This window comes from Giraffa tippelskirchi, chromosome 5 (genome assembly GCF_054371585.1).
Source record: "Giraffa tippelskirchi isolate mGirTip1 chromosome 5, T2T-mGirTip1v1.2.pri, whole genome shotgun sequence".
NCBI lineage: Eukaryota > Metazoa > Chordata > Mammalia > Artiodactyla > Giraffidae > Giraffa > Giraffa tippelskirchi.
Window position 1 is genome coordinate 193,366,002 of NC_137279.1, and position 227,556 is coordinate 193,593,557.

The window sequence follows — 227,556 nt, forward strand, 5'->3', positions numbered from 1 at the left end:
CTCCCACGGTGCTGACTCCCACGGTCCTCACTCCCACGGTCGTCACTCCCGGGTCCTCACTCCCACGGTGCTCACTGCCGAGTCCTCACTCCCACGGTGCTCACTCCCACGGTGCTCACTCCCACGGTCCTCACTCCCGGGTCCTCATTCCCACGGTGCTCACTCCGGGTCTCACTCCAAGTCTCACTCCGGGGCCGGGAGGCAGCACTGGCTCAGTGTCTGCGGGTCCCTGAGCTGCTGTGGGCGGGTCAGGGCTTCACAGGTGTCGCGCATGAGCTCGGGTCCTGGGGTGATCCCGGTCCCTCTGGAGCTGATGTAGAGGAGAAGGCCTTCTGTCCGGGCAGATGTGAGCAGAAGAGACCTGGCTGGGGTCCCACGGGCTTGGGTCAGGCTGAGCTTGTACCAGGCATGGTGGGAGGGCAGGGCTGAGCCCAGGAAGCCTCCGTCCTAGCAGCCTGGGCTGAGGGCAGAGCCAAGTGGGGGGCGGTAGGGTGTCTCAGCCTCACGAGGGTCTTCAGGGAGGGTAGAGGGGGTGAGGACAGGCAGGTAGAGGCTGCACAGCGGTCACACACCACGCCCTGGATGGAGGGAGCCTTGGTGAGTCTCGGGGTGAGGGTCTCGGGACGCTGGGGGACAGGGCACTGGGCCCCTCGGGGGTGATGAGGGGACCCTGGTCTGTCGCTCTAGAGCCCCCGGAGTGGACATCCACCGCCAGTTCCTCCCTCAGCACTTCACTCACGGCCTGAACCTCACGGGGCACGCAGCAGGGCCGGTGGGCAGCCGGGCACGTCCTGACCCCGGGCAATCCCTCTCGCTGCCCTCTCACATCCGGAGCGCTCACGTCGCTTCAGAATTGGCTGCCTCGGCCCCCAGCATTCACACGTCCTCCCTGCAGTTGGTGCCGGGATCAGCCCCAGTGCAAAGGCCCTGCCCTGCCCTGGGCTCTGGAGATCACCCAGGCCCCCCCGGAGGGCCACCTTCCCGCATCCAGGAACCCACAGGGCCGAGGCCAAGTGCCAGCCAGCGCCTGGGAGCCTGGGACCAGCCTCTGGGGATCCGGAACCCTGAGTCTCCTACTGCTCCCAGGCCTGTTCGGAGCACTTCTGCAGCCACGCAGCTGCTCTGGAGGGCCAGGCTGGAGGCCATGCCCACTGTGCCCACACTGCCCCTCCCTTGGTCCTGCCCCGCCTGTCCTCGGGCTCCCGCAGCCCCTCCCTGTGGACAGTGCAGCCTGCCTCATCCTCCAGGAAGCTGTGTGGGTGCAACCTTGGTCCTGCTACCGGTTGCCAGCCCCTCTGTCCACAGGGCCCTGGGCCTGCTGGGTGGGGTTCAGACCTCTCTCTGCCAACATCCACTGTGAAAACTGGGGGACCGCCTGCTCCAGGGGCGCCAAAGGCGAGGGCTCTGCCTCCCAGCATCCCAGGAGAGACCCAGGGTGGAGGTCAGGGCAGCCCTGCAGGGGCACGCTAAGCCTGGGCTAGGAGCTCCCTGAGCACTCTCCCTTCCTCACCTGAGCTCGGAGTGGCCCCAGGATGGGCAGGACTCCCGCCCCCTTCACAGGTGGCCTCAGGGGACCTGAGCCTCACCCGGTCCTCCCCAGGGCCCTGACTCCGGTGGATTCATGGGGGTCTGGCGGCAGTGCCGGGACCTGCCGGCCCCAGGGGTCTCTCGGCGCATGTCTTTCAGAAGCTGGAGGACACCGTCCTGAGCCCCGCGGCCAGCAGAGAAGACCGGGCACTGACTGTGCGCGGGGGGCGCTGGCGGGCCTCCCCCACCCCAGTGCCTGCCCGCATCCGTGAGATTGTGGCTGGCAGCCTGGCCGAGGGGCCTCCCCAAGGTGAGGGGTGCCCCAGGGAGGCTGCAGGGCGGTCGTGGGAGTCCAGCCCCAGGGACCCCAGCCCTCCTGTGCCCCGGCCCGGCTGCCCCTCCTGGCTTGTCACCGTCCCCTGTGCTAGGGTGAGACCCACACCCTCACACAGAGTCACCCACGAGCCAGAAGCTAATCCTCACAGCGTGCTCACCCCTGAGCCGCGGAGATCATCCCCACCCAGTGTGCGTTTCTGTTTGTGACATGCTTGCGACTGCCGGTCTGTCTCACCTGTTTGCTTCTCACTGGTTGCATGAGAACCCTAAAGGCTGGCGCTCAGAAGGCGCAGGGGCGGAATGGCGCCCCTCCCACCGGCCTGGCCCCAGCCGTGCTCCTGACCCCTCGTGCGGGGGTCCTAGAGACCACTTTCGGTAGTGAGGACCTCTCCAGCCTCCGAGAGGAGCCAGGGGCCTCGCTGCGTGGGTTAAGGAACAAGAGAGCCCCTGCATGCTGAGACCAGCACCTCCTACTCAGGGGGACGGGACCCTGCGGCCCTGAATCAGCGGTTCTCAAACCCAGCAGGGGTGGGGGTGCCCAGCGTCCAGGCCGCCCCCACAAGCCCTCCGCTGTGCTGGTTTGGGCCGCCCTGGGGTGAGATGTGAGTGGGCACGTGCCCACCCAGAGGAGGGGAGGCACCACTCCCCCGCACCGGGGGCCCCTGGGCCAGGGCGGACAAGGGGTCTGGCCCGGCCACAGGCCGACCCTGCTGCTGTGCCTGCAGGGCTGCGGGAGCCCCCAGCCGCCCCGGGCCCTGGGCCGGAGGAGCACGCGCTCCTGCAGGAGGAGCTGTCCCGGCTGGAGGACCTGCTGGCCCAGGCGGGCGCCGAGCGGGACGAGATGGCTGGCAGGTACCACGCGGTCAGCGAGCGGGTGAGTGCTCAGGGCGCCTGGCATTGCGGCCTGGGGTGACCCACGGGCCTGCCAGCGAGGGGACAACAGTGGCCAGACACGGCCACACCCTGGGCAGCAGAGAGAGAAACTGAGGCTGGAGTGGGCAGGTGAGGCAGGACAGGTGCCTAGGGGTCCGACCTGGCTAGGCAATGACTTGTGCCCACCTGCCCAGAGCCCCGGGGGGCAGCTGGGACAGTCCCGACCCGTAGGGCCAGCGCTCTGCCCAGCACGAGCACATGGACACACCTCTGCGGGGAGGCGGGCAGGCTGGAAGGAGCTGACTGCACTCCGGCCTCGCCCCTAACAGCCGAGGGGGACAGACAGGCCCTGGGCACACCCTCAGTGCCGTCGGCGGCCACAGGGCCTGCCAGGGTGACCGGCTGCAGCAAGAGGCCGTTCGGCCACAACGCGTGCGGCCGGGAGGGCCTCCGGTGTGCAGGCGGAGAACTTGAGGCAGACAAGAGACGGGGGTCACTGGGCAGAACCTGTCTCACGTCCACCAGCCCAAGTCGTGACGGCCTCTGAGCAGGATGGGGCAGGGTGCCCGGCCCACAGCAGGGATGCTCAGAGCCCCTGTGTCTGCACAGCCACCCCCCTGCTCTATGCAGCGGGACAGACAACCCCAGATGAAGGAACGGGCTCTCGGCAGGTCCCAGCATGCAAGGCCACACTGCGGGCTGAGACCTGACCCAGTCCGGCCCTTTCTCTGGTGTGACCAGTGACGGGGGCTGAATGCCTGATGGCCCCAGCTGGCCACATCTCCTCGAGGGTCCTAAGGGCTTCCTGGGGTCGGCGGTGTGCCCAGCCCCACGAAGGGCCCCCCCGGACCCCTGGCCTCACCCCCAGCCCCACGAAGGGGCCCCCCGGACCCCTGTCCTCACCCCTAGCCCCACAAAGGGCCCCCTCGGACCCCCGCCCTCACCCCCAGCCCCACAAAGGGGCCCCCCACCCCTGTCCTCACCCCCAGCCCCACGAAGGCCCCCCCGGCCCCCTGTCCTCACCCCCAGCCCCCACCCCCCCAGGGAGCTCCACGGGCAGGACTGGCGGGGCGGGAGCACTGGGTGAGCTCGCCGCCCTCCCCCTCCCCGGCCCCGCGTGGAGCTGGGGGTGGGGGCGTCTTCCTAGCACAGGGTGGGGAGATGTTGGGAACAGGAGGCCGGTGGGAATAGAAGCCACAGAAGCCCTGCAGCCAGATTAGGAAACCGAGTGAGTCAGTGAGATCCCAGTTCCAGGCCACGCCCGCCCCCCCGCAGGCGTCCAGCACCCCTCATGGACACCACGGAGGAGCCTAGTCTCCCCGAGTGCCCCCAGGGAGGCGGGCGGGGCAGCATGGGGCTGGCCGTGACTGCTTCATGGGCATCTGTCTCCTTCCTTGGTGGGTCCCCCAGCCCCACCGCGGGCCTCAGGGGAGCTGTGCCCTCCCTGCCTCACCCACCTGCTTCCTCAGCCCCAGGCCCCGCTGCAGGTGGGCCCCCAGTTCTCCTGGTCTTCCTGTCTCAGCCACCCACCAGCCAGCCCCCTGGACCTGCTGCAGCCCCTCCTTGGACCCCCAGAACGTGCTCTGGGTGGCAGATCCGGGTGGCGCCCCTGGCACCTCAGAGCGAGGTTCCCATCTGCTCAGCCCTGCAGGCTCGCCGGTGGTCTGGCCCAGTTCAGAGGGCTTCCCTGCCGCCAGACCCACCTATGGGCTGCAGGCCCACCTACTGTGGGGTGGCCTCCACCCCTGCTGGATGAAGGGCTAGGGGCAGACAGAAGTTCAAGCACAGGCAGAAGGGGCGGGGTGGGACCCCACGCACACTCACTGCTGTGCGGGTGACCGCAGACCGGCTCCGCATCCCCTCACGTGGCCTGACCGGCTGTGGGGCCTCCTCAGCTGGCTGTAGCACGAGGCATGGGGTCGCCGTGGGGACGGCTGCCGGCCTGACCCCTCTGACCACACCCTGTTCGACCGCACCCCTGATCTCAGCCTGACCCCCGCCCCAGCTGGAGGCCCCCAGAGCCTTCCCACCGTCCCGGGGAGGGTGCTGTGCCTAAGCCATCCGGCCCACGGGGCTTGGAAGCAGCCGGCCAGGCGGGTCAATGCCCTCTCCAGCTGCAGGCCCGGCTGGAGGCCACCACGGCCCAGCTGCGGAGGTCGGAGCTGGAGCATAGCGTGGACCTGGAGGAGGCCCTGGGCCGTCTGGAGGCGGCCGAGCAGAGGTGAGGCCGGACGGGCACGGCCGGCAGGGCTGCAGGGAGCCCGCTGGCAGGGCAGGTTCCCGGGGCCAGAGTGACCCCGAGTCAGAGCAGGGGGTGCAGAGCAGGGCAGGGTGGGGGCCACACCCCTGGGCCTCAGTCTGCTCCCTGGGGTGCCACCCCCTGCCCCCAACACCAGCTGGGGCTGGGGCTCTGGCCCGTGCTCTGGGCAGGTCACCGGAGCTGCCCGTGGGCCTTGGTTGGCCTGGCCAGTCCTGGGGTGTCTCTGGGGTCCTCCCCCAATCCCACTCTTCTTCCCACTCTAGCCCTGACCCCTAGGCCCCTTTGCCTTCAAGCCGCTCTGCAGTCATGACCCGGCTCATTTGCGCAATGTGGGTAATTGTATGTCACCCCCGGCCCCCCAGAGGGAGCCCCAAGCCCCAGGACATGTCCCTGAAGGGAAGAGCATTTCGCCAGGTCCCTGCCGAGGAGAGCGGGAGGGGCTGGGCCCCCAACGCGGCTCTGTCTCCAGACCCGGGAAGGTGCTTCCCAGACTTGGTTCCTCCTCAGGGACACTCACAAAGGATCAGTGCTGAGAAGTGTCTTGAAAACCAGTTTTGGAGAAGTGGGGCAGTAGGGGCAGGGGCTGCAGAAAAATAAACCTGCAGGAGGCTGATGCCCGCAGAGCAGAGAGGAGCAGAGAAGTCCCCGCGGCCTTGCAGCCTGGCCGGGAAGTGCGGGCTCTGAAGGATTTGGGGTCCCCCCCTGAAGCCACACACAGGCCTGCCTTGAGGGGAGAGGCCCACAGTCACAGAGGGGCTGCCCCCTCCCCGGGGCACACATGACCCCTCTGCCCCACCCTGCCCCATGACAGGGACGTGCCTCCCTCCCAGCCCTGGTTCCCTCAGCTGGGGCTCCCAAGCCCTGACCCTCTTGCTGGTCTTGGGGTTCACCTCTGCACCCTGGAGTGAAGAGCCAGCCGTAGCTGTGAGGGCAGAGCCAGGGGAGCTCGGGTGAGGAAGAAGGAATGACAGATATGTCGGGGGGGGGGTGGGCGGGCTGCCAGAAGGGGACCTAGGGGCAGGCCTCCGCTTCCCGTCCACGGGGATCCACTGCAGGTGGTCAGCACCACTTAGGGACTGCGGGGCTGCACAGTCGAGTTGGGGTCGTCTGGGCCCGGGAGGTTTGGGGCCTGGGGTCCGAGCGCGTCTGTGAGGGGGCCGCCCGCCTACTGTCGTGGTGCCCCGTCCCTGCCCGTCCAGGAACACCAGCCTCTCTGAGGTGAACGCCCTCCTGCGGGAACAGCTGGAGCACATGAGGAAGGCCAATGACAGGCTGGCCGAGGAGCTGGCCAGGATGACCGGCAGCGTGCTCCGTCTGCGGGCCAAGCTGGAGCTGCGGGAGTCACAGCGCCAGACCCACAGAGAGGTGCTCCCCGGCTCCTGCCTGTGGGCAGGGGACACCCTGTTTGGTGCCCGCGGCTGGTATGGGGGTGGGCAGCAGGGACCAGGAGGGGGTGAGCTGGCGGCAGCCTCCCGCCACACCATGGCCCCCGCTCGGCCTGGCCACAGCCGTCTGCGGAGTAGGGGACACCAGGTGGGAAGCCCCCCGCTTTGAGAGAAGGAGCCCATGGCCGGACTGGGAAGTAGGGTGAGGGCTGAGCCCCGGCCCCAGTGTGGCCGACCTGTGCCAGAGGGAGGCGTCTCCATGGGCCAGACTCCAGGCCAGCAGGGGCCCCGCGGCCTCTTCCGAAACCCTCAGCCCTGGGTAGGGTCAGGGCACGGGGCTCCGGCCTCAGTCTCCCTGCAGGGGTGATGCCGTGTGGACCATGCGGGGTGGTTGCCAGCTGCAGGACACGCAGTGTGAAGTAGGTAGGACATGAGACAGTCAGCTGTGCCTGCGCCTGGCGGCACCTTCCCTGATCTGCTCTGGATGCCCCCAGGCCCCCCCAGAGCCTGCCAGCGGCCTCCAGGGCAGGATTTCTCCCCGGCTGTCGGGCAGAGGCTGAGGTGGTCCCCGGGCCCCGGCCTCAGGCCGACCCTGCACAGGGGTCCCTCAGACAAACCCACCGCAGAGGGGCCATCTCGGCTCTTTCCAAATGGACCTGGGGGAGCAGGGGCTACCCCCGCTGTGTGGACACGGCCCCTCCTGCAAGACCGCTGTCCTGGGACAGGAGGGTGCCAGACGGGCGTGGGGAGAAGGCACGGCCTTTCTGATTAGATCAGTCCTCACAGGGCGCTGGGCTGCCGCGGGGCCGGTGAGAGGGGCCGGACACCTCACCCCCAGCCTCAGCTGGACGGCAGAACAGACACCCCGGAGGCAGACCTTGGGTCCAGTCTGCACCACCGATCAAGGCTCCTTACACCCCCTGGCCTTGAATGCCACTCCCACTTGCTGGCGGCTGTTTCTCTCAGCACCTTAGCGACGTCCTGGCTTCCAGCCCACCAACACCAGCCGATCCCTGACTCCTGTGGGGGTCATTGTGCTCTGGCCACTGGGGGTTCTCTGCTGTGACTTCCTGTGACCGCCAGCTGCAGATTTCTGTTTATTCTGCTTCCGCTTATCAGGGTTCCTTCTCTCCTTGTTTGGGGGAGCTGCTGCGCTGTCTCCCACAGTTGCCCAAGTCCCACTTCCCCCCTTCCCTCCCCCTCCCCTCCCCTCCCCTCCCCCCTTCCCCTCCCCCCTCCCCTCCCCTCCCCCCCTTCCCCTCCCCCCCCCCTGCCCCATGCACCTCACCCTTTCTGGGCTCCCTCCTACGCTCCCTACTTATCGCCCTGGACTGCGTCATAGGTAATTTTTTCAAGTCCACCCTGCTGCTCATCAAGTTTTCTCTCCTGGTGTCCAGTCTCTGTTAAAACTGCCTATTCGGCTTAACTTCTAATACTATATTTTTCATCTTTAAAACTTCTGACTTTTATTCCCTTTTCTGCATATCTTAGTCTCATATTTTTAAGCCTCTATTGTGTTGTTGATGCATGCTAGAAAACAGTTATTTTGCAGTCTGTTTCTGATGTTCTAATATCTGAACTCCTTCAAGGTCTTAGTTTATTGTTTCTGCTGGTTCTTGATCATGGTGCTGGGTTTCTTTGTGTCTTTGGTGGTTTTCTAATTTCTTCAGCTAAGAGCTGTGTAGTATCCTTGGAACTCTGAAAATTCTTTGAAACCTGGAATGAACATGATACGTTCCAAAAAAGATTTTCATTTGCTTCAGGCAGATTCTAGGGACTCTGATAATCTTTGGGGCCACATGGAAGTAAATTTTCAGCTTTAATTTACTGTTTTTTAAAACCACCCAGGTTTTGTGAATCTAGGCTGAAAACTGCACCAAGGCTAACTCATGGTTCCAAATCCAAATCTCCAAGATTTTTCCTTCCCGTCTTGGTCCCTCCAGGCTGCTGGAGCAGAAATACCCCAGCCCCGGGCTCATAAACAAACATTTCCCACAGCTCTAGAGGCTGGAAGCCCAAGATCAAGGTGCCAGCCCCTTCAGTGGCTGGTGAGGATGAGGACCACTGTCTGAATCACAGATGACACCTCTGGCTATCCGCTCAAAAGGCAGAAGGGAGGGAGAGTTCGCGGGGCCCCTTTTCTAAGGGCACCAACGCCCTTCATAGGGGTGGAGCTGAAAAGCCCCACCTCCAGATACCATCACGTGGTTGATTAGGGTTCAACATGTGAACTGCGGGGGACACTGCCCCTCCTACAGTGTGTGCATGTCTGTGTGTGTGAGTGTGTGCTGATTCACCATCCACTGCACCTCCTTACAGCGCCTGCATGCAAGTGTGTGTGTGCGTGTGTGTGTGCATGAGTGTGTGTGTGTAGGGGCATGTGTGTGCTGATTCACCATCCACTGCACCTCCTTACAGTCCCTGCAGGCTGGTGTGTGTGTGTGTGTGTATCTGTGTGTGTGTGCACGCTGGTTCCCTGTCCACTGCACCTGCTTACATCCCCTGCAGGCAGGAGTGTATGTGTATGCGTGTGTGTGCAGGTCTGCCTGCCTCCAGCATACCTTGCTTGGAGTGCAGCTTGGGGGGTCACTCCTATAGGTGAGTAGACTCCCCCTTGGGGGGACCCAGGCTTTACCCTCTGTCCTCGAAGCCCCTGTGATGAAAGAAACAAGTTCAAGTTGCTGTTTGGAAAGTCACTCTTTACCTGTCCCTGGCCTGCATGTCCCTTTCCATGCTGGCTGTCCAGCCTCGCTTCCAGAAGCTGTGGAGTCTGGCGTATCCTGTATTTCTGTCAGTGTTGGGCAGGCGGGCCCGGGTGTCCACCCCTCCGTGTCACCAGGGCTCTTGATGACCACAGTGGGCTTGGGGCATGTACACAAGGCTCTGGGCCAGGACCAGGGGCACTCCCGGAGATGGTGCACTGCAGGGGGCATTTGGGTTCATGGGAGGACCTCAGGTGGGGGTCAAGGAGGGGGCTCAGCAAAGACCTCGTGAAGGAGAGGGTGGAGGTGCGGGTCTGGAGCCAGAGGGCCTTCGGTGAAAGCACTTTGTCTGAGCAACATGGAAGAACACTGGGCCTCCACCAGGTGGAGGGGCTGTGGGAGCCTGGGGACCTGGCCTCTGAGCTCAGCTTTTGGACCGGCCCGGCTCAGAGGCTGGGACTCTGGGTCTGGGCTTCGGCGTGCTTCCCTGCAAAGCTGGCCTCGCTGACCACACAGGGCTCCATCCTGCTGCCTCAACTCTCGCCCATGCCCCAGCCCCTAACCCCCAACGCCCCACCCCCACCCCCACCTCCCCACTCCCCACTCCCCACCCCCCCGCCCCCACCCCAGCGGAGTGCCGCCTTCGCCCCCAGGGGGACCAGGCTGAGGGGCTCCTGGTTCTGGAGCTGGGGGTGCTCACCCCCACAGCCTCTGGGAGGGGAGCCAAGCGCTGTCCCAGGCGGGGGGCAGTCTGACTGTCGGGGAGGAGAAGGGGCCACAGAGGCTGATGACGGGGGTCTGCCCCCTGCCCCAGGTGCTGGTGCCGGAGAGGTCGTGTGGGGGTGAATGGGGTCGCGGGGCCCCCATCGCTCAGCCTGGCCTCCGCCTCTTGCATGCAGGCAGGGCGTGCCCACTCGGGGCAGCCACAGGACGCCCTCCCACAGAGGCAGGTCACCGCGCTCCGGGGACACCTGGCCGAGCTCCGTGCAGCCACCGAGAGGTGCCCGCCCCCCGCTGCCCCCAGAGCCAGGCTTGGGCTCCGCAGGGCGGGGCAAAGCGAGTCCCACGCTGGGCCCAGGCAGTGCAGCCCCTCACGAGCCCCACCCCCAGCCCCGCCTGGACCTCGCGGGCCCCAGGGGGACAGAGGGCGCCCTGGGGGAGGTGGCCGAATGGACAGAGTGGGTCAGGCAGGGAGCCGGGCGGCGTGAGCGGGCAGGCCAGGCAGGGAGCCGCCATCAGCAGCGGCAGACTGACTTGCATGGAGCTCTGGGGCCTGGCCAGGCACCTCAGCCAGTCTGTCCTGGGCCCTTGAGGCTCAGACAGTCCAAGTCCCGCTCCAGGCGGACAGCCCATCCTGTGTGTCCTGCCCCAGCCCCGGCCCACCCCTGCCCGGCTGCGATGCCACCTGTGGGTCCTCTCCTGAGTTGGGCAGACCGCTGGCCTGAGACCAGACCCCGCCTGGCCCGGCCAGCATGAAGCCCCCAGGCTGAGCCCACAGACACCCCTGAGGCTCTGCTGGGTGCGCCCTGGTCTCGCAGGGGCCTCGCTGACCTGCGGGCGGACATGGCCAGGATGGCCCGGCGCCTGCACACGGCCTGCCTGAACCTCGGCTCCAACCTGCGGTTGGCGGACGGCAGCGCGGCCGCTGCCCTGGAGCAGCAGCTGCGGGACAAGGTGCGGGAGATGCTGCAGCTGCAGGCCAGCTGGGCAGCGGAGAAGGCGGTGCTCCAGGCCAGGTGCGCGGGGGCCCAGGGCTCTGGGTCTAGGATGGGAGGCCCAAGGGAGGCCCGGGGTCAGAGGAGAAGCTGGTTCCTGGGAAAGTAAGACAATAAACCATCACAGGTGCTCCAGTCAGTGGGAAGGGCAGGGGCCCGCCTCCACCAGGACAGGTTGGGCCGAGGAAGCCTCTCCGCGGGGCTGGCGAGCCGAGTCCGGGTCATGGTGGGAGCTCGATGCTGAACTCGGGGTCTGCACTGACCCCCGAGACAATGGCAGCCGCTGAAGTTTCTAGAGCAGGAGAGGGGCGTCTGACCACACTGGGGGCTAAGCCCACCCAGACCGAGGCGGCCGACAGCCGCAGGCAGGCCGCACAGAGCACGGAGGAGGCAGAGAGAGCCGGGCTCCCAGGCCCGTCATCTCTCTGGGTTCTGGTCTCAGGGGGACGGCCCTGCCCCACCCTGCTGTCCCCAGACTCGCAGAGCAGACGCTGCTGGTGGAGAAGCTCACCGAGCAAAACGCAAGCAAGGAGAGAGCCATCTCTTCCCTGGGAACGGACATGCAGAGACCGGTGCGTGGCTGGGAGAGGGCGGCTGGCAGTGGGGCCTGGGCCTCGCCGAGCAGCCTCCCCACCCGCCCCCATCCCCCTAGGAGTCCCAGCGCGGCGGCGGAGGCCCGGTGGCCCCAGGGGACTCAAGCGCAGAGGTGGAGACCCTGCGGCTTCTCTTGGACAGCATCACACAGGTGCAGGCCCTGCTGGGTCCTTCCCACGTGGGCAGCTGACAGGCCGCAGGGCCCCCGTGGTTCAGACTGGCCTGGGAGATGGTCTGGAAGGACCCGTATGACCTGAGCCCTGAGCTCCATCCTCTCTGTGCCCCGAAGGTGGCCCAGGCAGACGCGGGGAGCGAGGAGCTGGCGAGGAGCAGCAGTGCTGAAGGCGAGGGGGTGCAGGGCCAACGGAGGAGCCCCCCGCATGCTGGGTCCCCCTTGAGGGCTGAGTCCCCGCCCCCGGCCCACTCCCCGGCCACCCTGGACTCGGCACTGTGGGCCGTGCGAGCGGCCATTCAGAGGCGGCGGCAGCGGGAGCAGGTGGGCATAGAGCCTGCCGGGCTGAGAAGGGCAGCTATGGGCCTGTCTGTGGCCCCAGGAGGCTGAGCCCCAGGATGCTGACCCCAAGGAGGCTGACCCCCCAGGCGCCTGGCCCTGCACCTCGGGTGGGTCTCTGGTCAGAACTGCGTCCTTTCTCTGGAGTCCAGGGCCCCGGCTGGCTTCTGTGTTCAGAGGCCTTGACAGGCTGCAGGGGTTCACCGCACCCCTACTCCCGGGCAGGAGCTGCGCCAGCAGCTGGAGTCATCTGAGGCGAGGGCCACGGGGCTCCAGGAGCAGCTGTCTGAGAGCCAGCGGGAGCTACAGGCCTCAAGAAGCCTCCTGCAGGAGGAGCGCCAGAACCTCCTGGGCAAGCTGGAGGCACAGAGCCGGGAGGCGCAATGGAGCCGCATGACCAGCGAGCTCTTGGGGAGGTGAGGCAGGCAGGCAAGGCCAACTTCTCCACGAGGTCCTCCAGAAGTTCCTGGGGAGGTGAGGCAGGCGGGCAGGGCACAAGCTCCTGGGGAGGTGAGGCCGGCAGGCAGGGCCACCTCCTCCATGAGGCCCTCCAGGAGCAGAAGTGAAAATGTCCAGACAGAGGCTGCTTCCCTCCCCTCTTCGCCCCCAAGCCCTGCCTGCACTGAGCACCCCTTCTCCCGCTCTGGGCCCATCTGGGCTGTGTCCAAGACTCACCTTCCCAAAGTCCAGGCTGAGCATGAGCCCTGCCCCTCAGCCTGCCTCCCAGACGCCCCTCCTGGGACCAGGTTGTGTTCTGTCCCGCTGCCCCGTTTCCACTGCCGAGAGTCCTCCAGGGGTCTGGGCAATCCTTCGCAGGTGCTCCACAGGCCCCCAGTGCCCTGCCCACCCTCCTGGCGTGATCCGTGGGTCTGGCGTCTCCTGGTGCTCTTGGCCAGGAGGCTGTCTGGATGCTTCTGTGCACGTCTGACTGCCGCGGGGCAGGTGGTGGTGAGAGGCGGGAAGAGAACCCCTGGCATCTGTAGCCCTGGGCTTCCCAGACCCACATGCTGCCTGAGCCGGAGCATGGGGCAGGAGTGTGCTGGCAGCCCAGGAAGGCTTCCTGCAGGAGGCAGCCGTGAGGGGAGGATCGACAGCCTCCCGTGCTTCCCCTCGCTCACCCAGGGGTCGGGCCGGCAGATCCCTCGGGTCCACCCCTTCTCTGGAGGGCCGACGGTGTGTTCAGTCCTGGGACAGCGGGTCCAAGGGAAGATTAGACCCAGTCCTGCTCTCGAGAGGTGCACAGGTGGTGGGCAGAGACAGGAGCGGGCAGGTTCGGCGTGGCAGGAATGGGGGAGCCCGCGAGGTCTCAGGAGGACCTTCTGGTAGGGGCAACAGGGGCAGAGGCAGGGTGTGGGGTGGGCAGGCAGGGCCACCTCAGCCTGCCAAGGAGCAGCGGTCACTGGGGCTGGGGCCGTGGGGAGCTGCTCGCAGGGACGCTGCCTTCCCACAAGTGGCTAGACCGCAGCGTCCTGGGGACTGGGGGGGACAGGCCCGGCGGCCCCTCCACATGGGGGAATGAGAGGCTGAGTCAGGAGGTGTTTGGGAAGGGGGGCCTCAGGACTTGGTGCTTCAGGGCCTGGCTGGGTGGGGAGCAGCTGAGATCCAGTCCTGGCTGGCTGGTGACCTGCAGAGGGGACCTGGGGGTTGGGTGGGGGTCAGCGGCAAGCTCAGCTCTGACAAGGGCGCAGGTCTCCGAGGTCAGCCATCAGGGTGGGTGAGCAGCACCCGGAGATGTGAGGGCTCCTTGGCAGGCTGGGGTCCCCTCCTTCCTGCTGGGTCTCGCAGGACTGCCTGGGCTTAGCCCATGGGTGCAGAGACCCGTGTGTAGGGACGCTCCTGTGTCAGGCCTTCCTGTGTTTACAGGCCCCTGCAAGCCCCCCACCCGGGAGCCACCCTGCCTGGACAGACCAGCTGGGGGTGGTCCGCACGCCTCCCTGAGCCCGGCCCCAAGCCGCCTCTGCGGCCCTCTCGCCCCGTTCACCCCCCCGGGCGCTGGGCCGAGGCCCGAATGTGCCCGGTGACGTCCCTGGGCGCCCCGGCTGCAAGCCCGGGACCCCCAGCCTCGGCCTTGCCTGCTTCCAGAGAGAAGGTGGCTCTCGAGGAGGCGGTTGAGGCTCTGAGGGGGGAGGCAGCCGTGTCCCACGCCGAGAAGCAGAACCTGGAGGCCAGGAACGCGGAGCTGCAGAGAAGCCTCCGGCGGTGCGCGGAGCAGAAGGAGGCACTGGAGCGGCTGGGCGAGCGCGGCCAGAGGGCGCTGGAGAGCAGGTGGGCCTCCAGTGGCCGTCACGGCCCCCGGGCCCCGCATCCCGCCACCCCTGGGACTGCGACTTCACCAGCCTCATCAGGGGGTACTAGTGAGACCGCAGGCCCCTCTCGCACTGACCACCGCCCACCCCCACTCACACCCTCCTCCAAGTCCAGCCCAGTGCCAGCGCCCCCACCTCAGGCAAGCCCACTCCGACCCCCGGGCCCCGCTGGGGTAAGCCCCTGCGTGGTTGCCCTCTCCTGGCCCAGGCTGTCGCCCAGGTCCGAGCTGACACACCCACCTCCAGCCGGGCAGCGACTCCGGGGCCCCGGGCGGTCACCCTGACTGTGGGCCCCACGAGGTGGCCCAGCTCTCGTCCTGAGGTGGCTTCACGCCCTCTGCCCTCTGTTTCCGGGTCTCAGTCAAGGGCGCCTGGAGCAGCTGGAGGGGACGGTCTCGGGGCTCAAGACGGAGCTGGTGTCGGCCCAGGAGGCGCTGGACTCGGCGCGGCTGCAGAGGGACGTCCTGGAGAGCGAGAGGGCGGGTCTGCACAGCGCCCTGGCCCGGGTGCGACCCCGGCCGCCCCATCCCACCCCTCTCCTCGCCGGCCTGGGCTTGCAGACCATCCCACGGCCCCAGCCTCGGGGCAGCCTCCTCCGTCCCCGACCAGAGGGCTCCGGCCCATCCCCCCAAGCACTGGCCACAGCTGCTCTCAGGGGCCTCTCCCTTGGCCACCCGCTCGCCTCCCCTGGCTGCACCGTCCACCCCCCGGGCCTCGCCACCATGGGACCGCTTCCAGGCCCACCCAGAGCTCCAGCTTGCACGCCTCCGTGATGCGCAGCTCACTCCCCACCCTGCTGCAGCTCCCCCAAATCTAGAAGCTGTCCCAGCTTCCCTGCTGGGTGACCTGCGCCCTCCCCGCCCTAGGCTGAGTCCAGCAAAGCTGACCTGGAGCTGCTTGTGAGCCGGCTCAAGGCAGAGGGGGTGGAGCAGAGGGATTCCCTGGCCAAGATGGCTGCTGTGACAGAGGCGCTGGCTCAGGACAAAGGCTCCCTGAACCACCTGGTCCTGCAGGTGAGATGAGGGCCCAGGGGGATGGACCTCCCCCGAGTCCCGCTTCCCCAGAGCGGCCATGAGCCCTGGTCCAGGCCTGGCCCCCCGAGCTCAGGGCTCCCCTTTCATCCATCCTCCTCCCCACCGTCTCCACTCCTGGACTTGGGGGCGAAGGTGCATGGGGCTTGGGTCTGCACACGGACCATCCCCCGTCACCCCACCTCTGGCAGCTGGAGCAGGAGCGGGACAAGCTGCAGGCACAGCAGCAGATGCTGGCGCAGGGGCAGGTGGGCACCCGGGAGCAGCTGGCGCAGACCGAGCGGCAGGTGGAGCTCCTGCGGACCGAGAGGATGGGCTTGCAGCGGGCCTGTGGGCGGCTGGAGGAGCGGCTGGAGCGGCTGGAGGGTCAGGCGGCCCGACTCCGGCGAGAGCGGGTCCAGCTGCAGGAGCAGGTGGGCCAGGTGAGGGGGTCGTGGGGCTCCCAGTCCCCAGCCCCATCGGCAGGGCTGCCCCTGCCTCTGGGGTGGACAGGCACACACCGATTTAGAAGCCATGCTGGCCCTCGGACGTCAGCACCGGCGCTTTCTAACCTCAGGCTGCCCGACTTGGCTGATTTGAAGCCGGCTTCCCGGTGTGGGAGGTAGGAGATGGGGGAGCGGCACACAAAAAGGACGTCTACATCGGGCCTGTCCCCAGCATCCAGGGGCTGGGCTCCCCCCGGTCAGAGAGTCGAAGGCCTCGGGCCCAGCGATACTCACACACTTGAGGGAAAGGCTCTCCTGCCCCTCCATCGTCTTGTCTGTCTCCTTCCTGGACCGCATCCACACAACAGAGCCGCCCAGTCCCACGCTCACAGCTGCACCCCTGCATCCATTCCCAAACCTGCCCACGTGGGTCTTCTGTAGAGGAGGTCAGACTCTGTAGGACAAGACACTGCGGCACGTTTGCTTTTTCGTGACTCCAGCCTTGTTGGTCCACGTGGAAACCCGTCCCTGCAGGGTCTTGGGCCCCCAGTGGCCTTCAGCCTTCATGGCCTGCCACCTTCAGGGCTCAGGCCAGCCTCTTCCTGTCTCTCAGACGCTGTCCTGTCCTTTCCCTCTGTTTTGGCTGACGCATTGTTACATTCAGTAAGGCCGGTGCACAGTTCAGTGGGTGTTGACAGTGGTGAACCCTGGTGTGCACCGTGATCAGAGTGCAGAGTGTCTCCACCAGCCCAGCAGGCTCCCCCATGGCATGCCCACCCAGGCGTCCTCTGCCCTGACCTGGGTCACCGTGGACTGGCTTCACCAGCTTTGGAGATTGTTGCATATGGAGGCATGGGGTGCAGACACTTTGAGCCCATCTTCTCAGCCCCAGCATGACATCTTTGAGAGTCATCTCTGTTGTTAAGTGTGTCAAAAGCTCCTGCCTTTGACAGCATAGTCATGCTCCGCCATATGGATGAGTTACATCTGTTTACCATTCACCCACTGCTGGACTTTCAGGCTGTTTCCAATTTGGAGGTGGACAAGACTGCTACAAGCATCCATGTACAAGTCTCATATGGATATTCTCATTTCTCTTGAGTAAATACCTAAGAGTGAACTGTGGAGTCGCAGGGTAGATGTGTCTTGAACATTATAAGAAACTTCCAAGCAGTTTTCCCAAGTGGTTGCATCATTTCACTTGCCAGCAGTGTGGGAGGCTTCCAGCTGCTGCTCAGCCTTGTCAACATTTGGCATCATCCGTCTTGTTACTCTCTGTGTGTGAAGTTATATGCCTTTGTGGTTTTATTGGCAATTTTCTGGTAATAAAAGGCATTAAGCACATTTTCATATGCTTATTAAATACTTGTATACCTTATCTTGTCAAGTGTCTGTTCAGGTCTACTGTCTATTTTTACTGGCTTTTCCCATTTTGGTTATGGGTTTCTAGTTCACTATCTTGGGTACAAACACTTTGTCAGACAGATGTTCTCACGTTTGTGTGATTTGTATATACATTTTGTTGCCAGCATTTTTGATGGATGGAAAAGTTTAACTTTGGCAAAATTCAGTTTAGCAAATTTTTAAAAAATTAATGGTTAGTATTTTGTAGGTGTTGTCTGAGAATTTTTTGCCCAGCCCAAGGACAAGACAGTATCCGATGTGTTTTCCTCCAGGTCTTAGGTCTGTGATCCACTTAGAGTTGATTTTTCTGCACAGCAGACGTTCTGCCAGTGTGTTCCTCAGACCAGCAGCATCGGTATCACTTGAGAGCTTGCTTAAAATGCAGGTTCTCAGCTGCCCTTCCAAAACCTACCGAATCTGAAACTCTATGGATGGGGCCAAAAATCTGGATTTTAACCATCCCTCCTAGCGATTCTGATGCACATGAAGGTGTGAAGACTGTGGGCGTGTGGCATGAAATAGGAACTGAGGTCCATTATTGTTTACATTAATATCCAGTTGTTTCAGCACCAATTTTTAAAAGACTTTCCTTTCCTTCTTGGATGATCTTGGCAACTTGTTAAAAATAAATGGACCGCACATGTACATGTGTGTGTCCAGATCATATTGTTGATCTAGGTGAATCGATCTATTTGTTCATCCTTTCACCAAAACTGCACTGTCTTCATTGCTGTAGCTTTTTAATATCTTGTAATGAAGTAATGTTGAGGATTCCCATCCAATCCTTCTTTTCAAGATTGTTTGGTTATTTACATTTTAGAATCAGATCTGTCAATTTCTACACCCCAAAAAACCTGGTATAAACTTGACTGGGATTTTGTTGAATTTATAGATCAATTTGAGAAGAATGGACATCTTAACTGTATCCAGCCATCTATCCATGAACATGGTATATCTCTCCATTTTTTTCTTTACTTAATTTCTCTCAGTTGTGTTTTGTAGTTTTCAGTGTAGAGGCCTTACACATCTTTGATTAAATTAATTCCTGGATTTGATATTATGCCTTGCTGTTACAATTTCATTTTCCTATGTTCATTACTAGTATATCGAAATATAATCTCATATATTAACTTTTGCTCATGCAACCCTGACAAATAGACTGATAAGCACCAGATTTTACATGTACATTATCATGTCATCTGTGAATAACAACAGTTTTGCTCCCTTTCTGATCTCAGTGACTTTCATCTCTTCTCTTAATTCACTGGCTAAAGACCTACAGAACAAAATAGAAAAAAAGTAGTGAGAGTGGCCACCTTTCTGTTAATACCAAGCCCAACTGTGGGGAAAGAATTTCACTGTTAAGTATGATGCAATCTATAGGTTTTTCACAGATGCCTCTTATCAGATTGAGGAAGTTCTCTTTTATTCCTAGCATGCTTAGATTGTTTTTTTAACTATGAACGGGTTTTGAATTCCATTAAATGTGTTCCCTGACTCTATTAAGATGATCATGTCATTGTTCTTATTCCGTTAAGCATCCACTTCTATTGTAAACTCTACATTTTGCCATCCATCTTCTTGAACATGTTAATCACAGCTATTTTAAAGTCCATGTTTGATAACTTCAATATCTGGATAGCCAGATGGGCAGGGAGGCATGTGTGTCTATTTTATGTTCTTACGTGTGTTTTTTTGCCATGTGATTCTATCTCTGACATGCCTAGTTGTATTGAATAAAACCCAAGTATTAAATATAAAAAATTGTAGAAATAATTTGAGGACCTTGATGATGCTATTCTTCTAGGAAGGACTCCCTTTTGGTTCTGGCAGGCAGTGGAGGTGCATCACTGCAATCCATGACTGAGACGATTCAAACCTGATCTTCATGTTTTGCAAAGTTATAAGGGTCAAAGTGTCAGTGGCTCGGTCATGTCCAACGCTCTGTGACCCCATGGACTGCAGCCGGCCAGGCCCCTCTGTCCATGGGATTCTCCAGGCAAGGATACTGGACTGGGCAGTCATTCCCTTCTCCAGGGGACCTTCCCAACCCAGGGACAGAACCCGGGTCTCCTGCATTGCAGGCAGATTCTTTACCATCTCAGCCACCGGGGAAGCCAAGTTTGGGGGGAGTGTCTATTCTGCTTCACCACCACTACTAGGGTGAAGCCCTCCTGTGATTACAACTGGAAACCTAGGATGTTTACCAGGATCCTCTGCTCTGAGGTCTGTAAGCGCGAGTTCTTATACTCCTAAAGACACAGGACTGCTGGAAGCTCTCCCTGGCTTCTCAGCTCCTCAGCCCAGACTTAAATCAGCACATGCTCTAAGGAGAGAAGAGATGCTAAGTGGTGGCCTCACTCCTCTGCCTTCCTTTCCTCTGAGATTTTGGCTCCTTCGGTCTCAGCTGCCTGGGCAGCTCTCTGAGGCCCTGTATGGTTCCTGTGATAGATTTTGTCCAGATTTTTGTGATCTTCTTGGTGGAGGTGAGAGTCTGCAAAGATCTGGTCTTCTGTCACCTTCTGCGCATCTCCGTGCAACGTCTCCCAACCCCAGAGACTTGCGGCCCAACAGAAGTTACTGTTCAGATTGACAGCTGGGTCCCACCTGGCGGTCCTCAATCCAAGAATTTCTCCATCATGGTTTCAGGACTGGAGGCGCCTCTGCTGTGAAAACACACACAGACCAGGGGTCCTCTATGTCTCCTGGCCATGCTCCTCCTCTACTCTTTCCTCTGTCGCTGTTCTGAAGGAAACCACTTTTTCTGAAGTCCTTCTTTTCCCTCGAGAGGCCCCTCATAACCCTCCCACTCTCTCTGCTGGACTTTCCCCTCCTCCTCCTCTAGGTCACATGCAAGAAACAGGCCCTGGAGAAGCAGCTGGCCCAGAGCCTGCAGGACCAGGAGGCCCAGATGGCCACTCTCCAGAGGGCCCTGCAGGAGAAGGAGGCTTTGTCTGAAGAGCGAGTCCAGCTGCTGACCAAGCAGGAGGCCCTGGAGAAGCAAGGTCAGCTCATGGCCGAGGAGGCAGCCGATCTCAGGTACCTGGGGACCTACTGGCAAGTGTTCACGTGGCCTTGGCCTCCAGGAGCCCACAGGGTAGTGAGGACGGGCAGTTTCTCAGTGACTGCAGGGCAGGGCAAGTGTGTGTACATGGGAGAGAGGCCATTAGTGAGGGGCAACGCAGTGCCTGAGAGCTCAAGGAGCACCTGGAAGAGGTAAATGTGCCTAGCACAGCCTTCCTGAGAGAGGAGGCTGCACTGGCCAGGTGGCAGGTAGCTGAAACCCATCTCAGACCAGCAGAAAGATGTGGAAAGTCTTGCTCACGGATCTGAGCAGTACCTGGTATGTACTGCTTCAGGCAAGGCTGGATCCAAGCGCTCCCACGGTACCCTCAACTCCCCGCCTCTACCCTGTCATTCTCGGGCAGGCTCAAGGTGAAAGCTGGCAAGATGGCCAGCAGACACAGAGCACCCTTCGCCCCACGAGTCCTGAGAGCTGCTGCCCGCAGCCACCTTGAAACATTTGATGTCCTTGAATGGATCCTGGGAGCCACAGGGCTCAGACAGGCAGACTGTGGCCTTATGCTTATTCCTGGAGCCTGGGTGGTGGCAACTCCAGGGAACCACGAGGCTGGGGTGGGGTGCGGGGTAAACCCTGAAACTATCGGGGCCACTTCCAGGAGAGCTGGGACAGACACTTGTAGGCAAGAAGGGGTGACCTGCAGACTGTTGCCTGGTGAACTGAGCTGGCCTGTGACCTCTGAGGACATCCACAGGCTCATGGCTTTCTGCACCTTGTGCCCACCTAAGGAACATCCAAGTGTTTTTGTAGAAAGAGTTCTTCCCGGAATTCCAGAACTAGAGGCCGTGAGGAAACTTAGAGGCCGGGGTCCTTGAACATCTTCATGGAAGAAAGAGGGAAGACTCCCCTCCCAATGCAACTGTGGGCACAGACTGCAGCAGGAACCCTGAGGAGGTCTCTGTGGGTGGGCGGCAGTAGAGGGTCCCAGGCTCTGCCCCTGGCCCCCTCCCAGGCCCCACTGGCACTCTGAGGGCAGGGGGCAGGGGCCTCTTTCCTCCTGCCATCATTTGCTGCCCAGCCCACAGGCCCTGGTCAGAGGACCCTCCCCTGACTCACTCGTGACCACTGGGCCCAGGGCCTCTGCACACGGTGGTCCTGCAGACCCCAGACAGAGTCACATGCCCACTAAACAGCGTTTCCCAGTGACCAATCTGAGCTTCTGCTGACAAGGTGCTCGGGATGTGACTTGCTTCTCCTAATGAGTGAGGACTCTGGGTTTTGAGGTCCTCCGGCCCCCAGTCCCAGGCCCTGAAAAGGCTGCAGCACCAGGGGCCTTCGTTAGTTCTCAGGCTTCAGCGAGATCGACTGAGTCCCCGCCTGTACCCACCTCGCCCTTGCTGGCGGTGCCAGCCACCTTCTAGGAAGCGGGATGGGGGAGAGACTGGACTCGTTCTCAGAGTCTCTCCCTCTGGGTGACCATTCGGTGTCTGACCCACACAGGCCACGACCCCAGAGGGCACCAGGCGGGCACCTGGGAGAAAGTGGGTGTGAGGCGGACAGAAAACTGGGACGAGCCCTCCAGGCAGAGGACGTGACATGCAGCCGTGGGGAGCGCGGAGCACCCAGGGGCTTAGAGGGTGGGGACTGAAGGGGGCGGGATATCAGAGGAGTGAGGCTCCTGGGCCCGGCAGACATCAGGGCGCCCTGGAAGGTGCCGACACGTCTCACCCCGACACTAGCAGTGGCCGTGTGCAGGGCCCGAGGGAGACTCTGGGGGCTGGGCTGACTAAGCAAGGCCCTCTGCGGCCCGCAGCTCTCCCTGACCCCCGGCCTGTCTGGGGCTGGGCGTGGGCTGAGTCTTCACGTGGTGTCTGTGTTGAGTGTTTGTGGTGTAGCCTTGTTGTTTGGTAGTGGGTTTTTTTCACTCTGCATCAGTGCAGGACACAGCACATAACCGTTATTATGAACGCGTGCTCACTGTCTGGCTGGTGACTGATGCACTTGCTGTCGGAGAGGCAGGTCCTTCCATCACCCTCCCCAGAAGTGGGAGCTGCTGAGTCGCCATGTCCATCCCAGGCATTTTCTGACTGGCCATGTCTGTGCCCAGACGCAGAGGCAGCTTCACCCCGGGGATGGTGCTGCGCGTGTTCTGTGCTGGAGGCTGCTTCTCAGAGCGCGCAGAGAGTTTCCTCATTGTTGTTAGCAGCGGACGAGATGCACTGTGCTTCCTGAAACGTTCTCACGTTGAATGGCATTGATGCTGAGTCTGATTCACGCCCTGTGTGAGGCTACGGGGAGTGTCCTGTACTGCGTCATTGGTTCAAGTCTATTTCTAAAGCACTGACCCCTAGAACTGGAATTGCTGGTCCAAAGAAAGATATGCACAGTTTATGTTTTAAAGTTTCCTAGTTCCCCTCTGCCAAAGTGGTCCTTGCACCCCTGCCAACAAGAGATATGATCACTATTTTCAGCTTTGTTAACGTGATGCATGATGGATGAAATAGCACAGGTGAAATCCGAACCCTCTTGAGGACCTAGTGAGTTTCATGTGTTTATTCACCATTCTTGCTTTCTTTGTGAATAACAGCCACTGTTCTCATATTTCTGTAGGATAAGCCACTTTCTGTCACTGATTGATAAGAGCTGTTTGTATATGATGGATATTAACCGTAGTATATTTAGTGCAAATATTGTCTCCAAGTCTGTCCCCCATCTTTTGATTTGGGGAATGTTTTCTGCACAAAACTCTGTCTCCCTCTCTTTGAATGTATTCAGAACTGTTGGCCTCCTTATTTTCGTCTTCTGATTTTTGTGTCTTGCTTAAGATTATAAAATATCGTTCTGTACCTTTTTCTACAGTTTTTACAGTTCAGAGATGCGTAGTTGTTGTCTGTTTTGGTTTTGTATTTAGCTTTTGAATCCACCTGGAATGTTTTCTGTGTAGGCTCCAATCTGTTCTTAGAGATTTAAAATGAATGAGCCGCCCTCTGCCTTCTGATTGATGGCCGGCCTTGGAGGACTCCAGCTAGCAAATGGGCTCCTTGCTGCCCTCGTCCAGCAGGGTCCCCTGCTGGCGTGGGTGACTCGCCTGTGGTGTGATGACTCTCCGCAGGGCCGAGAGGGACACCCTGGAGAGCAGCCTCTTTGAGGCCCAGCAGCTGGCGTCGCAGCTGCAGGCGCAGCAGGAGCAGCTGGAGGGAGAGGCCCGGAGCGCACGGCTGGCCCGGCAGGCCCTTCAAGGTTCTGCTCCAACGGGCTCCCTCTGCCCCCCCTTCCCAGAGTTTGTCCCCCGGTGGGCGGCTCCCATTCACTGTGCCCCAACGGGGCCCGAACACGGCGGGGAGGTCACATCTGAAGTTAGCCAGGAGATCCTGCCGCTTCCATCTGCGACTGGCGGGCACCTGCCAGCCCTGGCCCAAGGCTGGGGATGGGCTCTGGTCACAAGGTCCACGTGGCAGCCCCTGCCCACCACCCATGCCCCTGCCTCTGCTCAGCCCACCCCAGCCGTGCGGGCTGCCATCAAGACATGAGCCTGCTGAGCGGTCAGGGGCTCTGTCCCACCAGCTTGCAGCCTCCCCAGAGCCCGGGGCCCACAGGCGGCAGGGTGTTGCAGGGCCGTGCCTCCCCACGGGTCTGGACGCGCCTGTCCCTTGGCAGTGGAACTGGAGCAGCTGCAGAGCGCCTGGGAGGCCCAGGAGACGAGGCTGCAGCGGCAGGTGGCACAGCGGGAGCGGGACGTGCAGCTGGCCCTGGAGAGCCAGGCGCTGGCCCATCGCGAGGACCTCGCGCGGCTCCAGAGGGAGAAGGTCTGCCTTCCCGGGACCCCTCCCCCAGCTGTCCGGTCACTTGCCAGGGGTGTGTCCCTGCTGTGTCCACAGGGGCGGTGGGCCCAGGGGATCAGCTGGGCGGCAGGCGGGCCCAGGCCACCCTGGGACTGGGCGGGAGGACCGCTCAAGGCGCGCGTGGATGCTCTGTCCCGCACAGAGGAGGCGCCCCCGGGTGTCGGCTGACCTGGCCGCAGTCTGAGGGCCCGTATTCGCAGGGAGCTCCAGGCCCTCTGAGCTGTCCGCTGGTCACAGGTCAGCAGGCCCCGTGTGACACGTCCTCACACGGCCTGGTGTCAGGGTGCCTGGTGCTCCCTGAGCTCAGGAACGGTTTTTGAGCTGTGACTGGACCGTGGGATGCTGGTGGCTGAGGCCCAGAGCCCTCCACAGCTCCTGTCACTGCGCGGGAGATGGGGCCTGTGGCTGGCTGGCCTGGACTGTCCCCGGGCAGCTGTCCCGCCCCGGCGTCCACGAGCCAGCTCTCCCTCAGCAACGCAGATGCCTGCTGGTCTTGTGAGCTCTGACCTGTGCGTCTTCACACCTGTGCCTCTTCCCCGGCCCAGGAGACCCTGAGTCTGTCTCTGACTGAAGAAAAGGAAGCGGCTGCACGCCGGCTGAAACAGGAGAAGGAGCTGGTGGCAAAGAACGCAACCAGGAGGGAGGCGCTGAAGGAGGAAATTCAGAGCCTAAAGCGTGAGCGAGACGAGAGTCTCCTTCAGCTGGAACACGAGAAGCAGCAGGTGACGGGGGACCGTGAGGCGGGGGGCCCGCGTCCACGCACCGTGCCTGCTCCGACCCAGTGAGAGGGCTATGTGAGTCACCGTGTGAGTCAAAGGGCAGCTTTGATCTCCCACCGCAGTCCTGGTGGACATTCACCCTCCTCTCAGTCCCTCCATCCCTCTCTCCACCCACCCAACCATCTGTCCATCTGTCTACCTGTCCAGCCATCCAGCTATGTTTCCATCCACCTGTCTGTCCAGACATTTCCCCACCCACACACCCACACGCCCATCTGCCCGTTCGTCCACCTGCCCACTTCTAAATATATACACATATATTTATATATATACATATATAAATACATATATATACATACATATATATACGTATATATACATATAGATATACATATATATATGTATATATACTGCCAAAGAATGTTCAAACTACCACACAATTGCACTCATTTCACATTTTTACAAGGTAATGCTCAAAATCCTTAAAGCTAGGCTTCAATAGTACATGAACCAAGAACTTGCAGATGTACAAGCTGGATTTAGAAAAGGCAGAGGGACCAGAGATCAAATTGCCAACATTCGTTGGATCATAGAAAAAGCAAGATAATTCCAGAAAAACATCTACTTCTGTTCCATTGACTACGCTAAAGCCTTTGACTGTGGATCACAACCACTGTGGAAAATTCTTCAAGAGATGGGAATACCAGACCACCTCACCTGCCTCCTGAGAAACCTGTATGCAGGTAAAGAAGCAACAGACACGGAACAACAGACTGGGTCAAAATTGGGAAAGGAGTACGTCAAGCCTGTATATTGTCATCCTGCTTAATTTATATGCAGAGTACATCATGAGAAATGCAGGCTGGATTAAACACAAGCTGCAATCAAGATTGCCAAGAGAAATGTCGATAACCTCAGATATGCAGATGACACTACCCTTATGGCAGAAAGTGAAGAGGAACTAAAGAGCCTCTTGATAAAAGTGAAAGAGGAGCATGAAGAAGCTGGCTTAAAACTCAATATTCAAAAAAAGAAGATCATGGCATCTGGTCCCATCACTTCATGGCAAATAGATGGAGAAAAACTGGAAACAGTGACAGACTTGATTTCCATGGGCTCCAAAATCACTGTGGATGGTGACTGCAGCCATGAAATTCAAAGACGCTTGCTCCTTGGAAGAAAAGTTATGACGAACCCAGACAGCATATTAAAAAGCAGAAACATCACTTTGGCGACAAAAGTCCATCTAGTCAAAGCTATGGGTTTTTCCAGTAGTCATGCTCGGGTGTGAGATTTGGACCATAAAGAAGGCTGAGCGCCAAAGAACTGATGCTTTCGAATTGTGGTGCTGGAGAAAACTCTTGAGAATCCCTTGGACTGCAAGGAGATCAAAGCAATCAATCCTAAAGGAAACAGACCCTGAATATTCATTGGAAGAGCTGACGCTGAAGCTGCAGTTCCAGTACTTTGGCCACTTGATCGAAGAGCCAGCTCATTGGAAAAGACCCTGATGCTGGGAAAGGTTGAAGGCAGGAGGAGAAGAGGGCAACAGAGGATGAGATGGTTGGATGGCATCACCGACTCGATGGACATGAGTTGAGCAAACTCCGGGAGATGGTAAATGACAGGGAAGCCTGGCGAGCTACAGTTCATGGGGTCGCAAGGAGTCGGACATGACTGAGCGACTGAACAACAATAACATTTACACATTTATGCGCCGTCTTTCCATTCACTTGTCCATCATCCATCGATCCACTTGAATGTTCATCCTTTATTCACACACCTAGCTGTCTACCCACATATCTAGCAATCTATTTACATGCCCAATTGTATATCCATACACTTGACCATAAATCTATCCATCAATTTGCTTAAATACCCATCCAGCTATCCACACACATGACCGTCAGGACTATCCACCCACTCATTCAACTACCCAGGTACTCACTCACTCAACCATTCATCCGTCAGTCACTTACAGACCCTTCCCTTGTCCACACACTCAACTGCCCATTCACATCCACTGTCCATCCATGCGTCTGCTTATCCTTCCATCCGTCTGATCAGCCAGCCAGTCATCCAGCAATGTGTTCATCCATCAACCAACCAGCCAGCCAGCTTCTAAGCAGACACTGGGCATGTGAAAGCTACCCGCTGAGTCCAGGCTCTTCCAGTATTCCGTGCCATCCTGAAGCACGCACTACTGAGTGGATGGAATAGACAAGTAAATACCTACGTGTGGGTCATCGCACTGTGACAGGACTCTCAGGTGTTAGTGCAAACTGCAAATTGCAATGGAAGAGTCACAGTGGCAGGAATAACCAAGGTTTATTGTCAGACTCTTCTGCATCGCTGGTTTCATCCTCACAACACTGTGAGGGACACCCTCTTATGGGGCCCCCTTGACTGGTGGGAAACAGATTGGCAGATGGTGAATAACTTGCCCCAAGTGGCTCCATGCACCTGCTGAGCACCAAGGCCCGCATCCTCTGCTGTTCCGCTCTCCTGCATCCTGGGAGGGAGGAAGCAAGGGTTTGCAGGGCAGTGGCATTTCAAGGGTAGGGGGTAAAGGAGGACCTAGAGGCATCCTACGAACGTCCAGGGACCACGTGAGATTCTGGGCAAACCCCTCAGCTTCAGCTCCCCCAGTGGGCCATGGACTCTCGCAGTTACAGTTTTGCTGTAAAGGATGCAGGTTAGGACGAGTCTGGTGGAGAGACCCAGGGAGGGGCCGTCTCTCCACAGAGGGCAGGTCACCCGCTGGCAAATCAGGATGTTTAAACCGGCAAGTTCAGGGTTCTGTTGGGGTTGCCTTGCCTGCATGTGATCAGCTACACCAGGGCCCAGCCTCCTCCCTGAGCTGGGTGGGGGGTAGGGGCCCCCTCCGCGGTCCCCCGCCACCCCGATCACCTTGTGAGCACAAGCTCAGATGCAGTCTCAGGGCAGGTCCATAACGGGCGCCCCTCGTTCGGGACGCTCCAGGGGTTTCCAGGCTCCCCTGGGACCCAGGGCCAAAGGCAGACACACTCCTTGTTATGAAAGCTTCTCCGGGAGATGGCTGTGTGCAGACGGGCACGTGGGCGTAGACACAGCCGTACCCACCTCTGCGGCACACAGGAACAGCGCAGGCAGCGCCCCAGGCCTTTCTCTTCGCAGGATCGCCAACCAGACTGGGGTCCTTCCACACTGAGCTCAGGGCCACGTGGTGTTTTCTTCTTTTTTTCAAAATTTAAAAAAAATTTTTTAACCCCAAAAGCATTTTGTATCGGGGCATAGCCGATTAACAATGTGGTAGTTTTCAGCGAATAGCACAGAGACCCAGTCATACATACACATGTATCCATTCTCTCCCAGACCCCCCCACCAGATGGACCCAGTCATACATACACATGTATCCATTCTCTCCCAGACCCCCCCACCAGATGGACCTTTTCCATAGCTGATGACACCCCTGGGGGCACAGGGACCCCCCTTCCTTCTGCTGGCCTCCCTTTGGTGGGAGTTCTGTGGCTGTTATCAGTAATGCTAGAAACAATCATTGGAGACCCCGGAAGCAGGGCATCCCACCGCGCTCATACACGCACGCCCACAGGCTGCCCTCCCGTGCCGTCCTGAGGCACACAGGGTTGCGTGAGTGGAGCAGATGAGGAAATACCTACGTGTGGTCACCGCACTGTGACAGGACTCTCAGGGGTCCCAGTGGGTCTGGCGTGGGGGGAAGCGGGTCTGTGACTGACTGCGAGTCACTCCGAGTCCCCCTACTCCCGGCCTGGCAACAGAGCAGGGCCCTCCCACTTTGGGGCCAATGGGTGGGACCCGGCACCCCTGGGGGGCCCTTGCACACCCCTCACCCTCAGCAACGCGGAGCATTTGGGGAGGTTAAGAACTGTCCGTGGTTCCTGCTCTGTGCCTGGGGTGGGTGGGGGGCTCCAGGGAGGAGGTGGTCCATGAAGCCCTCTGACCTATGCTGGGAAAGAGCAGGTACTGGGCAGGTGCAGGTGGAGGAGAGGGCACCCGGGGCGGGGACAAGGCTCCTGGGCACAGGCTGGACCCACCCCCTCGGGACTTAGCTGCCTCCGAGGGGGTCCCTGCTCCTAGGGCCCGTTATCCTGGCATCGGGGCCGTGACTCCCAGCGCCCTGTTGAGCCTCTCATTAGAGCCCCCCAGCCTGCTCAGGAGCGCCCCACCCCTGTCACGCAGGCCCTGCTTCTGCGGGACGTGGAGCTGAGCCGGCTGCGGGGGGAGCTGCAGCTGGTGCGGCGGGAGGCCCAGGGCCAGCAGGAGCGAGCCGAGGTGAGCCCCTCCCGACCAGAGCCAGACGCCTGGCCTGGCCGCCCGGCCTGGCCGCCCGAACAGCCCAACAGGCACAGCAGACCCCAGGGGCACCTGCTCCCTGCCTGGTCCCAGGGGTACCCCCTCCACCCCACCCCCAGCCGCCTGAACCTCAGTTTCCCCCAGATGACTCAGGCTCCCTGCTGGGGGGACAGTGTCTCCACGGGACACAAAGGCTACGGAGCGGGATGGGGCGGGGAGTGCACGGCGGACCAGGGAGGGGAGGATGGGCAGGCCACACACCCTTGCAGAAGTCGCAGAGGGGAGGGCCTGGCACCAGCAAGAGAGGGGGCAGAGCCTGAATCTGTGCCGCCAGTCCCCCTAGCGTGGTGAGGCGCGGCTGCCGGAGGCTCGGAGGCCGCGGGCCGACTCTCTAGAGAGTCCCCTCCCAGAGAAGCGCAGCTGGGGAGGCTGCATTGGACCTGAGGCAGAGACCGCCTGGAAAAGACCCGGCAGAGAATTCTGAGCAGGGCGGGAGAGGGGCATCCAAGGGGCCGGGAGACCCCAGCAGGCAGCCGTCTGCCTGGGCCAGTGGACGGAGACCCACAGGGCATGGAGGCCACTGTGGATGGCCAGCTGGTCACCTGGGGCCCCAACTCCTCCTCAGGAGCCCACGTCTGGGGGTGGGGCAGGCAACAGCAACCAGGACTCCAGGGAGTGGGGTGGGCCCCTGGGCCCTATGCCCTCAGCCCGCGGGCCCATTTATGGAGTGTGGGTGCCGCTGTGGAGGAGGGGCAGAGCGGGGTGGCAGGACACGGGGGAGGGCTTGGGGCAGGACCCCAGGGGGCTGGCCGGGAGCAGACAGAGGGGGCGGGGGTGACAGCTCAGGGCAGGGTTGGGGGGGCACAGACCCCCTGCAGGGGACAGGGCTGGTCACGGGCGAGGCCACCTGGCTGCCCGCTGCCCTCAGGGCACTCACTTGGCGCAGCCAGGCTGGCGCCCTGGCCCCTCTGCCTCCTGCCTCTGTCCTCCCAGCCTGGCCACCTGTCTGCCCCACTGGTGCCCGGTGTGTCCCCAGCCCCAGGGGCGCAGGCTTAGATGCTCCCCTATTGGTGAACGACTTGCATCCAGGAACGAGTAAGTGGACGGCTCGTGGGCTGCAGGCTCAAGCCCAGAGCTCACCCCACGAGCAGGGCCGTGCTCAGGGCCTCCCCACAAGAGGCCGAGTGGACGTGCCTCCCAACCAAGGGCAGGCCACCCAGACAACAGGACCTGGGGAGGCCATGCAGTTTGCTCCAACCTACCAGACAGCGGGGGGAGGGGCACTGGGTGGAAGAAGAGGCACTGGGTGGGGGAGGGGGCTGCACTGGGCGGGGGAGGGGGCACTGGGATGGGAGACACCGGATGGGGAGGGGCGCTGGGCAGGGGGAGGGGCGCTGTGCAGGGGAGGGGCAACTGGGTGGGAGAGGGGCACTGGGATGGGGGGCACTGGGCGGGGGGGGCACTGGATGGGAGAGGGGCACTGGGTGGGGGGCACTGGGTGGGGGGCACTGGGCGGGGAGAGGGGCGTGGTCTGGGGAGGGGCGCTGGGTGGGGGAGGGGCGCTGGGCTGGGAGGGGTGCAGGGGTGGGGGAGGGCGCTGGGGGGAGGGGTACTGGGTGAGGGGCACTGGGGGGGAGGGGCGCTGGGCTGGGGAGGGGCTCTGGGCGGGGGAGGGGCGCTGGGGGGAGGGGCGCTGGGCCAGGGGAGGGACGCTGGGCGGGGGAGGGGCGCTGGGGGGGAGGGGTACTGGGTGGGGGCACTGGGCGGGGGGAGGGGCGCTGGGCGGGGGGAGGGGCGCTGGGCGGGGGGGGGTTCGCTGGGCGGGGGAGAGGCGCTGGGGGGAGGGGTGCTGGGTGGGGGCACTGGGCGGGGGGAGGGGCGCTGGGCGGGGGAGGGGCGCTGGGCTGGGAGGGGTGCAGGGGCCCAATGGGTGGAGGGAGAGAGGCCCCGGGTGGAAGGAGGAGTGTTGCAATCAGGAGTTGACTGCCAGGGCGTTTCTTCACCCCCTGCTGCCTGACGCGAGACCCGGATCCCTGGGTCACTGAGCAGAGCAGCTCCTGGCACCCGGGAAAATCTTGTCCAAGAGCACCTCTCCCGGGAGCCCCATCCTGCTCGGTCCCACCCCCGAGGCCAGACGGCCCTTCGGTGGGCACAGCCGGGAGGGCTGTAGAAGCCCCCTAGGGTTGGGGGCTCATTTCCCCAACCTCCGCCCAGCTGCTCCTGCAGCCCACCCTGTTGTCAGGGGACCAGAAAAGACCCCCAAGACCTGGGAAGCCCCAGCTGGCAGGGTTCCCCTGGAGCCTTCCCTTGAGCTGACCAGGGTGGGGGCGCCTGCCAGCCCAGCTCTTCCGGGAGCTCATAAAAGGTTCTTTCGCCACCTCGGCCTGGAAATTAACATCCACTGGGGGGAGGGTGGGAAGAAGAGGCAGCCAAGGAGCACCAGTTGTGGGTGACCTGAGAGCAGGGGAGGGGCTCCCGGCCCTGCCCTGTGGCTCACCACCGCAGGGGCCACCCCTCCCCACCTGGGCAACACCAAGCCCTCACCACAGCCTCACTGGGGCCACCTTGGGGGCGCAGCCAGACCTGACCGTCCCAGGTGCACTTCTCAGTGGAGAGGGGCAGCTGGGGGCACAGGTGGGGCTCCTTCCCCAAGGTCGGGGGCACGGCCTGCGGATCCAGGGGTTCTGGGGGTCACCCTCTGAGCCCCAGTGGTGGCAGCGGCAGGGCCCCAGGTTGGGGAGGCTGGGCTGGGCCTGGGCTCAGGGCGAGCAGGCGGTGTCCCGTTCACGACAGGAGGGGCTGTGAGCAGCGGGGTGCTGCTGCTCCGGGTGCCCCTTGGGCAGCACAGGGAGCACCCCAGGCTGTGATCACAGGAGAGCAGAGTCAGGCCAAGCTGAGTCCTTCCCAAAGGGTGTCCGAGCTCGGGGCCTGGCTGCGGGGTCTGAACCCGGATGACCCTGCCCAAGGGGTGCAGGCAGAGCCCCAACCCCTCCTGGGCGTGTTGTGGGTGCTTACGCACTTAGAGCCTGGGGAGATGCTGGGCATCCCCCAATGCCACGCCCTGCTTGGCAGTTCAGAAGTGGTCAGCTCTTCCATGAGATCCCCATGGGCCCTCTGCTCCCCCACGCCCCTGCGCCCTTCACCACTGTGACCCCTCAGGACCCAGCACCAGCAACGGTCAACCAGAGCTCCAGGCCTGCCTCGTGGGGCCTGAGTGAGCCGTCCAGTTGGCCCAGGACAGCGTGCAGCTGCCCACAGGGGCCCGAGCGGACGGCCCACTGCCCCCACCTGGGACGGCCCCTTGACCCCACGCCACTTGCTGCGCCCCCCAGGCCACCGCCAGCACCGTGGCCACGGAGCTGAAGGCCCTGCAGGCCCAGTTTGAGGACGCCATCTCTGCCCACCAGAGGGAGGCCAGGGCCCTGCGCGAGAGGCTCCGGGCGCTGGCAGCCGAGCGGAGCAGCGCAGGGAGAGAGGTGAGGGGCAACACGGGGGCTCCCAGGAGCAGGCAGGGACCCCAGCCAGAGGCCGTCATCCAACAAGCCATGGGGAGACCCTGGGTGAGGCGGCGCTGCCCACCCCGGACGGGGCCTGGGGGTCCAGGTTAGAGGTGTGCTGGGGGGCAGCTGTGTGCAACCCTACGCGAGGGCCCCGCCAAGGCCCTGAGGCCAGGTCCGGGCTCCAGGAGCCGGGTGAGGTGTCCTGGGCGGGGTGGGGGGCGGCCAGGAGAGGCCCCAGGCAGGCGAGCGGGCTCAGCAGGCAGAGCGGGGAGGTGTTGACGAAGGGGCTCTGACAGGCCTGGGGACGCCTGGAGAGGGGAGGGCAGGAGGGCACGCGGCGGGGAGGGGCCGCGGGGCCCGTGACCTCGTGAACTCCCGGGCTGGGTGCCAAGGCTGGCAGGGGCGCAGCAAGCACGGAGAGGGGCTGGGCCCGCCCCCGGCACCCCGAGTGGGGCCGCCAGAGGAAGAGAGCGTGATTTAACATGACAGCCTGTTTACTTTGGCCCCAAAGAGAAAGGTCTCTTTTCAACAGATTTCGAAGTCAGGCCTGGTCAGCGACCACACGGGGAAGCAGAGTGAGGCTTTAACACGGGGGGCAGCAGGGGGAGGAGCCGGGGAGGCTGGGCACGTCCATGCTGGGGGAAAAGGGGGAGAACACGGCCTCATGGGAAGTGCGGGTTCCCTGATCGCCGCCCCCAGAAAGGAGAGGGGCCCCAGGAAGGGGCTGGGGTGATGGGGAGGCTGAAGCGGGTAAGAGGGGCAAAGGGAACAATGGCAGAGAGAAGGAGCCTGGAGAGCCCTCCCAGGCGCCAGGCTGGCCCAGAGTCACCATGGAAACCATAACATTTCACAGCCTTTAAACTGGAGGGACATCCAGGCCTCTGGCAGCCCTGCCTGAGGTCCACACGTGTGTATGCGTGTATCTGTTTGCATCTGTGTGCACATGCATATGTGTGCATGTGTGTGCGTGTGTGTGCACATGAGTGTGCGTGTGTGTGCTTGTGTGTATGTGTGTGCATGTGTATGTGCGTGCTTATATCTGAGTGTGTGCGTGCACCCACCACACAGCTCATATGCAGTGCATACACCTCCACGCATGTAAAGACCACACTCCCATGCAGAGGAACACAGTGATAGCACACACACAAGCACACATATGAAAACACATACGGACACCACACATGTGCAGCAAGCAGCACACACGGCTCCATGCACACTCATGTGCACATGCATCATGCAAGTGGGTGAACATGAGCACACGTGCCTGCACATAGATGCGTGTGGATGCACACACCACATGCCTGCACATGCTACGTGCACACATGCACGTGTGCTCACACGCAGGCCCGGGGCCCGCACAGCCTCTCCCCTGCTTTCCCGCCTCCATGTGGAGCCCTCAGGTCACCTCCCTGCAGGAGATTTCAAAAGAGGCTGTTTATACAATTTCTAGTAAAGAAATAATTATTATAATCACATTAAGCGATTTGGCTGTAAAATTCCTGTAAAAGGGATGGTTGTTCTCACGAGGCGGGGGAGGGGGGTCCCCCGCGTTTGTTTTGCTTGTTTTCATCTCCTCAGCCCTGGGAAATGAAAACAGCTTTTTATGACGGATAGGCCCTCTTGCTGGTCCTTGACCTTCAGGGTGGATTTCTGCTGAGCTCGGCGGAAAACGCTGCTCACGGCTGTGGCTCCCACATGTGGGGGGCGGGAGGGGAGCGAAGAGCCGCCCTTCCCAAAAACAGAACAACAATAACAGTGGGCAGCCGCGGGAGCCAGCCGGCCAGGGACCCGGAGAGTGCCCCACTGCGGCAGCCAGCAGAGTGGGGCTCGCTTCTGGCAAACCAGTACCTGGACGGGGCTCAGTTTTTGTGGCTCCCCTGGAGGCTTCCTCCATCTCTTCCTGCAGGGGCAGGGGGACATGTCTTCTCCAGCGTTCCCTGGTCAGAGGGGAGACCCGAGGTCCTGGCTGAGCCTCGGTGAGCCCCCACCCCATAGATGGTCTGCCCCTTCCTGGGGTCTGTACTCCCCTCCAGCACCCCCCACCAGGGGCTGAGCCCCGGAATCTGCAGGCAACCTGTGTCCCAGGGCAGTTAGGACTGCTGACCCCCACCCGCGGTTCAGCTGAGCTCTCAGACTCACAAAACCACTGACTCCCCAGGCCCTGCCTGGAAGCTGTGGGTGAGGAGGCCCCAACTAGGGGGTGACACAGACCCCAGTTCCAGTGTGGTGGGTGCCCTCCTCTGGGGCCAGCACAGGTCTGCCAGGGGACAGGGACACACCTGCCCCATCTCCCAGCTTGGCTCGGCACATAGAGGCCCAGAGCAGCCTGAGGTCCCCACTTGCTCCAAAACCTTCCCTGAGGTTGAGACCCTCCACGCCGGGGCAGGTCCCCAACACCTGCTCCTGTGACGGCTACAGCCTGGCCCCGGCAGCTCTGCTGCAGCCGGAGAATAGTCAGGGAGCCTGCCCGGAGACGGCCCTCCCCACGCCCCGTCCCTCCACGGTCCTGTCTCTACACTCCCCCTTCACCAAGTGGGAGCCGAGGCCGCAGGCAGGGGGCAGGGTTCCGGAGCCCGGGGCACGAGGCGTCTGTCTGCACCGGGGCGGACAGGCCAGGGCCCCACATCGTCACTGAAGGACAAGACTGGGCCTGAGGGACAGCAGGTGGGGACAGTGCAGACGTGTGGGCAGAGCTGTCCCAGACAGGCCCTGCTGACCAGTGACCACATCCCAGGCATCCAGCGAGGGAGCCCAGTGTCGCTCCAGGATCAGAAAGGGTCGGGGTGTTCCCTGCTGGGGTCAGGGATGGGCCCCCAGGAGCCGCCCTGCAGCCTCAGTGGGCTGGGCAAAGTCAGGCCTCATGCTTCTGCTTTAAGCGCTGGAGGACCTGAGACCAGGAGACACCTGGCCCGTGGCCCTCCGCCAGGCCCTAGAGCCACCCACTCCCCTTAGGCCGAGAGGCTGCGGGCGCAGCTGGACGAGGCCCATGAGGGGCTGGCCGCTCTGCGCCAGGAGCTGCAGGGCACTGAGGAGACTCGGGAGGGGCTGCAAAGGGAGGCCCGCGACGCCTGCCGGGCGCTGGCTGACACGGTCCGTGAGAAGGACGCGCTGCGGCATTCCAACACCGAGCTGCGGGCCGCCCTCCGCCGGGCCGAAGAGGAGAAGGCCAGGTAGGGCGGCCCCCAGGAGCAGCTCCTGCCAGCCCGGCCCCCTCCCTGGTTATGCCCCAGGGGCAAGGTGGGTGGGACACAGGGTGGCCTACTGGGCGGGGCCCGACGATGGTGCAGAGGGCCCACCAAGCAGGCCCAGGGTGCCAGCTGCCCACCCAGACAGTCCGCAGTGCAGGCCTGGGATGGGGAGGCTGGCATGCCCCAGGCCTGTCCTCACTCTCCAGAAGTTCCGTCCAGTAGGCAAGACAGGCCTGAGCGTCCGGAAGGAGACCGCACAGGGCTGGGGAGCAGAAGGAGGCCCCCCATGGGCAGGACAGACGGCAGGCACTGCGGCCTTTACGGGGAGCCTCAGGAGGGCTGGGACAGAGCTGGGGAAGGGGGCTGAGACCTGAGGGGGCTGAGACCTGAGGGGCTGAGACCTGGGGAGGGGGCTGAGACCTGGGGAGGAGGGCTGAGACCTGAGGGGCTGAGACCAGGCGGGGCTGAGACCTGGGGAGGGGGCTGAGACCTGGGGAGGGGGCTGAGACCTGGGGAGGAGGGCTGAGACCTGAGGGGCTGAGACCAGGCGGGGCTGAGACCTGGGGAGGGGGCTGAGACCTGGGGAGGGGGCTGAGACCTGGGGAGGGGGCTGAGACCTGGGGAGGAGGGCTGAGACCTGAGGGGCTGAGACCAGGCGGGGCTGAGACCTGGGGAGGGGGCTGAGACCTGGGGAGGGGGCTGAGACCTGGGGAGGAGGGCTGAGACCTGAGGGGCTGAGACCTGGTGGGGCTGAGACCTGGGGAGGGGGGCTGAGACCTGGCCATCGCAGAGTCCGATCCAGACAGAGCGTGCCCGTGGAGGCTGGGCTTCGGGAGGCTAGGATCACAAGTGGGGAGATGGCGGCCTGCTGGCGCCGGATGGCAGCCCCTCTGGGGTGCCGGAGCCCCTCGCGCTCCACAGCCTGAGCCTGCCCGTGCCCCTCCGCTCAGCATCAAGCGCTCCACGGAGGAGAGGGAGAAGAAGGTCCTGGTCCTGGAGGCGGCCTGGGCAGCGGCCCAGAAGCAGGCGGGCGAGCTGCGGGCTGGTCTGCAGGAGGCGGAGCGGGCAGCCGTGGACACCCAGCGGCAGCTCCAGGAGCTACGTAGACAGGTGAGGGCACCACCCTGGGCCCCCTGCCCCCAGGAGCACCCCCATCCCCGCCTCCAGGCCCCCAGGGCGCTGTCCCCAGGCTGGGAGCCACAGATGAAGTGCCCTGCTCAGACCCACAGGGCCCAGATTGGCCCTGCCAGCGAGACACAAGGACAAGCCCCAAACTCCCTGGCTTAAAACAATTGCCCCGATGCCCATGGACCCTGGGAGTCAGGAATCCAGCGAGGGGTCAGCACGGCTCTGCTCTGCAAGTACCACACCGAGGAGACCCAGCCGCATGGAGAGACAGACAGCAGGGCTCCCCCGACGCGCCTTCTCTGGCACCCGGTGCCTGATGTTGGCTGTGGGGGTTCAGCCAGGCGGCGCCCATGCCCCCAGGTGGCCTGGGCTCCTCCCATCACGCTGCCTCCGAGCTCAGAGTGAACAGATGGGCACCGCTTCCTCCGCCAGCCTTGGCTTCTGAGGGCGCGGCCACTGACGCGACTGCTTTGGTCTCAGGCTCACCCCAGGGGGTCCTAGAGCCCCCCTCGTGTGGGAGGCCTGCCCAGCGCACACACCCACTTTTTTCAGCCTTCTACAGACACGGCGGTTGGTGAAATGCCCGCTGCAGGGACAGGGACGGGCACATTCCTTGCTCACGTGGCCTGTGCACCAGGCACTGTTCACGGCTCTGGGCTCCTGAGGGTCCTGACCCCAAGACAGGAGGTGCCAGCAGAGGCTGGGGAGTGGCTGAAGGGGTCAGCTCCTAGGGCTTGCTCTCCCACGGCCGCGGAACAGACCGCAGCCCTGAGCTGGGCGTGACTCAGCCTCCCCGCATTCCGTCTGCTGCCCGAGAAGGGGGCCTCTCCCCAGAACATGTGAATGGGGTCGGGGGTCAGCACAGCCCACCAACCACCCCAGCCCCTCCTGGCGCAGAGGCCCAGGCAGCGCCGTCACCGTGGCCCTTCCACGTCCAGGTGACGACACTGGAGGCAGAGAACCAGAGAAAGAGCCGGGAGCTGATGTGGCTGCAGACCTGGGGCGCCCAGGACCCGAGCCGGCAGGGGGCCCTGGCGCTGCAGAGGCTGGTGGCCGAGGCGGAGGCAGCCCACGAGGACTCACAGAGGGAGGTGGGCGCCCAGCACCCAGGGCTTCCATCTGGCCGGAGCGGGACCATGAGCGGGGGCCTGGCTGCCTCCTCCCCGGCGTGGGCACCTCCCGAGGGGCAGGGGCGGCTGCATTTATTCCCCGTTCACTCACAAGTATTCAGAAGCCCCTCACCCGAATGCGGAGGGGCCACCCTGGGGGCTGGGGCACGGGTCAGGCTGCGGGCAGGGCCTGCAGCAGCAGACAGGGTGTCCGAATTGGGAGGGACAGGGCGGACGCTGCAGAGGTTGGGTCAGGGAGGGCCTGTCTGCCCCGAGACTGCACCACTGAGAGGAGGGAGAGGCTGGGGGCCCAGCGGGAGGTCCATGGGGACGGGTCCTGGTCGGGGGCAGGGGGCTTGGGGGGGCAGGAGGAGGGGTGGGCTGGCCACTGGCCTGCGTGCACTGATGGGACAGCCTTCCTCTTGTCCCCTGGTTACCCCTTTGGAAGCCCATGGTGGGGGCCCTGCACTCAGGACGACAGCCGGTGAGCCATGGCAGACTGGCCTGGGGCTGGCCCCACGCAGGCCCAGGAGCGGGCAGCCTTTGGCCATCGCCCTGTCTGGCCAGGGTGCCGTGGCTGCAGCCAGGCTCTCTGCTTCCTGCCCGGACCTGCTCGGTGGTCCTGGGGTGCTCCCCCCAACCTGAGCTCAGGGGTTCCGGCTGCCAGACATGCGCTGGGAGGCAAGTCCAGGGTCCCCTGGCTGTGACACCCCAAGGAGGGGGTGAGGCCGAGACGCCTGGGGAGTCTTGGCGGGTCTGGAGCCCCCACACCTGTCCCACAGGTCTGGAGGCTGCGGCGGACGCTGGCGGAGGTGGAGGCCCGGGCCGAGACCTGGGAGAAGCAGCTGGAGCGGCAGCTCTGCGAGAGCCGGGGGTCCAAGCGGGCCCTCCGGGCGGAACTGCGCGGTGTTGTCCGGAAGCTGCAGCAGGCCAACGGCGCGGCTGACAGCCTCCAGGCTTGCCTGGACGGGGACTGCTGCCGGGCCCGCGGCCTCGAGCAGGAGCTGGCCCGGGCCAAGGGCGCCAGGCAGGAGGCGGAGGGCCAGCGGGACCAGCTGTGGTCCACGCTCCGTCCCGGCCTGGGGCCCTGCGGACAGAGCCCCGCAGCCTCTCCTGAGCCGCCCGGCCCCCCCACCATAGGTCAGTGCCCTCCTTGCCCGCCCTGTCACCCACCCAGGGCGCCCCAGCCCCTGCAGGGCTCCCCCCACGCTCCCCGAGAGTGAGGCCAGCAGCGTGAGGGGGCAGGGGGCCTGTGCGTCTGTCTCCGCGCCCCCACCGCGCCCCCACTGCCCCCCCACCGCGCCCCCACCGCGGCCCAGCGGTCACGTCCGTCCTCAGGCTCAGAGGGCCGGTCCGCTCGCCTAGCCCTGGAGACCGACCGCAGGGCAGAGGGGGCCGGGGCCTCCGTGAGGGATGCTCTGAGGGCCTTGACGCAGAAGCTGAGGGATGCCCAGCTGGAGGGGTAAGGAGAGCGGGGAGCACACGCCCCAGGGGCCGAGGGGGACGGGGAGGAGCCGCTCACTTGGTCCATGGTCCTTCTGTCTGTCCATCCTGGCTCTGCTGAGACCCTGGCAGGACCCCGTGGGAGAAACACCACTGAACACTTGAGCCACTGGAAGCCCAGCTTCCCCCAAGTCCGGGCTGCCTCTGCTCGGCCGGCAGCAGGGCCCGTCCTCCAAGGACCCATCCCAGGGGCTGGCCAGGTCACCCCGGGGTGCTCCAGGGACCCGCACTCCAGGGACCAAGCCCCACCCTACTGCCCCGGGGACCCCCACGAGCCCTGCCCCGAGCAGCCGTGAGCTGCCCCACCACCAGCCGCCACCTGACCATGTAGACTGTCCGCCCACCACTGGCTGCCCCCGACCTTGGTTTCCCCCAGGACGTCTGGTGCTTCCAGGCTGGGGGCCTGAGCTCCCAGCGGGGCAAGGCCGAGAGTGAGCGCGCCTGGGCCCAGAGCCGCGTGGGGCAGCTGCAGAGGGTGCTGGCCACGGCGGAGAAGGGGAGCTCCTGCCCCCACCCTGCCCTGGGCACCATGGCGAGGGTCATCCTGGGAAACGCCAGGCTTGGGCCCCCAGAGTACACACCCGCCGAGGGCATCCTGCACCTGGCAGCCGGCGGTCTTTCTCAGCCGTGCTTCCGCATCACAAGAGAGTCTAGTCCAGAGACCTCCAGGGCCTCCCCAACATGGCACCCAGCTCCTCTGCAGTCACGTGGCCCTTCCCCCGCTAGGTCCCTGCCCTGCATCACCCACTCAGAGACAGGCCCCCTGCCCTGCTGGTCACCCCGCCTCATTTCTGTACCCTCCCCCCACTGGGTCTGCTCAGGAGTCAGGCCGGGGCCTGGCACAGCGTCCGAGGGAGGGGCTTCCAGGGGCAAAGCCAGAAGGGGAGAAGGCTGGGTGGGGAAGGATCGTCTTCCCTAGGGACCTTGAGCTTCCAGGCAGGACAAGTAGAGCAGGGGACGATCAGATGGAGGCCTCTCCACCAGCTGGACTCGGGAGCCAGGCGAGCGGCCCGCTTGCCCCCCAGGCTGGTGCCAGGCAGAGGGTAAGCCGAGCAGTGCACAGGCCGAGTGGGCCCTACAGGCGGAGGCACTCCCGAGGCTGCAGGTGGGGAGCACCCACACCCCAGGGCAGTGGGGGGCCGGGGAGGCCGAGAGGGCTGCTGAGGAGGAGGAGGTTTCCGGTGCCCGTGGTCAGAGGCTGCTGAGCTGGCTGAAGCACACGGCCCCCAGGCACACTGGGCCCCGCGGAGCTCCTCAGGGTTGACTTGGGCAGAGCATCTTTGAGATGGTCCAGCCCTTACTTTACAGATTGTGGAAACTGAGTTCTGAGCAGGGAGCAACTTGGCCCCCACGGCACAGCAAGCAAGGGGCAGGGTCAGGACAGACTGCGGCCACCCAGATCTGTGCTTTCAGGGCAGGGAGGGGTGACACTGGCCAGCCTTGGCACTCTCCGAGTGTGCGGGGTCAGGTTTACTGCCGTGGGACCAGGTCCCAGCTGGGAGCTTGTGAGGTGCCCAGGCAGTGGGGGTGATGTTTGAAAGAGCAGGGGAGGGGCCCAGGCCGTGTTCCGTTTCACACACCTGTTTACATGTGTCTCTTCCATGCACATTTAAAAGCAGTTTCCTGTTTGCAGGTTACAATTTTCGATATGTCTCTATTAAATTAACCTCACAAGGGCACCTTTCACATACTCCACTCGCATTCTATCTCCTGAGTTCATCAGAGATGAGAATCATGTGTTGAATTTTCCCACTACGATTATTGGGAGGAAGTGTCTCCTTTTATTTGTAACAGTCTTTAATTTCTGATTTCTGTGACACGCTCTGTCTAATGTGAACTGGAGGCCTCTGTGCCATGTTCCACACTATCTGCCTTGAATTCTACTCTGCTCGGGGCTGGCAGTCCCACCCCACCCTCACCACCCTGACCTTGGACTCTGCACTTGACTCTGTGTATATTTGGTCATCACTTTGACAGCCTCCCTTCAGTTCAGTTCAGTCGCTCAGTCGTGTCCAACTCTTTGCGACCCCATGACTGCAGCACACCAGGCCTCTCTGTCCATCACAACTCCTGGAGTTTACTCAGACTCATGTTCATCGAGTCGGTGATGCCATCCAACCATCTCATCCTCTGTCGTCCCCTTCTCCTCTCATCCTCAATCTTTCCCAGCATCAGGGTCTTTTCCAATAAGTCTGCTCTTCACATCCAGTGACCCAAGTATTGGAGTTTCAGCTTCAACATCAGTCCTTCCAGTGAACATCCAGGACTGATCTCCTTTAGGATGGACTGGTTGGATCTCCTTGCAGTCCAAGGGACCCTGACGAGTCTTCTCCAACACCACAGTTCAAAAGCATCAATTCTTCTGCACTCAGCTTTCTTTATAGTCCAACTTTCACATCCATACATGACTACTGGAAAAACCATAGCCTTGACTAGATGGGCCTTTGCTGGCAAAGTAATGTCTCTGCTTTTTAATAAGCTGTCTAGATTGGTCAGAGCTTTTCTTCAAGGAGCAAGCGTCTTTTAATTTCATGGCTGCAGTCACCATCTGCAGCGATTTTGGAGCCTCCAAAAATAGTCTTTCACTGTTTCCATTGTTTCCCCATCTATTTGCCATGAAGTGATGGGACCAGATGCCCCAATCTTCGTTTTTGAATATTGAGTTTTAAGTCAACTTTTTCAGTCTTCTCTTTCACTTTCATCAAGAGGCTCTTTAGTTCTTCTTCACTCTCTGCCATAAGTCTGGTGTCATCTGCATATCTGAGTTTATTGATATTTCTCCTAGCAATCTTGATTCCAGCTTGTGCATCATGCAGCCCGGCATTTCGCATGATGTACTCTGCATATAAGTTCAACAAGCAGGGTGACAATATACAACCCTGACATACTCCTTTCCCAATTTGGAACCAGACTGTTGTTCCATGTCCGGTTCTAACTGTTGCTTCTTGATCTCCATACAGATTTCTCAGGAGGCAGGTCAATGTTCTGGGATTCCCTTCTCTTGAAGAATTTAAAGTTGTGTGCTAACTGCACTCTGCTTTTCTTCCATCGCTGACAGGACACTCCCTGCTGTAACGCTCCCTTTCTGTCCTTTTACTGGGGGATCATTTGTGTGTGTTCCCCCCCCCCCACCTTCCCTCCAGCATCTGCACGCTGGCATCACACCTCCTCCCCTTCCTGGTCACTTCTGGGGGAGGGCAGTGCTGTAACTGAAGCACTTTCCCGGCTGTTCAGTGTTAAGTGTGAAGAGAATGTATGCATCTCCTGAGCTCAGGGACCCCTTGGCTGGACCCTGTGCCTCCAAGCTGCAGAGGGTCTACACCTGTACCCTTGGGCTTACAGAGCCTGCTCTGCTCTGGATGGTTCCCACTGAAACCTCGCTTCAGCCCGCCCTGCGCTCTGGGCCCCACCCTCCTTGCTGAACTTGAACTTCCTGTCACGGCTCCCACCATGCTTGGAGACTCAGGGTCTCAGAGAGCTCAGCCACCCTGGCTGCTCTCCCTGCCTCCCCGCAGCCCTGGGCAAGCCCTCATGTTTTCACTGAGGATGGTTCACTCTCTGGCTCCAGCCCTGGTCTCGCCTTCTTGAGAAAGTCAGTTACCTTTTTCTGACACGATTTGCATTTGTCACTTTTCGGTTGGAGACCCTCAGGTGAGACTCTGGGGACTGGCTGCTCTCTTGAAACATAGTTGATGGCAACTCACTTGCTAATTCTTTTTCCTTCTTTCAAGAAGGGGGTCTGGTCTTCTTCGAAGCTGGTGTACAGAGGAATCCATCAGGGGTTTCATGTGTCTCTGCCCAGAAATTTCAGGCTCAAAGGAAAGGCAGATAGTATGATTCCAAGGGGAGCCGTGGGGGGCCGTGGGGAGATGTGGGAGAGCCATGGGGAGGTGTGGGGGAGCCACGGTGAGATGTTCAGAGATGTGGGGAGATGTGGGAGGCCATGGGAGTCGTGGGGAGGTATGGGGAACCATGGGGAGCCATGGGGAGATGTGGGGAGCTGTGGGGAGATGTGCGGAGCCGTATAGAGATATAGGGACCATGGGAAGGGTAGATAGTCGTGGGAAGATGTGTGGAGATGTGGGGAGATGTGTGGAGACATGAGGAGATGTGTGGAGATGTGGGGAGATGTGTGGAGATGTGGGGAGATGTGTGGAGATGTGGGGAGATGTGAGGAGATGTGAGGAGATGTGGGGAGATGTGGGGAGATGTGAGGAGATGTGTGGAGATGTGGGGAGATGTGGGGAGATGTGTGGAGATGTGGGGAGATGTGTGGAGATGTGGGGAGATGTGTGGAGATGTGAGGAGATGTGAGGAGATGAGAGGAGATGTGAGGAGATGTGAGGAGACGTTGGGAGATGTGTGGGAGATGTGAGGAGATGTGAGGAGATGTGAGGAGATGTGAGGAGATGTGGGGAGATGTGTGGAGATGTGGGGAGATGTGTGGAGATGTGAGGAGATGTGGGGAGATGTGAGGAGATGTGAGGAGATGTGGGGAGATGTGGGGAGATGTGGGGAGATGTGAGGAGATGTGAGGAGATGTGAGGAGATGTGGGGAGATGTGTGGAGATGTGGGGAGATGTGTGGAGATGTGAGGAGATGTGGGGAGATGTGAGGAGATGTGGGGAGATGTGGGGAGATGTGGGGAGATGTGGGGAGATGTGGGGAGATGTGGGGAGATGTGGGGAGATGTGGGGAGATGTGTGGGAGATGTGAGGAGATGTGAGGAGATGTGAGGAGATGTGGGGAGATGTGAGGAGATGTGAGGAGATGTGAGGAGATGTGGGGAGATGTGGGGAGATGTGAGGAGATGTGGGGAGATGTGAGGAGATGTGAGGAGATGTGGGGAGATGTGAGGAGATGTGGGGAGATGTGAGGAGATGTGGGGAGATGTGAGGAGATGTGAGGAGATGTGAGGAGATGTGGGGAGATGTGAGGAGATGTGGGGAGATGTGAGGAGATGTGGGGAGATGTGGGGAGATGTGAGGAGATGTGAGGAGATGTGGGGAGATGTGGGGAGATGTGGGGAGATGTGGGGAGATGTGGGGAGATGTGGGGAGATGTGGGGAGATGTGGGAGATGTGGGAGATGTGAGGAGATGTGAGGAGATGTGAGGAGATGTGGGGAGATGTGGGGAGATGTGGGGAGATGTGGGGAGATGTGGGGAGATGTGGGGAGATGTGGGGAGATGTGGGGAGATGTGGGGAGATGTGTGGGAGATGTGAGGAGATGTGGGGAGATGTGAGGAGATGTGAGGAGATGTGAGGAGATGTGAGGAGATGTGGGGAGATGTGAGGAGATGTGAGGAGATGTGGGGAGATGTGAGGAGATGTGAGGAGATGTGAGGAGATGTGAGGAGATGTGGGGAGATGTGAGGAGATGTGGGGAGATGTGAGGAGATGTGAGGAGATGTGAGGAGATGTGAGGAGATGTGGGGAGATGTGAGGAGATGTGAGGAGATGTGGGGAGATGTGGGGAGATGTGAGGAGATGTGTGGAGATGTGGGGAGATGTGAGGAGATGTGGGGAGATGTGGGGAGATGTGGGGAGATGTGGGGAGATGTGAGGAGATGTGAGGAGATGTGGGGAGATGTGAGGAGATGTGAGGAGATGTGGGGGAGATGTGAGGAGATGTGAGGAGATGTGGGGAGATGTGAGGAGATGTGGGGAGATGTGGGGAGATGTGAGGAGATGTGGGGAGATGTGGGGAGATGTGGGGAGATGTGGGGAGATGTGAGGAGATGTGGGGAGATGTGGGGAGATGTGAGGAGATGTGGGGGAGATGTGAGGAGATGTGAGGAGATGTGGGGAGATGTGAGGAGATGTGGGGAGATGTGGGGAGATGTGGGGAGATGTGTGGAGATGTGAGGAGATGTGGGGAGATGTGTGGAGATGTGAGGAGATGTGGGGAGATGTGGGGAGATGTGAGGAGATGTGGGGAGATGTGGGGAGATGTGGGGAGATGTGGGGAGATGTGAGGAGATGTGGGGAGATGTGGGGAGATGTGAGGAGATGTGGGGGAGATGTGAGGAGATGTGAGGAGATGTGGGGAGATGTGAGGAGATGTGGGGAGATGTGGGGAGATGTGGGGAGATGTGGGGAGATGTGGGGAGATGTGGGGAGATGTGGGGAGATGTGGGGAGATGTGAGGAGATGTGGGGAGATGTGGGGAGATGTGGGGAGATGTGGGGAGATGTGAGGAGATGTGGGGAGATGTGGGGAGATGTGAGGAGATGTGGGGAGATGTGGGGAGATGTGGGGAGATGTGGGGAGATGTGAGGAGATGTGGGGAGATGTGGGGAGATGTGGGGAGATGTGGGGAGATGTGGGGAGATGTGGGGAGATGTGGGGAGATGTGGGGAGATGTGAGGAGATGTGGGGAGATGTGGGGAGATGTGAGGAGATGTGGGGAGATGTGGGGAGATGTGGGGAGATGTGGGGAGATGTGGGGAGATGTGGGGAGATGTGAGGAGATGTGGGGAGATGTGGGGAGATGTGAGGAGATGTGAGGAGATGTGAGGAGATGTGGGGAGATGTGGGGAGATGTGGGGAGATGTGGGGAGATGTGAGGAGATGTGGGGAGATGTGGGGAGATGTGGGGAGATGTGGGGAGATGTGGGGAGATGTGTGGAGATGTGAGGAGATGTGAGGAGATGTGGGGAGATGTGGGGAGATGTGAGGAGATGTGAGGAGATGTGGGGAGATGTGGGGAGATGTGGGGAGATGTGAGGAGATGTGTGGAGATGTGAGGAGATGTGAGGAGATGTGGGGAGATGTGGGGAGATGTGAGGAGATGTGAGGAGATGTGAGGAGATGTGGGGAGATGTGGGGAGATGTGAGGAGATGTGGGGTGATGTGGGGAGATGTGAGGAGATGTGGGGAGATGTGGGGAGATGTGGGGAGATGTGGGGAGATGTGGGGAGATGTGGGGAGATGTGGGGAGATGTGGGGAGATGTGGGGAGATGTGGGGAGATGTGGGGAGATGTGAGGAGATGTGAGGAGATGTGGGGTGATGTGGGGAGATGTGAGGAGATGTGGGGAGATGTGGGGAGATGTGGGGAGATGTGGGGAGATGTGGGGAGATGTGGGGAGATGTGGGGAGATGTGGGGAGATGTGGGGAGATGTGGGGAGATGTGGGGAGATGTGGGGAGATGTGGGGAGATGTGAGGAGATGTGGGGAGATGTGAGGAGATGTGGGGAGATGTGGGGAGATGTGGGGAGATGTGGGGAGATGTGGGGAGATGTGAGGAGATGTGAGGAGATGTGAGGAGATGTGGGGACATTTAGGGAAATGTGGGGAAATGAGGAGATGTGGGGGATTGGCACCGGAGGCATCACTGAGTCCCCCAGAACTTTTCTTTTCCAGGAATAGGGAGAGTGAGGCCTGACCTCTGGCACAGCTGGGGACCCTCCTGGTGACTCAACCCCTATGACCTTGGTCCCTGAGGGCCAACCCCCATCCCCTGCACCCCTCCTGCCTGAGGTCCGAGGTCCCTATAAGGGGTTCCCACATAGGGTCCCCACATGGGGTTTCCACATGGATCCCCACATGGGGTCCCCACATGGGTTTCCACATGGGTCCCCACATGGGTCCCCACATGGGTTCCCACATGGGTTCCACTTGGGTGCTGCCAACATCTTCAGGATGTTGTTTACATCTCTCTGCCCACATTCATTTTTCTGCTTGGTCAAGTGTTTAGCAGAGCGTGTGTGCTAAAATCTATCCATATTATGTCCAATTTTTCTAAGAATCCTGGCAATTATCGATTCTCCTATTTTTAGGCCAGTTGGCTCCATCTGCTCTCCATCTTTCGGGAACCCTCAAAGTGCCTGTCTCCAGCTCTGAGGAAAGTTTCCCAGTTTCTGTGACCTGTGGGCCATTGCGGTGGGCGCCGAGGAGGGGTTTCAGGCGCCCCTAAGTCAGCAGAGGCCCCCAGTGCTCCCCACTCCCAGGGAACCTGAGCTGCAGTGTTTCCCGCTGGCCAGGCACTCAGGACTCACGGCCACACAGCCCGCTGCCCACACCACATCCAGGCCAGGTGGCCAGGCTGCCAGCATGAGCTAGAGTGAGGCCTGCCTTTACACAACATCTTTCACTTTCACGGGCTGGATTTTTCCCCTGTTTCACATAAGCCAATGTGTTTGTCAAGAGAAAGTTAATTAAAAACATATTTTTCTAATTAAATGGTAGGCTGTGCTATGCAAACAGTAAGATTCTTGTTTGAGAGCAAACCACCCCCCTGCCCCCTGCCGTTTCCAGGGCTACCCTGGGAATTCAATAGATCAACAACGCAGAACCGAGACCCGAGGTTAGGACACGCGCGAACACAGGCCCCCGGGGGGCCCATAGGCAGCTGGTGGCCCAGCCAGCGGGAGGCGCGGCGGGGGGCCTGGCGCCCGCCCACTGGGAGAGGCCGCCCAAGGTTGTCCTCGGCCCAGAGCCAGGTCACGGCCTCAATGGCTCAGAGGGCTCACAGCAGCCTCCTGGCACCCAGGCGTGCCACGTCCACCAGCTCGCCACACGCCCTCCACACCCTCCACTCTTCCACAGAGAGCTTGCCTCCAGGGCCTGAATCAGGCTTCCATCCAGGTTCTAGAAGCAAATCGGGGAGCGGCTCGGCCTCCTGGGCTGGAGGCGCGGGCCTGTGCTGTGGCTGGAGTGGATTCCTAACGTTTGATCAAGAATGTCTGTGTTCCTTTAGGGTGCCATACTTACCCGAGTTTTTTAATGTGTTACATGTATTTTATTTTCATAAAATGAATTGATGAGCTTTCCATCTTTTTCTATCACCTGGAAGAGTCTTAACAGCCTCAGAGTTAAGCTTTCTTGAAAGGTTGCGTTGAACTTAACTGCAAGCTCCCTGCCGCTCCTGTCATGGTAAATAACCATTTGAATTCCCTCTCCCAACTTTTCCCCCGTTGGTCTGTTTCTCTGTTTCAGTTTTCCATCTCTTCTGGGGTCAGTTTTTGACATTTGGAAGTCACTCATCTCCTATTTTTTAATGCACCACCAGGGAGTCACTCTCATATTTAACCATTTTATGTACATGTGTTGTTGTTGTTGTTCATTCACTAAGTCGTGTCTGACTCTCTGCGACCCCATGGACTGCAACACTACAGGCTTCCCCGTCCATCACCATCTCCCGGAGTTTGCTCAAACTCATGTCCATTGAGTCGGTGATGCCATCCAACCATCTCATCCTCTGTCGTCCCCTTCTCCTCCTGCCTTCAATCTTCCTCAGCATCACGGTCTTTTCCAATGAGTCAGTTCTTCGTATCAGGTAGCCAAAGTATTGGAGCTTTAACTTCAGCATTAGTCCTTCCAATGACTATTCAGAGTTGATTTCCTTTAGGGCGGACTGGTAGTTAGATTTCACTTATATCTGTAGTTACATCTGTTTCTGTCCCTGATGTTAAGAGATTTTTATTTGTTTCTCTTTAACTTGCCAACAGTTCATCTGTTTTATTGGCCTTTTCAAAGAATTAACTTTTATCTCTTTTCTCCTTTTTGTCTAGTTCATTCATTTCCATTTTTATCCCTAATAACATCCTCTTATTGTTGTTGTAACATTTCTGATTTCTTTGACTACGTAAGTGATGTATTTCTGTTTGGGCTTATTCTTTCAATAGTAAAAATATTCAATATTAGCACATTTTCCTTCATCATGGTTTTCAATATGAATTCTTCCCCCCTCCCTTTTTTTTTTAACCAATTTTCTAGGAGTTTCTGTCTTTATTTCTTCTTTCGTTCAAAGGTTATTTATTAATGGGAGAATAATTAAAGCTTGTGTCTCTTCTTGTCACTGTGTCTCATCTTACTGGAGAGAGAGCTGGCTCTGGGCAATTATGAGCTTTCGATCGGCTTCCAGATAGCCCTTTGCTCATGCGCCTGCTCTCTTGGTTGTTGATTTTGGTTGTTGGTTTGTTGGTTCAGTTTTGTCTACTTGTTTGTGGTACATTTGGAGGGAAACTGGACAAGTTGATAGCAGTTTACAGAGAATAGATGTTTGAGATTTTCCAAGGGATTTTGAAAGAGAATAAGAAAATTGACTGTAACAGTAGTGTGGTCAAGGCAGCAGAGGTTGGCGTGAGGGTGGACAAAGAGGCAAGCAGTGCAGACTCTGGAAGCTTCCAGCTGCCAGTAACCCACAACGGACCTGGCCTCCTGTCCGGGCTGCTGAGGCCCACTGTGTAAAGAGAAGGGCTCTGGTCCCTCACACGTGAGCACTTCCCAGTGATGGTTCTGTCCCAGGACTGGCCAGAGGGCTCCGGGCTCCCAGAGGGCAGGCCCAGGCAGCTGTACCTGCCGCCCATGGCCACTCACACCGGACGCTGGCCAACCAATGAACAGACCGATCCATGTCACCAGTGGATGAGAAGGTTGAGGACCTGGGTCCAAGAGCTCAGGGGACGGGCTGGGGGTGGCAGCAGGCTCTGCTCCTGTGCCACAGGCCAGGTGACAAGCGTTACCCCCGCCTGCAATGCTGGTGCCTGAGGTGTTTCCGTCTCTATGACCCTCATGTTCCGGCAGCCCTCATACAAGGGGGTGCCCACAGTTCTGCCATCCTTCCCTTGGTCCTGACAGGAACCCCATGAGATCATATCACACTGGGCCACAGAAGGGAAACCAAGGCTGGGAGGTAGTCCAAGGGTGCCCAAGGAGCCCCAGCCCCTTCCTCAAACCCAGGAGCTACCGGAGCCAGCCGTCAAAGCCTGGGCAGGAGGGCTGGGCGGCGTGCCTGCCTGCAGCTGCACCCCACTCTGAGCACTGCGGGCTGGTGAGGCTGCCTAGGCCAGCCCCCACCTGTCTCAGGATCAGGGCTCAGAACCAAAGCAACCCAAGGAGGAGACCGACTCTGGGACACAGGGTGACGTTCATGAAGGGTGCCCGTGCCGTTAGCACTGCAGTCATTCCAGTTACTGAATCCTGTACAAGCCGCGTCAGCACAAGAGCAGCATAATGCTCCACAGGAGTGCCTGGGCCTCCTTAAAAGACCGTGAAATGGTTAAGCCATATTTGAGGGAAACTTCTGCTTTTCTACTGGAAAATGTATACAAACAGAAAATTGTCATTTCCAAAATTACAAAGAACGGTGAAACTTCAATTTTAGGTACAAGCGTTGCACTCCTTCCTTTAGTTAAAGTCCTAAATTGTCAGACCCCAAAAAAATCCATGAAGGGTCACCCCGCCTGCCCCTTCCTCACCCAGCCTAGGAGGGGACCCCAGTCACTGCCCTGCCCTCCCCTGAGCCCATCCTCTTCCCACATTCAGTGAAAACTGACCGGGAAAGGCTGTAAGAGCCCCTTAGTTACCCGGCCCCTTGTGAACCACGAATCTGCTGCCTGAGAACCTGTAACCTGAGGGCTGAGCCTGCTGGGTCGTGGGGGTCCCTGCCTTCAGGCCCCTCTCTGGCTCTGGTCCATGGGTCATGGGGGTCCCTGCCCTCAGGCCCCTCTCTGGCTCTGTGCCCCCCGCAACCCACACCCCTCCCCTCGCCGCTGTCCCATCTCCCCTCCCCCAGCCAGGTTTCTGGAAGGGCTGTCCCCCTCCTGTCCCCAGACCTTCAGCACCCCAACCTCCGCTGCCTCACACACAGAGATCACCAGCAACCTGGTCCCGTCCAGAGGGTCCTTTGGGGCCTGTGATTCCCCGGCCTCTGGAGCATCCCGCACAAAGGGCCCACCTGTCCCTCCCGACCTGCGCCAGCTCGCTGATCCTCCTGGGGCTGCGTCTCCTCTTTCTCTCTGCTCTAAAGTCCATTTGCCACCCCCTCCCAGCCTGAGCCGCCGCGGGCTCCCTGTGAACTATCTCAGGGAGCCCAGTTTGCCTCCCTCGGCCCCTCACCTTGGCCTTCCCGCTCAGCCACCCCCAATAGGACACCATGCGTTCCCAGAGGCCTGGGCCCACTGCGCTGGCTCCAGCCCTGGACACAGGGCGGGGGGTGGGGAGCGGGGAGCTCGTGGCCCTGGGCTGCCAGGTTAGGAAGGCAGAGGGCAGCACCAGGCTTGGGCCGAGGAGGAAGCCCCGGTGTCCCAGGAGCACGCGGCAAGCCCCAAGGAAGTGGGCTGCACGTGGTGGGCACAGGGCCGAGCCACACAGGCCCTGCGAGCTTTCAAGGACTATCGGGGTCTTTATTCCAAGGGCTGGGAGCGGGGCAAGGACGACAGGCATGTCTTCCAAGGCCACTCTGACCTCAGTGGGGAAGTGCCTTGCCCACACCAGGCCAACAAGGCCTGCTTCTAGAACTCTCCCCACCCGAAGTGGCACCAAACTGCCTGAGGGGTGCCCACTGTACTCGACCCGTTCTTGCTTCTTTACACCCCGGCCCCTGCATGTGGTCCAGGCAGACGCCCGGTGCCACTGGGTCCTCTGGAGCACACCTGGGCTGTGCACCCAGGACAGCCTGATTCTGCCTCCCCCAGGAGTAGCTGGTCGCTGCGGCTGGGCCTGGATGGAGCTGGGGGCACAGACAGGGCTTGGGGTGGGGGGCTCTGGAGGAGCCACTCTCCAGTCTGGAGCGCAGGGGCCGGAAGCCTGAGGGCACTCGGGAGCCCCTGCGGCAGGGGAGGGGCCCCAGGGGGCATGGTCCTGCCTTCCTTCGGAATTAGTCCCTCGGTGTGAAGGGACATCCAAGGAGATGCTGGGGGCCGGCGTCAGGCATCCAGCCCCCAGGGGACAGCGGGGGAAACCCAGGCGGGAGGGGCGGGAGGAGCGCGCAGAGTCGGGGTCCTGAGGTTGGCTGCTCCACTGCGGGCGCCCCGACGAGGACGGAAGGTGGACAGTGGACACGCAGCTTCAGGGAGGATCATGAGCAGGGCCAGGGGCCCAGCCTCAGGCCGGAGCGCCTGGTCCATGCGCCGACTGCGCTCGGTCCAGGCGCTTGGCCGGGGGGCGCAGGGAGCGCGCGGCGCGCGGCACGGAGAGGCGCGTCCTGCGGGAGGGGTGGCCGCGCTGCGCCCCGGGCAGCCCGCCTGCAGGGGGAGCTCGCGGCGCGCCGGGCGCGGCCCCGGGAAGCAGGGAGTGGAGGGGGTGGTCTCCGGAGAGGTCGGGGTGGGGAGACAGGGAATGAGGCGTGTAGGGGCTGGGTCGGGGGAGGCACAGGCTTGGATGGGCTTTTCTGTCTCAACCTGCCAGTGGGGGCTACGCCTGCCCCGAGCCTGTCCGCCTGCCGCCAAGCTCAGCCTCAGCCGGGGGCTGGCAGGTCCCCGGTGGACCTCCCCGCCCCTCCGCAGTGTTACTCCAGCCCCACCTTTGCTGTCCCCGGGAAGCTCTGCAGTCATGGCAATCAACCCCCATCCCACAAGGTTCCCGCGGCGAGAGCGCTAGTGTGGCCCTGGCATGCCACCACCCACCCCTGGAACCGAGTCCCCTGGAGGGGTGTGTCCTGCCGCCCTGATGCCTGGCAGTATGGGCAGAGATGACCAGGTGCAGCCGCTGCCCCTCATGTCGCTGTGCTGGCCCTGGGCGGAGAAGGGAGGGTTTGTCCCTCGTGAAGGTCCAGGTGATGGTGTCCAGCCAGGGCCTCTCAGCGGGGCACAGGGTTCAGTGTTACATGGCTCAACCCCTGGACTTTGCGGGACCCCCGCGGGCCCGGTGGATTCCTGAGCTTGTCAGGGGTCGCTTGCCCCCCAGAGTCCTGCACAGACCGCTTCCACGCTGGGGTGGGACTTGTCTGGGTATCCTGGGCCAAGGGCAGAAGGGCCCGGGCACACAGAGGCCAGGCTTGGCCGTATCAGCACGTAGTTGTGGCCACTGGGATGAGTGAGAAGCTGACCGTGCCTGGGGCTCTCAGACTTGGAAGGACAAAGATGGGGTGGGGGCTGTGTGGACAGGACCACGAAGTGAGGAAGGCTGGCTCAGGGCAGGAGGAGAGGCAGAGGCCGCCACCACAGCAGGGCAGGATAGGGTGTTGGTGAGCAGAACCAGGGATGGGGGGTCCCCACAGGGGCTAATGACTGCCTGCGGCCCCCCGCTGGTGATGACCAGGAGGGTGGGCTCAGGAGCAGACTGGCCCTCGAGCCCCAAGGAGGACAGCGAGGCCCCACCCGCAGGGGGCTGCTGGGCCTGGAGCCTCCAGGAGGACATCTACCCCGCTCGTGTGTCCTCAAGCGTGCATGGACACACGTTCTGGGCCATCCCCGATCACCCGGGGCACACTGTCCAGCTGAGGTGGGCTCAGGGACAGGAGGGCATTCTGGAGGGACGGGTCAGTGGGGCGGCAGTGGGAGGCGGGGACCCTGGGGACAGAATTGGGGTTGGGACGGAGGCTTAGGGGCCAGCAGATCAGGACTGTCGCTGAAAGCCAGCGGCCAGCTTGTCCACACAAGGCCACTTGCCTTCCTGCAGAGGAGGGTTGGCCAGCCGGGCCCAGTCAGCAGGACCCGGTGCTGAGCTGGGGAAGTCGAGGGCTCCGTGGCCGCTCAGGGTGGGCGGTCTGGGGGGGCCAGGGGGCCCAGATGGCACCAGCCCGGGCAGCAGCCCTGGAGCCCGGGGGGGAGGGGAGGAGCAGCTAATGAGTTCCAGGAGGTCAGCTGTGAGGGGCCCGAAGCCCATAAACCCTTTACTGGTGTCTCAGGAGGGGAAACCCGGATGCAGCCGTTTATTTATTTTGGATTTCACTTTTCTCTCCTCTTTTTAACTTGCGCATCCAGGAGTGTAACTGGATTTTTAAAGAAACAGGACTTCCTTTTGCAGTGGAGGGGGACCCTTGGCTTCCCTCAGTCCTGAAGAAGAAAGGACCCTTCGCTGCTGTAGCACGGCCCCCAGCCCTCTGCCCTCCAGACCAGCCTGCCTTGTCCCAGGGCCCCCAGAGGCCAGACCTGTCCAGCCTTAGGGCAGGGGGCAGGTCGAGGGAGCTCAGAAGCAGGGACCAGCTGGGTGGCCCCTGACCACTGCCCCACCTGGCCCAGAGCCGGGGTAGTGGAGGCGGGTCCTGGTCGGGGCCCAGGTTCCCGTCCTGCCCCGGTGGCTGACGGCCAGGCCAGGTCTGCCCTGAATGTCAACTGCTTTGTCCAAAGGGACCATCCCCAAAGGGGGCAAAAGGAACCCCTAAACCTTCCCCCAAAGAATGTACGTCCCTTCATGACTGAGCATCTACCCCAGCTCTTCCGTGCCCCTCTGCGGGGCAGGGCAGGGGTGGGGCCAGGAAAGGCTGTGCGCAAGCAGGGCAGTTCCCAGGCAGGCAGACTGTGGGCACAGAGGGCCCGGGGGCTGGAGTGTCTAGGTGGGTGTGGGTCCCAGAAGCTGGGTCTGTCCCACATGTGTGAGCTCACACACAGATGGGACAGACAGGCTGGGCCTCTCCGGTACAGAACAGCGGAGAGACAAAGTCCCAGACAGCGAGGGGCTCTGCCAGGGAGACGCCTCAGCCTCAGGGTTCCATGGGCTCCGCAGGAGTTGGGGGGACAATCAAGGACCTTTAAGCCAGTGCATGGGCCAGAAGAGGGGGCAGTGTGGGAGACACAGGGTCAGGTAGGCCTGCAGGCAGGTCCGGGGGCTGTTCCATGTGTATTGGGTGTGCCTGCGCTTCCCCCACTGACACACCCCCTGTCACCAGACAGGGCATTGGCAAGTAGGGGTGGGGCAAGCCTCAGCTCGTGATGCCTGTGGGACCCACAGTCCAGCCAAGTGGAGAGGAGGACACCATTAAAATAAGCAAGGCTCACTTTGGAGGCCTGTGGGTGAGATTCCAGCCCAGACAAGGCCCAGAGGTCGAATGTGTGTACAAAACCCCCAGCCCACCTGCCGGTCCAGGAGGGGGCCTGGACCCCCCCCAGAGGGAAGCGGGGCCACCTGGACGACCTGGGACTCTGCGCAGCCCAGGGTGGACAGTGAGGTGCCTGGGGTTTCCCCCAGGTCCAGATGGTGGAGCTGGAGCAGGCCCACGCCTAGTGACTCCAGGAGCTGGCCGCCTGGCACCAGCGACCCCAGGCCACAGAGACCGAGCGCCTGCACGGGGCCCGACCACAGGCTGCACAGGCCCCAGCATCCCAAGAGAGGGCCCACCAGCGGCAGGCGAAGGTGCTGGAGGGGCAGGTGAGCTGGCAGGGGTGCACAGGGAAGAGGGGGGCCTGTGCCCACCTGGCCTCAGCCTGAGGTCCTCCAGGCCATGCTGGGGCTCCCACTCTGTCCTCCTGTCACCCCACACTCACTGAGGGGCGGAGGCAGGTCACCACCCTCTCCATGCTACCATCGTCTCCCATCAAGAGGGGTGGGGACAGTCCCGCAGTCAGAGGTCGCTGGGTGTGAAGTGTCCAGACACGCCTGGCACACTGCACCATGGTGGCTCCAGAGTCGGGGATGGGTCAGCAGTGTGGGGGGGGATGCGGTGGGCACAAAGCCTTGAGCGGGTAACTCTGCCCCCCCCCCAAGCACACACCTGCATGCGCACACACATGTGGATGTACACACATGCATACACACAGACACACATGTGCTGGTCGGGGCTGCCCCATGGGCTCTGAGCTCTCAGACACCAGGGAGCTGCCTGGTCAAAACCCCCATTTCCCAGACGAGGAACCTGAGACCCGGAAGCCTGTTACCCCTGAGTAGTGTCCCTCCAGGCCACGTGGGCTCAGTTCACCAGCTGAGGAGCACTTTGTTCTCGTCGTGGCTGAGTGGAAGGGGTCCAACCACTGGGGTGGGCGGTCGCCTTGGTCCCAAGGACACAGTGGTAGTGACCCTGATCAGAGGTAGGACCGAGCACCCCGTTGGCTGCTGGCGTGTCTGCCCTTCTGCCTGGAGTTTCTCTGCAGGCACACCCCCCCTCGGGAACTGGGGACCACGGCCTCCCAGTCCTTCCGGTCACGGTGCTCAGCCACGGGGCCCGCCCGCCCTCCTGAGCTCCTGCTCGTCCCCAGGTGGCCGGCCGGAGGGAGCCGCTGGACCGGGACGTGCAGTGGCGGCGAGCCTGCCTCCGCCAGGCCTTCCGGGCCAAGAAGTGAAGCTGGCTCCCGAGCCCGGGTGGCCGGGCCGCCCCAGCCCCGACCGGCGGGCAGCAGAACCGCCGCACAGCGGGGGCCGGAGCTCGAGGGGAGCCCTGGAGTCAGCGGCGCCCTCTGACCCTTGACCACCAAGCCCCCCTGGCCCTCAGGACCCCGGGCTCTGTGGGACGTGGCCCGAGCTCGGGGCCCTGCTCTGTGACACGCCCTCCCCAGCTGCATGGGGCCTCCCTGCGGCCCGCGTCCGACCTGGCACCGCGGCGGGTGTGCTGACCGGGCCAGGCCCCGGCAGGCCAACTTCCGCACCGCGGGCTGCATTCCGTGCCCTCAGCTCTGTAAACACAGGGAAACACGTGGAGAACATTTCCACCAACTGGAGCCAAAAACATAATGTCCTGCAAGGCCCAGCCACCACCTCCCTGCGCCCAGAGGCGGCCCGACTCCGTCTCCAGGAACTGCGGGGCCGTCACGGTGGCAGGTGGCTGCTGGAAGTGACTCAGAGTCCAGTCCCCGTGACTCACTGGCTGCGAGAGCCATTGGGGTGTAAAAGTTAGAGTTGTTAGAGAACCACCCGATTTCCCAGCCCATAAACGCTGGGAAAATTCCTGCGGGAATCCAGCCCTGGTTGCCACGGAGACCGAGGCAGCCATCTTAGGCCGGGCCGGTTCACCTGTTAGCGTTTTTCTCTCTTTTCCCACGAACACGGGTCAGGGTGATCTATTTCCGCTCCAAATGGCCTCTGGTTTCGTAAGTGACGTGTTGACAGCATCTGTGGGTGCCAGCCAGCCCAGGACATTCCTCGAGCACAGGTGCCAGCCGCACCCGGTCCGGGCTCCCGGGGGTGAGAGGGCTGAAGCTGGCGGAGGCCCCCCCGGCATGTGAGCTGTGGCCCAAGCAAGTGACACCAGCCATCTGTCTGCTGCAACACGGACCCAGCCTGTGCAGCAGGCTGTCCTGCCAGAGCCTCCTCTTGGATGGAACTTGGTCATGGGGTGGCCGTATGTTGTAAACTGTGCAAAAGCGGTGCCTAGAGAGAGGTGGCCAAACACGCTCCTTTCCGCCTGTCAGGTCTGTCTGATTATTGGTGGCTGTGTTGAGAAGGATTCTGAAGTTCAGCCCAGGCTCAGAGAGGAAGAGTGTTCAGTTCAGTTCAGTCGCTCAGTCGTGTCCCACTCTTTGCAACCCCGTGGACTGCAGCACACCAGGCTTCCCTGTCTACCACCAACTCCCAGAGTGCAGTGAAGAGTGTGGTGATCCATTAGCAGCGATGCTCCGGGCAAAGGAGGCATTACTGGCGGTAGACACACCCAGACAGTCATGCACTGCAGCGGATGGTTAGACCAAAGAGCAACCCAGAGACACCGCCCCCAGGCCACCGCTGGAGAGTGTCGTACAGACAGGAGGGGAAGGCCATGAGACAGCATGTGACACTCAGGGCCTCTCCCGTTCCTCCCTGGCCTGGCGGCCCAGGGACCTGGCAGTCCGCTCCCTGTGGAGGAAGGACCCCGGGGGCGGTGGGTGGAGAGGAAGGGGCGGGCAGCTGGAGACTGGAGTCGGCGTCCACACTCTCCTCTCTGCGGGGGCCTCTCGGTGCCCCACGTCTGGGGCTGAAGCTCCCTGTGCAGAGGAGGTGCTCAGTGGACGCCCACAGATGAAGGAGAAACATACCCCAGATGCAGGAGGGGTCGGAGAGATCTCTCAGCGCTGACATGCGAGCCACCTGGGGTTGGACCGACGTTCTCCTGGTGATTCCCGGACATGACTTGCCTGGCTGCTCGCCGGAGACCTTACGTGCCTGGGAGCCTCTAGGATTTGTTATATTTCAGTGAAAGTTCAACCAGTGGAGGAGACACTATTTTCACTTGTTCAACATAAAGTTGTAGGAGACAATATTCTTACTTGTTCAACATAAAGTTGTATATTTAGGTAAAAGGATTTTTCTAATGGAAATAAACTGTTTTCTTAAACATTTCCAGTGGTGAGCATGTAGCCTCTGTGTGAAAGTCTGATGGCTGGATGCCTATGTGCGGGTGGACGTGCACCCAGGCCCCAGGCCCCCCCTCAGCTCAGTGGACCGGCTGCCCATCCAGCCCTTCAGTGTCATGACCACACCAGGCAGGCCTCCCCAGGAGCGGGACCCCGCCTGCCCTCCAGGTTCTGTGACCTCCTGACCTCATTCCTGGAGCAGGTAAGGGTCTCCCTGGGATATCACCTTTGTGGAAGCCCCATTGCTCTGGGGAGAAGGAGAAGGAGTTGGGGGTGCAGCCAGCCAGCTTCTGCCACTAGCAGCCCTGCTGGAGCCCCGCCCCCACCCTGCAGGGACTGGCCCGCCTGGCCAGTTCCGGTGCGGGAACGCGCCCCACCTCGGCCGGCACGGGGTCCAGGAGCGTCCCGAGTCCGGCTTGGGGCTCCCCATCTAAATTGCACACACACTCAGGCCCTAAATTAAAATGTCACAGGCCTGTTTGGGAGGCTTAGGTTTCCCGGTCGCAAAACACGAGCCTGCTTGATAAAACGATTTTGGTTTTGATAAATGTGGACTTTCTGTGGCAAAGACAAAGGCACCCTTGAGTCCGGAGGGGAACCTGAAACAGCACATTGCTAAAAAGTATTTCCTGATAATATTTTTAGCACCTGGAAAAAAGAAATTTTTTCTCTTTTTCGCCTGTGGAGTGTGTGTGTGTGTGTGTGTCTGAAATGTAATGCCTAGCGTGGTGGAGCCTCCTGTTAACTCCCAGTCTCCCAAAAGGGACTGCACACGGCCCAGGGTGAGGGCCCTGGAGGGTCAGCAGGCCTGTGCCAGGGAAGCACAGCCTTGCGGAGGTCTGCCTGCCGCTGGCCCCACCCAGACCAGGCGCACCAGCTCTCCGGGTGCGGGGGAGCCCAGGCCTGGGCATCTCACAAAGTGCGGAGAGGATTCCCTTGGGAGGTGGGTTGAGACCCTGTCTGGGCTAGCCGTTCCCACCGAGCCTGGAGAAACAGTCCTTCCTGGGTGCATCTGCTGAACACCATTGTGTGCTCCCTGCCCCCCATAGGCGCCCAGGTGAACCCAAAACTTAGCCCCAAAGTGAGCCTTGGCTAGGGTCCCCGGCATCCCACCCAGAGGAGGAAGTGCAGTGGGGGAGGGGCTCCCGTGCACCCCCTGCAGGAGGTGGGCAGGTCCAGCAGGGGTCGAAGGTCAGCCTGCTCCCTCTCCCTGTCACGGTGGGGCCACCGGCCCTCCCACCTGACGAAACAAACAGGAGCGGGCTTTCCGCTGGGCTCCAAACCCACCGCACCTCTGGCAGACGCTGCCTGGTTCCCACCCAAACCCACACAAGGAAAAGCACATCCTCCTTGGCGCCCACCACAGGGACCAGCCTTCTGGCCCCTCTGCCCTCCGGCGACCCTGTGGAGGCGTGTCCTGCCCCCTCCCGGCCTTTGCCAGTGAGGCTCAGGAGTGATCTTCCTGTCCAAGGAGGGCGAGGCTGCCACACCCCTCCTCTGACCTTGGCTGTGACCTCTGTGCTGCTGGGCTCTGGGCTTCCCCCACCATTCTCCAGCTGAGCCAGCGGGGTGCGGGGTTCACGGAAATGCCTGTGTGTGCCGAGGTGTGCGTGTGTGTATGTGTGTGTGTGTGCCGAGGTGTGCGTGTGTGTATGTGTGTGTATGTGCCAGTGTGTGGGTGTGTGTATGTGTGGCTGTGTGTGCAGTGTGTGTATGTGTGTGTGTGCGTGCCAGTGTGTGGGTGTGTGTGCCAGGGTCTGTTTGTGTGTGCTGGTGTGTGTTTGTGCGCGCTGGGGTCTGTGTGTGTGTGCCAGTGTGTGTATATGTGTGGGGGTGTGTGTGTGTATGTGCGGCTACGTGTGCAGTGTGTTTATGTGTGTGCCAGTGTGTGTGTATGTGTCTGTGTGCCAGGGTCTGTGTGTGTGTGCTGGTGTGTGTATATTGGGTGTGTGTGCCAGTGTGTGTGTGTGTGTGCGTGCGCTGGTGTGTGTGAGTCTGTGCTGGTGTGTGTGTGTGTGTGTGCTGGTGGGGGGGGTGTATATGTATGTGGGTATGTGTGCCGGGGTGCGTGTGTATATGTATATGTGTGTGTGCCAGTGTGCTTGTGTGTCTATGTGTGCCAGGGTGCGTGTGTGTGTGTGTATAAGTGTGTGTGTGCCAGTGTGTGTGGGGGCCAGTGTGTATGTGTGTGTGTGCCGGTATGTGTGTGTATGTGGGTGGGTGTGCCGGGGTGCATGTGTGTATGTATATAAGTGTGTGTGTGCCAGTGTGTGTGTGTGTCAATGTTTATGTGTGTGTGTGCCAGTATGTGTGTGTGTGTGGATGTGTGTGCTGGCGTACATGTGTGTGTATGTACATGTGTGTGTCCCAGCATGTGTGTGTGTGGGTGTGGATGTTTGTGCTGGGGTGTGTGTGTGTGTGTTTGTATGTGTGTGTGCCGGTGTGTGTGTGTGTGTATGTGGGTGGGTATGTTGGGGTGCATGTGTATATATGTGTGTGTGTGATGGTGTGCATGTGTGTGTGCCAGCATGTGTGTGAGTGCTGGTGTGTGTGTGTGCATGCACTGGTGTGTGTGTGTGTGGAGGGGGTATGTGGGTGGGTATGTTGGGGTGCATGTGTATGTATGTGTGTGTGTGATGGTGTGCATGTGTGTGTGCCAGCATGTGTGTGAGTGCTGGTGTGTGTGTGTGCATGCACTGGTGTGTGTGTGTGTGTGTGTGCGTGGGGGTGCATGTACATGTGTATGTATGTGTGTGTGTGTGTGATGGTATATATGTGTGTGTGTGCCAGCATGTGTGTGTATGTGCTGGGGTGCGTGTGTGTGTACATGTGTGTGTGCTGGTGTGTGTATGTGTGTGCTAGGGTGCGTGTGTGTACGTATGTGTGTGTGTATCTGTGTGTGTGGGGTGCATGTACATGTGTATGTATGTATGTGTGTGCGATGGTATGTATGTGTGTGCGTGCCAGCATGTGTGTGTGCTGAGGTGCGTGTGTGTACGTGTGTATGTGCTGTGTGTATTTGTGTGTGTGTGTGCTAGGGTGTGCGTGTGTGTGTACGTGTGTGTGTATGTATCTGTGTATGTGGGGGGTATGGGTGTGTGTGCTGGGGTGCGTGTGTGTGTGTATGTGTGTATGTGCCAGCATGTGTGTGCGTGCTGGTGTGTGTGTGTGTGTGTGCGGGGGTGCATGTACATGTGTATGTATGTATGTGTGTGTGCTGGTGCGTGTGTGTGTGCTAGGGTGCGTGTGTGTGTGTACGTATGTGTGTGTGTGTATCTGTGTGTGTATGTATCTGTGTATTTGGGGGTGTGTGTGGGGGTGTGCTGGGGTGCGTGTGTGTATGTGTGTGTGCGTGTGTGCCAGTGTGTGTGTGTGCTGGTGTGTGTGCATGTGTATCTGTGTATGTGGGGGTGTGTGGGGGTGTGTGTGCTGGGGTGCATGTGTGTGCGTGTGTGCCAGTGTGTGTGTGTGTGTGTGTGCGCTAGGGTGCGTGTGTGTGTGTGTGCCAGTGTGTGTGTGTGCTGGTATGTGTGCATGTGTGTACACACGAGCGTTCCCCCACCCTGGCTCCCGCTGAGAGCCGTGTGAAATTGGGAATCTGTTCCCAGGGCAGATCCTGCAGTTAGATGTCATCTCTGAATTTCTCCCCCAAACGTGTGCAGCCTTGACCTTTCTCATCCTTAGTTTCTTGGAGCCGCAGCTGTCCTGCTGGCCCGGGGGTCTCCAAGGCAGGAGCCTGACCCAGGGCCGGCCCTCACACAGCTGAGCAGGGTGGGGCTACCGTGGAACTGGAGGGATGGTCCCTCTCAGGGTGCTGCCAGCAGGGCGTCAGCCTCAACAGTGGGTGCCTCCTGAAACTCGGCACCCGGCCCTGATAGCAGCCCGGAGGCCATGAACATCACAGGAGTGACGTGTAAACCTGTGACTCTCAGTCATGCGCGTGCACACACAGGACCCCTCCACTAGCTCTTAAAAACCACATTTAGCGTGCCTTGCTCCGACTGCAGAGCAATACATGCTTGTTGAAGACATGTGAGAAGATACAGAGACGCACGCAGCCAAGTGTCAGACCGCCCAGACGGTGAGAGCTGCTGTCCCTGCTGCTCCCCGTCATCCCTGAGCCAAGCACCCTGGCCTCCAGGGGCCCCAGGCCTGGCCTGTGGTCCTGCCTCTGCCCACGCCAGCACCCGCGAGCAGGGAGGGGAAGAGGCGCTGGGTCTCCCCTGCACGGCCGCTCCAGATGCCAGCCCCCGTGGGGACAAACATTCAGGGTCTGATTCTCAGGGCAGCGGGCTGGCGGTGGGAGGAGGGCCGGGGCGGCCGCAGACTGGAGACAGAGAAGCTCAGGTGTGGGCCCTCCAGGTCCTGCCCCTGCCCATGCAGCGTCTCACCCACGGGCCAGCGTGGACCAGCCACCCTGGAAGAGGGCTGCTCCCCCCAGGTTTCGCCCCGGACTCTCCTGCTGTGAGGTTTCCTTAGGTCCCCAGACCACTTCCACCAGGATTCTCCTGACGAGGCCACGCCGGGTGGAAACTCTTCTTCATGCCCTGCATTTGCCCAGGCCAGGTCCTCCCCTCATAAAACCGGATGGCAAGCCTCAGGGCTGGGGGGCAGGGTGGAGCGAGGCCAGCCTCTGGCCACTTCCGGAGGAGCCCATCCAGGCACTGTCAGTCAGGGTGGCCCCTGATCCATGACACTCCGGCAGGAGGGTGGCCAGGTCCCCTGGGGGGCAGGGGCCTGAACAGGCCCCCCGGGGGGGAAACCTGCCCCCCAGGCCCAGTGACTCATGCAGCCTGAGGGTCTGTTCCGGGGCCACTTTGTGGACAAGGCGCTTCCTCTGGGCTGGCCCCACGCGGGCGGCAGGGGACCCACGGAGGGGGAAGGGGTGGGCCGCTCCCCGGGCGCTGGGCGAGGGCTGGGCCCGCCGCCCGGCCTGACGCTTTAAGAGCCGCCTAATTTGCATGGCCCGGCCCCGGCCCCGCCCAGGCCCGAGTGACCGCCCGGCTGGATATTTAAATCGCGGCCACAGGGGCGGGTCCGGCTTCCAGCGCGGTCCCGCCCGGCGCTTTCCTCCGAAAGAGGCGACTCGAGCGCGGCCCGGCAGGGCGGGCGCGACCCGGGAGTCCACCTACCTACGGCGCGGCCGCGCTGCCCGCCCGCCCGGCCCTGCGGGTTACTCCCCACCGCGGCCTCGCTCCGGCCCGCGCTGACCGCAAAGCCCCGTTCCGTCCCCCTGTGTCCCCGCCTCGTCGCCTCTCTGTCCCTGCTGTGTCTTCACTGGGTCCCCGCTCCGTCCCTCCCGTCCCCGCTCCGTCCCCGCTGTGTGTGTCCCCGCTCTCTCCCCGCCCGCTGACCGCCGGCGATGCCGCGCGGCGCCACCTGGGCGCTGCTCTTGGCCGTGGCCCTGGGGCTCGGGGCGCGCGGGGCGCGCGGCGCGGTGGCCCTCGCCGACTTCTACCCGTTTGGCGCGGAGCGCGGCGACGCGGTCACCCCCAAGCAGGACGACGGCGGCTCTGGGCTGCGGCCGCTCTCCGTGCTCTTCCCATTCTTCGGCGCCGAGCACTCCGGCCTCTACGTGAGTAACCCGAGCCCGCGGGGGCGCCAGGGAGGGCGCTGCGCCCCGGCCGCTGCCCGCCCCCCGCCGCCCCGACTCCCGCCGCCGCCAGCAACTTGGCACCGCGGCGGCCAGAGGTGGCGTGAGGACAGCGCTTCCTCCTCCGGCGGCCAAGGCCGGACAGCGGCCCGAGGGAGCGGCGGGCGGGGCGGGGATGTGGGCCCCGCCACTGCCCCTTTCCCTGCCCGACCGCCGGGGGCTGGGGTCGCCGGCCGTCCTGGCGCAGCGTGGGCCGTCGGCCGTCTTTCACAGGCAGTGATGCGGCAGCGGGCAGGCGCCTCCTGCATTTACCAGTGGGGCGCGCCCCCCTTCAGCTCCTCTCTTGGCTGCCAAGGTCCCAGCCCCTCTGAGGACCACAGGGGCCTGCGCGCGCTTGGCACCTGAGGCCCACTGGCTGGGGCTTGCCGGGACCTTCAGGGGCGCTCTGGGGAACTCGGCAGGCTGGTCCTCCCTGAGCCGCGCCGTCCGTCTCCTGGGCCTGGGGAACCACTCAGGCCCAGACCTTCACACAGGACGCCCCGAGGGAGCGCAGGAGAGTGGGGGCAGCTAGACCGAAGGACTGCACCTCCGCTCCGGGGGGCGGGGGCCCAGGCCGCCGAGGGAATGAAATGTTGCGCCTGCATCACGGCTGCATCAAGCATTCACTCGGAGGGCCATGCACCAGGACCCCACTGTCCCCCAAATCCTGGCTGGAAAAGTGCTGGGCAGGCTGAAGTCCTGTAACCTCCCACCCTGTCGCCGCCCGCTGCCCCTTCGAGCACCCCCTCCACCGCCAGCACCCCCATCCCGTTGTCACTCACCCCCATCAGCACCGCCCCTCTTGACCTCTTGACCCCAGCACAGACCACATCCCTTCTTTCTCTACTGCTTCTGCCGCTCTGATGCCTCGGGTGGGAGGGGACAGCCATTCTCTCTCTGTGCCACCCACTGAAAGTCCCTCTGGGCCCAGCCTTGGACAGAGGGGCCGGACTGACTTCCAGAAGTACGGGGTGGGCGGGCAGAGCTGTGCTCTGGGTCTCTGGGAGCCAGGGAGGCCCGTACACCCTGGAAGTGGGAAAACCCCTGCTGGCACGCTCTTACCAGAGCATTCTGTCCAAGGGCTCCCTGAGCACATGGGCCAGGCTCAGCCGCCTCACTCCAAGTCACAGGTGAAAACATGATTAAAACAGTTGACCCTCTTAACTGCCTCACCAAAAACACCTACCCCTGCCAAAACAACTGGGAGAAAGGGCTCTGAAGGGGAGAGCTCTGGAGTAAGACCTGTGGGTTCAGGAGAAACCAGCACTGTGGTTCATAACAAAATACAGGTCTCCAGAGGAGCTCTCTCCCGAAACTGACACGATCCAACACCTGCCATGGGGACAGAGAGCCCGCTTCACATTGGCTCTGCTCAGCGGGGAAGACAGTCGGATTCTTGAGGACACCTTGCCTGAAATAACTGCCCACGCCCAGTGACTGAGCAGGGAGTGGGTCAGAGGGTTAGAACTGAAGGCAGAGAAGGGAAGGGACAGGAAGCGAAGGCGTTTATTCCGAAGCAAGTAGGTCAGACCGCTGCCTCTAGGAGGACCCCTCCCTGCCAGCCCCAAGCTGTGATCCTTGTCCGGCTGGGCAGCGGCCAGCCCCCAGCCCAGGTGCTGCGCCGGGCTGACGGAGAGCCCTCCAGGGCTGGGCCCCGCCCCCTAGCCTCTGCCTCCTCATCCCCAGCCAGTGCTCCACAAAGAGCTAGTTTGTGGAGTGGGAGGCCGCATGGGTGGGTGAAGGCAGTCCCCAGCCCCTGACGTGGCCCACACCATGACCCGGCTTTCGATGAGAAACGGGCCCGGTGCTGCTGCGTGCAGGGTGGCCCCCTTCTGGGAAGCCTCCTCATCTTGCCACAGCAGCTGTAGGCGGCAATTGTCAGGCTCTGAGAACTGTTGGGAGTCCCTTCGCAACACAGACCAGGCCAGCACTGCTGGTGGGCGTGGCGGTGGAGGGGAACCCTCCTTGCCAGGAGCCAGACAAGCGGCCGCGCCGTGGCCTGCCAGCCTGGCCGAGGGGCAGGGTCCACGCGGGGCGGTGTGAGGGCTAAGATGCCGGCAGAGTGCCCGGTGGCAGCCAGAGGCCCCGCACCCCTGCAGAAGCCCCAGGTGCAGCCCCCCGAAGGCCACAGAGGGAGATCTTGGCTCGTCTGGCATCAGGCGTCCACTGGCGCCTCGGGAAGAGATTCTTTTCCTTCCCCCGGGGAGGGAGTGCAGGCGGGCAGCATCCGTGAAGGCGTTGGGCACCCTGGGAGGGACCACAGTCTGCTACCAGGGTGCAGTGGCTGAGATGTGGCCGTGGGGTCTGTGGCTGTGTCTCTAAGACTGAGCTGTTGGGGGCGGTGCCCGGGGTGGTACACCCCCCCCTTGGTGTGCCCCCCGCCCACCCCCCAGAGGCTCTTCCAGCCACTGCTGGCCGCTCACCTGCGGAGCTGTGACCCCTTTGACTACTGAACGAGGGGTCTTCCCCGTCCTGCTCTCTGGGGCACCCTGGTGCCAGTCCCCAGGGGACAGCCCTGGGTGGGAGATGGAGCGTGTGGGCGAGGCGGGCAGTGAGACCTGCGAGCCCCAGGCGAGTCCTGCTGGCCGTCGACTCGGCCTGTGCCCTGGCTGGTGCCCCAGAAAGGGCTGGCTCCATGCCTGGCATCTGCTGGCCCGCTGGCAGCCCACCTGGGGCACAGTCCCCACCCGGCCTCTCCCAGATCACCCACCCAGGGGAGGGGCTTCAGCCGAGAGCCCGGTCCCCCAGCTCTGCAGCCCTGTCCCACTGGTGACTCACACCCAGCAGGCCCTGTCACGGTGTCTGCCCACCAAATTTCTGCAAGAGCCACCCTGACCCCCGGATGAAACCAGTGAGATGGAGGCAGGGCTGGCAGCCGAGCTCCGCTTAGAAATGCATAAGCCCCCGGTGGGCAGGGAGGGTCCTGGCTGGGCCCCCGCCTGTGCTCTCTTCTTGCTGGTGCCCGGGGAGGACGGGGAGCCGGCAGGGGTCAAGGGAGCGAGCGTCCTGGGGCGGCCTGGTGTCTCTGCTCTGCACCAGGACCACCAGAGGGCCGCCGCACACGCGCGTTTGTCTTTGCACACTGTGATGGGGGCGTGGACGGAGGTGTGTGGGGACATCAGTGCACTGAGGGGAGTGCAGGCAGCCGTGACCCCCTGGCCACTCACAGGCCCAGCGCTCGGATCCCGGCTTCCAGACACGCGCAGGAAGAGAAAAGAATGAATCTGGGAAATCTCACGCCAGAAAGGAGGCGCGTGATGGTCAGGACGCAGTGACAGGGCACAGAGGCCATCGGCCGGGAGCTCTCGGCGGCTGCAGGGGACAAATGAGGCATTAAAACAGTGGGAGTGACAGACTTGAGTCCATTAAGGAAGGAGAAGCCGGTGGGTTCACACCGACGTGAGTCAACATGCGAGGCGGCGCGTAAATGGAGGACGTGGCTGTCCTCCTGGTGCCCTGGTGCGGGGTCACCATGCCTGTCCTAAGCAGAGATCGTCCTTGCCGGGGGGATGGACACACCATCAGCTTCAGGGGCTGAAGCCCGTCACTGCTGCAAGGTCCTTTCATGGTTCAGGAAACACCTGTCTGTGCAGCAGGAGAGGGAACACGGTCAAGCAAGCAGGGCAGAATCCTAGCGTTTGGTGAGTGCAGATCCAAAGTGTGAGGCGTGTCTTGTAGGCTTCCTGTGAGTCTGACTTTCTACCAGACACCTCGTTCCCCTGGGGAATGCCTTCCTGTGGGAACCCCGGAGCCCCGGGCACATACCTCGCCACCCTCACCAGGAGGCAAGCCTGCCCGGCTGGGGAGAGCTCAGGTGGACCCACCCCAGCTCTCGGGGACTGTGATGCTAGAAGCGGCCAGCTGGCCACACTGCGCCCCGGACAACCCACCGTTCACTCACTACCAACTTGTCGCTTATTCACTTTTATGTCTTCATCTCGAAACCTTGATGGAGCCCCAGCCCTGAGTCAAGGAGGGGACACAAACCAGCCACAGTGTTTTATTTTCAGTTTTAAAATAACTTTTGTCTTGTTTGTTCACGGTGCTCGCCCAGCCTCTGGAGGAGAGTTAGCTCCTAGAAGCAGCCTTGTAAATGTCGGTTGTTCATCTTCTCATCTTCAGGACAGTACACCCCAATTCCATCATTCCAAAACAAGCACACTAAATGTTTTGGCAGAATCCCTCCTGATGTGTTTTCAGATGTATTTGGGGCTGCCTGTCATACAAGTTCCCATTCTGCACACTTCTTTCAGTGTTATACCATGAGCATTTTCCAATGCCTCAAATTTGCTGTGAAAACCTGCTTCTGCTGACAGTATAATATTCCATACTGCGGCTATGAGCACTAAGTTACTTCAGTCATGGCTGACTCTTTGCGATCCTATAGACTGTAGACCCCCAGGCTCCTTTGTCCATGGAATTCTCCAGGCAAGAATACTGGAGTGGGTTGCCATGTCCTCCTCCAGGGGGTCTTCCCAACCCAGGGAACAAACCCCTGTCTCTTATGTCTCCTGCACTGGCAGACAGGATTGTTACCACTAGCACCACTGACCGTAATCCTTTTAACCAGTTCTGAGCTGTGGACTGTGCGGGTGGCCTCTAGTGCACATCCAGCTTACACACGCCTTTGTCCAGGTCTTTTGTTCTTTCCTTTTCTTACAACAAGTTCCCCATCCACACACTCCTCTGGGATGAAGGGGGCTCCTCACCTGAATTGAGTCAGCCTGGAGGGCACTGCTTCTGGCCCCCCAGCTTCCAGGCCACACAGGGCACCTGTGGTCCAGCTGATGATGGCATGGGGGCAGTGGGCAGGCCCAGGGACAGAAGAAGCTGGAGGACACCGCTCCTGTAGCTCTGAGACTGGGCAGCTGCCAGCTGGACACCCCCTGCACCTCCTGCATGGGGGGCCCAGCCTCAGAACCTCAGGGTCTGTAACTAGCCCTCTACAAACTGGGCATGTCTTTCCTGAAACGCCTACTGTGTGCGAAGCAGCGCTCTGCTCACAGCCCCAGGACTCAGTCTGAGCGCCGGGAGCTGAGTCCAGGGTGACAGGAGGGGCATGGTGTCCTCTGAGCTGCTCCAGGGTCTGGGTCCGGAGCCAGACACGCCCCCTTGGGCCCTCAAACATTCCCTACCACCTGCTCCTGGCAGAAGGGGCACAGCACAGGCAGCCCCAGAGGCCTGCTGGAGGTGGGGGCTGGGATCCTGGAGGATTGACCGCTGTCCCCAGAGTGAGCCTGGCAGGGTGTGGGAGCAGAGACACCGGGTCTGCACTCAGAGGTGACATCCAGGGGTGGGGGCCACAGAGCTCAGGGCAGCAAGGTCAGGCTGTGCTGGGTGTGGGCTGCTCTCCACGCGGTGTCCAGGGCCCTCTGGGACTTGGGATCTTGTCCTGGGGGGCACCTGGCCGAGGGATGACAGAGGGGAGGGAAGAAGGTGGCTTTGCTGGGGGGCATGGGGAGAGGGGAGGGGCAGTGAGGACTGCGGGAGGCTCAGGACAGGGCCTGGACCTCCTGGAGAGGCCGCCCTGGTAGAGGGGCTCAAGGGCCTGGGCTCAGGGCCACAGGCAGGGCCACGAGGCCCGGGAGGAGACCAGAGGGTAGTCACGGGGAGGCACTGGACAGCGGAGGAGGGGCAGGGAATGCAACCCAGGAGGGCCTCGCGGGGAGGGCTGTCCTCCAACCCTCCCTCTGGGGGAATCTCTCCAACCCCCCACCCCCCGCAGGGCCTGACGCCAGCTCTCTGCCCACCCCCAGGCCTCACCCTGGTGCCATGGCAGCAGCTCCAGCCCCCTCAGTCTGCTCTGGCACTCTTGCGGCCAGGAGAGGCTCGCCCGGCACACGGGGTGCTTAGGGAGGGCCAGCCTCTCCTCTGCGGGGCTCTGGTATCCAGGGCCCCACCTTGCCCAGGGCCCCGGGCCCGGCCCACAGTTGTCCTGTGAACAGGACCCCAGTCCCCAGCTGTGCTTGTGGAAGGAATCCTGGTTCCCCAGAAAGCTGCCAGGAAATAAAAGACATGCCTACATTTTTCAAAACAAGCTTATAAAAGGCCTCGGGGCTTTATTGTTTTATTTCTGGCAGAGACGTCAAAGCAGGAACCGAGGCCCCGCCCTCTCTGATCTGATGTTTGCAGAGCTGGGTGCTGCAGCCACGGGACCCCGGCTCCCCTCCAGGCCTGCCCACACAGCCCAGAGCAGCCCCTACCCAGCAAGGGTGGCTCCAGCCAGCCCCAAACTGCCCAGCTCAGGGACCAGCCAGACACACGTCACACACTTTCAGCTGCAAGTGGCCTCTGAGAGAGTCTCCAGGACATTTCCTCTCCTTCCCCGCTTTATCCAAGTTGGAAATGCCACCAGGCGGTCTCTGCACTTTCTCCTGGGTCAGGGGAGGGCCAGCCCTGCTGCCAGCCCCACTCCTGGCCACACGCACCCCCAGTCAAGGGCAGGCCTCCTCCATGCCCCACGGGCCACCTTCCTGGGTCTGTCCCAAGGGACCAGCGACTTCCCCGCCAAGATCCTCGCCTGCTGGGATCCTAGGCGAGGAGTCAGCACCTGCGGCTGCCCGCCCCACGTGCTTGGCTCCATCCATACCACCTTCACGCCTTCACGGGGCAGCCTGGGAGTGAGCCCCACCCTGGGGGGCCAGTGCTTAGACCCCCAGAGAGGAGGACCCTACTGTGGGCGAGCACAACAATGCTAGCACTGCCCCCGAGGCCTGGGCTTCGGAAGACCGGAGAGTGGCCACGGGGAGGCCCTGGACGTCAGGAACTGCAAGGAAGTGGGGGGCAGAAGGGGCTTTGGAGCCAAAGTCCTGCAGGCCGGTCCCAAGTGTCCTGCTCCCTTCTTGCCCCAAGGGGTCTCCTTGCCATTCTGCCAGCAACCCAAGGTGGGGGAAGCGGGCAGGCCGCCACCCCTGCTGGCTTCAGGCCCTGAGGGGCAGCGGGTGCAGGACCCCAGCAAACAGCCAGCTCCATGTCGGGTTTCTGACCCATCAGCAGCTGAGGAGGTGCGGGCCCTCGCAGGGGGTCCTGGTCGAATCCTTTCTCCTGTTTTCCTGTCCCTGTTGTGTGTTTTACTAAGTGCTAGCGCAAGCAGAAACATAATAAGACTGACATCGTGTGGAGGGGGCACTCGCAGGCCCCTACGGGGAGGAAGCACAGAGTGGGGTGGACAGGGGCTCACGCAGGGGTCCCCGCACCCCTGGACCCTGCCCCGCCCGGGGGGTGTTCTTCTCTGGACAAAGGAAGTCCGAGGACGCTCCTGTCCAGGTGGGAGCGCTGGCCAGCGGCCTGGCCGCTCAGCACAGGGCCCGCGCCTCCCCACCGCGGTCCCGGCCCTGCTGGGCCCTGGCAGCGGAACAGGGCCGGCTTGTTCTGCCTCCTTCCTGGCCCACACCCCGTGGGGAGGGCTGCAGCCATCTGAAGCGGCCCGAGAGGGGAGCCGGAGGCGGCCAAGTGCTGGCGGGCAGGCCGGAGGCCTCTGCACACGCCGCACGCACCTGAGCCGGGGCTTCAAAGGCAGGAAGGAGACTTGGCGGAGCGTCGGCGGAGCCACGCGGCCGGGCCAGCTGGGGGGGTGCCGGATGCGGGGCAGGCCGGCGGGCAGGTCCTCCGGCAGGTGGCCCAGCCCCGGGACCCTGCGGCCTCGGTCTTGGCCTCCTGCCCTCCTAACTGCGTCTCCCCTCCAGCGCGGCTCCTCACCCTCCACTCCGTTAACCTAAACGCACGCACAGAGCGGGACTGGCGCCAGTGAGCGCGGCTCCGAGCGCAGGCCCCGCCCCGCCCCGCCCCGCCCCGCCCCGCCCCGCCCGCTAGCCTCGCCCCGCCCCGCCCGCTAGCCTCGCCCCGCCCGCTAGCCTCGCCCCGCCCCGCCCCGCCCGCTAGCCTCGCCCACTCGCCCCGCCCCCACACTCGCCCCGCCCCTCCCTCGACCACGTCCATCGCCCTGACCACGCCCCGCATCCCTGCTGAGGCCGTAGTCCTGCACCTGCCTTCCTCCAAATTGTTTAGGTTCGTCCGTCCATATTCTGTCTACCTATTTATAATTAAAATACGTTCAAGCTACTGCACAATTGCACTCACCTCACATGCTAGCAAAGTAATGCTCAAAATTCTCCAAGCCAAGCTTCAACAGTACGTGAACCGAGAATTTCCAGATGTTCAAGCTGGATTTAGAAAAGGAAGAGGAACCAGAACTCAAATTGCCAAAATCCGTTGGATCATAGAAAAAGCAAGAGAGTTCCAGAAAAACATCTACTTCTGGTTCATTGATTACCCTACAGCCTTTGACTGTGTGGATCACAACAAACTGTGGGAAATTCTTCAAGAGATGGGAATACAAGACCACCTGACCTGCCTCCTAAGAAATCTGTATGCAGGTCAAGAAGCAACAGTTAGAACCGGACATGGAACAATGCTGCTAAGTCGCTTTAGTCGTGTCCAACTCTGTGCGACCCCATAGACGGCAGCCCACCAGGCTCCTTCGTCCTTGGGATTCTCCAGGCAAGAATATTGGAGTGGGTTGCCATTTCCTTCTCCAGTGCATGAAAGTGAAAAGTGAAAGTGAAGTCGCTCAGTCGTGTCTGACTCTTAGCGACCCCATGGGCTGTAGCCTACCAGGCTCCTCCGTCCATGGGGTTTCCCAGGCAAGAGTACTGGAGTGGGGTGCCATTGCCTTCTCCAATGGAACAATGGACTGGTTCCAAATCGGGAAAGGAGTACGTCAGGGCTGTATATTGTCGCCCTGCTTATTTAACTTCTATGCAGAGTACATCATGTGAAATGCCAGACTGGATGAAGCACAAGCTGGAAACAAGATTTCTGGGAGAAATATCAATAACCTCAGGTATGCAGATGACGCCACCCTTATAGCAGAAAGTGAAGAGGAACTGAAGAGTCTCTTGATGAAAGTGAAAGAGGAGAGTGAAAAAGCTGGCTTAAAACTCAACATTCAGAAAACTAAGATCATGGCATCTGGTCCCATCACTTCATGGCAAATAGATGGGGAAACAATGGAAACAGTGACAGACTTTATTTTCTTGAGCTCCAAAACCACTGAAGATGGTGATTGCAGCCATGAAAATAAAAGATGCTTGCTCCTTGGAAGAAAAGCTATGACCAACCTAGATATCATATTAAAAAGCAAAGACATTACTTTGCTGACAAAGGTCTGTCTAGTCAAAGCTATGGTTTTTCCAGTGGTCATGTATGGATGTGAGAGTTGGAATATAAAGAAGGCTGAGTACCGAAGGATTGATGCTTTTGAACTGTGGTGTTGGAGAAGACTCTTGAGAGTCCCTTGAACAGCAAGGAGATCAAACCAGTCAATCCTAAAGGAAATCAGTCCCAAATATTCATTGGAAGGACTGATGCTGAAGCTGAAGTTCAAATACTGTGGCCACCTGATGGGAAGAACTGACTCATTAGAAAAGACCCTGATGCTGGGAAAGATTGAAGGCAGGAGGAGAAGGGGACGACAGAGGATGAGATGGTTGGATGGCATCACCGACTCGATGAACATGAGTCTGAGTAAACTCCAGGAGTCAGTGATGGACAGAGAGGCCTGGTGTGCTGCAGTCCACGGGGTCGCAAAGAGTCAGACACGACTGAGCGACTGAACTGATAATTAAAATATATTATTTAATATTTAAAATAATATATTTTAATTATTAATACCTAGATCATCTTCAAGTTTCACTGCGGTGGACTTTTGGCGTTGTTCGTACTTTTAGACCATTCTTACTGGTGCTGTTTGCGAAAATCCCTGAACATGTGTCCGGCTGCCTGTGGGCGCTGGTGTAAGGGTGGGCCCTGTGGGGAGAGGGACACACCTGCCGCTCCAACCCTGACCCAATGGTGTGGGCGGGTGAAAATGCAGTCCTGATGTTCTTTTTTATTCTTGAGTCTGAGTGCTGGATTTCCTCATTTATAAACGCGCTAAGTCTTTTTTCTACTGAGTTTGCTTTTTTTGTGTTACTTTATGAGAGTTCTGTATCTTCACTGGGTCACAGGTATTGCGAATAGATTTTCCCTTTTTTCCTGCACCTATTTCACTCTATATAGTGGCATCTTTGGTGAATAGACATGCTTGAGTTTAACGTGGTAAATGAACCCATCTTTATTTTTATGGTCAGAGATTTCTGTGCCTTATTTTAAAAATTCCCCCCAAGGCATGAATACGTTTCCAGTCATCCTGCCACCCCGGCAGCCTCACTGCTGTGTGGCTTGGTCGCTCACACCTGTGCCCCTGCATATGCACACGTGAAGTGGGCACGTGACTCCACTTGAAGGAAAGTAGCCCCTTCGGCCACCTCCCCTTGCCCGAGGGTACACATGCTCGGGCACCCCGAGGCTGCGCACCGGCCCTCTCCTGCCCGGCTGTGCGGTCACCGTTCCCTGTGAGGGCCCATGTCCACCAGAGCAGCCATCCTGGAGCAGCGAGTCCTTCCATCGCTTCTTCTTGAGAGAGTCGTGGTCACTCTTGTCTTTGCATTTTCATATGAAATTTAGAACTGGCTTATCAGGTTACACACACACACAGACACACATCTGCTGAGATTTTTACTGAGATTGCCTGAGATGTATAGGCCCATGTGGTAACTCATACCTTTACAATTCTGACTCACGCAACCTGGAAACGTGGCAGATTTCTGTGTCTATTTAGATCATCTCTGATATTTTCAGGACAATTTTAGAACTGATGGCAGGGAAGACCTGCATGTTTTTTGTTAGACTTATCCTTGAGGACTTGATATTTTCTGTACTGTATAGATGGTGTCTTTACTTCATTTCTTTTCTGCTTACTGCTGTTAATGCAGAATCTCAGTTGAGCTCTTACCTTTTCTAATATTATAGTTAAAACCAGACCAAACCTCTTATTAATTTTACTGCCTTATCCAGATTCTTTTGGGTTTTCCACATTCACGTTCATGGCATTTGCAACTGGTGATTGTGGTGTTTCTTCATTTCTAATCATTTTACACTTGGATTCATTTTTTGCCTTGCTGTGCTGGCTAGATACCTGTATCCAGCAGATGTAGTGTTAGCAGGATCCAAAAAAGAAAGGGGTCCAAGTTTCACGACTAAACGTGTTGCTTCTTCCTGTTTGCTCTCAAGATGCCCTTTTATCAGGTTAGGATGTCCCTTCATGGGCTTCCCTGGCAGTGCTAGTGGTAAAGAACCTGCCTGCCGATGCAGGAGACATAAGAGATGTGGGTTTGATCCCTGGGTCGGGAAGATCCTCTGGAGGAAGGCATGACTACCAACTCCAGTATTCTTGCCTGGAGAATCTCAGGGATAGTCATATTCCTATTCTCATATCTGGGGAATTTTTATCACATGTGGATGTTGGCTCAGTTCAGTTCAGTTCAGTTCAGTCGCTCAGTCGTGTCTGACTCTTTGCAACCCCATGGACTGCAGCATGCCAGGCCTCCCTGCCCATCACCAACTCCCGGAATCCACCCAAACCCATGTCCATTGAGTCGGTGATGCCATCCAACCATCTCATCCTCTGTCGTCCCCTTCTCCTCCTGCCCTCAATCTTTTCCAGCATCAGGGGCTTTTCAAATGAGTCAGCTCTTTGCATCAGGTGGTCAAAGTATTGGAGTATCGGCTTCAGCATCAGTCCTTCCAATGAATATTCAGGACTGATTTCCTTTAGGATGGACTGGCTTCCTTTAGGATGTTGGCTATCACTAGATACCATCTCTATGCCTACAGAGGTGATCGATGATTACATGATTTTCACATTTAACCTGTTAAATTGGTCATTTAAATTAATATTTTCTAATGTAAAGCCACACTTGTATTCCTAACAAAAACCCAAGTTGGTAATGATTAATTATTTATCCAATTTAGAATATTGCTGGATTCACTTTGCTAATAATGCATTAATATTTCAGCAGATTTTATATGCGCGACTGGCCCGTCATTGACTGGCCTTGTTAACTTTTACCATCAAGGTCATGCAAGCCTTGTAGAATGAGCTCTTCTGTCTGGAAGAGTCCATGCGCCTCTGGGCTTACCCCCCGGGTGTTTGGTGGGACTCACTGGGGCCCCCGCCTGGACCTAGAGCTTTCTTGGTGGGAAAATTTTGAACACTAACTAGATTTCTTTATGATTATATATTAAAAAAATAGGTTGTCTGTTCCCACTCACATGTGGTAAGCTGTTTTTCTCAGGGGAATATCCATTTTATATTCAATTTCAAGGTTATTAACATAAAATTGTTGAGCTCTGGGGTTTGATGGTACCTTCCCGACATGCCAGCATCAGCCTGTCCCTGCTTCCTGGAGGCTGCCCAAGGCCCAGGGCTCCCAGGTGGCTGTTCGGACCCGTGGCAAAGCAAGCACACACCAGGGGGCTTGCATTGGTGTCCCTGGCTCTCTGAGTCCCACGAGGCCACACAGAGGGGCCCAGGCAGATGGAACCCAGACTGTGGGTTTGCATCACAGCCAGGAAACCCTGGGCCCGGGGACCCCACCTCTCTTGTGGCCAGCCTGCCTTTGTCCCCAGGGGAGAGCACACTTTGTCCAAGGCCAGTCTCTACAAAGACAAGCTCAAGACCCAGCCCAGGCAGGGAGCAGACAAGCAAAGCCTGCAGACCGCCTCCCTCACGGCCCACCTCCCCTCTGGTTCTGGGCCACGCTCGGATTTCCACCCAAGTCTGCCATTCTGCCCGCCTATCTGATTCTTCGGGCCAGCCAAGGCCAGGACCGAATCCAGGTGATTTGCTGCCCTCAGGACTCCAAGCAGAAGGACGAGCTTCTGCTGAGGGTGGCAAGTGCAGGCGGCTGTGTGTGGCTCCCACAGAGGCCGGAGTGCTCCACGGCCAGGCCTCCGTCCACCAGGACCCACGACTGCGTGCAGACTGCGCGCTGACCTCAGCCACCCTCCCCAGGATCACAGAGGCCTCGGGAGGGCCCAGAGGCAGCTCCTGGCCTACACTGAGGAGCCCCCAGGCACAGCCAGACCCCGGCCCACCCCCATCACTGTCCTGCAGGCAGATGTAGGGGCTCGGACTCTCCTCCAGGGTCTGTTAAAGCTGACTCAGACCTCCCGGCCCACCGGTGTGGGTAAGGGCCCAGGCCACGTCGCCAAGCACATGTGGCCTCAGTCACTACACACAGTGGGCCCCGAGGCCAGGTGTGAGCTCCCGTCTGGGAGATGGAGACAAGGCCGCACCGGTGTGTGTTCCCCGTGGGGGGTGGGGCCCACACGGGGGCGGCAGCTGCGTGTGAGCAGCGTGTGAGCTGAGCCAGGCCGGCTGCACGGGAGGGCACCAGCCAGGCTGGGCGGCGCTGCGGTCAGAGAGAGGGATGCCCCCCTTCACCCTGGCCCCTGCCCAGAGGGCAGACAAAGGGAGCCAGACTCTTCTTGGGGCCACATTCTGTGAGCAAACAGGGCCAGCGGGGTGGACGGGGCTGAAGACCTTGGGGTGATCTTGAGGTGGCTGGCCCTGGGCTCATGACCCCAGGTGCCCTCAGAGGGTGGGGAGGCGGGGTGCCCATTGGACCCCTGAGTCCAACCTCTGCGGAGGCGGGGGTGCCTCTGAGATGCCCCCCGTCACTGCCAGACACAGAGTTCCAGGGGGTGGATGGTGGCAGTGCCGTAGCCAGAGCTGGCAGGTGAGGCTGGAAGCGCAGCACCATCGTGGAAGTGTGTGACAGCAGTGAGCGCCCACCCCGGCTGCGACGGGCCAGCTTCTGCACCCACAGGCCTGGCAAGCAGTGGTGGCTATGCTGCCCTCGACGCAGAGCTCTTCCTTTCGGCGGGTCTGTGGTGGTGGCCGTGTCTCTGGCCCCAGGAGGGCCTCGGGGGATCCCCACCAGTCCTGTCAGAGAACAGACACCCCTGGGTACCTGCCCAAGGGCCCTGGCCACAGCAGCCACAGTCCGTTGCCACGGCAACAGGCCCAGGGATGGGCCCCCTTGGTCCAGCGGCACCTGCCCCAGGACACGGGGCTGCAGGCCTTTCTGTGAGGTCAGGCGGTGACCCTGGCGCATGGTGGCCACCAGGGCTTCAAGCAGCCAGCCGGCGTGTGAACGAGTGGGGACGCAGCTAGGTCCCCTAAAGCATGGCCACAGAACCCGGCCCAGGCCGCCTGTGAGCCCGGTGCTCAGCGTGTGCTTGGCTTTTTAAAGGGCTGTGAAAACAAAGGAGCAGTGAAGCCTATGCGATGAAGACTGTGGTCCCAGACGAGAGTGTTCACCATCTGGCCCTGCACACAGCAGTCAGCAGACCCTCCTGCAGACCCTTAGAATCTCCCACCCCCACCCCCACCCCCACCAAGGATCAGGACAAACCTGGCGCGTCTGGACCCTCAGAGCACCCTCCTTGGTCGGGGCTGGAGCCGGAGGGCCGCACATCTGCCCACTGCCCTCCTCCAGAGGGAGCTGGGGCTGGATGGCTGCTGCCCCCCAGTGGACGCCATCAGGTCCAGCTTAGCTGGATTGTGTGTGGATCAGGCAGGCTTTCGGGGAACCCCCTGGAACTTGAGGTCCCACCAAGCCAGGGCTGTGCTCAGGGCGCTGGGGGCTGCCCCCAGGGCAGCTGCTGCTGTTCTCGGTAGAACCTAGCTGGCCCCTGGCCTGTCTACCTTCCTGATTTGGCCACCCACCCTGCTGGCCCTTCCCTTGTTAGTGGTCAAGTCCAAGTCGGCCCGTCCTAGTGCGGGGATGGGGGAGACAGAGTCACAGACCCCACGGGTCACGCTCAGCTCCTACGAGCCCTCATGGGGAGTGCAGCGCCCCAAGTTTTACACAGGATGCAGCTGGGTGCTGACTTGGGCAGGGGGTGCGCCGGGCAAGGACATGGGTCTACGCTGGGCTCCCGGCTCCAAGTCCTGCTGCTGCAGGCACTGGGGTCAGGATAGAAGGGGTCTGGGCCGCCCGCCCTCCCCTCTGCAGGTGCGGGGCCCCTCAGAGGAGACCCCAGACACCTCCCCGACAGATCCCACGTTCACACACAGAGGCCACGTGGCCCAGATCCACCCGCGGGGTCCTGTGCCCCCTGCAAACCCGTCTAAGCCCCAGCAACTGGGCCCAGGCATCTTTTGCTCCCTCCAGAGCGTGGCAGTCAGGGGCCCACAGCAGGCCTGCCCTCCACCCCAGCACAGGGGCATGAGGGGGGTGCAGAGTGGTGGCCCCTCCTCCCCCTGCCTGCAAGGCCGCCCCCAGAGGCCCCTACTTGGCCACTGCAGCGCCCCGCCTGCCCCTGCTCCTTCTCATGTCTCTCTTTCTTTCTCTCTCATCTTCATCACTGACGTAATTCACACCCCCTATGATTCCCCCTTCAGGGATCACCGTCTTGTGGCAAAGGGACTCGAGCGATGCGCTCAGTCGCTCAGTCGTGTCTGACTCTTTGTGACCCCACGGGCTGAAGCCCGCCAGGCTCCTCTGTCCATGGGATTCTCCAGGCAAGAATACTGGAGTGGGCTGCCATTCCCTCCTCCAGGGGATCTTCCCCACCCAGGGATCCGACCCATGTCTTTTGTGTCTCCTGCATTAGCAGGTTGATTCTTTACCACTGAGCCACCTGGGAAGCCCCGTGAAGAGACTCATGTAACTCAGTGAAGCTATGAGCCGTGCCGTGCAGAGCCACCCAAGACAGGCAGGTCATAGTGAAGAGTTCTGAAAAATCATGGTCCAGTGGAGAATGAAATGGCAACCCACTCTAGTATTCTTTTTTATTCCAATCCCAAAGAAGGGCAATGCCAAAGAATGTTCAGACTACCATATAGCCGCACTCATTACACATTAGCAAGCTTATGCTCAAAATCCTTGAAGCTAGGCTTAAGCAGTATGTGAACTGAGAACTTCCAGATTCCAAGCTTGGTTTCAAAGAGGCAGAGGAGTGAGAGAACAAACTGCCAACATTCACTGGACGATGGAGAAAGCAATCAAGCTCCAGAAAACACCTACTTTTGCTTTCATTAATGACATTAAAGCCTTTGACTGTGTGGATCACAACAAACTGTAGAAGATTCTTAAAGAGACGGGAATACCGGACCACCTTACCTGTCTCCTGAGAAACCTGTATGCAGGTCAAGAAGCAACAGTTAGAACTGGACATGGAACCACAGACTGCTTCAAAATTGGGAAATGAGTACGTCAAGGCTGTATATTGTCATCCTGCTTATTTAACTTATATGCAGAGTATGTCATGAGAAATGCTGGACTGGATGAAGCTCAAGCTGGAATCAAGATTTCTGGGAGAAATATCAATAACCTCAGATACGCAGATGACATCACCCAAATGGCAGAAACAAAAGAGGAACTAAAGAGCCTCTTGATGAAGATGAAAGAGGGGAGTGAAAAGCTGGCTTGAAATTCAGTATTCAAAAAACTAAGATCTTGGCATCCAGTCCCATCACTGCATGGCAAATAGAAGGGGGAAAAGTGGAAACAGTGACAGACCTAATTTTCTTGGGCTCCAAAATCACTACAGATGGTGAATGCAGCCATGAAATTAAAATCGACACTTGCTCCTTGGAAGGAAGGCTATGATAAACCTAGACAGAGTATTAAAAACCAGAGACATCAGTTTGTCAATAAAGGTCCATATAGTTAAAGCTATGGTTTTTCCAGTAGTCATGTATGAATGTGACAGCTCGACCATAAAGAAGGCTGAGCCCTGAAGAATTAATGCTTTCGAACCATGGTGTTGGAGACCATGGACTCTTGAGAGTCCCTTGGACTTCAAGGAGATCAAACCAGTCAATCCTAAAGGAAATTGATCCTGAATATTCACTGGAAGGACTGATGCTGAAGCTGAAGTGTGAATACTTTGGCCACATGATGTGAAGAGCCAACTCATCGGAAAAGACCCTGATGCTGGGAAAGATTGAAGGCAAAAGGAGAAGCGGGTGGCAGAGGATGAGATGGTTGGATGGCATCACCGACTCAATAGACATGAATTTGACCAAGTTCTGGGAGGTGGTAAAGGACAGCAGAGCCTGGCGTGCTGCAGTCCACAGGGCCGCAAAGAGTCGGAGATGACTTAGCGACTGAACAACCACCCTACAATTCACCCTCTTACAATTCAGTGGCTTTTCATGTATTTACAGAACTGTGTGTCTGTCACCACAATCGCCCTTAGAATATTGTCTTCACCCCAAAAGAAACCTTGCCCCCTGAGTTCCCACCCTCCAGCTTCTTAGTGTGCCCCTGACCTGGGCAATCACTAACCTAGTCTGATTCTGTGGATTTGCCTATCCTGCATGCTCTGTAAAGGTCAAATCATACCGTCCTTTGTGACTGGCTTGTTTCACTTAATGTTTTCAAGGTTCACTCATGTTGTGGCCAGAGTCAGTACTTCATATCTTTTATTTGCCAAAAATGTTCCATTTATTTTTAATTTATCCACTCCTTCATTGACGTAAGCCTGGACTGCTTGCTCCTTTGGTTATTGTGAATAGTGCTATTATGGACATCTGTGTACACACTTGCGTGTGGACATGTTTTCAGTTCTCTTGCGTGTATACAGATATAGTATCAGGTGTGGAACTGCTAGAGCATGTAATTATTCTATGTTTAACCATTTATTCTGTTTAGCCATACTATGTTCCACAGTGGCCGCACGATTTTACATTCCACCAAGGGTATATGACGGTTCTAGTTTCTTCACATCTTCACAAACATTTGTTACGATCTATTTTTTCCCATGATCGCCATCGTAGTGGCTATGAAGTAGTATCTCAAGTGTGTTTTTTTTAATATTTTATATTTCTCTATCTTTATGTATTTGGCTGTACCAGGATCTTAGTTGCAGCCGGCAGGATCTTTAGTTGTGGCAGGTGGGATGTAGTTCCCTGACCAGGGATGGAAGCTGGGCCCGCTGCATCGGGAGCACAGAGTCCTGGCCACTGGACCCCCAGGGAAGCCCTCTCACCGTGGGTGTGAGTTTCACCTCCTGACAGTTAGTGATGCTGAGCATCTTCTCATGTGGTTCTTGGCCGTTTGTCTACCTTCTTTGGAGAAATGCCTATTCAAGCCCTTTTCCCTTTTTCATTGTGTTGTCTTTTTCTAAAGACTATTTTTTTACAGTAGTTTTAAGTTCACAGAAAAATTGAGAGGAAGGTACAAAGATTTCCCATGTGCCCCTTGCCCCATCGTTGACCACCTCCCTTTTATCAGCATCCTCCACCAGAGGGTATGTTTATTGCAACCGATGAACCTACACGGACATATCGTTATCACCAAAGTCCGCAGCCTGCATTCAGGTTCACTCTTAGTGTTGCGCATCCTGTGGGTCTGGACCAACGTCGCATGATGCGCGTCCCTCGATATGGTGTCACACACAGTGCTTTCACTCTGGGCTCCACCTTCCACCCTTCCACCAACCCCTGGCAACCACCGATCTTTTTACTGTCTCCATAGTTTTACCTTTTCCAGAATGTCATACAGTTCAAATCACATAGTATGTAGCCTTTTCAGACTGACTTTTTTACTCAATATGCATGTAGGTTTCATCTGTATTTTTTCATGATTTCATAGCTCATTTCTTTTTAGTGCTAAGTAATATTCTGTTGCCTAGATGGAGCACAGTTTAATTATTCATTCATCTACTGAAGGTTACCTTGGTTGCTTCCAAATTTTGGCAGTTATGCCTGAAGTTGCTGTAAACATCAGTGTGCAGGTATTTGTGAGGACAAAAGTTTTCAACTCTTCTGACTAAATTCTAAGAGTCACAATTACTGGATCACATGGTAAGAGAATGTTTAGTTTTCCAAGAAACTGCCAAACTGTCTTCCAAAGTGGCTGCGTTGTTTTACTTTTGCCCCGTGAGCACTGAATGGGAAACTCTGCTGCCCCGCGTGCCCCCAGCACTGGTGCCGACTGCTCTGGAACGTGGCCGAGCTGACAGGCGTGTACTGCTGTCTCACTGTTGTTCTGATCTGCATTTCCCTGATAACCTACGAGGTGGAGTATCTTTTCCATATGCTGATTCGCCTGCACACCTACTTTGGTTGAGGTGTCTGTAAGACTTTTGGCCCAGGTTTTGATCAGGTTGTTTGTTTTCTCATTGTTGCGTTTTGAGAGTTCTTTGTGTATTTTGGATAAATCTTTATCATGTTTGCAAATATTCACTCCAAGTCAGGCTTTTCTTCCCATTCTCTTGATATTAGCCTTCACAGAGCTGAACTTTTTATTTGCTTTATTTACTGCATTGGTAGAACTTCCAGTACAATGCTGGAAAGAATTGATGAGGGGGAAATGCTTGCCTTATACCTTATCTTAGTGGGAAAATGTCTAGATTCTTACCAGTAAGTATGATGTTAACTGCAGGGTTTTTATACATATTTTTTATCTTTATCAAGTTGAGGAGGTTCCCCATCTTCCTAGATTACTGAAAGTCTTTATCATGAATGAGTGCTGGATTTTGACAAATGCTTTTTATGCATCTATTAATATGATCATGTGATTTTTCTTTTTGAGCCTCTTAGTTAGTAAGTTTTAGTGAAAGTCACTCAGTCGTGTCTGCCTCTTTGCGACACCATGGACTGTATACAGCCAGAATACTGGAGTGGGTAGCCTTTTCCTTCTCCAGGTTATCGTCCCAACCCAGGGATCGAACCCAAGTCTTCCGCACTGCAGGTGGATTCTTTACCAGCTAAGCCTCTTAATGTGATCAATCAAATGAATTGATTTGTGAATGTCAAACCAACCTCGCATACCTGAGATAAATCCCAGGTATGGTTATGGTATGTAATTCTTTCTATACAGTGTTGGATTTGACTTGCTAATATTTTGTTGAGGATTTTTGTATCTGTATCCATAAGAGATATTGGTCTCTAGTTTTTTCTTGAAATGTCTCTGTCTAGTTTTGATCTTAGGGTGACGCTGGCCCTAACTAGGAAGTATTCCCTCAGCTTCTGTCCTCTAAAAGAGATGGTAGAAAGTTTGTATCGTTTTTTCTTAAACGTTTGGAGAATTCATCAGTGTGCTCCTCTGGGCTTGGCGCTTTCCATTTGAGAAGGCTGTCATCATTGATTAAGTATCTCTAATAAACATGAGCCTATACAGATTGTTTATTTCTTCTTGTGTGAGCTTTGGCAGATTGTGTCTTTCAAGGAATCAGTCCATTTTACCTTACCAAATTTGTTGTTATCAAATTTGTTGTTGTTGTTTAGCTGTTAAGTCATGCCCGACTCTTTGCGACCCCATGGACTGCAGCATCCAGGCTTCCCTGCCCTTCACCATCTCCTGGAGCTTACTCACTGTGTCGGTGATGCCATCCAACCATCTCATCCTCTGTTGTCCCCTTCTCCTCTTGCCCTCAATCCTTCCCAGCATCAGAGCCTTTTCCAATGAGTTGGCTCTTCACATCAAGTGGCCAAACTATTCAAGCTTCAGCTTCAGCTATTGTCCTTCCAATGAATATTCAGGGTTGATCTCCTTTAGGATTGACTGGTTTGATCTTCTTGCTGTCCAAAGGATTCTCAAGAGTCTTCTCCAGCACCACAGTTCAGAAGCATCAATTCTTCAGCACTCAGCTTTCTTTATGGTCCAACATTCACATCTGTACACAACTACTGGAAAAACCATAACTTTGACTAGATGGACCTTTGTTGACCAAATGATGTCTTTGCTTTTTAAAATGCTGTCTAGGTTTCTCATAGCTTTTCTTCCAAGGAGCAAGCATCCCTTAATCTCATGGCTGTAGTCAGCGTCTGCAGTGACTCTGGAGCCCAAGAAGACAAAGTCTGTCACTACTTCCACTCCTCTTCTGTTTGCCATCAAGTGACAGGGCCATACGCCATGATCTTTTCTGAATTTGAATTTCAAGTCAGCTTTTTCACTCTCCTTTTTCACCCTCATCAAGAGGCTCTTTAGTTCCTCTTCATGTTCTGCCATTAGAGTGGTATCATCTGTATATCTGAAGTTGTTGATATTTCTCCTAGCAATCTTGATTCCAGCTTGTGATTCATCCTGGCATTTCACATGATGTACTCTGCATATAAGTTAAATAAGCAAGGTGACAATATACAGTCTTGTCATACTCCTTTCCCAATTTTGAACCCAGTACATTGTTCCATCTGATTCTAACTGCTGCTTTTTGACATGCATACAGGTTTCTCAGGAGACAGGTAAGATGGACTGGTGTTCCCATCTTTTTAAGAATTTTCCAGTTTGTCATGATCCACACAGTTAATGGCTTTAACGTAGTCAGTGAAGCAGAAGCAGATGTTTTTCTGGATTTCCCTTGCTTTCTCTATGATCCAACAGATGTTGGCACTTTGATTTCTGGTTTCTCTGCCTTTTTCTAAATCAAATTTATGGTCGCAGGTTTTTTTCATGTTGTATGTGTGTGAGCTCAGTCATGTCCAACTCTTTGCGACCCCATGGACTGTAGCCTGCCAGGCTCCTCTCTTCATGGGATTTCCCAGCGAGAATACTGGCATGTGTTGCCATTACCTCCTCCATGGAAACTCCTCCACCCAGGAATCAAACGCACATCTCTTGCATCTCCTGCATTGGAAGGTGGATGGTTTGGTTTTTTTTTTTCCACCACTGTGCCACCTGGGAAGCCCCTATCTCCTTATTATCCTTTCAGTCACCATGGTATCTGTACTAACGTCCTCTCATTTCTGATATCTGTAATTTATGTCTTTTTTTTTTCATAGCCTGGCTAGAGGCTTATCAATTTTATTCATCTCTTCAAAGAGCCAGCTTTTGTTGTTGTTGAATTTTTAAATTGATCACCCATTTTCAATTTCATTGATTTTCCCTGTAATTCTTATTACTTCCTTTATTCTGCTTTTTTGGATTAAATCTGCTTTTCTTTTTCTAGCTTCCTAAGGTGGAAACTTAGATTATTGATTTTAGACTTTTCTTATTTTCTAATACACATTTAGTGCTCTAAATTTCCCTCTTGGTACTGCTTTCACTGCATCTCACAATTTTTGATAAATTACATTTTTATTTTCATTTAGCTCAAATATTTCTTAACTTCTCCTGACATTCTTAATGCCCCATGTGTTGTTTAGAAGGGTGTTGTGTAACCGCTATGTAATTGGGGCTTTTCCAGTTATTTTTGCCATTGATTTCCAGTTTAATTCCAGTGCAGTCTGAAAGCAGATATGTACAATTTCTATGCCTTTCCGTTTTTTAAGGGGCATTCTACGGCCATGGATGTGGTCTGTGAACACTGGTGAATGCTCCTTGTGAGCTTGAGGAGAATGTGTATTCTGCTGTTGTTTGGGGAAGTGGTATGTTGATTATATCTAAGTTTGATAGTGTTGTTGAGTTTGGTTATGTTGTTTCTGACTCTCTGCCTGCCAAACCCATCCATTTCTGGTGCAGGAGTGTTGGAATCTCCAGCTGTAATGCGGGCTTGTCCATCTCTCCTGCCACACTGACGGCTGTTGCCTTGTGCAGTTCAATGCTGTTGGGTGTGCACACATTAAGGACTGTTATGTCTTCTTGAAGAATTGACCTTTTTATCTTCATGGAATGCCATTCTTTATCCTTCATAACTATGCTTGCTTTGAAGTCAGTTCTGTTGGGGACAAATATAGCAACTCTTGCTTTCTGTTGACTAGTGTTAGCATGATATAACTTTCCCTATCCATTTATCTTTCATCTATAGGGGTCTTCATATTTAAAGTGAGTTTCTTGTAGGCAACTTATAGTCGGGTCTTGTTTTTTGCTCCACTCTGACAATTTGTCTTTTCACCGTTGCTTTTAGACTGCTGATGTTCAAAGTGATCACAGATATGGTTAGCATAGTACCTACCGTGTCTGTTACTATTTTCTATTTGTTACCTTGGTTCTTGTTCCTACTCTGTCTTCCACTCTTTCTGGCTTGTTCGTGTGTGTGTTTCTGACTGAATGACTGACCTACAGCAGTGTTACTTCCATATGCAACATGGTGATTCACTGTTTCTGTACATGACGAAGTGATTGCCACTGTAGGTCTAGTCACCAACTGTCACCACACCAAGCTATCCCACTATTGCTGACTGTACCCCCCACGCTCTACGCCTCATCCCTGTGACGCGGTATTCCCCACACTCTACGCCTCATCTCTGTGACACGGTATTCCCCACGCTCAGCTCATCCCTGTGACACGGTACCCCCCACGCTCTACGCCTCATCTCTGTGACACGGTATTCCCCACGCTCAGCTCATCCCTGTGACACGGTACCCCCCACGCTCTACGCCTCATCTCTGTGACACGGTATTCCCCACGCTCAGCTCATCCCTGTGACACGGTACCCCCCACGCTCTACGCCTCATCTCTGTGATGCAGGATTTTGCAGTGGAAATCTGCATCACACTATTGCTGACTGTAGCCCCCACGCTCTACGCCTCATCTCTGTGACACGGTACCCCCCATGCTCAGCTCATCCCTGTGACACGGTACCCCCCACGCTCTACGCCTCATCTCTGTGACACGGTACCCCCCACGCTCAGCTCATCCCTGTGACACGGTACCCCCCACGCTCTACGCCTCATCTCTGTGATGCAGGATTTTGCAGTGGAAATCTGCATCACACTATTGCTGACTGTAGCCCCCACGCTCTACGCCTCATCCCTGTGACGCGGTACCCCCCACGCTCTACGCCTCATCTCTGTGACACGGTACCCCCCACGCTCAGCTCATCCCTGTGACACGGTACCCCCCACGCTCTACGCCTCATCCCTGTGATGCGGTACCCCCCACACTCAGCTCATCCCTGTGACACGGTACCCCCCACGCTCTACGCCTCATCTCTGTGATGCAGGATTTTGCAGTGGAAATCTGCATCACACTATTGCTGACTGTACCCCCCACGCTCTACAGCTCATCCCTGTGATGCGGGATTTCGTAGTGAAATCTGTGCCTCCTCTCAGTCTCCCTCACCTGAGTCACTCATTGTCCCACCACGCCTCCCCTCTGGCAGCCACCGATTTGTTCTCCACGAGTCTGATCGTTCATGTTTGTTTGTTTCTTTTTTTAAGTTCCACATACAAGTGAAATCACACTATATTGTCTTCTCCGTCTGACTTATTTCCCTTAGCATAATACCCCGTAAGTCCACCCATGTTGTAACAAATGGCAAAGCTTCATGCTTTCTTATGGATCAGTAATATTCAGTTACATATACATCTGCTTTTTCTTTATCCATTCATCTATTAGCGGTTAGTTTGTCTCCATATCTTGTCTATTGTAAATACTGCTGCTATGAACATAGGGTGATTTATCTTCAAATTAGTATCTTGTTTTCTTTGGGAAAATACCCAAAAGTGTAACTGCTGGATTATATGGTAATTCAATTGTTAATTTTAGAGTAACCTCCATACTGTTCTCCATAGTAGCTGCATCAATTTAAATTCCCGGTGCACATGGGTTCCTTTTCTCCACATCCTCACCAATATATTTTATTTGTGTTTTTTACAATAGCCATTCTGACAGGTGTGATGTGATATCTTATTTTGGTTTTAATTTCTTTGATTATCAGTGAAGTTCAGCATCTTTTCATGTGTCTGCTGGTCATCTGTATATCTTCTTTAAAAAATATCTATTCAGGCCCTCTGCCCATTTTTTTATCTGGTTTTCTCTTTTGATTGTTTTCAACACTGAGTTATGAGGTCTTTGTACATTTAGGATATTAACCCCCTTGTTGGATGTACAACTTGCAAGTATCCTCTCGCATTCAGTAGGCTGCCTTTTCATCTTGCTGATATTCTCCTTTGCTGTGCAAAAGCCTTTTAGTTTAAGTCCCATTTGTTGATTTTTGCTTTTGTTTCCCTTGCCTGGGAAGACAGATTCAAAAAAGAATTGCTAAGATTGATGTCAGAGAGTATACTGCCTATGTTTTCTTCTAGGAGTTTTATGGCTTCAGGTTCTACATTTACATTTTTAATTCATTTTGAGTTCATTTCTATATATGGTGTGAGAAAGTGGTCCAGTTTGAGTCATTTGCATAGAGCTGTCTAGTTTTCCCAGCATTATTTACTGAAGAAGCTGTCTTTTCTCTCTGTTTTGCCTCCTCTGCTGTAGACTAATTGACCTTGTGTGTGTAGGTTTATTTATGGGCTCTCCATTCTACTCCATTGATCTAAATGTCTGCTTCTGTGTCTGTGCCACCCTGTTTTGATTACCGTAGCTTTGTAGTGTAGCTTGAGATCAGAGTGTTTGACACCTAGAGCTTTGTTCTTTCCAAGACTGTTTTGGTGATTCACAGTCCTTTGTGTTTCCATACAAATTTTAGAATTATGTGATCTGGTTCTGTAAAATTCACCATTGCTGTTTTGATAGGAATTGCACTGAATCTGTAGATTCCCTTGGGTCATATAGTTATTTTAACAATATTAATCCTTCCAATCTGTAAGCACAGGATGTCTTTCCATTTGTTCGTGTTGTCTTTAGTTTCTTTCATCAATGTCTTATAGTTTTCAGAGTACAAATCTTTAGCTTCCTTGGTTAGATTTATTCCTGCCTATTTTATTCTTTTTGATGCAACTATAAAGGGGATTGTTTTGTTAATTTCTCTTTCTGATAGCTCTTTGTCAGTGCATAGAAACACAACAAATTTCTGTATATTTATTTTGTAACTTTCATCTTTATTGAATTAATTTATTATTTCTAATTGTTTTTTGGTGGCATCTTTAGGATTTTCTAATATATAGTATCATGTCATCTGGAAACAGCGACAGTTTTACTTCTTCCTTTCCAATTTGAACTCCTATTTCTTTTTCTTGTCTGATTGCTATGGCTAAGACTTCCAAATACTGTATTGAATAATATGGGGAGAGTGGCATTTCTTATCTTGAATTTTGTCAAAAGCATTTTCTGCATCTACTGAGATGATCATATGATTTTTATTCCTCAATTTATTACTGTGATGTATCACATTGTGTTATTTGCAGATTTTGAGCCATCCTTAGGTTTTTGTTTGCTTACATAGGCTTCCAACACATTAGAGCCACCTCAGTCTAATGACTTCTTTCTTTAAGTACTTTAAGACAACTAATCCCAGTATATTAATCCCAGTTATGTTCAAATAACACTATAGTACTTCTCAGGGAGTGTGAATGCCTTTGTAACAACAAAACAATACTAATCATCCCCCCTCCTTTGTATCATTGCTGTCACACCTTTTACACATTATATGATTGAATATATTATTGGTATTATTATTTTAGACAAACTGTTGTCTGTTAGATCAATTAAGAGTAAATTTTAATTTTACCTTCATTACTTTATTCCTTCTTTATTAAATATATTATTTGAAAATATTTTTCTGTTTTGTGGGTAGCCTTTTTACTCTGCTGATAATATGTTTTGATGCACAAAATGTTTTTAATTTTGATGAATTCCAGTTTGTCTATTTTTTCTTTTGTTGCCTGTGCCTTTGGGGTCATTGCCAAAGCCAATGTCATGAAGCTTTTGCCCTACTTTATCTTAACGTGTTTTATATTTTTAGCTCTTATATTTAGACCCTTGATCCATTTCAGTTAATTTTGTAATGGTGTTAGGTAGGGATCTAATTTCATTCTTTTGCATAAGAATATCCCGTTTTCCCAGTACCATTTGTTGAAAAGACTGTCTTTTCTCCATCAAATGGTCTTAGCACTCTTGTTGAAAATCACTTGACCATATACGTGAGGGTTTCTTTCTGGGCTATGTTGCTCCCTTGATCTATTTGCCTGTCTTTATGCCAGTGCCACACTGCTTTGATTGCTGTAGCTTTGCAGTCAGTCTTGAAACTAGAAAGTGTAAATCCTGCAATGTTGGTCTTTTTTTCAAGATTATTTTGGCTAGTCTCTTGATGAAATTTTAAAACTTGCATTTTATTTCTATGAATATAGTAAAGTTTGTTATTTTAGAGTCTGTGTCTGATAATTCTAGTGTCTGCTGTTTCACTCACTTCTACTTATTCCTCTTAGCTGTGTCTCACTTCCTTGCATGCCTGATTATCTTCGACTGTGTCCCGGATTTTGGATTTAAGCAAATATTTACAAGAGTAACTCAAGGCCTCAGATGATGCCATTTTCCTCCAGGCAGAGTTTTTCTTTACTCCTGCCAAGAACCTGGTTCCCTGTCAGAAGCCACCTTAATCTAAGCCCCAGGCTTGCAATGCCTGGATGGCCCAGGTGAAGGGAAGGCGGAGTGAGTACCTGCACAGGGACCATCTACTTTGGGTTCACCCTGATCATGACGGGGGCCTTAGAGGTCCCAGCCTCATGTGGGGGTTACCAAATTCCTCACCTCGAGCTGGCTCTGAGGTTTCGCATTTTTCTCTTTCCCTCAATGAGGCTACAGAACTTCAGGTGTGGCTTGCATCTGTTGCTTCTACACCTGCAGACGCACTCACTTCAAATACTGGGCTCACCTCCAGTCTCTCGTCTGAAACTTGGAATCGAAAAATGTTCCCTTGTTCACTCTTTGTTGCCTTTCCAAGGTGTATTTATCTGCATTTTTGGTTGATGTGGATTACAGAGCCTGCCCTCACCCCAAGCGTTGTTTCTAAAAGCACAGTTCTGACCTCAGTTTCCCAGGACAGGTCATGAGGGTTGACAGCAGACTCTGTGGTCATTAATTCACTCATCTTGCCCAGCCCAGCCTGTGAGGCCAGTTCAGTATTCATACCATCCCACAGATGAGAAGCCAGAGCACAGAGAGGCAAGGCTCACCTGCCTGCTGGCTACACAGCTGGAGACGGCGGGTGCCGCTCCCCCTCCTGTGTCCACTGGGGGGCGTCCTGAGCACAGGCGTCCCCTTCCGGCCATTGAGGCCCTCCCACCCCCCTGGCCTCCCGCAGACCTGCTCAGAGTCTGCCCTGCCCTTCTGAAGGCCCTGTCGGGAGTGGGACTAAGGAGCTAGGGCCACCGGGCAGGTCTGAGCCCCCTACCCTCCCGAAGCCAGGGAACACACTGGAGGCTTCCCACCCCACTGACAGCCCCGGGCCCGGCACTCTGCAAGGCACCGTCGACAGCAAACGGGTCAGAGCCTGTGCCCCAGGAGGGCAGGGAGCAGCCCAGGGGCCCCGGGTCGGGAACCAGGAACCGGTGAGCCATCCTACAAATGCCCGCCCAAGGCTGGCTCAGCCTCAGGGGGCACTCAGTGGCTGAGGCTTGGAGGCCCCAGCTGGCGCCCCTCTCGCTTTCTGCCCCAACAGGTGAACAACAACGGGATCATCTCCTTCCTGAAGGAGGTTTCTCAGTTCACGCCAGTGGCCTTCCCCATTGCCAAGGACCGCTGCGTGGTAGCAGCCTTCTGGGCGGACGTGGACAACCGGCGTGCAGGGGACGTGTACTACCGGGAGGCCACAGATGTGGCCACGCTGCACAGAGCTACAGAGGACATCAGGCGCTACTTTCCTGAGCTCCCGGGCTTCTCAGCCACCTGGGTGTTTGTAGCCACTTGGTACCGCGTGACCTTCTTCGGAGGCAGCTCGTCTTCCCCCGTGAGTGTTCTGTCCTGGCGAGGGGAGGACATCCCTCTGGGGCCCAGGGTCTCCCTCCAGGCCCCTGCCTTGCTGGGGTGGGCCGGATGTCACCCCCAGGCCGTGCCCAGAGGGGACAGTGGGGCTCAGGGACAGAAGCCACTTGCCCAGGTCACAGGGCCAGGCTGGAGGACGGCGGAGCCGGGACCTTCCCGGCCTCCTGGAAACCACCCACGTCCAGGAAAAGGCCAAGTGCCCCGACAGAGCAGCTGCAGATGGTCTGTTGGGGGTTTTAACAGGAGTATGATGGCGAATCAGGAAATGTAGGCTCTTTCTGTAAACATTACCACAAAAGAAATTTCACAAGAGTGAACTTCTGTTTACAAATGGCCCATTAACATTTCTATACTTCCTTTGTTTTTTCTTATCACTAGTTTGTAAGAAAAATGTCTTTTTAACTAAAAGTAAAGGAAAAGCATCCACAACCCCACCAGCAGGGCAGACCCATCCAGTGTGCGCTGTCGTGCACAGACGGAGACAGAGAATAAACGGAGCCACTGCGAGGGCACCGCTTTGGGAGCGCCTCCTGCGGGCACTCTCTGCATTCTCTGTTCTTTTACATGTTTGGTTAGAGTTTCACCTCCGCAGAGTCATTTTACCTATTACTTCTCCGCCCAGGAGGAAGGAGGCGCCCAGGGTCCCTCCTGAGCGGACGTTCTCTTTGCAAACCCAGTCAGTTCCAAAACAGTTGTCTTGTGAGACAAGGACCCGACTCTAGGCTTGGGGTGGAAGCTGGTCTGGGAGCTGGCAGATGGGAAGCCCTCCTCCCCAGGGGCAGCTGCAGGAGCAGGTGGAGCCACAGAGAGTAACAGTCCCCCTCAGAGGCCTGGGCCTCCCAGCCTGCAGAGCCCCTCCCCCAGCCTCACCAGCTGGGGTCCTGCCCCGCAGACCTTCTCCCACGCCAGCCAGCAGCCATCCCGTCCCCTCCCTGACTTCCGAGACCTAGCACTAAGTCTGCCTTCCTGGAGCACTCGGTCTCCATGGTACCTTTCACCGTGGGGCTCCCCGCGTGCGTGCTCCCCAGCGTGGCGGCACCTGCCTTCGGGTGGGCCCCAAGGGTGCTGCACAGCCCCCAGTGGGTCGTGAAGTCAGATCCTGCACCCATCGCTAGAAGGAAAAGGGCTGCCTGCAGAAATCTAATCTCCCCTAAAAATGTGCCCAGTCACGCTCGCGAAAGCCATAGCCTAGTGAAGTGCCGCAGCCCTGCACCCAGCCACACACACTACTATTCCTTGCCTGCCAACCATACAGGGTTTTTCAGCTTTACACTTTGTTGATTTCTAGCAATGGTCAATCATTGGCTACTTGCATTCTATTGTGATGTTTCTGTTCATACCCTTAGCCAGTTTTTCTGTAATGTTTTTGTTCTTTTTCTTATTGATTCAAAGAAGTTCTAGTTGAATTAAAGATGCCACCAGTGCTTCTGTCACATATATTATAAAAACATTTTTCACTTCACTGTTCGTCATTTGGTTTGGCCTATGACACTTTTTTGGAGTCCATGTGTAAACCTTCTTGGTTTTCGCAGTTAACAAACGTCAGCCTTGGAAGTCCTTTCCCAATATGCTGTACGTATTTGCCTATGTTTTCCCCCAGGGTGCCGATGGTTTCATTTAAAACCTTACTTGATTTGGGATTTATTTCCCTAACCTAAGTGACGTAAAGCTCCGATTTAATTGTCTCGCAGTGTTTCCTATTTGTCCCGCAATCTTTTCTTAAACATTTTCACCCTTCGCCCAATCTGAAATAAAACCTCTTATGTATTATTTTCATGGAGGAGGATTCCATGAAAATCAAGAAACTTAACGATTAAAACTGCTTTTCCTTGTTTCCCCTTTTTCTTTTTACACTTTTGTTCATCCCACACGCGGTGGTTTGTGGGTTTGGTCAAGCAGGCACGACCCTCAGTGCCCCCAGGCCCGCGGGGGCAGGGTCTGCCCCCGGCGTCTGCGGTTCCCCACGGCCCCCAGTGGGCTTCACGCCCTCCCCAGGCATCGGACCGACGGGGGGCAGGACAGGGGCCGAGGCCATTGGGTCCTCCCAGCGGCTGACCGTCTGGCGGGGACACAGAGGAGGGACCCGGGGGCAGCACCCTGTGGGCGAGGTCCTGGGCGGGCCTGGGGCCCCGGCCGGCTCAGGCCCCTCTCTGGCAGGTCAACACGTTCCAGACGGTGCTCATCACGGACGGCAGCCTCTCCTTCACCATCTTCAACTACGAGTCCATCACGTGGACCACGGGCACACACGCCAGCAGCGGGGGTGATGCCAGCGGCCTGGGGGGCATAGCGGCCCAGGTAGGGGCCCTGCTCCTCACCGCCAGGGCGATCATGAGCTGGAGAGGCAGGCAGATGCCCCTCCCCGCCAGGGCAGAGCTCTCACCGCCAGAACCGTGCAAACGTTCCGGGCCCACACAGCCACCTGACGGCCCTAGCTGCAGCCGGGACAGAGCTCTGCGTGCCCAGCTGCTCCAGGGTGGCCTGGCCAACGGCCCTGGTCTGAGGGTCAGTGGCCAGCAGAAAATCCCAGGTGTGGAGGGCAGTGAAGTGCGCGCTGCCCAGGGTCTGGGAGCGCTCCGCCCCGCCTCCAGGCTCTCTACTTTCTTCTAAGATCACACTGGTCCCTGGCCCTAGGGGAGGCCCAGAAGCCCTGGAGTGAGCAGGAAGGGGCGGGGGGGAGGGGGGGCGGGAGATGGCTGCCCGGACCCCACAAGGTCAGCGCGCAGGAGGAACCGCGGGTTAGGGTGGGGCCAGCTGGGAGGCAGGGTGGTGCGGAACCTTTAGTGCTCCTAGCTCGAGGCCACCGCGCGGGAGGCGGGCCTTGGGAGCTTTGGGGAGACCTGAAGACGCAGCCCACCCCCGCCCCCCTCTCTCCAAACCTGCCCCCAGGCCGGCTTCAACGCGGGAGACGGGCGGCGCTACTTCAGCATCCCCGGCTCGCGCACGGCGGACATGGCGGAGGTGGAGACCACCACCAACGTGGGCGTGCCCGGGCGCTGGGCGTTCAGAATCGATGATGCCCAGGTGCGCGTGGGGGGCTGCGGCCATACAAGTAAGAGGATGGAGCGAGCGTTGGGGTGGCGGGCGCGGCGGGGCCTGGGGGGGCTGGTAGGGAGAGGAGGGGCGCCCTGGGCGCCGCCCTGGGGGCGCAGGACTCCGGCCACCTCGGTTCCCCGCGCCCGGGCTCATCCCTGAGCCTCAGTCACCCCCGGGAGACTTCCAGCCTCTGCCGTGGGGTGGGGGAGGTTTGCTGGAGACCTCGGTTGGCGGTGTAAAGGGGAGGCGTGGCGGTCAAGTTCCCCCCAGGGCGTCCTGAGCGCCCCTGCGTGGACTCCTGTGTCCTCGGGAACCCGGGGAGCACTCCTCTTCCCACCAATTTCCCAGCCTTGCTTCTCGGTGGGACTTGGTGCTGGGCGTCTAACCTAAGGGCGGGGGCAGGATGGACGGGACCCCTGACGCAACTCAGAGCCGACTGGAGTACGGTTCACCCCAGGGTCGAGCACGTGGCCAGTGGAAACAGCAGGACTGACCACAGAAGGGTGTGTTCCCGCCACCCCCCTAACCGTGTGACCCTGAGTTGCAGACCCTCCTGCAAGCCCTACTTATAAACGGCAGGGGCGGGGCGGGGCGGGGCTCAGATGACTGGTTCAGCCCCTCCAGCATCCCTGGAGGGCTACTGATCACTGCCCCCGCCAAGCCTGGGGCCGGGAGGCAGGTCCTGGGACCCCGGCCGCCACGCCCCCGCAAAGACCACCTCCCACTCCCATGGGGACCACGGCCACAGAGAGGGGCTGCTTCTTCTGAACGCTGTCCCAAGGACGAACCCAGCACAGAGCAGCCCCCAGACCCGCCACGGGGGCGAGCGCGCACACCCGGGGGCTGCTGGGGGGGCGGGCGCGCACACCCAGGGTGGGGCTGGGGGTGCAGGCGCGCGCACCCGGGGTGGGGCTGGGGCAGGGGAGGCGCGCACACCCGGGGTGGGGCTGGGGGGGGGCGGGCGCGCACACCCGGGGTGGGGCTCGGAGCGGGGCAGGGGCACACTGCCCGAGGACTGGATACAGCCCTGGTGACAGAGCCCACCGGCGCAGCAGGGCACCGAGTAAGAGTCAGCGTGGGGGCCGCTGGATTCGCCCCCTGCCCTGGGAGTGAAAAGCCCTCCTGCAGCCCCAGTAGGACAGCATGGTTTCAGGGCATGGGGGAGGTACTCAGTCACCATCCTGTGGGCAAGCAGCAGAGGTCTGGTACCTGCCAGAGGCCGGGGCTTGGGTTGTGGCTGAGGAGTAAAGTGTGGATGCAGGTGGATAAGCAGGGCTGGGCAGGTGCGTGCTGCGCTGCAGAGGCTGCAGGCTCTGACCCTGAGGAGTGGGGTCCTCAGAAGAGGGTCCGTTCAGTCCCCCGGGGACCCTATTCCCATGTGAGATGCTTCCCCCCTGTCCCAGGCCTCTGTGGGCAGCAGATGGGGGGCATTGCTGGGCCCCCGAAACTCGCAGACGCAGAGACCCCCAGGAGCGCAGTGCTGTGAGGGTGGGGTGCAGGGGACCAGTCCCCTGGGGTCCCCAGCACACCTCAGGCCCATAAGATGAAGCCTGTACGTGTCAGTTGGGGTCGCCGGGGTGTCAGTTGGGGTCGCCCGGAAGGGAGGGTGGTCCACCCCTCAGAGGAGGGGCACCCACTCCCGAAGGGCGGGGCACCCACCCTCGAGAGGTGGGGCATCCACACCTGGCAGAAGGGCCAGCCCAGAAACGGCTCAGGCAGCCAGCCAGCAACTGCCACAGGGCAGCCGAGCCCCCTGTCCTGAGTGCCCGGGCGGTTGGGAGGATGGTCGGGGGGCAGGGGCGGGCCTCGGAGACACCCACAGCCTCGGTGGCTCTCCGGACCAGGGGGCCTTTCCAGGAATGTTCCCCCTCTCTGGACACCAGCCAGCTCTCCCTGGGGCCCGCCTGGTAATGGGAGATGGGAAACCCTGGCACACTCCTGTACCTGCCCGTGCGTGCGTCGGGGTTTGTTTTTTTGGCCAAGCCATGCAGCTTGCAGGATCTTAGTTTTCTGACCAGGGACTGAGCCTGCGCCCCCAGCAGTGAAAGCCCAGAGTCCTAACGACTGGACCGCCAGGGAAGTCCCCAAGTGTGCTGAGTGGTGGTGCGTTTCCGTGCCTCGCTCCTGCAGAGGGTAGGGCCCTGCAAGCTGAGCTCTGCCAGCTGCCTGTCCCCCAGGCCAGGGAAACCATGGATGCTCGCTAGGCAGCTGCAGACAGTGCAGCCCCTTCCCCAGGAGGGGCCCCGGGGCCGGGCTGACGCTCTGCCCTCCGTGTGTCCGCAGCCTCCGTGTGCCAGGCCCTGCGTCCCTGCCTCCACGGTGGCCAGTGCATCGACGACTGCGTCACGGGCAGCCCCTCCTACACCTGCTCCTGCCTCTCGGGCTTCACGGGCAGGACGTGCCACCTGGGTGAGCTTCTGCAGGACCCCCTGCACCCCACCCCTAGGAGGGACCAGCCCCGGGAGGAACCGCACCCCCCACCCCGCGGCCTGGGTGGATCCACCCCAGGGTCTCCGTCCCCGCGGCCTGGGTGGCATGCATGGACACCACGGGGGGAGCCAGACACAGTGGCTCCACAGCCGTGAGCACCAGGCACGCACTGCGGCTGCCCAGCCCTGGCGGGCCCGGTCCTCCCTGGCATCCCTCCACTGAGGCTCTAGCCACCCCGTTTTCCAGATGTGAATGAGTGCGCTTCCCACCCATGTCAGAATGGCGGGACCTGCACACACGGCGTCAACAGCTTCAGCTGCCAGTGCCCGGCCGGGTTCAGGGGACCCACCTGTGAGACAGGTAAGAGGAACCCACCCGGCCCCACGCACCAGGGGCCACAGGGTGCCCAGGACGGTCCTGCCCAACCAGGGGGGGCATCAGGTCAGCATGCTACAGGGGGTCTTGCCCCAGATGTGGATGGCCAGTGGGGAGCGGGGCAGGTGCAGGAGCCCAGCGTCCAGAGGAGAGGCCCCGCCCCGGGGCACGGCAGGAGCACTGGGCACAGCACTCAGCCCCGTGAGGCCTGGGAACAGGGCAGGGCCTGCTTCCAGACCCTCTCTAGGATCTGTGCCCCCAAACCCTCAATCCCAGAGGCTCCTGGCAGGAGTGGAGGCTGATTCTTCCCACCTTGGGGGTCTCACGGCCCGGCCATGGGTTGAGGTCTTTCTCAAGACCCTCTTGTTGCTCCCAAACTGCGCCCGCACTGCGGTTTGGTGAGCGCTGGTGGACACCCCCAGTTTCACCACTGGAAGCTGCTAGGAGAGCCCAACAGATGGAGCCCTTAAGATCAGAGCATGGCGGCCCCTGACCCCATCCGCTCAGCCAGAGCACTCCCCCGAGACACTCACGCCTGTGAACTGTTATTTAGAAACGCAACACTGTTAAATCAAACAGGTAACACCCACACCAGTGTCTCAGCTAGAAAAACATTTCTAATGGAGACTTAGGGCCACAGGGAATGTTTCCAAGTCTCTGACTCTGGTCTGTAGACACGTATCCAGACCAGCGGGGCCCTGGGGGGCCTTGGGGCAGCGCTGGCAGCCCTGAGCCTTGGCCTCTCTGCGTCCACCACAGCAACACCCACAGCACCGGCCCTGGCCCCCAACGAGGCTCCCTGGTCTGCGGACCCGCCTCGGCGCCCAGACTCCACACCAGCAGGGTCACCGGGCAGCGTCCAGCAGGGACATGGATGCTGGCTGCCTCAAGTCTCCCTGCTCCCACCCGTGCCCAGCCCTGTTCTGGTGGGGTCAGGGTCCCAGAGACAGGGACGCCCCAGAAGGCTGGGAGTTGGGCCTCTGCACCCCTGCCATCTGCTGGGATAAACGCAGTTCAGACGAGCATTCGGTGCCAGTGGCCAGGGACTGCCCTGGACTCCAGGGCCCGCTGCCCCCTGGAGACGGCCAGGTCCACCCACGTACAGCCTGAGGTGTGGGGGCGGGGCTCAGCGGGAGCCCCACGGCCTTGCACCCTGTGCTCGCAGAACAGTCTCCATGCGATGACAGACAGTGCCAGAATGGCGGCTGGTGCCAGGCGGAGGGCAGCACTGCAGCATGCGTGTGCCCAGCCGGCTACACAGGGGTGGCCTGCGAGACAGGCGAGTGTGCTCTTGGCCGGCAGTGGGGCTGGGTGCTGGGGGGGAGGGAGTTGTCAGGGCGCGGGGGGGGAGGGGGCGGGAGGGTGTGCCAGAGGGGGGCAGGGGGCGGGGGGGTGCAGGGCGCGGTGGGGGGGGCAGGGTGCAGGGGGGGTATTCCGGGGGGGCAGGGTGCTGGTGGGGACAGGGTATGTGTGGGGGGGGTCGAGGGTAGTGCCAGGGGGACGGCAGGGGGGGTGCCAGGAGTGGGGGGGTTGGGGTGCCGGGGGGGGTCAGGGTGCGGGGGTGGGTCCCGGGGGGGTGCCAGGAGTGGAGGAGGCGGGGTGCTGGGGGGGCGGGGTGCCAGGTGGGCAGGGTGTGGATGGGCAGGGTGCTGAGTGTTCAGAGGCTGGCACAGAGCCAAGCCCCCACCTCTGCCACCTGCAGATGTGGACGAGTGCAGCTCTGACCCCTGCCTGAACGGAGGCTCATGTGTCGACCTGGTGGGGAACTTCACCTGCCTGTGCGTGGAACCCTTCGAGGGACCTCGCTGTGAGACAGGTAATAGCCGTGCCCCAGCTCCCTGGGGGTGACGGCGGTCAGCTGCCCCCTTTTCCTCTCGGGGGTGGGCTCTGGTCTGGGCTCTGCTGTCCACATGCTGGATGAGGCCCAGGGAGTCTGCTCCCCTCTCTGGGGCGGAGGGCCACACTCCCAAGGCCCCGCCCCCTCAGCAGATTCTTGGCTGTTTATTGCCCCTTCTCCCCGCCCCAGAGGCCTCACCATGCAAGGAAACAAACCTTGGGCTGCTCTCTGTCACACATGATGGAGTCTGCCTGCTTCTGTTCTATTGCATATCGTTTTAAATGCTGGTTGCTCCTTGGAAGAAAAACTATGACAAACCTTGAAAACTCTTGAGAGTTCCTTGAACTGCAAAAACATCCAACAGTGGCAGACTTTATTTTTTGGGGCTCCAAAATCACTGCAGATGGTGACTGCAGCCATGAAATTAAAAGATGTTTGCTCCTTGGAAGAAAAGCTATGAAAAACCTAGACAGCATATTAAAAAGCAGAGACATTACTTTATCAACAAAGGTCCACACAGTCAAAGCTATGGTTTTTCCAGTAGTCGCGTATGGATGTGAGATTTAGACCATAAAGAAAGCTGAGCACCGAAGAACTGATGCTTTCAAACTGTGATATTGGAGAAGACTCTTAAAGAGTCCCTTGGACTGAAAGGAGATCAAACCAGTCAACCCTAGGGGGAATCAATCCTGAATATTCACTGGAAGGACTGATGCTGAAGCTGAAGCTCCAATACTTTGGCCACCTGATGGGAAGAGCTCACTCATCAGAAAAGACCCTGATGCTGGGAAAGATTGAAGGCGGGAGGAGAAGGGGACAACAGAGGAGGAGATGGTTGGATGGCATCACCGACTCGATGGACATGAGTTTGAGAAAGCTCCCAGAGATGGTGAAGGACAGGGAAGCCTGGTGTGCTGCAGTCTATGGAGTCACAAAGAGCCAGACACGAGTAAGCGACTGAACAACAACAAGGACGACAAAGAGAAAATATTAAAAGTAGCCAGAGAGAAAAGACAGAGACTCAAGAATGACAGCAGACTCATCATCAGAGTCAGTGCAGGTCGGACGACAGTGGGACAGCACCCTTAAAGCCCTGAAATAAGCTGTCACACTAGTGCTGTGTACCCAGAAACACTGTCTTTCAGAAATTAAGGTGAAACAAAGATGCTTTTCAGATGGCCTCTCGGCAGCTCAGAGGACACAAGCATGGAGACCAGCCAGGATACAGGGACAGGGAAGCGCTGCTGGGTGACCCAGCCTGACTGATATTCACAGACACCCACGTTCCTTCCAGGGCTTGCAGAGCCTTCACTATGACAGATGACCCCATCGGCCATAAAATGAGGCTCAATAAACTGAAAAGGACTGTGTTCTCTGACCCCAGCAAAATTAAACTAGAAATCAACAGCAGAAAGATACCTGGAAAACCCCAAACATTTAACTAACAGAGATGCTTGGTGAGCAATGCTTGGAGACTCTGGCCTCAGCCAGGCCCTTGGTTCACCATGGGCCCCTCTGCACTCCAGCTTCTTGTTCTGCTCCAGAGAAGGAGTTTGGGACTGAGGGCCACTGGAGGCCAGTCTCCAGGTACTTGGCACAAAGAACAGAGGTTAACATGCCTCCTCTCTGGTCCAAGGCCCTGTTAACCCACCTTCAGCCCAGGCCCTCTGCCAGGCCTTGGGTGACCACTGTCTTTCTTGCAGGACACCACCCAGTGCCTGACACCTGCCTCTCGGCCCCTTGCCAGAATGGAGGCACCTGTGTGGATGCAGATCAGGGCTACGTGTGCGAATGCCCTGAAGGCTTCATGGGCCTCGACTGCAGGGAGAGTGCGTGTGGGCTGGGCCGCCGTGGTGGGGGCCCCAGGGGGTGTGCATGTGGACACCCGTGGAGAGGATCTGGGAGTGGGGAGAGGGGCTGCACAGCAGGTTCTATGGGACAGTGGTCAGGGCACCCCCACACTGAGGCCTGTCCCCCCTGCCCGTGGCAGGAACCCCCAGCGGCTGTGAGTGCCGCAATGGTGGCAGGTGCCTGGGAGCCAACAGCACCCTCTGCCAGTGCCCCCCGGGCTTCTTTGGGCTCCTCTGCGAATTTGGTAAGTGCCCAAGGTTGGGACAAGGGCTCCCGTTCTGCCCTGCCCTGAGAATCCCTGAAATCACGGCGAGCCCCGGGTGTGGGGGGCACCCCAGCCTGGTCACCCTGGGGGTCACACGGTCCCTGGGCCTCCGCCTCCTGTGCAGAGGTCACGGCCACGCCCTGCAACATGAACACACAGTGCCCCGACGGCGGCTACTGCATGGAGTACGGTGGGAGCTACCTGTGTGTCTGCCACACCGACCACAATGTCAGCCACTGTGAGTGGGGCCTGCCTGGAAGCTGGCGGGGGAGGGTGGCCTGGGGGAGAAAGTGATGGGAGGTCCTGGGTGCAGCAGGAGGAGGCCTGCGAGGGGGCCTAGGGGTGGACAGCCTGGCCACGTGTGCGTGTCACTCGGTGCCTTCCAGCTCAGCTGCTAGGATGTTAACGCCTGACAAGCGCCCATGGAGAAGCGTGTTCGCCCGCGTATGTGTCAGTACAGATACCGAGTGACGCGGGTAGTGAGTCATCACGTGTGATGGTGGTGACATGATATCAGGTGGTCCTGATACCAGGACTCCTGGGGACACAGCTCAGTCCCAACTCAGTCCCACCTCATGGAAGAGCGAAGGCAAAATTTGGAAAAATCAAAAATGTGATAGAAGAAATTCTAGGGGGGCCTCCGAGCCCAGCACGAGGAGTCAAGACTCGGGCATCAGTTCTGGCCAGGACGTGAGGATGACCGCCCTCTGCCCCACAGCGCTGCCGTCGCCGTGCGACTCCGACCCCTGCTTCAACGGAGGTTCCTGTGACGCGCACGAAGATTCCTACACATGCGTGTGCCCGCGAGGCTTCCACGGCCGTCACTGCGAGAAAGGTGAGGCACGGCAGCTTCTGGGGGGAGCACCTCCCGCTCGTGACAGCGCTCTCCTCACAGCACACTTCTTCCTGCTCAGTTTTTCCAGTGGATTCTAGAATCACTGATTTATAACAAAATTCATTGTTGTCCAGTCGCTAAGTTGTGTCCCACTCTCTGTGACCCCATGGACTGCAGCACGCCAGGCTTCCCTGTCCTTCACCATCTCCTGGAGTTTGTCAGATTCATGTCCACGGAGTCGACTTTATAAATGTAATGCGATTGGAGAATGTTGAGAGTTTACAACACTTAGCCGCCTGAGAATGCACGCGCTCTTCAGCAAATACGCTGCGGGCATCAGCGCGCTCCCCTCGCCCGCCCAGTACTGTCCCTCTAGCAGCTGCAAGCAGCGCTCAGGACTCTTTTCAGTGACCCAGGCGTCCCCTGGTCGGGGCCCAAGGTGCTGGCCGCCTGGCCCCGTATGCCCACGTCTGTCCTCCTGGGCTTGGCACCTGGGCCCCGTCCACCCCTCCTGCTGCCTCACGTGTCCAGAGAGCTGAAACCTGAACCTCTGCCTCTCCCGCTCCCACGGCGGCCCTGAGACTGGGCCTCTGGTGCTCCGACCCCAGGGCCCACAGCCTCCCACCCTGCGGGGGAGGGCTTTCCAGAGAGCAGGCTGATTCTGGTCGCGGGCCACCGAGGTCCTGCACGGTTGGCCAAGGTGTCCCCAGAGGGGGCAGAGGGACATGGGGGTTGGCCGGAACCTGGACAAGCATCCTGTGAGGCCCCACAGGGCATGGGGGCAAGGCCCCTCCTGCCTCACATTCCCCCCATGAATGTCGAGGAGGCCGAGGGTCTACACTGCTGACTGAGCTGTGAAGGTGTGACATTCCCCGCCACAGGCCAGGGAAGGCCCCCTGTACAGCAGGGTGGCGGGCCCCCCAAGGGCCAGGGAAGGCCCCCAGTACAGCAGGGTGGCGGGCCCCCCAAGGGCCAGGGAAGGCCCCCGTGCAGGCACAGAGACACGCAGATCTGAGTGGGAGTGCCATGGCTCCCCACCCAGCAGGAGGCCAGCAGAGGGCAGCTCTCCAGCGCTTCTGAGCAGAGCCCGGGCAGGGAGCGGGCATCAGGCACAGGGCCCCCAGGCTGAGTGGGGAGCACCTGGCTGGCTCAGCCCTGGGCAGTGGCCTCAGGCTCTGCTGACTGGCAGCCGTGGCCTGCGGGTGCTCTGGGATGAGAGGCTGGCCCCAGGTGACCAGCCTATTTGTCTGTCTGTCTGACTGTCCCTGGCAGCCCGACCACGCCTGTGCAGCTCAGGGCCCTGCAGGAACGGAGGCACGTGTAAGGAGGCGGGCGGCGAGTACCACTGCGACTGCCCCTACCGCTTCACTGGCAGGCACTGCGAGATCGGTGCGGGCCCAGCGGCGTGGGCTGGCCTGGGGAGGGAGGGGAGGGGCCGGCCTGGGACCCCTGCCCTGCCCCCTGCGTCTGCCCATCAGGAGCACCCCACAAGCCCCCTACCGCCCCTGCTGAGGGTGTGGAGGGACGAGGGAAGGGACCGGGGGTGGGGTGCATGCGACCCCTGGCCCTGCCCGATGGGTGCCTCTGCTTCCAGGGAAGCCGGACTCATGCGCCTCGGGCCCCTGTCACAACGGCGGCACCTGCTTCCACTACATCGGCAAATACAAGTGTGACTGCCCGCCAGGCTTCTCGGGGCGGCACTGTGAGATAGGTAAAGGGGAGCTCCCCACAGCCCCGCGGCCGGGAGGCAGAGCTGGTTTGAGAGGCAGGACGCCCCTGCCGCCCAGAGGCCTCGGGGGGCACAGTGATGGGCAACGGCGTCCCCGTGCCCTTGCAGCCCCCTCCCCCTGCTTCCGGAGCCCATGCATGAATGGGGGCACCTGCGAGGACCTGGGCACAGACTTCTCCTGCCACTGCCAAGCAGGGTACACAGGACGCCGGTGCCAGGCAGGTGAGCGGGCCGGGTCAGGGTCTGGGCAGGGCGGGGGCCCAGCAGGGGACTGGGGAGGGAGGGCAAGAAGGAAAGGAAACCTCTGAGCAGCCCGCTCCGGGGGCCGGTCCTGTCACGCTGGGACAGGCTGCGTGGGGAGCAAGGGGCCGGGGGCAGAGCAGCGGGAGGCCAGGCAGGGGCCCGCAGTGCAGGACGGGGCTGCCATGTCCTTGCAGAGGTGGACTGCGGCCCCCCCGGCGAGGTGAAGCACGCCACCCTGCGATTCAACGGAACTCGACTGGGCTCGGTGGCTCTGTACTCGTGTGACCGAGGCTACAGCCCAAGCGCCTCCAGCCATGTCCGGGTGTGCCAGCCACAGGGCGTCTGGAGCGAGCCCCCCCAGTGCCACGGTGACCGGGGCCCTCTTTGGGAGGGGAGCCACACCCCCGCTCCCCTGGGCCACGCCCCCTCCCCTGGGCCACGCCCCGCTCCCCGGGCCACGCCTCACCCCCCGGGCCACGCCCCGCTCCCCTGGGCTGAGCTGGGTAGCGCGAGCCACAGTTCTGATCCTGGCCTGCGTCTCCTCTGTGCCAAGTGAGGCCAAGACCTGCTGGTGACAGTGGTGATGACCGGTTCCCTCCACTCGGGACCCTTCTCTAAGGGCTTCCGGTCCTCAGAGCATGAGGTCCAAGCCGCTGAGGCCAGGAGGCAGCCCAAAGGCAGAGCCCTGAAGAGGCCTGTCAGGGTTTAGGACCCACTCCTGCTCCCAGGCCCACCCAAGCCTGTGGGATCAGACCCTGCATTGGAACAAGGCCCCCATGAGCCCCCACAGGCATTTAAGGGGTGTTGCCCCGCAGGCAAGGCCCCCCTTAATCCAGGCACCTGGAGACAGGGCGTTGCAGATACCACTGCCAGCAGTGCATTAGGCCAAACAGAACACCCCAAACTGTTCAGACAATCTGTGTAATGGTCACACAGTCTCAGAAGACAGAGTTTTCTGCAAAGTAGCTTAGGGACGGGACAGCATCGAGAGAAGGGAGGCACAGAGCACCCTGCTCCCTCCCAGATGCCCTGCAAGCCTCGGGCCTGGGCGGCCCTCTCAGGCGGAGTTCCAGAACACAGGTGCGGGTCGCCTGGCCTCAAGCGTGCTCCATTACACCTGTCCTCCCGAGCCCCCCAGGGCTGCTGCTCACTGCCTAGGAGGCCACCCCGGGCCCAGTGTTGCTGTCCCTCAACACGCCATCGGGGGGGGGGGGCCGGGAATGTGAGCTCACGAGCCAGGATACCAGGACGCCCGAGAAATACGGCCTCCTCAGAGACAGTGACAAAGCCCAGACAACATACACGACTGGGAGCAGAGACATAGAAGGTGGGTAAGAATGTAAAACAAGCCCGACAGACACACAGAAGAAACATGGCACTGGGCATAAAAACAGGGTCAATAAATGGCATCAAAAGCAGAGACAAGATGATTGAAACCTGTAATAGTGGGAGCGACAGACACAACCTATAACTGGGAACAAAGACGAAGCTAATGAGCTGAAAGATCGGTGTCAGGAGTTGTACCAGAGAGAAGGGAAGTACTCATAAATCAGAAAGAGCAGGTAGGCTCTGAGGAGGGTGGAAGTGCTGACACTGAGGTAACAGGACTGCAAGAGTGACAAAAGTCAACATAGGATGGAATGCTGCAGCAACGATGGAGCTAAACTCCCAGAGTAACTGATAAACGATCAGAGATTGAAAGGGCCTGCAGAATGTCAAACAGGAGGAAAGAGACACTTTAGACACATTATAATAAAATTTAAGAAAATCAGGAAGAAAAGATCCTCAGAAAAAGGGACAAGAATCCACAAAGGAACAAGAATCAGATGGGCATCAGACTTCTTACAGAGACATCAGGAGTGAGACGATAAAATGGTATTTTAAAAATAGTGAAGTGATCCATTCAGTCAGGGTGTAGACAGTTAGAAAACACTGTCACTCTCACTGTACCATCAAGGAAGCTCCAGAGAGCCCATAAAATCGTACCTTTTAACTTATCAGAGAGCTGAGGATGCGAAGTTTAGTCACAAGGAAGCACCAGGCCCCAACAATGCCATGGGTCAATCCCACCAAACTGCCAAGAAGCAGACTGCTGCAGTGTTACACAGGCCCTCCTGGGGAGCAGAAAAGAGTGTGCGCCAACCAGCCCACAAGGCCAGGATAACCTTAAACCAACACCAGACATGGACAGGTGGAGAAAGTCAGGTTATGGGTCCATTAAACGTGAAATAGATGCAGAAATCTGACGGTCTATAAAGACTATATACACCATAATGGGGCTTCCCAGGTGATGCCAGTGGTAAAGAAGCGGCCTGCCAATGTAGGAGACCCAAAAGATGTGGGTTTGATTCCTGCGTCAGGAAGATCCCCTAGAGTAGGAAGTGGCAACCCACTCCAGTATTCTTGCTTGAAATGGCGACCCACTCCTGCATTCTTGCCTGGAAAATTCCATGGACAGAGGAGCCTGGTGAGGGACAGTCCATGGGGCCGCAAAGGGTCAGACACGACTGAGCACGCACGCACCATTCTTAAGTTGGGTTGTTGTAAAAACAGTTTGATATTAGAAAAATTTGCTACACTAACCAACTAAAGGAGGAAAGTCATATAAGAATCTCAATGAATGCATAATAAACATTTGATAAAATTCATACCTATTCATGTAACAAATTCCTACCAAGTAAGAATTTTAAAAGTACTCCTTATCCAGATAAAAAATAATATGATACACACACACCTTTCTAGTACCACGTGGTGTAATACAGAATTTACTGGAGGGAACACTTAAAAAGGAGAAACAGCAGAGCCCACAGAGCCCCCCAGGTGCTCACCAGCCCACAGGGAGATGTGCTTAGACCAGGCATAAGCTAGGCTGAGCACACGATTACACTGAAGCACACCAATTATACTCCACGTGTTTACAGAGGAATGAGGACAGGTTACACCAGGAGAGCTATGGGCCCTCCCTGGCAGTTGTGGTTATGACTCCGTGCTTCCACTGCAGAGGGCACAGGTTCAGTCCCTGGTCAGGGAAGCTCTGCGTGCCGCATGGTGTGGACAAAAAAAAAAGGAGAGGAGGCTGTGGACCAGTGTTCCCTGATCCTTATTATACAGGAAGATCTGGAATTCAAAAGCTGCTCTCTGTTGAACTGACTCAGACATGCTGAGCTACCAACAGGAGGAAGGAAACTAGCTTCTGAGGCAGTTTTACAATGGGTCTCATCTAACCTAGAGTAGACATTATCCTAAGTGGAGAAACAGTCCCCTTAAAATTCAGAACAAAATAAGGATGCCCATTATCACTAAGTCTAGTCAATATTACATTGTCAGCAATAGCCTATGCAATAAAGTTAAGAAAAAGTAAAGTCATGAAAATGCTAAAGGAGGAAGTAAAAATGTTAGTATTTATAGCCAATATGGTTGCCTTTCAACCAAAATAAAACTATATAAATGATAGGAAATGTGATATGTTTGGTAAATATAGGTTATTATAACAAAATTCATTGCATTTTTATATATCAACAATAAATAATGATTAAATGACATGTTTTTTATAATTTATAATTAATTATAAAAGACATGTGCAGATGAAACCAAAAACTGATTCCTTGAAAGGATCATAAAAAGTAACAATCCTCTAGCTAGACTAATCAAGGAAAAAAATAAAAATCAGCAATATCAAAATGAAAAAAGAGACATCGCTAAAGACTACTATGAGCATTTAAAGGGCAAGGAGATATTGTGAACAACTTCAGGCCAATATATCCTGCAATCTAGAAAAAATGAAGAAAGATGCTAATGACCACAACTGACACAAGAATAAATAGACAATATGAAGAGCCTCATATTCATTAAGGAAATTTAACTTGTGGCTAAAAACTTTCCTGCAAAGAAAATGGCAGGACCAGACTTCTTCACTGAGTTCTGTCACACCTTTCAGAAGGAATAATACCACTACCCACACAGCTCTTTCAGAGAATGTAGGAGGAAAGAACCCTCCTCAGCTCATTTTATGAGACCAGTATCGCCTGTATACCAAAACCAGAGACACTACAAAAAGGAAGTCACAGGCCAACAATATTCCTCATGTGCAAAGCACAAAAATCCTAACAAGACATTACTAAAATCCAACCCACTGTTACATCAGAAGGCTAATACAGCCTGACCTAGAAGGATTTATCTCAAGAACAGTTTAACATTTGAAAATCAGTAAATGTAATTCACCATATTAGAAAATAAAAGGAGAAAACCATATGATCATCTTACTAGATGCAGGAAAAGTCACCTGACAAAATGCAACTATTATTTTAAAAATTCTTAACAAACTAAGAGTAAAAGAGAGTTTCTTTCCCCTGATCAAAGGGCGTCCATGAGAAAAATCAACAGCTAACAAAGTGCTTACGGGTGAAAGACTCCTGCTGTTACCAGCAGTAAGGCAAAGGTGTCCGTTCACCAGTGCCTTCCACCATTGTCCTGGAGGTCCTAGACCATGCCATAGGCAAGAAAAGGAAGACAGCATGTCTATCGGGCAAGACGTAAAGATGACATGATTGTGCGCACAGAAAATTCTAAGAAATTCTACAACAGAAGCAACAGAACTAATAAGTGAATTCAAGTAAGTCACAGGATACAGTGTCAATACACAGAAACAATTATATTTTCATATTCTAGCAGTGGAAACTTGGAAAATGAAAAAATATTATGTACAATAGCATCAAAATGATAATTTTTATATATGGGAAATGAATTATAGACATAAATGTAAAAGCTAAAACATAAACTTCTGTAAGAAAGCATATGAGAAAATCTTCATGACAGCTGGAATAAAATGGTTAGGCTAGGCTAAGTCACTTCAGTCGTGTCCGACTCTTAGCGACCCCATGGACTGCAGCTCACCAGGCTCCTCCATCCACGGAATAGTCCAGGCAAGAGTACTGGAGTGGGTTGCCATTGTCTTCTCCGATAAAATAGTTAGGTACTCAGAAAATATTACATTGTTTCTCCACTTCTCACCATACCCCAAAATTCCAGAAGTATTAAGGACTTACATGGGTTGTTTTTTTTTAACTATGTAGTTTTGTGTAGGAAATGTAGGTTAACTCTCTTTCTGGCCTTAAGGCAGGGAAAGGTTCCACAAAACCCACTAAGTATAAAAGGAAAAAATGGACAAATTGACTAGTTAAAAATTAGAAACTTAAATTCCTTGGCCTTAAGAAAGTCGGGCCTCCCTTGTGGCTCAGCTGGTAAAGAATCCGCCTTCAATATGGGAGACTGGGGTTCGACCCCTGGGTTGAGAAGATCTGCCAGAGAAGGGAAAGGCTACCCACTCCAGTATTCTGGCCTAGAGAATTCCATGGACTATATAGTCCACGTGTCGCAAAGAGTCAGACATAACTGAGTGACTTTCACTTATGTATATATTATATGTTATATGTACATACATGTTATATGTACATATATATAATACATATGTATACACACACACATATATATAATCAACCCAATAGGTATAACACATGAGTAGGAATTTCATAGAAGTAAACAACATTCCCTTTGTCAGTGATGTGCAAAATGCAAATCAACAGTACAGTGAGATACATTCAGTTGGCAAAACTTCTGAAGTCTAAAAAGCCCATATATTGGTGAGAATATGGAAACAGGATTTGTTCTAAATTGCTGGAGGAAGTGTAAACTGGTATAAGCACTTTGAAGACAATTTAGTAATTTGTCAAGTTGACCATTCATATAAACTGTGTCCTAGAAACTGTACTGCTTGATAATTTTAAATCTAGGGAAAAGTCTACACCAGGAGATGTGAAAGACACAGAAGCTTTGTTTCAACAGCAAGAAATCTAAACCCAACCCCAAAGCCTACCAAACAAGAGAGATAAAGTATGGTATCATCACACTGAGGAATATTACACAGCAATGAAAAAGGACAACCCACAACATAGAAACATCTTATTAATATAATGCTGAGTGACAAAAGAGTACCTTAACCACAATATCCTATTAATAAAGCTCATAATAGCAAAAACAAAACGGTATATTGTCCAGCATATTGGTAAAAATTTAAACACTAAGGAGGCACAGAGGGGATAACCACAGAAATTCAAGTCACAAGAAGCGGGATGTGCATGTGAGCAGACGAGCCAACCTTCTCGGCCCCCAGGTGTCATTCTGTCGGTACCATTTATTTACTTATTTGCATGTTAAGCATTAAAAGTAAACTGTTTTAAGCTGAACATCGTTAATTCAGGAGCAAAATTCCCAGTTTCTAAAAACTCCATGGTGAATATTTCAAAATGAAGGCCTGGCCCCCAAGTGTCTCGGTTTCATACACGATTGTTACATAATGGACACGGTGGGGTCCTCGGGAGCATCCCCAGCCCTTCTCAGAGGTGCACCTCTTCCCCTCGGGGGCCCTCCTTGGGGTCTGGCCTCTCCTGGCACCAGGGATGCTGTAGACTTCTGTGCAGACCCTCTCATCAAAGCTAATGTGCGTCCCTCTTAGTCCGGCTTTGAGTCATCCTTGCTAACAGCAGCAACACTGCTTTATTCTCGGGGTCCCTCCCGGCGCCGGGCACCCGGGCTTTCCTCGCTCAGAAGTCGACGAGTGCCGATCCCAGCCGTGCCTGCACGGAGGCTCCTGCCAGGACCGCGTTGCTGGGTACCTGTGCATCTGCAGCCCAGGGCGCGAAGGAGCCCACTGTGAGCGGGGTAAGACGGTCCCGGCCTCCGGCGGGCCGGCCACTCCCGTTGAGCTCCCGCGCCCTAGCACGGGCACCTCGCCCAGCCACTCCTCGCCCTGTGCTGGGGTCTGGCTGGGCGCTGCTGCTCTCTTGGGCCCCTGCCGGCTCTGATGTCCACAGGGACAGCGGTTTGTAGATACTCTTGCCTCTAGTCCCCCAGGAGGATTGAGAGCAGCTGACAACAGCTAACCCTGACCCTCTCCCTGTCTCCCATGGGCTCTGGCTGGTGGGGGGCGGGGGGATGGTGGGAGCAGAGAAGGTAGGGTGCCGGGGGCAGATCCCAGCCCTGCGTCCGAGCCAGAGTTGGGGGAGGGGAGGCCCCATGAAGCCTGCTCCCTCAAGCCTGTGCAGGCCAGGCGGCCACAGAGCCTGGGCAGTGAAGGCAGGAGGGACCCAGACAGGCTCCATGGGCACAGTGAGGGCAGGGGAGGCTAAAGTCTGGGGCACAGGAGACCCTGGGGCGGGCCCATGCAGCCTCATGTTTGTGACCCTCTCCTCAGAGACAGACGAGTGCCAGGCGCAGCCCTGCAGAAACGGAGGCTCCTGCAGGGACCTCCCAGGGGCCTTTGTCTGCCAGTGTCCCCCCGGTTTCACTGGAGCCCACTGTGAGACAGGTAGGGGCTGCTCTCAGGGTCCCCACGTGCCGCGCCCTCACCCACACTCACGATGCCCCGGACACCCAGGAAAACCTGTTTCCAACAAGCACAGACACTGGGCAGCTCAGAGCAGGGGGTGGGGACGGTGCCGGGGACAGGCTTCTGGGGGGAGGGACCCCAGCAGGGAGGACGAGGGGAGGGCCAGGCACCTGCCAAGGGTGGGGGTCGCGCCCCCGCCCTCCCCCTGCCCCCAGCGACCTCGCCCCGCCTTCCCTTCCCTTCCTCCCGCTGTCCTTTCCTCCCTCCCCCAGACACCCCCTTGCTGCCCTGGCCGACTCTCTGGGTGTTCTCCAGAGGTGGACGCCTGCGACTCCAGCCCCTGCCAGCACGGAGGCCGGTGTGAGAACGGTGGCGGGGCCTACCTGTGTGTCTGCCCAGAGGGCTTCTTCGGCTACCACTGCGAGACAGGTGGGCGCCCCCCTGCTCCCTGCCCGCTGCACCCCTGTCCACCCGGCTCCATGTCCAGCCACAGGCGGTGCCGCCTCAGGGGCCTCGCGCTCCCAGTTCCTCATAGCGAGACACTCTGCCTCATGAGCTCGAGTAGGGCCCCGCGGGGACCGGGCACTGTCGGAGGGTCCCTCCGGGACGAGGCCTTCCCTGAACACGGCCTGCAGCAGCCCCCACTCCACCGCCTGCCTCCCCAGCGCCAGTTTCTCGGCTCAGTGCTTCTCCCAGCTCGCAGTGTGTCTCCCCAGGGTGCGCTGGCCTAACCTGTGCTGTCCCCAAGCGTCCTCTAAGCTGGGCCTGAGCGGCACTGCTCAGATGTGCAGGGTGGACGGGTTCTGGGCTTCAGCCCCACCACAGGGCACAGAAGCCAGCCCAGCAACAAGCATGGTGTGGACGGTTTGTGGCCAGAGCGCCTCACTGGGGCAGGGGGCCCTGTGGGCCCTGGCCTGGAAGCCTGGGGCTGTGCCCCAGCCCCAGCACAGACACAGGCTGTAGAGGGGCTGGTGTTCTCAGCTGCCCCCCAGGAGTGGTCACCTTGGCTTGGCTGGGGTGGGCCAGCCTGGCCTCTCTGTGGGGCCCCTGGCAAGCCCTGCCCCTCCCCCAGAGAGTGTCCCCCATATCTGCTCCCCAAAGGGCCACCTGTGACTGCCCACCTACACCCCAAAAACACACCAACACAGGACCAGCCCAGGGCCAGCATCGAGGGCCCGGGGGAAGGTGTCTGGCCGGACTGCCACACTCACTACTGCCTCCCCCCACAGTGAGTGACCCCTGCTTCTCCAGTCCCTGCGGGGGCCGTGGCTACTGCCTGGCCAGCAATGGGTCCCACAGCTGCACCTGTAAAGTGGGCTACACTGGCAAGGACTGTGACAAAGGTGAGGCGGCGAGGGTGCCAGCGTGGGGGCTCCCCTCCTGCTCAAGGGCTGCAGACACCCCGCAGGGGGCACAAAGAGCCGAGCGGTCCCTGGGGCAGAGTGTCCGGGTGGCTGCTGCCCCAGGCGTGCCTGGGAAGCCGGGAGGAGAATATGAGCCCGAGGGCAGCATCTGGGCAGTCCCACATGGGCACATGCAGGAGACCCTCCAGGAGCTGCTGCCAGACGCCAGAGGCAGGCGCCAAGGCGGGCTCCGGCCGGCAGCTGCCCACCTGTGCCCCGGGGCAGCCAGGCAGAAGGGCCAGCAGGCCACACCTGCCTGGGGGCTGGGACGTGCCCGGCTGACAGCTGACACCCCCCTCCCCTTGTTCTTGACCGAAACCCTGAAGAGCTCTTCCCACCAACGGCCCTCAAGGTGGAGCAAGTGGAAGAGAGTGGGGTCTCCATCTCCTGGCGCCCCCCCGAAGGCCCAGCCGCCAGGCAGGTGCTGGATGGCTATGCAGTCACCTACGCATCCTCAGACGGCTCCTCCCGCCGCACGGACTTCGTGGACAGGGGCCGCTCCTCGCACCAGCTCCGGGCCCTGGTGCCCGGCAGGGCCTACAACGTCTCCGTCTTCTCGGTCAAGCGCAACACCAACAACAAGAACGACATCAGCAGACCCGCGGTGCTGCACACCCGCACGCGTGAGTGACATGGGCTGCCCGCCCCCCAAGGGCCCCGCCACGGCGTGCCCCCAGCAGGGTGGGTGCCAGCCAAGCCACCCCTGGTGCCTGCACCGGCCAAGAGGGCCCCTCCTCTGAAAGAGAGAGACGGTGACAGGGTGAGGGAGGGGGCCAGGGAATGCAGGGGGGCCCCTGAGAAGGTGCTGGGACAGCCATGGGGTGAGGATGGAGCCTCCCTGGAGGCTGGAGCAGAGGCAGCCGTGGGGCCGCAGGGAGACCGTCTGGGCGTACTGCCCTGAAGGGGGTTGTGCGGAGAGGCTGGGCCTGGCTGGCTTGTCTGCTCCTGGGGCCGTGGGGGAGGGGGAGCCCCAGAACACTCCCATGATGGTGGGTTGGTGGGTGCGGGCTCAGGGAGTCAAGAGATGGGGAGGCTGGAGGAGGGAACGAGAACTGGGCAGTGGCATGACCGCTGGCCATGTTGGGAGCCCCTTGAGGGTGGCTGGCGGGGCGGGGCAGGTGGGCACAGGCAGGCAGGTGGGAACAGGCTGGTACATAGCACAGGTGGGCACATGTGGACAAATGAGCATGGACGGGACAGGTGGCCACGCGCAGGCAGGTGGGCATAGGTGGGCAGGCGTCCACAGCCAGTCATAGGAGCAGGGCACGCGAGGCAGGCATGGCCTGCTGGCCAGGTGAGCAGGAAGACGAGGGTCCTGGAGGACAGAGAGGAGCGCCTTCTAGGTTCCCTCGGAAGGAGGGCGGCAGGCATCCTGCAACCTGGGCGGATGCTGACAGCCAGGACGCTGAGGCCAAGTGTGAGGAGGGACGAGGCCTCAGGATGGGATGTCCTGGGGAAGGAGAGCACACGGTGCCAGGAGGGTGGCCCCAGCGTTTGACAGAAGAGCCTCGGGGGCTGGGGGTGGACAGGGCCATCCTGAGCTCGGCTTTAGCGAGACGCCTTTCGAGGCTGCTCAGGGTGGGCTCTGGAAGGAAGACAGCCTCCCCCGCGCCATCGGGGTGGGGGTGGGGGACCACTTCCCGCAGACCAGCTTGGCACTCTGGGAGCTGGAGGAGCCCTCTCAACTCCCTTGGCCTGGGGTTCGTCCCCTTCCCTGGCATCAGCGAGGCCTCTCCTGGCTTCTCCCTGGCAGGCCCCAGGAGCCCCCAGATGGTGCAGTCACGGTCAGTGCCACCAGCCAGCCAGGGAGTCAGGAAGGCCCCACCCTGCCCCCTGGCAGGCCAAGACCACCCAGGGCAGCGCCGACAGCAGCCCCTTTGCAGTGACCCTGTCCCGAGGCAGTGGTCCAGGGCATGTCCACCTGCCCCCAGTCCCCACTGGACTGAGGGACACCTTCAGCAAGCCCAGGCTGGACGGGCCTCTCGGGGCCACCTCTGTGCAGGTCCCCAGGGCCCTTATGAGTCCCCTCTCCAGTCCCGACCCCACCCTCCAGGGGTGAGGAGGGGCCACACAGGCTGCTCGCCCACTATCCCCAGGACCCCGCCCCATCGAGGGCCTTGAGGTCGCCAACGTGACGGCCAGTGCCATTTCGGTGAGGTGGGCTCTGCACAGGATCCGCCACGCCACCGTCAGCGGCATCCGCCTGTCCATCCGCCACCCTGAGGCCCAGAAGGACCAGTCCACTGACGTGGACAGGAGTGTGGACAGGTTCACGTTCAGGTAACAGCAAGGGCATCCTCTCCCCCTGCCCCACTGGGCTCCTGCTGCCCTCTCACCCCCAGCCCCCTGGAGGAGCAGGGTCGTGTGATCAGTCCTGGTCCCCACTGCTTCCTCGCCTCCTGCAGGCCGCCAGACTAGTGTCAGAGTGCCCGAGAGAGCAGGGATTCTCTGGACTCTGCAGATGGCACCTCTTGCAGACAGGAGAAACAGGCCACCAGAGGCCAGCCCAGAGCTCCTCCAGCCCGAGTCACGAGACTCCTTGCAAAGGGAGAAGACAGAACCCCCTGGGCTGCCTGACATTTTTACTTTGTTCATATACATTCAAACCTTAAACTGGCGAAGGACCGGGAAGCCTGGTTGCTGCAGTTCATAGGGTCACCAAGAGTCGGACACAACTTGAGCAGTTGAACTGAGCTGAACTGAAACTTCTTATGCCTATTACATATGATATACCGACAAAACTACAAAGTAAAATTCAAATGAACATCAGTCATTCAGAATGACTGATGACTGAAATAAACATTTCAGCAGCACCACAGGGAAGCCTCAGACCCCCGGCCTAGGCCCCCAGCTCAGGGACGCTCCCAGACGGCGGCCCGTGAGGGACCCGTGAGCCACTCAGAGCTTCTGACCCAGGCAGGGAGGGTGGGCAGTGCTGGAGGGCGGGGTGAGGAGGGAGGGCGGCAGCTGTGACGTCCCCGCCAAGTTCCTGAGCCTCTGACCACAGCTGTGGAGGTGGGCTCAGGGCACAGCTCTGCAGCGTCCAGCCTGGAGCAGCCTTGGTCCACAGCTGGGAGAGGGGCTCTGGAAGGCGGGACGGGCAGGCCACCGAACCGCCTGCACTGGCACATTTCCCGTTTGCAGACTTCTCTCCATGCTTTCTGTGCGCTTCTGTCCTGCCGGGTGGCTGGCTATGCTGGAGACCATGCCCCCTTCCCTTGTCTGTGGAGTGGGGCTGTGGCTCCTTCTGCCCACTCCCCAGGAGCAGCGGGACAGAGACACAGTGGGGTCCAAGGTGGGCACTCCTGTGTTGGGGTCCCCAGGGCCATCCCCTTGGCAAAGCCTCAGGACACAGAAAGGATATAAAGCGACGTCAGTGAAAGGAAGAGGCGGGCGGGGACAGGTCAGGGACCAGGCGTGAGCTTCCAGAGCCCTGCCCACACACGACACGCTCCCCCCACCCCCAACACAGCCCATCCCCGCCACCAGCCAGCATGTACTTTCCCGGGTAGCCAAGGGGACATATAGCACCCAGAGCTTTTACCAGGCAGGAGAGCAGGGGGAGTCACGGGCACCTGAGCCTGGAGAAGGTTCCAGAACCCCAGAGGAAGGGATGCTCAGCTGGCAGGAGCCTCATTGTGCACAGACATTTAGGGGCAGGGAGACCCTCTCCTCCCCGAGGGCACTGGGGACCCTCAGAAATTCCATCCCAAGGGGGCGGGTGGGCCTGCCTGTTAGCCCTTTTCCTTCAGTTGCCCTATGCTGGCCTCTCCTGTCTGAACACCAGCTTCCAACCACACTGCAGCCACCCCAGGCCTGTGTCCTGTCCAGCACTAGAAAGAATGACCAGGGAGTAGCTTCCTACTCCAGGAGCACGCAAGTCTCAGGCCACAGTCTGGCCTCTGTGGAGGCTGCCTGGCCACCAGCCCTGGGACGACCCCCGCCTGGGTCACACCGGCCCTGGGACAACCCCCGCCTGGGTCACACCGACCCCAGGACGGCCCCTACCAGCTCCAGAACGACCCCTACCTGTGTCACACTGGCCCCGGGACGACCCCCACCTGGGTCACACCAGCCCCGGGATGACCCCTACCAGCTCTAGAACGACCCCTATCTGTGTCACACCGGCCCCGGGACGACCCCTGTCTGGATCACACTGGCCCCGGACGACCCCCGCCTGGGTCACACTGACCCTGGACGACCCCCGCCTGGGTCACACTGGCCCCGGACGACCCCCACCCGGGCCCCACCGGCAGAGGAGCCATGGTCTGAGAGCAGAGCCATGCTGTTCCTCTCCCTGGCCTCCCTTCCCCACAGGGCCCTGCTGCCAGGAAGGAGATACACCATCTGGGTGACGGCCCTCAGCGGGCTTGGGGGGCAGGAGCACCCCACGGAGAGCCTGGCCTCGGCCCCTGTGCACGTGTGGACCCGTGAGTAGAGGGGTGAGGGCTCAGCTCCCTTCTGGAAGATCCCCTAGCCCTGCCCTCAGTCTCTGAGTGGCCGCAGCCCCAGAAAGCTGCCCTGGCCACGTGCACGCGTGCCCAGAGGTGCCTGGGAAGGCGACTGCAGAAGGCTGGGCAGAGCCCCAGCTGGGACGACCTCCTGAGGCCGCCCTCATGGTGGGTGCTCCCAGGCCCCCGCCAGACCAGGGTCGCTGAACAAGGGCAGGAGGAGAAGACAGCAAGGGCGGGCAGGCTGCCCACCCGGGCAAGGACACCCGGCCCTCCCCTCCCCTCCCTCCCCAGCACACAGGCTGTCCAGGCACAGGGGGGGCAGTGAGCGGGGGTGGGGAGGGCAGGGCCCCTCCTGGTGGGGCAAGCAGACAGCAAGGGTCAAGTCCTCACTCTGACCGTGGGTGTGGGGTCCCTGGCCCACCCTCTGCCCATCTAGCCCACTCCCCTACCTACATCCCAGGAGAAGGTGTGCGTGGCCAAGCTCAGGGGGATGGAAAATGCCATGCGGGAGAGCAACCTGAGGGACTGAGCTGGGGGTGGGGGAAGGGGAGCCTCACGAGGTGCCTACTGTTCCCAGCCCTGAGCAGCTGCCAAGGCCCCTCCACCCGTCCTCGAGGACACAGTGAAGTCTGTGACAACCCAGTCTGGCCTCAACGAGGCTCCAGCACTCACGTCAGATCTTTAGTGTGTCCTGGGTAGAAGACCCCACCAGCCCCCTTCACTCCCCTCCCCTGCTCCATGCTCATCCAGGGCCTCTGCCGCCAGCCAACCTGACCGCCGCCCGAGTCACGGCCACCTCTGCCCACGTGGTCTGGGACGCCCCCACTCCGGGCGCCTCTCTGGAGGCCTATGTCATCAACGTGACCACCAGCCAGAGCACCAAGAGCCGCTACGTCCCCAACGGGAGGCTGGTGTCCTACACGGTGCGGGACCTGGTGCCCGGGCGGCGGTACCAGCTCTCAGTGACGGCCGTGCAGAGCATGGAGGGCGGCCAGCTGCACAGCGAGCCCGCCCACCTGTACATCATCACCTGTGAGTGCGGCCCCAGTGCAGTCACACTGTTCCAGGCGCGGACAGGCAGCCCAGAAACGGCTGTGTTGGCACAGAACTGCATGTGTGAGAATGGGGGGTGGTTCCTGCACAGCTGTGCTGCATCAGCGAGCTGGCAATTGGGAGGCATAAGCGTCTCGCACCTGCCCTCACACTGTCCGCCCAGGCTGACCCCAGACGGTGAGCAGTAAATACAGGCATCACCTGAAAACAGGTGCCCAGAGGCAGTGGCAAGACCCATGAGGCTGGCAGCATGGAGGCAGGCCTGGGTAGCAGCCTGGCAGCCAGGCCTGACCCACGAGGAACTGCTGGACAGCACCCCAGAAAAGAGGGACATGCCAGCCCAAAAGGGGGGCTGGGACAGGCAGGAAGGGAGTTCACGTGGACAGATGGAGATGGGAGCAGCTGGGGAGAGGCCCACGGCCAGTGAGAAAGCAGGTCTGCTCCCAGGCGCTCGGGAGGCCCGCCCGCCCGCCCGCCCCACGGGGGTCTACACAACCCCCTTACCTGTTCCAGCTCACAAGACAGTGTGTCTGGATGGTGAGGTGCTGCAGGGAGGTGGGCAGCAACCTGGGCTCCCTCGTCTCCCAACCCACCAGCAGCCTGCCCTCAGGGCACGAAGCACACTTGCCCTGAGACACTGAGACCAGCTCAGCCCCAGACCCACCTGCCAGGCGGACAGGGGAGGTGGGGCCCCTCTGTGAGCTGGTGGGGGGAAGGGGCCTGCAGGTGAGAAGGGCACCCTGCCCTGGGGTTGGGGCAGGCGGCACTGAAGGCCGCAGCCAGGTGACACCCACCCACAGAGGAGCTGCACCCTCTCTCAGGGTGTGCGGGCTGTCGGTCTCAGCCCAGGTGAGTCTCAACGGGGCGCCAGGGCCTTGCCTCACCTGCAGGTGGAGAGCCCGGGCCAGGGTGAGAGCTGGAACCAGTGCCTGGACAACCCCCAGGCAGCAACCACAGCTCTGCCTCGGGCAGAGGTGGGGCTGGGCTGGGGCACACCCCTCTTCAGCCAGGCATAGGGGAGCCCCAGACCAGCCCACACGGCCACCCCTTCCTCCACCCGCCAACAGCCCCGAGGGACAGCGCTGACAGACGATGGCACCGTGACGGACTCCCCCAGAGGGCGCTGAGAACACGCCCGGCCCCCGCACGCCTGCCCGAGCTGCGCCTGCTCAACGACCCCGGTGCCCTCACGCCGCCGACCCAGGCCCCCAGGTGCCTGCCTCACCTGCTGCCCCCGAGTCCCCGGCCCAGAGCCCCTGCTGACCCGTGCTGACTCTTGCAGGTTCTCAGAGCTCGTGGACGGCAGAGGACGAGTGAGGGCCAGGTTCGGCAGCTCACCCAGCAAGCGGGTCACTGTGAGATCACGTGAGTGGCCAGGCTGATCCGGGTGGCCTCCTGTCCCCAGCAGGACAAGGGACGAGGCCCCTAAAACCTGGGCCCAAAATGTCCCCAGCAGAGGGACCCAAAGGGGTCAGAAGTCCAGAACTCCAGGGCCTCTGTGAAGAGCCCACGCCACCCGCAGGCTCCCAAGGAGCCTTCCCAACACAGCTGTCCACGCCAAAGGGACAGGCTGCCAGCAGGCACCGGAGATGGACAAGAAACCTGTTAGGAGCACATCTGAGTGAGGACACCCCCCACCAAGTGCTGTTGCGGGAGCGAAGGGTCCTTGGACCGGCCGCACCAGCCTCAGAGGCTCCAGAAGGGCCGAGCGCGTGGTCTGGCTCAGGGTAGAGAAGGTGGGGGAGGAGGCGCTGTGGCCCCTCGGGAGCGGGAGACGCAGGGAGAGGGGAGCAGGCTGCGACTGTGACAGGGAGACGGCGCGTCAGCCAGCGGCCCAGGGTGAGGCAGCACGCTCAGCCCTCTCGGGCCTCTAGTGACCCTCACCCAGCAGGCCGTGCTGAGGACTGGCAAGACAGTCAGGGCTGGGCTCTGCCCGGAGAAAAGCTGATCCTACCAGAGGCGGTGCCAAGACCCACTCGGACCCCGCCACACCAGGCCCTGCAGACGTCCCCATGCCCTGAGGGAGAGAAGCCCCTTTCCGGAAGGAAGGCAGCCCCAGGATGGGCCTGGGCATGAGGCAGTGGGTTCGTGGTCAGCGCTGTGGCATCCTGGTATCTCCTAGAACCCACGGCTCTGGTGCAGCTGGAGAACGTGGAAGAGGTCCCCACGCCAGCCAGCCTGGCCCTCCAGCTCCCAGAACGCAGCGGTGACAAGGACATGGAGAGCAAGTCAGCAGGAGCGGCTTACAGGGCTGACCACCCTCAGAGGCCTGAGGACGGTAGGTGAGGAGGGGGCTGCCCACAGTGAGGAAATGGCCGAGCACTCCACCTGCCAGGGGCCCAACATGACACGCAGGCAGACGGGGTTGGGCCTGGGGACTGCAGCGCCCGGACGCTGGGTGCTCCCTGCAGAGATGGCCCGCCTCCCCCAGAGGTGTCAGGGGGGCAGATGGCAAGAGGCAGGAGGGCAACCGCGGGGCGGGCTCTAGCTGGAGGTCACCAGGAGGCGGCCGCTACCCGGGCTTGGCGAGCAGGGACCATCCCCCCAGGCCATGCTCACAGGGCACCTCCCTGCTGGGCAGCGCCAACAGGCTGTGTTCCTCCCACAAACCCAGACCCTCGTTCTGCCTCTCCTCCTGCTAGAGCCCTCGGGGCCACGTCCCTCTGCGGACAGCTCTAGGGGCAGGGGCCCTGTCTCCTGGTCACACCACAGGCCCAGACTGGGCTTGCCCATCAGCCAGCGCTCTGGCAAGGCAGAGCACCAAGTACCCAGGACACAGCCTCACCTGTGGCCCCCAGGGTACCATGGAACCTGGGCACACCTAGGCACCTGCGCCAGAGGTGTTTGCCAGTGGAGGCTCCCAGCCCCACAGTCCAGCACTCACTGGACGAGGCCTGGATGAGCCTGTGAGAGCCAGCCTGTGGCTCAGATGCAGCGTGAAGACTCTCGTGCGGCTGGTGTTTTGCAGTGAAAACCATTTTGCCCAAGGGTTTCCATGTGTCAGCCCTTTTAAATATTAGATGCTTCATTTCACAAAACTCACAAACCAGAGGGGCGTGGAATGGCCTCTCCTGGGTCCCTTGGAGGAGAGACTAGGGATGCTCCAGGCTGGGCCCGGACGCCACTGCCACCTGCAGTTTGCGAACATGGAGGACAAAGCCTTAAGGGTGTGAGATGATTCCAGGTGACGAAAGGACAGAAACTCTCTACTGGGCTCCGGGGGACAAAATTAGTCCTGGTCTTTGGCTCCCTGGTGGTTCAGACAGAAAAGAAACTGCCTGCAATGCAGGAGACCTGGGTTTGATCCCTGGATTGGGAAGATGCCCCTGGAGACGGGCATGGCAACCCACTCCAGTACTCTTGCCTGGGAAATTCCATGGACAGAGGAGCCTGGTGGGCTACAGTCCATGGGGTTGCAAAGAGACAAGACATGACTGAGCGACTAACACTTTGGGTCCCATCAGGCTCACGGTCCGATCAGGCCAGCCTCATCTCAGTGAGTCTGGTTAGCTTTTGCTACACTAACAGCCGTCAGCCCTGGCACCCACCCATGACCCAGAACACAAGCAGGGAACTGTCTCCTGTCGCTGTCCTCCTGGTGACCCGCGAGCCCCAATTCTGTGCTGCTGTCCTCTGCTCTACCAGAGGCTAGACGGCAGGGAAGTGTGAGATCTCTGCCCACGTGGTGCCTGAGCCACGCAGGCTCTCCTCAGCGGGCAGCATCTCGCCCAGCCTCCCGCGCACTCTCACCCTCTCAGCCCAGCACCTGGTCCCCCAGTGAGCGCACTCCAAGGGCTCCCGGGCCCAGCCTGCTGTTGTCAGCGGTGTTGCTCTGTTCTGCCCACGCCTCCTGGTTTGGGATGTGGACATGCCCACGTGAGGAGAGCCTGAGCTGTCTTCTGAGTAGGCCACCAGGCTGGCCTCCTTCCAGCAGCAGGCAGTGCAGGGTTTGCCAGGTTTCTGGATCCTGTCAGCGGGACAGGTGTGAGAGCACACTGGGCCCTGGGGGTGCCTCTCAAGGGCCGGCGCGGCCAGCGGCTCACCGTGGCCCCTCCCGTTTCACTGCCTGTCTTCCCTGGGCCTCTGTGTAAAAGGCCCGCTGTCCCGTGGGGCCAGTCTGGGCACTGCCTGTCAGGTCCTGGGCTGTTCCTGGTGCTCTCACCTTGCCAAGGTCCACGTGGAACTTTACATGGAACTTCACAAGCTCCCGAGGCCCTGTGGGCCTGAAACACACACTTGACGGGCAGTTTCCCCAGGCGCAGGACTCTGGGCTCACAGTCCCCTCGGTTCTTCGGCCATCAGTCCACAGTCGTCTGTGCTGTCACTGGTGTCAGCTGTGCTGTTTCCTTCTGGAGTAACCTGCCCCTTCTCTCTGGAAGCTGTCAGACTTCTTTTTCTCAAGGAAAGGATGCCCCAAGGGCACAGCTAACACCCATTTGGCATCTGCTCACCAAGCAGATCTCCAGCTCAGGGCCCCTCCTGGAGGATTCCCAAGATGGCAACCTGCTGTTCTGGGAACATGGAATGAATGTGGGGGCTGGTCGGTCTTCCTGTTTCCCTCTTCTCACCCCAAGAGAGCTTCTGGACAATGCGGGTCACATCCCCCGGGAGCCACCTCCCTCCCGCACATACGTGATCTGCGGGCAGAACCTGAGCCTCCCAACCCTGTGATCTGTCCCTCATACAGAAGCCCACTGCCCCACTGCAGGGCACAGCCACATCCTTGTCCCCAGCCTCTGTTCAAAACAGCCTTCACTTTATTTAGTGTATGTGTGAGAGATGATGAACTCAGGACTCAGTAGACCAAGGCTACAGAAAGCGGTGCTCTGGTGAAAGCCCCTCTGCTGCACACAACCCCAAGCCCAGGGTCCCAGGCAGAGCACAAGAGTCAGCCTCTCAGAAGAAAACATGGTAAATCTGTTACCTGGATTTGATATCAAGGAACTACTGCTACTTTTGTAACAGTGGCACTGTGCTTATGTGAAAATTTTACGTCTTTATGTACTAGATACTTGCTGACATATTTACAGGTGAAATGGTTTCTGTGAACTGCTTTGAAATTCTTCAACTAAAGAAAGCAGACGGAAGGATGGAAACAGATTAAGCAAGGCCGGCAGAATGCTCTTAACTGAAACCGAGTGATGGTATAGGGGGTTCTTCACACTCTGAAGCTGTTAAGTTTTAACTTTTCCATGATAATCTTTTCAAGCCCTCAACTCCCTTTAGCGCATCAGGAAAGACAAAAGAACACGGAAAGCTGGAGGACAGAAAGGGGTGGAGGAAAGTGGAGTAGACTCGAGTGGACGGGAAGCAGCCGACAGAACCCAGGAGGCCACGGTGGGGGGCTGGGGGCGGTGGGCCCTGCCCAGTCAGCGCCTCGCAGGGAGGGTGCCGAGGGGACGGCAGGGGAGTGGCTGGATCTGACGGTGGACGCTGAGGGGGAAAGGCCAGCTCTGCCCCTCCCTGGCAGCGCCACTGACCAGCCTGCCTCCAGCTCCCGCCGTGCCGTCAGGAGGCAGGCAGTGGCCGCGGCACAGAGGCTGCCGGGGTTGGGGCCTGGGGACGGGCACTGGAGAACGGAGAGGGCTCCCAAAGGTTGGCCTCTGCATTCCAAGCAGAAAAGCCCCACGCGTGGGGCAAAGTTGGTGGAAATGTGGGGTGCGGGCACAGACCAGCGGGAGGCAGAAGCCTCTCCGGAAGCGCCCAGAGCCAGCCGTGATGGGAGCCGTGGGCCCAGGCTCCTCCGCTGTGCGACGGCTCAGCACTGAGGCCAGAGGACGCTCCACCCTGCCTCCTCCACTCCCTGGGCCAACGGGCTCAGGGCAGGCACTCAGGCCACCCTCTCCCCTTGGCACTCTGACCGCTCCCCGGGCCCACCGCTGTTGGGGACATCAGGAGGCAGCAACAGTGATGCTTGCCGGCCCTCCTGTGGGGCCCGAGGCTAACAGCTCATGGCCCATTTGCAGACACCCCTGGGAACTGCTCAGAAAACCCCTGTCAGAACGGAGGCACCTGCGTGCCTGGTGAGGATGCCCACAGCTGTGACTGCAGCCCAGGGTTCAAAGGCAGACACTGTGAGCTCGGTGAGTGTGGAACTGCTCCCCTTGCCTGTTGGGGCCACCAGGGCCTGGCCCCGAGATGCCCGGCACAGCAGGCTCGGACAGGGGCCCGGTCAGCACCCAGACCTCCAAGTGCACAGGCAGGGAGGCTGGCAGGCAGTGAGGCACCAGGCCTCCCACTGCCCAGAAGTGCCGGGGTGGAAGGTGCTGCCCAGATAACAGGGGGCTCTGGGGACAGTTACTCTGCAGGGACAGGAGGTGGTGGGAGGGAAGAGGGCCCTGCCGCCCCCAGACTTCTGGGACGAGGACGAGGCGGAGGGACAGAAGTTCCCACACCAGACACACAGCCCTGAGGCCCACCAGGCCGAGACTCTGGCGAGCCCTGAGGGAAAGCAGCCTGCAGGCTCCCAGGACCCCAACCCAGAGCAGCACCCGCAGTTGATGAGTAGCCGGGACAGGGACCCAGCCGGGACCACCGTGGCCACAGGGAGAGGGGAGGCGGCTGTGAGCCCCTGACGAGCAGCGGCCCTCCTCTGTGCCAGCAGCCTGCACGAAGGTGCCCCAGCCCTGCACGCGGCTGCTCTCAGAGACCAGGTCTGTCCCAGTCTGGGCAGGAGGCGTCTGCCACCAAATGTAAGTCCCTCCCCGCCCCCACGCCTGCAACGTGCTCCTGACCCCGAAGTGCTTCCGCCCAGTCCTCACAGGACCGAGGCCTCGGCTTCGACACTGACCCCTTGCCAGTCTATCATTTGTGAACGTTTCCCATTCCATCGGCTGTCCTCTGGTTTTGTTGATCGCTCCTTTGCTGGGCAAAGCCTTTCAAGTTTAACTAGGGCCCATTTGTGTTTGCTTTTATTTCTTTTGTCTTGGGAGACTGATCTAACAAAATATTGCTACAATTTATGTCAAAGATTCTTTTGCCTGTGTTCTCTTTTAGGGGTTTTTAGTGTCATGTCTTCCATTTAGGGCTTTAAGCCTGTTTGTGTTTATTTTTGTATGTGGTGTGAGGGAATGCTGTGATTTGAATGTGGCTATCCAGCTTTACCAACACTGCTGGCTGAAGAGCCCATCTTACCACTATATGTTCTTGCTTCCTTTCTCATAGATTAACAAACCATAGGTGGTGGTGGTCAGTCACTAAGTCATGTCCGACTCTGTGACCCCACGGACTGCAACCCGCCAGGCTTCCCTGTCCTCCACTAGCCCCCAGAGTTTGCTCAAACCCATGTCTATTGAGTCGGTGATGCCATCCAACCATCTCATCCTCTGTCCCTCCCCCTTCTCCTCCTGCCTTCAATCTTTCCGAGCATCAGGGTCTTTTCCAACAACTCAGCTCTTCACATCAGGTGACCAAGGTATCACAGTTTCGGCTTCAGCATCAGCATCACTCCTGTCAATGAACACCCAGGACTGATTTCCTTTAGGATGGACTGGTTGGATCTCTTTGCAGTCCAAGGGACTCTCAAGAGTCTTCCCCAACACCACAGTTCAAAAGCATCAATTCTTCAGTGCTCAGCCTTTGTGGTCCAACTCACATCCATACACGACCCCTGGGAAAGCCACAGCGTCGGCTCTGCAGACCTTTCCTGTCAAAGTGACGTCTCTGCTCTTTGATACTCGATGTCTAGGTTTGTCATAGCTTTCTTCCAAGGAGCAAGTGTCTTTGAAATTTCATGGCTGCAATCACCATCCACAATCATTTTGGAGCCCAAGAAAATAAAGTATCTCACTGTTTCCACTTTCCCCCCATCTATTTGGCGTGAAGTGATGGAACCAGTTGCTTGAATGTTGAGCTGTAAGCCGGCTTTTCACTCTCCTCTCTCACCCTCATCAAGAGGCTCTTCAGTTCCTCTTCTGTTTCTGCCATGAGGGTGGCATCATCTGCATATCTCAGGGTGTTGATATTTCTCCTGGCAGTCTTGACTCCAGCCTGTGAGTCATCCAGCCCGGCATTTTGCATGATGTACTCTGCACAGAAGTTAAATAAACCGGGTGACAATAGACAGCCTTGACGTATTCCTTTCCCAATCTGGAACCAGTCCATTGTTCCATATCCGGTTCTAACTGTTGCTTCTTAACCTGAATACAGGTTTCTCAGGAGGTAGGTAAGGTGGGTCTGGTGTTCCCATCTCTTGAAGAATTTTCCAGTTTGTTGTGATCCACAGTCAAAGGCTTTAGCGTAGTCAATGAAGCAGATGTTTTTCTGGAACTCTCTTTGCTTTTTCTATGATCCACCAGATGCTGGCAATTTGATCTCTGGTTCCTCTGCCTTTTCTAAATCCAGCTTGTACATCTGGAAGTTCTTGGTTCACACACTGTTGAAGCTTGGCTTGAAGGATCTGACATCACCTTGCTAGCACGTGAAATGAGTGCAGTTGTGCAGTAGTTTGAGCATTCTTTGGCATCGCCTTTCTTTGGGATTGGAATGAAAACTGACCTTTTCCAGTCCTGTGGCCACTGCTGAATTTTCCAAAATTTGCTGGCATATTGAGTACAGCACTTTCACAGCATCATATTTTAGGATTTTAAACAGCTCAACTGGAATTCCATCACCTGCACTAGCTTTGTTCGTAGTGATGCTTCCTAAGGCCCACTTGACTTCGCATTCCAGGATGTCTGGCTCTAGGTGAGTGATCACACCATCGTGATTATCTGGGTCGTGAAGATCTTTTTTGTACAGTTCTTCTGTGCATTCTTGCCACTTTTTCTTAGTATCTTCTGCTTCTGTTAGGTCCATACAATTTCCGTCCTTTATTGTGCCCATCTTTGCATGAAATATTTCCTTGGTATGTCTGATTTTCTTGAAGAGATCTCTAGTCTTTCCCATTCTACTCTTTTCCTCTATTTCTTTGCATCGTTCACTTAAGGCGTTCTTATCTCTCCTTACTATTCTCTAGAACTCTGCGTTCAGTGGGGTATATCTATCCTCCCCTTTCTTCTTTGCTTTGTGTTTCTCTTTTCTCAGCTATTTGTAAGGGCTCCTCAGACAACCATTTTGCCTTCTTGCATTTCTTTTTCTCGGGGATGGTTTTGGTCACAGCCTCCTGTGCAATGTTACAAACCTCCGTCCATGGTTCTTCAGGCACTCTATCCCTTGAATCTAATTTCATTGAATCCCTTGAATCTATTTTCATTTCCACTGTATAATCATAAGAGATTTAATTTAGGTCATACCTGAATGGCCTAGTTGTTCTCCCTACTTTCTTAAGTCTGAATTTTGCAGTAAGTATGTGTATGGGTTTATTTCTAGGTTCTCTATTCTGTTCAACTGATCTGTATGTTTGTTTTTGTGCCAATACTACACTGATTTGATCACTGTAGCTTTACAGTATAGGCTGAAGTCTGGGTTATACTTCCAGCTTTATTCATTATTCTCAGGATTGCTCGGCAATTCGTGTTTTGTGGTTCTATATAAATTTCAGGATTATTTGTTCTAGTACTATGCAAAATATCATAGGTGTTTTGACAAAGATTGCATAAATTTGTAGATTGTTTGGGGGAGTATGGCCATTTTTAACAATATTAATTCTGCCAATCCAAGAGCATGGGATATCTGTCCAATTGTCTGAATCATCTTTAGTTTCCTCTATCAACGTTTTAGTTTTCAGCATATTAGGTGTTTCATCTCCCTGGCTAAGTTTATTCCCGGGTTGTTGTTGTTCTATGTGATTTTAAGCAGGCTTTTTTGACTGTCTCTTTTGGATACTATTGGTGTAAAGACACCAACCGACTTCTGTAGATTAACCTTGTCTTCTGCTGCCTTGCTGAGCTCATTTACTGGTTCTGATAGCTTGTGTGTGGAGACTTGACAGTTCCCTATACAGAATGTGATCTCATCTACAAACAGGGGCAATTCCCCCTCTCCTCTTCCAACGTGAACACCCATTTCATTTTCTTGTCTGAGTGCTGTGCCCAGCATTTCCAATACTGCACTGAATAGAAGCGCTGAGAGTGGACCTTCTTTGGCTCCTTTATTGCTTGATTTTTGCAAGGCAATTCAGACAGACCCTTTGAGGCCTGTTTTAGGGTGGCTTTAGCAACAGCTTTATTCTGGGGTTAATTCTGCCTCACTTGTAAAGCAAGGCCTTTCTGGGGTTTCTGCTTCTCTGCAACAGCCTAGCGTTAATCAGGACCTCCCCACTGTGGCTCTGGGACTGCCCGGCTCCTCTGTGTCCCCCACTGCCCACCTCTGCCCACCCTGTGCACACACAGCTTCATCTTCAAGGGGAGCCCTCTCCAGATTTCTGGAGCACTTCCTCTGCACAGCTCCCTCCTTCCTGGACTCTGACTCACAAATTCCAGCCACCTCTGCCTCCCCAGTTCCAATCTCGGTTTCACCAACTCTGCAACCACTGCTTGGATTCCCCCTTAACCCACCACGGCCCAAACAGGGCAGAGTCCCAGCACCACCACAGAGCTCGTTTGATCCCCCTCTCCAGGTCAGTCCTGCGCTGCTTTCTAACATCCGAAAAGACTTACTTCCTATATCTTGTCCAGTTCTCCAGTTGTTCACATGTGGTTAATTCCAGATCCTGTCATTGCCAGATGACTGGAAATGGAAGTCTGAGCTAAGGCTTCAGATCCTAAAGGCTCCATAGACTGAGCTCATGAGCTGGGGTTTTACCCACTGAACTCCCTGGATCTTTTCCAGATAGCTCCAACATTCCAAAAGCTTTAACGTCTCATTTGTTGTTCTCTATAAACTTGTGACAGAAGCAGGATAAGCAATTCCCGTTTTGTATGAAACTGAGGCTTAAGTTCCAGAGGCATCTCAGAGTACACTAGTTAATAAGGCAGGGCTGGGGTAAAGTCTCCTGTCCTATGGACCGCCCACATCTAACGCCTGCATCTCCAACGTTTCTCCATCATCTTCCCAGAAGAGGACCGTCTTATTGCCTCAAAGCTTTAGGGCCAAGTAGCCTGTCTCATGGAGAAGGAAATGGCAACCCACTCTAGTATTCTGCCTGGGAAATCCCACAGACAGATGAGCCTGGAGGGTTACAGCCCATGGGGTCGCAAAGAATAGGATACAACTTAGCAACCAAACAACAACACTAACGCCTATCTCAAGCAAGACATGCCTTTGAAACAGCAGGCTTTATCTTGTGCATGACTTTGTCAACACTCCTCATAATGTATACTTAAAATGGGCATATCTTATTTTATGAAAATGATACCTTGACAGTTGTTTTAAAATTAATAATTTTTATGTTGACATTTTAACACATCTATAGAAGAAAATTTTATTAGGAAAGTAACAGCCTTCCTCAGAGGCCTGCACAGTTACTGTGGGTTGGTGTGGCCTAGGTGAAGGAGCTGGGCAACATTCCACTCAGGCCCTGGCTTCACAGAGCTCTCTGCTGATGCAGGTATAAGAGAGTCTACAAAGTGCACCCGGACACCTGCTTCAAGGAGAGCTGTGAGAGCACCCGCGCCAGAGCCCCAGACAGGTGCGTCCTGGAGGGGCCGGGCTGTGCCCGCAGGGGTCACTAAGGAAGGGGCCAGGGTGGCCCTGCTGACTGGGGCTGCGGGATGCCACAGGCCATGGCTAAGCCAGGCTGCCGAGGTGCACAGCCCCGCTATGTGTGAACAGCACACAGATGGGCACCGTGGGCACGGGGCATGCTGGGGGCTCACGGGGTGGGGGTTGTGGGGAGCTTACATGGTGGGTGGTGGGTGTTGGGAAGATCACAGGATGGATGCTGGGTGGGGGTTCCCAGGCCGGGTGCTAGAGGGAGGTGCTGGGGGAAGTCACAGGGTGGGTGCTGAGGTGTCACTCTGGTTATGGAAGGTCACACAGTATCTGGCACTAGTATTTAAGAAGTGTTACTGACAGGCCCAATTATATAAATACGATAAATCTCTCTTTACTTTTTATTCACTCTCACCCAGGTCTTTCCCCAAAGGGGTCAAGGTAGCCACAGAATTATTATATGATGCACTGCCTGAGTACAGACAGCAAAGTCCGAACCTCAGTCACATTCTCCACAGACCAACCAGGTGCCACAGGCACTGGGTCTCGCGTTGCTGAGTCCAGGCGAAGCCCCGCTGCCGCCTGACCCGAGCACACTGCCTGTCTCCCAAGTCCCCGTCCTCCACACGCCGTTCACTCAGGCCCAGCAGGCCGCGCCTGCCTTCACTCCACGACGCCCACCCCAAGCCAGGTGGGCGCACAGAGTAAGACACCAACCTGTGTCGGCGCCTCACTGACCGCACTCCCAAACCACAACACGTGTGAGCGAGAGACAAGACAGTCTCAGAGCAGAGATCTGGGGCTGGGGCAGCCGCCAGGCCACAGGGACACGGTCTCTTTCATAAACCACATTTCTCCAATTATTTCAGGAAACAAAGTAACAGTCCTACACTGAAGAAATCCTAAGGTACGTTCCCTGGGCCCGCAGAGCTGCTGCAAAGTCTGAGGAGTGTCCCACCCAGCACCGGGTCCTCGGGCAGGCTGGCATCTCCCTGTGCAGCTCTGTGTCAAAGACTCTCAAGACCAGAAGGTTTCAGAGCTTCCTAAGGGGGTTAAGATGAGTGAGGAAAACAATCCTTAAGGCCTCCCAACAGGCATAAATTTGGCCCAAATACACTGAACCCCACTCTGTCTCAAAGAGCAGAAGCACGCCTTCCCGGGTCACCAGCAATGGCAGTGGAGGGCTGGGTGAGCTCTCAGAGGCCGAAGACCACCTGCCTCAGGGAGGCGGGACTGACAGGCCCACTGGGAGGACAGGCGAGGAGCAGCCTGGAGCCAGAGGCGGAGGGGCTCTAGGAGCGCGCCCAGCCCTGCAGGGGGCGGCCACTGAGGAGAGGGGTGGGGCCTGACCTCACAACCGGGGCTCTTGCACTGGGAACCCAATGCTCATGCACAGGACCCTAAGCATTCAGAGACCCTGAAACAAAAGAGACCTTCTAACCCTATTCTTATTTATGCCAGAATTTCCCAACCTCTTTTGGCAATTCAGCCTCACGTGACTCCCACAGGTCTGAGCAGGTCTTCTCAACAGTCAAGAAGATGCTGAGCTAACCCAGAGACCCACCTAGCGCCCAACACAACTTCTTGTCAACATCATGCCACTGGGAATGGAGGCGGCGTTCTGGCTGGGCCAGGGCAGCGGGCACTCGGGCAGCCCGTCTCCCCGGTGGTGCAGGAGAGGGGAGGTGGCCGGGGCAGAGCAGCTGCACACACAGCAGCCTGTGACTCAGAGGCCTTTATAAACACCGGGGGCAGCGGAGCGCTGCAGGCCCAGGCTGACACTGAGCAGATCCTGGGAGGAGGAGGCTGGGCCTGCAGGCGGGGCAGCTGCATGTGAGCGGGAACATGTGATCTCAGGCAGGTGTCCCATGCCCCCCACTGCCACATACACAGAAGATGCACTCCAGGGCTTGCGAGAAGTTCATCACCCACAGATACAACTTGAGTGTGAAATATTTATACTGCAATAAGTCACCTGAAAGATAATATATTTTAGTAAAACTCACCCAATAAATCCGTTACTATAAAAACAAATCAGAAATCCTCAACTATTAACTTCTCAGATATGGCTTTTAGAATACGTAGTCTTAATACCTGTCCTTAGGGGCTTCCCTGGTGGCGCAGACGGTAAAGAATCTGCTTGCAGTGCAAGTGAGCTCGGTTTGATCCCTGGGTCAGGAAGAGCCCAGGGAGAAGAGAATGGCAATCCACTCCAGTCTTCTTGCCTGAAAATTCCATGGACAGAGGAGCCTGGTGGGCTACAGTCCATGGGGTCACAAAGAGTCAGACACGACTGAGCAACTAACACTACACTACACTACTACTGCTACTCCTAGAACGATGGAAAAAACACAAATAAGCAGGAAACATGTACACACACGGCCTTCTCTGGTGGCTCAGGGGTAAAGAATCCATCTGCCAATGCGGGTAACGATCCCTGGGGCGGGAAGATCCCCCGGAGAAGGGAATGGCAACCCACTCCAGTATTCTTGCCTGGAGAATTCCAAGGACAGAGAATCCAGGGGGTCACAGAGTCATACATGACTTAGCGACTCAACAACATAACAACAATTCACACACAACAATTCACCCAAGACCGAACTGCAAGAACTCATTTCAACTGAGAGACCAGGCTCAGCCCATCTTCAGAGAAAAAGATGGGAATAGCCCATCTTCAGAGGAGATGCATGGCGTCACCAGATGGAGGGGAGCAGCCTGCAGACCTTGGAGCTGAGCTGTGACGTGGCCCGGCTGTCCCCAACACCGGGGCGCAGCTGGTCCTGCACAAGCCTGCCCCACCCCACACCCCACCACGTCAGAGGGGATGAACCCCACAGCTCAAGGCGGGGAGGGGCGAGCTCTTTAGGTCCTCTGGGACCAACAGCCCAGAGCCACTGTGTGAAGAGGAATACGTACCACTACCTTCCTCCTCATACCCGGCCTGTTTTCTCTTCTAAGGACTCAGGATGTTCCTGCTGCATTCCATCAACCTCACGAGTTTCTAAAGCCCAAGAAGATGAGGTCTAAAATCAGACTGAAAGCAGGGTCCTGGCTGGAGTTAGTGGCCTGAGCAGCTTCTCCTCCGGCCTCTGGAAGGCAGTCGGCCAGGCCAGGCAAGCATCAGCCACAGGCAGGGAGACCTCCAGGACAGACCCTCACCAGATAGAGCCCAGGCTGCTCTAAGCGAGCACCGCACACATGTCCGCCCCGGGGGAGCAAGGCTGCCCACCAGGAATGCTTCTGCAACCTTCAGAAACCAGCTTTCAGATTCCAACGTCAGAAAAGGCTTCTCCCCTTAGGAACCAACAACCAAACTGAGGAGGAACTGCTATCTACAGCATCCAAAGCAGAGACCGCGGGGCTGGGAGAAGGCACAGAGGTGAGGCACACTGGGAGCCCTTCAGCCGGCTCTCCTCCGCCAGCAGTCTATGCTGATCACTTGCAGGTAGTGACCCATCATATGGACCAGCTGATTTTGAAAGAGAAAATGACAGCTAACACTAAGGCGGAGTTTAAACACTTTCATCTACGGCTTTTTCCGTGAAAGCCAGACAGTGTTTTTGGGTCTGTGAACCAGACAGTCACTGTGGCAATGACTCAGCTCTGCAGCTGCAGCACAAAGGCAGCCCCAGCCGTGTGACTGATGAGGAATAGCTAGGTTCCAATAACACTTTATTTACAAAACAGGCAGCGCTGAGTCGGCCCATGGGCCATGCTAAGCTCAGTCCTGGTCTTTGAGGCCATAGGCTTTGGCCTATCCCCAGGATGACAAGTCCCACCAAGGCACCAGAGACCTCAAGGGTTTCAGGGAAACCTCAATGTTTCAGCCCCACTCTGGACGGCGGAAGCAGCACGCCCACCGAGCACAGCGGGGCCCCTCCCACAAGCCGGGCGGTGCGGAGAGGTGCGGCTGCAGAGGCTAGCCTAGAGGCTGCGGAGGCTAGCCTAGAGGCTGGGAGAGGTCTCCCGAGGCCACGACTCATGCACTGCTGCTGGGGGCTACCAGGCAGTAGGCACCATCTTCCACACCCTCCTCCTTCACACACTGACCACCGCGTCATCCTGCCACCCCGCTCTCCAGCACCCTTCTGACCTGCACTCCTTCTCCCTGCAGATGAGGTGAAAACCAAAGCCACAAAGCCCACTTCGCATCGTGCTAAGCATTTTAACAGCCAACCCAGACTGGAGCTCAAGCCCCGGGCACCTCCCAGTGACCCGGCCCCAAGTCAGCGTTACCGCCCGGAAAGGCCTCCTTCCTTTCAACTTTTATAAAACCTTTTTACAGAGTTATATTTTAGTCTTTTTACTTACATTAAAGTTCTGTGTGCATATGTCTGTGTATTATGCATTCTGTCATTTTCAGCAAGGAAGTCTCTACTGTACTCCTGAAGGTACCCAGTCTCCAAGGCCCACCTGGAGAAGACGGCTGAGAGCAGTCCAGGGGCCCCGGCACTGGGAGAACCGAGAGGAAACCACACACGTAAACACGCACTGCGGCTCTGCGCTGTGCCCCGGGCCCCGCCGCGGCGTCCACGTAGCTCTGGCGCCACGCGCCGGCAGCGAGATCACTGGAAACTGCACGGAACGCTCCGCTGCCATGTTAACAACCTCAAGCCCCTCAGCCACAAGGCAAATGTAATGTGTTCCTGTTTTGACCTTAGAAGCCTTTGTTCCTACAAGAAACCGTCTACTGAATCCTGAGCTTGGCGCTGTTTTCTTATGATTAACCCATTTTGATGTTTTATAAATTATGTATCTAGTAGAAGACTTCCTGACGCTAAAGGAATTATAATTTATCCTCGAAACATTACAAATGAGCCACTGCTTTTTCCCACATGGGTCCTTCGTCAAACTCGAACGTCATCCTTGGAAATCCTCAAAGTCCACCCAAAGAAATGAGTAAAACAGAATCAGAAAACTGTCAGGGGCATCCACAGCTCTGTGTAGAAATGAAAGGAGCAATCATGGGCTGCCAAGGCAGTCTTGTGCTCATCAAACTGTGGACCAACTGACCACACAATAGAGCTTAAGCTTAAGACGCTGTTAGTCCCACCTGGGGCGCACCAGAGCAGCAGCCCAGCCCAGGGACAGCACGGCCACCAGGAGGCCGTCCAGCGCAAGGGCACGGGCCCTCCTCCCCATGGCCAAGACAGCGATGAAACCTCCCTCTCCCTGCCCTAGGGCTGACACGCTGCAAACGGGGAAAGCTACGCAGCACCTCGCTGCCCCCCACCAGCACCCCAACAGACAAGGGTCCACCCAGTGTCAGCCAACCTCTGCAACTCTGCTGGGTCGGAACTGCTGCCGCTGGCAAACTACTGCCGCCGATGCTGGACTCCCGGGTGGAGGGACTCACTGAGCTCCTGGCCTTTTGCAGAAAGTGTCTCTCTCTGCAGTCCTGCTCCAGCATGAGCCTGGAGAAAGCGCAAGCATCCGCACCAGGTGCTGAGTCCCCAAAATAAAATGCGGCTCCCATCTCCCAACGACATCCCAGCACAGGGCAGAAAGGAACTATAGTAAAAAAAATCTTTTAAGTAAAAGAGAAACAACACAAGGAGCCCACTTAGAATCTTCAGTTCTCACTAATCAACACAGTCGCGTTTGCTAGAGGCAGCCTTGGAGTGGCAGCTGAGCCTTGGTACTACTGCCTCCGGGCTGGCTCAGCCTGCTGCGGGCCTGTCCTGAGGCCGCACGCACACCCTCTGGTCCTAACTGCCCAACTGACCCCAGATGGTGCCGGGCGCTCCCAGGAGTCAGGATCACCCCAGTGAGGACTCCTGCCTGACAGGATTTACAGAGTCTCTGCAAGAAAAATGAGGCCAAGTACCATGAGTCTCAGGTTTTGGGCACAGAGCCAAAAATGTCTTTTGCAGCATCAATCCTGTGCCAGCCTGCCCATCCCTGGGGAAGGGCTCCCAGAACATGTAGTGACCCCCTCATCCTCCCCACCGAGCTCACGCCACCAGGGCTGGGCCTCTACCTCAGAGGTGAGCCCTGGTGCACACCCAAGCCCATTAAAGTTGCTCCTCAGAACCTCTGGCCTCAGCAAGGGGCCACCTCTGGTGCTATGGAGCTCCCTGCAATGATGCCAAGCCCAGACGCTAGCCCTGGCTCCACACCCCAACACCCCATGACCCTGGCAAGCCCGCGTTCTCCTCTGGCCTCAGAAGCCCTGTCTGGACCCTGTTTTGGCATGCTCCAGGTCAGCACTCCATAGCTGCCGGAGACGTCAGGACTGGATGCGGCTCCTGGACCAGGCTGGCACAAAAGCAGGTTCCCCCACAGGTCAGAAATGGGCCTGTTATTCAGAAATGCAAAAAGCGCCCCTTCACAGCACTGGCATCAAGAAGCTGTGCAGAACAAACCATATGTCACCAGTCAACTTTCTTTTACTCTGTTGTACACTGAACGCAATCACAAAGCAATATTTTTGATTTAAAAACATGAGTATTTTTGTGGAAAATCTGCTACTTGTTGTCATTACAATAAACTGTTGTGATGAACTCAAGCTTCACTGTCTTCTCCTGTCACTAGAAAGATGTAAAATGACTCTTGAACGAGAAGAAACATCTCCACTCTGTCACAGAATTATCACCAACACAGATGACAGAGAAACAGTAAAACCAGACGCTGACGCACTGAACCCCGACTTCAGGAGCTCCCAGACTCTGACTCAGGATGGAGCAGGGCCTCCACACCGAACCTGACAGATCAAGCCAATGCATCTGCTGCTTAGTTTGGCCTGTCTACCTCTCAGGTGATTTCTAAACATTTTTTAATCAAAAGACCAGTTTAAGAATAAAAAATAACCTGAGAAGAACCAAGTGAAGCTCCCAAAAGCTTTGAGGAAATTAAAATAACCTTTCATCTCTCTGGGCTCCTTTCACTCCAGTCCGTCCGTCACAGCTCCTGCTCCTCCTCCTGTCCTCCTGCTCCTCCTCCTCGCCCAGACTCTCCTCATCAGCCATGCAGCCCTCAGACTCCTCTTCCTCTCGGGCCAAGAGTTTCTTAAAAACCTCAAACTCCTCAGCAGAAGAACCCGCTGTTCTGGCCAGAAACTCGGCTTCTGAAACTCTGAGGATGTCCTTAAGTAAAGGGTTGGGGACCTGTGTCTGCCCCTTCTTGTCAGGGGTCTGGTACCGGCCCAGTCGCTCCAAGAACACGTGCCTCTGCTTGGTCTTGGTCATGGAGTACTGCAGTAAGTCCGTCTTCACAATGTCCACGTGTTTAATCCCCATCCTGAAATAGGCATACTGGAGACACAGATGCGGTTAGGAAGGCAGCTGCAAAAAGCCGGTAGGTTCCTAAAGCACAGCAAACTGAAACTGCCCAAGAGCACTTGGAGAAGCCGGACTAGTCAACAATGGCGGAGACCATGATCTCCAACATCTGCACGATGGCCGACAGCTTTCAAAGCATTTTCAAATTTATATCGAGAAAAATGCAGCAAAAAATTAAGGGCAAGAAGGAGAAACTAAGTTCTGTTTTTCTTCATGGGGTAAGAAAGACTGGGAGCATGAAAAAAATAGGTAAACAATTCAGAAAACATCTAGGATCTGACCTAAGCCATCAAAATTGTTACCAAAAACTTTAGAACAACCTTCATACTTACATTTCTAAGATCAACATGCAAAACAGATTTGAAAGATAGGAAGGTTTTAGCTAATTTTAAATTAGGTATTTCAAGCAGAGGTCTCATATGAACTTTAAGAACGTGCCTGAGTCATCCATTATTAATGGAAAAAAAGTTGCAAAAGATCTTTTACCTGTAGCAAAGTAGTGAAAGATTCAAAACTGAATTCTCTGGCTGGTGTGAGCCAAGGGGGTCTAATCTTGACCTTGTCCACTTGCCCAGGTGAGTCAGCTGACCTTGACTACACTGGAAACCTGCTGCTCCCCATCACCCCACCAGTCATTCTTACCTGAAATTTGTATTCCAGCTCACCAGGGTCCTCCCGAAGAACATACGGGCACCTGTGCAAAATCTCAGTGACTTGCTTTACGGTGAAAAGGCACTTCTCCTTAAGGACCCCAACGATGACCTCAATGTCCCGCTGACGCATGGTGAAAATTTCAGGGCAACAGGAAAGCACCCTCTTTAATTTTCCTGAAGATCATTAAAAAGCACAAGTACACCATTTTAGGATATTCCAGAAACCCAAGGGGCCAACCACACCTAAATTAAGCCAGAATTTAAAAAACAAACAAGGATCCTCTCCTCCACAGGAGTGCCAGCTGCAGATATGTCTCCCCAGGAGCACTGTGGAAAGAGAAGGGGCCAGAACGACTCACTCCCCAGTGATGCCCTCTCACTTCTCAGGCTCCCCAGCCCTCCCTCGGGGAGGCCTCTTTCTGGCCTCCCAGCTGAAAGGCACCTGCTTCATATTCTAGGTCCCCTCTTGCCCTCCTCACCTAGAAAAGACTTTCACAGGGATTTACTGGAAAAGTCAGACAGGAGGATGGGACAGCAGCTTCCCTCATGTTGGGGCTTTGGATTCATGTTTCCTCCCATAATAAAATAGTCCTTGAAACATTCACAACCAACATGTTAAGACCTAGGAGCTGGAACGCAATGAAAAGTGGTTCCACAATAATAACGTAATAATAACAGTGAGAATCCTGATGCACAACCACGAAGACTGATCTCCAGGTTAGCAGGGTGATCACAGGTTTTATCCACACTAAGGTACTTCTGAGGGACAGAGGCTCTATTAGTAACTGCATTAGGAAAATTGGCGTAAACTGAGACTATCCCAGGCAAACTGGGGCATGTGGCCTTCCTATAGATAACTGAGTAAAACTCAGTAGCTAGAAACTGAAAACCAGTTAAATAAACTGTTAAATCTCCCTAACAGTTGAGTCAATGTCTTGATAAAACATACTCAGGAAAGAATTTCAGGAGTTTAGTGTTTATCTCTGCAGCTTAAGGTCATGCTGAGCTTGCTGATTTATAACGAAAGGCACGTAAGGTGTTGGGATTTCCCAGGTGGTGCTAGTGGTAAAGAACCCACCTGCCAATGCAGGAGACAAAAGAGATGTGGGTTCAATCCCTGGGCCGGGAAGATCCCCTGGAGAAGGAAATGGCAACCCACTCCGATATTCTTGGAAAATCCCATGGACAGAGGAGCCTGGTGGGCTACAGTCCATGAGGTCGCAAAAAGTCGGACACGGCTAAAGTGACTGAGCGCAAGGAAGGTGTTAGGTCGAGCCTTTCAGATCACACTGCAGCAGGTGATCTGCTAAGAGAAACACACACCCTTACCTTCTGCTCATCTTCTAGAGAAGAGGAGGAGGCCTGGAGAAATCTGGATTCCCAACCTTTTCTCCCCTTTCCCCACTCCCAACAATATTTTACCAAGAGACAAGAATGAACAAAACAGTGGAATTCCTCTGGTGAAAGCAGGTAGGGGTCCTTGGAGATCCTCATGAGCCCCCAACCTCCTCCTCCAGAAAAGCCCATAAAGAGACCCAACGGGACTTCCCTGGTGGTGCAGTGGATCAAGAATCTGTCTGCCAATGCAGGGGACACAAGTTCTAATTCGGGAAGATTCCACACGCCTCAAAGCGACTAAGCCTGTGCGCCACAACTACGGAGGCTGCAGCGCCGGAAGCCTGGGCACCTACAGCAGAGCCCGTGCTGAGATAGGAGAAGCCGCTGCAGTGGGAAGCCCGCCCACTGCAGCCACAGAGCAGTCCGTGCAGCAACGAAAACCCAGGGCAGAAAACACTAAGATTAATTAATGAATTTAAAAGAGAGAGAGACCCACTGAACTTCTAGGATTTGGGGGGCGTGAATCCTGTGGGGTGGGGATGGCGGCTGGGGAACGGCCACTCCACCTGTATCCCAGGAATCTGGGAAGATTTCACGTTTCACATTAAATGGAGACACCTGACTGGAATCCAAGCCTTTACGGGAAACTCTACGTCTGTGGCTTCATATCACAGAGATACGAAGCACTCAGCCCACCCCAAGTCCACGCAAACATCAAAGGGCACAAACACACACACGAGCCAATGCCACACCACGTGCCCACTACCACTCCCGATGCCAGAGCCCCCACAGTGAACGCGCCAGACAAGAGTCCGGGCAGGTCACTCAGCTCCCCCCTCCCTCCTGCAAGGCCCTCTGCAGAGGTCACTCTGCCTCCTCACCTCTAAGCCAAATCACACATTCCTCTCAAAGGACTCCCCCCGCCTCCCAGAAACCTCCTCAATGCACCTCACCAGGCTGTTCGGTCTCCAGCTCTGACTCCTCGGCACTACATATAAAATCCCCACCACCTCATACCTTCTCCAAGGCCCAGCTTTCGCAGGTAACTGGAGCGCTTCTTCATTTGCATCACAGGCAGTTTCAATAACTGAGGACTTTTCTTCAAGGCCGCACACACAGGCTCTGGATTCAGACCCAAAAGTATTAATTCTGAAATGATATCCAGCATCTGTTGAGGGTGGGTACCTGGCTGTATGCTGAGCAGTTCATTAACTTGGACATCACTGAAACCCATGTCCAGGAGGGAACTGACAACCTTCTCTTGCGACACAGGAGTTCTCTGCTTCTCGAGGAGGCACTGAATCAGCCCTGTTCTGTGCTCTGGTTTCTGTGCACATTTTTGGGGTTCAACGAAGGATGACTCCTCAAGGCTCCCTCCATTGGAGACTGTTGTTAGTTTACGCAATACAGCAGTCGTCCTTTTCTGTTCTCCAAGCTGAGGAGTCTGCCTAGTGAGGAGGGCCCAGGTAAGGGGGGTCAGGCGGTGCCAATCAAAGACCTGTAAGACACAAAGGGGATGAACTCATCACACCGATGTGACAGACACCACAGGATTTCTGAGTCAGGGTATTCAGCTCCTTGGTCCCACACAATCTGCAACGTCATAACTAAACTTTAAAAGCCTAAGGAGAAAGAAGTTCATGTACAGAGAACAGAGTTAGCAGACGCACAGATTTGCTTTAGCTGCTGTAACTGAGGGAAAGAGACAAGCAGGGATTAGGGAGAACAATTTCAAGGCCACCAGCTAAAGCATGCCTTGAGGGGTGGGGGTCCTCCACCGGTTCAGTGCCTGGGTGGGGGGTGCGGCTACACATTAGCTGAGCGATTAACAGGAGAAAAAAGTTTATTTATATGCGTATGTTGATTCAGGCAAGAGGTAGCTCCCTAAATGACTAGAGTTGGGGGCAAATGGGGGAGGAAGGTTTCTAGGGGAAGGGCAAACGGGAGGGCTCTTCGGGGAACCAGTGGGGGCCCAAAAAGTTTGTGACAATGTTTATGTTGATACAAGGGGTCGTCCCTCGTTTTTTTCCTTCAAGGCGGTAAAACTCCCCAGGAGAAAGGCTCTATGGCGCCCTCAACCCCGGAAGGTTCTGCTTTTAGTGAGATAAGGGCCGCTCCAAGCAGGCTTCTTTCAGTCTCTGCTGAATCTCAAACGTCTTTAGCTTAATATCATTTCTGTGCCACCTCTGGGGTCCGAGTCGGTACCCACACCTGAAAACGCTGTATCTCGTACTGGTCTCTAGATTCTCCCAACTGCATTCATTCCACAAACGAAATGCCGCTAGACTGTCAGCAAACTACATAGAATCCCCGTTTACCTCAGAACTCTTCAGGGGTCAGGCCGGCGCGCCACCAACGAGGCCCAATCCCCAGGTCCTCGACGCCCCTCAAGACGCGTCCCAAAGCTTCCCCGGCGCCCTCGGCCGCCGCGCGCCCACCCTCAGCCAAGCCCGCCCGCTCGCAGCGCCCGCCTCCCCGGTCGCCCCGTCTGTGGTCCAGCCGCGGGGGTGGGGACAATGGGCTAAAACCGCACCAACGCGGCGGAGCGCGCCGAAGGTCGGGATGCCACAGCAGGTCGGCCTGCGCACACCTCCGCGACCCGCCGGGAGGCGGCACCTCACCTGCCGACCCAGCGCCGCCATGGCGCGGAAGCGGCGACGGCACCGCCGACGCCGGAAGCGGGGCGCCCAGGACCCGCCGCTGCCGCCCTCCCGCGTCCGTCGCTTCCGCCCTCCCCCTCGCAAACGCAAGAGCGACGGAGGCAGTTCCGGCCGGCCCTTCTCCACCTGTGTGCGGCCACGGGCCGGTGGCCAGGGCCTGGCGCCCCTCGTCGCCCGCCTGCACCGGGGGCTACCAGACCACGGCTTCCTGCTTCGTGCCCACTCTGCACGGATTCCCGCTTTCCGGAGCTCCCGGCTGGCCCAACAAATGAACAGCCCCTTCCCCATACGCTCGCTTCCCATAAGAGAAGACTGTAACTCGGCTCAAACCGGCCGGCCCCCTGGTCCAGCGGCAACCTCCCCGGAGAAAGTAGGTTAAGGCAGAGACTGGGCGGTCTGAGTAACATGGACTCGTCCCACGTGAAGTTATTTAAGGCTTGATGTGGAATCTGTATCCAGTAAGAATATTAGTGTCAAGTTGAAATGAGAATGGAGTGAGCGCCAGGTTCCAAGTGGGGTCTGGTGGCCGCGGAGGACCTGGTCTCAGCCCCTCTGCGCACTTCTGAGAAGTTAGAACTGTGCCAGACCCAGGGACGCGCCCGGCCTTTCCAGAGCAGCACCTGCCAGGAGCAGCCTTATGGTCTCAAGAGCTCCCCTTACAGCTGCGCAACCGTCTCAGACTGCAGCCCGTCCTTTGTTGACAAGCACCTTGACTTCTTGCCAGCTCCAATTATAATTCTTGATAAACATACACATATGCTAGAGGTGTTTAAACCATCCAAAGGAACTCCAGAAGTCTTTACAGTTTTTCTTTTAAAAAGTTCCTCCCAACTTAGAGGTATTGTTTCCTTCTGGGATGAAATCTAGTCATGTTTCAGCCTGACTTGCATTCATTCTTAAATTTAGGATATAGACCTGTAATCGTTCAGATATAGAAACTGGGCATCTTTCAAAAGGGGATAGTGGTGAAAAAACAAAAAAGTGTACTTTCTCAGCTGCCTCAATTCCATCAATTTTAAGTCCAAACCTTCATTTGTAAGCATTTCTTGTTTTATCTACTTGTTTCTGAACCAAGGAAAAGGACTTGATTTTTGCGCGGATACAGTTTATAGAGTACCTGCTCTGGGCCAGGCACCAGACTGAGTGCTAAAAATCTATCTTTTCACAAAAGGATTATGTCAAAGAAGAGGAAGGTTGTAAACCGTGTGAAACTCAAGAAATGGTTCTGTTTCTGTTGATTTGCGTTTTTACCCTGATTTTCTCCTTGAAATATGCAGCTGTCAGCACTGCAAAACGAATCATGTTAATGCTTTTACATCCAAAGTCTAAGAACATCCTTGTGTGCCTCCCTGGAAGGAGTCACAGAACCTAAATAGGTGTCTAGGCCTAGAAACAGTAGTGGCTGGCGTGCAGGGATCACTCCAGAAAGTCGGTGGCAACTTTAGTGCTCTGAGAAAGCTTTGCCCTTTGGAATCCTACCTGGAACATGGGGAGGAAAATTTTTCAGCATCTGCCTCAAAACTTTTCTGCCTGGATTCTTTCTGCAGAGAACACTTTCAAAGTGTTCAGACTTTCCTCTGCCAACAAATCAGGTGAGTTTTAATTATTTTTCTTATACAGAAGTAACAGTTCTTGGAGACCTAGAACTTTGCATTCTCAGCCCATTGCACACCTGTCTGAAAAAAGCATTCTGTAACTCCTTCTGTATTATAAGCATCATAGAAACTACAAAGGAAAATATCTGGGTTTTTTTTTTAACTTTTTAAGAGTTCTTAGAACATCATAACACTTATTTGATTCTGAAGAGTAAATGTCACTAACTTACTACAGACTTTAAAAAATACACTTCTAAAAGTCCTGCCTTTACTGTCCCTGCTGGACAGAGGAAGGGCCCTCGTCATTCTCTTGACACGTCAGAGAAACTCAGGCAGCACTTCCTAAATGGAAGGGATGGTGACATCCCATATCCCAGAGGTTGAGAATAAAATGAACTGTCAAGACAGCCACATACTCCCTAAACGAACACTGGAAACCGGGCGCAGGACCACACCCGAGGCAGGCTGGCCCTGAGTTATCTTCTTGGTTCTCTGGGCAGGAGCCTCGGCCCCGGCAGAGTGAGGACGTGTGGGGAAAGGTGTGCCGGGGCCGAGGGTTTGGTTCTCTTTTCTTCCTGCTATTTGAGCAGGAGACAAATGAGAGGCTTCCTTCTGACCCCAACCACCCCCTCCCTCCGAAACAGATCCAGAACAGAGGCCGCGTTTCAGATTAGGGTGGACTGGAGCCTAGAGGGGAGGGGTCATCTGAGTGTGTGAGAGCCGCACTGGGAGCTGAAGAGGACCGGGAGACGGACGCTCAGGGCTGGACCCCCCCCACACTCACGGGGGCTCCCCGGGGCCGGACGCCCTCCACACTCAGGGGGCTCCCCAGGGCCGGACGCCCCCCACACTCACGGGGGGCTCCCCGGGGCCGGACGCCCACACACACTCACGGGGGCTCCCCGGGGCTGGACGCCCAACACACACTCACGGGGGGCTCCCCGGGGCCGCACGTCCCCCACACTCACGGGGGGCTCCCCGGGGCCGCACGCCCCCCACACTCACGGGGGGCTCCCTGGGGCTGGATGCCCCCACATAGTCAAGGGGTGGGGGAGACACCCCCTGACATAGTCATGGGTAGGGGATCCCTGGGGCTGGATACCTCTGCATAATCATGGGGTGCTGAGGTGCTGGGAGGGGTCTCCTCAGACTGGGCAAGCTTCAGAGACTTGCTGGGCGCACCCACAGGAGGGACCCCCGGCTGACCAAGGCGGAACCTCTCTCCAGCTGTGGCGAGTGGAGACGCACAAATGGAAAAATAAGGAAATGAAGTGCTTCCCATGCCAGCACTGCAGAAGAATTCACGTGGTCCAAGTCAGGGTAATTGTTTACTAATAAAACTGCTTTAATTTGGAAAATGTTCAAGGAAATAAATTAAAGAAACAGTCTGGTCATTTGGCGAACAGTTCTACACACTCCACGTACCAGAGAAGCATATACCAAGTCAGAGGAGACAGAAACACAGGTGCATATACAAGAGTAGAAAGAGAATTAAAAAACTCTTGTGTGCCTTTTGGAAATTCACAATTGAAAAGCCCTTTAATAGTACAAAACTCACAACACTAGAATGTTTTTTCAAGGCCATGAAAAAAAATTAATTCCCACGTCTATTTTGTAAACCTAAAATAATACAGTCTCACTGGCTTTTGTTCTAACAGATCAGTTTTTAGAAAGTGAACTAGGCCTAATTCTTGAGCACTTAATGGAAGGGGCCTGAAGCTACCATGCCTTCCTAACTGAGTGATGGAGAGCAGCAGGGAGCTGGGTCGCCCAGTGGTCTGGGTCCCGCCCTGCTGCACGAGGACCGGTGGGGCTCTGGGGTCCGAGCCGCGGCGCTCGGGATCCTGCCGTCCAGCTCCAGACCGACAGTGGACAGAGCTCTGCTCTCTGAAGAAAGAAAAAGGTAGGCTGCGTCACCTGCCAACGACAACGTTCTGAAACCCTTTGCTTCTCCCTGGAGGAGTTCTGAAGAGCAGAAGGCGCCAGAGGAGCCTGCAGAACCCGCCCGGCACGGTTCGAGGCTCGCCGGGCCCTGCCGCTGTGCCAGAGCTGTCCGCCCAGAGCCACGAACACGGCCCCCCGAGCAGCGGGCCCCCCGAGCAGCGGGCCCCGGACGCACGGGACTGCCGCTACCCAGCGTGGGCCCCAGCTCCCTCGCCCTCCGCTCTCGTCCTCCTCTTCGGCCTGCTCTGACCATCGCCAGCCGCACTTCACAAACCCTCTCCCTAGCCCTCCACCTCATCTGTGGGTTCGTCCTTGTCATGGGCTCCCATGGGCATTTGCCCACCTTCTAAGGCCCCCGGGGGTGTTCAGGGGCCTCTGGAGTCCGGCTCACAGGCAGCAGGCTAGCCCTGGGCCCTCACCTTGGTGTCCAGGGCAGCACAGAGGAGGGGCCCCCCTCCCCAGACCCAAGGAGCAGCTGGGACCCCCTCGGCCCCGGGGCGCACGGGCTGCACCACTCACCTGGCTTGTTCACCCGACACACGCCCTCCCAGGTGTAGTCCGCCAGGCTCACGGGCTGCGTCACCCAGGGGTCTGTAACCAGCTTCTCCAGGGTGGTGCGCCGCTCGGGCACAGGCTGCAGCAGCCCAGACATGAGGCTCATGAGGCCTGGGGGCGGAAAGGCGTGTGCTCAGAGGGCTGATGGAGGCCCAGGCTGGGGCGGCTGGCATGCACTGCACAGCTGCAGGGCCGGGGCTGAGTGGACAGGGTGGCCTGGACTCCCACTTCTGACCAGCACCGCGGGGGCTCTGGAAGGTGGGGTCCCTGGCTATGCTCCCGGAAGGGCTGCGGGAGGGGTGTGTGGCCCCTGAGATGAAAGCTTAGTGCTCGAGCTCCCACACCACTCACAACACCAGCGGGTGGCAGCCCTAATGGGGGCCGCTCTCCGGGGCTCTGGGGACACAGAGCCGTGGACACAGGGATCATGTGACAGGAGGGGAGGGAGGGGGCCGGCCGCAGAGCCCCCGTCACTCCCCACGGGGAGGGAGCATGAGTGCTGAGAAGAGCCCCAGCCCTGAATCTGGATCTGGTTCCCATTTCCTGTAACAGAGTGGATGCCACCTCAACTGGGGCCACTCCAGGCCTCGGTGCCCTGGTGAGTGTCCTGAGAGCCCAGTGGGGAGAATTCGGAACAGCCCACTCCCACCCCCCCGAGGGTGGAGCAGTGCCCCCCCAGCCCCAGGGTGGAGCAGCCCCGGAAGGTGCAGCAGCCCCCCAGAGTGAGCAGCCCCCCAAGCCCCGCCCCAAGATAGAGCAGCACCCCCCAGAACGGAGCAGCCGCCCCCCCAGCCCCAGGGTGGAACAGCCCCGGAAGATGCATCAGCCCCCCAGAGTGAGCAGCCCCCCAACCCCCCCCCCCAGGGTGGAGCAGCATCCCCACCAGCCCCAGGGTGGGGCAGCCCTGGACGGTGCAGCAGCAGGCTGCAAGAGCCCTGCCAATGATGGGAATCCAGAACATGTTAGGAAAGCTCTACAATTCTTCCAGGCCACTCTAGACTGAACTGTGCCCCTGCAGATTCCCAGTGTGATGATAGCAGGAAGTGGGGCCTTCGGGAGGTGAAGAGGGTCAGATGAGGTCGTGCGCCACCTCCCCCCCACAGCATCAGCGCCCTTATCAGCAGGGGCACCAGAGGGCCTGCTCTCGCCTGCCTCTGCCACGTGCAGACACAGGAAGAGGCAGCTGTCTACCAGCCGGAATCTGCCAGCACCCTGACCTCAGGATCTCTGCCTCCAGACTGTGAGAAATAAACGTCGGTGCTTTAAACCCCGGTCTGTGATGTGCAGCCCGAGCGGACTGAGACTCGGGCCTCCACCCTGAGCGAAGAACCCAGGTACAGACTTGACATCTAAGGGCGCCCATCACCTCACCACCTGTGATGATGAATGATTACTCTGGGATCGTATGTCGTGACTGGGAGACCTCAGAACCCTGGAGCTGGTCTGGCTCCCTGGAGCTCCTCCAGGCGTGGGTCTGAGGGGCCCATCCTGGCCCGCTGGCCAGGGGTTGGCACTGCAGATGCAAGCCGCCCTTGTAGCTCTGAGGGGAGCTAGTTCACAGGAGCTCCAGGTGGGACAGAACCCTGGTTCCACACGAGTGGCTGGGGGGGTCAAGTCCATCCTCCCCCTCCCCACGGCCATGCTCAGAGGCTGCTAATGTGTGTCCCTCAGAAGAGAGCCCCTCCGGTCCAAACTTCCCTAAGATCAGTCATGACATCAAAGTCACATCCACATTGCCCTTGCGTTCCGATCAGAGTCTGAGAGGAACAGGAGAGCGCGAGCCGCTGTGGCCATGTGGGTGACACCATGCCCGGCTCTAAGACGGGAGCTGGCCCAGGACGTCCGCCCGGCGAGCTCACCTTCCGACACCAGGTACGGGGGGTTTATCGCGGCCTCCATGGTCTCTTCCAGCTCACAGAAGGGGTTCTCCTCGAAGATCAGCGTGTACAGTGTGACCCCCATGGACCACATCTCCAGCTCCGGCCCCCGGTACCTGCCGGAGGAAGAGGGGACACTCGGGGCGCTGGGCCAGCCCCACACGAGAGCCAGGACCCCGCATGTCACCCAAGAGCAGCTCCCAGCGAGACGCACCACACTCCTCGACCACGTCCACCCCCCGCCAGGCACCCGCCACCCACTGCGGATAAGACAACGAGCAAAGGCCCAGCAGCTGAGACGGCGTCAGCAGGCGGCAAAGCACCGTGCCCCCCAGGGGGCTTCCTGGAGGAGGACGAGGGAAAACGTGGGAGTGCAGGGGGCGCGCGGGCCCCAGGGCCTGGGGAGCCATGGCAGCTTCAGGGCGGGGCGGCCGGCCCTTCAGAGAAGACCTGGAGGATGCCCGAGGTGAGAGCGGCACAGGCGAGCCTCTGTAAGGAGGAAGCAAGGCCACAGCAGCGGGAGGGAGGAGATGGCGGTGGGGGGGAGTCCAGGCAGCCGCCAGCTGGAGGAGCGGGCCTCAGGGGACGGCGCCCCGGGGTGCTCTTCATTCTCTTCTGCAGTACAAACCCCCTCCTCCCAGCTACTGTTTCTGGGCTCTGAGAGGCCGGCGCTCTGCCAGCCGTTTACATGGTTCAGCCCCACAGCAAACCAGCAGGATAAATGCCACCTTTGTTCTATACAGAAGAGGCCAGGCCCCGTGCTACCCAGCGTGCTTGGTCCCTCAGGTCTGCAGCTGTGGGTGGGTGTGGGGGGCAGTCTGGGCCCCAGAGACCTGGGGAGCAGCTGTGTTCATCAGACAGGAGTGTAGACACGGCGGCTGAGGGATCCTGGTGAGCAGAGGCCCAGGACAGAGCCCTCTGCCTTCCAGGGGCCACAGACAGCCGGGGACACCAGGAGGCAGGAACCAGTGGGCAGGGGGGCCAGGAGGCAATCATGAGGACAGACCTCAGGGAAGTGAGAGGAGAGAAAATGCCAGAACAAGAAAATCAGACTTCAGTAGAAAGAGGTTTCAAGGATTCTGGGGGCTGAGGAGAAAAACCCAGTAGAGTGGAGCAGGGGTCAGCACAGCCGCCGTAAAGCGCCAGTGACTCATATAGGCTGGGGCCACTAATCCTCTCCGCCACGGCTGCACAAAAGCAGCCAGACACCACGTGACGCACAGGCGTGGCCCCAACAGGACTGTCCTTACGGCAGCAGTGGGGGCCGATCTTCCACCCGGGGGCGGAGGAATGTGGACACGAGAGGGAGGCCGCGTGCAGACCCCGTGGAGAAGGTCCTGATGCTCTAACCGCCAGCCCGCCTGGGAGATGCGTCAGAGCCACGCATCTCCAGGGGACGTGTTAAAGAGGCACAGAGGAACACCCGCAGTCGGATCTGCCTGGAGCTCAGCTCACACGTGTAAGACCAGTTCCATCGCATATGGACAAGACAGAAATCCACATATTCGTGGCGGAAACACTGAGCACCGTTTCCAGGTGAGCCCCACAACCCCTGCGCTTCGTCTCGTCCTTCCCTCTCCTAAGCTCCCTGAGACCGCGCCCTGCCCTGGCCAGGCCCCCGGCCCACGCCTACAGGACCTGCTTCTCATCTCAGCAGGAGCAGGGGGCTCACCCGTGCTCAGCTGGTGCAGAGGGGAGCCGGTCGGGGACGGTGCTGCCAGCAGCTCCGGGTGCGCGCCAGCATGGGCCCTCTGCATCAGTGCTTCACGCCCCACGCGGCCAGCCCGACCGTGCATCACTGGACTAGACTGCTAGTGCTGGCATCAAACTAAACAACCAACTAAAAATATTCTCTTCATTCCTTTGAAGAGTCCCAAATTTGGGGAGTCTTTATCTTAAGTTTTGATTATATTGAACTCCAAACATAAAAGGTGAGAAGACAGTCTAACGAACCCCTGTACCCAGCACCTGGCTTCCCTTGACTGAGCTTCCTTTTCCTGCCCACTGACTTCCCAAAGCATACTTTATGACTCAGCGCCCTCATCACACAGAGGCACAGCCTGAAGCCGCTTCCCTCTGCTAACGCGGAAGGTGTGAGCACAGGCTGCCTGCTGGGACACCTACGGGTTCCCCATGAGGACCTCGGGCGCGCAGTACTCGATCGTCCCGCAGAAGGTGTAGAAGAGCTTGCCCCGCTCCAGGTAGGCAGCCGAGCCAAAGTCAATGAGCTTGATGGTGAAGTCCTCGGCGATGACTATGTTCTCGTCCTTGATGTCCCGGTGGAGGATGCTCTCGGAGCGCAGATACACCACCGCCGACACCAGCTGGAATCAGGGGCCGTGGTCGTTGGTTAAAAGGTGACTCAAGGAGAACATGCATTTTAATTCAGGATTAACAAGAGAAAAACATAAAACAACAACGAAGAAAAAACCTTCTCTAACTGATAACCAGCTGGTGGCGGGTCAGACTCTGGACGCCACTGAGCCGGAGGAGAGCTCCATGCAGCGCCTGCGCCTGCGGAGGCAGCACACTCACGCCCACAAGGCAGCACACAGACCTTTAACCTCATCATCATTATTGTCATTGTTGTGAAAGGACACTTAACACAAGGCCTCAGAGAGAGAAAGAAAGTGAAGTTGCTCAGTCATGTCCGACTCTTTGTGACCCCATGAACTGTAGCCCGCCAGGCTCCTCCATCCCTGGGATTCTCCAAGCAAGTATACTGGAGTGGGTTGCCATGCCCTCCTCCAGGAGATCTTCCCGATCCAGGAATTGAACCCAGTTCTCCCACGTTGCAGGCACTCTTTACCGTCTGAGCCACCAGGCCTGCCCCTCGGCAAATCCCCAGGACACCAGGAAGCACCGTCAGCTAGAGGGACCGCTCGCGGCAGCTCTCAGGACCCACTCACCTGTGTGCCCTTCCAGGGACGCCCCAGATAAACACACAGTTTCTAAGGTCTCGGTCTGTGTGCCAGATGGTCACTCCCGGCAGGTTCACTCGCCCCACGACAGGCAGAACAACTGTCTCAGGAGGAAAGACAGACGGCAGCAGAAGCTGCAGGACGCGTGGTGGGCGCTTGAATGAGTGTGGGCTGGGTTGTGTGGGTAGTGGCCCAGGAGAAGGCCTGCATCCCACAGAGGGGCAGTGATTTCCCCAGAGCTCATCGGGCAACTCAAGCAGGGCTGGGAGCAGAAGCCCAGTCTCCAGGCTGCGACTTCCAGGCTCCAGCAGCTTCTCAAAGAGCAGCGCAGAGTGAGCCGTGCTTTCCCCAATGCATGCAGCTTTCCAGCGGTGCGGCCTCAGAGGAACTCCCCGGGAAACGGGCCAAGCGCATCAGTCTCCACTGTCTGCACCGCCAGAGGGTAGTTACTAGGATGTACTGCTGCCTGCGTACACTGCATGTGCAGTGAGGGAGATCAACAGCAGCAGCATCTCAGTGAAGTTTCAGTAAAATTAGTAAGACTTCTGACCCCACTCATAACTTGGACACCAGCCGTACCAATCAGCACAGTAATTTCATGGACATAGTCAGTCATTCAGATCATTAGAGACAATTTTACATTTACAAATGAATATCTTTGAGTCAGAAGCAACAATTAATGGCAGACAAACTGAGCTAACTAATTAAATAAATGAAGAGGGCTTCTCCGATGGCCCACCAGGTAAAGAACCCGCCTGCAATGCAGGAGACACAGGTTCAGTCTCAGGGTTGGAAAGATCCCCTGGAGGAAATGGCAACCCACTCCAGTATTCTTGCCTGAAAAATGGACAGAGGAGCCTGGTGGGCTACAGTCCAATAGGTCGCAAAGACTAAGCATGAGCAAAAGTAAGAGCTCTGCTGGTTGGCCAGAATGAACAGATGAGCGTGTATGTACACACACATACACGCAGACGTGTGCATGCTGTACACCTGTGTACAGACGACATGTCTGCATGTGCAGCTGTAACACTGCACAGATGTGCACACACACGGATGTCTATACTTACACATTCCCATACACACACACTCACACGTGTATATACATACATTGACACACACACATGCACACGTACGTATCAGGCTCCAGGCGGGAAGCAGAAACCACACGTCGCTCTGAAGATGGATGACTTCTTCGAGGGTTATTAACTACAAACGGTAACGGGCCGGAGCGGGATGAGAGGCCGCTCACCACAGCCGAGAGCCGTGCGCCGCGCAGGCCGCGACGCGCACACACGATGCCACCATCCTGTAGAGCCGAGCCCGTAGCTGCACATGACGCTCACTGTGCAGTGACTTACGAAAGGGCCGTGGAGACTTACTGCAGAAGTTAAAAAGCATCGGACCCCAGAGCCACGGGCATCAGCAGTCAGGCAGCAGCTGTGGATAAGTGACGCCACACGTCCTCTCACACGGAAACCTGTTTGCCATGAAGACTGCGGAAACAAACCTTCACCAACAGGTAAAGGAGATGCCTGTATAACCCTCCAGAGGAGGAAGACGGGGAGAGGTGGCATTCTTTGGGCAGAACTGTGATGACTGAAACTTACAAGTAGGTGCCTCAGACATTTAATTTCAGAAATCCAGTAACTTCTGGGAGGTCACAGCTTTGGGGAAGAAATATCAGTTCATGGAAGCTGTTATCAGAAACCAAGTCAGCTCCAGGAAGCCAAGAACACGCCTGTGAACTGGTCACATCCCCCTGGCATCCCTCCACCTTTGCCAGGTAACAAGGAACCGTCTGGAATGAGACTCCCCCATTTCCCAAACTGAAGAACTGTTGTCTCCCCCACCCACCCCAACATCCAACTTCTCTTTCACAGGACACCTTTCTACTTAGCTGGTTACTCTCCCTTTCCAAAAAATAACAAACAGACTAAGATCAACACACGGACAGACACGAAAGAAACCAAGACAAATATTCACTGTAAACCGAGATGGCCAGAACCACAATCTTTGCAGATTAGTTAACTGGATCAGTCAGTTCAGTTCAGTTTAGTCACTCAGTCATGTCCGACTCTTTGTGACCCCATGGACTGCAGCACACCAGGCCTCCCTGTCCATCACCAACTCCCAGAGTTTACTCAAACTCTGGAGTCAGTGATGTTCATGGAGTCAGTGATGCCATCCAACCATCTCATCCTCTGTCGTCCCCTTGTCCTCCTGCCCTCAATCTTTCCCAGCATCAGAGCCTTTTCCAGTGAGTCAGCTCTTCACACCAGGTGGCCAAAGTTTTGGAGTTTCAGCTTCAACATCAGTCCTACCAATGAATATTCAGGCCTGATTTCCTTTAGGATGGACTGGTCGGATCTCCTTGCTGTCCAAGGGACTCGCAAGAGTCTTCTCCAACACCACAGTTCAAAAGCATCAATTCTTTGGCACTCAGCTTTCTTTATAGTCCAACTCTCATATCCATACATGACTCCTGGAAAAACCATAGCCTTGACTAGACGGACCTTTGCTGGCAAAGTAATGTCTCTGCTTTTTAATATGCTGTCTAGGTTGGTCATAGCTTTTCTTCCAAGGAGCAAGCGTCTTTTAATTTCATGGCTGCAATCACCATCTGCAGTGATTTTGGAGCCCAAAAAAATAAAGTCTGCCACTGTTTCCACTGTTTCCCCAGCTATTTCCCATGAAGTGATGGGACCAGATGCCATGATCTTAGTTTTCTGAATGTTGAGCTTTAAGCCAACTTTTTCACTCTCCTCTTTCACTTTCATCTAGAGGCTCTTTAGTTTTTCTTCGCTTTCTGCCATAAGGGTGGTGTCATCTGCATATCTGAGGTTATTGATACTTCTCCTGGCAATCTTGATTCCAGCTTATGCTTCTTCCAGCCCAGCGTTTCTCATGATGTACTCTGCATATAAGTTAAATAAGCAGGGTGACAATATACAGCCTTGACGTACTCCTTTTCCTATTGGGAACCAGTCTGTTGTTCCATGTCCAGTTTGAACTGTTGCTTCCTGACCTGCATACAGGTTTCTCAAGAGGCAGGTCAGATGGTCTGGTATTCCCATCTATTTCAGAATTTTCCACAGTTTATTGTGATCCACACAGCCAAAGGCTTTGGAAGAGTCAATAAAGCAGAAATAGATGTTTTTCTGGAACTGTCTTGCCTTTTTGATGATCTGGCGGATGTTGGCAATTTGATCTCTGGTTCTTCTGCCTTTTCTAAAACCAGCTTGAACATCTGGAAGCTCACAGTTCACGTATTGCTGAAGCCTGGCTTGGAGAACTGGACAGCTGCGTCTATTCAGCACGTCCCGTGCACCTGACTTGGGCATGCTGCACGAGGGCCTCGGCCTCTGGTTTGGCCCCAGCAATCCTGTGAGACGCTGGCACGAGTGAGGTCCACGTACAAATGAGCAGGGTCTCCCCGTGGTGGACAAGGATTCAGATCAGATGCACAGGCTGAAAGCCCAATCTGGGGGCTTTGCTGGTTCCTCTTTGAGGTTGGGTGGGTATCATTTGGATATAAACACATTTTAATTTTCATCCCAGATCCCCGGTCACCCCAGGGTGACGCCTGGCCTCACTCTTCCTCCCCAACCTCAGCCTTTCTACTTCAACAGTAGAATTCTCTTTTTGAAACATGTGTAGTGCTCAGTAACATCCTCAAACCGGAGGCCGGGTCCAGCATCACTGACTCTGGAGTCCTGGGCCCAGGCGGCCGGGCCTGCTCTCACCTGTCGGAAGATGTAGCTTGCCAGGGGCTCGTCGAGGCTGGGATGGCGGTCAATGAACGCAAAGAGGTCCAGGCCGGAGCCGTGCTTCTCCATCACCAGCTGAAAGAAGCCTTGGTTCTCAAACACGTCCAGCACCTGGAGAGAGAGAGACAAGCTGGGTCCAGCCCTGCCGGGACACCTCCAGGGCAGCGCACTCGGGCGCAGACGTGAGACAGCACCCCACCTTGATGATGTTGGCGTGCTCCACCTTGCACAGGATGGCGATCTCTAAAGTGACCTTCCCAAGCTTGGGGTCCTCAATCCAACAGTCCTCCAAAACCTTCTCCTTCTTAATAAACTTCACCACCACCTATGAGGGAGACGGGGGGTGTCACTGCAGCCCTTCCCACTGGCCCCCCGGCAGCTGTGGAGCCTTCACCTCCACCCTAACCCCCACCTCCAGGCCCACAAATCCTGGGACGTGAAAGAAGAAACCTAATAACAACCGCCCAACGTGAGGGGGCCAGGAGCAAGTCAGCAGCCAGCCGGAAGTCCCAAGTGGACCTGCCCAAGCTGCACAGCGGGAGGGTGCGGGTGATGGGGGAACTGGGCGGGGCTGACGGCAAGGCCGGCCCTGGAGGTCTTGGAGCGGGTGCTCCCCAGACACCCCACGTCACCCCGATTTCTCAACCGAGGACTGGACGGCCTGGCCAAGAAAATGGAACAAGAGGCCTGAGAACTGGGAGAAAATGAACAAAGCTGTCATTCGTGTTGGTTTTGAGAACTAATGAGAGAGCCCACAGGACGGGCGGACACAAAATAAATACACGGAAAAAATGGTGTGGCACAGCCACAAAAAGAGGAAAAGGAAGCCCACGGTGCCCACCGGATTGCTGATCCAGACCAAGAATGAGATGACCTCCCTCAGATAAATAAAGATGGCAAGAGGAACTTAAGACGAGTCAGCCAAGAAGCACGTGATGCCCAGAGCAGTGTGTTTAAACCTCTAGGAGGTGTGAGCACACTCAGAAAACTCCACACTGCACAGCACTCAGTATAAGTCACAGCTTAGAAACACACACTCAATCCAAGAAGCTAGAAAGATAGCAAAGTTTACAGAAAAAACCAGAAAAGCAACATAAAGAAAACAAACACTTGATGAAAAACTTGAGCAATTCTCCAGCAAGTCTGGCAAAGAGGAGAGGGCGTGCACGCGAGTGTGAGGCGAGCGGGGCAGCTCTCGCCAGGAACACCTGCAGACGTGACGTCACAGCACCAGCCACCACCAGTGTCCCCAGCTCCGCAGGCCCCACATGACTGACGTGAAACAGGAGCTAACACTCACCTACACATGAATATAAATGAGAAAATCCCAGATACAAGTGCTAGCAAGCCAGGGGGCTTGCCTGGTGTCCTGGGGCCAAGACTCTGCACTCTCAACGCAGGGGGCCCAGGTTTGATCCCTGGTCAGGGGGTCAGATACCACATACTGTGACTAAAAGATCCCACACGCTGCAAGTAAGATCCAGAGCAGCCAAAGAAATAAATATAAATATTAAATAATATACATCAGCAAGCCCAGTTCAGCAACACACTAAAAAAATGTTATCAGGCAACTAAGGATTGAGTCTACAGATAAAAGTTGATTGATTACTCATATATTAATAAAAGAAATAAGAACATGACCATTGCAATAGATACTGAAAAGTCATTTGACCTAAGTCAACATTTATTCCTTAAATTAAAAAAAAAAGTGAACTGAAAATAACATGAAATAGCCTCAAACAAAAGGTATCCATCAAGAAACGAAAGGAGTCACTGGAGTGGGCGGAGGACCGCCAGGCGGCTGGGCGGCATACCTGCTATTCCTCACGGCTCTGCAGGTCCGAGTCAAGGTGGCAGCAGGAAGGGAAAGAAGGCGATGAGACGTAAATAATAGAGAAGGGGCACAGTCATCAGTGCCAGCAGAGGAAGAAACCAAAGAGATTGACTGAAAAATCACTAAAACCAACACGTCTTTGACACAGACTCCCCTGCTGTCCAGCCAAGCACACAGCTGTGGCAGATTCCAGAAGTGACGAGAAACCACCGTGGAGACAGGCCCCACACGGGCCCTCCCAGGATGCAGGGGCCAGGCCCGGGGTACCCGGGCAGCCAGGGGCTTTGCAGGGACAGGCAGCATGATCACCAAATGCCCCGGCAACCCCAGATCCACCCACGATGGGACCGGGAGGGAGGGTGTGAGGTGCATCAGAGCCACCCCCAGCACCCAGACCCCCACCCCTCAGGAGCCCAATACCTCCTTATTCGCTTCCTTGTCCACTGCCGTCCACACGAAGCCGAAGGCCCCGCTGCCGATCGGACTGAGCGTGCTGTACTTAAGGGAGTAGGCCCCCTCACAGGCCGCCAGCCCCTCCGGCTCCACGGCCTTGGGGGGCTCCTCAAACCAGGGTTTGGTTCCGAGCACCTGCAACCACAAAGGCAAGTCTGAGGGACCACGCACAACACGCTGAAGGAGGGGCAGCAGAGGTGGCCGTGGCCCCCGGCCCGCAGCGGGCGGGGACGGCGGCACCCACTGCCCCTCCCACGCCTCAGGCCTTGGGGTCCCCAGCCCAAGACCTGCTCTCCAAAGGGCACGCCCAGGGCCTCAACATGCCAGTCCAAACTGGCGCTCACCCAGGCCCCACCGTACACACGGAGCACACGCAGACTTGAAAGCCCACGTGTGGCTCGCGCCTCACCCAGGATGTCAGACGACAGTGTGGGGAGCCACACAGAGCCTCTCCCGGCCCGGAGGACACGGGCTGCTGACAGGAGGCAGGGCGGACAGCAGGCACCGCCCGCAGACACCCACCTCCCCGACGCTGGCCGCGGACAGCTCGCTGGTGGAGTGGGCAGAGCTGGGCAGGCTGGCCAGCAGCAGGCGGGCGCGCCGGGCCGAGTCCAGGCGGCTGTGTGGCAGGTCCTTCACCAGCCAGCAGCAGAAGAGGGTGGCCGGGCCCTGGAGCTCCACGCGCCTCACTTCAAACTGTACACCTGAGGAGGGCGGTGAGACCAGACACCCCGCTGAGCCCCACAGGCTCCACGCAGGGCAACAGTGCGGGGCAGGGGCCCCCGCGCCTGCAGAAGGGCACGGCTGAGGCTGGTGGCTGCATCACCTCCCCGGCGCGGGGCAGGAGCTGGCACGTCCCCCAGGGCAGCCGGAGGCCAGGGGACTCAGGAGAGACCCGCCACCAGCCACCAACACAGATGAGCCTGAAGAAGCTGCCCCAGCGCCCTCCAGAGTCTGCCTGGGGAGCCACGCACACAGATGCCACCCAGCTGTACACCGTGCACCACGGCACCCCACCGGGGCACGTGTGTGTGCTGGCCCACTCGCCGGTACGCCGTGCGCACCACGGCACCCCACCGGGGCACAGGTGTCTGTTGACACAGCCTCCTGGGGACACAGCAAAGCAAATGTGGCTATCTTCTTCCTGGCAGGGGGTTTACAGGTTATTTTCTTCTTTTTAGTCTTTTATTTCTAGTATTTCTGCAAATAACATATATTACTTGGGAAACTTTTTTAAGGTTAGGAAAAAAGCCCTGTAGTCACCACTAGGAAATTGGCAATGAGGAAAACATCTGGCTGAAATACAGCACTGCTGGAAAATTAGGAAAATATAAAAAGGGACAAGCTAAAGGGCTGACCGCCACCCCCCAGAGTGGAGGTTCCAAGAAGTGCAGCCTCCTTGTACACGGAGCACACGCAGACTTGAAATCCCACATGCGGCTCGAACCTCACCCAGAATGTCAGGCAGTGTGAATAGCCACACAGAGCCTCTCCCCACCCCGGAGGACACAGTGCTGACGGGAGGGCCGGCTCAGGCCTCACCCAGACCTGGCTGTCCCTGAACCCCGACAGCCTGTGGAGATCCAAGCCCCACCTCCCCCTCCTGGTGGGACTGCCGAGGCCGGGGCTCTGAGACCCCATCCCCTGCTGCACCGCACAGAGCGGCCGGGACCCCGGGCTGCCCCTGCCAGCACACGTACTTGTAGTCCTAACTTTCAAGATGTAAACTATAACTTCAGGTTCTTTTCTTAATATAATTCATCATTTCTGCTACACTACTGCGGAGGTGAAGCCCCCCGAGACACCAGGATGAGGAGGCCCCCCCATGGAGCCCACTCTCGGGGCAGCAGGGGACCAGGCCCCCCACCCACCCCACCCACCCACACATACTCAGCTGCGAGCCGTCCCGGTGGTAGCAGCTCCCCACGAAGGTGCCCTCCTGGATCTCCGGCTGCAGGTCGGCTGCCCTGAGGGGTGCAAGGCCGGGGCCCTCGGCTCTCACGGGCGTGGAGGTGACCTGGAGGCTCCGCCCGGGCACCTCCAATGGGCACTCGTCCTCAGCGCCGGCTCCCGGCACGGGGGGGCCGCAGCTCGGGCTGTCGCGGCCATTCGCATCCTGGTGCTCGGAGGACACCAGACAGGTCTGGGACAGCTCTGGCCCCTCCAGGCCCAGGCAGCTCTCGTGGAAGTGCCGACCCCCACCCAGATCAAGGCAGGTGCCAGTCAGCAGCAGCAGCTCCCGGTCGTCCAGCATGTCTGACCGCTGCCTGTGCAGGGCGCCCACATCCACGTCAGAGCCCACCAGTGAAGGCGAGGACGTGCCCCCGAGTTCAGACGTGGCGCACGAACAGCTGGAAGAAGTTCGGTCTGTCCAGTCCCTGTAAACAAGCTCCTTGAGGTTCCAGGAAAACGAATTCTCGCCAGCCTCCGGGGCCTCCACAGCCTCCAGGGCACTGGGCAGGTCTGTGGCCAGGGCGTAGCAGGCCGAGGAGCTGCCCGAGCGGCCGCCCCATGGGTCTGTGGCTCTCGACTCTGACGAGGACGCAGGGGCAGAGGGCGGAGGCTGCCCGGTCAGGACCAGCTTGGCGTAGGAGACACCCCAAGGCCTCGCGAGGCTCGAGGCGGACAGCTGCTCCTTTATCAAGCACGTGTGCAGCTCCTCTCTCTCCTCCCGCGCCCCCAGCCAGGGCTCGTCCAAAGGCGGCATCGACAACAAGAGCTGCAGTGTCCCCGGGGGGCTGGGGGCCGAGCGCGGGCTTCCCGGCAGCACGCTCCGCTCCCCCTGGGGGCCCTGCCTGGCCCGTCGACTCTCGGTGTGGGGCGCGGCCGTGGCAGCGTCAGTGCCCTGGTTTGAATCACTGGCGCTGCTCCGCCCCGCCTGCGCCTCCTGACACAGGCCACGCGTCTCGTCCCCAGCACTCCTGTCTGCACTGGGGGCGGCAGCTTCGGAGTCTTCCTGGGGAGCAGACGGTTTCGTGCCCACCAGGTCAGATCGACTCCCCCCCTGAAGGCCCCGTCTGAGGCTCTCCGCTGTCGCCGGCTGCTCTTGTTCGGAGACGGAGCACTGCTGGCCCTTGAGTGACGATGAGGAGCTGCGGGCGGATGGGCCTCCCTCGGACACGTCTCGCGGGCGCTCGGGCGGTGACCGGTCCCACGCTGGCTGGCTTCCTCCTGGGATGCTGTCCCCCCTGCAGATTGTGACGCAGGACGACAGTCACTTAGGAGCCACAGGAGAGATCAGATGGACTCCCCCTCCACCAGAGACAAGCACAAAGCGATTACCACCATAAACAGGACAGGAGAGAAGATGAACTTTTACAACAAAGGTAAAAAACGAAACACCAAGTCACGTGTTCTGCAGGCAAATCCACACGTAGCAGTGACTCACCCAGGTGGTCTGAGTGCTAGGACCCTGTGCTCAAGGCTGCAGTCCCCACGCTCACCATGCAGGGAGCGGCCCCGAGGGCGGTCAGGCTCCCCGCACCGTGCGGAGGGAGGTATGAGGAAAAAAGGGGAGGAACCATGATGGCTATAAATACCACCAGATCCAGAGCGCAGAGCGGGAGGGTGAGAGGAGTCGGGGCTGGAAGGGCTGGGCGTGGGGTGCTGGGAGCCAGAGCACAGAGCCCCCAGCATGCTGGGGACGGGGGACCACAGAGGAAGAGGCCGACTGCGGAGCCGCGGACAGGGGCCCAGCCCGGCCACTAACACCCACGCGGAATAGTGCTGGGCGCCGCCCCGGGTCAGCCCAGGCCGGACAGCAGCCCCGAGGTCAACAGAGGGTAGCCATGCCCGGCCTGGCCGGGGGACAGGCGTGCGGCGATGGGTAAACGTTCCAGCCCCGCTCGAGGACCGCCCGCAGGGGAGGCAGCTGTGAGCGGGGTTCCGAGGACCCGCAGGGCTTTCCAGGGGAACCGAGGCGCGAGGGGCCCTCCCCTCCTCACCCCATGCGTGTGAGTGCTCGGACTGACGGGGTCACGCTGCTCCAACCACCGAAGCGAAGCCGGAAGCCAGGGGTGGACGCAAACGACCGGGGCTGCGTCCGCCAGCCATGGTGCCGCGTGAGGGGCGGGCTTGCTCCAGGGATGCATGGCACCTCCAGCACGTGCACACGTTTAGGAGGGCATGTCCAAGCACGCATGTCTGTGTAGCAAGGCTCACACTCCAGGGCATGGGGAGGTGGTCTGGAAGGAGCTCACGGCGGGGAGAGTTGGGGCAGTTTTGCTGTTCACCATTATTCTTCAGTACTTAAACACAGACATTCACGTAGTACGTGTTTAAAACATCATTTCAAGAAAACTGGAAAACCATGTGGTGTCAGTAAGTCTCACACAATGGCGAGCAAAAGCAGCCAGAGACAAGGAAGTGCATCCGGTCAAGTTCAGGACAGGCACTGCTGACCTGTGTCCTGACCCCAGGGCAGCGAGGGACGCCGAGCGGAGCGGGAGCAGCCCCTGCCGGGGGGGGAGGCCCACCGAGGTTGGTGCGTTACTGTACACTCAGTCTCAAAGTGATTTTTCAAAGTGAGAAACTGGTTGAAAACGCACCAAAACGCTCCACACGACAGGACTGTGATAACTGAACAAGTGGACGTGTCTCTTCTACTTTCCTAAGTTTTCCAAACTGAGCCCTTCTCCTCTAAATGGAATACTGTGCTATTTAAAAACGCACAGCAAACAGAGTCAAGAGATTTTCGAAACGAGGAAGTTATGTTGGGACCAGTTCCCTGGAGCCTGCCTAAACGCTTCCTTACCTGTAAAACAGGCCGGCGACGCGGCAGCAGCACAGCCATCCAGGGCACCGGTGTCACCCCTGTCACCACGTCCCGCGCCCTCCCCGTCCCCGCGTGCACCTGGCCCTCCCTTGGAGGACTTACCCCGGAGTGCGCGGTGCCGGCGGGGAGGGGGGTAGGGAGCCCCTGCTGTCCGTGCGGACCGGTGCTGGGGGGGGTGTGCCCTGGCTCTCCGCTGACTTTGGGGTCTCGGTGTCCACCTCTGGATCTGGCAAAAAAGAGTGTTTCCCACTCGCCGGGGCATCCCGCTGAAAACCACCTCCGGTCCGCTGAGCAGGCGCCTGACCTGACCTCAGAAATGCTGCCAGGCCCATGTCCACGGCGCAGCCCTGGGCCCCTCACTGCTGACAGCCCCCAGGAGCTCTGCTCTCTGACTCCGGGGGAGAACCAGAGGCCTGCGGCCTAAGCCTGCTCCTCCCTCGGGGCCTCCGGCCTCCCCGCCATGCCCGCCCTGCTCCTTCGGCCTGGGGACCGAGAAGGCACAGCTTCCCCTGCTCTGTGTTCCTCTGGAGCCGCGGGTGTCTTCTCCACCTCACGGCTCTGCGTGCATCACCTGGCTCTGCCCACACTCCAGAGGCCAGATACAGTGCCTGCCTACAGCAGGGCCAGGACACCACAGTCACCGGGTGGCAGGGGCGCGACTGTCCATGCTACGCAGCGGTCTGCACGGGGAGGCTCTCAGGAAGAGTCCGGCCCCCACTGGTCAGGAGCGGCAGACTGGCATCGCGAGTAAGCGTGCGATGCCCACAGGTCCACCCTGGAGACCATGGGGGCAGAGCTCCTGTGCCGCCGCCCACCCATTTCCTACAAAGAACATGAATTACACACACACTGGAAGAACTTAGATTCTGGAAGAAGAGGAAAGGGAATATATCAGTGACAGAGAAAAAAAAACCTTGAAAAAAGGAGTCTTCGCAGATAGAAAAACCCAGATACAAAGAAGGAAACCCCATGTTAAGAAAAGGGGTCATTCAAAGAGAGTCAGTAGCCTGACAAAGCATCTTTTAAAAATTGAACACCAGGGACATCCCTGGTGTCCAGTGGTGAAGAATCTGCACTTCCAACGCAGGGGACGTGGGTTTGATCCCCGGTCAGGGAACGAGATCCACATGACACAGACCAACTAAAGCCACACACCACAACTACTGAGCTTGCACACGCTGAGGCCCATGTGGCACAAGAAGGGAGACCGTGCACCACACAGAGATCCCGCACGACACGGGAAACACCCCAAACACTGCAACCAAGGCCCGACGCATGCCGTCTGACAGCACGCACGTCCGTCAGACGCCACGCAATCACGTCTAAGGCCCAACACACACCATCTGACAGTGAGCACGCACGTCCGTCAGACGCCACGCAGTCACATTTCCCCTCAGTGACTGTAGTAAATCCACTGGTGCTTCCTCCAAGTCTTTCCACAGACTCACCCTCTGGTGGCAGCACCCGTGGGCACAGACCCAGGAGGGCCTCCAAGGAGACACCGGGGCTGCCCCATCGAGCCTCCTGGAGGGCGGTGAGCCCCCCGGAGGCTGCCGGAGCCTGCGCTGGGCCCCTGCTTCCCGGGGCTCCACCTCCAGAGAACAGAGAGGGGTCCGTGCAGCGGGAGCCCCGCTCTGCACCCCTCACACGGTGCTACAGTGTTACAGTGTGGACTCGGGGCTTGTACTGGAATCATCTCAAATTTTGAGTTAAAAGCACTAGAAGACTTCCCTGGTGGCTCAGTGTAAAGAATCCGTCTGCCAGTGCAAGAGATGCAGATTCTGTCCCTGGTCTGGGAAGAGCCCCCGTGCCGTGGGGCAGTGAGGCCCGTGCCCCACCACTACTGAGCCGGGGCTCTAGATCCTGCGAGCCGCAGCCAGGAGTCACGAGCCACAGCTGCTGGAGCCCACGCACCCTAGAGCCGGCGCTCCCCAACAGAAGCCACTGCAGTGAGAAGCCCTCGCACCTCAACTACAGAAGGGCTTCCTCCGCTCTCCACAGCTAGAGAAAAGCCTGCACAGCAACAAAGACCCTGCACAGCTAAAAATAAGTAAGTAAATTAGGGAAAAGAACACTGGAAATAGACAAAACTAAAGAAATCCCACGAGACTGCCGACTCAGGGATGGATCTGACATCAGTCCCGCCTTCAGCTACTTACGTAAAGCTACATCACTTACTCGCACAACAAGACTTCCAACTAGCTACGGCGCCGGACGCAGGCACACGTGACTCACTTGGGCATCTCTGGCCCTGCGCTCTGCGCCAACACAGCTGTGAGCCCCACACAAGCGTCCCATCCCCTGGAACGTGGAAGGCCCACAAGACACAGAGAAGAAACCAAACCCACAATACTGGGTCCCCATGACACCACCGCCCCCCGTCACACCCACGCCCACCCCCAGCTCCAGCCCCTCTCCTGTTGGGGGGGGGGGTGGTGGCCAGGGAGGAGGAGGGGGCCAGCCTCACCCTGGGCTGTGCCGGCAGGCTCGTCCCCAGTGCTGACCCCAGGCCCACTCTGGCTGCCAGCGTCCAGGCAGCTGGCCAGGTCCCGCAGAGGTAAGGAGCTGTCGTAGGCAAGGTCCATGTGGTGGTAGAAACCAGGAATCAGGAAGGTGATGTTCTAGGAAACAAACGATGCTTCAGAACTAGGCGAGACCCCGCCCGGGCAGAGAGGGACGAGGACCTGAGCAGGCTCTGGACGAGGTCCGGAAAGACCCCGGGTCAAGCTCCTTTCGGCAGGTCCGCGCACCCCCGATGCCCACCATAGAAAGCGTTAACTAGTTTCTCTTTCCCTTCACAAACCCTAACAAGCCTGCGTTCACGTACTCCCTGCAAAGACTCGGTGCCCCCACGTTCCTGCGGGAAGCCTTCATCCAGAAATTACTCCAACTGTGTAATCGTTAACTTGAACTGTTTCACTTAATTCAAACTAGTATTTCTCTTACGGAACAGAGAAGCCCCTCTTTTCAGGCTCTGGTTAAAGCTCTGGCTGGCTGGCTGGTGTGCAGTGCTGGCCCCAGCGAGGGTGGCGAGAGGGGATGGCTGCCCGTGGGCACTGAGGTGCTCAGTGGAAGGTGTGGGGAGCCCAGGCCAGCACCCACCTCAAGAGCCGAGCCAGCCAGGCGTGGGGCCAGGGGCAGGGGCTGCTCAGATGTCGAGCGACACACCACACAGCAGCCTCGCCCTCTGGCACGAACCGCCCCCTCAACCAAGAGGGGCCCACGCCCCGCCCCAGAAGCCCTGGAGGACCACTGAGACCACCAGGGACGGCCCCTCTCGGTGGCCTGAGATGCTCGCCTGCCCGCAGAGCCCAGCCCAGTCCAAGAAAGAGGTTACAGAGACGCCTCCCCCGAGCCGACCAGCCACAGCCCCTGGATGGTTGGAGGAGGCGTGGAGGCTGTGACACCACCCTCCAGGAACTCAGACCAGACCTCGCGTGGGACAGGCTTTTGGGGAGAGCCCCTTCCCTCTCCCGGGGGGCACCTGGCACGCGAGGCCTCTGCCAGAAGTCCGGACAAATGGGCACCAGCGGGGCGTGGGGCCAAGGCAGAGGTCCTGCTCTCTGGGCCCAAGTCCCCAGGGAAGCCGGCCGCTGCACAGAAGGCACGGCGCACAGGCCTGTGGGGGTCAAGCCCGGCCCCCCGGCCCACCTTGCCCAGGAGCTCAGCCTTTCCGTAACCAAACAGCATGAGGGCAAAGCTGTGGTTGATGCCGTAGATGGTCCCGTCCGGCAGGAGCGTGACGAGCCCGCTGAGGGTGGAGAACGCCCAGACGGACGCGGAGTAGCCCCCACCGGGGGCCACCGTGCCGTCTGCAGCGTCCTCGCTGCCGGGCCGGGACTTCAGCTTCAGGCTCAGAGGGAAGGTGGCACCATCCCTGGCTCTTCCGACGGACCGCTGAATCTTGAGATTCTGAAAAAGACACGCCACTGAGCCCGCTGCGGCACCCCCAGCGGCCCAAGCTGAGAAGCTCTGCTGCTCGGCAGGCACCCCTGGGACACCCACCGTCCACCTTGCTCTTCCTGCCTCATCTCCCCACCGTGCCCCCGACCCCCCCGCCCTAGGCAAGGCAGAGCCCTGACCAAGAGCTGTGGCCAGGCCAGGACCCAAGCCAGCACGGCCGCGCCCCACTCCAGAACAGCCCACAGGTGGTGCACACAGGGGTCGTCAAACCACGCGCCAGAACCGGCCTGGCCCCTCTCCCAACCCCGCAGGAAGCGAGTCCCTGCCCGCTCCCCACCTGGACCACGAGGCCCCCAGCACCCGCCTCTGCAGCCAGAGGGCAGGGGCTTCCCAGACTGCTGGCCTCTGAGTGGTTTGTCCATCTCCACTCTGCCTGCACAGCTCCCCCATCATCCACACGACCAAGTCCTCCATCATATTTCTCTGCTTTAAATACTCAGAACCTGTCCGCTCTCCCAAGCAAATCCCCCAAGAGCAGCGTCTAACAGGCTTTCCAGGTCAGCTCCTTTCTGCTCTCGAGACGGCCGGTCCCCAGGCCTGTGTCCACCCCTCGCCCAGTGCTGCCTGCCTCCTTTTTAAGGGTTCCCCCGCAAGATCTGCAGAGGCCCGAGACCCGAACATGGGGGAGCTCCCATGTTCCCACTAATGCCCTGCACCGTGACCGGGGGCGGAACTCAAGACCTCAGGCTCCCCCTGGTAAGACCCCGGGCCCCAGTGAGCCCTGAGGAAAGAGGGGCACAGCCTCTTTTGCTGCAGAGGTGACAGGTGGATCCAGCATGCAGCTGCTGGGAGTGTGCCTGCACATGCCTTTTGGTGCACACATGCGCGTGCGCGCGTGCTTCCTGGCACACACAAACACACGTCTCCTGGCATGCACACCTCCCCTGGATGCGTGCCTGGGGTGGGGCAGAAGTGTGCTTATGTTCAGAGTTAAGCAAGGGCTTCCCAGGCAGCACTAGGGGTAAAGAACCCGCCTGCCAATGCAAGAGACAGAAGAGACATGGGTTCGATCCCTGGGTCGAAAAGACCCCCTGGAGGAGTGCATGGCAACCCACTCCAGTATTCCTGCCTGGAGAATCCCATGGACAGAGGAACCTGGCGGCTACCGTCCACAGAGTGGCGAAGAGTAGGACATGACTGAAGCAACTGAGCATGTCCAAAAGGACTTAGGCCAGCATGCCACAGTTAAGCATAAGCAACCAGTCCCCTACAGTGGCTGCACCAACTGAGTCCCACAGCTTTGGGCTTCAGGAGGTCCACTGTCATGGGACAGAGTAAAGGGCACAGAGAGAGTAAAGTGCGGGAGGGGAGGCTTCCAGTCAAGCTGGAGGGACTGAAACTAGCACCCCACTGCCCAGGAGGGCCAGGCTCTCAGCCTGAAGCCAAAGGAGAGCCAGGGAGAGCCCACGACGTCCTGGAAGGGTCTCTCTCCTGTAGCAGCAGAGCCGAGCTTACCCCAGGTTGAGCACCCCTGACCGTCTGGCCCTGCAGGTCACTGATGATGACGTCAGGTGAGTCCCGGCAGTGCAATCACTGTGTGAAGGCCACGCGCTAGTTGTGAAACAGGGCCCCTGGGAACTGGGGCGGTCCAGCTGAGAAGAGAACCCCCAGCCCGAACCCCCACTGCCCCCCAGAGCTGCCGAGCGACCGCCGCCACTTGACCCGCAGTCCTGACTTGGGCAGGAGACAACACCCGCCAGTCACTCCTGCTCCTCGCAGCCCCCAGACCTCTCAGGAGAGAGGCCCCAACAGGAGCTCCAGGAAGGGGACCAGGGGCAGGGGCGGCCAGTCGGGGCGCTGCAGAGGCTCTGAGTGCAGACACTCCTGCTGTCAGGTCACGGAGCTGGGTCTAAGAACTCGACTGACACTAGACAGTCAGACCCCAGCGGCCACAGGGCCCAGCCTCGGTCAGCCAGCGCCGGTGGCCAGGGTCCTGCCCTGAGGACCTACCGTGGGGACGGGCTCGCCAGGAGGAGGGAGCTGCAGGGAAGGGATGAGGTCTGCGATGCGCTGCCCAGCCACCTCCTCCACCGACGCGAAGCCGTGCAGGTGTGCGAAGAGGCCGTCACAGGACGCCACGGTGCCCTAGGGGGAAAGGCCGCTGTTAAGCCTTGTGGTCCAAGTCTCCTGCGCTTCAGCTTTAAACCTCACTGAAGCTCCGTGCCTTCCAGCTGAAGGCACGTCTGTGGGTGCTCCCCCCGCCCCACCCTCAGAAGTGCAGGGCCAAAGGGAGCTGCCCTCAGAACGCCGGCTCCCGCCCCCTGCCAGACGTTCCCAAACGCGTGTTCCCCCAGGCACCTGCAGAAGCCCAGCTCATGCTGGAGGCTCACAAACCACACACACAACCGCCACACCCACGCCGGCCTTGAGTGCGGTCAGCGTGTCAGCCACCACCTGGGGGGCACACGTATGACTCTATCCAAGCGTCAAACCATCCTGTGGGGGGCCGGGTTCATATCCCAAGTGTACAGGTGAGGGAACACAGGCCAGGGAGGCCGGATGCCCTGCCCAAGTGCAGTTACCAGGAGGGCAGCCGGGCGCACCCTCCAGGCCCCAGGCCCTCTTCCTGCCCGAAGGCCCTGGGGGACACCAGGTGCTGACACGCCGGGGGCGCCCCGAGTGGTAAAGCGACACGCAGCTGGGAACCCAAACGTGACTCACGTCGCTCTGGACCACCACCCAGGCCGAGACCCGCCCCACGGGCTCCAGCACGACCACGCAGCCGAGTCTGCTCTCCTGCTTCACCCTCTTCATCCACACGGAGACCGGGATCCTCTCCCCGCTGCGGCCCACAACGTCCACCTAGGGCACAGACGGGCTCAGAGCGGCCTGAGCCCAGCAAGCGGGTGCACCTGCCCGCTGCTTGCCCGCCTCACGTACAGAAATTAATCAAAGCACAACCAAGCCTTCCGATGCCCAACTGTATGGTCTCTGTTGCTGCTGCTGCTGCTGCTAAGTCGCGTCAGTCGTGTCCGACTCTGTGTGACCCCATAGGCGGCAGCCCACCAGGCTCCCCCGTCCCTGGGATTCTCCAGGCAAGAACACTGGAGTGGGTTGCCATTTCCTTCTCCAATGCATGAAAGTGAAAAGTGAAAGTGAAGTCGCCCAGTCATGTCCGACTCTTAGCGACCTCATGGACTGCAGCCTATCAGGCTCCTCTGTCCATGGGATTTTCCAGGCAAGAGGACTGGAGTGGGGTGCCATTGCCTTCTCTGGTACGGTCTCTAGTGAGTGATATATCAAAAGAGTAAGTGTTCCCATGCTCCGCTTCACAGTAATAAATAAAGCAAGGGAAACGTGGTGGCCAGATTTCTTAAAGAAAAGACACCCACACAGGCTGAATGTTTGCATTTCCTTGTAGGCAGTCGTCCCGTGGATGGGTAGTTTTCTGGGTGTACGTGCTGCTATCTAACTTGTTTCAGGACCTGAGGCTCAGGGCCCAGCATTTAACACGCAGGTCAGCCTGTCAACGTCCAACCTGGACACACACACGGGGAAGCCCAAAGCTCCAGGGAGCCCTCGTAGCCGTGCCAGCCCCCAACACGACCAGACAGGTGGGCATGGAGACAGAGATGGGAGAAAACTGAACTGCCAGCTCCCCAGAGCCTGGCGCGGGCCCTGCAGGCTCGCCACGCAGGTCGCGCCTCCCTCCTCGTCAAGGAGCACCAGAAAGGCGCTAGGCCACGGGCCGCAGCATCTCCACTCTGACGTGGCCTCCTCCACACCCACCCCCTTCCCAGCCGCTCCCTATGCCAGGGCCCAGGGCGGGACGGCCGACCGTGAGCGCCGGTAGCCCAGAGGCCCGCGCTCACCACGGTGCCGAACGCGACGGCGGCGTGGCCGTCGGCCTCCATGTGCTCCTCGCTGAGGGCCTGTACCACGTCGGGCTCCGGCTTCAGGAAGAACTGCGTGAGCTTCTGGCCAATGAGGTCATGGCTGCTGTAGCCCAGAAGCCGGCAGGCTCTGTCGTTGGCCACCAGGATCTGAGGTCACAGAGAGGAGGGCACCGTGTCACCAGCAGCTCCTCCACCCACTGGGACAGCTGAAGGGAAGGCAGCGCAGGCCTGGCCTCCCCGCCCCGCCGTCGGCAACTCACAGAAGAGCCCCCGCGGCTCCTCCACCCAGAGAAACGGAAACGGCCAGCGGCCAGTGCAGCAGGCAGCTCGGAGACGGGACCCACGCTGGCCTCACCCACCACAACGGGCGCGGTGCTGAGGACCCGCCCCACGCCCACCCACCTAAAAGCCTCCGCCCTGTGCACATACACACGCATCCTGCAAACGCATTTGCTTTAAATCCTGGCTATCCACGCTCGGCAAGTAAGTTCACATGATGCACTACCCCCTCGCCTTGAGTCTCTACATTGATGGGAGGACTCGATTTGTCCAGACAGATCCATACTGAGGTCTCCAAAGTCATCGCTCTCGCCACCACAGAGGTAGACCCAGCCGTTCTTCTAACTGCACCGAAACACTCGAGTGTCTGAGGCAGTAAGGTGAAGCCGCAGACCCCAAGCGCACGGCTGGTCATACACTGAAGCACATACCTCTGTGGTCTTGGCGTCCACGGTGAAGACGGCCTTGTTGGGGTTGCACACAGGGGCTGGGAGCAGAGGCGTGGACCACCCTGAGGACAAGCCCCGCAGCAGGGAGCAGCAGGACGTGCTGCCCAGGGACCCCGAAAGGCCCGCCTGCCCGGGCGTGGCCGAGCAGTGCCGCTTGCTTGTGCAGATGCTCTGGGCGGCCAGTGACGAGAGGCAGTAGGAGCTCCACTTCTCCTCTGGAAAGCAAAGGGACGCTTTAGATCCCACACGGCCCCCGCCTTGAGCTCCTGCAAGAGCACCCAGCATTGCCGGACACTAGGACATGCATCCCAACACCCCCCAGGGTCCTCTGAGACCCCCACAGAGCAGCACGAACGCTGAGCTCCCCACTGTCCCCACTGCCCTCCCGGGCCCCCCCCCCCGCAGGGTCATTCACCATCACCCCGGAAATTCTGCTGCCAGCAGCGGGCCCTTCTCAGGCCTCGCCCCAGCCCTCAGCAGCGCTGCACCAGGAGGGCCGCGCCCCTCCTCCCGAACCACCTGCCCTCACAGGGCACCTTCCTCTACACCGCTCACCTCTCACCCCTTTGGGACCTGGAACCTCACCGTCCCACCCCGCACTGGTGGCTGTAAACACACTTCACTAGACAGGTGCTGATGGCCCCGCTTACACCCGCGGCCGAGCCAGGGCTCCGGCTCCCCCTGCCCCAGCTCAGCGTACGCCAACTCCATCTTCCAGCGGCTCAAAAACCAAAGAACCAAACCTGACTCTTCCCCCTCCCCTCTGGGCCCCTCAGAGAGGACGCCAGTGCCTCTCAGTCCGCAGGCCCACCCCGACCCTCCCCTGAGGCTGCAACCTGCCCGGCCACCTGCCCGGGGCCTCCTCTTCCTGGGCAGCCCGCCCCAAGGTCCCCGCCCCCGGGCCTCAGGACCAACATGGGGACACCCATCTGCTTCCGCCCCCTCCCCTCCCTGGGTGGCACCCCTAGATGGAGCCCTGGCTCCCGACGGGGTGGCCTGCCTGCCTCACAGACCCATAAGGGCAGCTCCACAGCAACCGCCCCGATCGCACCCAGCCCCCCCAGGTCCTCCTCTGCTTTCCCCACCTCCCTACCCCCCAGCCCACTCCTCCAGCTCCAGCCAGCTCCCACCTGCTGCCTCCCAGGGGGCCCCTCCAACAAGGAGCTGCCCTGGCAGAGCGGCACCCTCCCCCTGGCTGGATCTTGGCCCCGCAGGCCTTCGGGTCATGGCCCCAGGCCTCGCCGCTGCCTTGGGGAGGCTGGCCGCCTGCGGGCCCATCTAAGCCGCCTGCATCTGGAGGAGAACAGGACTCTGGGCGCGCTCAGTCAGCACGTGTTGAGCCCAGTGAACAAAACTCAGTCTGGCTCCCGGCAGCCCACCCACCTGGCCGGGCACCTCACACACCGCGGACTAAGGAACAACGTCCTGCCCTGCACGACCCTGAGCTGCAAGCCGACCCCAGCCCCGCCTGGACGGGGAGAGTGTCCCGTCTGCTCAGGAGGCACAGCAGGACCAACGCAGCAGAAACACAGGCCCCCCCCCCGTTCCTGTCAGAGCAGAGTCAGCAAGCGAGGAAGCCGGCATGGCCACCCGTCCTGCACAGGCGCCGCCAGGCCGGCGGGGCGCGGCTGCTTACCTGACAGCGCCACCCGGCTCTGGCACAGCTTCGACAGCCCGCTCCTCCTGCTCGCGTGTCTGTGGGCTGAGGACCAGGACTTGCCGGGCTCCAAGGCGGCAGGCGTGGCGGGGCCCTCTGGGGGCACTGGTAGGGAGGGGCTCCTGCCAGGGCCCCGGTGGTCCTCCGCGGAGGCCGTTGAACCCCCTTCCTCCATGAGGAGCTGGCGAGCCAGCGGGACCGCTGTGCACCGGAACACGAAGGAGACTGACGAGCGTCTGCCAGGCAAGGACAAAGGCAGCTTAGCCAGCTCATTCTTCAGCTCAGGCCCAAAGAGCAGTCCTGGGTCAGAACCTACGATGCGAGGACCGTCGGAGCAAAGAGGAAGGGGTGGGAAAGAGAGAAGGGCAGAGGGGGACCGAGCAGAGCGGGCAGGAGGCAGGAAGGACGCTGCAGTACAGACCCACGGGCGGGGGCCCAGCTGCGGGCCTCCAGGGCCAGGGCGCCACGCCCCTAGAGCCTGCACCCCACTTCTGCATTACCGTCTGGGCGTGCAGAACCAAGGGCTGGCAGCCAGAGTTACAGGAAACAGAGACTGCTCCCGGACCTTGTGCACAGACGCTCACACGCTCTGAACTCCAGCACGGAGGCAGTGGTCCCAGAGGGGCCTGGGCCGGACCATCTATGGGTCCCAGAGAGCCTCCTGGAGAAGCAGGTGGCAGCAGGGCTTCCCCTGGGGGCTGGGATGCTAGCTGCACTCACTTCTGTGATCTTGACCCCGGGGCTGACACCAGAGCTGCTGGGCACAATCCTGGACTCCTCCCTCTAGCCTAGTAGCACCGGGGGTTCTGCCCAGCCCACCAGTGTGCCCACAACAACTCCACCAGGCGAGGCCTCCCAGGCAGCTGGGCTGGGGCCAGTCTTACACACCAGCACACCCACAGCAGCCGGCCCCAGCGCGACAGAAAGGTGCACGTCACCCACAAAGGACACACCCCTAAAGCCTCTGGTCCTGCTGCCAGGGCGGGGCGTGCTGCCGGGCCCCACAGGACGGTGTTCACACAGGCACTTCTCCAAGGCCGGGAGACAAAACCAGCCCACCTAGTGTGAAGAAATAAAGGTTAGCAAGAGGAAGAGACGGAAGAATATGTTCCAAATGAAAAAACAACAGGAAACCTCAGAGAAAGAACTTAACAAAATGGAGATGAATAATCCACCCAGGTTGCTCAGTGGTAAGGAACCCGCCCGCCAATGCAGGAGACCTAGGTTCAATCCCTGGATCAGGAAGATCCCCTGGAGGAGGAAATGGCAACCTGCTCCAGTATTCCTGCCCGGAGAATCCCGTGGACAGAGGAGACTGGTGGACTACATACAGTCCACGGGGTCGCAAAGAGTCAGGCATGACTAACCAAGCACACACACAATCCACCTGATAAAAGAGTCCAAAGTGTTAGTCACTCAGTCGTGTCCAGCTCTTTGTGACCCCATGGACTGTAGCCCAGCACACTCCTCTGTCCGTGGAATTCTCCAGGCAAGAATACTGTAGGGGGTTACCGTTCCCTCCTCCAAGGAATCTTCCTGATCCAGGGATCGAACCTGGGTCTGCTGCATTACACGCAGTTTCTTTACCATCTGAGCCACCAGGGAAGCCCAAAAGAGTCCAAGATCACGACCATAAAGATGCTCACAGGATTCAGGAGGGCAAAGGGATGGACACAGTGAGAACATCTACAAAGAGTTAAAAATAGGTAAAAGAACCAATCAGAACTACAGAATACAATAGATGGAAGAATGTACTAGAAGGAATCAAGTAGATCAGATGATAGAGGAACAGACCAAAGATCTGAAGGGCTGAGTAGTAGAATAGAAACCGCCCAAACTGAGCAGGAAAAATGAAAAAGAATTAAGGAAAATGAGACTAGCTTCAGGGACCCCCAGAACAACACCAAACATGGCAACATTCAAGTTAGAGAGGTTCCAGCAAGAGTAGAGAGGGCAAGAGAGCAGAGGACTCCCTGGAGAAAACAACAGCTGAAAGGGACAGACCTCTCGGTCCAGGAAGCACGTGACAACATGGTCACAGCTCCGTGAGGTGACAGGTAGTTACTAGGCTCACCGTGGGGTTGGTCTCCCAACGTGCATGAACGTCAAACCCACGTGATGTGCACCTGGAACCAATGTTGTAGGTCAACTATATTTCAACTTTAAAAAAGGAATAGGAAAAGAAAAATGGGCAAAAGACAGGAAAAAAAATTTCACAAGAGAATATCCTGTAAACCTATGACAAGAAGCTTAATCATGACATTTGTGTAACCATGACAATTTTACACCCACTAAATCAGCAAATTTGGAAAACTCAGCAGTGGCCACAGGACTGGAAAAGGTCAGTTTTCATTCCAATCCCAAAGAAAAGCAATGCCAAATGCTCAAACTACTACACAATTGCGCTCATCTCACATGCTAGCAAAGTAATGCTCAAAATTCTCCAAGCCAGGCTTCAATAGTACGTTAACCGTGAACTCCTAAATGTTCAAGCTGGATTTAGAAAAGGCAGAGAAACCTGAGATCAAATTGCCAACATCTGTTGGATCATCGAAAAAGTGAGAGAGTTACAGTAAAAGAGCTACTTCTGGTTTATTGACTCTGCCAAAGCCTTTGACTGTGTGGATCACAATAAACTATGGAAAATTCTCAAAGAGATGGGAATACCAGACCACTTGACCTGCCTCCTGAGAAATCTGTACGCAGGTCAAGAAGCAACAGTTAGAACTGGACATGGAACAACAGACTGGTTCCAAATAGGAAAAGCAGTACATCAAGGCTGTATATTGTCACCCTGCTTATTTAACTTATATGCAGAGTACATCATGAGAAACGCTGGGCTGGAAGAAACACAAGCTGGAATCAAGATTGCCGGGAGAAATATCAATAACCTCAGACATGCAGATGACACCACCCTTATGGCAGAAAGTGAAGAAAAACTAAAGAGCCTCTTGATGAAAGTGAAAAAGGAGAGTGAAAGAGTGGGCTTAATTAAAATTCAACATTCAGAAAACTAAGATCATGGCATCTGGTCCCATCACTTCATGACAAATAGATGGGGAAACAATGGAAACAGTGGCAGACTTTAATTTTTGGGCTCCAAAATCACTGCAGATGGTGACTACAGCCATGAAATTAAAAGACACTTCCTTCTTGGAAGAAAAGCTATGACCAACCTAGACAGCATATTAAAAAGCAGAGACATTACTTTGCCAACAAAGGTCTGTCTAGTCAAAGCTATGGTTTTTTCCAGTAGTCATATATGGATGTCAGAGTTGGACTATAAAGAAAGCTGAGCACCGAAGAATTGATGCTTTTGAACTGTGGTGTTGGAGAAGACTCTTGAGAGTCCTTTGGATAGCAAGGAAATCCAACCAGTCCATCCTAAAGGAAATCAGGCCTGAATATTCACTGGAAGGACTGATGTTGAAGCTGAAACTCCAATACTTTGGCCACCTGATGTGAAGAACTGACTCATTTGAAAAGACCCTGATGCTGGGAATGATTGAAGGCGGGAAGACAAGGGGACGACAGAGGATGAGATGGTTGGATGGCATCACCAACTAGATGGACATGAGTTTGAGCATGTCCGGGAGTTGGTAATGGACAGGGGGGCCTGACATGCTGCAGTCCATGGGGTTGCAAAGAGTCAGACACAACTGAGCAACTGAACTGAAATCAGCAAAAGTTAAGAGTTCTACAAACTCTAATACCAAATGTTGATAAAGATGTGATTCAATGGGAACACTAACAAATTAATATAATCTCTTCAGAGAAAAATCCAAGTCCAATGTTCACCTTCTCTGACAGTACTCTCCACCTTTAGATTTACATCTAGAAATCTTTGCACATGGGTAGCAAGTCACACTCAAGAATGTTCAGGGCAGTATGGTTCATAATGGCAAAATAAAAAATAAAAACCTAAGCATTCCTCAACTAGAAAATAGACTTCAAATCCTGGTACATTCATGCTATGAATTATAGAGTGAAAACAAATTCTATACACACAAGGATAAATCTTAGTAATATATGTGAAAAAAACCAAGTTACAGAAGACTATCCTCAAGAGGATTCCTTCTGCGTGACATCCCCTCATCCACATATAGTTTAGGGATACACACGTGACAAACGCAAACGTCAGGCTGGAGGTGTCTTTCGAGGGTTCTCTGAGCTGCAGTGAGGGAGGGAATGAGGGCACAGGGTCTTCCACGTCCTAATTCGAGTGGTGGGCTTAAAAGTGTCCACTGTACTGTTTTGATTTGTGACGAATATTGCAAATCAGTCAACTAGTATACACTGAAAAATTGAGATGTTTTACACGTACACGTTTACATACCTCATAGGATCCTAAACAGTAATAGCTGACCATGAACCAAATAATGAGTAGGAAGCAAGAAAGAAATGAAATAATAAACTATTAGAAGGTGTCGCTCTCCTTCAAGGAGCAACATTGAAATGTCACAGGTTGAGATTTCCTTCTTTCAGCATCTCAATGTTATTTCTACAATAACTATTTCTAATTATTTCTATTTCTATTTCCAATTATTTCTACAATAACTAACAATGACATGATCGTATTTTAGTTTTCCACTTCTACAACCAGCCTACAGACAAAGCCCAGCAGACTAGATTATCACCAGACTACACTGTAAACGTTACAGAACTTTACTTTGTAAGAGACAGTAATAAAACTCTTCAGAATACACTGTAAATGTTACAAAAGCTTACTTTGTAAAAATGACAAAAACCGGGGAGAGGAGAGAAGGAAATGAAGGGAGAGGAGAGGGCACAGAATGTTCTATGCTTCCTGATGCGAAGACCTGACTCATTGGAAAAGACCCTGATGCTGGGAAAGATTGGAGGCGGGAGAAGGGGACGACAGAGGATGAGATGGGTGGATGGCATCACTGACTTGATGGACATGAGTTTGAGTAGGTTCCGGGAGTTGGTGATAGACAGGGAGATCTGGCATGCTGCAGACCATGGGGTCGTAAAGAGTCAGACGCAACTGAGTGACTGAACTGAAATGAGGAAGTAAAAAGTGTCAAAAGTTGATAAACCAAGAAGTGGCCACAGAAAAGACCATCCCTTCTCCCTTTTCACCTTCTGTACTGAGTGCAGTCTGTGGAGCCAGTTCAGCCTCACACAGCACATCCAGGCCACAGCCCCAGCTTGGCCCCTGAGAGCACAGAGCCTGGCTTCACACGTCCTTAATCACTTCCTTTTTCACCCGTTCAATTTTGACTCAAACTCTAATCAGAAATGCCTGCAAATCCAGGCCAAGGTTTTTGGAAAAGGTGGGGTGGTTTTTAAGGCAGGGGGGCGGGGGCTGGAGTATGATTGTTCTGTTTTGTACCCCTCTGAGCAGAAGCCACGGGCAGCTGGATGCAGGCAGCACCTGATGGTAACCCAGCTCCTGCTGCTGGTCTTCATTCCGGAAGGTGTGAGTGACGCTCCCCACCCCCAACCCAACAGGAGAAGTTCGCAGAGAGCGTCAGGAAAAGCACTCCTTGCTCTTACAGGTGAAGCCTGGAAGCAAGTAACTTTCCCCCAGAAGAACAAACGCTAGGAGGCAGTTGGTTCCGACTGCTCCCACCACTGCTGTACACGCTGGTGGGCACAGCGGAGAATGGCAAGATGTCATTTTGAGCCAGAGGATGATCCCACCCTAACACCTGCCTTCCTCTGGACGTCAGGTGTGGGGCCCATCCTGAGACGGCCTGTTTCTTGCATCCAGGCCCCCTCCAGAGTATCCAGGGTGATGCTGCTGCGATGGAGGGTGTGAGCCACGGGCACCTCTCAGACCTGAGAGGCCAGCACAGGCGTCCTGGAGGAGGCACCAGCAGAGTTGAGCCGGCAAAGCAGAGTGAAGAAGCCTTTCAGGCAGAACAGCAGTGAGTCCCACAGGGCCCCTAGGGATGGGTTCACCAGTAAAGATGGGTCCGCCCGTAAAGCCGGGTCTGGAGAAGCTGGGCTGACTCCCAGGGCCTCCTGTTGCCGCAGGCACTATGGCTCTTATCCCAAAGACTGACGTTCAAGGCCTGTGCTTGGAAGTAACCTGACCAACAGGGGGAAGGGGGGAGTCACAGCCATTCACGCAAGAAATTGTAAGGTCTTAAAGCAACGGCAGGAAGACACAGAGGGGAACCCGCAAGAGAAAGTAAGACACAGAATCGACACAGGTTTACTTTGCCAGATGTGGAAGGTAAGGGGACAGAGGGCATCAGACCGCACCCTAAGGCCACGGTCCTTGTCTGGAAAAGAAACGCTTGCGAGGAGGTTAAAGACAAAACCCAGGTGTGCAGTGGGGACGTCGGGCAGCGTGGATGATGCTACAGCTCACGGCTCTCCGCACGCACCTCCACTGAGGGGCTGCTGGTGTCAAGCTGCGCGAGCCTCCTCCTGGCCCCTTCCGGCGGTGGGACCGGCGCCACAGTGCCTCTGCGGGCAAGGACCAAGCGCCGGGCGGGGCCAGGCCCAGGCCGAGATCCTGAGCGGCGCTGAGGGGCGAGCCCGGCCAGGCGCGAACAGCCACAGGGCGGCAAGCGGGCCGCCACCGACCGGGCGGCGCGGGGCGGGCAGTGGGACAATGTGGGGCGCGGGGCGGTGCTCCCACGCGAGTAGCTCACCCGAGGTCGCCCAGTCACCGCCGAGCTCTCCTCACGCGCCGGGAGGGCGCCAGTCCGCGCCTCTAGCGCCACCAGCCAATGGCAGAGCGACGGCGCCGATTGACAGGTCCCAGGGGCCAACCGCCGGCGCCTATGGGCGGGGACCCAGGGAGCCCGCGAGGAGACGCCCGCGCTAACGGTTGCTAGGGACGCGCCGGAGTCCGTCTACGGCGCCTCGGAGGAGCCAAAAGAGACGGCGCCTCCGCCAGCTCGGTCCCCGGACGCCGTTTCCTCCGGTCTCAGGATCGAGAAGGGTGAGGACCGCGGACCTCGCCTCTCGGAGGCCTCGACCTGAAGGCGCGGAGCAAAGGGCGGCTCCCTCACGGCCCACGATGCCCCTGGGGCCGGGGCCTGTTTCGGGCTGCGGCGCCCGCAGTAGCTAGATCGGCATCCAGGTCCGACCAGCTTTCCCGGACCCGGTAGCGGACAGGCCACGGAAAAGAGAGCGGGCTCCCCGCGCTGAGCGTTAACTGGAAGCAGCCCCTTCGTACGGGCTCAGTCCGCACCGCGACGCCGGGACAATGTCTGCCCAATTCTGCAGACGTCGCCGCCGAAGCTCGGAAGGGCTGGGGAGCCGCCCCGCCGTGTCCCGCCACCAGCCCACGAGCGCAGAGCGACCCCAGGCTCCTCTCCGCTCGCCCGCAGGCTCGGCTCCGTGCTTGCGGCCCCGAGCGTCCCTGCCTCATCCCGCTTCCTGCCTCCGGAGCCTCCCGTGTGCTCATTACCTGCCTGCCGGGCGGGGAGACTGGCGGCGCGGAGGCGGAGGCCCGCGCGGCCTCGCGAGTGAACTACAACTCCCATGAGGCTCTCGAGCCGCGCAAGAGCGCGGGGCCCCATTGGCTGGGAAACCTCTGAGCTGGGAGCCCTGATTGGCTGAGGGGCCTGAGGCGACAGATTCCGGAAAGGGAAAGAGCAGCCAACATGGCGGCGGAGCGCGGCGCGGGCCAGCAACAGTCGCAGGAAATGATGGAGGGTGAGCGGCCCCGCCGGGCGGAGACCGAAGGGCCCGAGGGGCGGGGGCGGCGGCCCGTGCCAGTCTTGCCCGGGAGAAACGGGGCGGCCCGGGCCCAGCCCCGCGCGCCCCGTGACATTTGCCAGCCGGCAGGGCGGGGGTGGCCCCGGACAGCCGGACGCGGACCCCGGTGCTGAGGCGGCAGTGGCCGGGAGGGCGCGGGCGGCCGGGGAGGCGGGGGCCGCAGGGCCGGGGCGAGCGGCGGGAGGGCCGGGCTTGTGGGTGAGGACTGAGGACGCGGCGGCCCCGCAGCCCCCTGCGCCCGCCCCAGCTGCTGGGAGCCTCGCACCGAATCCCTGAGCTTGACCCGCGAGGCAGGTCCCCAGGCAGCTGACTGGGAAACGAGGCGCGGGCCCGCTGGGACGCGCCCGAGGCAGCTCATTGGTGGACGCGGCGGGGGTGGAGAAGGGTCCTCTGGAAAGCGAACTGGCTGAGGGGAATGGCTGACCCCAGCCGAGAGTTGAGTGATAGAATCGACAGGTTCCTGTTTTCAAAGCTGTCATAGATCTAAAAGACTAATTTCAAGTCTTTCGCTTTGTTGAAAAAAAAATCTTCATGCATGTTATGTGTCTATATAATTACATGTACACCTGGCCCCAGAGGAGAGCCAGTCGTGTCTCGGAGCGCTCTTTCTGCTTTTGGCTCTGCTGGTTTCCTGAGGCTCCTGAAGAGAAGCCGGGGTCTCCAGTGTCAAGTGCTAGGGAAGGGGCGGAAGGGGAGGCAGCGTGGTTAGGAGTGATGGCTGCAGCAGCCAGAGCTAGCTCCCTGCTGCACCTCGAAGGATATACCAGTCAGCCAGGCTGGAGACAGGGGGCGGGAAAGAGCAAAGGCCACTTCGGGTGAAGGAAACCACACACAGGAGAGGGGTGTGAGGGAGTGTGACCTGTCTGGAGTGACCACGAGTGACAGTGGCATTGGAGGACAGTGAGGCGGGTGAGGCAGGCGGGGAACGTGGTGGAGGGCCTGGGTGGAGGGGGGGAGCTCGGGAAGGTCTTGGATCTGGAGACCTTTGGGTCTTTCTAAGCAGGGAAGCACCTCTTCTTATCCGCCTTCTTCCTGCCCTCCCACTTCTGCCGCTTCCTCTTCAGCTGTCTCCCTGTCTTGGTAAATGGCAAATGGGGGGAAACCTAGGCAATTCCTTCTCTCTGGCTGCCACCCATTCGACAGATCAGCAAGCTCTGCTGCCCTCACTTCCCTAGTATCTCCAAGTGTGTGCTACCTCTCTCCCCCTGCCAACACCTTGAGCCAGGCCAGTGTCCCCAGCGCCCCACAGTCACCTGCTATGCTGGTCTGCTATCCCAAATTTCACTTTGGCTGCCCTTCCTGAGCTAAGCCCCTCCTACCCTGGGCTCAGACCATCGCCCAGTAGAACTTGCTGTCCCTTAGCCTGGACCACAGAGAGGCTGTGCCTGGTGACGGCTAATTTATTACATGTCTTCATGCATGTCATGCGCATGCTTTTGTGCCTGACAGCGACTCTGATATGTGGGTACTATACTGGCTCCTTCTACTCATGAAGAGACTGAGGCTTCGAAAAGGAAGTAACAGGCCAAAGCTGTGTCTCGGGGCAAGGTGCAAACTCAGGAAGAATCACGGACATTCTAGAACTTTGGGGAGTCAAAGATCAGATTCGGATTCTGAGATCAGATCTGAGTCTCTGGAGAATAGATTTAAACAGACAGACAAGCCGCTGAGAGACCAGTTAGGGGGCCAAGCAGGAGCACAGACCACAGGTAGTGAGTAGCTGATCCAAGACAGTTGCCAGGAAGTTGCAGGAAGAATGAACGGGTGTGGCGGTGTTAGAGGTGAATTCATCAGGACTTGGCCAACAGCCTTTCCTGGATGCTGCTTTGCTAATCCCAGTGGGAGACTCGGAGGCGAAGCAGCGTCCTTCCCCACAGAACGCACACCCCTCCGTAGATAAGCTGTGGTCAGAGAAGAGAGAATCCTTGCCCTGTGACTGGTGACGCCACACAGCCGGCCAGTTCTCTAGCTCTAACAGACAGGCTTCCACAGAGGTTGCAAAAACAATTAAGACAAAGGAAAATTATCTGACAGTCTTGCCGAAAGATTTTTACCAGTCAGCCACATTTAATTGGGCTCTCCAGGTGGTGCTAGTGGTAAAGAACCCTGCCTGCCAATGTAGGAGACGTAAGAGATGTGGGTTTGATCCCTGGGTTGGGAAGATTCCCCTGGAGGAGGGCATGGCAATCCACTCCAGTATTCTTGCCTGGAGAATCCCCATGGACAGACGAGCCTGGTCAGCTACAGTCCATAGTGTCGCAAAGAGTCAGACAGGACTGAGGCGACTTGGCACTCACTCAGTACAGGACTGTGCTGGTGTCTCAGTGCCATGGCGTTTAGGACTGTGACTCATGTGGGGCGTGGAGCACTGCTGGCTGTCTTCTCCTTTTCTAGAACGCCCCGCTGCCCACAGTCTGATTTGAGTTAGTCTTGATTTCTTTCAGAACGTGGGCCTGTGAACTGGGCTGGTTTTCTTGGCCAAATGGATAGTGGAGCCTGGATGAAGGTATGTGGCGGGAGGGTCACATGGTCCCCTCTGTGGATATCCAGGCCGAGAGGGCGCGGACAGGAGGTGCTTCTCTGCGTGTTACCATTAGCATGTTTAGCCACAAGCCACCCAGGCCTTCCAGATACCTGGCGTTCTTCACGAGTTCCTTGAGAGCAGGAATAATGTGCTCCTCACCTTTGTACCCTGTGGCCTCCCAGTTCTACCCTCTTCCCAAAGTCCCAGTCCCCCCCTCCTCTGGGTACCTCACATGGTGCCCAGGACACACGTGGAAAGTACTCAAATGTTTGTTGACCTGAATTCAACAAAAGTTCTTGAATGAAGTCCTTTTGACTTCCAGCTGAATGTCAGTCTGTTATATGTTCCTCATAGAGACCCCTAACGTGAATATGCGTTCTTATGGCTGTGTGTGGGTTCAGTTGACAGGCGGGTTGAATCAGAAGAGTCAGGCGATGAAGAAGGGAAGAAACAGAACAGCAGGATGGTGGCCGACCTCAGCGCGCACAGCCTGAAGGATGGAGAGGAGCGAGGGGCAGAGGACCCAGGAGGTACCAGGCCGAGGGAAGGGCCTTAAACTCCCCCAGCGGGAGGCTGCAGGCTCTGCTGCCTACGCTCAGCCTGGGGGCGGGGCGGGATGTCACCCAGCACTTACCAGCCCGCTCTGCGGGCCCACAGGGCCTGGTGGGTGCGGGCTCGGAGCAGGGCCCCCTCTGAGGTGCTCGCTGAGTCAGCTCCACACTTAGGGCACTTGCAGGCAAGATGGATGGTTTTCTAATTTCACGGAAGGCGAATACAGCCACTAGTGATACTGGTACAAATGTGTCCTCTGGAACAGAACCAAGAAATCGTTTATTACCCCCATGTTCAGAAAGTGAGATTGAAGTAAAATAAACATTGTATGCCTTCTTTTCCTGCCTTGGTCATGTAGACTGATTTTATCTTAGAGAAGTCATTTCTGAGTCCTGTTCCACCGTACTTGTAAGCCTGAGGATCAGCTTCTAAATTGTCTTCTTAGTGATTAAAAACAGCAAAATGAATTTAGAGATGAAAAAAGTGTTCTCCACCTGTAATGATGGTTTTTCACCCCCTGAACCATGGTCTAAACCTTTTTTCTTTGTTTGCTTAGAAAATCAGTTTCCACTGAAAGAAGGGAGAGAAACCATACACACAGAAGGGTGTCCAGAACATATTAGGTGAAAAAAGCAGGGTTTTTTTAACTAACAATGTGCATGTTAAAATCTTATCTTTATTTAAATATTAATGAGAGCATGTCGTTTTACCTACTTGAGAGAGAAAACACATCCAACGATCGGGGCAGGGATCTCTAAGCAGCAGGTTTCAGAGGGTCTTGTGCATTCTGCATTTTCTAGGCTTATCTCCATTGCGTGGATTTTTAAGGTATCAATACTCATGCATTACTCTTATGGTAATAAAAGTAAAACTAGTCTTTAACGTCGTGCTCTGTGCCAGCACAGATGATTGGTAACTATGGCAACCTAATTCTAAGGCAAAAGGCAACTACCACAAAAGTACGAGTCACATTATTTGGGAACTTCAGAGCCAACATTCTGGAAGCGATGTGGGTGGAAGAAACACATGGGAGGGATGGGCGACAGCTCTCCTCTGGCTGAGTCACGGGAAGGCCGGGTGGGAGCGCCACCTGCCGTCACATCCTGCCGCCTGGCGTGGGCCTCCCCGGCTCTTGAGCAGGGGCCTGTCCCACCCGGGTTCTGCCTCCAGGAACCTGGCCAGCAGTCCTCCAGGAGGGGCACCTTTGTAAGTCTTTAGAGAATCGGGACCTGCTCCTTCCTGTGCTTATTTAGGTCTTAGGTTCCAGTGAACAAATTCAAACCTGTCAGCTGTTCAGTTCAGTTCAGTCGCTCAGTCGTGTCTGACTCTTTGCTTATTTTCTATACGTTAACGTTTTAACACTTGAAACATATATGATAGGCTCAGGAAGGTGGCTGGTGACGTTTGCCTCAGAGGCTGAGCGGGTGTGTTGAACGCCGCCCTGTGCTGCAGGTATTACAGACAGAGCCCTTAGGCCTTGTGACCTGGTGTCCCGGTCCGGACACCAAGTGACCTGGACACCCTGCCTTTGTTGTGGCGTGTCTTTCTTTGCAACTTTGAGTTCATGTTGTCGGCTGTGCTGTCTTTTGAAGAGGGATCATTTTGGGCAATCTCTTGGTTTTGCCCAACTCCTTTTCTTTAGTGCTTGGGTTTCTTGACATTCCGTAGAGCTATGGCTGACCTGGAGTAAAGGACGGGTTTTGTTTTGTTTTCTAAACTAGCCATTGTTGACGGTTACGGGAAAGGCAGTACAATGAACTTAGCCTGTGTGGGGCCAGGAAGCTTCTCAGGCTGCTCCCCGAGTTGGGCGTGCCTCTCCCGGGCCTCCAGTCCAGCCTGTGAGCTGCCTGTGCTGGGGAGGTGCCCGGGGGTATGAGGCCAGGATGTGGGCGGTGTCGCTGTAGGGAAGACGCAGAGGCAGGAGGCCGCCAAGCGGTGGCAGTAACCATTGTCCCCGGGGCACAAGCCAGACAGCAGGCAGGTGCCCACCGAGCGCTGGGTGCTCTGCATGTCCGGCGACCCAGTTTCTTCAGCAGCACGTGGTGAGAGCAAAAGGAGACTGTAGAAAAGCTCTCCAGTTACCGTGCGAAACCTCTTGCAGGTCCTGATGCATCAGGCAGGCTAGGAGAGCGGCTCACCCTTCTAGTCGGATGTGCTGCGGTTGGTCCAGACCTGCCCTCCTTGGCCCCCGCCCGGGCCCTGGAGACCTGCTCTCCAGGGTGGACTGGCTCCCCAGCCTCCCCGTCTCCCCAGTAAGGGCTGTATCTCACTTATTCAGCAAAGGCTCTGATCCTGTCGGTTGCACTGAGCTTCATTTTGTTTTGCCCTTTGCAGAGAGACGTGTCTGTAGCTGCAGGGCCACTTTCCAAAGCAACAAAAGGCACGTCCTAGAACATCTGATGTGCCCGGCATGACCCACATTCAAGTGACCTGATTCCTTGCCATAGATCAGAAGGGAAAGACTGGGGGCGGGCTGTCCCCAGGTACCGCTCCAGGCCGCGCCGGAAGGGGGCGGTGGGCAGCTTCTGTGCTGCTGGCTGGGGTCACCTGAGGCTCGGTCGCCCCCCGCCCTTCTGCCAACAGCTTCAGACTACATTTCCTTTCTTGGGAAGCTGTAGAACATAGGTAAATTCTTGGAGACCCTTGCCAGTGACTGAATTCAGGAAACAGAATCTCGAGAGGCTACCGTCAGGTGTTGGCTCCACTGCGTCGCACTGCGTCGTCGCTGCCCTCGGGTGTGGCCTGCGGCTTCTTCCTCTGTGTTGAGCTGGCGCCGTGCTTCAGGCAGCCAGGCCCAGCTGTCCCCCAGCATCCGGGCACGTGCTCCTGGAGACCAGCCACTCTAAATGGGCTTTTCTCTTACTTTTTTAGAAGGACAAGAGCTTCCTGTGGATATGGAGACCATTAGCCTGGACAGAGATGCAGAGGTAACGCTGCCTGCTCAGCCACCTCAGGGGCCTGGTGACAGAGTACTCTGCCGTCAGGGTGTCTTTTATGAAGGTGCCAGATTAGTAGGTGATTTCCCTAGAAGGTACAGTAGTCTGGGCCTCACCTTGGTTGGTCAGAGTTCTTGCGTTCTGGCTGTTTTTAATGCCAGTGCTTGATCTCACATTGCGCTTCACACACTGAGGGTTGTGTGGCAAAGGCAGCGCCTTGACTGCTACATTATGTGAGTCAGGTGATTGCATCATCCTGGGAGGGTGGGTCCTGCCATCCCCACTGTGGGGAGCGGTAACGTTCCAGCCTGTGAGGAGCCGCAGGGAAGGGCGGGGCTGCCCCTGAAGAGACGACCCTCGGGGCAGCCCCCAGGGGTGGCGAGGGGCGTGCAAGGGTGAGAGCAGGCTTCTTGCACTGCTAGTTCGGAGGGTCAGTCTCATGTCAGGCCGCTGCCTGTCACAGCACGGCTGAGTCCTTGTCCCCACGACTCCCGGCGCACTGCTCCCCGAGCCCCCTGCCTCTCGGCCTCCTCGTGGCTCCAAGCCCAGGAAGCGCGTCTCCAGATGCTATCTGCACCTGAGCTAAGTTTTGTCTCTGTTTCAGGATGTTGATTTGAATCATTATCGCATTGGAAAAATTGAAGGATTTGAGGTGCTGAAGAAAGTGAAGGTGAGAGGAACAGACCAGCTTTGCGCGGCTACCATGCTTGGGAATACATCCCTTGGGCGCCTTTGACCCTGAGCCCTGCAGGTTATAGGTCAGACGCTAGGCTGCGGGGCTCTCCCCAGGTTCACACGGCAGCTCAGACCTGTGGTGCCTCCATCGGAGCCTGCCTGCAGCCACATGCACCCCAGACTGTGCGTCCTTAACTCACTACAGTTCAGTCTGTTTTTCAAAACTGAGCCGCCGAGAGTTCCCTCTGCTGGAAAACAGCAGCCCTCCCCTTGCCCAACACCTCCCTCACCGAGTAAGAACGCTCATCAGGGCCTGCCTCCATCCCCGCGGGTGTCTGCCCGTCCTCTCAAGGTCAGCACTTTTCTAGTAAAGGAAAACCGCATCCCCACCCGGGTCCTGTGTGCGGAGGCCGAATCCTGGAACAGCGGGCACTTCCCCTGGGCCTCCCTGTTGCCTGTGTCAGCTGCCCTTTTTCTGTCCCCCAGACTCTCTGCCTCCGGCAGAACTTAATCAAGTGTATTGAGAACCTAGAGGAGCTGCAGAGTCTCCGAGAGCTGGATCTTTACGACAACCAGATCAGGAAGATGGAGAACCTGGAGGCGCTGACAGAGCTAGAGTGAGTTGTGAGACTGCAAGGGGCCCGGCAGCCTCCCCAGAACCAGCCCTGCACCCCCAAACTCAGGCCCGGGGATCCCCCGCCCAGGGTCAGGCCTGTGCCTGGCTCCTCGGGGGCACTGGCTTACCCACAGTCCCAGCCTGCACGTGAAGCCTTTGACTGGAGACGTCAGGCTAGGCTTCTCGGGGAGAAGACAGTTTCTGTCCTCAGCCCTGTCCTGGGAGCCAGGGCAGCAGGCTTTGGGGGCCCTGTGGGCTGCCCTTCCATCCCCACCCCCCACCCCCACGTTCCCCAGGTGGGGTGCTGCCTCTAAGTCAGTTATGTCCTGGGCTCAGTGTGGCCTGTGCTCATTAACAAATGTTTTGCTTGTTCCCAGGATTCTAGATATTTCTTTTAATCTACTGAGAAACATTGAAGGAATTGATAAGTTGACACGACTGAAGAAGCTCTTCTTGGTCAACAACAAGATCAACAAAATTGAGAACATAAGCAGCTTGCATCAACTGCAGATGCTGGAGCTGGGGTCCAACCGGATACGGGTGGGTGTGGGCATGGGGCGCAGCCTGGAGGTGTGCAGGGCGTGTGCTCAGCTGTGTCTCTCATGAGCCCGAGTGCCGACCGGGGGTCGGTGTTAGCGAGAGCGTGGCCCAGATGCAGTGGGCTAGCTTTCTGCACACAGCGTTCTCTTCTCATTCGAGTCATGGTGTAACTCTCAGCAAACCCTCCCATTGCACTCTGCCCCAGAGCAGGCCCCAGTGCTTTGCTTTTGAACATGCTACTGGGTGTGTTTTTAGATGCACCTCTTGGCGCAGAAGGGGCCCAAGCACAGCAGGGGGACAGGCCCCCACTCCGGGTCATGGGGGTTGGGGCGCAGCCTGGTGCGTGGTTGGCCCGTCCGACCCTGCTGAGTGGCTGAGGGCGGGGTTTCCAAGCCCTTCCCCCACCTCCATGTCAGCAATGCCCTCTCCAACTTTTGGAAGCTTCTAGCTCACTGGTCAGCTCAGGTTAGCTCTCGTGAACTAGACAGGATGCAAATCAAGGAGAGTAGTTGCAGCAAAGGGCTTCTTGTGCCGGTTGGTGCTGGTGATGGGGCTGAAAGTAGCAAAGCAGCACGTGTAAAGCTCGGAGTGGTCCAGGCATCAGCGCGTTCTGCAGCATCTCTGTGGGGGGGAGAGGGGCTGCATCACAGCTGATGCAGGCGATGGCAGGCGGGGCTGCCGTCGCTCCAAGTCCTCATCCTCCCAGACCAACCCCGGCCCGTCCTGCTGTAAGGACTGGACAAGAGGCTCGCTCTGCACTCGGAGGCCCTGCTGCGTCCCCTGCCGGAAAAGCGCAGTTAGCTGTTATGGGCGGGGAAGGCAATGGCAACCCACTCCAGTACTCTTGCCTGGAAAATCCCATGGATGGAGGAGCCTGGTAGGCTGCAGTCCATGGGGTCTCGAGGAGTCAGACATGACTGAGTGACTTCACTTTCACTTTTCACTTTCATGCATTGGAGAAGAAAATGGCAACCCACTCCAGTGTTCTTGCCTGGAGAATCCCAGGGGTTGGGGAGCCTGGTGGACTGCTGTCTGGGGGTCGCACAGAGTCGGACATGACTGAAGTGACTTAGCAGCAGCAGCAGCAGCTATTGTGGGAGAGCGGTGTCCCTGGCGGGCGGGGACCTGAGGCCTGCCAGGGGGCGCTCATTAGCGCGGCTGCCCACGAGGCAGAGCAGAGAGGAGGCCGGGAGGGGCTGCAGAGACAGGAAGGGGCCAAGCACCCCCAGGAGCCTGCAGGCCCAGGCCCAGGGTGCCCACATCTCACCCGCGGAACACAGCCAGTGTCTTGGTCTCGGGTTGCACTCTGAAGTGAGGTTGCCTGGGGGTATCCCAGAGGGGGCAGTACCCCCTGTCTGCTCGCCTGAGGGGGCAGGCCCTTCCCCCTCCCCAGTAACTGCTGCTTTGTCCTGATTTTCACAGGCAATTGAAAATATCGACACATTAACCAACCTGGAGAGCTTGTTTTTGGGGAAAAACAAGATCACTAAGCTTCAGAATCTGGATGCACTCACCAACCTGACCGTCCTCAGCATGCAGGTACTGACCACCCGCCCTTCCGCCCCTGGCCTGCGGGGCAGGGCTTTGCTCGTCCACTGTCTCCACACTGGGCAGCGCTTGGCTGCACTGTCAGTGAGCAATGGAGACGTCACACTTCACGGTTCTGCGATGTGTGACACACGCTGACCTGAGGTTTCCTTAACGTGTCACGTTTCTTCTCCTAATGAACGCCCGGGCGGTTTTTAGCCAGAGGAGCTTGTCTCTCCACAGCTCATGCCATGCTGGGCTCCATGGTGGGAGCAACCCCTGCGTCCCGTCCTATCCGTGCTGAGGGCATGCCTCCTGGACGTGGGTGGGCAGCACCCGCGGGGCCCCAGCCCAGTTCCTTTCCTTGGGAGCAGGTGCCTGGCGGCAGGCCCCTTGGAAAGCAGGTGTCGTGCTCTAACTAAGTTACGATAGATGCCAAAAGAAATGAAAACTAAGTTATTTTAAAATGTTCTGATTTTGACATTCTTGAGTTAATTAAATTATTCGAGGTAGACCTTCCTCAAGTAGATTTTGAAAAGTGACAGCAGATGCAGGGCCCTGGTCTGCCTCTCTCTGGGCCGGGCCCCTGCAGCCGCTGTGGGCGGTGCCTTGTTGTCAGGAGCCCCGGGTCTGCAGGCCTGCTCTGCAGAAGCTCCCGACCTCACACTGTTCTGCCCCTCCCTGCAGAGCAACCGGCTGACCAAGATCGAGGGCTTGCAGAGCCTGGTGAACCTCCGGGAGCTGTATCTCAGCCACAACGGCATCGAGGTCATCGAGGGCCTGGACAACAACGTAAGAGCCCGTCCGGCTGTGGGGCAGCAGGGGCACGGCCGCTCCGAGTGGCCTCGCTGCCGCGAGAGGCTCCCTGTGGAGACCTTTCCAGGCGCCTCAGGTTGGGCCGCAGGGGCCGGCCAACTCGCTCCTCCGCCGCACGCTGAGCGGGGCTGAGCTGTGTGTCGCGGGATGGGTCAGTGCACGGGGTGGGTCAGTGCACGGCCCTGTGGGCTTCGGGGGAGATTTCTAAAAAGTAAACCCTAGGGACTTCCCTGTTTGTCCAGTGGTTAAGCCTCCATGCTTCCAATGCAGGGGACGCAGGTTCGGGCCTTGGTGAGGGAACTAAGATCCTGCATGCAGTGTGACATGGCCAACAATAATTAAAATCTTTTAAAAGTAAACCTTAGCTGCTCCTGGGTGTCCCTGCCCTGTGGACGACTCTCAGTTGTCTGCTGCTGCCCTCTCTTCCTGCCCCTGGTCACTGGCTTCCTGGCCCCACCCCCAGCCCAAGGGCCACATCCTGCACCATCCTCCCCCTCCTCCCCCTCCCCCTCCCCCTCCCTCCTCCCCCTCCCTTCTCCTGTCCTCCCCCTCCCCTTCTCCCTCCTCCCCCTCCCTCCTCCCCTCATCCTCCCTCCTCCCCTTCTCCCTTCTCCCTCCTCCCCTCATCCTCCCTCCTCCCCTTCTCCCTCCTCCCCTCATCCTCCCTCCTCCCTCCTCCCTCCTCCCCCCTCCGCTCCTTCCTCCTCCCCTCCTCCCCTCCTCCCTTCCTCTCTCCTCCCCTCCTCCCTCCTCCCCCTCTTCTCTTCTCCATTCCTCCTCCTACCCTCCTCCCCTCATCCTCCCTCCTCCCCTCATCCTCCCTCCTCCCCTCCTCCCTCCTCCCCCCTCCGCTCCTTCCTCCTCCCCTCCTCCCTCCTCCCTTCCTCTCTCCTCCCCTCCTCCCTCCTCCCCCTCTTCTCTTCTCCATTCTCCCTCTTCCTACCCTCCTCCCTCCTTCCTCCCCTCCTCCGTCCCTCCTCCCCCCTCCCTCCCCTCCTGCCTCCCTCCTCCCCTCCTCCCTCCCTTCTCCCTCCTCCCCTCCTCCCTCCCTTCTCCCTCCTCCCCTCCTCCTCCCTCCTCCTCTTCCTCCCTTTTCCCTCCTCCCCTCCCCTTCTCCCTCCTCCCTTCCTCCTCCCTCCTCCCCTCCTCCCTCCCTCCTCCCTCCCCCTTCTCCCTCCTCCTCCCTCCTCCTCTCCTCCTCTCCCTTCTCCCTCCTCCCCTCCTCCTTCCTCCCCTACTCCCTCCTCCCACCCTCCTCCCTCCTCCCTTCTCCCTCCTCTCCTCCTCTCTCCCTCCCTCCTCACCCCTCCCCCTCCGCCCCCTCCCTCCTTCCCCTTCTCCCTCCTTCCCCTTCTCCCTCCTCCTCCCTCCTCCTCCCTCCCTCTCCTCCTCCCTCCCTCTCCTCCTCCCCTCCTCCCTCCCTCCTCACCCGTCCCCCTCCACCCCCTCCCTCCTCCCTCCTCCTCCCTCCTCCCCCTCCCTCCTCCCCTTCTCCCTCCCTCCCTCCTCCCCCTCCCCACCAGCCCTGCCCACCCAGCATAGGACAGCCTTAGGAGCACTGGGCGGGGGGACAGCCCTGGCCCTGAGCCCGCAGGAGGCCCCTGCCCTCAGCTGCCACAGGCCAGCCTGCTTTTCCTCAGTGCAGTATTCAAGACAAATAAACTACTTGAACTCACTCATTTTCACTGGGTGTTTTTTCCTGTTTTAATTGCCAGCAGGTGTAACCAGGTCGGCCACCTGGTTGTAAGCACTGTGTTTCAGTCTTCGTAAGGGCTTCTTTGGCTCTGGGCCTCATCAACATCAGTGAGGTTTTAGGGGAAACCCACTTTCTGGATTTTGTTTCACCAACATTTACAGAATTTTGGAAAAGCTGGTGGAATTTGGCTCCAGTGAGTGTGGTCGCCTCTCCCTGCCTTTCAGTCAGACAGTTTACAGAGCTGGTGTGTAACCTGGGTGCACGCCTGGGCGGTGCAGAATGGGAGGTGGAAGCCAGGCCCTGAGAGGCGGGGCTGGGCAGGGCCTCCTCTGCACGCCAGTCCCCACGGCCAGCTGGAGGGTGTGCGCCGGAGAGGGCGTGGCAGTGGTGTGGCCCACGGGAGCCGCAGGGCGCCAGGCCGGCAGGACAGGGTGGGCACTTGGAGTTGTCCCAGGAGGTGTGCTGCACGTGGGCCTGGCCCGGTACCGGACCCTATGTGGGCCTCTGCGGCAACACAGGAAAAGAGCAGTGTGGCTTTAAAGTAATTATGTCTTTGTAGGATCCTCCTAATCAAATGGGACAGGCTTTATTCAGCTAGAGAGCAAATATTCTCCTGTACTTCCCTTTGAGCTGCATCTCTTAACTTCCTTGGAGTTTACGCCTGTGGTGCGCGGTCAGGCGGTCAGTGGTCTTTCTCCCAAACGGGAAACGACTTCTTCCCGGCGCCCTGGGGCCGCCCTGCCCGGGGCTTCTCCTCCAGGTGCGGGGCCTTCCCGCAGGTCTGCCCGGGGAGACTGTGGCTGTGGGCGTGGTAGGCTCTGCGGTGCTCGCTCTCCCCACCCCCCCTTACCCCCATCCCCCTCCTTACCTTTTTTTAAGTAATTAGTACTAGTTTGCTTTTGAATGAGCTTTCAAAACACTGTCCAGCTCCCCAGAAAATCTCAAGGAGTGTCAAGCGCATGATGGGGTCTTGTGCTCGGAGGTTCTGGCCGCTGGGCGCCTCCACACTGGTCTCCGCACTGGGGCTGCCCCAGGGTCGCAGCCCGGCATGCCGCAGACGCTGCAGCACGGCCGGTTCCTGCGCTCGTGCTCCCCACGCCACCCAGGAGCGGGCACAGCGGGCCTGGCCGGGCCCCACCCTGCCGTCCCCGCACCTACCTCCTGCTGCACAGATCTCTCAAGTCCCTGTCTGCCCAGAGCCCCCGCGCCCTGCGGGCAGGTGCCTGCCATCCTGATGCAGTCAGCAGCCGTCTGAGCAGAAGTCGGCAGAAGCAGCCTCTGCCCACGTCAGGGCCCAGATGGGTTGTTCCAGCACTCCTCTCTGTGCTGGAAGCAGGGTCCCTTCCAGAAGGGGACGGCGTGGGGCCTGGCACTTCCTCACCCTCGCCATGCCCCGGGTCCTCTGCCTTAAGTGAAGAGGGACTGTTTCAGAATCACTTGGGGTTGGATGTCTCCTTGGGACAGGCACTAGATAAACACTGCTACACCAGTTGCCCCGTAGGGCCCACCCTAGGGCCTGGGCAGCCTCCCAGCGCCCAGGCCTCCTCTGCTTTGGTGGCTGTTACCTGCCCCTCCAGGACCGAGCGTCTCACTGGGGTCCTTTGGACCAGGATGTGGGAGTCTGGGGCGTGCAGTCTGACAGCACTAGTTTCAGACCCCAGTGACAAGAGCTCAGTGAGGCAGTGGTGAGGATTCGGTGTAAACTGGGCAGGTGGGCACAAGAGGGGGCAGGGCCATGGCCCCCGCCCCCACCCACCAACACCCCCTTTCCTGTGAGGGCAGAGGGCAGCTCACCGCACGCTATAAGCTCAGCGCCCAGCACGATATGCATGGTCACACGGTCATAGCAGGACTGAGGTAATACAGGAAAATTTTATTTCCTTGTTCTAGAACAAACTCACGATGTTGGACATTGCGTCAAATAGAATCAAAAAGATTGAAAATATCAGCCACCTAACAGAGCTGCAGGAATTCTGGGTAAGTGCAACACGCATACGGTTGCTGGCACTCAGCTGAGCAGGTCCCGGTGCCCGGAGCGCGTCTGCTGCGGCTCTGGGGGCTGGGCCGGGGACCAAGGGCTCGGAGGGCTGCAGGACGCGGTACCCACGCTGCGTGTGGCCTTCCAGCAATGGCGTCACCGGGGAGCTGGGTAAAGTCGCGGGCTGTCAGGCCCTGCCCCAGCCCTGAGGCACAGCCGTGGGTGGCATGAGAAGCCCTGATCCCTGTGGGTTAGTCCCAGGAAGGCCATGTGGCTGGAGGGCTTCCCGACACAGCCCCGGGGCCGTGCTCCCAGCTCAGATGGCCCAGAACCGCGGGAGGAGGTACAGATGGGCCTCTGGTTGGTCACCGTGGAACGTGCCTCGTGTTGGTCTCACGGTGATGGGTGTGGTTCCTGGAGCCCACAGAGGAGAAACGAGGCATAAGAAGCCATGAGACTCTTTTGAGGGGGTTGCAGGTCGACCCACAGCTGAGATCCGCAGTGTCGGTTCCACATGCGTGTCCTGAGCGTGACTCCTGCAGGGAGTGCCGTGTGCAAAGCATGCATCGTCCGAGATGTGCGCTGTGTCTGCGGCCTGCCCCCTCCTCAGCCAGCTGTTCCGCCAGCCCTCTGATGTCCCGTGTGTTCCCTTCTCCTCGTCCCAGAAATGACTCGGGTTTCCCTAACGCACAGGTGGCCTGCTGGGAGGACGCCCCTGCCCCTCAGTAACGGCACTGGTCTTGGGTGCCATCAGGGTGCAACAGCAGAACCAGTCTGGGAAACCAGAACCGGCCTCTGAAAGCGGGGGTGGGAAGTGAGCCGTGTGAGCTGTGGGTCTGGTGTGCAGCCTAGCCCTGGAGGAGGGCGTGGCTGGGGGTCAGCAGGTGGATCGGCGCAGAGGGATTTGGTCTGAAGAGGCCAGGGTGCCACACAGCCAGAGGAGGAGCCCAGAGCCGGGGTCCTGATGGGCTGCTCCAGAACCCGGGCACCCGGCACTGAGACAGCCAGGTGCGCCCGCCCCTCACCCCAGCCCGGTCGGGTGCTGGCTCTTGTGCCACGGCGATCCTCCCGTGAACCTGTGCTGGCCTGAGTGACCGACGGCCCGGGGGACGCCCCCCATGACGGGGTCGGGAGCAGACTGGCTGTGCTGGGGGTTCGCATGCTCTTGGACCCCCAGGTTTCTACGCAGTAGCAGACTCCTAGTCTGACGCCAGCAGCCTACAAGCGACTTTGTTGTGTAAGAAAAATACCTTGAGGATTCTCCCACTCCTCGGTTTTGTTTCAAGTGTTGCTGAATTCGAGGGGAAGTAAATGTAAATTCTGTATGTAAATGTCAGCCACCAGAAACCACTGTAATAGACTCTGGAGACACTGCGTGGAGTGACATCCCGGCTGCGTCTGCAGCAGGACCCCAGCGTGGGTTCAGGCAAGACACTCACGCACGAGCCCAGGATCACCCACCAGGAGTTTGCAGAGTCATGGGGGTCGACATTGTGCCCACGGGACCAAACGTACCTGGGAGTGAGACGGCGCGGCCTGCCGTCCCCACGCGCTCCCCCTGCGCGGGGTGCTGGTCGGCGTTTGGGGGGACCGCCCCCTGCGTGTGCATGTTACGCAGCGGTTGAGCTTGGAGCGGCTGGAGAACAAGCTCGTGGCCACGGGGAGCAGCCCGCTGCATCCAGAGTGCGGGCCCTTCTGCACGACCGCCCGCTGTCTTTCTTTAAAGGTCACGTGATTTGACAGGAAAAAGTGTGAGAAGGAGGCGGGAGATAGTTTAGGTCGGAAAAAACTAAAATGGTGCTTCCGGGAGGTTATTTAAGAGGAGGGGGGCCCCGGGAGGCCGCTCCCCACAGCTCAGCCGGGAGGGGCTCAAGAGAGACGTAAAGACACAGCCCGCCATGCCCCTTCCAGATAGTCTAGAGTTTCTGTGGAGACGATACGGGTGAATTGTTCTGAGTTCCATTTTGAAGAAGTACAAAGACACGTCTGGGAGTTACCTTGTCTAAGGCGTCCTTTACAACGCACCATTGGTGCTGAGCAAACCCCCCAGGTCCGCTTCACCAAATCCTAGAGAAAACCGCCTGGAGGCTGGCCGTGCTATGGAACACCCTAGCTGATAAGGCCTGGGGCTTCTAACCCTAGTACCTGCTGACCGATGGGACAGCGGTGTGGGCAGAGCAGGGACGGCTCACGTGGGAAGCATGTGGGGTGCGTGTCCGGCTCAGATGACCATGCAGGGGAGAGGAGGCACAGGCGAGTCGAGGACACCACCGCCAGCACCGCGGGAAAGGGGTCGAAGTAGATCCCGCTGCCAAGACGCCCCCTCTGAATGAGTGACGGGGCTCCGCTTGTTAAATGAAGGTGTCTTTTTACTTCTGTGAACTTGACTGACCCTCACATGATACAGACCCTGCGCTTAAGAACACGCCTTGCCGTATTTTGTAGCAGAAACGTAGAAGTGATGTTTTTTAAGGAAAAAAAAACAAAAAATGCTTACAAATAGAATGTATGTTTTGCCAAAAGAAAGGTACAAAATGCCGCTTAACAAAACAAACGCTAAAGACCCATTGGAGAACAGAGCCGTCCTTCCGGTTTGGGAGGTCGGGCTCCTAAGACCCTAGGCGCCGGGCCCAGGCCACAGCAGGGCGGCCAGTGCACAAGGGTGGGGACAGCCAGCGTTGGTGTGTTTTCCAAGGTGCACATGTTGAAGGTGTGGACCCCGTGCTCACACAGCTCCGCTGTGGCAGCCCCAGCCCTGGGGCCCCAGCCTCCGTCTGCCACGACTGCGCGCGGCGGTGCCCGGAGGGCACTGATGGATGGGCGGAGCCGGGTGCTGGTGGATGGGCGGAGCTCGGAGGGGGCTGGTGGACGGGCGGAGCCGGGTGCTGGTGGATGGGCGGAGCTCGGAGGGGGCTGGTGGACGGGCGGAGCCGGGTGCTGGTGGATGGGCGGAGCTCGGAGGGCACTGTGTGGCAGCTCCTTCGTCCCTCTGCAGACCCGGATGTGGACTTAGTGGCGTCTGCTAGGTTCATCCCACGGAACGCGGCCCGGCCAGCATGCGCCCAGATAGAGGGCTGGCCCGTCTTCTACATGGGGCAGGGTGAGGGGCCTGGGGTCTTGGGGCTTCTCTGACACGCGCCTGTCCCCCCAGATGAACGACAACCTCCTGGACTGCTGGAGCGACCTGGACGAGCTCAAGGGCGCCAGGAGCCTGGAGACGGTGTACCTGGAGCGGAACCCCCTGCAGCGGGACCCCCAGTACCGGCGGAAGATCATGCTGGCTCTGCCCAGCGTGCGGCAGATCGACGCCACCTTCGTCAGGTTCTGAGGCCCCGCTCCTGCAGAGCCTCCCGGCCACGGTTTTTAATCCACCCGTTGTTCCTGCAGCGTCACTGTATCAGCGTCACAAACCCAAAGGCAATAAAGAGGCACTGAGCGAAGCTGCGTGTGCAGGGCCTCCCCGCCGGCCGGTGTGGGCCCCGTCCATGGTCCATGGCCCCGGGCCCTGCCTGCGGCCCGTCTCCACGTCCTCCTCTCAGAGGGCGCTCAGAGCCCCCCGGAGGATGAAACAGCGAGTCTGGGAGGGTGTCCAGGGGCTCTCAGGCCTATCTGCCCAGAACTCTGCAGTCTCTTAGGCCAGTTGATGCCCATTTGTAAACTGTATATGTTAATAAACTGCAGGCAGAGGGTGACTCAGCCCCATGTGCCGCAGCCCTCAGGCCAGAGGGTCTCCACAGGACTGTCTCCAGAGAGCTGCCCTCGTCGCCACGCTAACATTGCCCTTTCTTACCCCATCAGTGTTTTTCTTTATCAGACTTATACCCACAGGCACCCTGGGTATGACAAGGACCTTGTCATCTCTCAGGGCCCCAGACTTGCCCTTCTGCAGCCTGAGAACCAAACCACACAGTCCCCGGGGCTCTTCCTGCTTCCGAGGCTCAGCTGAGCGGCCAGTGTGGGCCTTTCCTGCTCATGTGTCGGCGTCGGTTCAAGGTTAAGTTTGTTAAAATGGAATTAAAACTGCATGTCCTCGGCTGCGTCTGTAGCCACGTCTGACGGGGGCAGCCAGTCCCCGTGGTCACAGGAAGTCCTGCAGGCACGCTGCCCAGGAGCTTGTCACAGAGTCTGGGCAGCCACGTGGGGGTTGGGAGCTCGGAGGTGAGCCCTGCCCGGTGGCCTGAGGGTGAGGTCAAACCTGGGCCAGAATGGACCGAGTGGCCTGCACCTCTGAGCGTCTCCCTGTGGCCGAGCAGGCTGAGGGCCAGGCAAGCAGGCTCAGGTGTGGTCTGACCCCAGAAAGAGCCTGCGCACTGTGCTGTGAGCCTAGAATTCTGCCCTCAGCCAGACACGGTCTGAGGACAAAAGAGGCGTTTTAGAAACACACAGATTCAGGGTCTGAGTGCCCTTGCTGGGAAATGTGGAGGAGTCCATCCAAGCTAAAAATGAATCCAAAGAAAGAACCCACAGCAGCACCAAAACCAGGAAACTTGGTTTAAAAGCACGTACCCGGCTGGTTGTGGGGTCTTGCGAACACTAGGACACAGTTCCTGACAAGACATAAAACTTGTGCCTGAACAACCATGAGTGGTCTGAACCGCAGCTTGCTGCTTTCTTTAATCTGGAGGGAAGATCAGGGCGCGGAGGCAGAGATTGTGCAGGTTTTCACTTTGGTGTAGAAGGGGGGCCAGAGCGTGCGAGGGGAGTTGGTGGGAAAACACGAGCAGCTGCCCACGCCGTGCTGCCTCAGCCGTGTCTGACTCTTCCTGACCCCGTGGACTGGGGCCCACTAGGCTCCTCTGTCCATGGGATTCTCCAGGCAAGAATACTGGGGTGGGTTGCCATTTCCTTCTCCAGGGGATCTTCCCAACCCAGGGATCAAACCGAGGTCTCCCACATTGCAGGCAGATTCTTTACCATCTGAGCTTCCAGGGAAGCCCATAGAACAGATAAATCAAACATCCAACTCACCAGTAGGAAAAAACAAGCTTCAAGCAAGGAGGACATGAGAGAGAGGCACACGGATGTCTACAGACGGACATGCAGATGGGGCCAGAGCTCGCCAGTCACGGCCCCTCAGACAGGCCACAAATCCTAGGCCAGCATCCACTCTCTAATAGAGACTCTCAAAGTTATACAAAAAACAGTAGAAGAGATAGGAAAGCTGGGCTAAATCCAGCACAATCCTAATGAAAATGCTATTTGATTTTTAAGAGCCTCCTTAAATGCTAAGATTTATTTGGAAGAGAATAGATCCACATTGAGCCTTGAAACTTCAAAAAAGTTTAGTCAACTTTGAAAACGAGTCAGGAGACACGATTCCTTTCCAGATTCTAAAAGCTACAAACCCCCCTTAGAAAGTGTAGGGGCCAGCCGGCCGTCCCAAACCCTGGACGGGACAAGAGACCTGTGTCCTGGGCGGGGCTGGCAGGGGCCACGGCATGTTGGGAGAGGCCACCCAGAGGCTGAGTCTCCGTGTGACAGCAGAATGAAGGCTGCTGGGGAAGCACGTTCGCCAGCTGCGATGGCGGGAGAGCTGCTGCCCCCAGAGCATAGCCAGCGACGCTTACAGAGAGGAGAGACCGATGGACGCTGAGAGCAGATCAGGAGATCCCTGCTGAGCTGAGAGCCGTGAGGGCCCGAGGCTGAGAAACAACCCTGCCAGTCAGAGGGAGGGAGAAACCTGGGCCCAGGACAAGCCGGCTGCTCAGAAGCCTGGGCCAGCAGGCGGGGCTGCAGTCAGAGGGGAGCGGTCAGGGCAGGGGGCCAGTTAGCTCGTGAAGCCCCTGCTCTGCAAAAAGGGAAGCCACACAATGAAAAGCCCGCACACCACAATGAATACCTCCGCTCGCTGCAACTAGAGAAAGCCCTGGCAAAGCAGCAAACACCCACCACAGCCAAAAAAATACATCTTAGAAAGAATTATTAAACAGTAATCTTAGTAAGATCGTTATACAGTTGGGAGGTGATCGGTGCTTTGGAAGAAAGCAGAGCATTTTGGAGAGACTCGCTGAGGAGTCCTTTAACGGCGGGAGTGGGGTGACCCTGAGAGGGGCCAGCACTCTGGGGCAGGGCCAACCTGAGAAGGGGCAGCTGGGGGAGGGGAGCAGAGGGTGAAGCTGTGGGCACAGCAACCTGAAAGGGGGTGGGGGAGGGCGAAGGAGGCCTGGAAACCCCCAGTTCTCGGCTTGGGGCAGGGAGAACCGAGGGGCAGGGAAGGGGGGTCCCAGGTGGGCCCTAGAGGAGGCGGGGGACACAGGGGCAGAGGGACAGATGCCTGGACACACTGGACCCTGGGCTGAGGCTGGAGGACACGAGCGGAAGGGCCCTGTGCAGGCCGAGACCAGCAGGGCCAGGGGCTTCCTGGAGGAGGGTCCTCACTTTGTGCAGGGAGAAGGTTGGGAGGAGTCAGAGGAGGGTTCTGGGGGGCAGGGAGCAGGCTGTGTGAGTGGACCCTCTCGTCAGGGCATGGGAAGGCGTGAACATCCGTGGCCCACCCCTCAGGCTGCGTGCAGAGCAGGCAAATGTCAGGAAGGCAGTTGTCCCCTGCTGGCACTCACTATGGCACTCACTCGCCCCAGCAGTTTTGCTCGGATCAACAGTGTGTCCACACCCAGGGATGAGGTGCATTTCTTCCAAGCCAACTTGATGGATCTCTTGACAGACTGTCTCATGGCCAAGAGTGGAGAAATGAGTGGCCATGAGTCCCCTGAGACTCATGCTGAGCTGATGACACCGGCTTTCCTGAGAAAAAGGGCATGCGCAGCTAGCATAATACCTTGAATGTGGACTTGATGGCTGGACCTGCTGCAGCCATCCTGCTACCATGAGGCAAGGGCTTGACCCTGACACCCACCCCTGAGCCACTGAACCAAGCCAGGTGCCAGCTCCTCCCTACTTCTTATGAGGTGAAGAAGAAGACCTTCTGTGTTAAGCCACAGCAATTGGAGGCTTTTCTTTTCTTCCTTCCACTAAAGGTATTTCTGAATATTATATAAACATGCATTAAAAGTTATGGTCGAATAAAGCTAGTATAGCAGCAGATGCCCAGCCCGGGCTCGTCCTAGCACCTGGGACCCTGTGATACACCTGTGCTAGATGCAACTCGCTTGCTTAGTTTTTTAAACTGCAAAAGTAATCCAACTTGAAAAACTTTCAAACCGTAAAACATTGTATAAAGTGAAAATTAAAAATTACACCCAGGAGCGTACACGCCTTCATGCATGCGTGTCTCCTGCCGAGGCCTCCAGTCGTGCTGTTCACCAGCCTCCGGCCTCCAGCCCCCACGGCTCTTCCTGGGCAGACTCGCTGGGGCCCCCAGAGCTGCTGTGCCCCTAGAGGGGGGAGCCCGGGGCCCTGCGGGTTGGCCGCTTCCCATACGGTCCTTCTCGGCAGCTGCCAGAGCAGAGTGTCCAGTTGCCGCAGGCCGGGGCACTCAGCCGCACCTTCCTACTACAAGCCCTGCGGGGTCAGGCCGAGGCCAGCCTCTCCCCTGATTCCTGCCGGCCCACCTGCCTCGCACTCCCATCCTGTGTCCATCCCAGAGCCAGCAGCCCACTCCGGGACCCCAGACCATCCTCCGTACAGATGCGTCAGGCCTGTTCTACCATCCAGGATTCCCTGGGAGGCGTGTGGGGACTGGGGGCTCCAGCCAGGACTGGGGTCTGATGGGGAATTACACCAGCGGCTGAGGGCTCCAGGGGAACGGCAGGGAAGGACAAGCATGGTGAGTGCCCGGGGGGTGGTGGAGGGCTGGGACCCCCTCACAGCTGAGCCCCGAGCCCTGGGATGCGCCCAACGTCACCCCGGGAAGTGGTGGAGCCGGGCTCTCAGCCTGGTCCCCGTCTCCAGCCCCTCCCGCTGCAGGTGTGGACGGCCCCCTGCAGCCCTCCACAGGGGCATCACTTGCCCTGAGGGCCCAGGCAAATACAGGAGGGGGGTGAGCCGGCATCACCCGACAGCATGTGCGTGGGTGTGTGACGGCTGTAGGGAAATGGCCGCCTCTGCTTGCAGACAAGCCCGCGCCCCCTTCTCTAGCAAAAGCAGGTCCTGTGCGCAGAGCACGAGGAATCACCCCGGCCGTGCCAGGCGCCTGTGCTCCCCGTGTCTGGGATGCACAGGGCCCTCGCTGCCTGGGCAGGGCCATGAGGACAGGGTCCCCCAGCTCTCTGCCCTCAAGGCCGACCTAGACTCAGTGGCCAGACGAGGCTGCTGCTGGGGGGATGGCCGTGACCCCGGAGTCCTCTTCTGGAAGCTTCTGTGCCAGGTGTGAACCCGTTCTGCGACGCAGGAGCCCCAGGAAGAAGTGGGGAGAGGGGCTCGGGGAGGCTGGCAGCAGCCAGCCCGCAAGGTCTCCGCACCCTGGGGCCTGGCATGGCATCTGCCCCCGGCCAGCTGCTCGCTGCGGCTTCCCTCAGGCACCCAGCCTAGGGACCTGGGCTCTCGCCCGCCCGCCGGATGCACCTCAGAACGGCTCCCTCTGTGGCGCCTTCCCAACTGGGGCATCTATCTGTCAGTTCCTATCCTTGCTGCAGGGGGCGCTGGGTAAGGACCCCCGCCCACCCCAGCCCCTTGCCACAACGGGGGCTGCCGCCCACCCAGAGCTCTGGGGACTTTGCTGCGGAGTGGGGGCGGGGCCATGGCCCGCCTGGCTCTGAGGCACCTGCGGCCTGGCTGGGGCTCCAGCCCCGCCCTCTGGGCCCCAGGCAACCTGGGTGGGGCGGGCGGCCCCCCACCGTCTGTGGCCCCTCCTGGCCCCCAGCAGCCCCAGCCACAGCCCCCCCCCGCGAGGAGAGGGACGCAGGGGTCGTCAGGCCAGGCCGTCCTTCCCTCCGGCCAGGACCCTCAGGAGGAGCCTGTCTGTTAAAAGCAGTCTGTTTTCCTGCAGGTGAGCAGAAAGAGGAGGCTCTGTGCTCTGAGCCCACCCTCAGGGCCCCCCAGGCCCTGCCCCCTGCCCAGGACAGGGTGGGGGTGGGGGGAGGCAGGCACTCCCTGGACAGGGGGACAGACAGACCTCTGTGGGCCAGTCTCCCATGTTCTCCCTCCCTCGCCCGGTCTGGAGCCGGGGCCCGATCTGGGGAGCTTCCCGAGGCCCTGCTGCCAGCCGCATCCCCCCTCGGAAGCGGGCTCACTGTGGGCTGTGCAGGGAGGCAGCGGCCAGCCCTCACGCGCCCCTCTCTGCCCGCGCGGCCCCGGCCCTGGGCTGCAGTACCGCACGCTGCAGGCCGGCCCGGGGAGGACAGGGCCGCCCTGACGGGGCCGCGCCGGAGCAGAGGAGGGCCTCTACAGGAGCTCAGCCGGCACCTAGAGCTCACCTCCTCCCTCTCCCGCAGCCCCAGACCTTGCCCGTCCTGGCGCAGGGGAGGGGGGCGTCCGTCACCCCTGAGGGAGGGCGGGGTCCCCGCCAAGGGGGGGAAGGGGACCCAACTGCCTGAAAGTGGACACCTGAGCCGCGCAGAGGTGCCCGGGCGCCGGCTCTGCGTGCTGCCTCGGGCCTCTTCTATTCGCCAGTTTATCAGAGCCCAGAGGGAGAGACGCCCTTCACCTCAGAGGAGGCAGCCCGGCTTTAGAATCAGGCTCAGGGTCGGCTGGGGGTGCGTTCCGGTTGGGTGAGGTGAGGGTCAGAGCTCTGCACGGCTGAGGTTATTGATTAGGGTCAAGACCAGTGACAGAGTGGACGTTAGGGTGGTACAGACGCCTGTTACAAGGTGCCAGGGTGAGGCCCCCGGCCCCAGCCTGTCTCGGCTTCCAGCCGACCCCCAGGGCCCGGGTCGGCCGCTCTGCGGGCCGCAGTCTTGCCTCAGGCTCAGATCCCCAGGGTCAAAGCCAGAGAAGGAAGCACCTCCCAGGGCCTGCAGGGAGCTCCCTCGCACAGACCGCTGAGGGCCTCTTTGCCCAAGCCCGTCTCTGGGGCTCCCACCCCTTCCCTCACAGACACCCCAGGTGAGGCTGTGGGGGAGCCGTGGGCCAGGCGTCCCTCCCCAGTCGTCCCGGCCCCACGTCCGCCTCCAGTGAGCTGCCCGCCCCCGCCCCACGGCCTGAGGGTGCCATCCTCCCTGCCCGCTCGCCTGGAGCTCCGTGACCCCTCCCGCCCGTCCACAGGCCATGTAGGGGTGCCCGCTCCTCTGCAGCCCCTGGAGGCCAGCATGCTGAGTGCCCCGGGTCCCGCCCCATCTGCCCGTAAACCTGACCGTGGCCCAGGCCCTCAGAGGCTGTGCAAGCCCCCAGGAGGCCAGCCTTGCCCCAGACACACCTGCGCCGTGAGGCCCTGGGGCCACAGGGTCAGTTGCTACCACCTGTCCTGCTCCAGCGGGATGCCGGGCAGTGCCAGCAGCGGGGAGGGTCTGCCAAGCCCTGGATCCGTGAGCCCCTGCCCATGTCTGCTAGCCCATGTCAGTCCCGGGCGTGGGGACCCAGATGGGCGCCCACGAGTGGCCGGGGGAGGGCGGGTCACAGTCCTCGGGAGCCAGACCCCCCACCCACGCGGCACCAGCTCCTAAGGCAGCCTGGGCCAGCCATGCGCTGGAGGGGAGACAGCAGGGAGGGGGCGCAGCTGGCCAGGGAATTTCCTGGTGTCCAGGGGTTAGGGCTCGGAGCGCTCACGGCTGGGGCCCCAGGTTCAGTACCTGGTCGGCGAACTAAACACCCCGTAAGCCACGAGGTGCGGCAAAAAAACTTTTTTTCAACTTTTAAAAATTAAAAAAATAAAACGAGCCTATTTTATTTTCTTTTAGCTTGTTCTTGTTGTTCAGTCGCTCAGTCGTGTCTGACTCTTTGCGACCCCATGGATGGCAGCACGCCAGGCTTCCCCGTCCATCACCATCTCCCGGAGTTTGCTCAAACTCATGTCCATTGAGTCGGTGATGCCATCCAACCATCTCATCCTCTGTCGTCCCCTTCTCCTCCCGCCCCCAATCTTTCCCAGCATCAGGGTCTTTTCCAATGAGTCAGTTCTCATCGGGTGGCCAAAGTATTGGCGTTTCAGCTTCAGCATCGGTCCTTCCAATGATTGTTCGGAGTTGATTTCCTTTAAAATTGACTGGTTCGATCTCCTTGAAGTCCAAAGTCTTTTACTTCACTTAATTTTATTTTGACAATGCCACATGCCTTGCAGGATCTTATATCCTCCAGGGGTTGAACCTGGGTTACAGCTGTGAAAGCACCTAAACACTGGCCACCGAGGAACCCCCGAGACTGTGCTATTTTACAAAACAACAGCAACAAATGAGAGTCCAGTTTCTCCACATCTGACCCAACAGTTCCTTCTTGTCTATCTTGCTATCAGTTGTCCCAGTGGGTATGGGGTGGCCACATCCATTATGATTTTGATTTGTATTTCCCTAAAGACAGCTAATATTGAGCATATTTTCCTGGGCTTATTGCCAATCTGTATATCTTCTTTAAAGAGACGTCTATTCAAAGTTTTTGCCTATTTCAAAATCGGGCTGTTTGTCTTCTTTTCACTGAGTCATAAAGGTTCTTTGTGCTCTGGATGCAAGCCTTTTATCAGACACGTGATTTGCACACATATTTTTTCTCCCTCCCTGTGGGTTGCTTCTTCACTTTCCTGACGATGTGCTTTGCAGCAGGTAGGTCTTTAATTCTGATGAAGCTCATGTTACCAGCCTTGTCTTTTATTGCCTTTGGTGTCTAAGAAATCACTGCATAAACCAAGCCGTTAAGGCTTACAACTATGCTTTCTCCTAAAGAGTTTATCGTTTTAGCTCTTATTCCTAGGTCTGTGATCTTTATACTACCTTAACTCCACTTTAATTTTTATATATGGTGTGTGGTGGGCGGTTCAGGGTTATTCTTCTGCAAGTGGGAATTCACCTGTCCCTGCACCATACACTGAAATCACTATTCTTTTCCCAATGGATTGTGGTGGCTTCTTTGTTTAAAAAAATTATCGTAAAACGCAAGATTTTTTCTGAACTCTCCAATTATTCCGTTGATCTATATGTCTCTCCTTATGCCAGTGACACTCTGTCATGACTATTCTCTTTGTAGTAAGTTTTGGAATGAAAAAGTATGCGTCCTGAAACTCTGTTCTTCTTTTTCAGTGATATTTTGGCTATTCTGGATCTCATGTATTTCCATGTGAATTTTGAGCTTGTCAATTTCTGAAAAAAAAAAAAAGCCAGCTGGAATGTTGATCAAGACTGTGTTGAGTCTGTAGATCAGTGGGTGCTTTGCCGCGGTCTTCGCCATGTCGCCATGTTGCCTTTGCGTCCTGCACATGCTGGAGCTCTTCAACTTATTTCAACAGCGTGCGGCACTTTTCAGTGTATAAGTCTTGCGCTTTTTTTTGTTAAATTTATTTGGGTTTCATGTTGGCACTGCTTAAGTAGAATTATTTTTCTCTGTTTTATTTTCAGCTTGCTTCCTGCTAATGTATAGAGGTACAGTTGTTTTGTATGTTGATTTTCCAATCTTGCCAAAACGTATATTAGTTCTAATAGTTTTTGTAGTGACTTCTTTTGGATTTTCTCTATACAAATCACACCATCTGCAGATAGAGACAGTGTCACGTTTATATTTCCTATTTATTTAGCCTTCTTGGGCTGTTTGTTCATTCTTGCTCATCTACACTTCCGCCTGAGAGGGTCTCCCTCAGCCTGGAGAAGTCCCTGTAGCGTCTCCTGTGGAGCGTGTGTGTGGGACCAAATCTCTCAGATTTCAATTCTTTCAGTCTCGTTTCTGAAGAACATTTCTGCTGGATAAAGAACTCTCATTTGTTAATCAGACCTTTTGTCCATTCTTTACTCTTTTTTCTCCTTTAGCTCAGTAACTGTCGTTATTTTACGCTTTTCCGCTGGCTCCCCGTGCGGTTCATCTCTGGGTCTGTCTCTGACCCTGTCACCTTGTAGAGTGTCGAGTTCTGTTTTGGGAGGAGGTCCCTGCATCCGCGCCCGAGCTTGGTTTGAGGTGTCAGCCCAGGCCCACTTTGGTTCTGCGCTCCTTACCGAAGCACGCTTTTCACCCTTGCAGTAGTGAAAAGCCTCAGCTGGGAAGCCGGCAGGCCCACCGATTGTCCCCTCCCTGGAGGAGCTGCCGCGCTGAGCTCCTCCTGAGGTTCTGCCAGTCCCCTGCCTCCAGCAGCTGCCTCTGGGCGTAACCAGCTCAGGAGCTCCGAGCACCCAGGGGTCCCCTCAGGCCCGAGGCCCCTCGGCAACCCCTAAGGCTGACCTCCGCTCCCTGGCCAGCGAGGCCTCCGCTCCCTCGGGCTCTGTCATCCTGCCCCGCAGTTGGGAAAGCACCCTTAGGGAGAGAGCGGAAACAAACTCAGGGCTCACCTCACAAGGGTCCCTCCTCTCGAAGGCCTGGGCTCCCCAACCAGGGGTTGAACCCAGGCCCGCAGAAGTGGACGGCAGAGTGCTAACAATGGGACTCCTGGGAACCTCCCGCTTTGTCCAGTCTTTGCAGTTTCCAGGGAGGGTGCTAAGGCTGGAATGACTCATAGGCGGAGTGTTCGAGGGCCCCATAGACTCCAGAGGAGTGGGGGGCTTCGCCTGCAGGGGTGAGAGCCACGAGGGCCGCTGAGGGCGCCCCCAGCCCCGCCGCAGGCTTCCCTGTCCCATCGGCTGGGCGGGGCAGCCCTGGAAGCTCCCCTGGAGCCCTCCCGCCCTGAGAGGAGGCTGGGAAGGAGACCCAGGAGGAGCCCAGCGCCCAGGAGCTGGGGAGGGGGAGGGCCCCTCCCTGGGCTGGCGTCCCCCAGACAGCCCATCCCCACCTCTGTGCCTGTTGGTTCCCAGCAGAACCTGTCCTCGTTTGGGAGGAGGACCTGAAGCAGGGTCGGCCGCTGGACACCAGCCATGACAAGACAGGCACACATGGGGCCTGGAGGGACAGACAGTTTCCTGGACAGACAGCTTCCTGGACAGCCTCCGTGCGGACCAGGTGCGGGGGGTGGCTGCAGAGCCCAGGCTCGGCCTTCATTCCAAGACCTCCAACCTCACCCCGCGGGCCTGCGGGCCCGGTGCTCAGAGCCGCGGGTCAGATCAAGCCCCAGCGTCTCTCTGGGGCCCCGGCCCTCAGTGAGCCCCGGTAGCTGAGGAACCACTGACCACAGGCCAGTGTAATCAAGCCCTACCTGTCGCAGGAGGCCAAGTTCCTCAGGGAAACCAGAGCCCTTGGTCCCTGGAAACTCGGGAGCCACCCATCCCACCTCGGGTGTTGAAGTCTCGGTACAGACGCGACACTCGTCACCCCGACTCTCTGCATTCGCAGCCTGTCGGTTGTTAACAGTTGGTGTCACTTAGATGCTCCAGCCGAGTGAGGCAGGTGTGGTGGGGCTGCAGCGCCCTGCTCTCACCCCCTCTGCCCCGACCCCCCGGGTCCCCCCTCGGTCCTCCGCCCTCCTTTCCGACCACCGGCCTGTGGTCCCCGGGGCAGGCTCTGCCTTCAGAGTCACCGGCCCTGAGGTCAGTCCCATCCCTGTGTTTCTTGGTCGTCTCTGCACCCACTTCACGCCACCAGACAACACAGCTCGGCTTTGCGTCTGAACTTGACGGAAGGACTCGGTGCCGCTCCTCCTGACACGGTGGCCGCAAGCCCCACGTGTGTCGCCGGTGCGGCTGCCGCTCGGCCGCTGTCCTGGCTGTGAAGCGCCTCTGTCTCCTCTGTCCTTGCGTGCTCAGATGTCCGAATTCCTTGTAACGGGGGCTGCTGCGACTGCTCACGTGTGCGCGTGCCTGCGGGGCTGTCTCCTGAGGGTGGGCCAGGCTGCGCTCCGCTGTCAGCGGGAACTCCTGTGGACACTTGGTGTCGTCAGGGAACGGAGGTGCAGTCCGCAGCCACGTCCTCCCCGATTCCTAAAGAGACGCGGCGTTTCTGTGTGTCCCCGGGAGTGTGAACAGCCTTCTGGTCTCTTCTGTGCTTTTGCGGCTGGGCCATGCACCTTGTCTGCACCAGTGCTGGACACTCGTGTCCTGGACACTTCCGGCCTGGCCGCCCTGGGCTCCAGCACCGCGGCGTCCTGGCTGGTGGACCACGTGGCTTCCCCTCCACCTCGTGTTCTGTTTCCTGCCCTCTGAAACAGGAAGGGCGCCCCACTGCCCGCCACCCCGTGCCCACGGCTGGCCACGCTGCCTTCCAGAGCCGCGCAGAAGCCAGCAGAGACGCACAGAGTGGGACTGGGGCCAAGACCCCTCCCTGGTGCGTTGGGACTCACTCGACAGTCCGGTGAGGGGAGAGGCCTGAAAAGCCACGCTGTGTTATGGCAACAGATGGTGCACAGGTGTGGACACTTGACTTTGCCAGACCTCCCTGCAGACCGGTCTCCTCGAGTGGGCGCGGGGAACCCCGCAGGGGCAGCACGTGGCAGCTTCTGCCACGTGCTGCCCGGTGCCCTCAGCCCTCAGCCCTCAGAGCCCTCGGCACACGTCTCAGCCAGCGGGGACGCCCGTGCCCACCTCTGGGCGCCTGGCCTGGGGCGGGGCCTTGGCCTCGGCCTCGGGGTAGCCCTGAGGGCTGTGACGGGAGCCACGGCTGAGAGTCAGTGAGGGGGCCGTTTGGGACAGCCAGGGTGCTCAGCAGGGACGCTGGGCCCTGGGGCTGAAGGTCCCCAGCTCAGGGCTTCAGGAAGCCTGGGACACCTCTGCACGTGGTGGCCACACCTCTTCCATTCGTATACACCCTGTGTGCACACTTCTGTTGTACGTGCATGATGTCAACAGATGTCCCGTGGCTTGTCAAAGGCAGAGACGTGTGGTCATTGTCTGCAGAAGCTGTTTCTTGCCCATGAGATCAGGACAGCTGGTGGCCCCGGTGGCCTTGCAGTGACTCTGTCATTGTTCGGCGGCTTCCAGAGGCAGGTCCACAGGTCAAGCTGCTATCTACCACGTAGGTTTAAAATGGCACTGGTGAGTTTTTACTGTAGCTACAGAAACACCTCTTTGTTCAGTGTGAGTGGACAATATACAGTCATGCACACACACAGTGCACCCACACAACAGGCATGCACACGTGCGCACTCATGTGTGAAGATGCCTGCACGTGCCACAGGCACACAAACCTGTGCACACACACAACAGGCACGCACACGTGCACACTCATATGTGCAAAGATGCCTGCACGTGCCACGGGCACTCAAACCTGTGCACACACGCGCGCACCCCAGGTTCTCACAGAGCCTGTGGTCCCCGCGGCGTGACATCCAGGACGAGGACCCCGCGGCGCACCACCTCCTCCTCCGTGCCCCCTGGGCCGTGCTCCGCTACCACGCAGAGGACCTACGTCTGAAGCTGCCCCTGCAGGTACGGGACGCCCGTGAATGCGCCCCACACTGCTGCTCAACGCCTGGGGGCGCCCTCTCCGTGTCCTTGAGGGTGCCTGTGACCCGCCTCATTCCACGGTGCTCCCAGAAGCCCTGCTGCCAAGTCAAGTGAGGGGCAGCGTCCCCCGAGGCAGGATGGGGGAGGGGCGGGCAGTGTGTGCCGCAGCCAAGATCACCTGGACCCCCGACCCAGACCCCCCAGGCCCCCCGGCCGGCCTGCTGGAGTGGCTGGGCGTCCTCAACACCCTGCTGAGGCCATGCCCGATGTGCCCCGGAGTCACACTCCTGCCGGTTCAGTGAGCAAGCTGTCCAGTAAGGGGGCTCCGCCAGCCCCCGAGAGCCTCAGGCGGGGTGAGAGCCCCTGAGCCCCCGAGAGCCCTGGCGGGGGTGAGAGAATCACCAAGCGGGTGAACCAAAACCTGCCGCTCTCCCCGAACTCTCCCTTCAGACTGGGGCCGGAGTCTCGGGTGGCTGGGCTTTCGCCCATGTCGTCTGCATCAGTCAGACAGGGAGGCTGTGCTGGGAATCGCTCATCCCCCGACACCAGTGCCTGGACATTAGGCCCACCCCCGTGTCTGCAGTGGGAGGGCGGGCGTCCCGGGGCTTCCTCTCACGCAGAAAATGCAAGGGGCTGGTCCACACTGTTCCTGGAGTGCTTCCCTTGGCACGTGACAGCCCGAAGCTGGTCACAGCCTCACCCAGCCACAGCCTCACCCAGCATGCAGGTTAGGGCAGCACCTGGCTTGTGGGGACCCATGTGGGTGCCCAGCACCAGAGACCCCCACGCTGAGGACGCCCCCCTTCTGGGCTGGGGGGGCAGACTTGTGCTCCCTCCCAAGGGCTTCCCGAGGTTCTGGGTCCAGGGCAGGCCCTGCGGTCAGCCACTGGCCAGACACCACCCGGAGAGAGGCCTTTGGTGCCATGCTCGGAGCTCTCGGGCACGCAGATGCCCGTGGGCTCCTCTGCCCAAGCACCATCCACAGTCCTGCCCCAGGGGGTTTCTGTGCCATCCAAGCACCTGATATGCCCTCAGGAGAAGAAGAGCCCCAAGCGGGAGCCGCCCATGCGGCCGAGGGCAAGGCCGCTCTGCGGGGCCCAACGGAGGCCCAGGAACCTGGGCTCCAAGTCCACGCCTGCAGGCCCCTAGGGGTGACAACCAGGCCCCCTTCTTCCCCAGCGCCCATGGGCACCAGACGGTGAGTGGGGGTCCTGACCCCGCTCAGAGCCTGTGGCCCAGACCCCAAGCCCACAGTGGGGAGCAGAGGCCTCTGTGGACACGGGAAGGCTGGCCAGTGTTCTAACCAGGGCGCAGGGCTGGACGCTGGGAGCCTGTCCCCACCTCACCGCTCCAGGCCCCTCAGGCCCGCAGGGCCCCAGTGGACATCACCTTCCAGGACTGGTGGGACTTGCCAAGGCACGGGGCCCGGGCAGGTGTGGGTCCAGCGGGTCAGTGAGGACGGAGGCCCGCGGTGCGGTGTCCCTGAGAACCGCAGGCAGGGCCGGCCAGTGGCGGGGTAGGGCTGGGACGGGTCTGCTCAGGAGAACCGGCCCCTGAAGACCAGAGGGCATGGCCACGTGGGCTGCCCAGCAGGAGCTGGGCCCCTCACCCAACATAGGCCTCCTGTCTGGGGGCCGGCTGCCCAGAGCGAGGGTCCAGCGCAGGCTGTGCTTGGCAGGGGTGTGGGGTCAAACTCAGACTAAACGCTGTGAGCCCAGCCTCCTGGCCAAGGCCAAGGCCTGCCAAGTGCGAGAACACCACCATTGGGGCCTGTGCTCGGTGAGCCGGGGCGGGGCGTGTCCTCACCATTGTCACCGGGGCTCCAGGAGGCTGTCGTGGGCTCACCCCGAGACAAGAGGACCCACTAGACCCTGCCGCACCGTCACACGACCCGTGACAGGGCCTCCCACTCAACCCTCAGCTGTTCGAGATCCTGGCCAAGGCGCCTCAGGGCCACGTGAGGAAAAGCCTGTTTGGAATGGACCAGCTGCCGGGGGCTGGGGGGGGGTGGGGGGGGTGGGCGGGGGTCTTCAGCGCAGCCTCCCCTGCACCATGTGAGTCCTGAGGGCTGGAGGGAGGCGGGGTCGGTCGCCAGAGGGCGAGCTTCCAGGCGAGGAGGACCCCAGGTCCTGCCCCAGGGCCGTGGGGCAGCGGTGACACCGCTGTGATGGGACAGGCCGGCTCGCTGGGCAGCTTCCCCTTTGGGAGGTGGCCCACGTCCCTCACAAAGCCAGGTCACCCGGGCACTGCCGGGGGGGGCGCTCACCCCACCAGCTGCCGCTGGACCAGACTCGGCCACCTTATCACCACCCCCGACAGAGTCCACTGCCTGGTGAGGAGGTGGGTGGAGGTCTGCCCCCTGCCGTGTGACCTGGGGGCCTGCCCCACTGTGCTGGGGAGCACCTCTCCCCGTTCCGGCCCGTCTGCGCACTCGGGCGGCAGGACCTCCACCCAGAGACAGGCAGCCTGCTCAAACTACGGTCACTGGCCCCTCCCGGGCCGCCCCTCCAGGTGCCTCCTCTGCCCATCACAGGAGCCCAGGAGCCCCAGGACAGGGCCCCTCCTCAGAGAGGCTGTGCTAGACCACTCACCCCAAAGGGCCTCCTGCCCTGGAGCAGCGATTCTGCACCCTAGGGTGTCTGCTCTCTGTCCACACAGGGCAGAGGGGCCTGTGGGTCTTGCCCAGCCCTGAAGCACACCTAGACCCCTGCCTGCTGTGGGGAGGGCACCTCCGCCCACCCGCAGTCTCCCCACCTGACAGGTACTCGTTCCCAGGGGCCCCCTGGCGATGCCCCCGGAGGGCCCGGAGGGCCCGCAGGCCCCAGGCCTCAGCCAGCAGCAGGTCCTGCTCTGGCACTGGGCCCGCTGGGGCGAGTGGGGCAAGTACCAGCCTGTGGCCGGGTGCACAGGAGTTTTGGCGAGAAGGTGGCCTTCCACTTACCTGGCTCAGTGAGTCCCGTGCCCATGCCCCTCAGGGCCTCCTGGGCCCCTGACTTGGCCTTCAGGGTGACGTCTGCGAATGGGGGCCCCCAGGGGCAAGCCAGGCCTGGGGCCTCAGCCAGCGGCCATGCTGATTCCTCCGAGGCCAGTGTGCCCAGCCACCTCCCCCCACCAGGTAACCCCTCACCATGGCTGTTCTGAGGGGCCCCCCTTTCAACTCCTGATGCCCCGGCCCACCAGGCTTGTCCTGAGAAGCCCAGGGCCAAACCAGGAACTCCTGCCCCGGAGGAGGTCACCCCTGCCCGGGGTCCGTGGAGAGCAGCCCCCTTGCCTCCTGCAGACAGGCCGGCCCCCTGGGGTTGACTGTCTGCCCCGGGCACCCAGGCTCCTCGCTCTCCTCACGGCTCCACCCCGCCCCACACAGCCACGCTCCCACCGTCCCAGCTGCCAAAGCCCTCTCTTGCCCCAAGGACAGCAAGCCTGGACCCCCTCAGTGGTTCCAGCAGCGAGCTGTGCTGGGCTGCTGTGCGTGCTCTGTGGACTGGCTGGGGGACAGAGGAGAGGCCACCCACGACCATGGTGGACCCAGACAGGGGACAGGGCGTTGGGCGGGCACGGCCCCAGGAGGGCAAGGGCCCTGGGGCACAACGGGTAGGGCCTCCTCTGGGTTCTCAACAGACTTGCACCTCAGAGGTCACTCTGGCCAATGCAGGGGAGACCGGACGCCAGGCCAGGGCGGGTCTGGCTGTGACCCGTGGGAGGCAGACGGGGCGCACGTGAGGGCCCTGGCCGCAGCGGGCTGGGATGCAGAGCCGGAAGCGTTGAGAACGACCCCAGCCTCCAGGACTGGAGTCTGCTGAGCAGGGTGCCTCTCCTGGAGGGGCCCCCATCCCCGGCGTGTTGATGGGAAGTGACTGAGGCTCAGGCAAGGGAGTTCCGGGAGGTGCGGGAGCCCAGGGGTCAGGTGCTGAGGTCACCAGGGGGAGAGGACCAGAGTCGGGGGCGAGGGCAGGAGGACGGAGCTGCCCAGAGCTGCCAGGAGCGCTCCCTGGGGGCCATCCTCTCACGGCTTCCTCCCGGAAGGCCCTGCACCCCCCGTCCCCACCCCATCCCATGGGGGTCCCTGCAGGTCATGCAGCTCTGCAGCCCCCCCTGGGGCTCAGCTCAGCCCTAGAGACCAGGCCCACCCAGATCACCCGCAGCCGACCCCAGCGTCCCCCATGAGGGTTCTACGCAGGTTGGCTCCTGCCAGTGGCGGCGGTGGGCATGCTGGTGTTCCTGGTGGGCCGCCTCATGGTGTCCTCAGACACACCCACGTAAGTACCCTCTGCCCTCCGCTCGCAGGCTGGCCCCTTGTCTCCTGAGGTGGGTGTGTGGTCGGAGGGGCTCCCAGGTGCCAGGCCCAGGGCAGAGCTGGGGAAGATGTGAGCACGGAGCCACCGCAGCCCTCCGGGGTCACGGAGGGCCCTGGGACTGGGCTGGAAGGCTAACAGGTAAACAGGTGTGCTCCCAGGCTGACACGCGTGGACAGGTGTGTCCTCAGGTTAATTTTATTGGCACGTGCCCTTGTTTCTTACAACAGTGGCAACTTGTCTTATCATAAGCAAATGACAGAGCTTGGCTTTTATCTTAACACAGAGCTGAAATTTCAAAAAGTTATCTCAAGAATTATCATTGCGTACACTCTTTTAAAGAAATGCTGGGCCTGGCAAAGGCAGTGGTGGTGAGGGAGAAGGCAGGTGTGGGTGAAGGCAGGGGGCTGGGGCCCCCCACTGGTCCCTGCAGCTCCCCCAGCCCCACCCCATCTTGAAGGCAGGCGCTGTGCGGCGGTGGAGACAGTGTGGCGCTGTGCCCTCTCTGGCCGGTCTGCCCCTCTGGTCCAGGCAGGACAGCAGGCAGGCGAGGGCGGGGAGCAGCCCCCTACTCCCCAGGTTCCAGCCGCACCCATCCCCGGAGCCCCGCTTGGCACCGTCCGAGGTGGAGCGCCCTGTGTTCCTCACCCTGAGGCACTGTGCCCACCAGCTGAGGCCGGGCTGGCCGCCAGCCCGCAGAGCTCAGCAGAGCAGCTGCACCGGTGGATGTCGTGGGGGCCCTTCCTGTCACTCCTGCTGTTAGGTATGGTGGCCAAGAAGGTCAAGGGCAGGACCCCAGGCACACAAACCTGGCAGCCCCCAGGCACAGGTCCTCAGGCCCTGGGTTCCATCAGCCTGCACACTTCCAGGGCGGGTCAGCTTCTCCCTGAGCGCGGCCACTAGGCCTGCACCCCACACTCCCTGGGCCTGAGCTTCAGGGCCCAGGACGGACCCATAGACAGACACGCCTTCAACACCCTGCTGGGAACCTGTCTGTACCAGCGTCCTAGGTCTGCCCTAACAAATGACCACAAATGGGGCTTAAAACAACAAACTGATTTTCGCACAGTTACGAATGCAGAGTCCAAAACTGCTGGCGTGGCAGCTGATTCCCTCTGGAGAAGGCACGGGGCATCCGCCCCGTGTCCAGGGGCTCTGGGAGCCCTGATGCTCGCTGGCTTGTGGCCACCCCGCTCCCATCTCTCCTGTCCTCACGGGGCCTCTCCCCTTGTGCTGCCCCGTGTCTGTCTCTCCTCCTCCTACAAGGGCTCGTCGCTGGTTTCAAGTCCCCCTAATCCAGGTGCTCTCATTGGGGGCTCTTTATCCTAATTACACATGCAAAGGCCTTTATTCCAAGGAAGTCTGTATTCTGACCGCCTTCCTATCAGAATGTATGTCCAGGAGGACGTATCTTTTCAGGAGCACAGTTTAAGCCACTACAGTCCACCCTCTGGCCCCCATGAGCAAAATACAGTCGCCCCCATGAGCAAAATACTGTCACCCCCAACCCAAAGTGTCACCCACTGCAGCGTCAACCCCGAGTCCCCAGGCTCATCTCATCCTCTGAGTCGGGGGTGGGGGAGGTTCTGGGGCAACACTGCTCCCTCCTGCGCACTAGACCGGTCACCGCCTCCAGGGTACAAAGGGCGGAGCAGGAGGGAGAAAACGGCCCGGTCCCAAGCACGCGTGAACCCCGCTGCCCAGTCCAGGCCGGCCCGCTCCCTGACCACGGAGATACCGTCTTCTTCAGTGGGCCGTGCCGCTCCTCGAAGCGGATGAGCGTCCGCTGGCCTACAGCTGGGGATGCTGGGACTCCGGGGAACTCGAGGTGGGCGGTCCCCGACGAGGCCCCGCCCCCAGCACGCACCTCGCAGAGCACCCCCCCCCCACCCAGGAGTGGCCGCGGCCCCAGTTTTCCTCCTCAGCTCCCACAACAGCCCTGAATCCCACCACCGCTGAGGACGAGCCCTACTTCCCCTAGAGGCGCCGCCTGCGCCAGGTGCTGGCCAGCTCCGTGGTGGTCCTGACAATGGTGAGGGTCCCCGCTGCCAGGCGCTGCCCATCAGGCCGCTGTCCTCCGAGCCTCACCGAGCAGTAGCGCCCCCTCCCCGCCGTGGGGCAGGGCGTGAGGTTGTCTCTGGGACCCAGGAGGCCCTCACTGTCCTCAGAAAGGCCACGGTGTTTCTGGGCTCCAGGGAGGAGCTGAGCTAGGGATCTGGGCCATAAGAGGCAGGTGTGTGGCGGAGGGCAGGGGGTTGGGGCAAGTTCCCCCTGGTGGCGGGCCTGGGGCATCCTTCAAGCACAGGTCCCCTCACCCTGTCTTGCCCTCTAGTCAGAGGGGCTTCCTAACTGACCCCCTTCGGAGATCTCAAGAATTCCCAGTTTCGGCTAGTGAGATGGGGATCTGCTGACAACAAGGCACAGAGGCCCCTGTGCTGCCCAGAGGTCGCAGAGTCGCCTACCTCTAATTCTAAACGACTGCCCTCCCTGCCGCTCCCTGCCGGCCGCCGCCCGCTGCCCAGCAACCGGCCAGGAGAGGCCGGGAGCACAGGCTGGTCTGGGAGTGGGACAGCGTGCAGCTGCTGCGAAGGCTGTGGCCTGAGGGTGCTGGGGTGCCAGGTGCCACCCGCAGGTGGCCGTGGTGCTCTGCCTGGTGTCCATCACTGTGTACTGGGCCATCACAGCCATCCCGGTGTCCGGTCGGACAACAGCGCCATCGCAGTCTGGGTGAGCGTCCATCCCTGCTCCTGCTGGCTGGCTGGCTCTGGTCCCCTCCTCCATCACCCTGCCGTCCCCCATCAGGCTTCGCGCATCGCCAGCCTCACGGGGTCCATGGCGCACCTCCTCTTCATCCTCATGCTTTCCAAGATCTACATGGCCCGGGCACACGTCCTGACGAGATGGAGTGAGTGCTGAGAGCGCTGGGCGCCGGCTAGTCAGACAGTTTTCTCGTCTGAGTGAGGCGCCGCTGGGACGCGTCCCATCCTCCCCGCGAAGCCCCTTAAACAGCAGTGGGCGGGGCCTCGGCGGGGGCGAGGCGCCCCCTTCTCTGACCCCCTTCCGTTCCCGAAGGACAAATCCATCCGTCCACGAGCTGCACGAATTCCTTCCCTGGTCTCGGGACAGGACAGAGCCCGGCGCACACCGGGGAGCCTGGGGCACGGTGCGGTGGAGACAGCGTGCGGGAGGCCAGGGACAGCGCCCTGGGGAGCCGCCCACCGTGTCCCTGCAACGGCGGGGCCTGGGAGTGTCCTCCAGCCGGCCTCTTGGGGCCCGCCTCCGTCTCAGCGCCTCCTCGCCGGGCACCTCCGGCGCCCAACGCCCCAGACCTGCGCTCAGCCCGCTTTCTGGAGCCACATCGTGTTAATTCTTACAGACGCTTGCCTGGCTCCTCCTCTACCCGCGGAGAGCTTCCAGAAGGTCCTGAAGTCAGAGCTTCGGCAACGCGCCCTCCGCCCACTCCTGAGAGGATCTCTCTGAACGCCCGGGGGCGGGCCCTTTCCTCACTCCCTGCGCCGGGGAGGTGCCTGACGCAGGCGCCCGCTGTGCCCTAGAGGGGCGCCCGCCCAGGCCGAGTCCGAGAGCGCCTTCACCCGCAGGGTGTCCATCTTCCAGTTCGTCAGCTTCTACTCCTCGCCCGTCTACACCGCCTTCTTCGAGAGCAGGTTAGCGCCTGCGCTGGCCACACCTGCCCGCCTCGCCCCGCCCACATACCCCGCCCCGCCCACCTGGGCCCGCCTCGCCCACGCCCCGCCTGACCACGCCCACCCAGTTAGCTCCGCCCCCACATAGCTTCGCCCCGCCCCTCCCCACATAGCCTCGCCCCGCCCACATCCACTGGGCCCGCCTCGGCCTCACCCTGACCCACACCTCTGCCCGCCCTGCTACGCCCCATCCCGGTTGGCCTCGCCCCTGATCCGCCTCAGCCCGCCCCAGCCCCGCCCAATACCTGCGGGCCCCTCCCACTCGCTACTGGCCCGCCCCGCCCCCCCGGTTGGCCTCGCCCCTGATCCGCCTCAGCCCGCCCCAGCCCCGCCCAATACCTGCGGGCCCCTCCCACTCGCTACTGGCCCGCCCCGCCCCCCCGGTTGGCCTCGCCCCTGATCCGCCTCAGCCCCGCCCACTCCATGATGGCCCCGCCCCTCCGCGGCCCGCCCCGCCCATAAACATCGACCATGCCCCCCGTGGCCAAGCCCCGTCGCTCTCGCCCCGCCCCACCACATGTGGCCCGGCAACGCCTCACACGGAAGTCACGCCCGCGCCCCGCCCGTTGTGGCCCCGACACTGCGAGGTGGGCGGGCACAGGGGTCGCCTTCCGGTGCCCGCCGTTGCCCCGCTCGTGGTTCCGCCAGATGGGCCGCGGGAGCGGAGGCTTGGCTCTCCCTAGGTTCGGCGGCTACCCCGGCAACTGCCACACCTTGCTCGGGGTCCGCAACGAGGACGTGAGCGCGGAGAGCTCCTCCGGGCCCCCTCCCCGGGCCGCACTCTGACAGCCGTCCACGGAAGCTCACAACCCGCCTGTCCTCGTTGGCACCCGATTCGCACCCGAACCCAGCCCCAGTCACTGGTATGGGCGTGAGCCGCCGTCGCTGCCGCAAGCTCGGTCAGCAAGCTGGAGGTGCAGAGGCTGACGGCCCCCTACGGGGCTTCTCCCCAAGGCGCCCCCGCCCCCCGTCAGCACAAGCAGGCTCACCGGCAGCTTTGAGAGCCAGGGAACCTGTTTTCTGGATAGCGGAAGCTGGTTTCCTGCAGGATGAAGCCTCGCTGTTGTGCGGGGTCCCCAAGAGCAGGCCCCAAGGAAAGGCCCAGGTTCAGCTCACTGGTGCGGATGTCACCCTGGGAAGCACTCAGGGGGCAGGGGCTGTGCAGAAGGAGGTGCTCCTAGGAGGACTTGAGTGGCGGGTCACCGCTGTGGGCTTGTGAGCTCAACCCTGCCCCAACCCGCCTGAGACATTGTAGAAAAACTCTCAAAATGACCATCTGGTCCCTTCCTGGCTGAGGGCCAAGGAGGCACAGGTAGGGGTCCAGGGGTTGCCGTGAAACACTTCCCCTCCGTGGAACACCTGCCCTGAACGCCCCTCTGCTCCCTTTTGATGGAGGAGGAGGGAGAACAGCAACTTCCGATGGGTCAGAGCTGTGACCCAGTCTGACAGCTGCCTGCGAAGGGGCTGTTCCTAAGGAACTCTCTCCAGGTCCACATGATGGGGAGACAGAGCAGATGGGCTGAAACTCAGGGCAGGACTGCGCATGGCACACAGCAGGCAAACAGTGTGCAGTTTTCAACGGGAAAGGTTCCCAACTCAAAATGGTTCCAGCAAAAAATGCAGTTTCGTGGGCTCCTGTCTTGAAAATACAGGACTCTGAGAGCTCGGGTATGGCTGGAACCAGGTGTTTGAACAATTTTGCACTGCTTTCCCCAGCGCTGGCTGCGTTTTCAGGCAGATTCTCCTCTGGTAGGGAAGACATCTTGCAGTGTGGGCTGACATCCCAAGAGCTCAGAACAACGCCCTCTAACTTAATACCCAGCGCAAGGCATGTCGTCCCACAGCCCCGGGACCCGCCTCTCACTGGCATGATCAGGTCCCTGCTTGGTGAGGCCTGCCTGCATCCTGGGTCTGCTCCAGATCCACAGGCTAGGGTCAACCCCATGTGACTCCATGTGGTTCTCCAAAGAGCCCAGGGTGCCACACGGCCATGCCTCTGGTGTCCCATAACATCTGCCCACTGGACCTGGGGAAGACTGTGGGGGCTTGAGTGAGGTCAGGATGGGGGAGGAAGAGAAGGAGGGTCTCTGCCGTCCTCAAGGTGCCCCTGGCCAGTCTGAAAGGAATGTGAGGGTGTGGCAGGGGCCACCTTGGAGGCCGGGAAAAGGACGGGTGCCTTGAGGCTGGTCCTTCCCACAAGCTAATCTGAAGCGCGGATGCTGCAGTGTGCAGCTGGGGGCTGCCTCGCTGAGCTGGCCCAGGAGCTCCTGGTCATCATAGTGGGCAAGCAGGTCATCAACACCGTGCAGGAGATTCCTGTCCCTGCACTCCCTGGGGTGAGTCTCCCACCCCACCCCACCTGCCCGGAAAGCGTCCAGGGACCGTGGGACCCAGGAGTGGCCGGGGCAGCTAGCCCCGCCGGAAGAAGAGGGTGTGGGGAAGTCAGTCCAGCCCACCTGGACCCCAGCGACTCGGCAGGTACAGGGAGGCTCAGCCCAGCTACCGGCCCACAGGCTCTCTGACGCCCCCACCCTGCGTCGTTGCTGCAGGCGCTCACTGGGGTCTCTTGCCCCAGGGCTGCCCCTGGAGGGCTGGAGGCTTGGGTTCCTGGGCGCTGCCCCAACCACGCTGGTCCATCCTGTCTGTAGCCCACTGGGGCTGGACCAGGCATTCTTCGGGGAGGGAGGAGCAAGGGGAGACCCCAGGCTTCTGGTGTCCTTAATGGGGACACTGAGGTCCCATCCCCCAGTTCCACCCACTGGCACCACTGTGGCCGCAATCAAGGCAACTGGGACCACCCCTCACAGGCCAGAGCACTTGCACTGACCAGGGGTGGCCTTGGATCCTGGACCCTCACCAGCCCCTGCGCACCTCATCTCCCTGGAGACTCCCCGGACACCACAAACCACGGCTGTCAGACCTTAGCCCAGCCACGTGCCCTCTGTGGTGTGGCCCTGACTCTCAGGGCAGGTGGTGCTGGGAAGCTGAATTCAAAATTACAGCAGGCAGGGTGTAGCCGGACTAGGGCAAGTGCGGGTGGCGAAGCGCGTACACACTCGCGTCCCGGGGACCTCATCCACTCTCTCCCTGGCACAGCTCCTGCTGACTTGCCTAAGGGAGCTGCAGCGGAGTCTGACACCCCGCCCTGCCAGGGTGCCGTGGTGTAGAAGGCCTGACCCCTCGCTCTGCCAGCCCTGGGCCCCAGGCCTGCTGCTCCTGCTGCCTTTCCTTGCAGGGCGACCAGGGGCGGGCTCAGGAGAACAGGGCCATCTTCCTGGTGTTTCTGTCTCCAGGAAGCTAAAGGGCTGCTGGTAGGGATTCCGGCTGCGCTCTGAGAAGAGGAAGGCAGGGTTTCCCCGGCGGCCAGCCAGGCGCCCTGGGAGGCGGACTATCAGCTTTTGCCCTTCGAGGGCCTGTTTGACGGGTACCTCGAGATGGGCAGGGGCCACAGTAGGGGCCGCGACCACCAGCGACGTGGGGAAGGGTAACTGCCCAACCAAGGGGACTTCCAGCCTCAGCATCCCTGTCTGCATCTGCCTTGAAACACGATGTAGGGATGGGTGTGACGGGGGTCCCTGATGGAGCCAGGCCCGGAGAGATCAGGAAACGAATGGTGGGGGCCACGGCAGGGAGCACTCAAGAAAGGCTGGCTGAGGGCAGGAGGGGCAGTGCCCCAGGTCCAGGGACTGAGAGGACCTGGGGCAGCCGACGGGGCTCGCTTGGAGGGGCCTTCATCTCCTCCTGCCCCCAAACGCCGGGGCCAGAGCCCATCGCAGGGCGTGAGGAGAGCAGTGAGGGTGCTTGGGTCGGGGCGAGGCTGCACGGAGGCGGCGATGGCCTGGGGAGCTGGACTTCTCTGGACAGTTTTTCAATGCCCACACTCTCTGCTGGACCCTCCAGTGCCCTTGCCAGGAGGGGGCCTGTGTCTGGGGCTTATCCCCTGCATGGATGGGGTGGCTGCACTTTTTGAGGCCAGGGTCTGCATCTCGTGTGGCCCTTCTGTTCGATGAGAGGGGAGAACCGCAGCACAGTCAAACATGCTGCATCTGAGCAAGGCATTGCTCTGAGTCCCCGGCGGCCAGAGCAACAGGGGTGACGCCAGTGGCTTCGTCCTGCGGATGAACAGGGCAGAAGGCTCACGGGGAGGGACGTGCTTCTTCACGATAACCTGAATGGGTGACCACTGGACAAAAGGCCGCCGGGGCCCAGGCTCTCCTTAGGACTCTGACATAAGAGCCAGGAGCCCCTTTCAAGGAGCCCCTTCCTAGACTCTTGCCATGAGTCCACAGGGCAGGCGCAGCACTGGGAAGGACAGTTGGAGTCCCAGACCACAGGCGGCAGGGGGAGGCCCGGGACCGGCCAGAAACGCACCCAGCTCTGTGAGAGCAGTCTGGGGAGGCTTCCTGGAGAAGGGGGCCGTGCCTTGGAGCCTGTGGGATGAGTAAAAGCAGGGACTGTGGGCACAGGCAGGGGTGGTCCCTGGGCCTCCCTGAAGGGCGCGGTGAAGGGTTTACGGTGGGCAGTGTCTGGCCACTGGTCGCAGGTGCGCGTGGTCCTTACCACCGGATGAAACCGGGTGGGCAGAGGTCAGGGTCGCACGCCGTGGCCACCGGAGGGCCTATGGGTGACCCTTGTCCCCGCAGTCCCGCAGTTTGGCTTCGTTACCACCTTCGGGGCCGCCTGCCCGCTCGCGCCGCTCTTCGCGCTGCTCAGCAGTCGGGTGGAGATCCGCCTGGACGGGCGCCAGTTCATCCGCCCGGTGGCCGAGCGCGCGCGGGACATAGGCATCTGGTTCCACATGCTGGAGGCATCCCGCAGCTGGCGGGTATCAGCAACGTGAGCCCGGGGCCCGGCGGGGGCAGTCCCCCGGGAGAGCGACCCGGCCGGGACTCGCGGCCCTGCGCTCACTCGCCGGCGGCCGGGGCGTTCCTGCTGGCCTTCTCGGCCGACTTCCTGCCGCGCGCCCACTACTAGTGCAGCGACCTGCGCGGCTTCCTCAGCTTCACGCTGGCGCCGCCCGCCCGCCTTCGGCGCTGCGCGCAACCGCCCGCTCAGGTGAGGGCGCCGGGGGCGGGGCGACACCGAGAGGGGCGGGGCGGCACCGAGAGGGGCGGGGCGGCACCGGGGCGGGGTTCCCACGGGAGGGGCGGGGCGGCATCCGGAGGGTCCAGGCCGGGAGGGCCTGGCGCCCCTCACTCCCGCCTCCGGAGCTGCACTGCCGGAGCGGATCAGCCTGGGCGGGACGGCGCTCCCGGCGCCCGCGGATTGAGCCTGGCGGCGGGGAGCGGGTGGCGGGCTGAGAAGGGCGCTGGCACCTCAGCCTGCTCCCCACCGCCGCGTGCCTCCCGCAGGTACCAGGCCTTCCGGGAGGATGATGGACATTACTCCTGGGCCTGCTGGACTCTAGGGCCATCCGTTCGGCCTTCGTCACGGTTTTCGAGGTGCCGAGGCCCGCAGGATGCTGGGCGCCGCCCCCACCCCAGTGCTCCGCCCAAGGTCAGCGCGTGGTCCGCGGGGTGGGCGTGCGGAGGCCACGGGGCCGGCTCCCCTGCTGTGCCCCCACTGGCTGACGGCGGCCGTCTGTATCTTCACCTCCCAGCCTGGTCTCTGTCCAGAGGGCCCTGGGCACTGCAGGGTCCGTGGAAGCTGGGGCAGTCTGCCTTTCGGTAGTTCCTTTTCCTGCAGTGATGCTTGCTGTCCAGCTTGGCTCATGCCTGCGGAGCCCTTGCCCACCTCTGGCCCCACTCTGGCACTTGTGCCAAGGGGTGGGGGTGCGTGCCCCCCAGCTCCCCTGCTCCCACCCAGCACGTGGTCTCCACTGGTGGCTCCTTGACCTTGTGGTGCCCGACATCCCTGACTCTGTGGCGATCAGGTGAAGCAGGAGCACTACCGCGCCAAGCGGGCACTGGCTGAGAGCCAGCTGAGCCCCCACCCACACTCTGCCACGGTCAGAGTCTAACCACGATCCTTCTCCTCTGCCCTTTCCTGAAAACAGGCTCTTTTTGGAACACCCGGAGCAAAAGAGAACCAAGCCTTGGGCTCAGAGATGAGTCTGGGCCCAGAGCCTAGGTTGCCAGGAGCTGGAGGCACAGCTTACCCCACAGGAGGCGGCGGAGGGGCCTGGAGGCGGAGTAGGGGGTGATGCCGTCAAAGGCCTCCCACCTCAGAGGTCACTGCCCCCCTCCTGGCCCCTCAGGCCTCTCTGCCTCCCAGGCCCTGGCATGGGTTGGCCCCATGGCCCACTGACTCCAGCCAGGGCACCTGGAAGGCGGGGCATGCAGTGCCCAGGGGCAGCTTTCCCGGCCATCTCCCCCCCTCACCTGGGCAGGATGGCTCCATAGCAGAGGTGCTGCCTCCTCTCCCATCACGCCCCGACCCCGTCCCGCACCCTGCCTGCCCCCCCGGCCCCCCCACCTGGCCTCGCAGGCACAGGAGGTGGCCTCCACTGGCTTCGCTCGTCCGCTCCCCTCAGCCCTGGATGGGGCTCATCTCCTCTCAAGCTGGTGGACTTGGGGTCCTCCGTCTGGCCCTCCCTGTACCTGCTGCCCCTCAAATGGTGGTGTCTCCTCTCCAGCCAGCCCATCCCCTTCCTACCCGATCCAGGCGGGGTCTGGCCTGGCCATCACGTACCCCACCTGGCAGCCCCAAACCAGACTGTTCTGGGTCACAGCTATGAGTCTGCTTCCCGTCTGTCTGCAACGGGTCATCTTCAGAACGGGGAGCTTCACGGCACCTGCAGCTGGACTTCACCCACCGCCTGTCTTCGTGAGCTCTCTGCGTCTGCCTCCTCTGAGGTCTGATCACACAGCACCCCTGGCCTCACCGGCTGCTCACTTTCCTCTGCTCCATGGCTGCAAGCCCAGCGGCACAGACGCCAGGAGACAGTGCCCACTTTTGACTGCCTCAGGGGAACGCTCCTTGAGGTGCACAGCACTGTCAAAAAGGACACGCGGTTCTTAAAGTGCTTTGATGCACTGCAGTCCGCCAAGGTTCTCCCCAGAACTGCCAGTCGACGCCTCTGAAAAACCCACAGATCCGGCCTCAGGCGGCTCCAAGTATTTCTTGACCAGGGAGGGGGCTGAGACCAAGGGCCAGCTGCTTGCTCACCCACCGTCCGGAAAATGAGCCGTCCTTCGGTTTGTGGGCGGTTCCTTGTTACCAAACCCACAGGGGTTTTCTTCCAGATGGTTGTTTTTGTTGTTTCAAATTTTTAAAAGTAAACTTATGGAAACATAAGAAATCTTGGGCTTTCATAAAGTGAGCACACCAGCGTGACCAGCATTCATACAAAGATGAAGCCCCAGTCACTGGGATGCGGTGCCTGGCAGGGCCTGCCCACACCGCCTTCCTTTCCTGCCTGGAGTGGTCCCACCTTGGCGTCAGGGACGGGACCCCCAAGTGTGACCTCTTCTGCGAGACACACCACCATGAGCCTTCTCGACAGCGCTGTGCCGTGTGATGCCCCGAGTGAAGACCATGGAGCCATGATGCCTGGCTGCCAGGGACGACCGCGCCGCCATCAGATGTCCACACCCCCTGATGCTGCTGGCGCCCTGGCAGGCGTCAGGTCACCGTCTGCCCCCGACAGTGACGCCTCTCGGCGCCTTGGCTCCTGCGAGGCCGTTAGTCCAGGGCTGAGAACCCTGTGCCAGCTGCGGGCCGCACCAAGCATCTGTGGGTGCCCAGTGACCCTCCAGAGCACGCCGGACATGCCTGCTTCCCCGAGACGGAGCTCGGCAGCGTGGTAAGACGAGCCTCAGCACACTGTATCCGTTTGGGCTTTATTTCAGAATTTATAAAATCCCAGTGTCACCCGTCTTCATGAGCCTTCACACGTTTGCATATAATCTCCAGATTTCAAACTTAAGGCCAAGGGATGGAGGGTAGCTACGGACACATGTGACACGGAAGACACTCGGAGAGGAGAGGGACACGCGCCCGTTCCTGCCAGGTGCTCCCGCAGCCCCGGAGGCTGCAGGGTACGCGCTGGGGCAGTCAGGACGCGACCTTCAGCCACCACCAGAACAGACACCGTGAAGGCGGGGGGTTTGCAATGAATGCACGTGTGTGCAAGTCTCTCGTGAGAATTTAAAAATGTTCCTTTGGGGAGGGCAGGGTGGAGGCTGCAGAGGACCTTGCAAGAATGACTCAGGAAGGTGTGGGCAGCTTCCCCGGGAGCTGGAGGGGCAGCGGCAGGGAGCTGACCGGGGAGAGGCCCTGAGACCCTGCAGACGGAGGAGGGGCTCCTGGGACGGGACCCCTGGGAGGCAGGAGGACTCCCTCTGTCCCCCCGGCCATCGGCTCCGCCGCGTCTGGGGCCGCGCAGCCTCTTCACTGCCGCACACACACCCCGTCAGCCATGCCTACGGACGGGCAGGTTCAAGGCTGCGTGGGCCAGTGGGGACTTGCAGTGGGGAAACGACTCTTGGTCTGTTCAGGAACTGCAGTCAAGATGACTGAGCCTGAGCTAATAAACTGAGAGAAAAACCTCCCATGGGGTGGGGGTGGGGGAGAAGGTGGGCCAAGCAGAAGTGCCTCTCCTGGGGACACAGTCAGCTTCTCCAGGAGGTCGGGGACCTGGGCCCGGACGACTCAGAGTGGCCCGTCACCTCCAGGGGACAGATGGCCCAGGGCGCATCCTCAGCTCTCACACAGCACGACTGGGGGCCTGTGCCACCCGGGGCCCCACCTTCCCCTTCACCAAGCACCCTGCCCTGCGGAGGCCTGGGGCCAACGCTCTGAGCAGCCCCCCAGACACCTGAGAAGGACCGCCCCAGCCCCAGGCCCTCTGCCCGCTGAGACAGTCTTTCCACCCCGGGGCCAGCAACTTACCTCGAGCACCCACATCCCAGGATGCCTGGAGGGGGTGGCCTGGCACTCCCCACTCTGGAGTCCGGGGGCGGGGGAGGACACGGCCCGGAGCCCCCGAGGCCGCAGCAAACACCAGAACCCAGTGGACTGCGGGGGCAGGTGTGGGGAGGCACCGTGGGGCTGGTGGGCGCCAAGGAGCTGAAGGTGGTGCAGAAACACAAGCAGGCCTGCTGCAGGGAGGGGCGGGGCCTCCATGGAGGAGTCGGTGGC

At 58.7% G+C, this 227,556-nt stretch overlaps 5 protein-coding genes and 2 long non-coding RNA genes across 24 annotated transcripts; 4 read left to right on the forward strand and 3 right to left on the reverse strand.

Annotated features, from left to right (window-relative positions):
• The first annotated feature begins 271 nt into the window (after window positions 1-271).
• Window positions 272-56,339, forward strand: CROCC2 (ciliary rootlet coiled-coil, rootletin family member 2). The gene is given in 33 exon segments (XM_081487031.1): window positions 272-315; window positions 688-1,153; window positions 1,687-1,837; window positions 2,589-2,737; window positions 4,851-4,957; window positions 6,196-6,417; window positions 9,898-10,083; window positions 10,622-10,819; window positions 11,274-11,370; window positions 11,682-11,888; window positions 12,129-12,319; window positions 13,986-14,168; window positions 14,571-14,715; window positions 15,076-15,222; window positions 15,432-15,662; window positions 19,915-20,108; window positions 23,204-23,331; window positions 23,749-23,897; window positions 24,479-24,655; window positions 28,853-28,945; window positions 32,299-32,442; window positions 35,419-35,636; window positions 36,605-36,764; window positions 37,721-37,873; window positions 38,674-39,031; window positions 39,116-39,297; window positions 39,726-40,008; window positions 40,420-40,584; window positions 50,918-51,195; window positions 51,825-51,955; window positions 53,383-53,602; window positions 55,252-55,431; window positions 56,256-56,339. Coding segments are annotated over 33 exon segments (6,021 nt in total).
• A 7,004-nt stretch (window positions 56,340-63,343) lies between these two features.
• On the forward strand, window positions 63,344-137,317 carry SNED1 (sushi, nidogen and EGF like domains 1). Of its 8 annotated transcripts, none has more exons than XR_014053706.1 (32): window positions 63,344-63,897; window positions 92,060-92,347; window positions 94,540-94,680; window positions 95,272-95,434; window positions 97,702-97,827; window positions 98,095-98,208; window positions 99,389-99,502; window positions 99,926-100,039; window positions 101,764-101,889; window positions 102,051-102,155; window positions 102,301-102,414; window positions 102,895-103,011; window positions 104,284-104,400; window positions 104,606-104,722; window positions 104,849-104,962; window positions 105,178-105,351; window positions 111,587-111,700; window positions 112,233-112,346; window positions 112,683-112,796; window positions 113,597-113,710; window positions 114,097-114,393; window positions 115,867-116,050; window positions 118,088-118,200; window positions 118,975-119,256; window positions 120,345-120,489; window positions 120,560-120,642; window positions 121,400-121,559; window positions 125,244-125,360; window positions 125,882-125,969; window positions 130,706-130,786; window positions 131,679-131,716; window positions 133,768-135,140. XR_014053706.1 is itself a non-coding variant. In XM_081490528.1 (32 exons), the coding sequence occupies exons 1-31, from the start codon at window positions 63,685-63,687 to the stop codon at window positions 131,713-131,715; spliced, it is 4,299 nt and encodes a 1,432-aa protein (XP_081346654.1). In that variant the 5' UTR covers window positions 63,344-63,684; the 3' UTR covers window position 131,716; window positions 133,768-137,317. The 8 variants fall into 8 exon arrangements, 7 of the variants coding, with proteins under 7 accessions (XP_081346654.1, XP_081346657.1, XP_081346656.1 ...); XM_081490528.1 differs by having other exon boundaries at window positions 121,400-121,555; window positions 125,879-125,969; window positions 133,768-137,317; XM_081490531.1 differs by having other exon boundaries at window positions 121,400-121,555; window positions 132,318-137,317.
• On the reverse strand, window positions 87,063-87,813 carry LOC145506298 (uncharacterized). The gene is made up of 3 exons (XR_014053726.1): window positions 87,481-87,813; window positions 87,144-87,399; window positions 87,063-87,109 (listed from the first exon to the last, which is right to left on the reverse strand). It is a non-coding gene; the product is annotated as an uncharacterized LOC145506298 (long non-coding RNA).
• MTERF4 (mitochondrial transcription termination factor 4) lies at window positions 137,179-142,754 on the reverse strand. Its single transcript, XM_081490569.1, has 4 exons — window positions 142,702-142,754; window positions 141,098-141,578; window positions 138,732-138,916; window positions 137,179-138,062 (listed from the first exon to the last, which is right to left on the reverse strand). Exons 1-4 carry the CDS (start codon window positions 142,720-142,722, stop codon window positions 137,661-137,663), a joined length of 1,089 nt encoding a protein of 362 aa, XP_081346695.1. The 5' UTR covers window positions 142,723-142,754; the 3' UTR covers window positions 137,179-137,660.
• A 66-nt stretch (window positions 142,755-142,820) lies between these two features.
• Window positions 142,821-145,729, forward strand: LOC145506297 (uncharacterized). Its single transcript, XR_014053725.1, has 2 exons — window positions 142,821-144,332; window positions 145,524-145,729. It is a non-coding gene; the product is annotated as an uncharacterized LOC145506297 (long non-coding RNA).
• PASK (PAS domain containing serine/threonine kinase) lies at window positions 145,657-180,622 on the reverse strand. Of its 8 annotated transcripts, none has more exons than XM_081490541.1 (19): window positions 180,038-180,622; window positions 173,598-173,703; window positions 172,624-172,880; window positions 170,970-171,202; window positions 170,236-170,406; window positions 169,085-169,225; window positions 168,374-168,508; window positions 166,112-166,372; window positions 164,928-165,081; window positions 162,563-162,686; window positions 159,577-160,874; window positions 158,209-158,390; window positions 157,654-157,821; window positions 155,599-155,724; window positions 155,376-155,510; window positions 150,836-151,035; window positions 148,694-148,827; window positions 146,799-146,945; window positions 145,657-146,222 (listed from the first exon to the last, which is right to left on the reverse strand). In XM_081490541.1, exons 3-19 carry the CDS (start codon window positions 172,817-172,819, stop codon window positions 146,068-146,070), a joined length of 3,960 nt encoding a protein of 1,319 aa, XP_081346667.1. In that variant the 5' UTR covers window positions 172,820-172,880; window positions 173,598-173,703; window positions 180,038-180,622; the 3' UTR covers window positions 145,657-146,067. The 8 variants fall into 8 exon arrangements, with proteins under 8 accessions (XP_081346667.1, XP_081346666.1, XP_081346663.1 ...); XM_081490540.1 differs by lacking the exon at window positions 180,038-180,622 and adding an exon at window positions 179,274-179,347; XM_081490537.1 differs by lacking the exon at window positions 173,598-173,703 and having other exon boundaries at window positions 162,563-162,680; window positions 180,038-180,617.
• On the forward strand, window positions 180,205-197,648 carry PPP1R7 (protein phosphatase 1 regulatory subunit 7). Of its 4 annotated transcripts, XM_081490581.1 has the most exons (11): window positions 180,205-180,285; window positions 182,793-182,854; window positions 183,274-183,402; window positions 186,296-186,351; window positions 186,965-187,030; window positions 187,522-187,652; window positions 188,029-188,191; window positions 189,614-189,730; window positions 190,406-190,510; window positions 194,121-194,207; window positions 197,360-197,648. In XM_081490581.1, exons 3-11 carry the CDS (start codon window positions 183,336-183,338, stop codon window positions 197,534-197,536), a joined length of 969 nt encoding a protein of 322 aa, XP_081346707.1. In that variant the 5' UTR covers window positions 180,205-180,285; window positions 182,793-182,854; window positions 183,274-183,335; the 3' UTR covers window positions 197,537-197,648. The 4 variants fall into 4 exon arrangements, 3 of the variants coding, with proteins under 3 accessions (XP_081346707.1, XP_081346706.1, XP_081346708.1); XR_014053724.1 differs by lacking the exon at window positions 182,793-182,854 and having other exon boundaries at window positions 194,121-197,038; window positions 197,087-197,648; XM_081490580.1 differs by lacking the exon at window positions 182,793-182,854.
• Window positions 197,649-227,556: the final 29,908 nt, after the last annotated feature.

Excerpts from the sequence above, each read along its gene's own strand:
- SNED1 (XM_081490528.1), top strand. The coding sequence starts at position 63,685 with ATGCCGCGCGGCGCCACCTGGGCGCTGCTCTTGGCCGTGGCCCTGGGG. Across the intron at positions 92,348-94,539 it reads GAGGCAGCTCGTCTTCCCCC|GTCAACACGTTCCAGACGGT; the intron begins GTGAGTGTTCTG and ends CCTCTCTGGCAG. Across the intron at positions 121,556-125,243 it reads CCCTCAGAGGCCTGAGGACG|ACACCCCTGGGAACTGCTCA; the intron begins GTAGGTGAGGAG and ends GCCCATTTGCAG.
- MTERF4 (XM_081490569.1), bottom strand. The coding sequence starts at position 142,722 with ATGGCGGCGCTGGGTCGGCAG. Across the intron at positions 141,579-142,701 it reads TGGCGGCGCTGGGTCGGCAG|GTCTTTGATTGGCACCGCCT; the intron begins GTGAGGTGCCGC and ends TGTGTCTTACAG. Across the intron at positions 138,063-138,731 it reads AGCTGGAATACAAATTTCAG|TATGCCTATTTCAGGATGGG; the intron begins GTAAGAATGACT and ends CTGTGTCTCCAG.
- PASK (XM_081490541.1), bottom strand. The coding sequence starts at position 172,819 with ATGGAGGAAGGGGGTTCAACGGCCTCCGCGGAGGACCACCGGGGCCCT. Across the intron at positions 169,226-170,235 it reads CCGTCGCGTTCGGCACCGTG|GTGGACGTTGTGGGCCGCAG; the intron begins GTGAGCGCGGGC and ends TCTGTGCCCTAG. Across the intron at positions 151,036-155,375 it reads CAAGCTACATCTTCCGACAG|CTGGTGTCGGCGGTGGTGTA; the intron begins GTGAGAGCAGGC and ends CCCTGATTCCAG.
- PPP1R7 (XM_081490580.1), top strand. The coding sequence starts at position 180,234 with ATGGCGGCGGAGCGCGGCGCGGGCCAGCAACAGTCGCAGGAAATGATG. Across the intron at positions 186,352-186,964 it reads GCCTGGACAGAGATGCAGAG|GATGTTGATTTGAATCATTA; the intron begins GTAACGCTGCCT and ends TCTCTGTTTCAG. Across the intron at positions 188,192-189,613 it reads TGGGGTCCAACCGGATACGG|GCAATTGAAAATATCGACAC; the intron begins GTGGGTGTGGGC and ends TGATTTTCACAG.